We start from the raw sequence: 288,358 nt of genomic DNA, 5'->3' as shown, positions 1-288,358 counted from the left end.
CTGCCGAGATTCTGGAAACTTTCGGGCTCGCAACCGGAACCTAAGTTGTTGCTGAAGGGGGCTTCAGACAGGCTGTTGAGCTCTGCCCGGCAGCTGACGGACAAGGCGTTTTCGATTTTGGAGCCGAGGGGGTGGAACATGGCCTGGCTACTTTCCGGGGGCTGGAAGGACTCAGAGGACGGGTAGCCATCTGGCAAGTAGTTCTGAGGTTGAGCGAGTGGCTCCCATGGGGAGCAGGAAACCTTAAACTTGTCCAGGGATGGAGCCATGGGGGGAATCTTAATGTCCTGCTTGTTTTCCAACAGTTTTGCCTCAAAGAGACACTGCGAGGAGCTTCCTAAACTCGGGGAGGTTTGGACTTGGGGCGCATTCTCCAGGGTGGGGAAGCCGGGGTAGCCCTGCTCAGCGAAGGGGGGCTGGACAGAGATATTCAGTTCCGGCTGGCAGCTGGAGTAAAGGTCCAAGTGGTTCTGAATGGCTTCTGGGACCGAGTAAAGAGAGTCCAGTTGTCTTTGGTGGCCTTCGGGGCCAGGGAAAGGAGAAAGGCCCAGGATGCCCGACATCAAGTTGAAGAGGGATTCCTGGTCGTGGGGCTGCTCCGGCATGGCCTTGATGAAAAAGCTGCCGGTGTAGCTGAGCGAGGGGACTGGCTGGCCGCCGAGGAAGAAGTAATCTGCAGTCTCACCGTTTATTGTGGACCCCATGAAGTCACCTGGGAATTAAAAGCGGGGAGGAAAGACGGTTATAGGCATCGCTTGGCTCGGGGGCGGGGGATACAGAACGGGCTGCCTAAATAGCGACGCCAGAGCGGGACCTGCAGAAACTCACCGCTCAGCTATGGAGCGCCCCGGGGTTATGTCGCACCTCTCTGCCTCGCACACGCGGCTTTTCTTCTAAAGACGAGGTGCCCCGGGACAGCGACTTGCCCCCAGCCCGATTCCCACCCTCCCAGGCCTGGGTCAGCTTTGGATCCACGACCAAGGGCCACCTTCTCTCCGCGAAGAGCCCTAGTCCTCTTTCAAAGCCAGAGGCTCCTTTGCAGGCTTTCAGCTGCTTGGAAGCCGGACCCCCCCTTTCCCCCCCCGGCTCCGGCTACAGGCTGAAGGCATCAGCCGGTGGGTGGGGGTCTCTCTTACCTCCGGGGAAACCGGCCGCCGCCTCTGGCTGCTGCCCCGCCAGAAGTTGCGGCTCCTGCGGGCCCGAGCCCGGCTGCTCTCCGGCTTTCAGCTCGCAGCTCTCCTGGTACTTGCAGTAGAGCGGGTCCTGGCAGGAGAAATCCATCGCGCCCAACATCTCCGGCGAGCCCAGGCTCGGGGGCGGACGGGAAAGTCCCCAACGCGGCAGCCCCTCTGCCCCGCTCCCCAGCGCGGCTGCGGCTGCGGCTCCGGCCCCGGCGGCCTCGGGGCATGGGCACTCCGCCTGCTGCGCCGGGGCTCGGCGGCTCCTCCCGGCTGCCGGCGCCGCGGCCGCTTTTATACCTGCAGCGGGGCTGGCTCGGCTCTTCCGCCGCGCCGCGCCGCTTCCTTTTCTGGAGTCCCCCGGCCAGGCGGGCGGTGACGTAAATGCCCGTAGATGGACTCAGGATGTAGGCTAGGGAGTCCCAATAAGGAAATCTCTCCCTGTGACGTGTTGCCATCCCTTCTCTCTCCCCCCCTCCCTTTCCCGTTCCCCAATAACACTAACCCCCAGCAGCAGCCGGGGCGCTGCGGGTCAGGGAGAGCCAGCCGCCCCAAAGGCTGCCAATTCTGCTCGGCTGATCTGGGCTTGCCGCCCCAGGATGGGGAAAGGGGAGAGCCCAAGAGGCTGGAGGCAGCTTGCCAGCCTCCCCCCGGCCCCTGGAGGACGGGCACGTGAGTGGCAGGGGGGCACCGGGCGAATTCTTCCCCCAGCTGGAACAGCTGGAGCTGGGGTTCCCTGATGGAGGGGGGGAGGGGGGATCCCAGCTTGGCTTTCAGCTTATTCAGCTGGAGAGAGAGGGAAATGTAGGCCAGGCAGCTACAGATGTGAATCATGGCTCAGCCCAGTGGGTGTATTTATGTATGGAGATAACCGAAGTGAGGTATTTGTATATTTATACCCACACAGTTAGAGCTTTCATAGAATCATAGAACATCAGGGTTGGAAGGGACCTCAGGAGGTCATCTAGTCCAGCCCCCTGCTCAAAGCAGGACCAATCCCCAACTAAATCATAGCCACACCTCCCATGGCATCTTTCAGTCACACCAAGTGCACATGGAACTAACCACCTATTTCCTGCACACACTGTCCGTGCATTCACAAACACGCGTGTTCCCAGCGGTACACGCACACAAAGGGGGTGCCATGCTGAGGGTTTGATGCTCAACACCCACTGAGTAAAGGGCTCAGCGCCTCTCAGGCTCAGGCCCTGAGGGAATAGACTTTCCACTGTATAATTATGCAATTCCTTAAACGCTTTGACTTTCCTCCCAATGTGGGGAGCTGTTATTCCAGATTTACATCACCCCAGGCTCCCATTCACCTTATACTATTTCCCCCCCTGCCATGTGTATGTATTTTGTTGCTCTTGTTTCTTCTAGAAGCATGAAAGACGTTGGGTTTGTTATTCCCTGCCCCCATTTCTGAGGGGGATTTTTACATTTAACTAAGCCTCTGCAGGCATTCTGCATTTGCTTTGCAGAGGGATTGTGCCTGTTATATAGTCATTTGATTAACAGCTAACAAGCAGATACCCAATGAACAAAAACATCTCAATCATTTCCCCTTGCTGGCTTTCATTCCCCAGCACAGCAAAGAGTACATTGCTTCCCCCCTGCCTGGTTTGAAGTATGTGTGTATTTGGGTCAGGGAGCATTTGGATCCAGATGCACAATCAGAATATACAATGGAAGAAGGATAGTTTAAAATAGAATCACTGGGTCTAGGTCAGAGGTTCTCAAACTGGGGGTCGTGAGGTTATTACATGGGGGGGTCACGAGCTGTCATCCTCCACCCCAAACCCCACCTTGCCTCCAGCATTTATAATGGTGTTAAATATATTTACAAGTGTTTTTAATTTATAAAGGGGGGTTGCACTCAGAGGCTTGCGATGCGAGGGGTCACCAGTACAAGTCTGAGAACCACAGTGACTCAAAGAGCCTGATGGCATTTCCATCACCTCTGGCTTCCTCTCAGCCACAGAGGAGGCCGAGCTCAGCAGCATTGCTGTTTATCTGGGGTACTTGTAGGGCCCTCCTTACTGTAGTAGCTGAGCTGTTCACAATCCGTAATGTATTTAACCTCATAACACAGAGAAATGCATTAGCTCCATTTTACAGATGGGGAAGTAGAGCAACTAGTCCAAGGTCATACAGCCAAGAGCAGAGCAGGGACTTGGACTAAGGGCTAACACAGCTTGGGCAGATACCCTATGCCTAACCACTGAGCTATCAGTCCTCTCTTCAGAGCACTGTCTCCTCTAACCCTGAAGAGTTTTCCACCTGAAGAGAAAGAAGAAGACAGGGTGTGGCGTTTAATTCCACCAGTGGCATTAGATTATTAAAGGAGCCCATACAGTAATAATAATAATTAATTAATACTTAGCACTTATTTTCCTCTTGATCCTGCAAATCCTTGTGCATGCAGCAGGTTGTGCAAGGTTATTGCACTCCAGTGGAAGTCTAAACAATAGGAACAGCTTGGTACAAATAAGGTGAAATATTAGGTTTAAATCCCTGGCATTGATCTTTAGCATATGACAGGCTCCCTGCCTGCTGTCTCCTTCACTCACCAGGTGTGAGATAGGATTTTGCCTGGAGCTAGGCAGCCAGTAACGCCGAGGTCCCTTTTGCATTTCCTATCCTGCTCATATACCTTGCATTGCTCTGCATCTGCCCAGCACAGGATCACATCCAGCCTCTCTGAGATGTTGTGTGCAGGATCCAACCCTAAGATCCAACCTCTTCCCTGCTCACACCCATCACAGCTTTTGTGTGACAGCAGGGTTCTGTGCAGGGCTGAGATTCTCTCACCAAGCTCTGGTGTTTTACTGTGCCACTTCCCAGGCAGATGTGCCAGATACCCGGGGCAGTGCAGTGCGGGCATTCGGCCACACTCGCCACATACTGAGCGGGTTAAAAAAAAGCCAGTGGAATTTTTTAAGCAACCAAATTTTAAAAGAAGAAGATAAGAACGGCCCTAGTGGGTCAGACCAAAGGTCTATCTAGCCCAGTACCCTGTCTTCCGACAGCGGCCAATGCCAGGTGCCTCAAAATGATAATGCATAATGATTTATCTTTATAGAGCATAATAACAATAATAATAATCCTGAGATTTTCATCAGTGGATCTCAGATCACTTGAAAAAAGAAGTGCATATTGTTATCCCCATTTTATAAATGAGGAAACTGAGGCACGGAGTGGTGAGGTGAATACACCCGACAAGCCAATGTCAGAGCAAGTTTTCTGGGAGAGGAAGTCCCTACCTGTGCTTGATGTCTGCAGCATGTGCCATAACCAGCATTTCAGATTGAGCCATATCTAGTGCAATGAACTGACGTTATCTGCAGGGTGAAGTAGTGTTGAAATAAATTAAATTAATTAACCAAATGAAATTAATAGGTAGCAGGTTTTAAACAAACACAAGATAGAATTTTTTCACTCAACGCACTCCTTGCCAGAGGGTATTGTGAAGGCCAGTACTATAACGGGGTTCAAAAGGGAGCTAGATAGATTCATGGAAGATAGATCTATCAATGGCTATGAGCCAGGATTGGCAGGGATGATGTCCCTAGCCTCTATTTGCCAGAAGCTGGGATTGAGTGACAGGGTATGGATCACTTGATGATAGCCTGTCTGTTCATTCCCTTTGGGGCACCTGGCATTGGCCACTGTCAGAAGACAGGATACTGGGCTAGATGGACCTTTGGTCTGACCCAGTCTGGCCATTCTTATGTTCTTGGGCCTAATTCTGGATCAATTCTCCAGCCTGGTGTTAGAGGGCAAGGTGCTGGAGGAGGTAACATATTTTAAATGAGATGTAACAGGAAAGTCCCAACCACTTGTGGCTATTTATATTCACACATGTAAGGCAGTTAGCTGCAGAGGCATGGCCAATATTCTGCATTCTTAATTGTGCCCACTGCATTTACAGCTGGGCATGGCATTCTTCATCACTTCCTCTACTAAACTGCTGCTTAGTGTTGCATCACGCTGTTATACAGCTGCCATTTTCCACCCTAGAGGTGGTGAGTTCAGTGATTTCTTCTTGCTCTGTAAAAGCTACATAATCATAGAATCATAGAATAATCAGGGTTGGAAGAGACCTCAGGAGGTCATCTAGTCCAACCCCATGCTCAAAGCAGGACCAACCCCAAATAAATCATCCCAGCCAGGGCTTTGTCAAGCCAGGCCTTAAAAACCTCTAAGGATAGAGATTCCACCACTTCTCTAGGTAACCCATTCCAGTACTTCACTACCCTCCTAGTGAAATAGTTTTTCCTAATATCCAACCTAGACCTCTCCCACTGCAACTTGAGACCATTGCTCCTTGTTCTGTCATCTGCCACCACTGAGAACAGCCGAGCTCCATCCTCTTTGGAACTCCCCTTTCAGGTAGTTGAAAGCTGCTATCAAATCCCCCCTCACTCTTCCCTTCTGCAGACTAAACAATCCCAGTTCCCTCAGCTTCTGCTCGTAAGTCATGTGCCCCAGCCCCCTAATCATTTTCGTTGCCCTCCACTGGACTCTCTCCAATTTGTCCACATCCTTTCTGTAGTGGGGGGCCCAAAACTGGATGCAGTACTCCAGATGAGGCCTCACCAGTGCCAAATAGAGGGTAACAATCACATCCCTTGATCTGCTGGCAATGTTCCTACTAATGCAGCCCAATATGCCGTTGGCCTTCTTGGCAACAAGGGCACGCTGCTGTTTCATATCCAGCTTCTCGTACACTGTAATCCCCAGGTCCTTTTCTGCAGAACTGCCACTTAGCCAGTTGGTCCCCAGCCTGTAGCCGTGTATGGGATTCTTCTGTCCTAAGTGCAGGACTCTGCACTTGTCCTTGTTGAACTTCATCAGAGTTCTTTTGTCTAGGTCACTCTGGATCCTAACCCTGCAATCCAGCATATCTACCTCTCCCCCCATCTTAGTATCATCCGTGAACTTGCTGAGGGTGCAATCCATCCCGTCATCCAGATCATTAATAAAGATGTTGAACAAAACTGGCCCCAGGACCGACCCCTAGGGCACTCTGCTTGATACCGGCTGCCAACAAGACATCAAGCTGTTGATCACTACCCATTGAGCCCAACAATCTAGCCAGCTTTCTATCCACCTTACAGTCCATTCATCCAAGCCATACTTCTTTAAGTTGCTGGCAAGAATACGGTGGGAGATGGTAACAAAAGCTTTGCTAAAGTCAACGTATATCACGTCCACCACTTTCCCCATATCCATAAAGCCAGTTATCTCATCACAGAAGGTAATCAGGTTGGTCAGGCATGACTTGCCCTTGGTGAATCCATGTTGACTGTTCCTGATCACCTTCCTCTCCTCCAAGTGCTTCAAAATGGATTCCTGGAGGACCTGCTCCATGATTTTTCCGGGGACGGAGGTGAGGCTGACTGATCTGTAGTTCCCTGGGCTCTCCTCCTTCCCTTTTTTAAAGATGGGCACTATATTTGCCTTTTGCTAATTGTCTGGGACCTTCCCTGATCGCCACGAATTTTCAGAGATAATGGCCAATGATTCTGCAATCACATCAGCCAACTCCCTCAGCACCCTCGGATGCAGTGCATCCGGCCCCAAGGACTTGTGTATGTCCAGCTTTTCTAAATAGTCCTTAACCTGTTCTTTCTCCACCGAGGGCTGGTCACCTCCTCCCCATACTGTGCTGCCCAGTGCAGCAGTCTGGGAGCTGACCTTGTCTGTGAAGACCAAGGCAAAAAAAAAGCATTGAATACTTCAGCTTTTCCCACAACATCTGTCACTAGGTTGCCTCCCCCATTCAATAAGGGTCCCGCACTTTCCCTGACCACCTTCTTGTTGCAAACATACCTGTAGAAACCCTTCTTGTTACCCTTCACATCTCTTGCTAGCTGCAACTCCACTTGTGCTTTGGCCTTCCTGATTACACCCTTGCAAGCTCGAGCAATATTTTTATACTCCTCCCGAGTCATTTGTCCAAGTTTCCACTTCTTGTAAGCTTCCTTTTCGTGTTTAAGCTCACTGAAGATTTCACTGTTAAGCCAAGCTGGTTGCCTGCCATATTTGCTATTCTTTCTGCACATCAGGATGGTTTGTTCCTGTGCCTTGAATAAGGCTTCTTTAAAATACAGCCAGCTTTCCTGGACTCCTTTCCCCGCCATATTAGCCTCCCAGGGTATTCTGCCCATCAGATCCCATTAGGAGTCGAAGTCGGCTTCTCTGAAGTCCAAGGTCCCTATTCTGCTGCTCTCCCTTCTTCCTTTTGTCAGGATCCTGAACTCGACCATCTCATGGTCACTGCTGCCCAGGTTGCCACCCACTTCTACTTCCCCTACCAATTCTTCCCTGTTTGTGAGTAGCAGGTCAAGAGGAGCCTGGCCCCTAGTTTCCTCCAGCACTTGCACAAGGAAGTTGTCCCCAAAAACTTCCTGGATTGTCTGTGCACTGCTGTATTGCTCTCCCAGCAGATGTCAGGGTGATTGAAGTCCCCCATGAGAACCAGGGCCTGTGATCTGGAAACTTCTGTTAGTTGTCCGAAGAAAGCCTCGTCTACCTCATTCTCCTGGTCCGGTAATCTATAGCAGACGCCCACCACGATATCGCCCTTGTTGCTCTCGCCTCTAAACTTAACCCAAAGACTCTCAACAGGCTTTTCTCCAGTTTCATATGGAGCTCTGAGCAATCATACCGCTCCCTTACATACAGTGCAACTCCGCCACCTTTTCTCCGCCTCCTGTCCTTCCTGAACAGCTTATACCATCCATGATAGTGCTCCAGTCATGTGAGTTACCCCACCAAGTCTCTGTTATTCCAGTCACATCATAGTTCCTGGACTGTGCCAGGACTTCCAGTTCTTCCTGCTTGCTTCCCAGGCTTCTTGCTTTCATGTACAGGAACCTAAGATAACTAGCCGTTTGCCCTACTTTCTCAGTATGAATCGGGGGCCTTCCCTGTTGCACCCTCCTCCTTGTGTTTCCTCCCGGTATCCCACTTCCCCACTTACCTCTGGGCTTAGGTCTCCATCACCCAGCGAACCTAGTTTGAAGCCCTCCTCACTAGATTAGCAAGCCTGGCTGTGAAGATGCTCTTCCCTCTCTAGGTGGAGCCCGTCTCTGCCTAGCAATCCTTCTTCCTGGAACAACATCCCACGGTCGAAGAATCCAAAGCCCTCTCTCCGACACCACCTACGCAGCCATACATTGACTTCCACAATTCGGTGGTCCCTACTTGGGCCTTTTCCTTCAACAGGGAGGATGGACGAGAAGACCACTTGCGCCTCAAACTCCTTTATCCTTCTTCCCAGAGCCACGCAGTCTGCAGTGACCTGCTCAAGGTCATTCTGGCAGTATCATTGGTGGAGAAGCAGGAAGGGGTAGCAGTCTGAGAGCTTGATCAGTTTCTGCAGATGCTCTGTCACATCCTGAATTCTAGCTCCAGGCAAGCAGCACACTTCTCGAGTTTCCCAGTGTGGGTGACAGATGGATGACTCCGTCCCCCTTAGAAGGGAGTCTCCGACCACCATCGCCCATCTCCTCCTCCTAGGAGTGGTGGTCGTGGAACCCCCATCCCTAGGACAATGCATCGCATGCCTTCAGGTCAATGGGGTCTCCTTCTGATCCCTTCCCTCAGATGGCTCCTCCAAATCATTCTCCACAGTAGTACCTATGCAGAGAGCCTGAAAATGGTTTCTAACCTTTATCTGTATAATGTATGTAGATCTTTCAGGATGGAGGAGGCTAAAGAAACTAAGGGCTAAACCTTGCGCATTCTAAAACCCAGCTGTGATAAGGGAAATTTGGTGGCTTACCTCTAAAACCGAAGTCCTCCAACCTTCTCAGCCTGTGGAGTATTGCATAGATTGTATCCTCACACAGAATCTCCTCCGTGAGCATTCATCGCATCTCCTTTATCGTGTTTTCTCTCTATTCGTTGATGGTCTTGTGGACCAATAGCATGGACTCCCTGGGTGTCAGTAGACCATGTTTTGAGAACCACTGTTCTAGGAGGAAACTGAGTAGTTTAACCTTAAGACATTCAAGAGCGTAGTGAATATCTGGTTTACCCACTTTGTTGTTGTTGGGGCATTTGAGGAAGTACATCACATGTTGTGATAAGGATGTGTAGGATCCACAGATCTTGAAAGGTGTATTGTGACGGGTATTTATCATCGTATCAAGGTTCTCGATTTGCCAAATATTCCAAGAAAATTCGCTTCAGATTGACTTGAAACAAATTTCTTTTTCTGTGTGTGTGTGTTTTTTTTTTTGAACTGCCAGTGAGATGAAAGATCGGTTATTTGCACAGCTCTATTCCAAAAGTCAGTTGGAACATTTCAAATGTTTTCAATGGGTTTTGGATTCAGACCACTGAGACAACCCATATTCTCATGCAAAGGAAGAGCCTGGAGTCTGAACAACTGCTTTCCTTTCTCACTCTATTTTCCTGTTTTAAAAATGTCAGGGATCCAGTCATGGAGCAGAAACAATAACACGTAACTGAGGCTATGTACACACTTAAAACATTACAGTGGCCCAGCTGTGCCTCTGTTGCACTCCAGTGTAGACACTCAGCGAAGGGAGGAGTTCTCCTGTTGCTGTAGATAATCCACCTCCCCGAGAGGCAGTAGCTAAATTGACGGAATAATTCTTTCACAGACCTAGCACTGTCTACATGGGGCCGGGGGTTAGTTTGGCTTAACTACATCTCAGGGGCGTAGATTTTTCACACCCGCGAGAGAGGTAGCTATGCTGCTGTAACTTTTCAGTGTAGCCCAGCCCTTAGGTAGGCCTTGACTGCGTAGAAAATTTTACCAGACATACAGGTATAGTTACACAGGTGTAGTCATACCATGTGGACCACTTCCTAAGCAACCTAAATTATAGCAAGGCCCTCTTATGCCAGAAGACTATACCAGTGAAGGGTAGCCATGTTAGTCTGTAGCCACAAAAACAATGAGGAGTCCGGTGGCACCTTAAAGACTAACAGATTTATTTTGGTATAAGCTTTCGTGGGTAAAAAACCCACTTCTTCAGATGCATGGAGTGAAAATTACAGATACAGGCATAAATATATATTGGCACATGAAGAGAAGGGAGTTACCTCACAAGTGGAGACAAACTTTCCCATGTAGACAAAGTCCTAGGTGATGATATGCGGTGAATCTGCCACTTTCAAACCCACTTGCAGGGTCTCCATAGTGCTATTCATTTCACAGCTTTAGAATAGAGATTAGTTTAGTGGCTGAATGAGTCACCCAGATAAGGGGGTCTGTGCTTGTTTCAGTTTAGAAATCGTGACCCTTCCTTCTCCTAGGGACTCAGCACAGATTAACGTAATGATCTCCCAGCCTGGCTAGAAATCTCTGTCATAGGCTTCTGCCGGAGAGCAAAGGGAGAGGGAGGGAGGGAGCAGCCTTCAGCAGACTGGAATCCTGGAAGAGGCTTGCTAAAAGAGACAACCAGAGCCACCTGATGCAGGGAAGGAGCCTCAAGCTGCTGGTTCCTTATAAGAGAGCTGAAGTGGGTCCAGGGGGGTGGGGAAGGGGCTGGTTCCGAGAAGCTGTAAGCTGTTGAGGGGAGGCACCTGCAAGCTGCCAAGAGAGGGTCTGTGGAGGGACCTTTTTCAGCTTCCCCCAGGGTCTGAGGTATGAGCCAGGCCCTGGGACTGATTTTTGGGAACCCTGAGTGATGGAAGTTCCTTCTTTGGAACTTTGTAAATGAAGACAAGCAGATGCCAAGAAGGGCTGTGGTTGAAGGAGAAAGGTTGTGGGGTTTGTGTAAGGAGCCCCGAAGAACGGGAAAACAGGGGTGGGGTGCTGCAAAGCCCCCCTATGCCATGTGGGGGTGCTTGGGTGATAGCCACCCTGTTACAGTTGCCCCTGCGTTACCAGGAGCATGGACAAAGGATGGGTTCTGGTTCCTGTGGGTCACATTGTTTTAGCCATTTGTAGCAACCTGTGCGAGGTAGTGGGAAGAAAACGTGGACAGGAAGTTTCCTGTTGATCACAGCCAAGCTCTGCTGTAGCTCAGTGGTGCAGGTTCTCGCCAAGGGCACTTGGCTTTCTAATGCCTGGGGTATCCTTCCAAGGGCCAAACAGGTCCTAAAAATAAGAGAGAAACTTGTACTCAGGGCTGGATTCTGCCCCCTGTGAGCCCACGCAACCCTAGAGACGCCCAGGATTTTGTCTTGGGTTTTTTGTACTCTCCTGGCCTGTCCTTAGAACACTGCAGGTATCTCTGTCTGTCACCTTTAAAGTCCAAATATGGAAATATATCTACATGAAGAGACGGGCTGGAAAACCCTCAGTAAAGCTCTAGGCATTTCTAATGTGCCAGGCCCTGATCCTGAAAACAGATGCACTAGTGAGCACCTGGGATTTCATAGATTCTGATGCCGGAAACAACCTTTGTGATCATTTAGTCTGACCTCCTATATAACACAGGCCAGAGAAATTCCCCAAAGGGACTTCCCCTGGATGCAGGTGTTCTCACTAGTGCACGTGGGCTTGACTGAGACTCAGACTACACGCTGCACTGCAGAGTAAGGACCACCCTCTTATATCCCCAAGTGGGCGACCCCGCCCTTGAATCCAGGAATCAGGCAGGTGACTCACCCACCTAGGCGATGACTATCTTGCACACTGCTGGCGGTGGAGCCTAGGGCATGTGTAGCTACATGTGGCGAAAACCAGGCTGTGATCACCACACCACCGTGTGCAGCCGCGCGTGGCAGTGAAAGGCTCTGGCTGGGAGAGGCAGTGTGGAAAGGCACTGGTAGCACCCTGCAGTGGGGAGAAGCAGCGGCCCCGTGGAGTTGCCGGAGCCTTTCCCCACTGCTTCCCCCCTGCCAGAGCCTTTCCCCACTGCTTCCCCCTGCCAGAGCCTTTCCCCACCTCTTCCCCCCCGCCAGAGCCTTTCCCCACTGCTTCCCCCCCGCCAGAGCCTTTCCCCACTGCTTCCCCCCTGCCAGAGCCTTTCCCCACTGCTTCCCCCCCGCCAGAGCCTTTCCCCACTGCTTCCCCCTGCCAGAGCCTTTCCCCACTGCTTCCCCCTCGCCAGAGCCTTTCCCCACCTCTTCCCCCCCGCCAGAGCCTTTCCCCACTGCTTCCCCCCCGCCAGAGCCTTTCCCCACTGCTTCCCCCCTGCCAGAGCCTTTCCCCACTGCTTCCCCCCCGCCAGAGCCTTTCCACACTGCTGGAGTCTTTCCCTGTGGCAGGGAAAGGCTCTGTTGGCAGGACACTGCACTCCTAACAGCAGTGTTGCAATGCAGGCACGGCTTGGGGGCATAGAGAACCTTTTAGGGTACATCCCCTAAAGGTTCAGGCGTGTCTTCACTCACCGAAGCCATGCATCAGTATCTACGCCGCAATTTATGCCCGTGGGCGGTGCAGTGTATGTACGCTACATGCCGCCGTAAGAAGTGTGCAGTGTAGACATACCCTGAGTCCCTCTCTGGAGCAGGCCTGGGTACTGGGTTCCCCTATTTGCTGGCCAGAGTAGCTGAACCTGTGGTGGTGGGAAGTAATTTACTGATGTTCTAGGCTAGTAGTAAATTACGGCACTCCAGGAACAAGCAGGGAGCAGAGACAGACTTGTGAGTTCAAACGGCATCCCTGAAATCCCTGCCTCCTGGTCCTACCCTTGGGTTTACACACCACCCCTTGCTTGGGCCTGTGCCCAGTGTCACAATCTAGCCCTCTGTGTGCAGGACTAGGAGCCAAGACTGTTGCAATCCCGAATCAGTAACCACGCAGCTGTCATCTGGAATTGGCTCGCAAGATCTCAGCCCCTAGGAGGTTTCCTATTTCCTCCATAAAACACAATCAAGGCATCCTTGTGGCACCTTAGAGACTAACACATTTATTTGGGCATAAGCTTTCGTGGGCTAAAACCCACTTCATCAGATGCATGCAGTGGAAAATACAGTAGGCAGGTATAAATACACAGCACATAGCAAGCCATGCTGTAGTAAGTGTTCACTTGGTCCACCTACTTTCTGGACACTTGCCAAACTGCCCAGCTGTTCGAGTTGCATTGCCAGCAACCTGCCGAAGTGGCTGGAGAAGGGCAGCCCCTGGGAGATGGGGGATTCCCACAAGCCGGAAGAATGCTAGTTAATGCAGCTTATCTTCTCCATTGAAAGAAAGCATTGCATGAGTTCTGCTCATTGCTTCTTGGGTCTGGGCAACAACTTAAGTGAGACTCAGCTGAGGGGATTTGTTGCTCTGTCTCTCTCTCTCTGTGGAGATGCTGATGTGACTCCCATTGCTGGACTATCTGAGCACCCCACGAAAATTTCTGCCTATACCCTCATGCTCTTAGAGGAAAGGTGGGTTTGGGATTAAGGCCCTAGGCTGGGACTCAGGAGGTCTGGGTTCAGCTTTTCTGTCTTGGTGATCAAAACCTTCCTGCAAGGTGATGGGAAATGCTTCAGAAAGGACTCCCTGACGGTCGTGCGAAAATCTTCCAGGAGCCCCTCTCACATGCAAGACAGTGGCTACATCTGCTCTGATCTCCCAGGCCTAAATAGTCAAGAAGACACTTCTGTGATTCAAACTCACTTTTAATTGGGGGAAACACTAGCTACAGTAGGGAATGCAGTTCTTGATCGTCTTGTTTCTTCTGGAAATTTTGCTTCATTGTCTCAGAACGACAGCTTCCGTCCTTGATTTTTCTGCTTGGGGGTCATGTTTACTGCACAAGGCAGTCACTGGAATGTCAGGTCAGTTGGGACATGTCCATAAATGTCTCAATAGGTAGCACTGGGAATGCTACAGGAAGAAGTGAGTGTGGACAGTAGACACCTGAAGGTCTGATCATCATCCCACTTTGCATTTACACAGCACTTTTCATCCAAAGATCTCAAAGCACTTTGCAAAGGTAGGACATACAAACATAATTACATGCCCAAGGGCCCACTGAGTCATGAACAGAGCCAAGCTCCCTTACTCTCAGCCTCTGTCTCCTTAATCACAGTCATTTGCAGCAGGCAAACAGCGTACATTGCAAGAGGCAGTAAAGGAGGTTTGTTTGCAGATGTGCAGCTATTCTGCATGTGTATGCAGCTAGATAGGCTCCTGTCTGGCAATCTGCATGTGAACTGGGGATTGGCATGCACACATCTGTTAGTGCATATCTAGCTGGCTCACTGAGTGCCAATGTGCAGAAATCATAGACATGTAGGGCTTGAAGGACCCTCTAAGAGGTCCTCTAACCCAGCCCCCAGAGCTGAGGCAGGCCCCAAGTAAACCTAGACCACCTCTGACTGGTGTTTGTTTAGCCTGTTCTTAACTTCCAATGATGGGGGTTCCACAACCTCCTTTGGAGTTTAACTACCCTGAGAGTTAGAAAGTTTTCCCTAATATCCAATGTGCACCTCGCTGCCGATTAAGCCCATTACTTCTTAACTTGTATTCAGTGGACAAAGTGAGAGGTTGATCACCATCCCCCTTATAACAGTCCTTAACATATTTGAAGACTTGTCAGGTCCCCCCGTCGACCTTCTCTTTGCAAGACTAAATGTGCACCTTTTTTTAACCTTTCCTCAGAGGTGAGGTTGTCTAAAACTTTTATCATGTTTGTTGCTCTCCTCAGGACATGAACAAATTGGAGAGAGTCCATCTTAAAAGATAGCACCCAAAACTTGACACAGTACTCCAGCTGGGGCCTCACCAATGCCAAGCAAGGCATAACACTATGAATAATGATTTTGGTCAATGGAGAACCGGTGGGGTTTGAATGCTGTTTTAAAAGGGCTAGTCAATGAGATGGAGGAGGCCGGAAGAATTTACTTGAGAACTGGTGCTGCAGCAGATGCTTCATAGGCCTTTGAAAACACATTCTGTTCAGATCCAAGCTGCTTTTGTGGCTAGACGGGGTAGAAAACAAACCCAGATCCAGTCTGCAAGGGCTTTTCCTCGGAGGCCAGTGCTTGGTGTGAGCTAGGAACGGAGAACTCCCCAGGCTGAGGATCTACTCAAATGAAGGAGCCCATTGTGATAGGACATAGGAAGGAATGTGGTCTCTAAGGTACACTGATCCCAGACTGCTGAGGTCATGACCTGGCCAATCCAGCTAGTTCACCTGGAACTGAATTGGTGGCTGATGAAGAGCCCTGAGTACAGAAGTTACCTTATACAGCATAAGTATAATGATACGCTTTATTTTAGCAGGGCTAGGGGTTAACTCCTGGGATCCTGTGAACACTGAGAATTGAGCTGGGAAGACATTAAGACTCCTTTTCCACCTTGACTAGATTACTGTTATTTTAACTCTATTGGGCTCCACCAGCGAACACAGAAGAAATGTATGTATACGGTTGAATATGAGTAACTGGCAAATCTAAAAGGACACAAGCCAGAAAGAATAAAAGAAATAATCACAAGGATAGGCGTAGTCGGTCCATGATTTCGTTGGTGTTGGTCCTGCTTTGAGCAGGGGATTGGACTAGATGACCTCCTGAGGTATCTACCAACCCTAATCCTCTATGATTCTACATTGGCTCCAGTTGTTCCTCTCCTGCACAACTCAGAAAGGGGGGATGGGGAACTGCTCCTCTTCTCCAAATGCCCACACCTGTGGGGTCCCCCATACTATCCCTGCCTCTGTACATTTCTCCATAGGACCCCTGGGAGAGATAGTGAGACCCAGGTCAGGGGGCACAGCCCAGGCTAACGAGTTACTATGGACTCAGCCAGCACTAACCAAACACACCTGCCAGGCTTCCTCTGCCTGGAGGAAGGAAGTGTAGAAAGGAAAAGTCCCCACGGAGGAGTGGGTGGTAACGAGGGTGAGGCTGCTCTACCTGGGAGACAGCAGGCTACAGGGAGAGATCAGCAAAGAGGAACATTGTTGCAGCCCCCAGGCCCCAAGACTTTATGGACCAGGTACAGAGAGGGGGTTACCAACAGGAGGAGACCTCAAGACACACCCTAATCCTGATCAAGGACACTAAAGCCTGCCGATAAGCAGGGCCCCAACAGGGTCCCCAAGAGACTGCTGAAGAGACTGACCATCTTTGTCTTTTTTTTTTTCCTTGACTCTGATTTTCTGTCTCCCAGGAAGGGGAAAGAATCTTTTCTTTTTTTCCTGTTGTTTGGAGAATCCTTTGTGTGCCACAAGCAGGGGAAGGATCTGCAAGCAGCCCAAATCATGGTCTGGTGGGGACACAAGACAGTCCCCACCCACTGCAACCCTGCAAGGGCTTATCAACTGGGTGCTGATAACATTCCATTGTATATCTCGTTCTACGACCATGACTACTTGTAGCAAGGTGGAGTGCCCTCCCTCTGACGCCGACAGGAAGGAACCACTCCCCGTCCCCAGTGGGCGGAGTCAGGCCCAGCCCACCCCTTGCACCCGAAGTGCAGGGTCGCAACAGGAAGTATAAGAGGTGGGTGGGGCCTCCAGCTCAGATGAGAGAGAGCCAGGGACAGAGTTAGATGCTGCTGCCTTGCTGCTGGGCCCTGAACCAGGGAATGAGATGCACCAACCCCTGCTTCTGGAGGAAAAGCAACAAGGAGTTCGGTGGCACCTCAAAGACTAATATCCCGAGGAACTGCTGGAACTGCTGGCTGCCGAGTACTCCGAGGAGCCTGAGGGCCTGTGAGCGACAAAGCCCTAGGAACAGGTCGGGGTAGGAAGTAGCCCAGGGAAACCAGACATTAGTCTGGTTGTGTTGCTGAAACCACACTCCAATGTCAGTGTCTACAGGATATTAGCTCTTAGATGAAATGCAGCTGGCTCAGGCTGGGCCCAGGCAAGACTGAAGTGATGCTGGTTGAAAAGGGGAAATGCTTTGAAGAGCTGGCAAAGATGTTGTCTTCACCTTCTAGCTAAGTCTCACAGCCCTCGTGTGTCAAAGTGGGGCGAAGCCTCAGGGATCTGACTCCTCATTAAGCCTGGATAATTAGGTAGCTTCCATTTTCCAAAATCCCTTTTATCTCCAGCTAATGAAAAAGCTTTGTTCCTTCCTCCTGGATGAGGACCTGGACCCAGTGATCCATGCATTTGTCACCTCCAGGCAGGATTACTGTATTGTATTTGGAAGTTGACTAAGACAATGAACAAGCTCCAGATAGCAAAGAATGCACCTGTCTGCCTTCTCCCTGGTTCAGGCCACTGTGTGCACATGAGGTCTGGGCTCAAATCCTTCTACTGGCTCCCAATCAACTTCTGATGCCAGTTTAAGGCCTTGAACCTAATTTTCAAAGCAATTCATGGATCCAGCCCTGGCACACTGTTGACAGCTAAGGTCATGATATTTCACTCTTTCTTCCAGTGGTCCCATGCAGATACTGAAGAGAAGCTGAGCTAGTGGGGATCCCTGTGGGAATCTGTAGATGAGGGTCTTTGGAGAGGAGGAGCAATTACCTATCACCTCTCTCTCTGAGTTCTGCTAGACAGGAATGAATTTTGATCTAGGAACCACTGCAACACTTGCGGTCCTGGAGGGTACTGCAGAGCAGAAAGACCAGGATGAAGCATCCGAGGGCTGGGGGCAAACATTTTCTGTCCACAGGCCCCAGCTACGGAGCAATCTTCCAGAGATCAGGCAAACCCAGAGACTGATCATCTTTAGGAAATGTTGCAAAGCCTTCCTCTTTGAGAAAACTTTTCCACTGTGACAGTTGCAATCCAAACTATCCTTTTATTTCTACCCACTTCAAACTCCCCTGCCGCCCCACAAAACCCAGCCAACCAACAAAAAAGAGCAAAAAAAAAACCCCTGCCATGACCAGAGTTTTGACCCCCAAAAGGGAGAAGTACCAGAGACTCCATGAAGTCCACTAGAGATTTGACTATTGCTATTGACTTGACATGAAAAGCGCCCAGATACCATGGTGATGGGCAGCAGTATAACATTCTAAGGTAGACAGATAACAATTCCATCTCTGATAAAGCCTTTGAAATTGACTCTCAACCCCACAGGTCACTCGCCAGCCTGGGATTTCACTTCAGCTCCCAACAAATGATTCCCCCCACCTGACTGCACAACTCCTCAGGAAAACTTCTAGAATGTACATCCTGTGAGTTGCCATGACAACTGGCATGTGGCCAGCCTAGCATTCTCTGGTGTGTACTTATTCATAGCATCACAAGGAGAATTCTGATTTCTGGGGGGAGCGAAACAGGAGAAAGCGATAAACAAATAAATTCAGGTTTTTTGTCTGTGTCTCCAGCCCCTGTTAAAGTTAAGGAATGCGACACCCAGAAAACGGATGCCAGGGTAGAATTGTTTCTGAATAGAAGTTTTTCGCAAAGTTGTCCATGAGGTGTCAGCAGATTTAAGAATCACTTGTGTCTAGATGAACTGTCTTTTTAAAAGCTCCGATCTAGTTCAACTACACGATATTGGACTTGGTGGAAGAATCACTAAGTGAAACTCTATGACCTGTGTTCTGCAAAAGGTCAGACTGTCAGTGGTTCTCAACCTATTTACCATGGTGGGCCACATATGCACCTTTCTATGTGTAATGTGGGCTGCATCCACACACAATATATATATACACTACCTGTATGGCCCTGAGGATGTCACGTGGGCCACAGCTGTGTGCTGATTGGGCTGTGGGTTGAGAACCACTGGACTAGATTTCAGAGTAGCAGCCGTGTTAGTCTGTATTTGCAAAAAGAAAAGGAGGACTTGTGGCACTTTAGAGACTAACCAATTTATTTGAGCATAAGCGTTCGTGAGCTACAGCTCACTTCATTGGATGCATTCAGTGGAAAATACAGTGGGGAGATTTATATACATAGAGAACATGAAACAATGGGTGTTACGTATACACTGTAAGGAGAGTGATCACTTAAGATGAGCTAATACCAGCAGAAGAGCGGGGGGTGGGGGGTAGAAAACCTTTTGTAGTGATATTCAAGGTGGGCCATTTCCAGCAGTTAACAAGAACGTCTGAGGAACAGTGGGGGGTGGGGGGGGGGAATAAACATGGGGAAATAGTTTTACTTTACTTTGTGTAATGACCCATCCACTCCCAGTCTCTATTCAAGCCTAAGTTAATTATATCCAGTTTGCAAATTAATTCCAAGTCAGCAGTCTCTCGTTGGAGTCTGTTTTTAAAGTTTTTTTATTGAAGAATTGCCACTTTTAGGTCTGTAATCGAGTGACCAGAGAGATTGAAGTGTTCTCTGATTGGTTTTTGACGTCTGATTTGTGTCCATTTATTCTTTTACGTAGAGACTGTCCAGTTTGACCAATGTACATGGCAGAGGGGCATTGCTGGCACATGATGGCATATATCACATTGGTAGATGTGCAGGTGAACGAGCCTCTGATAGTGTGGCTGATGTGATTAGGCCCTATGATGGTGTCCCCTGAATAGATATGTGGACACAGTTGGCTACGGGCTTTGTTGCAGGGATAGGTTCCTGGGTTAGTGGTTCTGTTGTGTGGTTGCTGGTGAGTATTTGCTTCAGGTTGTGGGGCTGCCTGTAAGCAAGGACTGGCCTGTCTCCCAAGATCTGTGAAAGTGATGAGTCGTCCTTCAGGATAGGTTGTAGATCCTTGATGATGTGATGGAGAGGTTTGAGTTGGGGGCTGAAGGTGATGGCTAGTGGCGTTCTGTTATTTTCTTTGTTGGGCCTGTCCTGTAGTAGGTAACTTCTGGGTACTCTTCTGGCTCCGTCAATCTGGACTAGATGATCATCTATTTTAGGGTCAGCTATTGCCACCCATCACCCTAGTATCTCAGTCCTCAGATTATTATAATCGATGGATCTGTTCTTCTGTGTCTCTTTTCTACCCCAGATGGCAGCATGAGTCATATGCTATTCAGGGAGGAGTAGAATACACTGGATTCACACTCACCTTCATGCTCATGCTCTGGTCCTTTGGCTACTAACTGTAATTTAGCCAAGGAAAACGGCCGTCTGAAAGCCATTGCATAATAGGATGGAAGTCAGGCTTGCCTCACATCCTGGCTTGTGTGACCATATTGAACCCTAAAAATAGGCCCAACCGGAAATCTATTTCTGGGCTCTTTTCTCTCCCTTCCCACAATAATCAAATCAATAATAAAGACAAAGTGCTAATGTAACAAGGGCTCAGAGGATCCAACAGAGGACAGAAGAAGCATTTCTATTCCCCCCTTAATTACCACCTCTGTTCTCAACATTCTTAGAGTGTACTTTTTGCATTTAATGGGCAGAGGCAGAAAAATTAATTGGGGCCATTATAAGCATAGACTTAGCACACAATTACCAGTAACGAAATGGTTCTGTGGTGCAGTGTGTGGGCATTTTTTCCTTAACGAGCTGGGCGGAGAGGTTGGTCTCCAGGGGCACTGTGGTAGATTTTGTTTTAAAATCATATTTTCTTGTAAGGGCTATATTTTGAAAGATTACATTTTACTCAAAGGGACAGAGCCGACGGTACCCTCTGGCATCTCAGAGCCGCCAATAACTTGGCTTAACCAGCCTGTTACACTGAGTTGATGGGTACTTTGCATTGCCAGAGTGCCACAAAGCAGCTGGAATGGACTGGTGAATCTGGCCCAGTGTGCAGGGAGCCCGAAGTCACTGGGGCTTTTCAATGGACCCTTAGGCTGCGTGTATTCTGCAATTAACCAACTCACGGCACCAATTCTCAGAACCCAGGGCAGCTGACTTGGGCTGGCGGGGCTTGGGCTCCAGGGCTATCAAATTGCAGTGTAGACATACGGACGTGGGCTGGAGCCCGGGGTTTGAGACCCTCCCCGCCCTCAGGATCTCAGAGCCTGAATGTCTGCACTGAAATTTGTTAGTCCTGCAGCCTGAGCCCTGAGAGCCCGAGTCAGCTGCCCTGGGCCAGCCCCAGCTTGTCGCAGTTCTTTTATTGAAATGTAGACATAACCTGAGACTCTGAATGTGTCTCCGCAAGAATGGCATCATTGGGCTCCATAAAAAGAACAGGAATATTTGTGGCACCTTAGAGACTAACAAATTTATTAGAGCATAAGCTTTCGTGGGCTACAGCCCACTTCATTGGATGCATAGAATGGAACATATAGTAAGAAGATATATATATACATACAGAGAAGGTGGAAGTTGCCATAAAAACTGTAACTGTAACTGTAATTAAGATGAGCTATTATCAGCAGGAGAAAAAAACTTTAATACTGATAATCAAGATGGCCCATTTAGACAGTTGACAAGAAGGTGCCAGGATACTTAACATGGGGAAATAGATTCAATAAGTGTAATGACTCAGCCTCTTCCAGTCTCTGTTCAAACCCAAGTTAATGGTATCTAGTTCGCATATTAATTCAAGCTCAGCAGTTTCTCGTTGGAGTCTGTTTTTGAAGCTTTTCTGTTGCAAAATTGCCACCCTTAAATCTTTTACTGGGTGGCTGGAGAGGTTGAAGTGTTCTCCTACCGGTTTTTGAATGTTATGATTCCTGATGTCAGATTTGTGTCCATTTATTCTTTTGCGTAGAGACTGTCCAGTTTGGCCAATGTACATGGCAGAGGGGCATTGCTGGCACATGATGGCATATATCACATTGGTAGATGTGCAGGTGAACGAGCCCCTGATGGCGTGGCTAATGTGATTAGGGTGGCAATTTTTAAAAAATCACCCGTTTTGCTAAAAACCAGTACCTTAGAAAGAATAAGCAGGCTCGCGGGGATGGGGACCTTGACCATAATTGATATCAAGCAGGGTTCCCTTGGTAAAACTCTTGTCCTAGCCTATATGAATATGTCAAACTCAGCACCAGGCAAGGGGTGAAGGCCGACCTGGTGCTTTGGCCAGACTCACCTCTTGTTTTCATTGGGCACCAGAGGGTCATTATCTGCCAACTTCCATTAATGGCAGCAAAGCCTAAGAGCTTGATCCTATGCCAGGCAGGTGCGGAGAGCTGCACGATAAACTCCAGATGCAACCTGATAGGCAAGGGAACTTGGTCCTGCACTAGTGAGGCTCTGCTGGGCAGACACCGAGCGCTCTGGCCATATGGCAGGAATGAAGGCTAAGAAGAGAGCATGGAGGTGTTTAATCATCTCATCAGCGTAAAGATAACTGTCTGAAATCCCATACACCCTCAGACACACCCACGCTCCAATCCTTTGTTACCCTGTGAATTTGCAAATAACAGCGCAGGTGTATAAGTGGCCGGAGACTTACTACTCAGTGTATGTAAATAGCGACTCCTCTTACTAAATCTAAGGTACTTATCTGGTGCCCCTCATTGTAGTATCTGAGCGCCTCACAATCTTTAATGCATTTATTCTCACAGTGCCTTTGTGAGATGGGGCGGTTCTATTATCCCCATTGTGCAGATGGGGGACTGAGGCATAGAGGGCTGCATGCTCGAAAGGAGTTAGGCTCCTAACGACTATCGAAATCCTGCTGAGCATTCAGCCCGGAGAGACTAAGGTCCAGAGACCCAAAGATGAAATCAGTGGAAGTTAAGAGCCTACATAATTCTGAGCATAGGCGCCGACTTCCCCTCTGCCCGGTGGGTGCTCAACTCACCCTCTGCCACTGGTCCAGTCCCTACCCCGCCTCGTCCCGCCCCTGCACCATCCTTGCCCCACTCCCATTCCATCCCTTCCCCAAAGTCTCCGCCCCACCCCACCTTTTCCTACCCCAGTCCCGCTCCTTTCCCACCCCCTTTCCTCAAGTCCCTGCCCCTGCCCTGCCTCTTCTCCGCCTCCACCCCTGAGCGCGCCGCGTCCTTGCTCTGCCCCCTCCTTCCTGGAAAGTTCTAAGCACCACCAAACAGCTGTTAGGCGGAGTGGGGGTGGGAAGCACTGGAGGGAGGGGCAGGAGCAGGGACGCGGTGCGCTGCGGGGGGCAGAGAAGGAGGCGAGGAGGGGGGAGCTTGGCTGCTGGTGGGTGTAAAGCACTCACAAATTTTTCCCCGTGGGTGCTCCAGCCTCGGAGCACCCACGGAGTCGGCGCCTATGCTTCTGAGGACGTTGGCATAATGCCTTTTCCTGGATAGTACAGTAAGCCTGTTGGAAAGCAGCGAATTGAACCAGGTTCACCCACGTCTTAAGCCAGTGGCCTAACCACTGAAACATCTTTCCTCTGCAGTCCCATGCCTCTTCTCCATTTGTACTTGCCCACAGCAACTTCACCCTGCTGCTGCAGAGGTCTCAGGGAAGGGGACTTGCAAGATCGAGGCATTGACCAACAGCTGATCCCAGATAAAGGTTATCAATAGACTGAGTTCTGAGCATCCCGTGCTTCCTTTCCCAGCTTACTGCTCCTTTTCAGGCACGCTTCCAAGATTCTGGAGAGACGCTCTCCAGAGCCATTCATCAGAAGAGCATGAAGATTTATTCACTCTCCTTTCACAGAAATAAAACCATCAGCCTCCAAAGTTCATTTCTATGCTATCAATTCTTCCTCCCCAGTAAATGTAAAGGCTATCATTGTTAGCTGCTACCGGAGACAAATCCATCCATCAAGTTCTGATTTGTTCCATATAGTAACAGTAGTCAAGATTCAGATCTAAAAATAAAATTTAAATTATAGTTATTAATGCTTGTCATTAGTATTAATTATATTAATAAAAGATAAACATATTCCTGCCTCTGGTGCTTTCACCAGAGGGCTAAAGTGCATGGGAATTCATGGATCTCTTCTGGTTAAGTAGTCTGTTTCCTTTGCACACGGTGAGACAAAAAGTTTGATTTTAATCTAATAAGGCTGTGTCTACACTACGGGGGTAAGTCAACCTAAGTTACGCTATTCCAGTTACGTGAATAACGTAGCTGGAGTTGACATAGCTTAGGTCGACTTACTGCAGTGTACTTGCCTTCATCTTGATGTGCCAGTGAAGTACCGGAGTTGACCGGAGAGCGCTCCATTTTAAATCGACCCCCGCTGCATTGGATCACAGCAGTGTCAATCTCCAGTAAGTGTAGACATGGCCTAAGGTGTAATTTAATTATGGTCTCTTTGATTCCAGATTTAGAATAGCAAAATTCAGATGCTCAAGGTTATGTGCTGCCCTAGCCTCTCCCCGAAAGCCATACTTGTAAATTCAGCGGCTTACCCTTTTCATAACCCTCCTTCTCTCTCTCCCCATAGCATGCCCGGTGGTCCAAGTTATTGGGCTAACTGGAGCCAGGGCCTCCAGCCTGAGTGCCCCGCCGTGCTGTGTGTGGGAAGGAAGGGTGCCTGGGCCCTTCTTTGAAGAGTATGGGGGAGTGTTGGGATATGTAAGGGTTAAGTAGAGACCTAGGAAACCGCTGGTGTGATGGCATGCTATTAGGGACTAAAAGCAGTTTTTGTGCTTGATAAATAAAGTGCTACCCCTCTCCCTTCCCTTCTCCTTGTTAAGGATTGATAAGCATTGCTGCTGCATAAGGAATGTGGGGATCTTTGTGTAGAGCAGTGTTATCTCCCCCTCCCTTCCTTTCCCAGCTACATAAACGAGCTCGGGATCATGGCCCCTTCCTCCCTCCCCTGAGAATTGCTGATTAAGGGAACTTGAGTCAACGATTACTGCAAAGAAATGTATTTTCAAGGTAAAAATGTGTGTATAATATGTATAATGCTGTAATCAGTCAATAGAAGTGGGTATAATCATAGTGTGGGTGTTTGTATTACTTAATAAGGGTTTTGGGGGTGTTGTAGTGGATGTAGGCATTTACATACTAACTTAGCTAAAAGGAGTGTGCTGAAACTAATTCAGTGCTTACTTGACAATGGGGTCGAGGGGAACAAGAAGCCCGTTTATGCAATCCGTCTCTGGGTCCCCCTGCTCCTCTGCTAACAGGCTCCCTAGCTGGACTACATCTCTCATAGTGTGTCCAATGTTTTGTTTTGACAATTGTGGAACTTTTTGTTCTATGAAAAATGCTGAGATTTCAACTTTTCATCCCAAATCAAGAGGAAAACACAGGTTTTCAACAGAAAATATTGGAATTGGAATTGGAAAACAGGTTTTCAAGAGGAAATATTGGAATTTTCCATAGAATGGAAATTCTGATTTGTGCAATTCTGTTTTTTTGCTCTCTCTCTGTGTGTGTGTGTGTGTAAACCTGCTAGAGCTGGTTGGGAAATTCCTGTTGGAATGATTTGCTGATGCAATATGCTGTTTTCACATAATTGAAATTTTCTGCAGGAAAATTTTGATTTTGTCGTACATTTTTGATTTTCCATTGAGAAAATCAAGATTCTTTTTGGGTCAATTCAACCCAAATTGGAATATTTCATTTTTTGAACTGACCTTAAACTTTTAGTTTCTAATCAGTTTAAACAAAACAGTAAACTGCTTTTGTTATGAGCACATTGCCTTATGGGAGTTGTAGTTTGGGTCCCCAGTCCCGCCTATGGATGGGGCTCCCTGGAGGACTACATCTTCCTAAAATGCAACACAGCTTGCCCTTTAACCTAGCTGCATGGGTGCATCGTGGAAATCACATGGCTCTGGGTGCATTATGGGAGATGTAGTCAGGCCAGGGAGCCTGGCCCATGAGGGAAAATGGAGGCGTCAGGTTCCTGAACTACAGCTCCCATGAGACAATGCAGTTATGGAAAAATTCAGTTTAATATTGAACTGACTCAAAACAAAGATATACCTTCCTCTGAAGCATGTGGTGGTGGCCAATGTCATAGAGAGAACTCTTAATCCAGCCTGACGGTGTTAAGTTTTGCCACACACCATATATACTTCCAGTCAGCATGACCTTTGTTTCACACTACAAGAAAGACTAGACAAATCTTATGGAGAGACAACTCAGTGTGTTTCTCTTCTGTAACAGGCTGCATCAATCTTAGGGCAGCTGTTTCCACTTAAACAGGAGATCTCTGGAAATGGAAAGGTACAGCACACAGAAAACAAAGTCTCACCAGCTCCAGGCAGCCCACTCTCTCGGCCTGTGGGATCACAGCTTTACAGGGATTAACTAGAGATGGGAGCAGATACTACGGTGATAGGCGGGATTTAAAAAAAACTTAAAATAGATGGGATTGAGTTGCAAAGGGAGGATGGGGATCTAAACTTTCAAGGATGTTCAGATACCCATCTTTGGTTTTGGCTCATCTCTAAAGTTGACCAAGTTTTCATCCCTCTGCGTCTGCTCAATCAGGCGTCTTATTCTATCAGGACTGGGTGACATGTCCGTCGAAAGGCACATGTTTGCAGGATGGTAATTTCACAATGAACCTCTTGCAAATTCACCTGAATCCTGCAGTCCAGGTATTGCTTGCTAGGGGACTAGTCTCTTCCCTGACTCCTGGGGATTCTATTCATTATGGCTCCACCTTGACTCCAGTGTTCATGTCCCCCCTGGCCTCCTTTCTTGTCTCTCTGGCCTGGCAGGTTTTTTCAGACATTTCAGTTGTCAGCAGCAGAGGGATCTGGAGGAGGAAGGCAGCTGTCAGTAATGCACTCCCAGCGTTCCGCTAGTAAATATCAGTGTGGCTCCTACTGGGATGTTGGCATGAGCAGTCCTGCAATTTATTCTCTCTCCACCTTAAGCATACCCAGTACTGCAGATTTGCATGGCAAATGATCCTATGTTGGTACTCTGCAGTGCTAGCTTTTTGCTCTAGCCTCCGGATTATGATTATATTGCACTTCTCAGCTGTGTCAAGGCAATTTGCTCTCACAAACCCTTGGTCTACTCCCCATCCTCTGTATTTTCCTCTGTCTCAAGCTCGGCTGATACCTTCAGGTCTCTGGGTTTCCTCTGCTTCCTGTCTCACCTGACCTGCCGATATGCACAGTAGCTTCTCTGCCTGCGAGCACTCTCTACTCTTTATTCTCCTTTCTTCCAACCATCACCCATTACCTTCTCTCCAGTTTCCCAAAGCTTCCCCACCATCATATAGCTTTTCCTGATCCTAGATCTCATAGAATCATAGAAGAATAGGGTTGGAAGGGACCTCAGGAGGTCATCTAGTCCAACCCTCTGCTCAAACCAGGACCAACACCAACTAAATCATCCCCGCCAGGGCTTTGTCAAGCCAGGCCTTAAAAACCTCTAAGGATGCAGATTCCACCACCTCCCTAGGTAACCCATTCCAGTGCTTCACTACCTTCCTAATGAACTAGTGCTTCCTAATATCCAACCTAGACCTCCCCCACTGCAACTTGAGACCATTGCTCCTTGTTCTGTCATCTGCCATCACCGAGAATCATAGAATATCAGGGTTGGAAGGGACCTCAAGAGGTCATCTAGTCCAACCCCCTGCTCAAAACAGGACCAATCCCCAACTAAATCATCCCAGCCAGGGCTTTGTCAAGCCTGACCTTAAAAACTTCAAGGGAAGGAGATTCCACCACCTCCCTAGGTAACGCATTCCAGTGCTTTACCACCCTCCTAGTGAAAAAGTTTTTCCTAATATCCAACCTAAACCTCCCCCACTGCAATTTGAGACCATTACTCCTTGTTCAGTCATCTGCTACCACTGAGAACAGTCAAGATCCATCCTCTTTGGAACCCCCTTTCAGGTAGTTGAAAGCAGCTATCAAATCCCCCCTCATTTGTCTCTTCCGCAGACTAAACAATCCCAGTTCCCTCAGCCTCTCCTCATAACTCATGTGTTCCAGTCCCCTAATCATTTTTGTTGCCCTCCGCGGGACACTCTTCAATTTTTTCACATCCTTCTTGTAGTGTGGGGCCCAAAACTGGACACAGTTCTCCAGATGAGGCCTCACCAATGTCGAATAGAGGGGAACGATCACGTCCCTCGATCTGCTGGCAATGCCCCTACTTATACATCCCAAAATGCCATTGGCCTTCTTGGCAACAAGGGCACACTGTTGACTCATATCCAGCTTCTCATCCACTGTAACCCCTACGTCCTTTTCTGCAGAATTGCTGCCTAGCCATTCGGTCCCTAGTCTGTAGCAGTGCATGGGATTCTTCCGTCCTAAGTGGAGGACTCTGCACTTGTCCTTGTTGAACCTCATCAGATTTCTTTTGGCCCAATCCTCTAATTTGTCTAGGTCCCTCTGTATCCTATCCCTACCCTCCAGCGTATCTACCTCTCCTCCCAGTTTAGTGTCACCTGCAAACTTGCTGAGGGTGCAATCCACACCATCCTCCAGATCATTAATGAAGATATTGAACAAAACCGGCCCCAGGACCGACCCTTGGGGCACTCCACTTGATACCGGCTGCCAACTAGACATGGAGTCATTGATCACTACCATTGAGCCCGACAATCTAGCCAGCTTTCTATCCACCTGATAGTCCATTCATCCAGCCCATACTTCTGTAACTTGCTGGCAAGAATACTGTAGGAGACCTTGTCAAAAGCTTTGCTCAAGTCAAGGAATAACACGTCCACTTCTTTCCCCTCATCCACAGAGCCAGTTATCTCATCATAGAAGGCAATTAGATTAGTCAGGCGTGACTTGACTTTGGTGAATCCATGCTGACTGTTCCTGATCACTTTCTTCTCTGCTAAGTGCTTCAGAATTGATTCCTTGAGGACCTGCTCCATGATTTTTCCAGGGACTGAGGTGAGGCTGACTGTCCTGTAGTTCCCGGATCCTCCTCCTTCCCTTTTTAAAAGATGGGCACTACAGTAGCCTTTTTCCAGTCATCCGGGACCTCCCCCGATTGGCATGAGTTTTCAAAGATAATGGCCAATGGTTCTGCAATTGCATCCGCCAACTCCTTTAGCACTCTCAGATGCAGCACATCTGGCCCCATGGACTTGTGCTCGTCCAGCTTTATTAAATAGACCCGAACCACTTCTTTCTCCACCGAGGGCTGGTCACCTCCTCCCCATGCTGTGCTGCCCAGTGCAGTAGTCTGGGAGCTGACCTTGTTTGTGAAGACAGAGGCAAAAAAACCATTGAGTACATGAGCTTTTTCCATATCCTCTGTCACTAGGTTGCCTCCCTCATTTAATAAGAGGCCCACACTTTCTTTGACTTTCTTCTTGTTGCTAACATACCTGAAGAAACCCTTCTTGTTACTCTTAACATCTCTTGCTAGCTGCAACTCCAAGTGTGATTTGGCCTTCCTGATTTCACTCCTGCATCCCCGAGCAATATTTTTATACTCTTCCCTGGTCATTAGTCCAATCTTTCACTTCTTGTAAGCTTCTTTTTTGTGTTGAAGATCAGCAAGGATTTCACTGTTAAGCCAAGCTGGTCGCCTGCCATATTTACTATTCTTTCTATACATTGGGATGGTTTGTCCCTGTAACCTCAATAAGGATTCTTTAAAATACAGCCAGCTCTCCTGGACTCCTTTCCCCCTCATGTTATTCTCCCAGGGGATCCTGCCCATCAGTTCTCTAAGGGAGTCAAAGTCTGCTTTTCTGAAGTCTAGGGTCCGTATTCTGCTGCTCTCCTTTCTTCCTTGTGTCAGGATCCTGAACTCGACCATCTCATGGTCACTGCCTCCCAGGTTCCCATCCACTTTTGCTTCCCCTACTCATTCTTCCCGGTTTGTGAGCAGCAGGTCAAGAAGAGCTCTGCCCCTAGTTGGTTCCTCCAGCACTTGCCCCAAGAAATTGTCCCCTACACTTTCCAAAAACTTCCTGGATTTTCTGTGCACCGCTGTATTGTTCTCCCAGCAGATATCAGGGTGATTGAAGTCTCCCATGAGAACCAGGGCCTGCGATCTAGTAACTTCCGTGAGCTGCCGGAAGAAAGCCTCGTCCACCTCATCCCCCTGTTCCGGTGCTCTATAGCAGACTCCCACCACAACATCACCCTTGTTGCTCACGCTTCTAAAATTAATCCAGAGACTCTCAGGTTTTTCTGCAGTTTCGTACCGGAGCTCTGAGCAGTCATACTGTTCCCTTACATACAGTGCTACTCCCCCACCTTTTCTCCCCGGCCTGTCCTTCCTGAACAGTTTATATCCATCCATGACAGTACTCCAGTCATGTGAGTTATCCCACCAAGTCTCTGTTATTCCAATCACATCATAATTCCTTGACTATGCCAGGACTTCCAGTTCTCCCTGCTTGTTTCCCAGGCTTCTTGCATTTGTGTATAGGCACTTGAGATAACCCGCTGATTGTCCCCCTTTCTCAGTCTAGATCTATCCTCTTTGGAACCCCCTTTCAGGTAGTTGAAAGCAGCTATCTCCCCTTGATCTGTTGGTGCTGTAGCTGGCTGACTGTAGTTCTTTGTAGACGTCAACCCCCAATTAATGACTTGGGGCGATAGCATAAGTTACTTGGCTTAAACACAGGTATAAAGAAGTATGGTAGTTCAGAAATTAATAATATAATCTTAGGCACATAACAGTGTGGTCTGCAGGCTCCTACTGGGAATGAATAGCACTTTGCATCAGTAGATCTCAAAGTACTTCACAAACGGGAGAATGGATCAGTGTCCTCTTTGGAAGGATGGGGAAACTGAGGCACTGGTGCTTACCCAAACTCATAGAGCGAGTCAGTGGTGGCGTGAGAAACAGAATCCAGGTCTCATGATCCCCAAGTCTATGAACTACACACGTGGCCACGCTCCCTTTGTGATTCACAGCCCTGCGGTGGGTTGCTCAACATGTTTTGGCCTCCTGCGTGTCGTTGTCAAAGGCTGCTTGCGCAGCCATCTCATAGCAGAGAGAATCCTAACAGTGGGGAAAAGTTGCTTGGAGCTTACAGAGAGTTAAACAAAACCCTGGTGCTCGTTGACGCAGCACAAATAGGAAGGGGTGCTCTTCAGTTTCCTCTATGCCCATACCTGGTTTTGAGGCAGAAACAGCAGGCCAGGGGGGTCAATGGGATTCCAGATTTGCACCAAAGCATAATTTGGCCCACTGTGTCTCAATGAAAAATTAAAAAAAAAAAAAACTGGCATAAAGGATAAACCACCTGCCAGGAGAGTGCACTGTTTCCATAGAAACCCCTGACAATAGAATCTGACGCTAATCTAACAATCACTGGAATAATTCTGTAGCCTCTGTGTTATAAATGGGCTCAGCCTCTCTTTCTCTTTCTCTTTCTCTTTTTAAAGAGTAGAATGTAATAGCCTGAGACAATGCAGAACCCAAGGGCCAGGGATGGATGGCTGTCTCCTCACAGGCTGTATGAGAGCCAGCGATGACAGATGCATGTTTGGCTTTCACAGGTCTCTCCTTCACTGCTCCACTTCAGGACTAAAAATAAACAGAAAACGGAGCTTAGGCTGGTTCAAGGCTTCCTGGGGAAAAATTGTTTGTTCCTGAACTCAGATAGTTCCAAAATTAGTTAAACTCTTTCTGCCCTAACCTTTTAAAATTCCTCCTGCCCTGCATAGGGACTTCCACTGAAATAACACAGCTCCTGCTAAAAAATTAACTCTCCCTTCTGGTATGGGCAGGAGGAATTGAAAAGGGCAAGGACAAAACCCATATTACCAATCCCAAGTGTTTAAAAATCCTGTAATGAGACCCCCAAAAATCAGGAGATTGGTTAAACATCACTCCATTTTTATAAACAATTTTTAGTTGCCTTCTGCTTTTTGAGCTGTTAGGATTCATATTTCATTCTGCAGCCATGAGAGCTAGAAAGTTACCTTTAAAATGAAAGCTGTAATCACAGGACTCCAGGAGTTTGGACTTTATGAAAAACAAATATAGTGAGACTCACCATAAAAATCACAGGAGTTGACAAGAAGGAACTGGGTGATTCTCAGGAGCGGGAAGGGGCTTGAGAGCCCTTCATACCTGGCTGATCGCTCAAACCCAGGCCAGGGCAGTAGGCCCTCCGCTATTGCAGTGTTGGGTGTGGTATAAAAGGCTATACAGATAGTGACTGAAAGTTATGACCATCCATGACTGTTCAGTGCATAGACACCGACTCCGTGGGTGCTCTGGGGCTGAAGCACCCACGGTAAAAAACAGTGGGTGCTCAGCGCCCACCGGCAGCCTCCCCCCCCCCAGCACCTCCTGCCTGCCAGCGGGCTGCACCAATCAGCTCCTCCCACTCCTTCCCAGCACCTCCCTCCCACCGCAATCAGCTGTTCAGCGGTGTGCTGAAGGGGGAGGAGCGAGGGCAGGATGCTCGGGGGAGGGGTGAAACGGGGAGGCGCAGGGGTGGGAAGAGGCGGGGCATAGGCAGAGTGGGGGCAAGAAGAGGCGGGGTGGGGGGTAGGGAGAAGGGGTGGAGTGGGGGTGGGGCCTGGGGCAGAGCAGGGGTCGAGCACCCCCCAGCAACTCAGAAAGATGGCGCCTCTGGTTCAGTGAGCCCCTGTATGCCGTGAGTTTGGTGATCTCCGTCCATTTCCAAGTGGACAGGTAGCCAGGTTCCTGGAGACAAAGGCTGACCATAAGTTAAGGCACTTGACTGGGATGCAGGACAGCCAGGTTCACTTCCCATTTTAGCCAGAGGCTCCCTCCAGCCTCTGAGCAAGTCATTTAATCTCTCTGTGCCTTAGCTCCCCCTCTCCCACCCTACGTTGTCTCGGCTGTGTAGGCTCCAGACTCTTCTGGGCAGGGGCTGTCTCTACAGCACTCAGCACATCGGCACCCTGATCTTGGTTCAGGCCTCTAGCTGCTACTGTAATACAGACAATAACGGTAGCGCCCAAGGACCAACTGAGAATGGGCCCCATTGTGTGGAAGCCCAGGGCTGAATAGTTATGGCAATAACTAAGTGGGTGTCTTCTGCCCTAAAACAGGAGGGATTATAGCCCTTATATTTTTTAAAGAAAAATGTAATGTAATGTGACTCTGGATGGTCTCGTTATCCACATCAACATCTAATCGTTTTGACTCCTCCAAAGCTCTGTGACATCCTGTGGCAATGAATTCCATAGGTTAATAATGCATTGAATATAAAAAAGTGTTTTCAGGGTATCAGTTGGAACTGTGATGCCTTTCAGTGTGCCCTTGTTCTCATATATTGGGGAGGAACAACAGGGCCATCCCACAACATTTTGGCACCTGAGGCGGGGAGCTCAAATGACGCCCCCATGCCCCCTCACTTGAGTCAAAACTTTGAAAGGTCTCGATTTTGCCTTCGTCCTGTTCTGCTCCTCTCATGGTACTGCTCTGCTGCCTACCCCAATAAAGGTGAACTAATAACTTAAAATGCCTTCTTCAAAAATTTTAAGTAACACTTAACTTTCAAACATCCGAACAGCAAATGTAACTTTTCTTGTCTGCATGGTAAACACTGGCATTTTTATCTGTTTGAATAATCAAAGTGGTGCTTTCCGAGCCTTCTTGGTTGCAAAGATTGAACTGCTTCCTGAAGGTCCACAGTCTGGGCCAGCTCCTGCTCTATTGAGATGGTTGCAAGGCCGACCAGCCTCTCCTGTGTCATTGTGGAGCATAGATGTGTTTTTATTAACTTCAGCTTGGAGAAGCTGCGTTCTCCACTGGCAACTGTTACAGGAAGTGTTAGACGTATGCGCAGAGCAACAAAAGCATTTGGAAAGAGGGTGGTCATCTTATTTGTGCACATATATTCCAGAACAGCCTTTGGAGTTGATCTTGCTAAAATGTTTCTTGAAAGGGCTTTCAGTTCATCACCTAAATCACTCGCATCAATATTGCGCATGTCATCACGTGTCAACACTGTCTCTAGTGCCCGGCATTGCTGGTGTAGGTCTTCTTCAGGTATAGTGAGGTGTTTTGGAATAATCATACAACAACCCGAATATACTGCTGTGTTCCTTGAGCTGCATGAAACGTTCTTCAGCTGACTGTATTGCACAATCTAGCACCTGGTTAAAGAATTCAACTTTGAATTGTTGTTTGGGGTCTCTTGTGGGATTATCCCATGCCTCGTAATCAATATGTCTTCTTCTTCGGTGACTGTTGTATTCTTGAATGGGTGGGAAAATAGCTTCAGTGTGAAGTTCCTCTGTCAACTTCTATGCACTCTTCAGAACATTTTGAAATCCCTCATCTGACCGGTAAGACTGTAGGTATGACTTTGCTTTGTCCAGTTGTTCCATTGCTCCAGATGTATCACCTTGGAGTCTCTTGCTTACAACATTTATTTCAGACAGTACGTCATGCCACAACACTAAGCCACACAGAAATTTGAAGTTATATATGTTTCTGGTGATTCAATTTCCCTCTGCCACTGTTCTCCCATGAACAGTTCCTGTCATAGCATTATCCTCCATAATGGCAGCTATGGCATCATCTATCTTCCCAATTTGGTGTTTCATAGGCTTTATCGCCTGCACTCGACTTTCCCATCGTGTGGCACTCAGTGGTTTCACTGAGAGAGGATGTTCCCAGATGTTGCTTCAGATTTTGCCATCGATGAGTTGATGCAGAGAAAAATACATAGATGCTTTGAATTACATTAAAAAATTCAGCAGCCTCACTAGAGGCTGATGTTGCATCACTGACCACCAAGTTCAATGAATGAGAACTGCATGGGACAAAAAAAGCTCAAGGGTTTAACTCTCAGATCCGTGTCTGCACTCCTCTGTTCTTTCCCCTCATGTTGGCACCATCATCGTAGCCCTGACCTCTTATGTCAGCTATCGCGATTCCTGTATCTTCCAGCTTTTTAAGAAGCACATTTGTCATACCAGTTCCTGTAGTATCATCAATGTCAATAAATTCTAGAAAATGCTCTCTGATAGTCACCATTGCAGGGACATTTTCACTAGGTTCTGTTGTTGTTACAAAATGCACCATTGAAGTCATTTGTTCCGTATGGCTGATGTCAGGTGTGCAGTCCAGATAACAGGGTAATATCTTGCTGACTTCCGATCTGCCACAATCTTCTGTTTGACTTTTGTTGCCAGGAACTGTATGATCTCATTTTGAATTGTTTTTCCCAGGGAGTGGTGTGTGTACATTTCTTGGGTGGTGACTCTTCTTAGATGCTCCTGGAGCGCAGCATCAAAGTCAGCCATCAGCTCCACAATTTTAAGGAAGTTTCCACTGTCTGGCACATACAGCTGATCTGAAGTGCCACGCAGTGCTAGGTTTTGGGTAGCAAGCATTCTCACCATGGCCATGAGCCTTTTCAGAACATTTTGCCAGTAAAGAGACTCTGATGCAATCTTCTCTTGATGCTGATCCTCTATGGTGGCCTTTAACCTTAGTCTCATCTCAAGCTCTTTCCAGCTATGGAATGCTCTCTGGTGATTTGCTACTTCTCATGGCATGCCAGATTTCTAGCCAGAATTTTCCAGTCCTTTGTTCCTGTAGAACCCAATGTGGTAGGAACATTAGACTGGAAGAGTTTGCAACAAAAACAGTATGCAGCATTCTGGGTTTCTGAGTACATAAGCCATGGCCTCTGCACTTTGTCCCCATTGTGCTCCCCTCCTCCCCCCCAGTCTGTCACCTGAGGCGGCCGCCTCAGTTCACCTCACAGTAAGGCCAGCCCTGAGGAACAAACAGGCGTCCGTTGTCCCTTCTCTGGCCCATTCATTATTTTTAGGCCTCTATCAGTCCTCTCCTCTCTAAACAGGTTCAGTCTTTTTCAGCCTCTCTGCACTTGGTCGTTTTTCCAGGCTCACTTTGACGGGCCCACTCTGAATCCCTTCCACATCTGCTATATCTTTATCGCAGCAGGGTAAACAGACCTGTACACAGTGTTCGAGGAAAGGCACCCTCAGGAGTTATATTTTAGGTATTGTTTCCAACACGCCTTTCTTTAGACACCTTGTCGGACACACTTTGGCTTCCCGGAGGATCACAGCAAGCAGCAGGGTTTTGAGCGGAGCGCTTGGCTGCCCGTCTGTCTTCCTTCGTACAGAAAGGAGGCTGCGGTGGCTCTGAGGTCCTGCAATGAGTTCGGCATGGGCAAATCTATGCACAGCCCCCCCCCCACCCCGCCCTGGTTTTTTTAGTGAGCTCTGTGTGCCCAAACGGAGCTCCTGGCAGGATTGGGACCTTTGTGGGGGGCCAAGCATGGAGAAAGTAGCCGATCAAGCAGCTCCCAGGTTGGCAGCAGGAGTCAGTCGTTGCGGCAGCAGGGCACCCGTTGGAAGTTAGATACATGGCGCGTCTTGTATATGGGTTGGCAGAACAGCCAGGTCTGTCAGTTACCGCCAGCGGAAGCCTCTGGTTAGCGTGTTACAGGTCCCTGCATGCCTGCTCCACAGAGGACGGGAGTCAGTTACAGCCTCAGCTAGGGAACACTGGAGCTTTAGCAGCTCCTGCTTTTAGCTCTGGAGGCCCCTGGTTCAATTCCTGGTGGACATCTGGTACATATTTGCAGGCCGCTGGAGCAGGGACTGTATGACGTGGAGTACATTACGGTTTTTATGCACCTTTCCCTTATTGAGTCAATGGTGGGTGGTTGTAGTTGGCTTTATGAGGTCTTGAAGTGACAGGGAGGATGTGTCATTGGCCAAGACTCCAGCCTCTTTCTCTGGGCGTGTTGGGTGTTCTTGCTCTATTAGACAGTGGCGGGATTGCGCTGTTAATAGATGGCGTTATGTGCAGCAGAACCTCAGAGTTACGAACACTTCGGGAAAGGAGGTTCTTCATGACTCTGAACAACGTGTTCTGGCGGTTCTTTCAAAAGCTTGCAACTGAACATTGACTTACTACGGCTTTGAAACTTTGCAGAACAAAAACGCTGCTTTTAACCATCTTAACTGAAATGAAACTAGCAGAGAAGCAGTTTCCTTACCTTGTGAAAACTTTTTTTTAAAAGCTTTCCCTTTATTTTTTAGTACTCTTCGTTGAACACAGCGCTGTACTGTATTTGCTATTTTGTGTGTGTGTGTGTGTGTGTCTGCTGCTGCCTGATTGCGTACTTCCACTTCCAAATGAGGTGTGTGGTTGACTGGCCAGTTTATAACTCTGGTGTTCGTAACTCTGAGGTTCTATTGTACCTGCAAACTTACAGGGGTCAAGGAAGGTCTTGTGACTAAACCGCTAAACAGGGAATTCAGCGACCTTTATCCTGTTCCTGGCTCTCCCAGTGACTTCCTGTGCAACCTTTTAACTGCTGTGTGCTCCAGTTTCCCTACAGGCGCAAAGGGATAGTTACACAGCAACGCAATTGCATATAGAGCTTGATCCAAAGCTCACTGAAGTCAGTGAAAAGACTCTTGTTGGCTTCAATGGCCTGTAGAGCAGGCCCATGGGTATTTAGGGACCAATGCCGCAACGTGCTGAGAGCTCTGGCTCAGCTTCAGCAAAGCACTTAAGCATGTGCTTAAAACCCTAAAGGGACTTGGCATATGCTTTAGTGCTTTGCTGGAGCCCTCAGCACCTTGCAGGAGCAAGCCCATACACAGCAAATGAAGGACACAGTCCCTTCACTGAAGAACTTACCAAAGTTTAGACATACACACTGACTACAGAGAGGATGGAGAAAGGGAGGGCAACAGACTGGAAGTGTTCTTCTAGGAACCCATCCTGTTGTCAGGCTTGGCCAGTCCTGTGAGGAGATGCTAAATGAGTCTTGGTGACTCACTGTTTGCAGCTGGGGTCACTAACCCCACCAGAGCTACAACAGAAGTGAAAGTAATCCTTGAGCTGGAGAGATCTTGGATCGGAGGCAGAGAAGACCCCAAGTCTGGTCCTGAGTAAACTGGAGGAGGGAACTCTAAAAGCCACCAAGACCACAGAAAAGGTTTGGGCTGACCGTTGTCTGCTTGTTAATTTCTTTGTTAATAAAACCAAACCCCACGAAGAGAGTGGGCCAGGGCTTAGGCTTGGCACAGTGTTTTAAACTGGGTTGGGAAAAGCACCTGCTCATACTAACAAAAATAAAACGATGTGATTGGTTGGGTTTGCTGGGTAAGCACCTTGAGGCTGGGGTTAGATCTGGTATTAGCATAATACTGACCCGCTCCAGAGAGACATTGTGTGGTTTAATTCATTAATGGTGGAGAAGCACTGTGAGGTGAAGTGGCTTGGCCGAGGTCACACACACGGTTAGGGCTTGTCTACACCAACATTAAGCTTGCAGCAAGCTGGGGTGTGAATCTACCCTGCCACAAACAAACCCTGCTGGTGTATCTTAACAGTCTATTAATGCGCTTTGATCTAGTCCTCTTTGAAACATGACTGAATCAAAGCGCATAACTAGCTGTTAATGCACATCAGTAGGGTGCAGGCTGGTGGGGGGTAGATTCACTAGCACCCAAGCTTGCTGCCAACTAAATGTTCCTGTAGACAAGCCCTTAGTCATCTCCAGAGCTGACAATACAACCTAGAGGTGAAATCCTGCCTCCGCTGAAGTCAATGGGAGCTTTAATATTGATTTTAACGGGGTCAGGATTTCACCCCAGGTCTCCTGTCTCCCACTGTTGTACATGGTTGTCGTGTAAAGCTACTGTGTGGTTATTTTGATAACTACCTGTCTGATAGTAATAATCTTTATGCATCTACCTATATCGCTATCATCTAGAAGGCTACAAAAGAGCTTTGCAGGTTATAGGCTACATTCTGTGCTGCTGTGGACCCAGTGTGACCTGATTCATGACTGCCTTTCAGCCTCTGGGGAGTGTGTGTGTGTGCAACCAGCTCTATTGTGGAGCATGTTAGGTTTTCTTCAATCTGAACAGTGCATAGTGATTTTTTTTTCTTTTGTGAAGATCTATTCAATTGGTTATAATATAAGCTGTAATAAACATACACACACACAATCTCTGCAACCGTGCATTTCAGAGCACGACATTTATTGGAGGGAGGGAATCGGTAAATTTTTGAAAGCGTCTGAAAGGAGATTACGTTTTGCTGCTATTGTTGTGACTTTTCAGGGTGATAATTCAGGCAATGCCCAGAACATACATTGCATCAGCAAATGTGGCTCCCCGCCTTCTTTTTATTCTTCTCTTTGATTATAACCTCTCGTTGGAACTGCTCCAGCTTCCTTGGTATTCATTGTACACGGTGATTAATATTATTTGATACTTTTCTGATGTGTGAAAAAACAATCCGTTTTGTAAATGCCAAACTCTTGCCTGAGCTGAGTTGGGAATATTTTCCTCCATTTGTCAGATTTCACCATATACGTTATCATGATCGCCACAGAATAATTTTCTTTCCTTCTGCAACCATGAATTAAACTCTGGAGCCATGAAGTAAACTGCATTTCATTTGCACCTTTGACTTCCTCACTTGCACTTTGACTATTAATCCAGATCTACTGGACTATTTTTTTTCTTGTAAAATGTTACCCCACAAAAATATGTCCTACTTAATCCCCAGAGTATGGATTAATCCCCACCTTAATCCCCACCTCCTTTCTGAAAATTATATTGGCCCAAGGTCTAGGGCTGACAAATTTCAACCCTAGATACTGACCTGATTTAAGATCCTGTAGCCCACAAACCAGACATTTTTGTCTTATCCTACTAGAGAGCTGGGATTCCACTTTTTTTAGGGGTTTTGTGTTTAGCTACGACAGGATACATCCTGCAGTACCAAACCTTAAAATCTTGATACGTTGATATACAGAGACGCTATTTCAGATCAATCTAGAGGTTTTAAAATATCAGTATGATGTGCAGGCCTCTGGGTGACATCTTTGAACCAAGGGAACCCTGCTTCACCAGGTAGAGGGATACAAGAAATAGTGCTGTTCAAATGACTTAAAATTCTAAGGGCAAAGTCCAAGTTAATGGAAAGACTCCTACTGGCATCAGTGGGATTTGAATCAAGCCCCCAAAATGTGGGCTATCATTTTTCAGCTGCATGGTAATCGCGTAGCCAGCAAATGTACCTGGAAAAGCTGTCTCTTGCTACAACCTCAAAGGAGGCAATCCCTTCATATAACTTTGCATCGAAAAATAATTATGTGTGTCAGCACCATAGATATGTGCTGAATCAGCCAAAATGATTCAGAACCGTTGGCAAAAGGGAGGTGTTAGTTACTATGAAAGATCGAGAAGTGAATGTTGTCATACTGTGGGCATGTCAAGGAGAAATGGAGACCACCTAAGGAAGAGGGTGATGCCATAGAAGAGCAGCAAAGAAGGGGGCGGAAGTGAATGGAGAAGCTGCTTAGATAATGATAAAGTAGAGTCTGGACTATACACGATTGCAGGCAACACAAACAAGTCACTGGTACTGGCAGATCAGGGTGTGACATTGTCTATGCTCAGAGGACAGGGGCAGGTGACAAGGACATGCTGGTTAACAAGGATGCATGCTCCTATGTATCACAGGGCCCCTACAGGGGTCTTACTCTATGAGAACTGAACCCTGGACTTCTAGATCTAAAAGCCTGAGCATCTCACTGCTTGACTTAAAAGAACAGCTGTGGTAGCTTTGGAGACAGTAGCACTCTCAGGCGTGGTCTACACTGAGGGGGGAATCGATCTAAGATACTAAACTTCAGCTGCGTGAATAACATCGCTGAAGTCAACGTACTTAGATCTACTCACTGCGGTGTCTTCACTACGGTGAGTCGACTGCTGCCGCTCCCCCGTCGACTCCGCCTGCGCCTCTCGCTCTGGTGGAGTACCGGAGTCGACGGGAGAGCTCTCGGCGGTCCATTTATTGCGTCTAGACTAAATCGACCCCCACTGGGTCAATCACTGCCCATCGATCCTGCGCGTAACGTAGACAAGTCCTAAACCTCTGTATCCTAGCCACTAGAGGGGGACAAAGAACCACACGGCATTAGCGTAGATCACATTTGCGCACCACACTCGTTGACTTTTCTACTTAGTAGGGTGAGTTGATTGCTGTGCAGAGGGCCAGCACTTGGCCAAATGGACCCCTTAAGTCCTGTTTGAAGACTTAAGTGCTGCACAGGTATTGCCCTCTACATGGGGATGAATTTTACCTTCTAGACACTTCTACCTAATAAAGAAAAACACTCAGTGGATGGCTTGGGGGACTGCCAGGACAGCTGTCACTTCTAGGTTGCTGATTCATATCCAGTCCATATTGGAAGTGACCTGTAGGGCAGGTGTCATAATCAAGACTGGTACATTTGTGAAAAGATTTCTCTTTCGTGGACTACGGCCATGACTATGTGTTGGGGGTGGGGGAAGGCCTGGCAACAACAAAATACTAATGAGTTAACAATAAAATGTACTTTTACTTACTCATCTTGTTGTATTTTTTCTGTAATAGAAAGAGGAGGGGAAATGGGGGAGGAAGCAAAGCGGTTAAGAAGAAAAAAGAAAACAAAAATGATTCACTCCCCAAATGTGTGTCATTAGCTGGGGGTGGGCTCCACCTTTGCTCCTGAACTTCTCCTGACATTTTACCCAGCACCTGGCTGAGATTCTGAGGATGGCATCGTTAAGTAGCCAACCATTTTCTGGCACTTCTGGATGCTACAGCCACAAGGCTATGTTGTGGGGTTTTATTTTGTTCTGGCAACCAAAAACTCTGTAATGATTCAGCTTTAAAACAATCAACATCAACAACATTTGAGAACAAACAGATTAGAGATATTTGGCACAGCAAATAGAACAGATGAGCTGGGGTTTTTCAAAGACATAACTGGGCCAGGTTCTGTGCTGATGTAAATTGGCAAAGTTCCATTAAAGTCAATAGAAGTGTCACCAAAACACGATCAGAGAATTTGGACCAGAATTTTTTAAAGGCCTGATCCTGCAAACACTCCTTGTTATATAGCTTCATAGATAGAGCAGTAAGCACTATGGCCAGAAGCCAGCATGCACAGGGCGTAGCCCCGAATTGGTAGCAGTTAACTCTGAAATGATGGCTCAAGCCAGCTGTGTACTATGATCCATGCGATGTAAAGCTATTTAATATTTTTTTTTTGGAGGGCTTTGCAAGTCCTGTGCAAGGGAGAAGTGGTAAACTGCAAGAGCTGAAGAGAAGAATGGTCTTGGGGTTAACTGTTAAAGCCTGGGCAGCTGTGTTAGAGGACTGGGTTCTCTTCCTGGTGATGTTGCAGATTTGCTGTGTGGCCTTAGACAAGTCATTTTACCTCTGTTGCTCCATCTCTGAAAAGGTGATGAGGCTAGTAATAGTCTATCTGAGTTCTTACCTGCCTCACGGGGCTGTTAGTTTTAATTTATTCATATTTGTAAAGATCCACAGATGGAAGGTGCTAGACATGTGAAATTATTATATCATATTATATAATATGAGTCAACAGTGTGCCCTCGTTGCCAAGAAGGCTAACGGCATTTTGGGCTGTATAAGTAGGAGGATTGCCAGCAGATCGAGGGATGTGATCATTCCCCTCTATTTGGCATTGGTGAGGCCTCATCTGGAGTACTGTGTCCAGATTTGGGCCCCCCACTACAAGAAAAATGTGGAAAAATTGGAAAGAGTCCAGCGGAGGGCAACAAAAATGATTAGGGGGCTGGAGCACATGACTTATGAGGAGAGGCTGGGGGAACTGGGATTGTTTAGTCTGCAGAAGAGAAGAGTGAGGGGGGATTTGATAGCTGCTTTCAACTACCTGAAAGGGGGTTCCAAAGAGGATGGATCTTGACTGTTCTCAGTGGTAGCAGATGGCAGAGCAAGGTCTCAAGTTGCAGTGGGGGAGGTTTAGGTTGGATATCAGGAAAAACTTTTTCACTCAGAGGGTGGTGAAGCACTGGAATGCGTTACCTAGGGAAGTGGTGGAATCTCCTTCCTTAGAGGTTTTTAAGGTCAGGCTTGACAAAGCCCTGCCTGGGATGATTTAGTTCATGTTGGTCCTGCTTTGAGCAGGGGGTTGGACTAGATTACCTCCTGAGGTCTCTTTCAACCCTGATATTCTATGATTCTATGATTATTTTTATTAAAAGATTTCAAGAGGGTTACTGGGTGGCACAAGAGATTGTTAATGGGCTATAGCATATTTTACTTCTAGTGTGGTAATCTTACTCCAGCCCTAATGGATAACATATCTGAAGGGTATATCATCCGATGGCTATCAGTGATCTAAGAAGGGGACAAAGTTTGATGGTCTCTGTCCAGACAAGCATCCATATTGCAAAACCTACCAGAACTCATTGATGACCTGGAGTGAAGAGGACTGGCTGATTTAGGACTGAATGTAAATGGTGTCTGCTTACCATTAGTGAATGTGTTCACATCAGGGGTTAGGCGCTTTGGTGAGGCAGCATGTGGAAAGCTTGCATGGCAGCGCTGCCTATGGCTGGACTTGTTGTGGAGAGCTCTAGTCTTCAGGGCTGTCACTTGGCACCTAAAATCACCTAATGCTTTTACAGAAAATGAGAGGCAAACTGCATGCAAGTTTCTCTGGGAAAAAGACCCCAAAGTTGTCATGCTGGGGATTCAACAGGAAGCCCTCTTCCCTGGGTCAGTGCTGAGCCAATGCCTCAGCCTATGGCTGGTGATCAGTAGTGCCCCAATGGCACTCTTTGCAAGGGAAGGCATGTCCCAGCCAAAGTGCAACGTGGATAATTATATTCTGCCTCCTTTACACTGTAATGCCCTCAGGGCAGGTGATGTCTCTTTTCTGTGTTTGTGCAGCATCAAGCATACTGGGCCCTAGATCCTGACTGCGTCTTTGGGTGTTACCAAAGTTACTGTTACTACTAAAATCCCCTCCTGTGTGTTTCAGCTGGATAAAGTGTTCTTTACCCTCTGCCATAAACTGTCCTGTCATGTTTCTGTGCTCTGTTAAAAGGCTGCTACACTGCACTCCAGAGGTGGCTGCATTTCTGCAGTGGGGCGGGTGGAGTGATTATCTAGTACTTGGAAAGAACTTTGGGATATATACAGGAGTAGAATGAAAGGATTTGCATAGAAAGCACCCATTGATAATAAAACAATCATAACCTCTCTTCAAGGAGAGTCCATTCTTCTGCTTAATAATGTGGAACTGACCAACAAGGAGAGTGGGATGCTACAAAAAATACACCTGCTTTTGATAGTCATCTGTAGCTTTGACAATATCCTGCAAATCTTGTTGAAATTCTTCAAATGTCTGTTATTTGCTACACACTTCAATTTAATTGCTCTGTTTAATTTATTATGCTATTCCATTCTAAAATAGATAACCTGTTTGGCAGAATTTATTCTTAAAATAATCAGGGTTGGTAACATGATTAAGAGCAAAATCAATTAATGCTTCTGCTACTAGACAGTCAACTGAAGAATGTGTGTTTAAATAGACAGCTTCTCCTGTGTCTCTGATTTTTGCAAAGCATTAAAACATAGATCATTTAAATAAATCCATCCAAATATAGGAATGTTTATAAAAAAAACTTCCATAAAATAGGAAGAAACAGAACGTAAGAAACGCAAATTCATAGATATTCATTGTGTGACTAATGCAGTAGTGATCAATTAGTCTGTTCAGAAGCCAAATATCAAGGATTCTATGTAATATCAGACTATCGGTGATCATGCAATAAACATGAGTGATGGTTATGATGAGTAGGATTTTGCTAAGATGCTAAACTTATATTACTAAGTTTAGATCTTTCCTTTCTTAAAATACAAAAATTGCTCTGTCCAATTAACACAGTTACCCAGCCAACTCTGAAAATGGGCTACCCTGCTATGTCATTAATCTAAGTTTGGAGCTTTTTAATTGTACCTATAAATCATATAAGGATGCTCAGCCAATTAAAATTGAGAATACCGGTATGGATTTTAAACCTCCCACCACCTAGTGAAAAAGGCTTTGCAAATGGTTTTAGAATAATTATCATGATTAACACTTGCATAAGGCCCATTCACATTCTCATTGATGTCAATGGCCAGACTTTCAATGACGTCAGTGGTGCAGGATTGGGCCTTAGTGGTTTACATCTTCAGAGTGCTTTACACTAAAGCCTCGATCCTGAAACAGGATCCATGCAGGTGGATCCTTGCACCTGCATGAAGTCCCATAGATTTTCATAGATTTCAAGGCCAGAAGGGACCATTGTAATCCTTTAGTCTGAGCTCCTGTATAACACAGGCCAGAGAACTGCCCCACAATAATTCCTAGAACAGAGCTTTTAGAACAATGTCCAATCTTGATTTAAACATTGCCCGTGATGGAGAATCCACCACCAACCTTGGCAAATTGTTCCAGTGGTTATTTACTCTCACCGTGAAAAATTGACATCTTATTTCCAGTATGAATTTGTCTAGCTTCAACTTCCAACCATTGGATCATGTTATACCTTTCTCCACTAAATTGAAGAGCCCATTATTAATTGTTTGTTCTCTATGTAGATACTTACAGATAGTGATCAAGTCACCTCTTAACCTTCTCTTTGTTAAGATAAATAGATTGAGCTCTTTAAGCCTAGCACTATAAGGCATATTTCAGAGTAGCAGCCGTGTTAGTCTGTATCTTCAAAAAGAATAGGAATACTTGTGGCACCTTAGAGACTAACAAATTTATTTGAGCATAAGCTTTCGTGAGCTACAGCTCACTTCATTGGATGTTTTCCAATCCTTTAATGATTCTCGTGGCTCTTCTCTGAACCCTCTCCAATTTGTTAGCATGTTTCAAGAATTATTAGCACCAGAACTGGACATAGTATTCCAGCAGCAGTCGTACCAATGCCAAATATTGAGATAAAACAATCTTTCTTTTCTTATTTGAGATTCCCCTGTTTATAAATCCCAGGATCACATCAGCTCAGGTGTTCTCAAACTGGGGGTTGGGACCCCTCAGGAGGTTGCAAGATTATTATATGGGGGGGTCACGAGCTGTCAGCCTGCACCCCAAACCCTGCTTTGCATCCAGCATTTATAATGGTGTTAAATGTATAAAAAAAGTGTTTTTAATTGATAAGGGGGAGTCGCACTCAGAGGCTTGCTGTGTGAAAGGAGTCACCAGTACAAAAGTTTGAGAACCACTGCATTAGCTCTTTTGGCCACAGAGTCACACTGGGAGCTCATAAGAATGGCTATATTGGGTCAGACCAATGGTCCATCGAGCCCAATATCTTCGGAAAGTGGCCAATGCCAGACACTTCAGAGGGAATGAACAGAACAGGGCAATTATCAAGTGATCAGTCCCCTGTCATTCAGTCCCAGGTTCTGGCAGTCAGAGGTTTAGGGACTTTTGGGGCACCCAGAGCATAAGGTTGCATTCTTGACTATCTTGGCTAATAACCATTGATGGACCTATCCTCCATGAACTTATCTAATTCTTTTTGGAACCCAGTTATACTTTTGACCTTCACAACATCTCCTACATAAGAACATAAAAACATAAGAACAACCATACTGGGTCAGACCAAAGGTCCATCTAGCGCAGTATCCTGTCTTCTGACAGTGGCCAGTGCCAGGTGCCCCAGAGGGAATGAACAGAACAGGTAATCATCAAGTGATCCATCCCCTGTCGCCCATTCCCAGCTTCTGTCAAACAGAGGTTAGGGACACCACCCTGCCCATCCTGGCTAATAGCCATTGATGAATTCCACAGGTCGACAGTGTGTTGTGTGAAGAAGTACTTTCTTATGTTTATTTTCAAACATGCTGTCTGTAAATTTTATTGGGTAACCCCTGGTTCTTGTGTTATGTGAAGGGATAAATAACACTTCCTTATTTACTTTCTCCACACCAGTCATGATTGCATAGACCTCTATCATATCCCCACTTAGTTATCTCTTTTTTAAGCTAAATATCCAGGTCTTTTTAATCTCTTCTCATATGGAAACTGTTCCATATGCCTCATCACTTTTGTTGCCCTTTTCTGTACCTTTTCCAATTCTTTTATATAAAATAATATATATGTATATTATTCCCCCAGCTCAAATATATATATATATATCTTTTGTTGCCCTATATATATACTGTACTTTTTCTGTACTTTTTCCAATTCTTTTCTATCTATCTATCTATCTATCTATCTATCTATCCATCTATCTATCTATCCACAAAAGAATTGGAAAAAGTACAGAAAAGGGCAACAAGAGATAGATAGATAGATATATTTGAGATGGGGGACCAGAACTATATGCAGTAGTCAGGGTATGGGAATACAATGGATTTATGTAGTGGATCTATGATATGTTCGGCTGATTACCCACCACGACTCCAAAATCTTTTTCGGTATCACTGCTTCCCAGGATAAAGTCCCCCATCAAATAAGTATGGCCAATATTTTTTGTTCTTAGACATATATATTTACATTAGCTATATTAAAAACATTGTTTGCTTTTGTCCAGTTTACTAAGCAATCCAGATCACACTGAACCAGTGACCTGTCCTCTTCATTATTTACCACTCCCCTAATTTGTGTCATCTGCAAACTTTATCAGTGATGGTTTTGTGTTTTCTGCCAGATCATAGATGACATTAAATGGTGTAGATCCAAGAGCCAATCCTTATGGGACCCCCTGAGAAACATACTGTTTGATAATGTTTCCCTATTTACAATTACACTGTGAAGCCTATCAGTTAGCCAATTTTTAATCCAGTTAATGTGTGACTTCTTAATTTTATATCTGTCTAGTGTTTTAATCAAAATGTTCTGTTGTACCAAGTCAAATGCCTTAGAGAAGTCTAAGTATGTAACATCAACACTATTATGTTTATTCCCCATTCCACCCCCCACCAAACTTGTAGTCTCATCAGAAAAAAATATCAAATTAGTTTTACAGGTTCTATTTTCCATACATCCATGTTGGTTTGCATTAATTGCATTACCCTCCTTTAATTCTTTATTAATCAAGTATCAGCACCTCCATTATCTTGTCTGAGCTCAATGTCAGTCTGACAGGCCTATAATTACCCAGGTGTACCCGTTTGCCCATTTTAATAATTGGCACATTAGTTTTCTTCCAGTCTTCTGAAACTTCCCTAGTGCTCTAAGACTTATTGAAAATCAGCATTAATGGTCCAGTGAGCTTCTCAGCCAGCTCTTTAAAACTCTCTGATGCAAGTTATCTGGACCTGCTGATTTAAAAATATCTAACTTTAGTAGCTTCTGTTTTCCATTCCACTAGTATCTCTGGAATATGTTAAGAGTGTTATCATAATCATAGGATGAGACTATAACATCTGTTTTTTCCTCAGATACAGAAAAGAAATATTTATTTCACACTTCTGCTTTTTCTGCATTATTATCGATAATTCTACCAATTTCATCTAGTAAAGGACCAATGCCATTGTCAGAACTCTTTTTGTTCCTAATATATTTTAAAAACTCCTTCTTATTGTCCTTAACTCTGCTGGCCATAGATTTTTCCTTGTGTCCCTTTGCTTCTCTTATCAATTTTCTACAATTCCTATCAACTTCCCCTTTCTTCCATTTGTTATATATATTCTTTTTTACAGGTGCCATCACTTCCCGTCTAAATCAGGTCAATGCAAGGTAGATTGATATAAATCAAAGTGATTTTAATCATAATTTAAATTAGCAAGGAGGAAAGCTTGATTTAAATCATTGCTTTTAATCTCATTGTTTGGGAACCATTAGAACATGTTAATCTGCAACTAAATACAGGTTTTATACTAAATTTGGTTCTTTTTGCTAAGCAGGAGGATTCACTGTATCTATACACATTTATTTAAGCAATTATATAGATTAACATACACTTATCCAGACTATTTTTTCTACATTTTGTATTATGTTAGAAAATGGCGAATGATACATTTCTTATTTACTAGATGATTAATTTTTTACTCATGATTTGTGTCAGACTGTTTGTATGGAAATTGGAATTCAATTAAAACTGCACAAAACAGCATTTTAAAATTGTTTTTTATTAGTTAAATAACTCTACTTGAAATGTGTTGGAAGCATAAGGAAAACATTTGTCAACCCTGATTTGCATTTAAAACAAATTGATTTATCAGGCAAAGAAAGTAGTATCTGAGTTAGTGAATTGAGCTGTTGTTTCTGGTCACCATGTCCTTCAAGATATTAGAACCTGTAGATCTCATGCTCTTTCACCTAGTTTTATTGATAGATTGGAAGAAGAAAACAAGCGTTTCCTATTCCCAATTGATTTCTTAACTTTGAACTAGTCATTGAACTGAACTAGTTGAATAAACTGAACTGAACCTGCAGAATATGCTACTGCTGTCAAAAGCTAGTTTAACACTTCATCAAAGGCCATGTCTACACTTACTGAGGATTGATGCTGCTGCGATCGATGCAGCTGCGATCGATGCAGCAGGGGTTGATTTAGCGGGTCTAGTGAAGACCCACTAAATCAATGGCAGAGCGCTCTCCAGTCAACTCTGGTACTCCACCAGAACAAAAAGAGTAAGGTAAGTTGACGGGAGCACATCTCCCGTCAACGCAGCACAGTATAGGCACCGCAGTAAGTCCACCTAAGCTACGTTGATTCCAGCTATGTTATTCAAGTAGCTGGAGTAGCGTAACTTAGGTTGACTTACCGCGGTAGTGCAGACAAGGCCAAACTCTGGTTGCAGGTGCTTACCTAGTGACTTCCAGCAGGTCAGTAGTTTGACTTTCTTTAAAATTTTGGCAGCAAACACTTACTGCTTAATATTATTTTTTTATTTAATTCAAATTAAATTTAGGCATTATCATAGGTTGCCATAAACCTATTTAAAATTAAATTTGAAATTATTTTTAACAAGAAATATGTATTTCATTTCAATTTAAAAACATTCAAATTAAATAAAAATGTGATTTTTTTAAATGATTTTTTTTATCCATCATGCTTCAAGGCCTGCAAAGCTTGAAAACTGTTATCATGTCCCCTCTCAGTCTTCTCTTCTCCAGACTAAACAAACCCAATTTTTTCAATCTTCCCTCATAGGTCATGTTTTCTAGACCTATAATCATTTTTGTTGCTCTTCTATGGATTTTCTCCAATTTGTCCACATCCTTCCTGAAATGTGGCTCCCAGAACTGGACACAATACTCCAGCTGAGGCCTAATCAGAGCGGAATGGAGCAGAAGAATTACTTCTCGTGTCTTGCTTACAACACTCCTGCTAATACATCCCAGAATGATGTTCGCTTTTTTTGCAACAGCATTACACTGTTGACTCATATTTAGCTTGTGATCCACTATGAACCTCAGATCCTTTTCCACAGTACTCCTTCCTAGGCAATCATTTCCCATTTTGTATGTGTGCAACTGATTGTTCCTTCCTAAGTGGCGGACTTTGCATTTGTCCTTATTGAATTTCATCCTATTTACTTCAGACCATTTCTCCATTCAGACCATTTCTCCAGTTCCAGATCATTTTGAATTTTAATCCTATCATCCAAAGCACTTGCAGTCCCTCCCAGCTTGGTATCATCTGCAAACTTTATAAGTGTACTCTCTATGCCATTATCTAAATCATTGATGAAGATATTGAACAAAACCGGACCCAGAACTGATCCCTGCGGGACCCCACTCGTTATGCCCTTCCAGCATGACTGTGAACCACTGATCACTACTCTCTGGGAACAGTTTTCCAACCAGTTTTGCACCCACCTTATAGGAGCTCCATCCAAGTTGCATTTCCCTAGTTTGTTTATGAGAAGGTCATGCGAGACAGTATCAAAAGCTTTACTAAAGTCAAGATATACCACATCTACCGCTTCCCCCCATTCACAAGGCTTGTTACCCTGTCAAAGAAAACTATCAGGTTGGTTTGACATGATTTGTTTTTGACAAATCCATGCTGACTGTCACTTATCACCTTATTATCTTCTAGATGTTTGCAAACTGATTGTTTAATTATTTGCTCCATTATCTTTCTGGGGAAAAAGTAGTTAAGCTGACTGGTAGATCATGGCAGATGCTTGCACTGCTGTTGCTATCCTTATTCTCTGGGTAAAGGAATGACTTCATCTTCCAGACCTGCCAATCAGACAGCTTTCACCTCCACTAAATTCACTTATTTTTTCTTTTTTTTAAACTTAGTGCATAACCCAAAGAAAACCATGTTTTAGCTTGACAGGAGGTTTAGTAAGGCAACTGATTTACCAATTCACAGGCTATTCCCTAGAGACGCTTGCCAGAAATGTCAGTTTTGAGTTGTGAACCTCTGATTTCATTTCGGAAAAACTTATATCTTTAAATGTTATCTCAGCAGGAAAATTCACAATTAGTTTTACATTTTCTATACAGAACTTTCTCCAATTCATGTGAAATCTGGAGAAAAGCTCTATAAATCTATCATAATTTCCTAACACTTTCTGCTTAAGCATTAGACATGTTGTGTGGGCAGATTTAATAGGCTCTTACTAGCATCCTGCTGAGGATAAAGATTGCATAATGTGTGACTCAAGATATCTGGCTTGAATCTGTCATTGGAACACTCACTGGAGCTGTGTTATCAGATGTTGGTTTAATGTCAATGAAGAAATAGCAAGCCTTTGGAGCCAGGATATTGGCATGCATATTTGGTCACCGGGAAAAACCTCTATAGAATCTCTTTTGCACGCAATCAGGGGTCAACATTTTCAATTCTAAGTATTATGCCAGCATCCATGATCATGGCCTGAGAATTCATCCCTCCAGCCATGAAGAAATCCAAAGCTTTGCAAATGTTAATTCTCACAGTATGAATGTGAGGAAGAGATTAGTCCTCCCTACATACAGGGAACTGAGACACAGATTCATGAAGTGAATTACTTAATTCCCCATAGTGAATCACGAATGAAGCTCAGAATAGAACCTAGGAGTTTGGGCCCCTGCCTGTGCTGTGATCGCTAGACTACACTACTGCAGTACATTTTCACTTATACTGGACAATCCTTTTTTGTACGTGTCTGAGAATAAAGGAAAACTCTTCAGAGAGCAAATTGTCTGTCATGATTTGTAAATACAGGAGATGCTTTGACCAATTTTGAGATGGAAGGTAACTTTACTTCTAAGAAATTCTGCTAAATTCACACGTGAGGTTTTTATTTTATTTTTTTATGAGCACAACAAAAGCAAGAAAATGTCTGAGAATCAAGTGTCCAGCATTCAAGCCCTCCCTTTTGTCTTGACAGGTATCTTTGATCACTGTTAAAACAGGTTTCAGAGTAGCAGCTGTGTTAGTCTGTATTTGCAAAAAGAAAAGGAGTACTTGTGGCACCTTAGAGACTAACAAATTTATTTGTTAAAACAGTAAGTCAGTATTCTGTGGTAATGTCCCAAAACAATTACCTCTTGGTTGCATACCTCACATGAATTAACAAGGCCTTTGTCACCTTCAGACTGGATTGCTGCAATGTGTTCAAGATCATTCAGAAACTTCATCTTGTGCTCACTAAGTCTGTCTGCTTGCTTAGCATGTTTTTTCTCATATGGAGCAAATTATGCCTGTGCTCTGTTGATTGCATTGGCTTCCAATTTGTTTATAGCTGTATTTTCAGTTGTTGACATTGCTCTATTAAGCCCTATCTGGGCTTTGGGTCTGGCTATCTTGTGCATTGAGCGCCATCTTTCATAGATTCAAGGCCATTGTGATCGTCTAGTCTGACCTGCTGTATAACACAGACCATAGAAGTTCACCAAAATAATTCTTAGAGCAGATCTTTTAGAGTGACAATCAATCTTGATTTGTAAATTGTCCGTAATGGAGAATCCACCTCGACCCTTGGTAAATTGTTCCAATGGTTAATTGTTCTCACCATTAAAAATATATGCCATAGTTCTAGTCTGATTTGTCTAGATTCAGCTTCCAGCCACTGGATTGTGTTATGCCTGTCTCTGCTAGATTGAAGAGCCTGTTATTAAATATTTGTTCTCCATGTAGGGGTACTTATAGACTGTGATCAAGTCACATCTTAACCTTCTCTTTAAGTTAAATAGATTGAGCTCCTTGAGTTTATCACTATAAGGCATGTTTTCTAATCTTCTAATTATTCTCATGGACTTTTCTTGAACACTCTCCAATTTATCAACATCCTTCTTGAATTGTGGACACCAGAACTGGACACAGTATTCCAGCAGTGGTCACACTGGTGACAAATACAGAGGTAAAACAGCCTCTCTGCTCCTACTTGAGATTCCCCTTGTTACATACTATACCTTGGGGGAGCATCTTGTCACCCCCATATTCCTCATTTGTATATAATTGTGATATTGCATATAAAGCATGCCATGTGAGATATCAGGGAAAAGGTTATGATCAGCTGAAAGTCACTGTTCTATCTAAATATGTATATCATTAATGCACATGAAGTTATGAGAATTTTGTTGTTTGGTTGTCACCAAAACATGCTGTAAATTGGGGAATTAGCCAGATATTAGCTCCCCAGAGGCAACAGCAAGGAAAGTAACCAAAACCCAGGTGGGGTGTCAAACAACCCATCAACAGCCATTGTCCAGCAAGGGAGTTACAACTTAATGACTCACCTGCATAAGGCCACACCAGGGGAATTGCTCAACCTTGCCTTGGGATTCAGCAATGCCCACCAGACCTGCCTAGACTTGTGTTCTCCAAGCACATGGGACTGAGGGTATAAAACAGAACATGGGGCCCAACCTTGGCCTTTCTCATGCCTCCACCTACGCTGCAAGCAACAAGGACACTGAGAAGACTTAAGACTCCAACAGATGGGATTGGCCCAGGTTTCAAGGGTGAAACCTGTATACTATGAACTGCAATTTCCAGTGGGGGTGAGAAAAACTGCTTAATCTAGATATTGCCCAGTCTAATAGGGTTGAAAATTTAGACTGCATGCTTTATGTTTTCTTTTCGTAACGAACGCTGACTTTTCCCCTATCACTTATAATCACTTAAAATCTATCTTTTGTAGTCAATAAATTTGTTTAACTGTTTATCTTTACCAGTGAGTTTGCCTGAAGTGTGTGGTAAATCTGCTCAGGTTTGCAAAGGCTGCTGTATATTCCACTTTCCATTGATGAAGTGGTGAACCAATTAATTAATTTGTGCAAGATGGTATATTCCTGAGGTACAGTGATAGAAAGTGGGGGGATTTGGCGGGTGCCCTTCTCTATGTGATTCATGAGTGGCTCTGGGAGCATTCATGCAAACTAGCTGGGTGTGGGGCTCCACGTGCTGTGGTGCTGAATGATCACAGGACCTGGATGGGTTTTCTGCTTGTCACTAGCAAGGCATTGTGAGGACAGCCCAGGCAGGAGAGAGTTAAGGGGGAACAGTGGTCCCATGGTCCCACACTGCACCCTGGGGATCCCGTCACACCCCTGTTTTTGCATATAAGGATTGTGCTAGACCTTTTGGCTACACTGTTGCACTAGGAGCTCATATTCAGCTGATTATCCACCACAATCCCCAAATCTTTTTCAGTGTCACTGATTTCCCATAGAAGGTGGTCCAATGTTCCATGAAAAGATGAAACCAAAACTCTCCACCACTTACCTAGCCAGCAGTTCACTTCCAGAATCTTCTGCCTTCTGTCTTCCTTTGCTTGTGGGATAGGAGGGTCTCAGAGAAGATCGCTTAGACATTCTTCTTCAGCACACTTCAAAATTCTCTGAAGTCCGCTACTAGCTGTGAGATATCCCACAATGTAGCATCTTAAGTGTCAATATGAACCATCACCCCTGGCTCCTTTTGCATCAACTTCAAAAGCCTATCTAATCTTTGAATGATGTCTCATGTCTTGGTTCCGGGGGTGAGTGGAGAGTTGAGATGAGATGGCATTGTCTTGCTGGCAGTCCACAGATTAGTATAGTCAGGGACAGGGTCAGGGGCTTCAGTTCTGGAATATGCGTCCTCTGTTTTTTCCTGCAGGCTCTTTTTTTCTTCTTCTTCCTCTCTAGGACACATTGGAGAGCCCTCGGATCACTCAGGCTCTCTCCCAAATGGCTAGATTGCAGGGGAAGATTTAGTGACTGCTGTGGGTTGGGGAATTCTTTTTGCTTACTCGCTCCTTTGCAAACTTCAGTACAGTAAAAGCTGTGTTATCTGGCACTTTACCAACCAGAAAGCTCTATAAACTGGCATTTCTGATTGTCACCAGGCCTCCCATGGGTCACCTAATTCAGGACAAACTGCTGAGAAACTGGTGGTTATTCTCCCATAAGATATACCAAAGCAGCAACAAAAGTAAACTTCTATTTCACCACACTGCCTAACAAGAAGTCAGAAAAGCAGTCTCCTTAGGCATTCCAGTCTTGTATCACCACCAAAAAACACTAGACTTAATGATGAGTGGTTATTTAAAACCAATTTAATCAAACAAAAGGGTTCTTCTGATCCCAAAGGACCAGCCACATACCCAGGTCAGTATATAACTCAGGTCTTACCCAATAATCAGGCTGTTGCCAATCCTTTAGTATCTAAAATCTAAAGGTTTATTTATAAAAAGAAAGAAAGAAAGGTGAAAGTTAAAATTGGTTAAAGGAATCAAATACATACAACAATTGCAAAGTTCTTGGTTCAGACTTGTAGCAGTGATGGAATAAACTGCTGGTCTTGTTAAGTCTTTGGTTGCTTCCAAATCATTGGAAGGTCCTCAGTCCCTTGGTTCGAATGCTCCCATTAGTGTAAGTCCATAGTCCAGAGGTTTGAGCAGGAAAGAGGCAAAATGGAGATGTTTCAAGGGCCTTTTATAGCTTCTGCCAAGTGAAGGGAATCCCACTGTTCTCACTGTGGAAAATTACAGGTAACAAGGTGGTGTTTGAAGTCACATGGGAAAGTCACATGTCCATGCATGATTTTGCTTAGTCATAGCAGAAGCCATTACCCGTACTCCAATTAGAACGTTCACAGGAAAGTCAATTAAGTGTAGATAGGCGTCTTCCATGGTCCACTGAGAGTCAAGTGTTTTTTGATGGGCCATTCAACTTGAATAGTTCCTTCACAATGTGCTGGCTAAACACCTTGTTGGTGTTTCCACATGAGCAAACATTTGAAATACAGGTACATAGTTAATACTCATAACTTCAGATACAAAAATGATACAGGCATAGAAATAGCATAAACATATTCAGCAAATCATAACCTTTCCATAGACACCTTACGTGACACACTTTGTATAAGATTTGTTGCAATTATATAACAGGGGTAGTAACAGTGATCTACATGGCCATATTTTAATCAGATAATGTCATAATGATCTTCATTGAAAGTCCGGTTTAAAGTCTGTGTGCCGTGGGGCTGGCAGGCTACCTACCTGGCTCCGTGTGGCTCCTGGGAAGCGGCGACATGTCCCTGCTGCTCCTAGGTGGCGGAGCGGACACCAGGGTTCTGGAATGCGGGAGTGCGTGTGGGGCACGGGCTCTGGGATAGAGTTTGGGTGTGGGAGGGGGCTCAGGGCAGGGGGTTGGGGTGCAGGAGCCGGTGTGGGATGCCGGATCCGGGCGGCGCTCACCACGGGATTTGAAATAGGTTATTTAATTTACCATGGAAACTTTGTAATTTGCACTAATCACGTCAATGAAAAGTTCTGCTTCAAAATCAATGGCACAGTAAGGAGATGCATTTCAAATGACAGTAAAAGCTTTCTTATTTGGCATGTTGGAGGAATGTGGGGTGCCGGTAGGTAAAAAAATTCTGGTTTACTAAGAGGGAGTGAGTTTGGGTGCGGGAGAGGGCTCAGGGCTGGGCCACGGGAGGGGGTGCAGGCTCTGGGAAGAAGTTTAGGAGCAAAGTGGGCTCAGTGGATGATCCCAATGAAATATATGTTGGTGTCTCCTGGAGACAGAGGCTGGTTCCCAACGCCTGTGATGACTTTGCCAGTCTCTTGCACCCAGCAGCACAGCCCCTGGGTCCCCGCAGGATCAAGCCCTTAATACAGTGCATGACCTATTGTGCCACATTTATTAAGCATGACCTCAAAAATTAGATTTTACCCTGATTCTTTCTTTATATACAAAGGGTAGGGGCCAATGCCCCCTGTGCTCCTGCTGCGGGTTGCTCCCCAATGCTGCAGATGATCTGGCACCCATGTCCCCAGGCCATACTCACCATGCCGGGTACAGCAAGCTGGCTCAATGAATACCTTGTATAAATGTTCTGCCTTGTACTTCAGTGGAGTAAGGGGAGTGATTTTTATATATCGACTGTGCACTAGACCTTGGTTATGCACTGACAATGATTGCTTTGTGCTTTCCATGTTTTATAGCTGACAGTGTGGCCTTCACCTCATCCTCCACATCGGTGGAGAGGCTGTCCCAGATTAGAAGAAGACAAAGGAGAACATGTGATGACACGTTTAATGAGATTATGAAGGCCTCTGGGACAGCCGACACCAAGCAGAGAGTGTGAAGGATTTCTCTCTCTGAAAAACTGGACATGGATACTGCAAGCAGGAGAGAAGCCCAGGAGCAGGAGCATGGCCTGCAGCAGGAGATGCTGGGGATTCTGAAGGAACACACAAGACATGTTGAGGCGTCTGGTCGACCTTCAGGAGAAACAACTTGAGACTAGACTCCCTCTGCAGCCCCTCAACAACAGCGTTCCTGCATCACCGTATTCCCCTCTGGAGAAGGTATTTTGCTTTGAATGTTTTGAGATACCTTAATAGAGGCTCACAGAAAAACCTCACACAGCAATGTGACTACCTGACCGATCAGAAGGACCACAGACGAAACAAAAACTGAGTGCGAGTGGTAGATATAATTTTCCATCCATTAAAGGGTGCCTGAGTTTGTTTGTAAATAAAGCTTGATGCCTGTATTTGAGTGAGATCCACCTCACACATCCTACAACCACTTGGCCAGCATTTACAGGATGTTAAATACTAAGTGTTTGATATTAAATGTTCATTGTGTGATGGTTTTGGGGATGATGTGTATAAACAGGGACTAGGATAGGATGGACCAGCAAATTTATTTTCACTTGTTAAAAGAAACAGGTTCAACTGTAAAGATGAAATGTCATGTCAGCTAGTTCTATCTTTGTAATTCTTTTAAGGAATGTTGTCCTGTATAAAACTTGGTGTTTTTGGTCTACCCACTGTAGAATAATAGTAATGTCCAACTTATTCTAGGACATACATAAATAAAATGGACACATATTGCATTGGCAGGCATATCATATACTCAGATGCCAACATATACCAAGGGGAAATGAGATGATTCAGAAGACAGGAAGTGGGATTGGGAGCCTTTCACCTTTAAACTTTCTAGTTTAAGTCCAGTTTCTAGTGGACAGTTGCACACGTCACTTACATCAACATCACAGCCGGCTGCATAGGAAAAAAAGGCATGAATGCAATTATCTTGGAGAGTATGAACCTGATTCACAGCTCATTGAAGTCAATGGAAAGACTCCCATTACGTTCAACAGGCTTTGAATCAGGCCTAAACTACAGCCCCATACCTAGAAGAGATCCCTAGATCAGAGCTGAAGCACATTGGCAGAGTAGTACAAGGAAAGCATGCACTGCTATTTCCTGTGATGTACAAGCTCTATGGATAAAAAGAGGACTTAATTCTCCAGGGCTGTCAGGATAGAATCATAGGACTGGAAGGGACCTTGAGAGGTCATCTAGTCCAGTCCCCTGCACTCATGGCAGGACTAAGTATTATCTAGACCTCCCCTGACAGGTTTTTGTCTAACCCACTCTTAAAAATCTCCAATGGTGAAGATTCCACAACCTCGCTAGGCAATTTATTCCAGTGCTTAACCACCCTGACAGTTAGGAAGTTTTTCCTAATGTCCAACCTAAACTGCCCTTGCTGCAATTTAAGCCCATTGCTTCTTGTCCTATCCTCAGAGGTTAGGGAGAACAATTTTTCTCCCTCCTCCTTGTAACAATCTTTTACGTTCTTGAAAACTCTTATCATGTCCCCCCTCAGTCTTTTCTTTTCCAGATTAAACAAACCCAATTTTTTCAATCTTCCCTCATAGGTCATGTTTTCTAGACCTTTAATAATTTTTGTTGCTCTTCTCTGGATTCTCTCCAATTTGTCCACATCCTTCCTGAAATGTGGTGCCCAGAACTGGACACAATACTCCAGTTGAGGCCTAATCAGAGCGGAGTGGAGCAGAAGAATTACTTCTCGTGTCTTGCTTACAACACTCCTGCTAATACATCCCAGAATGATGTTTGATTTTTTTGCAACAGCGTTACACTGTTGACTTATATTTAGCTTGTGGTCCATGAAGGACATAAATCCACACCGTGTAGAGGTCAAGCACAGGAGTTTATTACGTACAGCGCTGACGGAGTGTCACCTTGCTTATTAGGCTCAGAGACACTGTCAATCAATTGATTACAATGGAACATATGGATTTTCCATGGGCGGGGGAAAGTGATGGGGTAGGCAGTCCCACAAGCCCGGATAGGTCTACCAGCAAGACATGATAGCACAGTAGCCAATGGTCAAAGGTTACATAATGTCTCCGCCCATGGTCTCAAGTTGACAATTTAACATTTAACTAGTACTTTAATAAATGTATCAGTATAAAATATATATGTTGAATTCTGATTTGGGGTCCATAGGAATGAAGTAGCTCCTTTGATTGTCCAACAGATACATATCTAGGGGTAAAAGCAAAGAAACAGTAAAAGTATATGGCAATAAAGACTGTCTTTCAAGTTGTTCATTTGCATTTTAAGGCATGCATTGGTCTCTGGGAAAGGGAGATGGGAGGAGGTCATATCTTATACTGACATGCTTGAATCTTTCATAAACTCAAGGTTGGATGTGTGGGAAGACCATCTCCTTACAGAAGAAACTAACACAACAGAAACAGGGCTTCTTTGTTCTATTTGCAACTTTGAATAAGGCACAATTATTGCCCCCAACATCTGGGGTTTTGCTGACCAGGCATATTTTAGCAAAAGCAAAATTATCTTTGGTTATTCTGCTTTCTCTTAGCTATTGCAAGGCTTCTGACCTCTTGACCAAACTCTGGACTTTGGGCCTGTACACAAATCCATATACTGGGTTATTACATCAGCAATGGATTTTAACCCTTCAGTCCACTATGACCCCCAGATCCCTTTCCGCTATGTCTTCCAGGCAGTCATTTCCCATTTTGTATGTGTGCAACTGATTGTTCCTTCCTAAGTGGAAGACTTTGCATTTGTCCTTATTGAATTTCATCCTATTTACTTCAGACCATTTCTCCAGTTTGTCCAGATCATTTTGAATTTTAATCCTATCCTCCAAAGCACTTGCAGTCCCTCCCAGCTTGGTATCATCTGCAAACTTTATAAGTGTACTCTGTATGCCATTATCTGAATCATTGATGAAGATATTGAACAGAACCGGACCCAGAACTGATCCCTGCGGGACCTCACTCATTACTGCCTTTCAGCATGACTGTGAACCACTGATCACTACTCTCTGGGAACAGTTTTCCAACCAGTTGTGCACCCACCTTATAGTAGCTCCATCCAAGTTGCATTTCCCTCGTTTGTTTATAAGATCATGCGAGACAGTATTAAAAGCTTTACTAAAGTAAAGATATACCGTGTCTACTGCTTCCCCCTATCCACAAGGCTTGTTACCCTATCAAAGAAAGCTATCAGGTTGGTATGACATGATTTGTTTTTGACAAATCCATGCTGTCACTTATTTATCATCTTATTATCTTCTAGATGTTTGCAAATTGATTGCTTAATTATTTGCTCCATTATCTTTCCAGGTACAGAAGTTAAACTGACTGGTCTGTAATTCCACGGGTTGTTCTTATTTCCCTTTTTATAGATTGGTACTCTATTTGCCTTTTTCCAGTCTTCTGGAATCTCTCCACTCTTCCATGACTTTTCAAAGATAATCACTAATGACTCAGATATCTCCTCAGTCAGCTCCTTGAATATTCTAGGATGCATTTAATCAGGCCCTGGTGACTTGAAGACATCAAATTTGTCTAAGTAATTTTTAACTTGTTCTTTCCCTATTTTAGCCTCTTTCGATCCTACCTCATTTTCACTGGTATTCACTATGTTAGATGTCCAGTCACCACCAACCTTCTCGGTGAAAACAAAAAGAAAGAAGTCATTAAGCACCGTCAGTCATTTCCACATTTTCTGTTATTTCCCCCCATCCCCTCATTGGGTAGCAGGTCTACCCTGTCCTTGGTCTTCCTCTTGCTTCTAATGTATTTGTAGAATGTTTTCTTGTTACTCTTTATGTCTCTCGCTAGTTTGATCTCATTTTGTGCCTTGGCTTTTCTAATTTTGTCCATACATACTTGTGTTAGTTGTGTATATTCATCCTTTGTAATTTGACCTAATTTCTACTTTTTGTAGGACTCTTTTTTGATTTTTAGATCATTGAAGATCTCCTGGTTAAGTCAGGGTGGTCTTTTCCCATACTTCCTATCATTCCTATGCAGTGGAATAGTTTGTTCTTGTGCTCTTAATAATGTCTCTTTGGAAAACTGCCAACTGTCTTCATTTGTTTTTCCCCTTGGACTTGCTTCCCATGGGATCTTACCTACCAACTTTTTGCTAAAGTCTGCCTTCTTAAAATCCATTGTCTTTGTTTTGCTGTTCTCCCTTCTAGCATTCCTTAGAATCAGGAACTCTATCATTTCATGATCACTTTTACCCAAACTGCCTTCCACTTTCAAATTCTCAACCAGTTCCTTCCTATTTGTCAAAATTAAATCTAGAAAAGTCTCTCCCCCAGTAACTTTCTCCACCTTCTGAAATAAAAAATGGTCTCCAACACATTCCAAGAACTTGTTGGATAATTTGTGCCCTGCTGTGTTATTTTCCCAACAGATGTCTGACTAGTTAAAGTCCCCCATCACCACCAAGTCCTGTGCTTTGGATGATTTTGTAGTTGTTTAAAAAAAGCCTCATCCACCTCTTCTTCCTGGTTAGGTGGTCTGTAGTAGACCCCCTACCATTACATCATACTTGTTTTTTACCCCTTTTATCCTTACCCAGAGACTTTCAACAAGTCTATCTCCTATTTCCATCTCAACCTCAGTCCAAGTGTATACATTTTTAATAAATAAGGCAACACCTCCTTCCTTTTTCCCCTGCCTGACTTTCCTGAGCAAGCTGTACCCTTCTATATCAATATTTCAGTCATGCATATTATCCTACTAAGTGTCTGTGATGCCAACTATGTCATAGTTGTTTTTATTTACTAGCATTTTGAGTTCTTCCTGCTTATTCCCCATACTTCTCACATTAGTATACAGACATCTAAGATACTGATTTGATTCCCCCGCCCCTCAAGTTCTGTCTTGTCTCTCCTTTTTACCTGCTATAACAGCCCATGCTCCCCTCAAATTCTGAAATTTCTCCCAGGTTTCCATGTTCTTAACTTACCTGTGGGCTTTGGTCACCTGCCCCCTTCTAACCTAGTTTAAAGCCCTCCTCACTACATTAGCCAGTCTGTATCCAAATATGCTCTTCCTCTTCCACAATAGGTGGACCCCATCTCTATTTAGCAATCCTTCTTCCTGGAACAGCATCCCATGGTCCAGGAAGCCGAAGCCCTCCTGGTGACACCATCTTCACAGCCAGGCATTCACCTCCAGGATGAATCTGTCTCTGCCTGGGCCCCTACCCTTGACTGGAAGGATTGAAGAGAACACCACCTGTGCTTCCAACTCCTTCACCCTTAGTCCCAGAGCTTTGTAGTCACTTCTGATCTGCTGGGGGTCATACCTCACATGATCATTAGTGCCCATGTGGATGAGTAGCATGGGGTAGTAGTCAGAGGGCCAGATGATCCTCGACAATCCCTCCGTAATGTCTTGGATACGGGCCCCTGGCAGGCAGCATACCTCCTGGGATGCCATGTCAGGGTGACAGATTGATGCCTCCGTCCCCCTCAGGAGACAGTCACCAACCACCACTACCTTACGTTTCCTCCTGGGAGTGGTGGCTGTGATCCTCCCAGCCTTGGGGGTACATGGCTTCTCCTTCTCCACCTTTGGGGGTGATTCCATATTGCTTGTCGCCAGGGCAGTATATCAGTTTTCCACCATCATGGTGGGTGGGTTGGGAGTAGGGGTGGAGCACTGTCTGCTGCCAGAAGTAACCAGCTGCCAGTGTCCTTCGTGTGACAGAGCCATATCCTCCTCCTTGGCGCTGTGATTGCAATCCTCCGCAGCTGGATAGATTCCTCAGCCTTGGATGTCTCCATATGAATATTCTTGAGGAATTCCTCATGGGCACGGATGCTCCTCAGCCGAGCCACCTCCTCCTGTAGCTCTCCCACCTGCTTCCTGAGAGATTCCACCAGCAGGCACCTTTCACACTGGATGGTCCCCCCAGCCTGGCTTTCTGTGAGTGGGAATTATAGGCCACAGCCTCTGCAAATACATACCGGGGTAGAGGCATCCATGGTTATGTTGTCTGTCTGGATACAGGTGCAGGTGGAGGAGACAGGAGCAGTGTTGGCACTGGCAATGCTGCCCTTCCTAACCATAGCGATTATATTATGTCTCCCTCCCACAAACTCCCCTGTTTCTGGTCCCCTATTCGCTAGCTCCCCTTGGTCACTTAGCCTCTGGCTTTTAAGGCCTTCTCTCTTAGGTCAGCCCTACCCCCTCATTAATCACACAGGGGTAGAGTGATCACAAGGCTGATTGAAGCTGATCAAAGATGATGGAGGATTATCCAGGGAACAAAGGCTCAAACAGTCCCCAGGCACACATTCCCAACTGACCAGTAACTGAAATAACTGAAAATAACTAAAATAACCTGAAAGAGAAGGAAAAACACAAACAGCCAGACAAACTCACTCACATGTCACTGTTCACTAAGTTCACCTCTACTTTTTTTTAGAAAGGTTATTAATAGGGATATTTGGAAGGAAAAACAGGGACTCCACTAAGGTTTGAGTTTGCTTAGAGGGGCATTCCCATGTTTTTCACCCAATATTGGTATATCACAACGAAGTGCGACTTTTTAGTGCAACATTGTCATGTAATGTCAGAACACCCCACAGAGATGTAACATGTGGGCTTCCTGGCAGAATTTTGCCACATTGCATCCTGGCATTATCTTGTTACATGATAGTAGTACAACATGAATGAGTTATATCAAAACACCATCAGATAGCATGAGGTAGTGTCTCTGGGGGCAATGAACTGTTATTTACTGTATCTTTGTACAGTGTCTAGCACACCAGGGCACCAATTCATGTTTCTGATTCTGAAACATCACCACAAAGCAATAATAGCAGTATGAGAAGACCATGTTTGCAATGCCAATATGCAACAGTGTTGCCAAAAATTGTGATTTTATCATTGTGACAATCAGGATCGAGACACCCCAAGGGGAGAACAGGAGATCTGAATCCTAAAGAATAAGCAATTGACTCTCAACTGGTTTTATACAATGTTATCATGTATAATTATGTCAGGTAAGGTCTTTTATGAAAGCTTGTAAAGTTCTGATAGGTTCTGATCTGATGAAGTGAGCTGTAGCTCACGAAAGCTTATGCTCAAATAAATTGGTTAGTCTCTAAGGTGCCACAAGTACTCCTTTTCTTTTTGTGAATACAGACTAACACGGCTATTACTCTGAAACCTGATAGGTTATGTTTATGAATGTATGTGTAGAAAATTGTAATTGTAACTGTGGTGCAACTATAGCATCGCCTCTCAACTGGGAGGAGGAGGGAGTGAAGTAATCAGGCAGGGCGGGGCACCGCTCAGGCTAGCTGTTTGCAGGAAACTAACTGCAAGCAACTAGCATTGTAATCTAAGGAAAGACAATGGTGGACCATTAAAGGTAATGAAAAGACGTTAAAACAGAAAAGAAACCCCAGTCTTGGAGAATTAAGACTGTGTAACCATGAATTACCAGTGTGAGAAAAAGGGGAGGGGGAAACAAACTGGAAACCCTGTTAAAAGGGAAGAGGGTTTGTTGCATGTTTTTTTGTTCATTTCATGCTCAATATAGTCCTTATGATGTTTATCACAATGTTCTATGCACTTTTAGCTGTTTGTTATTACATTTACTGTTAGTAGTACATTTTAGACAGATTACAGTATTTTCCAAAACGGAGTTCAGGTGTCCATCATGGCATCCGAGGCAAAGGATAACTCAGATGCCACACTGGGGAAGCTTCTTTACGGAACTTTGGCATGAAAGAAGCCAATGGACATTTGGAATTAGTTCCAACTGGCTCCTGTAGAGCTACTTACCTCCGAACCTAGGCGTGTGCGTCTTTAAAAAAATTAAATTAGTCTCAGTACCCGTTGCTAGGGAGCTCTCTGTTATAGAGACAGTCAAGGTGCAGTCTTTTTGTGCGGCGTCGGATCTCCGGATCAAGACCACTGGATGAGGCAATCGGATCAAGATCACCAGCAGCTGTAAAGACATTAAAGACTGTTAACAACTAGTCACTTACCTCAAACATCGTGGTGTTCCTGAGTTCCAACATCTTCCCTTTGGGACCAGTCGCCAGGATCCTGAGGGCTCTCACCTTTGGGCCCCACTACTTCAGCTTCTAGCTTTCCTGTGAGACCGTGGATCACCTGTGAAGACAAATGCATCTTAACCTCATTTCTGCTGGTTAAGAAAACCTAGAGACAGGAAAGTATCTTGGGGTATTCTTTTGTTCTCTTTTGTTTAGTTGTTGCCACAGTTTGGGTTAGTTGGGGCCTGAGTTTTATACTCACCTCCGTTAAACCACAACTCACTTGTTATCTGGTTATAGTTCATGATTCTTCCCTGTTCCTGTTGTTACTTCTCTTAAATAAATCTTCTGTTTTTGTTTTGGAAAAATCCTCTATCTCTTTTGTCCACTACACACACAAGGGAGGTGGGAGGCACACCAACTTCTATCTAACCTCAGATGATAGATCCTGAGGGATGAAAAGATCCTGCTGCTGAAACCAGAATTGTAGCTGGCCTATTTACTCTGAGTTTCAGGTTAACAGGTTTGGAGTGATGGCTGTCTAGAAACTGAGGGCCAGCACCTACGCAGGCTGCTGTTTGTGAAACACTGGATCCCCTTTAGGACAGAGGGCACACAGGGAAACTGTTCAGAGGCAATAGGCAACTTGTATTACAAAACGGAATTTAGCTACTATAGAAATGTGAAGCTGAGATTGCATCTTTGTTTATTTTCTGTGTATCTTGTATATTCGCTCTTCCTTACTATTTCATCTTTGAATCTGTGACTTTTTCATTAAATAAATTTTTTATTTTTTCCCTAAGCAGGCCGCTGGTGTGCAAACTGTGGGAGTGTGTCCCGCAAAGTGAACTGATAATTGGTGCCAGGTTTTACTCCTTCGGGGGTGAGGATCCAGAAAGAAAAATTCTGTGTCTGGCAGTTGAGAACTCAGGGTGATGGATTTTGGGGGGGGACTCAGGACCAAAGGGGCTGTGGGGTCACGCTGCAAGGAGCAACTAGGCTGCTGGAAGTTAGGGTTGAGAGACATTTATGCTTGTAGGCTGGCTAATGGTGTCAGGGATGTGAACATCAGGACATCCAAAGTTACAAGGCAGATGGTGCCAGAACCTCTTAGTGGTCTGGGTGATCCCAAAAATGTCAGTCACGAGTCTCACGCTATTTACTGCTTTTCTTAAAGGTCAAGCATCTAGCGCTGAGAATTTCAGCTATTGCTTTTTGGAGTAATATTTTCGTTCTAACACTTCTGGAACAAGGCCTGTCCATGTGACCTGAGAGCACCCTAACGGCTCAGAAACCAAAGACTCCAACAGTTACTCTTATTATTAAAATCTTATCATTTTTCTGCGGGCTCTCATGATTTTTTGAAGGTGTGGGGTTAGCCCGGCTGCACAGAATGTCGACAACCCCAAATTAGCCGGAGCTTGGGTGGAAAACGGTGACGTTCCTTTGTGATTTTTTTCTTTTCTTTTTTTTTTAATTTCTGTGGAGAAAAAAATAGTTGACATTTCAAATTTTGTTGGCCTCCTTGGAGTCGTCCCGTGGCGCCAGGTTAAGAAGCGCCACCATGTGGCACCCTCATAACCCAGGGCGAGGGCAGGCCGTGTCGCTGCCAGGGCGGCACTGGGCACGACGCGCAGTCCCCAGGCTGGGTGCCCCAGGGCTTTGCGAAGGGGACAGATGCTCATTGGCAAGGCCGACGGGGCGAGCGCCCTTGCGCCAGCAGGGCCACGGGCACTGCCACTGCGCGCGGCCGCCACTGACATCCGGGCATTTCAACAGCAGCGCCAGCCACCGCCGCCTCCGCACCTCGACCCTCTCGGCGGCGCGCGCACGCTCAGCCCACTGCAGGGACGGAACCCTCGCGCGCGCGCCCAACGGCTCTTCCTCGCGCTGTTGACACAATCGCGCGCTCGTTTCTCTCTCTCTCCCTCTCTCTCCCTTCAACGGCTCCTGTGCTGACGCCGGCGCTCGCGCCGCTCGTCCCCGCTCTCCCCTTCTGCTCTGAGCGAGTCCCTAACAACGGGCTGGGGAGGTGGCCGCGCATGCGCAGCTGGTTGCCGCCTGTTTGCCTGTGTGTGGCCCGAGTAGCGGGCCGCTGCGTGAGGGAGCGCGGAGCAGCATGGAGCCGGGCGAGGAGGAGGGGACGGAACGGCCGGGCCAGGCTCCTGTGAGTACACGGCGAGCCAGGCTCGGCCCTGCTGGGCCCTGTTGGCTTGGGGGCAGGGCAGTGGTCTCTGGGCTGGGGGCCATGGCTTGGGGGGAGGGGTTGCACACAACACCACACAACACCCAGCGTCGCTGCCAACCGTCCCCTGCAAACGCTTGGGGTTCCTGTGTAACAGGGCAGCCTATAGCACTGACCCACGGCCTGAGCACTGGCCTCATGCTGCCCCTGCGAGGTGCCCCCCTGCTCAGCGAGGCTGCCGGGAGCTGGGCTGCTGTGGTGGTGTGGAGCCTCAGCACGAGGTGGCGGGCTCCCGGGTGGTGCCCAGACGCCGTGAGGATGGGCCTGTGGGAGGTGCGGCACCTGCAGCCTCCAGGCGGGTGGAGCTGGGAGGCCGTCCTTGCAACAGCATTATAACCAGTGGCTGCAGCGTGGCCAAAATGCGGCTGCTGGTTTGGGGCGCCTCCGTCTTTGGGCGCCCAACTTGCGACATCTGAGGCCTGGTTCCCAGAGGTGCAGAGCACCCACGACTCAAGCTGAAGCCAGTGGGGTTCAGAACCACAGCAAATCGGGCCCAGGGTGTCTCAGATTGGGCACCCATAATCCATAGGTGCTGTTGGAAACTTCAGCATCTGTGTTTGTGGATGGGAATATCCACATTTATTACTGTATGGGATTGTTATTGCACAGAAACTTAGCCTGCAAAGAAGAGATTTAAATGACACCTTAGGTTGCTACAATCCAAGGAACTTTTAAAAATCTAATTTACTTTTCACTGTCATGGTGTTTTACTTTTGATGTTCCTTTCAGCTTGGCCAGTGCAAATAGATATGTGAATTTCACTTTCTGTCTCTCATGCACATAAGAGGATCACATAGGGCCCTGTTCTGCTAAGACTTCAAACATTTATGCACCTGAGTAGTGCATACTTTAGCAGGCTCAAGAACCCTCAGTGTTTGGGCTGCAGATTCTGCAGGGTGATGTTTAAATCCAGAAGAAAACGTTTTCTCTTAATGTTTGGTTTTGTAACTTTTTAAAAACAAAACCTAAATTTGGGTCCTCAGGTATCTGACCAATGTTCCTTTAATTTTAATCCCAGTGTAAACTTTGGGTCTGGGGGAGAGAGGAGTGAGCATTTGCCCAAAGGAAGAGGGCAACTAGGGTAGGATGACAAGCATTATTTTTTAGTTTGTGTGAGTGATATAAATAAACTAAAGAAGTTATAGGCTTGTTTCATTGTGTAAAAAGGACAATGAAGTCCAAACGTGTTGGTATTTGTTGTTGGAGTTTGTTGTTGTTTGAGTTGTGATCTGAAAGACAAGCAATTAGAGGCTCTCTGAATGGGAGTAAAAATAACCGGCTATATCTGTCTGTCTGAAACAGGTAGTTTTAAAGTCCTAGGCAGTTTCTTTTGTTAAGTTTGCTTGTATCTGGAACAAGCAGAGATAAAAATAGGTAAACAGTTGGTTCTGGTTACCCACTATTATACTATAGGATTGTGGCAGTTATGCCAGTGATGAGCAGTAAGGTTTCTAGAAAACTGTAGTAGATCTTCTAAAAGTGGAGATCAGAATGCTTGGGCTTGGATTAGTACAGCAGCAATCCATTCTCTAGACTGAGAGCTCAGTGCTAAACACCTATGGTTCATTTATTCAGAACTCCTTATTCGGTCAACTTTTTTTTTTTAAGGTAGAGCGTTTTGAAATCGGTGAGTATGGAGCACTGAATAAAGCTTTGGGCATACTTTGAGCATCAGGGCATATTACAGCAGTCAGCCATAGACAACCACAGAGTGAAGTAGACCAGGGGTCTGGCAAAGAACAGAGGCCAGTAAAGATAGGTAAAATTGTTGTGGGGCAGAAATATGTAACTTTTCACCTGTTACTTTGGGAGCTTTCCCTAAACTATTCCTCCTAGAATAGATAGTAGGTTGTAATCTTAACTGTAGAAGCTACGGCTGCTGCATATTTTTCTTTTAAGATATGAGATGATGCTCTTACAGCAGTTATTCAATATACACTGACATTCTATATGGATCTCTTTTCTGGCACTGAATAAATATTTGGTATATGTGTTAAGGTGTTGGGGGCATGCTGACTATGGCTTAATACATTATGAATTATCTGTTTCACTTGAGACATGATACAGGGACCTTGAGTTAACTGATTAATTGATAGCTCTAATAGTAATATTTCACAATTTATGTAATGCTTAATCCACTTGTTGGCCATAGTCTTCATGCCATAAGCAAAGATGAAGCGGAACGAACTCATATACATTATAATAATAAATAATAATTAATAAAAAAAAAACTTGCTTAAGCAGCGTCTCCTAACATCTCTGAGTAGTAAAGAACAGAGTTCACTATGATTCTGTTTGCGGCTTTATGAAGTTACTGTATCAAGAGGTTAGAGGCTGTGGTGATGGGTTATTTAGAGCAGCAGTTCTCAAATTATGGGGCGGGCAATGCAAGGAAGGTGCAGGAATGTGTCAAGGGAGGCGTGAGCTTTGTGCTTTTTTTTTTTAAAAGCTCTGGTTGTCAGCCCTGGATCACTGGGACTCATGCAGAGTGGCTGTGCACACCCAGGAGGTGAGCATAAAGGCGACAGCCAGAGCCCCACTTCCCTGGGGCTGACAGCCGGAGCCCCGCCACCCAGGCTCCCCACTCTTCCCCCAGTCCATCACCTGGAGGCAGCAGGGCTCTGGCTGTCAGCCCCGGGTGGCAGCAGCAGCACAGAAGTAAGGGTGGCAATGGGGCACTAAGTCTTCTGTGAAAAGTGATATTGACAAATACCACTTTTCACATTGCCACCCTTATTCCTGTACTGCTGCGTTACACTGCAGTGCAGCCATTTAGGTGGAAGCAAAGTGATTTCTCTGCATATGTATAATCTGCATAATGTTTTAGGGATACCTTTCATCCAAAAAGAAAAGGAGTACTTGTGGCACCTTAGAGACTAACCAATTTATTTGAGCATAAGCTTTCGTGAGAAAAATCCCTTTAGTTGATGTAGGATGTCTCCGCAGTATGGCACTGTGGTAGCACAGATGCACTGCTGTACTGTAGTGTAGACATACCCTCTGCCTCGAAGTGATGTGAGTTCTGTATTTCACTTCTGTATATATACAGGTTTTCCCAGAACACTGCCAATCAGCTCTTTCCTATTCCGCAGGATTTTCCACAGCCGAGCTGAAGCACTGTCATATTTAGAAAGTTTAATAAAATTTTTCAGTATGGCAACTTTTGATTTTTTTTTTAAAGCATTAAATAGAGTAGCAGTTAAGAAAAGTTCTGTTTTATGCCCAGATATAAATGGGCTTCTTTTTAAACTGCAGATTTCTGATAGGTTTAGTCCTCATTGAGGACAAGTGTCTGATGTACTGTAAATTGAAATCAGGTAAATGGAAATGAATCACATTCACTCAGTGATCACACATTCAAAAACATACATGCTGGGTGTCTGTTTGAATTGGATTAAACATGAAAAGATATGTGCATATGCACGGCTTGCAAGATTGGTCCCTCCCTGTATCTGTGTTCAAATCTGACATTCTACACACATATATTTGCAGTAAATGCTCAAAATTTGCATTTATCTGAATGTGATTGTGTTTGTGATGTCACAATTAATATGTCCCTACATAGTACATGAATTCATTCTCCTCTCCCTCCCCCAAGCCTAAGGAAATAAAACACAAAATATTACATGAATGCATATTTCATTATAATAAAGCATAAAATTAACCCCATCTCCAGTAATGCAATAAAATCAAGGGACATAATTCCATATTTTATAGGAATGATAACTTTGGATTTCTAGATGTGGTTTTAAAATCCAACCGTAGCACTATGCATTTAATAAAGATAAACTAAACTGAGTTCTTTTAGAGTCTTTCCTAATTTTTGATGTTCTGGGCGATGCACTTGTTTACTGTTTGAAATTTGAACACTTCACCTGGGAACTGTATTCTGGCTAGGTCCCTCTAGCTTTCTCTCTTTGTTGTGCTCTTTTCTGTTTGTTTGTGTTTCAGTAGACTCAGGTTCAGAACAAGGATCTATACAATTTGTTTTATTACCTAACCAAATTGAAATATTTCAGAGTAACAGCCGTGTTAGTCTGTATTCGCAAAAAGAAAAGGAGTACTTGTGGCACCTTAGAGACTAACCAATTTATTAGAGCATAAGCTTTCGTGAGCTATAGCTCACTTCCTCAGATGCATATCGTGATAGCCCACCAGCAGGAGAGTGAATTTGTGTGGGGGGGTGGAGCGTGAGAAAACCTGGATTTGTGCTGGAAATGGCCCGCCTGATGATCACTTTAGATAAGCTATTACCAGCAGGACAGTGGGGTGGGAGTAGGTATTGTTTCATATTCTCTGTGTATATATAAAGCCTGCTGCAGTTTCCACGATATGCGTCTGAGGAAGTGAGCTGTAGCTCACGAAAGCTTATGCTCTAATAAATTGGTTAGTCTCTAAGGTGCCACAAGTACTCCTTTTCTTTTCCAAATTGAAATAGTTTCCTTGGTGCCATTTTTCCTTTTACAAAATGTAGCAGACACTACAGATTTCCAACAGAAGTTGGTATATAAATCTCCCCACTGTATTTTCCACTGAATGCATCCAATGAAGTGAGCTGTAGCTCATGAAAGCTTATGCTCAAATAAATTTGTCAGTCTCTCAGGTGCCACAAGTCCTCCTTTTCTTTCAACAGAAGTTACTCTCCCTAGCAAACAAATCATCACAGATGTGATGCGTTAGTTCAGTTACTAAGCCCTTTCTTTTTTTCTCAATGTGGAGAGAAAGGGAAATCATGAAAACTTGACAATTTTTCTCCTCCATCCTTGATCTGAACAAACCCTCAGATAACTATTCTAGTCTAAATTTATTTTCTGCTTAAAGAAAAGGCGTACTTGTGGCACCTTAGAGACTAACCAATTTATTTGAGCATAAGCTTTCGTGAGCTACAGCTCCCTTCATCGGATGCATACTGTGGAAAGTGTAGAAGGTCTTTTTGTACACACAAAGAATGAAAAAATACCTCCTCCCACCCCACTCTCCTGCTGGTAATAGCTTATCTAAAGTGATCACTCTCCTTACAATGTGTATGATAATCAAGTGATTGTTTTGTGCATCACAGCTAAGATGACATTAACTTTACACATTACTGGTATCAAATGGTAGAGCTTCTTGATCACTTTCGTGTTGCTCTCTGGTATCTGGTATTTTTTGAAACAACCAGAATGTTATCTTGCCTGTTTCTTTTGTTTTCTCCAGCTGCTACCCTATGAGACTATTTAATTAGCGTACTAGGCTGGGAGGCTTCTCAGGAAAAGCCTAATGCTGCAGGAAGTAGTAGTGATCAGTAGGCGGTGCTCTTCTCTGTGAGTCAGTATTAATTCAATTCCCCAAATTTGATGACTATTTTTTTAAAGGTTTCAGAGTAGCAGCCGTGTTAGTCTGTATTCGCAAAAAGAAAAGGAGTACTTGTGGCACCTTAGAGACTAACAAATCTATTTTTTTAAAGCGTCCCTGTCTCAGTGTGATGTGGCTTTATTCTCTTCTCATTGAAGTCCTTCCTTAAAGCACATTTTTCAAAAAGAGCTGTGGTTTATGAGCCTTCTGCAGAAAAGTGTTACCAAACAGGTAACTGGAAATCATAAACATTGAAATTAAAGTGGAAGGGGATCGTAGCAGGAAATCCAAACAGAAACTGTGGAATTAGCAAGATGGGTGGAGGATGCCATTGTACTGTCAATTTTTTTTTTTTTTTTTTTTGCTGCTCCCTTCCCTCCCCCTCCTCTTTTTTGTATGTTTTGTATTTAAATTGGGAATTTTCAAATTGTTTCACAATGTGGATCATATCTTAATAGAGAATCACAGAGTCACAGAATCACAGAACTAGAAGGGACCTTGAGAGGTCAGCTAGACCAGTCCCCTGCACAGATGGCAGGATTAAGTATTATCTGTAGTTCCCCAGGCTGTCCTTATTTCCCTTTTTATAGATTGGCACTATATTTTCCAGTCCTATGGAATCTCTCCCATCTTCCATGAGTTTTCGAAGATAATCGCTAATGGCACAGATATCTCCTCAGTCAGCTCCTTGAGTATTCTAGGATGTATTTCATCAGGCCCTGGTGACTTGAAGACATCTAACTTGTTTAAGTAATTTTTAACGTGTTCTTTCCCTATTTTAACCTCTAATCTTACCTCATTTTCACTGCCATTCACTATGTTTGACATCCAGTGAAAGATTGACTTGTGAACACCTTTTCTCCTATTCATCATTGAGCAGACCACTTCTCCCATTCATAATCACATAACATCATGGTTACATATACAGTTATATATACAGCAATTGGGACATGCAATATTAAAGTTAAGGAACTGTTTTGTACACTTCAGTTATCTTTAATTCAGTAAGTATTTTGTTCTTTTTGAAAAAAATTAATCACATTGTCTTCTGCTCATTTGATCTCCTCTTCCCATCTTATCCTTTCATCTCTTTTTGCCTGCTCCCAGGCTTCTCTACTGGCTTGTCCCCCTCTCCTGGACACCTAAGGCAAAAGGACAGACAACTTTTTAGAAATGCAAATAAGGAATACAGTACTATCTAATAGTTAGACCAGGGTACTGAAAGTCAAGAGAACTAGGTTCTAATGCTGGCTCACATAGTGTCACATTAGGCAAGTCATTTACCTCCTTTGTGCCTCAGTTTCCTGATCCGTAAGATGAGGATGATAATACTCATATACCCCATAAAGTGTATTATGAAGCCTAATGTCTGTGAAACGCTTTGAGATCCTTGGATGTAAGGCTCTGTGTAAGTATTCTTTATTATTAATGTCTTGTCTTAATGTATTACTAATCTCATTCCTCAAGTTAAAGCTTCTAAAATTATCACCTTCCTTAGTTTTGGGCCCAGTTGTGATTCTTATAGGCTACTATGGGTATTTGTAGTAAGCAAATAATAATTCACTGAGCTTTCTCCTCTATTTCCACTTCCATGAGGAAGCAGCATGTATAAATTTTAAGTATCAAAGTAAACAATATGATATCTGATACTAGCTGACAAACATGTCAGTTTTCCATGGTGCATCTATCTGTGATTCAGCTTCACTCTATTTTTCCCCATTGTACAGGATCAAACTAACCTATTCCAAGTTCCATACCATTCATTTGAGATTAGTGTGTCTCAGGGGAATAATGTACCTGGGGAATAAAAATGTCAGTTACTTCGGTTTTTGCTCCAAATGGAGAACTCAGATATGCTTCATCTTTCTATATTCTTTGTTTTTTATGTAGTTTTTGCATTATTTTGGGGCTGTCACAGTTTTGGGGTAATTGTACCTTTGACCCTCCTATTGTCTCCCTATTTGGTCTGTGCAAAGAATGCCCTTTCAGGCCTCCTACCCACATCCCTCCCCCTCCTGACCACAGGTTTAGGCTTGAAGTCCCTTTGCATGTTGCTGTGATTCTCCCAGCAGGTCTGACTAAGGCCTGGTCTACACTAACAAGGTAAGTGAATCTAAGTTACCCTAGTTAAGTTACATAAAATACATAACTTAAGTCAACGTAGCTTAGATTGACTTACAGCAGTGTCTGTACTGCGCTATGTCGACGGGAGACGCTCTCCCGTCGACTTACTGCGTCTTCATCAGACCCACTAAATCGATGCCTGCTGCATTGATTGCAGCAGGGCTGATTTAGCCCATAGTGAAGACAAGCCCCAAAGTCCAGCACATGTGCTTTGTTTTCTGTCCCTGGGCTATGAACAGTGTATGCCAACAATTACAAATAACCAAACAGCTCTTTCAAAACAGAATACATTTATATTAGAATAAAAGCCTTACAGAGAAAACATAAAAAAATAAAAAGGTCTAATCGTGTATTTGAACTTACCAGTGGCATACACTGCCAGGGTTAATTGATTTAAATTGTGATTGAAATCACAAAGTGGAAAACCTCGATTTTTAATCAACTTTTCCATTAGTACTTCAGTTATTTTCTCTGAAAGGTGCATTCTCATTGGATCATCTAATCATTAAAACTTGTTGATTTACTAAATATAGCCTTTATACAAGTTTTGGTAATCTTTCTGCTACATAGGTGGGCACACTGTAACTATATATATTTATATAAGCAATTATATAGCTTAATATTTTCAGATTCTTGTACATTTTTAGTGGGTTAGAAAATGGTGAATGATACATTGCTTATTTATTACATTTGTGTCAAGCTACATTAGGATAGTTACTGAAATTTAATTAAACACAAAACAACATGTAACATTTATTTATATAAAGCAAAACCTTAAATGTTTTGAATACATAAATGTCTCTTATCAAAACATGTTTCATATTCACAACTAAATAATTTATTAAAGAAACAGAGTAGACAATTGTAGTTAGTGAATTAAACTGATCTCAGGTCAGCGTGGAAAAATTTTCAAATATGCCTAAGTGAAAGTGGCTGGAGCTTACTATGGTCCTACTCACCTCAGTCTCTTGAAAATGAGACAGTATTCTAAGTTACTTAGGCTGTTCTTCAAATTTTTAAACCTAATAGATCTCATCCCCTCCTTCCTCCTTTTTATTCATAGACTGGAAGAGAGAGACAAATTCTTCTTTGAGTGCTGGTCCCTATGTGTATTACACTGTGGGTACACGTGTGCTCCACGCATCTGGAGTGAAAGAATTCCTGAAAGCCGTGTATGTTGGTCTGCACATGTGCCCCTGCTCTCCTCATGCCTGCAATTGAGGAAATAAAGGGTGGAGTGCACCGACCACCTGTCCAATTCCTTCTTATCACTGCCTGGCCTGTGTCAGAGCTTTGTCTTAATTTATTCTTCTGTCTGAAAATACATGTGTACATATTTTGTAAATAGTTGTAGAATTTTATCTGGTAATTTTTAGCTAAGTTTTTCTGGTTGGATGGATAGATAAATAGTTTTCCTACCCAGGGGAATCCCTGTGTTCTCCTCCTCCTCCTCCCTGGTACCCTGTTATAGGTATTGGACTATGTCCAGGACTAGGCTTCAAAATCTGTGCTTCTTGTCCATGCTCCTTGGTCAGCGATCATCAGTGCTATCTGTACTGCCTCTGGGAAGTGCATGCCATGCCAAGGTGCATGTTCTTTACCCAGCCATACCTGTGAAGGGTTGGAACTTTGCCTCAAGAAGCACTTGATAAGACTATGACTCTGCATTTGGCTTCAGGCCGGGGATGACACCTCCCTTCCCCTTCCCTCCTTTACCCCCCGTCCCCAGCCCTAGTATGTCAGCCTGACTCAGGAGTGCATCTCCTGCCATGTGGTCCAATTTAAGAGTGAGGGAACCTACCCCCACAAATCCCCCTTTGGGGTTTTGTTGGGAGGGTAGGAGCATTTTCATAAACAGGATAGCAAATCCTCCTCTAAATCCACTTCAAAAAAGTTGTATTTAGCCCTGCCTAAGTCAAACAAGTCTTCCTGCTCAGCCCATGAGCACTTGGAATGTCCCAAGTCTCAGGGTCACAACAAGAAAGCCCACAAATCCAGGGCTCTGTCAGTACTATGCTGTGCTCTGGTTGCAGCACTACCTCTGGCACCCACTGAGCCTAAGCTCCGAGAACCAACAGCACTGACAAAAAGGCAACCATCGAGAGCCTCAGCCATTGATGGTGCTGGGTCTGCCTTGCCCTAGTGTGGTACAAACAGTAACTGATCCACTCCCTTCCGTTCAGGCAGACAGGATCTCTTGCACTCCATGGAGAACAGAATGTGATGCTCCACCTGATGACATTTTTGCTCTCCTGGATCCCCAATCTCCACCTTCATCCGTTCCGTCCCTTACAAGAGAGGTCCTGACCACACTAGAAGATTCAACTTTTGGAAGGAGTCTGGCTCCTAGTCAATTATCGAGCATTGGTTTCCCTCCAGTGTGACTATTGGTAATGTCGATGGATATAGCATTGGGGACTATGGGACCCGTACCACCTTGCAGAGTTGGCATGATCTACTAGGGGGTCAGCCCACCTTTCCTCTCCAAGAGGACAGCCAGAGGTTCCTCCTGACCCCATGGAAGGTGAAGAGTATGAGTCAGATCTGGCAGTTTTGCTAGTACTGGTGAGAGTGTCTTTGTCATCTCCTGATGAAGCAGTTGCCCCAGTGTCTCCATCTCCCCCTGATCACCCAAGACAATTCCAGGAACTGTTACATGGGATTGCAGAGGAGCTACAGATCCCCCTTGAGGAAGTTCAGGATCCCAAACACAAACACACAGATGTCCTCCATTCCTGTGTTTCCAGCCAAGTAGCACTTCTTGTTAGTGATGCCATTTTGGAACAAGCTAGAACAGTCTGACATACCCCTGCTGCTTGTGCCACTACCCATAAGGGGGTGAAAAAATGCTATTTTGTCTCAGCCAAAGGGGTGGAATTTCTTTTTTTTTTTCATCTTGCTCTGAATTTTTTGGTCATCCAGGCTGCTGTTGAGAGATTTAGACAGCAGCACCCTAGTTCTACTCAGTCAATAAAGAAGGTAAATGACTTGACTTATTGAGGAGGAAAATACTCACTTTTACTTGCCTTCAGTTTTGAATAGCCAGTCACCAAGCACTGATGGCTAGATATGACTGCCTGGACTATTCTAAATTCACAGAGATTCTAAATCCACAAGAGGATAGAGCCCAGTTTCAGGCTCTCATTGAGGAAGGCAAGTTGGCTGCCAAGACGGCTTTTCAATCAGTGGTGGCTGCAGCAGATACATCTTCTAGGGCAATGTCTACTGCTATTGTGCTGTGAATCATCTCTTTACACTTCAGGGTTTATCAGGGAGGTCAAGAACCAGTCTGGAGGACCTGCCTTTTGATGAAACTCATCTGTTCAACCAGAAGACCGAGATGAATCTGTACATACTTTAAAAGACTCCAGGGCCACTCTCTGCTCCCTGGGAATATATACACCTGCACTGAAGAGAGTTCCACAGGCAATTATACAAAGCTAGGCTAATGGCTCAACAACTTTTACCACAAATGATCTTATGAGGCACCTGTAAAAGACAAATGGTTCAGAAGTCCCATTTCCCTGTACCTTCTGTGGCAACATTATCATCCTGATCCCAGCCTCCATCAAAATGATGATGCCAGTGCCTTCTGATTTGTGCATATCCCTTGAGAGTCATCTAGCACTCTTTCCACCTCTGGAAGTAACAATAGTCAAGTGGGTACTAATCATCATCTATTCTGGCTATGCAATTGAATTTACCTCCCTGGCTCCTCTAAATTCCCAACTCCACTCCTTTTCAGGGGCTATTCTCATGAGGAGATTCTCAAACAAGAAGTAGAATCCCTCTTGCAGGAAGGAACAATAGAACAGATACCTCTTCAGTGCTAACCTTCGATATGAAGGATGAGTATTTTTCATGTGGACGTTCATCTCACTCATAAACACTTCCTCAGATTCATGGTGGGCCCAGACCATTTTCAATACAGAGTGCTCCCATTCAGCCTTGCTTCTGCCCCCCCAGGGTCTTTGCAGTAGTAGCAGCTTGTGTCAGACATGGTGGCTTCGCAGTGTTTCCCTATCTTGGTGACTGGCTTCTTGTTGCCAGAACACATCAAGAAGCTCACAAAGCCATTTCGTCAGCACTCCAAGTCCTCTCTTCCCTAGGAGTCAGCATAAGTTTGGAAAAGTCTGTACTCACTTCAGTGCAGACTTTAGAATTCATGGTGTATCCCTAAATTAAATCATGGCAGGGGCCTATCTGCCCAGGAACAGATTCCACATGATGAACGCCTTCATAGATCAGATCATGAGTCCTCGAACTCCAATTAGAATTTCTCTCTCTCCTGGGACATATGGCTTCATGTACTTATTTCACACTAACTGTCTTTGTTGTCTGGAAGCATGGCTTCAGGCAGTGTACTCACCAAGCAAACAATCCAGGAATGCTATAGTAACTGTGTCCAGCAAAGTAACCTCTTCTGTACTATGGTATGCAATCTTTATGGATTCGTCCCATTTAGCACAGGGCATTTGGACTTCCTGAGAGACCAGGATGCACATCAACATTCTGGAATGATAGGCAGTCTGAGAAGCTTGCAAAGCCTTTCTCCCATTAATTCAAGGTCACCATGTCTTCTTCATGTTGGACAGTGTGACGGCAGTCTTTTACATCAACAAGGATGGAGGAGCGAGATCCATTTCCCTGTGTGCAGAAGCAGTCACCCTGTGGAATTGGTGCATCAGCAATTAAATCACCCTGTTGGAAACTTATCTTCCAGGGAATCAGAAAATGCTGTCGGACTCTCAGCAGACGCTTTGCTATTGACCACGAGTGGGAGTTGCACAATTCAGTAGTATAGATGGTATTTTTGCTCTCTGGGGAATCCCCACAATAGATTTGTTTGCCTCTCCAAAGAACAAAGTGCAACATATCCTGCTCCAGAAGGACTCTAAGTCTTCACTCTCAGGGCAACACTTTCCTCCTCCTGTGGTCAGACCGTCTGAACTATATCTTCCCTCCCTTACCAGTCCTACCTCGGGTCTTATGAAAATTTGTCAAGATAAGGCATGAGTCATTCTCATCACCCCCAACTGTCCCAGGTAGTTTTGGCACCCAGATCTTCTACTCATGTCATCATGGTTGCTGATCAACATGCAGTCCTTTTTTCAATCTCCTGACTCAGTGGAAAGACAGATTCAAGCATCCCAAATACTCCATCTCAGCACTTGGTTTTTGGATGTGCATCAATTCTAGAATATTCTTGTTCTGAATTTGTGCAAAACGTTGTTACTAATAGTAGAAAAACCTCTACTAGAAAATGCTGTGCAGCCAAGTGGAAGCATTTCTCTATCTGGGCACAACAAAAACTTTAGTCCAGCATGCAGCCTCTGGAGATGTCGTCTTTCACTCAGAACAGTGGGTCTTTCCATCAGCTCTTTATGGGTTCACATGGCAGAAATCAGTGCATACCACCCATTTTCACGTGGTTACCCTGTTTTCATTCACCAACAGAGTAGCAGATTCTGGAAGGCCCTAATCAGAACCTTTCTGCCGGTAAGGAAACCTATTCCTCAATGGTACTTTAACCTTTTTCTTCTGGTGTTCACTCAGCTTCCCTTTGAACTGCTGGTTATATGTCTTTCCTATCTATGAATGTTGCATTCCTGGTGGCCATTACCGCAGACAGGAAGGAGGGTGAGTTTGGAGCACTGATGGCAAATGTACTTTACACTGTATTCCATAGAGACAAAGTCTCATTGTGTTGACACCCGAAATTCACCCCCAGAATAGTTTTTCAGAACTAGTGAATTAAATTACTTGTGGTTTTTCCAAAAAGTCCACACATCTGAAGAAGAAAGGGGATTTCATTCCCTTGATATGCAATGAGCCCTAGCCTTTTGCCTGCAAAGGATGAAGCCAATCTGAAAGTCTGATTGTTTATTGCCATAGCAGAAAGAGTTTGAGGTCAAGTCTCAGAGGATCTCTAAATGGATATTGACAGATTTCAGAGTAGCAGCTGTGTTAGTCTGTATTTGCAAAAAGAAAAGGAGGACTTGTGGCACCTTAGAGACTAACAAATTTATTTGAGCATAAGCTTTCATGAGCTGCAGCTCACTTCATCGGATGCAGTGAAGTGAGCTGTAGCTCACGAAAGCTTGTGCTCAAATACATTTGTTAGGCTCTAAGGTGTCACAAGTACTTCTTTTCTTTCAATAGATATTGGACTGAATGCTCTGCTGTAAGCTATCTAACGTTCTTCCCCCACATGGGGCCAAGGGCTCATTCTCAAGGGGACCAACGATGTCAGTGGCATCTCTCTAAGAAATACTTTTGATTGACATTTGCAGAGGAGCTACGTGGTGGTCCATCCACACATTTTGGAAGGCATTATGCTTTAGTGAAGGCTGCTTTGCTGATGCATGCTTTGGGATGGCAGTCCTTCAAATGGCTCTGCCACCTGCATCCTCGCACCTACCTCCTACTTGACTACAGCTTGTTGGTCACCCCCAGTGGAATACAAATAGGGACCAGCACTTGAGGAGGAGGAAGAAGAGAAAGTTACTTACCTTTGTAAATGGGGGCAATTCAAGATGTGTGGTCCATATCTGCATTCCACTCCCCACCCTCCTTCCCCTCTGCTTTGGACAGTTCTTTGTGGTAAAGAAGGAAATGGAGAAGTTGTCAGTCCACTCCGCCCTTTGTCTCCTCTGTTGGAAGTACAAAGAAACCAGACCAATGGACACTGCTTTCAAGAATTCTCCAACTCTGAGTGCATGGAGTGCATGCATACCTATAGTAAAATTCCAATAGGGACCGCACATCTCAAAGAACCTCCAGTTACAAAGTAAGTAACTTCTATTTTCCTATTTTTTCAACTCCCAATCGATTTCTCAACTTTAATGAATTAGTCCACATGAAGAAAATGTTCATTTTGTGCTGCAGAAGAGGCTACTGCTGTCAAAAGCTGGTTTAGCACTTCAACAAATTCTGGTTCTAGGTGCTTAGTTAGTGACTTCCGCCAATTCAGTGGTGTGACTTTCTTTAAAACGTCATCAGTAAGTGTGCTGCTTGAATGGTTCACCTCTAGCCTTGAAATTTATTATGGTTGGCATGATTGATTGAATGATTTAGATGTCCATTAGTCATAGCAGCAGCATCTTCTTTAGCAATTGGGTATCTACCCTGGTACCTTGGGTTGGACGTATTGGCAAAAATATGAGGTGGTGTAAGTGCTTCTTTTCTGCCTGCAATTTACCTTTGTTGTTGGGCATTTCGTTCTTCAATATCTCTTGAAGTTCTTTCCAAATTTCAGTGGTATCAGCAGTACAGCAGCAATCTCTCTGCAGTTTGTCCAAGGCTATGGAAATAAGTTTCGATATATTCAGCATATCTTCTACATTTCTCTTCAGTCCCATGTTGACTACTTTGGCTATGATAGTTCATCTATTTTGTCATGGTTTTCTTCAAAAATTGTGATCAGAATGGGCCAGTTCTTCATAAATATCAAAACAGTCAACCACTGAATTCCATTGTACATCTTGGGGGAGAAATAGTTCGGATCCTCCTGCTTTCTTCAGTGATGCTGAAGCAAAGTGATTGTTTATGGAAGTTTTAACAATTTCAACATTTTCCTTGGTTTCGGGAGTTTTACTTAAGCCTTTGATTAAAAGATGCATCAAATGAGCAAACATAAGTTTTAGGTTCCCTCCATTATCGTCGTCTAGATTTTCTCTTTGCTACATTTGCAGTATTGTCTGTGACAAAGCTATGCACTTGACACTTTGCTCACAGTTTGTTCGAGCTTTTATTGCTACTTTTAAGTATTCTGCTGTATAAGCATTTCCTGATTTATCAGTTGTTTCTGTATGATTGACAACCCGATCTTCTGTCACACTAGCATCCGTTACTGGACTGGATCATTGTGTACATTGGATGTGCTCCATCTATCAAGATTCAGATTAACAAATTTCCCCTTGTGTGTTTTACACTGTCGCAGGGTAGGCCCACTCCGTCAGGGGGGTTTTGAGTTGTGGAGGAATTGAAGTAGAACTGGGGTGGCCCAAATAGCCTAGTCTTCCCAGCCACCACAGCAGCCCTGGCTCCTAAGGCAGTGTGGCCTAATGGTGAGGGTCAATGTGTAGTAGCCCTTTGATGAGGGTTCATGGGCTGATGGCCTGAGTCACTAGGGCTACCCTTCTAGGTATGGCAGTGCAGCCTAACAGCTGAAATCAGTAGAACTACCTTTTACGGCAGGGCAGTGCGACCTAGTGGCCAGAATCAATAAAAGAAAAGGAGTACTTGTGGCACCTTAGAGACTAACCAATTTATTTGAGCATGAGCTTTCGTGAGCTACAGCTCACTTCATCGGATCACTTCATGCATCCGATGAAGTGAGCTGTAGCTCACAAAAGCTCATGCTCAAATAAATTGGTTAGTCTCTAAGGTGCCACAAGTACTCCTTTTCTTTTTGCGAATACAGACTAACACGGCTGTTACTCTGAAACCTGACAGAATCAATAAAGCCACCCTTTGCAGCAGGGCAGTGTGATCTAATGGCTAGAGCGGGGTGGGCAGCAGCTGGGGCAGGGATATCTGTTACCAACTCAGTGTGCTTCAGAAGGATCCCCAGAGTCAAAGCCCGGTACCTCAACTAGAGCAGTGCTTAGTCCCCCTGGCTACTTCTTACCCCTTCTTCTGTGGCTGGTAGTCTCGCAGGTTCTGCAGTCTCTCCTCCATCTGTGGCATTGGGTGGCTGGGGTTCAACTGGAGCCGCAGCCCGGATGGCCTCTATGTCCTAGAGTGCCGGCAGTCTCTCTGTAGGAGCCTGCAATGCACCTCTGCTTCCTTCAGTGGTCATCCCAGACTGAGCTGAGCTGCTCCATTTATATCCTGGTTCCAGCTGGAGTATGCCCAGCAGGCACGAGGGGATGTGGCCTCCTCGGTCCACAGAATGTGATTAACCCCGGCTGAACCAGTGCATAGTAGGTATGTCCGATTACATGCACACTGTTCAGTTTCCTTCTCATACATTGTATCCAGCACTCTTCCAGCAGTGTGTGATCTGTCAGATGGAGTGTAGCCTGGTTGTAACGATTGAACTACAGTAACTCCTCACTTAATGTTGTAGTTATGTTCCTGAAAAATGTGACTTTAAGCGAAACGATGTTAAGCGAATCCAATTTCCCCATAAGAATTAGTGTAAATGTGGGGGGTTAGGTTCCAGGGAAGTCTTTTGTCTGGTGAAAAAAATTACCTTGTATGTACAGTATAAGTATTAAACAATTTAATACTGTACACAGCAATGATGATTGGGAAGCTTGGTTGAGGTGGTGGAGTCAGAGGGTGGGGGTTTCCTGGGGAATGCCTTAGTGCTAAATGATGAACTAGCACTCGGCTGAGCCCTCAAGGGTTAACACACTGTTGTTAATGTAGCTTCACATTCTACAAAGCAGCACAAATGGAGGGAGGGGAGAAAGCATGGCAGTCAGAGACACATACCCTGTGTGTGGGAGAGAGAGAGAAAGAGAAGCGCATTGCCCCTTTAAATATACCAACCACACTCTATGTACCTTGCCTTTTTAAGTAGATCAGGAAGTTGAGACAGCAACTGCTACCAGCAAGCTCCCTCTGCCCTGAGCCCTGTCCTGTCGTCCCATCCCGTCCCCCTCTATGGATATGGGGTAAGCAGGGTGCAGGAGCAGGGGGACACCCTAACATTAGCCTCTCCCCCCCCCCCCCAAGCAAGCAGGAGGCTTCCGGGAGCAGCTCTAAGGCAGAGGGCAGGAACAGCACATGGCAGTTGGGGGAGGGACAGCTGAACTGCCGGCAATTGATAGCCTGCTGGGCAGCTACCGCATAGGGAACTTAGAGGACCAGGGAGTTTATAGGGGGCTGCTGGTCCACCCTGGTTCCAAGCCCCCACCAGCTAGCTCCAACAGGCTGCTCTTTCTGCAAGCAGTGAACAAAGCAGGCGGCTGCCAAACAATGTTATAAGGGAGCATTGCACAACTTTAAGGGAGCATGTTCTCTAATTGATCAGCAACGTAACAACGAAACAACGTTAACTGGGACGACTTTAAGTGAGGAGTTACTGTATATCAATGAAATGTTTGTTCTGAACAAGATGAAAGGGAGAATTTTTTGCATAAATGAACCGAGCAATCTGTTTATGGAATCTTGCTGGAATTTACTGGTTCTGATTACGAACTCATTCATGGCTTGATTGGATGATGATGATGAAGAAAGTCTTTTTTTTTTTTTTTGGTATAGGTAATTTAATGTCTGATGTATATTAGTTGCAGCATTGCTGGTGGCACCAGCAGAAGACTCTGAAGTTGTAGACATTGCAGATGTTGGACGTTGATATGTCTAAGCCTGATTCTGAAACAAAATGGTGGTAAAAAGTCATGGTGTCACTGAATATTATTCAGTGCACTGCTTTGAAAAAACTGAGACTGTAAGTGAAAGATTCCTTTTACTTCAGCTGTTTGTACCACTGTTTAAATGATGAGTACTTGTGGCACCTTAGAGACTAACCAATTTATTAGAGCATAAGCTTTCGTGAGCTACAGCTCACTTCATCAGATGCATATCGTGGAAACTGCAGCAGACTTTATATATACACAGAGAATATGAACCAATACCTCCTCCCACCCCACTGTCCTGCTGGTAATAGCTTATCTAAAGTGATCATCAGGTGGGCCATTTCCAGCACAAATCCAGGTTTTCTCACCCTCCACCCCCCCACACAAATTCACTCTCCTGCTGGTGATAGCCCATCCAAAGTGACAACTTGATTGTCATGCACATTGTGTAAAGAGTTGTCACTTTGGATGGGCTATCACCAGCAGGAGAGTGAATTTGTGTGGGGGGGTGGAGGGTGAGAAAACCTGGATTTGTGCTGGAAATGGCCCACCTGATGATCACTTTAGATAAGCTATTACCAGCAGGACAGTGGGGTGGGAGGAGGTATTGGTTCATATTCTCTGTGTATATATAAAGTCTGCTGCAGTTTCCACGATATGCATCTGATGAAGTGAGCTGTAGCTCACGAAAGCTTATGCTCTAATAAATTGGTTAGTCTCTAAGGTGCCACAAGTACTCCTTTTCTTTTTGCGAATACAGACTAACACGGCTGTTACTCTGAAACCTGTTTAAATGATGTAATTTATTCTTGACCCAGTTTTATAGGGAAAACAATAAATCGTAAGGATTATTCAAACCTATTTAAACCCTTATCTCTAGCAACATACCAAACAACTTGAAAAAAGTTTAAATGATTAAATTCATAAATACCTAATAAAATATTACTTTTTAACAGGAAGTCTTGACCTAGGATGTTTGTTTTATTGTTCCATATAATCATTCATTTCAGAAGTCCAGGAGTAACAGTAAAAATGCAATTGATAAATACTCCTACAACAAACTAATAGCTCCAGGGCTGACAGCTGATAGCATTTTTCACAATGTCGTTTCAGTACGACAACCAGGCTTACCTCTGTTTGTTGCACTGCGTACATTTGGCACGTGTTCCCTTTTTACCCAGAGGTACAAGAATTTCTTTAAAATATTCCCAAATAAGGCCCTTTTTACGGCCTGTGGCCATGATTGTTTTCCCTCCAGCTCCCATGTGTTGATAGAGGCTTCACTCTGAAGAAAGTTGTCCCTTCCTTTTCCCCATGGTGTCCTGCTATGACTCCAGAGTTGCTCCTTTTTGGTTGCCCATGTTTGTCTTTTTTCCTTGTTACATAGCTCCCCCACCCCCAGAAAAAAAAAAGCACTAACAACAATCAAAGACTTCTGCTCGTGTAACCCACCTGCCTTTTTCACTGCAGTATTTTATTGAGAAACAGAGAGGGACTCTAATGAGAAATTAATGGGTTTCTTTTTATATTTCTGCCTGTACACGTGCAAGTAGACAGAGCAAAGTCATTTACTTGGAGGCCCCAGAACCATCCAGAAGCATGTACTTGTAGTTACTGGGCCAAAAAGTGTTTTCCTCATCATCTGGAGTGTCAGTTTCCATGGTAGGTAGAGTCAGAAATATTCATAATTTGAGAACTGAACCAATCAGAGCTCAGGTAGGGAGAAGCTATAACAGCAGTTCAAACTTCATTGTACCATGACTCCCTTCTGACAACAAAAATTACTACACAACCCAGAAGGGGGGAGTGAAGCTTGAGCCCTCCGAAGCCCCGCTGCCCCAGGCAGGTGTGGTCAAAGCCAAAGCCCAAAGGCTTCAGCCTCAGATGGGGGTGGCTGTAACCTGAGCCCCACTGTCCAGGGCTGAAGCCCTTGTGCTTCGGCCCTGGGTGGCGGGGCTCGGGCTTCGGCTTCAGCCCCGGCCCCAGCAAGTCTAACACCAGCCCTTGCAATCCCATTAAAATGGCGTCACGACTCACTTTGGGGTCATGAGCCATAGTTTGACATCTGCAGAGCTTTAAAATAGGAGTATGAGACCACCAAAGTGGGCTCAGTGGATGGTCCCAATATTATACATGTTGGTGTCTCCTGGAGTCAGAGGCATGGTGCCAATGTCTATGATGACTTTGCCAGTCTCTTGCACCCAGCAGCACAGTCCTCGGATCCCCCACAGGATCAAGCCCTTAATACAGTGCATGACCTATTATAATTTTTATAAAGCTTGACCTCAAAAGTAAGATGTTTTTCCCCCTGATGCTTTCTTTATATAGAATAGCAGCCTTTCACTCAAGGTTTTTGATAGAGGCTCATGGATTCAGCATATGTATTTTTTTTATTTAAGTATTTTAAGGGATTATAACAAGTTTAGTCTCAACATATTTTGTATTAAATTCAGATTTGACTTGAAACAGATATGTTTTTAAAAAGAAAAATGTATAATCATTTAAATAACAATTTAAAAATCTGATTTAAATAAGAAATCGTAAGTTTTTAACCACTCTGCTTTAGTCGTGTTGAATTGGAATGTTCCCCTTTTCAAAACTTTTCCCAGGGGCGTGGTTGAAAAAATGAGTTGATGATCTTGGTCCAATTCTTAATGGACAGTTCTCCCAAAAGGTGGGGGGTGGGGGAAAGGGGCACTTACTCCCACTTATTCGAAGAGGGCAATGAATGAGTGGGCTTTGGAGACTCCTACCTTGCATTGATTTTAATGGAAGTTAGGATTCTAACTACCTTTGTGGATCTGGCCCTGAATTCTCTCCCCTCTCCCCCCCCCCCCACCGTTGATTCCTCCCTGGTTATGGGTGGGAGAATGTGGAGGAAGGAAATCTGCAATTCCACAACTTGATCTATAGACAAAGTCTTCAAGGCTGCCAGGCTGACATATTTATAAATAATAAAATAACTTCAAAAAGTAACAAATTTCAGCATAGACATAGGAAGTTTAAATTAAACAGAGAATCACAACCACTGCTCTTTTGTTCCATCTTACTCTATTCATTACATGTATCTTTAACACATGCCCTTGTTACTGATCTGTTCTAGTACCATTCAGAACACCCAGCCAATTAGCCATACTTAACATATCTAAATAAAATCAATATCTATCACATTTAATGCTTCGTTAATTATTTGTACTATTTTGCTCATGTCTCATTACACTTTTTTGATTAGCCTCCTAAGGGCAATGTGTGTCCCATACTGAAGAAAATTCATTTCCAGTGGGATTAATAAAAACTCCCCTGTATTGAAGATATATATTATAATACCAAATTGTAACCTTTTCAAAATCTAAATTTTAAATAAAAGGCCCCTTATTTAATTATCAAACAGCTGCTGGAATGTGTTTTTATTCAAAACCATTGTCAAGTACCCTAGTGTTGCTTCTTCTAATGACTGATTAATATGAATAATGGAACATATGCATACAGGATAAAATTAATTTCCTCTGCCCTAGCACAAATCCGAAGCAAACTGCCACGTAGGGGTGTTTGGAACGGACTTCAGCCCCAACCAGTAGCCAAAGCATGGAGCAGCTTCTCATTGTATCTGTTGCTGTGCTTCCGGCATCTGGACTGAACAGGAGTGGTGACCGTTGCACACACTGCTGTGCAGAGGTTCATGGCCACTGGTCTATTTAATTGCGGATTCAGTGGCCTTGTCCTGGCCTACCTCAAAGTTCCTATGCATGGGTTACACAGAATAATCATTCCACTGGTTTCAGAGGGTAGAGAGTCACCCTGTTCACCTACTGTGTTAGCTGCCCTTCCCCTGTGCAGCAGAACAGCTGCTGCAACAGCTGTTCTGCTGTTACCAGTTTTAAGTGGCCCCTGTTGTTGTGGGTGAATTTCATCCACACTTAAATACTGCTTTAGAGAATGATTTTATTGCATAGATTGCCTGCTGTCAGTTGAGCATATGAAAGTTTGATTTTAAAAAATTATTCAGTAATGTCTATGAATGCTTAAAAGTTTAAATAAACATTCTTGTTTTGAGTGACATGAATAATTTTCTTAGAAGCTGTTTGCCTTTGTCTTAGCAACATTGTTCCATGCACAAGCACTAGGTAGCACAGCGCAGGTTTTCAAAATGGTGCCATTAACCTTTTACAAATACTGATGCTTTTAAACTGGTTTCAACCGACAGCTTTGGAACAGCTATTTTCAAGGAAGAGACCCCCTGTGTTGTACACCCACAGTTGTTCAGTACCGAAGAACAGCCACATCATGTATATATTTCAGTGATCTGATTTCCTGGAAGACTTGAGGAAGGCAAACTGAGCAATAGAGCAAATTTTGGCTCTATTGTTACGCCTCCAGAGCTAAGATTTCTGAAATTAATTCATGAAGTGGCTTTTTTTTAACTGGTGCTGAAGAAATGTGGGTGTGTGGTGCTGGTGGCATCTCTCTTTAAAATCAGCCATTTGGGCAAGCCGGCTTTTCTTAAGGGGCCATTGAGCACTCAAAGCCCCAAATTAAATTTGCCATTCTTAAAAGTGAAGTGGGTTGTGATTTACATCCCAGGAGAGTGACCTCTTCCATTTATTCACAGATGGGATGTGCAGTGTAGGTGATCAGGTTTCCCAGTGCTGTTTGCCATTGTGTCCCAATGCTAACCTGAGGAGAACACCATTAAGGGCGAGAGGGGAATTCACTCTTTATGATCCATTCAGACTTCATTGTGTCAGTTGAAACTACGGCCAATAATGTAATGAGAGTCTAATGTATTGGTGGCTTTTGTGATGTAGACCTCGGTCCATTGGGAACTAGTTTGAGACCCTAAACTCATTTCTTATAGGCCAGCAGTCAGCCATTGGATGGCAACAAATTTCAATTTGTTAGCAGTTTGAGGCATATCTGGAAGTGTGACCTACAATTGAAAGGATCTTTATGCCATTATTGATCCCTGAATGCCTCTTTCATCAAGGTTGCCTCATCTTCATGCCTGAATTGATGGCTTGCCAGGAGCATTAGAAATACATAATTTGTGTATGCACTTATGTATTTTTATTATTAAAAATAAACAACCATCAAATGTGCTTGAACTTAAAATTCTTTGTTAGATGAACTGAAAAATACTTGTTATGAGTGCCAGTATGAGAGAAATTAAAATATAAACAAACAACGTAAGGGAAAAATAGATTCCACTTTTAAGTTTTTCAGATCTAATAAATATAAGATGCAATTAGTTACGTAGGTAAGAAAATGTTTATTTAATGAGTTACAACATAAGTCTCCTTTTAAGCTTGATTTTTGTTTTACTGCATTTATTACATTAAAATTTTTTAAAATTTTTAAATTTTTATTTTAAGCATCAGCTAGGGTAAATTCTCAACCTTTTATTAGACTGACTCTTATTTTATACTTACAGAATCTAAATAACTGAATTTCATGTATTTGTTTTTGACATCAAATCTTCATTCTGGAGTGGGGTCTGCCAAGATTGAATGCCTTACCTCGCATGTTGGGGTACAGAGACTCTCTATGAAATTGCCATAGCATTTTTTGCGATTCATATAAAGGTAAATGGAAAATACCCCACAATTTATGCAGATCTATGCAACTAAGTACAACTTTCCAAGTGAAAACCAGGAATAGGTTATGTATGACTATAGAAATGTCTATAAAAATGATTCACTGGAAGATTTTTAGCTATATTGTGCCCCTAAAAAAACTATTGTAATTCGTCTACAAGGAAGGATCTCATATGTAGTAGGTTTCGTGTCTCGTTGGTTCTACTCCTTTACCAATCCATTCCCTATTTTAGTAGAACCTGTTACGAACACCTCGAATGGAGGTTGTTTGTAACTCTGAACAAAATGTTATGGTGGGTCTTTCAAAAGTTTAAAATTGAACATAGACTTAATTAAATGTGAAGCAGGCTAGAAAAGCTGTATGTAAGCAGGCCTGGCAGTGCCGCTCCCCAGGCAGTTTCAGACAGAGGTACTTACTCCTTTATCCGTCATGTGCCAACATGTCATGTGTCATGTAGTAGTTGGGTGGGAGAGAGAGGACTTCTCCCTGAAGCAGCTTGAGGAATGGAGCTACGAGACCTGCTCTACAGCTATCTTCTTTAAACAGAAAAGCACAGGTGGAGAGAATGAGCATAGACCTGACAAGCCAAAGATGGCTTGAGGGCAGGGCCATCCTTAGGCATACGTGGCTGCATAGGGCACCTGAAAATTTGGGGCACCCCGGGTCTTCGTGTCCACCCCCCTTTTCCCCCCCACACCTATTCCTATCCCTGTTCTGACCCTTTCTGCAGGCTCCCATCACAGCTGGCTGCTGCAGCCTGGTAAGTCTTCCTCCAGAGGGGATCTAGTACTTAAAAGTGAAAAAGCCACCAGCTTGCCAGACCTATTAGCACAACATTGAAACTGTTAAAGAGCCATTCAAGTGATAATGTAGTGCCAATCTTTAAAAAAGGGAAGAAGGAGGATCCTGGGAACTACAGGCCAGTCAGCCTCACCTCAGTCCCTGGAAAAATCATGGAGCAGGTCCTCAAAGAATCAATCCTGAAGCACTTACAGGAGAGGAAAGTGATCAGGAACAGCCAGCATGGATTCACCAAGGGAAGGTCATGCCTGACTAATCTAATCGCCTTTTATGATGAGATTACTGGTTCTGTGGATGAAGGGAAAGCAGTGGATGTATTGTTTCTAGACTTTAGCAAAGCTTTTGACACGGTCTCCCACAGTATTCTTGTCAGCAAGTTAAGGAAGTATGGGCTGGATGAATGCACTATAAGGTGGGTAGAAAGCTGTCTAGATTGTCGGGCTCAACGGGTAGTGATCAATGGCTCCATGTCTAGTTGGCAGCCGGTATCAAGTGGAGTGCCCCAAGGGTCGGTCCTGGGGCCGGTTTTGTTCAATATCTTCATAAATGATCTGGAGGATGGTGTGGATTGCACTCTCAGCAAATTTGCGGATGATACTAAACTGGGAGGAGTGGTAGATACGCTGGAGGGGAGGGATAGGATACAGAAGGACCTAGACAAACTGGAGGATTGGGCCAAAAGAAATCTGATGAGGTTCAATAAGGATAAGTGCAGGGTCCTGCACTTAGGACGGAAGAACCCAATGCACAGCTACAAACTAGGGACCGAATGGCTAGGCAGCAGTTCTGCAGAAAAGGACCTAGGGGTGACAGTGGACGAGAAGCTGGATATGAGTCAGCAGTGTGCCCTTGTTGCCAAGAAGGCCAATGGCATTTTGGGATGTATAAGTAGGGGCATAGCGAGCAGATCGAGGGACGTGATCGTTCCCCTCTATTCGACATTGGTGAGGCCTCATCTGGAGTACTGTGTCCAGTTTTGGGCCCCACACTTCAAGAAGGATGTGGATAAATTGGAGAGAGTCCAGCGAAGGGCAACAAAAATGATTAGGGGACTGGAACACATGAGTTATGAGGAGAGGCTGAGGGAGCTGGGATTGTTTAGCCTGCAGAAGAGAAGAATGAGGGGGGCTTTGATAGCTGCTTTCAACTACCTGAAAGGGGGTTCCAAAGAGGATGGCTCTAGACTGTTCTCAATGGTAGCAGATGACAGAACGAGGAGTAATGGTCTCAAGTTGCAGTGGGGGAGGTTTAGATTGGATATTAGGAAAAACTTTTTCACTAAGAGGGTGGTGAAACACTGGAATGCGTTACCTAGGGAGGTGGTTGAATCTCCTTCCTTATAGAGGTTTTTAAGGTCAGGCTTGACAAAGCCCTGGCTGGGATGATTTAACTGGTAATTGGTCCTGCTTCGAGCAGGGGGTTGGACTAGATGACCTTCTGGGGTCCCTTCCAACCCTGATATTCTATGATTCTATGATAAAAGGAGTACTTGTGGCACCGTAGAAACTAACAAATTTATTAGAGCTGTAGCTCACGAAAGCTTATGCTCTAATAAATTTGTTAATCTCTAAGGTGCCACAAGTACTCCTTTTCTTTTTGCGGATACAGACTAACAAGGCTGCTACTCTGAAACCTGTCAAGTGATAATGAAGCCATTTAACAGGCATTTGCCAGCCCCCAGGTGTACACGGTCAGTTTCTGAATTTACTGACAAAAACAGTTGTGCATTACTGTAATATTTACTCAGAACATGTTAGTCTACAGGACCTTAGTTTAAAACTTGCTTTAAAAATATTTCATTAGTGTATTACTGAAGATTATAAAATCACATCTCTAAAAAATCCTTGCATAGATTTTTAGATGCACAGTCTGAGTATTCATCTTTAGCCTTAAATGCTTGGCTCTTCAGACATATAGTTTTTTAAATAAATCCTTCAAAAGACTACCTTTGTCTAAAATACACATGCGAGCCTGGGCTGCCATTGGGCATAGGGGCACCAGTTTAATAATACTGCATAGGGCCTCATAAATCCTAAGGACGGCCCTGCTTGAGGGTGTGGGGGTACGGCATAATTACAAGAGGATTATGGTTGAGGATGGGGTGATAGGCAGAGATGACCTCCTTGATATACTCTTGTTATACTTGATATACTTTTTGCGAATACAGACTAACACTGCTGCTACTCTGAAACTTGATATACTCTGTGGTGGTGTGAAATATGGAATGAACAGTGATTGGTGGTTAAGGAGGATGGAGATGCCATGCACAATTCCCTATTGCTGTAGTCCCTCAGACCCTCAAGTAGTACTCCTAACACTCAGTCGGGGTGCTCCATGCCATGCTGAAGATGTGAAACATTGGTTCTCTCTTTTTTGAAGATCGTTTCCTGGTGCCGAGGTGGCCTGTATCTGATGGAGCTGAGGAGTTACATTACTGAAGTCTGAGAGTGAGGAGATGGGAATGGCTATGGCAGACTATGGAGGAGAGAAATGGGGGAATATTGGGAATTTGGAAAGACATCCTTTCATTGATCCCGAGTGTGGATAGGGGACAGGCTTCATCTTCCACAAGCAGGAATCTCATTCCTGCAAGTTTTGTTGGAGCTGTTATTCCTCAGAAAACAACCAAAGAGGGTGGTTGGAAGGAAAATCTGCTTCAATAGTGGAGCTCATGGTGTCACTCTAGAGTTGTGTCCAGTTGCTGTTGTGCCCATCTCTGCAGTTACAGTAAAAGGAGCCAGGGGGAAGAGAAGAACGGTATCTGAATATGGCTCCAGAGCAGAGCTGTGAATTTCACTGCAGAGTCAGTTACAAGCTTTTTCTCCTTGGTTATAATTGATTGTCTTAGTGTGGAGGTGTTTATCCTCCTCTCCCTGCAACCCATTTCCCATAAATCTCAATGAAGAGACTAGGTCAGTTTCATCCCTGGAATAATTCTTTACTTGAGTTACACCAGAGGTGAATTTGGTCCTGAATGTTTACATAACATATAAGTTTCTGTAGGAGTTGCAATTTTCCCCATCTTTCTGGCACTTTCTTTAGACATTTTCTCACAAGGGCGCTTTATAAGATTCCACAAGGTCATTGAGAGCTTGTGTTTGCATTTTTATCTTACCAATATGAAGCATCTGCTCTGCTGTCCCCTGGTATATCAGGTGACTTTTTTTCTTCCTACTGTCGGTTGCAGAGAAAAGTCAGGCTTGCTCGACCCGGAATAAATTAGTAAATGCTACTACAGAGTTTCACTGTCCCGCCCTGCCTTTCAGCTGAAATGTTATGTGGCAGACTCACTTATCTCTTCAGAAGCAAAGAAAATCACTTTGGATATTGAAAGAGAAATTGAAGCCACAAAAGAGCATATAGGCCATCCCTGTCCATATGACCAGTAGCTCTAAATTAACGTTGTTTTTGAGAACTGTTTCACAGACATTTAATGTAAATGAACTGCTCTCAGAATCGGTGTAACACGTCTCCATTACCTTTTCCAGGACTTAGGTCAGCCATAACTCTTGCTTTGAGATTAAGCCTATGTGACGTTATTGACAGAATCTCTAACCGTATAGATCACTGTTGCAACCACTGTTATATATTTGCAGCAAATATTGTACAAAGGTTGTTGTGTGAGGTGTCTGTGGGAAGGTTATGATTTGCTGTTTATGATTATGCTATCTGTATATGTGTATCTTTTTTGTAGTTGAAGTTATGAATATTGGCTCTAAACTGTCTGTATTTCAAACTTATTCTATGCTTCTGGGTGACACCCCAGACAAGTTGGTGTCAGCTCTGCCTAGCCTGCTTGATGGCCCATTAAGGACCATCAGCTATACAACTGACCCATTGAGAGAAGGCAGATACACCTTGTGACTCAGCAAAAGGTGTGCAGGGATATGCCTGTGGACAGAACTCTAAGGTATTTTTTTGCCACGTGCTGGAATGATTGTCTTTGGAACAAAGAAAGAAAGGCCCCATGACAAGAGACTATAAAAAGCTGCTGCAGCTCCTCCATCTTGTCTTCAATCCTGCTTCTTACCTCTGGAGGGACTTTGCTACAAATGGAAGCTCTACACAAAGGACTGATGACCCATCCCAGCTGTGGATGTACTCCAGAGATTTGATTTGAACCTGCAATTTATTCTATCACTGCTACAAGCCTGAACCAAGAACTTTGCCATTACTGTATGTAATTGATTCCATTTAACCAATTCTAGCTCTCATCTATATCTTTTTTCCTTGTATGAATAAACCTTTAGATTTTAGATTCTAAAGGATTGGCAACAGCGTGATTTGTGGGTAAGATCTGATTAATATATTGACCTGGGTCTGGGGCTTGGTCCTTTGGGATAGGGAGAACCTTTTTTCTTTTATGGGGGTATTGGTTTTCATAACCATTTGTCCCCATAATGAATGGCACTGGTGGTGATACTGGGAAACTGGAGTGTCTAAGGGAATTGCTTGTGTGACTTATGGTTAGCCAGTGGAGTAAAACCAAAGTCCTCTCTGTCTGGCTCATTTGGTTTGCCTTGGTGTGCAAAGGAACCTCAACCTTGAGCTGTAACTGCCCTGCTCTGAACAATTTGTTCTGAATTGGCACTCTCAGTTGGGTTCCACCAGAACCAGCATCGTTGCAGCCTACTAGGGAGAGAATCAGATTCAAACAGTGTTATTTCCTTTTTGTTTTTGGAACGTAGTCTACATGGCGTGCTGCATCAGGAGCCATTTCTTCTCCTACTCTTGAGGATGGGATGAATTCTTTTTTCACTGCTAAGCCATGAAATGACCACTTAGCATTTTTCAGCCTCTTTGCAGCCTTGGGTACCAGTTGTCACTCATCTGGCAGCCCTATTACTCAAGCCCTGGCTCAGCCTGAATGTCACACGTTTGGCTAAATCTACTGGTTCTCAAGCTGTGGGTCAGGACTACGTTTTAATGGGATCGCCAGGACAGGCTTTAGATTTGCTGAGGCCTGGGGCCAAAGCCCAAGCCCTATTGCCCAGGGCCAAAGTCTGAGCCCCACCGCCTGGGGCCAAAGCCTGAAGGCTTCAGCCCTGGGCGGCAGGGCTTAGGCTTTGGCTTCAGCCCTGGGCAGTGAGGCTCAGTTTACAGGCCCACCGTGTGGGGCTGAAGCCCTTGAGCTACGGCTTTGGCCCCCTCCTGCCCAGGGCTGTGGGGCTCCAGAGGGCTCAAACTTTGGTCCCCCCTCCTGGGCTTGTGCAGTAATTTTTTGTTGTCAGAAGGGGATCATCGTGCAATGAAGTTTGAGAACTGCTGGGCTAAGCAATGGGCAGGAGCTGCAGTTGTGCATTCTGGAAACTAGAGACCACTGTGACATGGTTTTTGGACACCCTTGGATGCCTGTGTGCTTCCTCTCTGGTTACTGACACTGATGGATTGAAGCATCAGCGGCAACAAAAGGAGTTGCTGTCAGTGTCTAGTGTCAGAGGACAGTAGGTGAGGGGTCTCAGTACTATCACCAAATTTGTCTCCCAGCTGAACCTCAGATCCCTTATCTTAGTCCCAGAGAGACCTCAGCAAGACCCTAAACCCCCAGAGACATGCCCCGCTCCTCCACTGGGAGTGCCTCCTTCCAATCCCCAGTCCTTCAGAGATCCCAGCTGGACCCCAAACAACTGCCCTTTTGGCAGAACCTTGCTTCCCAGACAGACCCTAGCTCCCCTCCCAGATGGCTTCTATCAACCTACACTAGCTCTCCCAGATGTCTCAGCCCCTCCCTAACCCAGAGAGAACCCAGCAACACCTAGACAGCAGACATGCACTTCAGCTACCCCAGACACTCTCCAACAGCACTCCCCCTACGCTACCCCAGCACCCCAATACACTCTGTCTAGATTGGCTTGGGTTTGATGCTTCTCTTCTGGACTAGTGCTTTTCTTGTCTTAGGGAGTAATTTTGTTTCAGTTGAATCTCAGTATAATACACTACAGATTTCATTTTACACTTTCATGCTGGTGTGATTGGAACGGGCTGCCTCGCCTGTGAAGCTGGTTCCAGGATTACTAGGAGCTTAGACAACTGCACGGATTCCCTCTTGATGTATTATAGAGAAGAAATGTGACTCCAACCACAAAATAGCTTCATCTGGTGTCTCATGAAGGCAAAAAGCCCTGTGACAGGTGTTTTTTGCAGGCGCAAGGCAAACTTATTTTTTCCCCAAGAAATACCCTAAACATTTTTCAGGGTCCTACAGTTACATATATAAACTTCAAAAAGAACAGGAATATTTGTGGCACCTTAGAAACTAACAAATTTATAAGAGCATAAGCTTTCCTGGGCTACAGCCCACTTCATTGGATTATAGAATGGAACATACAGTAAGAAAATACACACACATACACACAAGGTGGAAGTTGCCATACAGACTGTAAGAGGCTAGTTAATTAAGATGAGCTATTATCAGCAGGAGAAAAAAACTTTAGTACTGATAATCAAGATGGCCCATTTAGACAATTGACAAGAAGGTGTCAGGATACTTAACATGGGGAAATAGATGCAATATGTGTAATGACCCAGCCATTCCCAGTCTCTATTCAAACCCAAGTTAATGGTATCTAGTTTGCATATTAATTCAAGCTCAACAGTTTCTCCTTGGAGTCTGTTTTTGAAGCTTTTCTGTTGCAAAGTTGCCACCCTTAAATCTTTTACTGAGTGGCCAAAGAGGTTGAAGTGTTCTACCAGTTTTTGAATGTTATGATTCCTGATGTCAGATTTGTGTCCATTTATTCTTTTGCGTGGAGACTGTCCGGTATGCCCATTGTACATGGCAGAGGGGCATTGCTGGCACATGATGGCATATATCACATTGGTAGATGTGCAGGTGAACGAGCCCCGATGGCGTGGCTAATGTGATTAGGTCCTATGATGGTGTCACTTGAATAAATATGTGGACAGAGTTGGCATCGGATTTTGTTGCAAGGATAGGTTCCTGGGTTAGGGTTTGTGTTGTGTGGGGTGTAGTTGCTGGTGAGTATTTGCTTCAGGTTGGGGGGCTCTCTGTAAGCATGGACTGGTCTGTCTCCCAAGATCTGAGAGTATGAGGGATCATTTTTCAGGATAGATTGTAAATCTTTGATGATGCGCTGGAGAGGTTTTAGTTGGGGGCTGAAGGTGACAGCTAGTGGCGTTCTGTTATTTTCTTTGTTGGGCCTGTCCTGTAGTCGGTGACTTCTGGGTACTCTTCTGGCTCTGTCAATCTGTTTTTTCACTTTAGCAGGTGGTTATTGTAGTTTTAAGAATGCTTGATAGAGATCTTGTAGGTGTTTGTCTCTGTCTGAGGGATTGGAGCAAATGCGGTTGTATCTTAGAGCTTGGCTGTAGACAATGGATTGTGTGGTGTGTCCTGGATGGAAGCTGGAGGCATGTAGGTAAGTATAGTGGTCAGTAGGTTTCCGGTGTAAGGTGGTGTTTATGTGACCATCACTATTAGCACAGTAGTATCTAGGAAATGGACCGCTTGTGTGGATTGGTCTCGGCTGAGGTTGATGGTGGGATGGAAATTGTTGAAATCATGGTGGAATTCCTCAAGGGCTTCTTTTCCATGGGTCCAGATGATGAAGATGTCATCAATGTAGCGCAAATAGAGTAGTGGCGTTAGGGGACGAGAGCTAAGGAAGCGTTGTTCTAAGTTGGCCATAAAAATGTTAGCGTACTGTGGGGCCTTGCGGTGTTTTCTGGAAGATCACCGATGGATTGTAGTTTCCTCTATACCAACATTCCACACACAGATGGACTACAAGCCATCGGGAACAGTATCCCCGATAATGTCACGGCAAACCTGGTGGCTGACCTTTGTGACTTTGTCCTCACCCATAACTATTTCACACTTGGGGACTTTATATACACCTTCAAGTCAGCGGTACTGCTATGGGTACCCGCATGGCCCCACAGTATGCCAACATTTTTATGGCTGACTTAGAACAATGCTTCCTTAGCTCTCTGTGAATTGCACAATGCTGCATGAATAGGGAAAGATAATCTCCTGACTCATGCAAGTAATCGTCTTATGTACAGAACATGATATTTCATTGCTACTATTTTAGCGTGTAAAACTAGAAACGTTATGCACAAATTAACTTTCCCCCTTTGCACCTCCAGCTACAGCATGTGTTTCTTATCTCATTAGTTTGGGCCAGCAACTATCTGCTTTTACTGATATTGCATAGTACATTACAACTTAAATGGCTCTGTACCTCAAAGGATCATGAAAATAAATTTTTACTTCTCTCTTTAAAAAAATGATTTTAGCCTATTGCTACAACACCACCACACCGTGGATGGAAGGAAGAGTTGTTAAGCCAAAGCAGCAGTGGGACCCAGATTTCAACTGCCAGTGGGATCTCCTTGGGAGAAGCAATCCGACAGAGATCTGCCGTTAATCAGGTATTTCAAATATACCTTTAGTAGATCGTTGTTTATCCAAATAGAATCAGACAAGGAGTTCACTTACCTGAAATCCTGTGTATCCAGGTGAGAGATCTGTAATGCAATTGATACATGTTGGGAATACAGCCAAAGACTGTGATCCTGCAAACATTTATGCATGTTCCTAACTTCACATAATGTTAGTGGTCCCATTGAAACTAATGGTCCTCTTCACTGTCTAAAATTTAGCACATGCATAAGTATTTGTAGGATAGAGGCCTATTTTTGGCTATTGAGGGTTTTCTGATGAGAAAATGGTTAATTTTTAGTTTTTAGTTATCTTAAATTAGTTTGTAAGTTCTTCGTGTCAAGCATGATGTTTTTAAGTGTTTGTTGAGTACCAAGTACACTCTTGATTGGTTCCTCTGGGTGTTCCACAATACAAATAATAAGAAAATTAGTTTTCTTACTTACATCTTTTATTTCTCACAAAGGAGGGCATCCACTGGTCTAAATATGACTTTTGGATTAGACTTACTCATTCTACCATGATGGAATCAACTTCAGCTTTTTCCCCTCTGCTTCTTTCCTTCTTTGAGTTCAGACTTTTGCTGGTGGATTGATGCAACAATCTTTAAAGCAACACACTTTAATGCCATATGATTACTTCCAAAGAACTACATGAACTAGTAGAAAACAGTTAATAAAACTGTAGTAAATTATAAGATAAATAGAAAGAAAGGAATAACACCAAAAAAACTCTCAATTTTTATCAGGGACATTTTGATTTATAAGGCAAGTCTGTAATTTTACTTTATTAAAATAAATTACTCAATACATTAGCCTAATACTTCTGTTAGAGTAGGTATGGTGAGTATTACATTAAAACACAGCAATGTCTTAAATATCTCTGTCAAGTCCCTATTTTAAATTTAAAAATAAAACACTAATTTTTCAAAAGCAATAATTTTTTTCTAATGTTTGCCATTAGAGGTATGATCTAGATAGCCATCCAAAAATATTTTTTCCTACTTTGTTGATTTGTGCATATGTCAGTCAAGATCCTACAGATGTCAAAAGTGGCTTTGGAGTTTCAGATAGGTCAGGTGATGACCAGCTTGCACAGTTGAGAGATCATGTGGAATTTTTTTTATTACAGAGCTGGCTGTTTGTTTCATGCAGCATATTACAATAAAAACTGTTCTATCTGGCACTTTGCCAACCAGAAAACTCTATAAACAGGCATTTCTGATCTTCATTGAAATTCCAGTTTATAGTCCGGTTGGTACAGGTCTGGCAGGGTGTTGGGGCACGGGAGGGGTGTGGAGCGCAAGCTCTGGGAGGGAGTTTGGGTGTGGGAGGGAGCTCAGGGCAGTGGGTTTGGGCACAGGAGGGGGTGCAGGCTGTTGGATCTGGGGCGGGGGCGCTGACCTCAGGGGGCTCCCTGCAAGTGGCGACCTGTCCCAGCTGCTCCTGGACAGAGGCATGGCAGGTGGCTCTGTGCGCTGTCTTCGCCCACAGGCGCTGCCCCCACAGCTCCCAAGGCCATTGTTCCCAGCCAATGGGTCCTGTGGAGCTAGTGCTTGGGGCAGGACGGGGGCACTGTGCAGAGCTGCCTGCTATGCCTCCACCTAGGAGCAGCCAGGATAGGTCGCTGCCTGAGGTGAGTGCCCACTGCATCTGGCACCCCAACCCGCTGCCCCGAGCCCCCTTGCGCATCCAAACTCCCTCCCAGAGCTGCACCCAAACCCCCCAGCCCCGCACTCAAATTCCCTCCCTCCTAATTAACTGGCATTTTGCACTTACTGGCACCCCCCATTTCCCCAACATGCCAGATAAAATAGCTTTTACTGTAGTATGTTTCCTTAGCAAAGCCATAGTGGTATTCAGGTGGGGAGGTTTTTTGTTGATTCTGTGACATACCCAGTGTACAATCCAGACTAATGAGTACCTGTGTGTCCCCTGCCCTCTAAACTGTGGTGCCCTTTACACGGCTTTGCTGCTGTAGCCTCCAGTCTGGAATGCTCACAAACAGCCTCCCACATACAAGTCACTCCCAGCTATGTCAGAGTGTGTGCTGTAGCCAACCAGCCACACATTGGTTCTTACCAGCTTTGGTTATAATATGGGGTGACCCCAACACACCACCAGTCCTAGATTTCCCCCCAGCAATGTATGTCCTGTATTGCCCAGCCCTCTCCTGGACAATACAAATTCATATAAAGTCTGTATTTCTTTAATAGAAATAATATGCACACTTTGTTACCCCAAATTGAGTTTCCCAGACACTTCCATTCAAACACATTGGATTAGATAAAACACTAAACCAACTTTATGAACTATAAAGAGAGAGATTTTAAGTGAATACAAGTAATAAGGCATAAAAATCAGAATTGGTTACAAGAAAAATTGACGAGCTAGTTTAGTGAAACTTTGAAGTGGATTCTTCTGAAGATTACCTCTCAAAGCAAAGTTCATTCAAACAGTGAGGAAGGCGACATGGAGTATGATGATCAAGGAGACACCATGCTCTTTCTCCCCGCTTGTTTGCTAAAATGCATATTTGATCTGCTCTGCTTCCCCTGCTGTCTTACTGGCCCTGTTTACTACTTATATGTAAATTGAGGTAAATACACAGTACTTTGTTTAGGACAGATCTGATTAATAACCGTTGGCGATGTAGTGTAGTTGTAGCCGTGCAGGGCTGTGTGGTTTTGAACATGTGCTAATAACATCATATGGGGATTTAATTTTACATATAATGTTGCTATATATATTTCATCATGATATTATTTACCAGTGAGTTATGAGTTTTCAAGTGGTACCTCACAAGGCCTATTTTGTACAAAGATGATTATGGTAGTCTGTAGGATGTGAATACAGGGGTGTGTTCAATCACAGGGGAACTTTAGCTAGCCTCTAACAAGAAGGAATCCAGGTAGTTCCCCAAGACGATATAGTCTTCCATCACTTACTGCCGTCCTACCTGATTTACACTGCAAACTTAACGTTGCCTTCCAATAAAATATATCCAAAACTATATGCCAGGGTCAAATAACAAATTATTAGAAATTGATGTCTTGAATAAGAATTAAGATTTATAATCCCCCAGTAATTTATTTTTTGACCTTTTGCTTTTTTTTTTTTTTTTTTCAAATTTTATTTGGAGGCAGAGTTCAGTTTGGGTGGGTGATATTGAGTGATGAGAGACTTGTGGTAGTGGGGGAAATGACTGGATACTTCAACTGTTCATTTGCAGGTTTTGTAACTTTTTTTTTAAAAGTATTTTTGTGTAGAAAGTGTATTTGAGGGGGAGAGTTAACTGGGCTCCTTTGAAACACATTTTCAACCTTTAATTTTTTGGGGGCAAAAGTTTTTGGTTTACAAAATTCCCTGGATTCTTAAAATAAAAAGTGCCAATGTTTAAATTGGGCTGGCATTCAAGATTTGCTGGAGGGGACCTTTGCTCAGTCAGGTAATATGTGGCCCATCAAAGCAGGGTGCTGTCCTCTAAATGTTTGCAAATCTGTAGGAGGTATGTTGGTGGAGGGAGTTGTACCTTAGTGGAATACGGGGATGCTGGACATTGGAGAGGATTGGAGGCTTTTATCCAGATGGAAAACTTGAAGAAAACTTATTGTTCCTCTCTCCCTTATCTTCAGGTTCCCTGTGCTCACTCAATATTTTGTTCCCCGCACTTACCTCCCATGCCTTTTCTTAAACCGTGGACCTAGCAGTAAGGGGTTGAAGGCTAAGTTCCCTGTAAGCTGTGTGGCCACACAGCCGGCTATCAAGGGCCATGCAGGCGGGGAGAGGTGCCTTTTCCCCCGGCCCCAGTTCCGGAGCTACTGGGGCCGGGGAAAGGCGCCTCTTCCCCTGGCCCCGGGCTGCTGCAGCGAGAGATGGCTGGGGAGAGTCCTCTCTCCCTGCTGCAGCCCCCAGGCAGCCTGCACCCCAAACTCCTCATCTCCGGTCCCACCCCAGAGGCCCTCACCCACCCCATCCCAACCTTCTGCCCCAGCTCTGAGCCCCCTCCAGCACCCCAAACCCCTCATCCTCAGCCCTACCCCAGAGCCCACGCCCCAAGCAAGAGCCCTCACCCCCCACACACAACAACCGTCTGCCCTAGCCCTGAGCCCCTTCTCGCAACTCCCAAACCCTTTGTCCCAGGCCCCACCCCAGAGCTCACACCCCCAGCCAGAGCCATCACCCCCCCGCACCTCTGCCCCAGCCGTGAGCCCCCTCCCACACTCCGAACCTCTTGACCCCACCCCTGCCACACATCAACTCCATATTGGTGCACATAACAAAATTCATTCGCACATGGATGTAAAAAATTAGAGGGAACATTGGTTGAAGGCCTTTCTTAACCCCTTTCCCTCCTCTGCAATTCATGTTGCCTTCTGTCTTAGCCCTATGGAGGCTCTGTCTTCTACCAAGTACAATGCTCATTGCACGCTTTAGTAATTATGAGTGAACATTGTTGGTGACTTTTTGTCAGACTTCTGGTGCGTTCTGTTACCCACACTTAAAGGGTAGGACATTCACCTTGTAATCCTTGATTGTGCAGTTGGGAGATCCTTTTGAAAATGTGACATCCCAAAAGGGCTTTCCTTCTCTTAAAGAATCATCCTGCAAGGAAATTGACCAGCGTTGACTGGTACAAGGGCCATATTTGTAATGCTGTTGAGTCACATTCAAAGTTTATATTGGAGTGAAGTCTGTTTTTAATGCACCAGTGATATTGCATGCTTCTCTTTACCACATTTGGATTTAACTGTCTTGCTTTGGTTGGGGCCTTTATTTATACCTGAGTAGATAGGAATATATTCAAGACATTTAAATAGAAGAACAGTCTGTTTATACTATAAAATACATTTTAATGCAATAATAATACAAATAGCTTATTATTAAACTTTTGATTTTGGAAGCAAAAGTAAGACTAATGAAAAATTAAAGAATTTTTCTTCCAAATTGTTGTAGGGAATGGAGTCATGGTATCAGCTTCCAGTAGAAATGGATGTCAGCCATCTAGCGGCAACATCAGGAATGAGGTTGGGCCTGACTGGTGGTGGAAATGACTTGACAGAGTTCCCTACTCTGGAGGAAGGCTTGTTGACTCCGACAGAAGAGCTTGGAAGGCAGCATACAGGGGACATGGCACACACTCCGCTATTGGGTATATTGAATAATCTTTTAACAAGATAAGCTTAGTTGCTTACTGAGCATTCACAATCCTTAGCATGGATTTAATTTAGTACAGCTCTGATCAATGGTTTTTCAAAATAAATCCTATGTAGTTTTGTTGTCAAGGTCCATCTTTGGAATGAGGAACCTGACCGCTTGTATCTTACTTTAGCAAGAGAACCTGTTATCTTTAGTGTTTGAACAAAATTCCAGTCTTGGTAACTATAATTAGAAAGGCAAGGATAGTATAGTTTAGTGAACTCAGAGTTGGGGGTTCCTAACTAGATGATATAATGGTTCCTGCAGGCCTTAGAATCATAGAATCATAGAATATCAGGGTTGGAAGGGACCTCAGGAGGTCATCTAGTCCAACCCCCTGCTCAAAGCAGGACCAATCCCCAATTTTTGCCCCAGATCCCTAAATGGCCCCCTCAAGGATTGAACTCACAACCCTGGGTTTAGCAGGCCAATGCTCAAACCACTGAGCTATCCCTCCCCCCTTAAAACCACTGAGCTCTCCCTCCCCCCCTTAAAAACATATGAGTTGTAATGCTGCTTCTGCAAGTGGATTGCACTGTGACCTTGGGCAAGTCACTTAACCTCTTTGCCTCACTGTCTCCACTTGCAAAGGGGGAGTAATCCTTAGCAAGGTTGAAGATGAAGTAGTCCAATTTGTATAGTGTTTTGATAATGTAAACCACTAAGCGATAAGCGTATATAATTCCCTATGTAAAAAATTGTTCTCTTCTGAAGTGGGTAAAGTATTCTTCGTTTTCTCTGCACTTGTTGTGCAGTGTTGTAATACATTTCACTGGTGGGAAAAATAATCTACATTTATAGTGTTTTGAAACTTTCATTGAAAGGTGCTATATAAACATAAGTTGTTATCATGCTTCAGCTAGGTCAATGACTTAATGTTGCATAAGATTTTTATTTTCAGTTACAAAAGGCATCTGAATAATAATTATTTCTCAAGAATTTTAGCTAGAAATACCTTATCATGGTAAGACTTACATTCAAATAAAAAGATTTGTATATCAGATTTTAAGGTCAGGCTTGACAAAGCCCTGGCTGGGATGATTTAATTGGGGATTGGTCCTGCTTTTGAGCAGGGGGTTGGACTAGATGACCTCCTGAGGTCCCTTCCAACCCTGATATTCTCTGATTCCTCTTGGATATACAGTAAAAGCTTTGTTATCCAGCATGTTGGGGGAGTGGGGCATGCCAGTAAGTCAAAAATTCCAGTTAACTAAGAGAGAGGGAGTTTGAGTATGGGAGGGGGCTCAGGGCTGGGCGTTGGGGCGCAAGAGAGGGTGCGGAGCATGGGCTCTGGGAGGGACTTTGGGTGGGGGAGGAGGCTCAGGGCAGGGGGTTGGGACACGGGAAGGGTTTTGGGCTACCGTATCCAGGCGGTGCTCACCTCAAGGCATATCCTATTGCTAGTAACTCAGTCATTGCACGCATGCAATCAAAGAGGCTGCTATGGTAGAAGAATACACTCAAATGAATTCCTTAAATGACTTAAAAAGAAAAGGAGTACTTCTGGCACCTTAGAGACAAACAGATTTGTTTGAGCATAAGCTTTCGTGAGCTACAGCTCACTTCATCGGATGCATTCAGTGGAAAATGCAGTGGGGATATTTATATACATGGAGAACATGAAACAATGGGTATTTCCATACACACTGTAAGGAGAAGTTTCAGAGTAGCAGCCGTGTTAGTCTGTATTCGCAAAAAGAAAGGGAGGACTTGTGGCACCTTAGAGACTAACCAATTGCCACAAGTACTCCTTTTCTTTTTACTGTAAGGAGAGTGATCACTTAAGGTGGGCTATTTCTAGCAGTTGACAAGAACATCTGAGGAACAGCGGGGGGGGGGGATAGTTTTACTTTGTGTAATGACCTATCCACTCCCAGTCTTTATTCAAGCCTAAGTTAATTGTATCCAGTTTGCTAATTAATTCCAATTCAGCAGTCTCTCGTTGGAGTCTGTTTTCAAAGTTTTTTTGTTGAAGAATTGCAACTTTTAGGTCTGTAATTGAGTGACCAAAGAGATTGAAGTGTTCTCCAATTGGTTTTTGAATGTTATAATTCTTGACATCTGATTTGTGTCCATTTATTCTTTTACGTAGAGACTGTCCAGTTTGGCCAATGTACATGGCAGAGGGGCATTGCTGGCACATGATGGCATCTATCACATTGGCAGATGTGCAGGTGAATAAGCCTCTGATAGTGTGGCTGATGTGATTAGGCCCTATGGTGGTGTCCCCTGAATAGATATGTAGACACAGTTGGCAACGGGCTTTGTTGCAAGGATAGGTTCCTGGGTTAGTGGTTCTGTTGTGTGGTGTGTGGTTGCTGGTGAGTATTTGCTTCAGGTTGTGGGGCTGTCTGTAAGCAAGGACTGGCCTGTCTCCCAAGATCTGTGAGTGTGATGGGTCGTCCTTCAGGATAGGTTGTAGATCCTTAGGTTTGAATAGAGACTGGGAGTGGATGGGTCATTACACAAAGTAAAACTATTTCCCCATGTTTATTCCTCCCCCCCTCTCTCCCTCCCTCCCCCCCGCTGGTAATAGCTCACCTTAAGTGATCGCTCTCCTTACAGGGTGTATGGTAACACCCATTGTTTCATGTTCTCTATGTATATAACTCTCCCCACTGTATTTTCCACTGAATGCATCCGATGAAGTGAGCTGTAGCTCACGAAAGCTTATGCTCAAATAAATTTGTTAGTCTCTGAGGTGCCACAAGTCCTCCTTTTCTTTTTGCGAATACAGACTAACATGACTGCTACTCTGAAACCTGTCATTAAATAACTTACACCTGTTTAGGGCGAAAGCATCTCATCAGAAATCATGCGGTGATTATGAAGGATGTAAAAGAGTACATTCAATGAAAAAAATATATTGTGTGCTAGCGGGTAGAGGGACATTTATCATAATTGGATGACATGTTAAAAGAATCCACTTTTGTGATATTCCAGGGATCTAAAAGTGCTTAGCTGAGTAAAATTAGCTCTCATGGTGCAAACTCAGCTTGCCCTTGCCTACAAGGAGAGGTGGTCTACACTGAGAAAATACATCATGTTAGAATATGACCTTGAGGAGCAGTGGTAAATAAATGCAATGATGAACACAACTTAGCACTCATTGTCAACAAGTATGGTTTTGTTTAACATTGTGTCAGTTGGTCTGGCTTAACTCTAGGGTATTCAGTATACCCAAGTTTTCCATTAAATGGATGTAAGGTAGAGACTATCTGCTATTGACAAATAAAACTTGGCACTATGTTAACTTCAGTAGCTGTAACACTTCTGGTAAAGCAAATTTAAAAATGATGGCTGCCTCTTTATCCTTCGTAGAAAGAAGAACCAATATTTTGTTTGGTCTTCTTCAGCTGAGGCAGGAGAAGAGCCGTGGAAATTGTCTGAGGGTAATTTGTTTGTTCAGTATATTACTGATGTGCCTTACGGTTAACTATGATCAGTTGTCAAGATGTTAAACATGGCATTTGGTGTCCACACTGTGTAGTAAGCCCTGTTCAACTTCTTGTTAGTGACTGTGACGCCTTAGGATGGTATTCTAGTGCAATGTAATTTCCTAGGGTAAGTAAGCCCTTACGTCTCGGCATTGATGCAGCTATACTGATTACTGAACATGGACTTTGAGTGGTTTCAGAGTAGCAGCCGTGTTAGTCTGTATTCGCAAAAAGAAAAGGAATACTATTGGCACCTTAGAGACTAACCAATGTATTTGAGCATAAGCTTTCGTGAGCTACAGCTCACTTCAAATAAATTGGTTAGTCTCTAAGGTGCCACTAGTACTCCTTTTCTTTCTAGACTTTCTGAGTGAAGACCAGACCTGAATTTCTTTGCCTCAGTTTTTTCTTCTGTAAAGAAAACTCTTCTCTATCTTGCAAGGTGGTGTGAGGCTTAATTAAATGTTTGAGCAGCCTTACAATGAAAAGTGCTATATGTTTTCAGCGTTATTACTGGTTCACTATAACCAAAGTTGCAACTTAATGTATTGAATAAATATAGGTTTCAGAGTAGCAGCCATGTTAGTCTTTGATTCTATTTTGCAGTATATGGAGTTTCATTGTAAAGTCATAGAAGTTAGAGAAGGATGAGACCCATTAGCTTATATTATCCAATTCATTTCCCTTCCAATTCATCTTTCCAATGCAACATTTCCCTCTTGGTACTTTTCTAGAGCTTTGTCCAGTATAAATGTCCAAAGATTCTGCTACTTTGGGGACTATTGCATCGTGAAGAAAACCTCCTGATACTTGGCTAAATTTTCTCTTTCTAAATTTTATCCTGTTACTTCTATTTACACTGTCCATAAGAGAGTGCAGAGCTTGATTGTGATGTGATATTGAAGACTCTCAAGGTACTTTAGGAAGCAGTGACTAAAAAACTGCATGTGTAGAGAGTGCATAGGTTGATACCATACACGTTAAGCAGTAGCTCAACACACAAGCTTGAATTTTCAGAATTGTTTTATTGGGGGGAAATATTGGTTCTAACAATATTGGTTGTAACAACAACATTTCTCTTTTTTTAAAAGTGTTTTGAATCTGTAACTCTGCCTTGCAGCTTCCTTTTAAACGCCATTATGAAATTTGTATTGAGGTCACCTGATCTACATATAGAGCAAACTGACAAAGCCAAGAAAGTTCTGTTTTGTTTTTGCCTTTCTCTTTAATCTTCCATGAACAGCAATTTGATTCTGGCATTCAGATTTGTCAGTAGACTGTAAGATAAAGTAGCATGCCCATGTTTGCTTGCTCGGTAAATTCAACTGTGAGAAGGCTTTTGACCTTTAGAGTGACAGCAGGAAGAATTACTGTTTTGACACAAGATACTCAAAGAGTGTTGCGCTGACGTCACTTGCTGCTTTGAGCATCATGCACCTGCTTTTCTGCCCACAAAACCTAGGGTACATCTTGGTGTAATGATCCCTTAAATCATCATAAGCAGCCAGAATATGATAGTGATGATCTTTCTGTTCCTGAAGTAAATAAGTGATCAAAAATGTGATGATTCAGGCAGCATAAAATTAGAAAACCTTAAAAAATACTGAGGGGAGAGGAAGATGCATTTTTTAAAACTGATAGGACTGTGTTTGTGTAAGGAATTAGTTCTGTAGCCTTAAACCCTTAGAACACTGGCTTAGTGCAAGGTATTTAACCCCTTGGGGCGTGTTTAACCAGCCAGCTTCCTTGGTTTCCAGTTGGCCTCTAGGGGGCACTGTATTGAGGAAGGAAGGATTCAGGGTGCTGGAAGATGGGTCTAAGATCGGACTATACTAAATTTGACCGGCTCCTCTTCCTCTTGGCTGAGAATTTCTCCTTCCTTTGCCACTTGTTCTCTAGCTTGCCTCCCTGACCCACTCAGTTGTTTGCTGCTGGTCACTGACCACTGCCATCAGTCCCCTAAGGCTGGACACCTATGGGGGAAATGAGATGCATTGGTCATCCAGCCCAGGAAAGAACTGACATGGAGCGAAGAGTCACTCCATGCAGGGAACAGGCCAGTAGCTCAGAGGTGGCTGACTGCTTTAAGGCAGGGGGTGGGGAGGTAGGAAGCAGAGAGAGAGAGGGAAGTTGAGGACTTAGAGGTAGGGAGAACAAGACAGAGTTTACTTTTCTGCTTAAAACTTTTCTGTTTATTACTCCTCTCATAGTAATAAATTGAGATGCCTCAATGCAAGGCCAATTTAAAGAAAATGAAAGTGTATTCCAGCTTGTAGACTTAATAATTAGTCACAATAACTTTAAAGCCAGGGAAACAGACATGTACGGTGAGATGTTTTGGGATATTTCTGATGATCCCCCACAAACAGATCCTTTGCTGTCATTACATGCCCTTTGCCTTTTTAACTGCCATGTATTCCATATCACCTCTCCCTTCTCACACACTTGTCTTGCCTTCTTTCAAGCTGCCTTCTGCACCTGGCATTCTGTGCTATCAAAGAGCACTAAGCACATACCCACTGTACTTCCAAATGCTATCTCAAAAGTTCCTACAGTCATACATAGTAAACCATGGTAGAAAAATGGGTATTTCTTAACATTATACTGAAAATTAGGGTGAGAGAGAGAATGGAGGGGGCAGAGGACAGAACTTTTCTGTGGGTGTCCCAGTCTAATCTGTTTAGACTGTAAGCTCTGAGGCATGGACTGAGGTATTTAGTGTCTTGTACCGTAGTAGAGACAGCAGCTGAGATACAATGAATTATTTGACATTGCTTTGTGATCACATTATTATTATGGATGGGGGGAATGACCCATATTCTGGGCCCCTTTTGCTCTATGATTTTGTGGCTGTGGAATTATCTCAGTCTGTATAATCATCTCCTCACTGCATAATGGAGCCACCCTTGCCTCCACTTCTCCCCCTCCCCCCCCCAAAAAAAATTAAAATCCCTACATCAATTCTAAAATGTATTGTGATGGGTTGTCACCCCCAAGATCCAGTCTGGGAGCTGTGGGAACCACTGTGGGCTCTAACCCTCCAGTTGTGCTGGCCCTTTTCTCTCACTGGTGAAGATTCAGACAGCCTCACCATGCCCTTTTATCGTAAGAATGGCCATACTGGGTCAGACTAAAGGTCCATCTAGCCCAGTATCCTGTCTTCCGACAGTGGCCAGTGCCAGATGCCCCAGAGGGAATGAACAGAACAGGTGGTCATCAAATGATCCATCTCCTGTCGCCCATTCCCAGCTTCTGGCAAAAAATCAACAGAACAGCAGGTGGCGCCACACACCCAACTGAGCTACCTCAGGTTTCAGAGTATCAGCTGTGTTAGTCTGTATTCGCAGAAAGAAAAGGAGGACTTGTGGCACCTTAGAGACTAACCAATTTATTTGAGTATAAGCGTTCGTGAGCTACAGCTCACTTCATTGGATGCATGCAGTGGAAAATACAGTGGGGCGATTTATATACATAGAGAATGTGAAACAATGGGTGTTACCATACACCCTGTAAGGAGAGTGATCAGGTAAGGTGAGCTATTACCAGTAGGAGAGCCGGGGTGGGGGGGGGGGGGAACGGGACCTTTTGCAGTGATAATCGAGGTGGGCCATTTCCAGCAGTTGACAAGAACGTCTGAGGAACAGTGGGAGGTGTCGGGGGGGGGGAATAAACATGGGGAAATAGTTTTACTTGTGTCACCCCTAGGTCCTTTTCCGCAGAACTGCCACCTAGCCATTCGGTCCCTAGTCTGTAGCTGTGCATTGGGTTCTTCCGTCCTAAGTGCAGGACCCTGCACTTATCCTTATTGAACCTCATCAGATTTCTTTTGGCCCAATCCTCCAGTTTGTCTAGGTCCCTCTGTATCCTATCCCTGCCCTCCAGCGTATCTACCACTCCTCCCAGTTTAGTATCATCCGCAAATTTGCCGAGAGTGCAAACCACACCATCCTCCAGATCATTTATGAAGATATTGAACAAAACCGGCCCCAGGACCGACCCCTGGGCACTCCACTTGATACCGGCTGCCAACTAGACATGGAGCCATTGATCACTACCCGTTGAGCCCGACAATCTAGACAGCTTTCTACCCACCTTATAGTGCATTCATCCAGCCCATACTTCTTTAACTTGCTGACAAGAATACTGTGGGAGACCGTGTCAAAAGCTTTGCTAAAGTCAAGAAACAATACATCCACTGCTTTCCCTTCATCCACAGAACCAGTAATCTCATCATAGAAGGCGATTAGATTAGTCAGGCATGACCTTCCCTTGGTGAATCCATGCTGACTGTTCCTGATCACTTTCCTCTCATGTAAGTGCTTAGGTTTGAATAGAGACTTGGAGTGGATGGGTCATTACACAAAGTAAAACTATTTCCCCATGTATATTCACCCACCCCCGTTCCTCAGACGTTGTCAACTGCTGGAAATGGCCCACGTTGATTATCACTACAAAATGTTGTCCCCTCCCCCACCCCTCTGCTGGTAATAGCTCACCTTACCTGATCGCTCTCCTTACAGTGTGTATGGTAACACCCATTGTTTCATGTTCTCTATGTATATAAATCTCCTCACTGTATTTTCCACTGAATGCATCCGATGAAGTGAGCTGTAGCTCACGAAAGCTTATGCTCAAATAAATTGGTTAGTCTCTAAGGTGCCACAAGTCCTCCTTTTCTTTGAGCTACCTCAGTTCTTTACCTAAGCCACTCAAAGACAGACAGCCAGTTTCCCAGCTCCCCAGGCTTGCACCCCCTGCTATAGTATAAACCCAGAATTATATTGTCTTACACTGCACAGGAATCTATACAATGTAAGCTCATTAATATAGTTCACCTTCCTCTCTCTGTGAGAAAGATATGCACAACAAGCTTGTGTTAACCAAGCTGAGATTTTTCCCAGACACTTCACTCAAAATACACTGGTTAAAATAAAGCATAAAACAAGTTTATTAACGACAGAAAGATAGATTTTAAGTGATAAGTGATAGCAAACAGATCAAAGCAGATTATCTAGCAAATAAACAAAACCACAAACTAAGTCTAAAATACTAGATAGGATTTGAATCAGTAATCTCTCACCCTGACTGATGATACAATGTGTTCTTAATGGTTTTTTTTTTTTTCCAGGTGGATTTTTATAATTTAATACTTTGGAAATGCCAGAGATCTGCTTACCTATCATATTAGATGGGAGATATTACCTGTATCAAAATGGGTGTGTGTTTTTAAAAGGCCTCTGCTGGTCTACTGTATAAATAAGTAACTTTTGTAAAATGCTGTTTTGCTTCTTGTGATATAAAACATCCATATCTGCTTTTGTTGATAATTAATGAAAAATAATGTATAGGTGCAAAGTTTTTTTCATACTGGGTAAACTGACCATTGGCATATAAAACAAGCAAATGTGCCAGAGAATCAAACGCTTACTGCTACAGAATATAACAGTGCTTGACATAGTAATTGATGTTAACGCTAGCACATTCTGTGGGCTTTGGTTATTTTATGCTATTACAGTAGAGGTTTAGAGGTCCCATTTCTTATACAAAGGGATCAAATAAGCAAATAAGTCTAAAACCCAACATCATAAAAGTTAGAGATGGAAAAGATCTACTCGGTCACTTGGCCCTTTCTGCTTTAAATACAAGTAGAGAGACAACTAACCAAGATAGCACTCTTTGGCCAGATATGTTCTGATTGAGTGGGGAAGGGAAACCACCTGTCTAGTAAACCCATCTAAAAAAATATGTGATTTGGTACTACTTTTTATAAACTCACCATTGTGCAAGTCTACTTTACTCATGGTGAAGTCTACACGGCAGGTGGGAGGTGTGATTCGCAGCCCGGGTAGACAGACTTGTGGTAGCTCAGCTAGAGCTAGTGCACTAAAAATAGCAGTGTGGACATTGCAGCGCTGGCGGTGACTCATGCTAGCTGCCCGAGCTCCCACCCAGGTAGCTAGTCTGAACTCCTGTCAGTGGCATAACGTCCATGCTGCTGTTTTTAGCACATTGGTTTGAGCTGAGCTAGCACAAGTCTGTCTACCTATGCTGGGAATCCACTTCCCAGTTGCTGTGGAAACATCGCCTCAGTGGCTCTCTTCCCATTAAGTCAATATTGGGGTAACTGGACTGATGTAGCTGCTGCCTCTATTTAATGTTTATAATTTATTTACAGTGGCTACTTTGATGTACTAGGTACTTTCCAAACACTTAAGGGATGGTCCCAACTTTACAGAGCTCATAGTCTAAGGGCAGACAGGGATTAGGGAAAGGGGAATAAATGGTAATTTACATACAAGTCAGCTCAGTTCACTAAGTGGTGTGGCAGAAGTGGATATTTAAAAAGGATTCAGATGTGGATTGTACAGGGTCTTTGTAGATGAGCTATGGGAATTCATACCATGGGGCTTCCTGGAAGTGATTATATGAGAAGCTGGCAAATGGGTGGACAAGGCTGGGGAGTATTGGAGCAGAGGTGGTGGGGGAAACATGAAGCTTAACAATGGAGGACAAGTAGGAGAAGTCAAAATATATAGCACTTTGAACTTGGTGACAAAAAGCTTAAATTTGATGCAAGAGTGGACTGGTACCACTAGAAGGATTCAGACTGGGCTGATCATGTGGTCAAATCAACAGTCAAGGAAGATGACTTTTTGAATTAGGTGTACAGTCTGGGTCCACTTGTGGTCATTGACAATCCCATGGCACTTTTACAATTGTAAGAGCTTTAGCTCTGCTGTTTGAGCCAAATTCCAATTTGAGTAATTATACTCTTGTCTAACTAAAAGAAAAGGAGGACTTGTGGCACCTTAGAGACTAACAAATTTATTTGAGCATAAGCTTTCGTAAGCTACAGCTCACTTCAACTAAGTTCCCCCTGTAGTTGTAGTAGCTATTGTTTACTTTCCTTTGCAAAAATGTATTGTGGTGGTGGTGGTGTGCTCTGTCAAGCCAGAGTGTCTCCAGAAGTGGGTGCATATTAGTTTTGGGTGAGTGATCTGATCCTTTGTGCAATTTTTAGAGCATTTTGAAATCATTCAAAGTGAAGACTGTATCAATAGAAGTTTAAATATTGTTTGTCAAACTTGGTATTTTCTTGTAATTTATATCCTAAAACAGAGACATAGATGCTATTTTTTTGAAGATTAGTGGGATCTTGACTGTCCTTTGTTGCTCAGTAAAGCAAAGCATCAGCCTACTATAGGGACTGATCTGGTAAAGTGCTGAGCCCTTTCACTGGGAATTGAGGGGACTTGGCATTTAGCTGGATTGGATCTTTGACCAGGATATTGAAGCTGCATTGACAATTGGGCATGCTGGGTGGGTAGGTAGATTGATTTATGAGTACTTTTCTAGCTCTACTTTCTAAGATTCTAAACATCTAATTTCTGAAATTCCATCATCTATATAATTGGATGTCTGTATAAAGAATCATAATGTGATCTTCCATACCAACTTCTTTGAAATGTGTATTATTTCTTTTTGATTCACCTACTTCAGTCACCAGCATTGCTGGATTATGTAATTTTTTTTTACCATAATTGGCATTTTTTAGCCTTGCAAGCTATGCCAGATGGCAGGGCAGTTGGATTAGTAAGGGGTTGCTTAGCAAGCCATGACTATTGCATTATTACCACATCATCATGATATTTTTACTCTTAACAGAAATTCAGGACAGTCGCTTCTCTCCCTGTCTCCCACTACTGATGACATATTCAATGCAAGGTCAGAAGTTTTTGGATGATACCCTGTTTCAGCAAACTGAGCTGGATTTTGCTTCTCTAAGGTGGGATGAAGTTCCTGTGTGTTGTTTGAATTCTCTGCATTATATGTTCTCTATGTGCCTGTGATTCAAAGAATTTCCAGATACAGTAGAATCTACTTATTAGCAACCCCTCTGTTGCTAGCAAAAAGATACCATTGTCTGGGGATTGCTAATAAGTGGAAGGCAGGTTTGCGAGGTTGCAGCTAGGGAAGGAAGTGCTGGGCTGTGCCATCCCTGCCTGCTAGCCGGGCAGTGGCAGGGTAAGAGGCTTCAGCCCAGATGTTAGGGCTTTCTACAGTACGTGGGAGTGCTAGGGGCCCCACAAAGCAGGGTGCCATTTCAGATTTTGGTGGGGGGGGGGCATTTTAACCGTGATTCCAGGGGCTACTTAGGCACCTGAAAACTCTCTTTTTTTTTTTTTTTGCAGATAATAACTTAAAAATTATTATCTGACAGGAGAACTGTATCTAATTCCTATATAAAGAAAATTAAATAAATATTAGACTCTAAAACTAACATGTTCTGATGTCTTGTCAACTCACTTAAGGGACATTGGTTAGGTTTAAAATTTTAATATATATTCTTACTTTGTTACTAACTCTTGAATACAACAATTATAGAAAAATCTAGCTTACTTTCTATTACTTTTTTGAAGTTCACCAAGCTTGGAATAGATCATTTAACTTTTGGAAACATCCTACTAGGGCAGGGCCCCGTGAGTTTAAACTGCACCTGCCTGGGGCTCTAGGGGTGTTACGCTACTATAAATAATATACTAGAAACTGACTTTAAACAGGAGTGAAGCTGATACTTTCACATTAACACTATTGCCAATCCCAAATGTTCAAAAATTATGAATCAGGCTCACCAAAAATCATGTGATTAGCTTTAAAATCATCATATCATGTAAAAATAATAGATTTGGTATTATTTTTATTTGCCTTCTGCTTTTTGAGCCTTTTGAGTGCACTGAGATCATATTTTGAAGCTTTCTCCACAGCCACGAGGGCTAGAAACTTCATTTTTCTTTAAGAATTGATGGCTGAAATCATCACATATCCACTCGACTCCAGGAGCTGGGGCTTCAAGGAAAATAATAATTATCATGGAACTCATAACAAAATCATGAGAGTTGGCAGTACTGCTTTCACTTCTGTTTAAAGGTTAGTTACTTTCCAGAAGGCTCTTAAACACAACACTATAGTGATTTAGTTGCAGTTCTCACAGGAGAATATTTAAAACCAAACCCTAAGAAAATTCCACGTTTTAAAGTTGAGAAAAAAATTGAGACCCCTGAGGTATGTCAGGGACACTGCAGGCAGGAAAGGAAAATAAATAGGCACAGGTGCTCTGGGCAGCTCTTCCTCTTGAAAAAAAAGTTGGATGGTCAAATCTTCTAGTCCTTAATCAAGTAAAATTTCAATTGCCATCAGCGCCACCACTCATAGATGTTAACATCACAGTGAACATGTGATAACATGGTCAATAACTATACACTTCGTAATTAAATATCTGAGCCATCTTATCCAGAGTTACACATCCTATACACATTTACTCAGAGACTACATTTTCTGGCATATTCTGTACAGTGCTGAGCACACAGATGGTGCCCAGTGAATAATACAAATAATGACAATAATCGTAGACTTTATGGACTCCGTGGATGCAATTTCTGTTTTTTGTTCTGGAATTGGCCTGGATACAGCTGAAACCCTAAGAATTTGAGGCATAAACACATCTGATACTCATACGACACTTTCTCATTCCTTTCTTTTCTCGAACTTAGAACAAAAAACGACAAAACAAAATACTTTTCAGTTAAAATCTAAAATTGCACAGCAGGCATTGCTCTACAACCCAGCATGGGACAGAACCTGCCCCCCCTTGGCAGGTAAGTGCTCTCCTCTCATCTGACTCTCATTCTCTCTTTTCTTCATCCTTCCTGACCGCTGTGCTACTTTTCATACTGTCAACCATGACATCCTTCCCAATTGCTGGAGTCTTGGAGAACTGTCCTCCTTGGTTTCGCTCCCATCTATCAGAGTCCTCTTTTTTGCAGCATGAAGCCAAGAGATAGGCTGGTCAGTGGATAGGGAGTTAGCCCTGAGAGACCTGGGTTCTACTCCCCCAATGGAGTTCCTGTATGACCTCAGGCCAGTGCCTTATGCACAGAGTTTCAAAGATTTTTAGGAACCCAAAGATGCATCTAGTGGGTTTACAAAGCACCAAGCCTCCTAGGTGCTTTTGAAAATCCCACTAGGTGCCTAAATACCTTTGAAAATCTGGCCTTTAGTCTCTCTGTGCCTCGGTGCCCCATCTGTGCAATGGGAATAACAGCACTGCTCTACCTCACTGAGGGGCTGTGATGTGAGGCTCTCAGATATTATAGTGATGGGGCCACATAAGTACCATAGGTAGAGTGGAAACTTCTCTATACCACTGCTAGCCCTTCCCTGGGTTTTGGCCCCTTCTTTTCACCTTAGAGACTAACCAATTTATTTGAGCATGAGCTTTCGTGAGCTACAGCTCACTTCATCGGATGCATGCCGTGGAAACTGCAGCAGACTTTATTTATACACAGAGAATATGAAAAAATACCTCCTCCCACCCCACTGTCCTGCTGGTAAAGCTCATGCTCAAATAAATTGGTTAGTCTCTAAGGTACCACAAGTACTCCTTTTCTTTTTGCGAATACAGACTAACACGGCTGTTACTCTGAAACCTTTCTTTTCACCTACGCCCCTCACATCTCCCTCTTTTCTAAATGTAAACTTGGCTCAGAGGGCTTGGCTGTATTTCTTCTGAGTCCCCTGCAGACTCAGGGGGTGGGGGGATTTCTTCAGCATCCCCCATCCCCTGCAGTGGGATTCCTGTTTTACAGGTTCATCTAAAGACTTCCAGATCTTTAATTTAATTACCAGCCCTTTCTTATCTTAATCACCCTGCCTCTGATTGGCTTCCTGCCCCAGGGGCACAGGCTGGGAGAAGCACCTCTCTGCAGAACTCACATTCCACACTAATGCTGTGCAGTTAAGAGCTCTGCCTGGGAGCATACCTCCTGTACGAAACTCAGAGGGGGGCAGGAGCACCCCCTTGTTCCCACCTAAATGGCGCCCCTATCATGGAGCTACCTGGTACCTCTCCCTGGACTCTCCAGAGGTCGGGAGTCAGCTCGACACAGTGCTTCCTTCCCTGTGTAAAGTCCTCCCGCAGGGTGGAACCTGGAGAGGGCAGGGAGAGATACTGTGCAATTGTGCAAGTGAGCTGTAGCTCACGAAAGCTCATGCTCAAATAAATTGGTTAGTCTCTAAGGTGCCACAAGTACTCCTTTTCTTTTTGCGAATACAGACTAACACGGCTGTTACTCTGAAACCTGTGCAATTCTGACACCTGGGCTGCAACCCCACTCCCACCATTGCCTTGCCCACAGTGTCTCCTTGCAGCCCACAGCTCCTTACCTCCTATGTGGTCCTTTGCACAGGCAGGTTTGCAGGGCTGCAGCACCAGAAGGAAGCTCCAGGAGTTACTGAGCACTGGCCGCAGGCAAGTTTGCGGGACTGCAGGCAAGGGAGACACATCCCAGTACTTCTTTTGCTGGGTGCAGCCTTGCAAATCTGCCTGTAGTTGGGGCCTTTCTTCCACAAGATGTTCTTAATAAACGCATGCTGTTGGCAATATCCGAATTCATTAACATTAAAGTCATTGGGACAGGACTAGTTGTTAGTATCCAGGTTGCTATTAAGTAGAATCTGCTGCAGATAGTTTGTATTAATGGCACAATGAATTAAAGTGATCACATTAGAAGATGGACAGGACAGAAACTGGATAAAATCTGATTAGATATCCTTGAGTTCTGTTTGGGGAAAAGCCTGTCCGTTTTACTGGTCCTTCCATTTTCTCCTCATTTTAACCCCTTTCTTGAGGATGACTGGCCAAAACCCCTTTTGAGTCATTCTGTGTCTCCTTAATCATTTGAGAGAAATCACAGTTGAATGGCATGAGGCACTCTCTCGTTCCCCAGGGCCCTGTCTGATATTCCAGCCCCATGGACGCTAATATGGATTGATCAATCTTTATGAGTAGAGCTGGTTGTGAATTTTTCAATAAGACATTTTTTGTCAGAAAATGTTAATTCTTGAAAATTGACATTGGGAATATTTCTTGGGTCCAGGATGTGATTTCTGGTGAGTGTGTGAGACCGTAGTTCCTTAAAAAGAAAGGGAGTACTTGTGGCACCTTAGAGCTGTAGCTTACGAAAGCTCATGCTCAAATAAATTGGTTAGTCTCTAAGGTGCACAAGTACTCCTTTTCTTTTTGCAAATACAGACTAACACGGCTGTTACTCTGAAACCTGTCATTATGCAAGGCACTTAGTTCCTTAGTAACCTAGTGACTAGGGCACTCACCTGGGTTGTGAGAGATCCAGATTCAAATCTCTCCTCTACCTGAGTTCCATGCATGGATTTGAACCTGGGTCTCCCGCATCCCGGGTGAGTGCCCTGGCCACTAGGCTACTGGCTATGCTGGAGTGGAGATGTCTTTCATGTTTTTTTTATTAAAGTGTAGAAAGGTCTTGTTCTTGTTCTAATGTGAAACAAAACATTTTGAAACTTCGAATTTTTTTCTAAAACTGAATGAATGGTTTTTGGCTAGCTCTACTTTTGAGCAGTTATGATTGTGTTGTAGGGATGAGGTCTTAATTCTCTTTTCACTAAGGCCAGTTTACATTGTTCTGGCTATACAAAGGGGCCTTAAAATTTTAGCCTATTGCATTTTACATTTCACTAAAACTCTTGTCCTAGAGAGTCTTTGTTCAGAAGGAAAACAAATGATTCTTCTTGTGTGATGTTGGTAAGGAGTGTACTCTGTTTTAAAAAAAATGTGCATTTCAAGACATAGATGCATGCAGTCTCCTTGCAATGTTGTCAGTATTTAGGTTACATGACACAAGAATCCAGGCATGAGGAAGGAAAAAAGTATGTTGTATCCCAGTGCCAAGTGTCACTGTTTCATTACTGGTTAATAACATGTGATTTAAGACTTTGTGGATTCAGCTGGAATTGATCTTCCAATGAATGTTGAAGAACTATTGTATGCACCGTGGAGTGAAGCTCATAGAAGAATGATTATCAAAAGCAAATAAGGCATTTAATAATTCAGGGTGAAGACAAAAATGTAAGAAATCTGTGGCAGTATCCTAACTATTGCAACCCCTGGTGTTAATTTCAGGCCTGGCCTATTTTATATCCTCGTTGAAAAATATTTGAAGTCCTAACTTGGAAGATTTTTAAAACGAATACTGTGTAGGGTATTCATTTCTAAACAATATATAGTTGTCACATTTTTTAACTATTAACAAAAATGAGACCTATGAATACAAAGAGAGTTAGAGGGTCCTAACTGGTGGAAAACACTGACATGCTCATTAGAACCATAGTAGTTATATTTCCAAACCATTATTTATAGGGATATAGTAATCATTTTTTTTAAAGTAAATTACCCTGTTTTTAAGGATTTAAAATATCTGCTTGAACTATTTGGGTAGTACCTTCAGATGTATGTGTTGCTAAATCCTAGTTGTTTGCTCTCATGTAGAAGTCCTATCTTTAAGCTTGTTTCTTTTAGGCAGAAAATGTTGGTGTTGAAAATAAATGTTACCAGAGAAACATTTTCTTTTTCTTTTCTCTTCCAGAGGAACCTCTGATGTTTCTGATGCTTCTGAGCAGCATTCAAAGCCTTTGCAGATCAGTGAAGCTGTGCAGCTGGCAGCCACTGAAATACCTTCAGACTTAGTCAGTGGCTGCTTGACCCTGTCCGAGCATCCACTTGCAGTCAGCACTGTAGAACCTTGTGATGTCAGCTGCACCAGCTATTTGTCTCAGCACCCCATTTGTCTTTCTGGACAGATACCTGTGGAGAGGAAGGAGAAGGCTGAAGATCAAAATTGTAAACTTGGTATTAACAAATCTTTCATCCCTAATAGAGATGAAAATTTAACAGACCCAAATAGAAAAACGCTGCTAAACGAGCCAGAAACAGTACAGCCTCCAGAAGTATTTGCTGCAAAGGAAGCCACTAGTGGTTTTGTAAATAATAACTTCTTTTTAGACAGCAATGTGCCAGCTCCTCTCCTCCTTGAGCTTCTGGAAAAAGAAATAGGATTATCGAGCCATGGTGGGTTCTCATCTTCAGAAAGCTCTTCATGCAAGAGCATATCGGCTAGGGACCCAGGGAAAAACAAAACAATGCAGCGAGTAGGAAATATTGAGCTTTCTGACAGGGAGTCAAAAGTGTTTGTAAGAGAATCACATCAGAAGCTGGAAGAAGAAAAGTGTGTTCCTGAGCTTGACTCCTCCAGTATGTTTTCTGATGTTTTGAGGAGAGAACCTTTTAAAAATTCCAATGCCCCAGAAGTGTTTTCTGCAAAGCCTTCAGAAATGTTCATGTTGTCCAAGGGACATAGTTCAGATCTGAATGACTCTGGCAGATTGTGGTTCTCTGGTGTTACTATGGAGCCCCTGGGAACCATTCTAGATGAGCAGCAAAAACAACTGTTTTCTAAAATGTCTGGGAAACAGGAAGACGAGCCTCTCTCTGCTATGTCCAAAACTAGTGTCAAGAACAGCGCATCTGACCAGCCAGTCACAGCTAGTGTAGAATCTGGTGGAACATGCAGTGAGAAGAATACTGTTGTGGAAATCCCGTCTGGAATTAACAGAAGTGAATTAACTCTTTCAGACTTCACCATAGAAAGGGGACATAAAAATACAGGCATTTCACCTTTATTTAATCTTCCTGTAGATGATGGCTCATTCTTTGGACATTTAGCTCAACCAATCTATCAGTCCACCCCGGGGATATTTGTAAGCAGAAGTGAGAAGCAGGAAGTACCTGGTAAGCCCCTTCCTATCAAATCAAATCTTCAGGCTTCTCTTATTTGTTTAAATGAAGAAACTTCTAGGAACTCATCTACAAATACACTTGTTTCTTCTGCTGAGAAGCATCATGCATTCCAGAGTGGACAGGAAATAAACAGTGAAAGTTGTGAGTCCTTAAGAACAGTGTATCCTCGTACTGGAAGAATCCAGTCTCTCCCTACCCTTAATTTCATGGAAAAGGTAGGAGCTTGGAACGTGAACCAGCCAATGGAGAAGATACCTGATGCTTTGGCTTTATGTGGCTTGAGTGGAGTTTCTCCAAGGAAGAAAGCCTACAGTGCAATTGCTGATTCCTTAAATCATATTTTATCAAAGCAGAGCAGCAGCAGTGGTAACCTCAAGAGTGGTTTAGCTGCACCCTTTGGCGGGACGGGTTCAATGACCAGTTTGCATTCCTGTGATAAGTCAGCACATGCTTCACCACTTATCAGGTCTCAGTCTGACAACTCAGTACATGTTATCAGCAGAGAGGCTTCACAGATTGAAGTTGTTCAAGCAACAAACCCAGATGAAGTTGTTCAGCCTACAGAAGACAAGAGCAGAGTTTCTGGAATGCCTGAAATTAGAGAAAGTGGTGCTCAGTTAGGAGACTCCACAACCCCACAGTTTACAGCTGTTCTTGTCACTACTGGGTCCGGTGGTGGTAGTGATGACGACAATAATAGCATAGGACAAAATTCAGATCAAAATGTCTTCATTTCCAGTGAAAGGGTTGCTCAACTTCTCAGAGAGGAGGAATGCTATCCAAGTGGTGAGCAAGAGAAACACAATGGTCTTGAAAATAATACCAGACAGTCACATGATCCAGAACTCTCTACTAGCCAGATTGGTATGGATCATTTCAATGACATTTCTCCAGATAGTTTAAACCTCTTGGCTAGTTCACAGGCAAGTAGCCATGTTGACTTGACTTCTGCAAGCTCTTCTTCAGTAGTTGCCAGGGATTTTTTCACCAGTTTAGAAGGGGATAACGTCATTCCTTTCTTGGCTCCTACTTTGAAAACTCCAGATAAAAAAGACATAAATATTGAAGAAAGAATACCGGTAAGATATTGCTTGTAATTTTGCCACTTTTCTTTAGGTTTAGTCATAGGAAGACTGAGCGGCCTAAACTTGTGTTAAAAGAAATAGGAGTTGAAGGTGCTTGAACATCACAAGAAAGAGCCCATTGTATGGAGAGACTGGTGTAGTTATAGAAGCTTTTAATATCCCATGTGTGGTAAGAATATTTGGTGCTACAGCTACAGACTTCTTCAGCTTAGATGTTAGCTAATATGATTTAGTTTCTAAATAAGGTAACTGAGCCAAGTAATTTTAAAGGACTCCTTCACTGAAGATAACTTTAAAATATATACAACTAAAATCTTCTAAACCCACTTTCTCCTACAGTGTTTTCTTACACTCTTTCTGCAGTCAGGGTAAAATTTATTACTGACTAACATGGCCATGGCACCATTGAAATGGAGTTGTGCCTGTTTATGGCAGTAGTGAATTTGTCCCATAATGTTGAATCAGTATTTTAAGTACTCATTGTTGATCTGGAAGTAATACACTTTTAGGGTATATTTCAACAAGACAGTGGAAATGCCTGGGCAATGGGTTTAGGGAGGATGATCCATGTGTAGAGGGTAGCATGGAGGCAGGAGTGGGAAAAGGATATATATGGCGTATTAAGGCTGGTGACAGTGGCTGAATGTAGAAGGTAAGAATAAAAGCAAAAGGAGACAAGGTCAGTGATATAGGTTGGGGTTGAGTGAAACAGAGCCTTGAAATAAAGGACAAGGTGCTAGAATTTCTGTTTGCAGTGCAACGGCAAGCCATTTATGACCTTCCAGTCTCTTCCATGTAAGCAGACTGTGATGTCCCAAATGTCAGGTTTTGATTCTACCACAGACCCTGGGGAAAAGCTAGGATGCAAGAGAGAGAACTTTTCACACACCCACACATCTTCAATAATAGCAAAAGCAACACAGAAAATTCCTGGCGAAGCAGATGGCTTCTTCTATAAATATTATTTCTTTTTTAAGTTTGCCCCAGTGTAAAAGTCTTAAACAACTGATGATTAATATACACACACACACACACACACACACACACACACAAAATAGCCATTCTGCCTACAGTTCCTTACATAAAGACCAATGGGATCTTCTTTTGCTAATCCAGTCTCCCCTCCCTCTCTTTTCAGAGTGGCTAGATATAGGATGGCTGCCAGATTAGGTGGCAGCCATGTTAACACTTGCCTTTGCTGATAGCTGATGAGTTAGTGAAAATTAAATGCAGATGTATGTTAATGATGGACTTTATAATTCAGAATAAGTGGCTCCTCTTCTTGCAAAATGATTTCTATAATAACAATTTAGTCTTTGGAATCAGACTTTTACTCTTATTTTCCTTGAAAATTCCTTGAAATTTACACTGGGAAAATAATCTTAGAACAGCTTCTGTGTGCATATAAAGCTATTCTCAGTTGCCTAGGAAGATAAATATTGAAAGAAAGATGTGTGAAATTTATTAAAGGTAAGAATCAGAGACTACAAACTATCGCTGTTCTAAATAGAATTAGCATTTCCCCTTTAATATTAGTTTTGAGGAATTCTCTTCTCATAAATCACTGACAGGACTCAGGAGGTTTGATCATGCATTTGGCTATTAATATGTATGTCTATAATACAATAATAGAAATAGAGATGGAAAAGATCTATAAAGTCATTTCGTTCATTCCCCAGCCAGTGCAGAATGTATAATACAGATGAGGCGAAATTTAAACCGTCCTTATGAGAAGGAATCAGATAAAGCTTTGCTTAACTGGCAAGTGTCTTCACTGGTGTTGCAGACTTTGTGAGAGAGGGGGAATCATTTTCCTAGCTGATCCGGGGAGGTCCCTTGAATCTGTTATAGTAGCATATTCAGAATATTTGCTTTTTCTTTTCTCCCTTTATTTGGGGTAGGAGCTGGAGTGACAAGGCAATTTGATTTCTCCTCTAATCTTTAGGTTGACTAGGGAAGAGAATTGGTCAGTTCCTCTCCAATTTGAATTCAGTGTGAGAAGGGGAAGAAGTTACTTAAGGTAAATCTGACTCTTCATGAGTCACTGATCTGATAAAATCACTTAGAATGGTGTAGAGCTGCAGACAAGGGATTAGACAAATGTGAAATATCAAGTCAACAGATTTACAAAAAGTTTTAATAAAAAACCCCAACAGTTTCTTCAAAAAGCTTTTGTATTTTCTAAAGAGCAAATCCAAGTGATGATCTTGAAGAAACTTTCCAGCAATCACAACGGGTATGCTGCTGGTTCGATATAAAAATGGGGTTATCTCAAGTGCTCTCTTTAGAGTCAAACTGTTCTTGTTTAGTAGGGACAGAACATAAGAACATCATGAAGAAAGAAAGAGATAATAGGACAGAAAATATCGTATTACCTTTAAATAAATCCATGATACGCCCACATCTTGAATACTGCATGCAGATGTGGTCTCCCCATCTCAAAAAAGATATTTTGGAAAAGGTACAGAAAGGGGCAACAAAAATTATTAAGGGTATGGAACTGCTTCCATGTGAGGAGAGATTAATAAGACTAGGACTTTTCAGCTTGGAAAAGAGATGAGTAAGGGGGGGGGTATGATAGAGGTCTATAAAATCATGACTGGTTTGGAGAAAGTAAATGAGGAAGTGTTGTTTACTCCTCACAATACACAAGAACTAGGGGTCACCAAATGAAATTAATAAACAGCAGGCTTAAAACAAACAAAAGGAAGTATTTTGTTGCCAGTGCAGGCTTGTACCATGTAATGCTTTCACAACTGCTTTGTCCAATAAGACATTTAAACAGTTCCAGCAATGGGGCTTCCATCACTTTCCTTTGGAGACTGTCCCATGGTGTAATTGGAATGTTAAGGAATTTTTCCTGATGCCCAGCCCAAGTTTTAAGGTATTTTTTGGACAGGAGGAGGGTATGTTCCCTTGTGCCATGTTCTCATTTTGATAGAAAGGGCTATTAAACCAAAGCCTCATTTTTTCCTTCCAGATTTTAATTAGTAACCATTTTAAAGGAAGAGAAGGAGGCCTAAAATTAAGACCAAGTGGAGGGATGGCTTGATGTGTAATAAATGCAATGGTCTTGGTTTGTTGTTGGTACATCTGCTGGAGAACAGGTTGAAACAAACTTTTCAAGGGCAGGGGGATGTTGAAAATAGAAACTTTGTGCGTTTTGGAGATGGTGGTTGGGGTAGGTTAAAATCTGAGTTCCTTTATAATAGTACCATATATATTTATTGCTTTCTTTGTTCCATGTCCCCCCTTTGTGTCAGATGTATCTTCGTAATCTTGGCATTGATCAGTCACCTTCAGCTATACTGACTCCATTTGTACCCAGAGGACCAATCAGGGAGGTTGAATTTTCCCCATCAGAGCTCAGAACATTGAAGGAATCCACTGACACCTTAACAAAGCATGTCCAGCTATCTGAAGGTATGGGGAAAGGCAGAGGCATGTTACAAAAATCTTAGAGAACAGAACACTTCATGCACTTGGTTATTTCTCCTCAGTGAGGGGTGTTTCCGTGCCAATTACCAGCTTTCTGCCTCCAGTAGTTTTGAAAGTAGAGCTGTTCACAAAAGTGTTACAAGGATATTTTCATAATGGGAAAAGTGTATCTTTGTTTCTCTCTTTCTTTAGTTTCTCTGGTGCAATATGTGACTAGGGTACAGGTAGACAGTCATACCCAGTTATCTAAATACAACCAATCCAGAGGCCCAAAATTGGGGATATAGCCAGGAGTGAGTCCACCTGAAAACAAAAATTGTTCAGGACTAATAAATACATGATTCTGTGACCTAGTAGGTGGGGCAAATGAAAGCACATTCAACTAGATCTATGGCAACTTCCATAGCATGCCTTCACAGTGAATTGTTTGTTGAAATATACATTGCTGCTGGTTAGAGAACTGCATAAGTCTTTATGCAACATTTCCTCCTTGATCTGGCATCCAGATCTCGTACCCAATTCAGGAGAGCAGTCTTGCAATCTCTTTTTAGCTAATACTTTTCAGACCAACTCCTTGAAGGTCACTACTGCTTGTCTTCCCAGGAGTCTCTGCATTGAGTTGATTTGCCTTTCTGAGCCAAGGTGGCTGGATGCAACTCTCTCCCATGCATATATCAATCAGGCACTCTGTTTTTATTTTACTTTATTATTTTTTAAAGTATCATGAGTGTTTCTCTACATATCCTTAGGATTTCAGATCTGATGAGTACTCTCATTTTATTGCTCTGCAAAGAATACACATCAAATTAGAATATCTCAGCACTTAGACATTTAGGTTCATAATGTTTCTAGTTATTTGAAAGTTTCCTTAGTGTACATAAATCCTAGAAGTTTGTACCAAATGATCAAAAGGCTTTATTTCAGAAAACCGTGATCATAAACAGTTTTAGTAGAAGCCATATTCTTGTATATTTTCTTATATAGGTTCTTATATATTTTCTAGAATAATCACTTTTTAGGAGGCCTTTGGAACAAGGCAGATATTCTACACTGAGGTGAATGTTTCCCATAACCCTTAATTAATCTTTTTTTCCCTCTCCCCAGGTTCTCTGTCTGCATTTGACGTTACTCAGATAAGCTTTAACTCTGGTGCTTCCACACTCGGCATGTCTATACCAATGGGTTCAGAAGCTGGCCCTGATACTCCATTACCCACTGAGCTCTCACTTCAGTTCTCAAGATCTTCCAAAGACAAACCACTGAGTCAATGCAGTATTGCCTACCATCAACTGGAGCTACCTGCCGCACACTCCGCCAAAGGCGGCTCAGAATCTTCTGCTGTTTCAAAATCTGTTGAACTGAGCCAGATACTTCATACAGTTCCAGCTGGCTCTGACTTTGAAGAGGGTCACACTCTTGTTTCAAAACGTGTTCAAAAGCTGATAGATAAATTTGAGTCTAGGGATATTGGCCTCAGCCTAGAGAAGTTGTCCGCTAGTCCTTTGGCTGGAGATGCAGATGAAATGGATGTCGGTGGAGAACTACTGTCTTCAAATGTAGATGCCTCAGTTAATGATTTAAATAAGCATCAAGGAAATGATTCCTTCATTGAATCCAACACATTGAAAGAGATCCAGAAACTTTTAGCAGAGGCAGAAAATATAGCTTTGACTCAGTTTGATCCTGTCCCTTCTGTTGCCCCTTTCCAAGAAGTCGGCGACTTTTCATCAGTGCCAATTGAAAAGGATGGTTCTGAAGATTCCAGATTAGCAAAGGAGATCAGTCCAGCACTTCAGAGAATATTATCGTGGGATGAGTCCTTGACCAGAAGAAGCATGCAAGAAGATAGTTCACTAATGAAGACCCTGAATCCCCACAGGCGCAGTTTAAAATGGGAAAGCTCTCTTGCTATTGATTTACCCACCAAGGAAGAAATTGTGGAAGAGACGACTAAACCAACACAGCAGGGAGCTATGGAAGCTTGTGGCGTAGCAAAATCCATAGGGAGGTCAGAACCGGAGGGTTGCAGTAGTGCAGCAGTAGATAAAAACTTGCCTGCTCTCATGGCTCTTACAAAGAGTAGTACAAGTAGTAAATCAAGCATTGAAAGGGTTGTAGAACTGCGGAATCCTTCTGCCACGGAGCCCTTAGGCAGCATCACCAGTGACCTTGGGGATTTTCAGCATGCCTTGGCTAAAACTAAAACCAATGTGGCTGGCAGCGAAGAGGGAGATGGCATTCGAGAGAGCGATGATAGTAGCAGTGTAGATTCACTAGCTGCCCGTGTCAAAAGTCTTCTGAAAAATGAATCTCCTGTGCTACATGCAACACAAATACTAAAAAGTGCGGAGAAAGAGGAGAGAAAAGCTCGTGGTAAGAAGCAAATCACTATCTAAAATGACTGAGGGGTTTTACGCAAGACATGAGAACACTGAATCCTACTTTGATGAATATAATAGAGGCTGCTTTAAAAATTCTTTTGGGATGCAGCAGATTGGTTATGGGATATATGGAGCCTTCCATTTTGGTGTCACCATTTTGAATTAGGCATTGGTGATGGTGACCGAATCTTTACCCTCTGAGATTCAGGTATCCTTATCACAATTTGCACTAATTGGCACCCTTGTTGGCTGTCTGGTCAGAGAGGCGAAGGAATGAATGGCTATGAAGACTTACTTTTTCACACCTAGAAAGGCCATTCCAGATCAGGATTGAGTTATACCGGCACAGTGATGTGGGGAAGCTTGCATCAACTCTGCCCTGTGGGTACGTGAGACTTCTGTCCCAGAGTTTTTGATCTGCAGTCTTCTTACAGATTAATAGCTTTGTACTCTGTCCCAGCTTAGAATAAACTATAGTATTACATAGATTTAAAATTATATGCAAAACTCCATGGAATTAAAACACTGAATTTGCCAGGTAAAAATGCCATATTAGTAAACTATAGAGGAAGGTGGTCTTCCAAAAGCAGTTGAAAATAGTCATGCATTTGCTATTGAGGTTACTTTTCATGTAGTTTAAAGTTAGAGACTTCCCCTTCCCCTGCCCATTCCTGGAAATTGAGATAATTACCCTTGAATACGTAAGTGTCAAAATAATTCATAGATGGCACCAAATTGTTGATACTAGACCATTGGGCTGGATCAACTTAACTTGTGATTTGAACTCTTAACATGGTTGTTGATTCTGTATATCTTTAAAGGAAGCTATTTCATATGACTGTTTTCTGTTTGTGTAGATAGATATTCTTGCTGTCCTAGGTTAAGACATTTGGTAGGAAAATGTTACTTGACTCTGGATCGAGAGATGATTGTGTTATGAGGATTAGGCAGTGGGTACATGAGAAAGTGTATGGGGAAAAAGGTTGATATCCCTTAAAGGGATAGACAGGAGCCTGCAGCCTGGGGATAAATAACAAGACCCTGCCTTGGCCTAGGGGCTGAGTTATATAAACAGGAAGTAGAGCTGGGGTGAAAGAGGGGAGAAGAAGCCAGGAAGGCTGCACTGGGTGGTAATTGCTCCCTGAGGCGCCTGGAGCCAAACTTGGCCCAATTCTGAGACTTGGGTGTGTACTGTGAGATTGGGAGCCCTGAACCTGGGCTTGATGAATTTATTGTTGTGGTGATTCCTGGACTTAGAACTGTTTGATGTAATGATACCTGCCCTGAAGCCTTATTAAAATGTGCTTAATGTATGTTGGCTTCTCCTTGCTCTGGGTTGTTAAAGTGGAAGCTATTGCTGCTCCACTTGGGAAAATTACAGGTGGGGCCCAGCTGCAGCAACACATTAGGTTGCAAGGGAGTGCTCAGACAGTACCTGCACCTTTACAGTGCATCATTCAGGTAGGTTCTCACTTACTGTCATTAGAAGGTGTCATAATAGTCCATTTAAATTTAGTCCTATTCCTAGTCATTCTATCTTGTATGGTATTTCTGATACTAATGTATGTTCCCACCCAATCCTGATAATTAGCGTATAGCACACTTCTCTCTCTAAAATTAAAATGGCATCATAAAGGGATTGGCTCTCTGTTTTATGTTTTCTGTTCACAGCATGGGTGAAGCTGAAGCTGACTAGCCAGCCTCAGGGTTCTGTGTCAGATCTGAATGAAGAGGACAGGCAGAGAATAGACGAGATCAAGACAGAGCTGCTTCTGAGTGCCAGGAAGTCTGTGTTAGCCAAGGTATAAAGGAGATGATAAAGCTAATTTAGGGGAAATTTTGGAAGGGGACAAATGCTACAGATTTTTTTATTTTGGTGTGGTGATTGTCTTATATCCACTGACTCAGTGTATTTTACAGTGATATCTGACCACCAATGATGATTTACCATATAAGTGTTGGTGACATTTAATGAAATGTAATTCTCCATGTAGCTTGAAATGTAGAGGAAATAGTGTGATAAATTTGATAACTTGCCACTGTCACTGCTGTATATTCTGTTCAGAACACTTCTGATTCATATATTTCCGTATACTGCATCCTGAGTGGAATTGATGAGTAAGCTTGACAGAGTATATTGTCTCCAATCTGCCCTTGAATTTCTATTTGTTTTCAGCGTTTGTCTGAACTAGTGTTAGCTATGCCATGAGGATCTTGGAACTATAAGTGGCTGCCTCTGTGTCTGAAATCTTGATGGATCATTTAACGGAAAGTTTGCAAGCAAAAAGGGCAGAACGGGTGAAAGTATGGAGATGTTTGTCTGAAAAGCTAACAAATGGGTTGGTGAGGTTTGCTTGTTGGCAGAATGGAGAAGGCCAGGTTGATATGGGAATTGACAATAAATGACAAGTAGGGAGGGGCAGAATTGGCGACAGCCTTTAAGGTGAGCACAAGAAACTTTAATTTGAATCTGTGCTGATGACTTGTCCCTCACCTGCTGTCTCCCCAAGAAAAGCTCACATCTTTTAGTAGTCCACAAAGGCGTAGCGACAGTTACCTTATTCTGCTTTCTGATAAATTTTCCTCGGCCTGAGATCTCCAGTAGAAAAGGAAGTTGTGGGGGGCAAAAAATCACACAGCTGATATAAAAATAATTGATTGTGTCCTGAACTAAAGAATATTATCTGTGTGTTCTATGGTTCATTAACTATTAACAGTGGGGATGATGCAGGGAACATTAACCTGGAAACGCTTGTTTTTTCTGGTAACTCTCGAAGTTTTTCTGATTTTAATATAAACCTTATATGGAGAACCTGACGAAATAAAATTCCAGACTTTCTCATAAATACAGAGGAAAGAGACCTCTGTGTCTCAAACTAAAGGTTAAGAGGGTAATCATGCAGATGTCCAAACTATGAGAGGGAGCAAATGGATGGAGGATAAAAGATCTGTTTACTACCATACATAAGTCCAAACCTAGAGGTATTAGGTTGATTTCTTCAAGGTGCTGATTCAGCAAAGTACTTAAGTAAGAAAGTGCTTTGCTCAAATGTGGCCTAAAACACTGGCATAGAATAACAGTGTAGTTTTTTTTTTTTTTTAAATCACAATTCTCCCTGAAAATTATCTGGCATTTCAATTAACACCTAAGCCTACTGTAACTGACAGATCCGAAAGACCAGATATTTTCTGTATTTTTTACTTGATGCATTTGGCTGCACTCTGTACAATCAGTTTCTGTGCTTTCACTTATATTCAATCAGCTTGTTTCCCCTATCGTTTGTGTGGATCCTTCATACAGTAACAGATGAGAGAGAAATAGTTTGTTTAAAAAAAAAAAAGACAGTATGATTGTAAACTACAAAAATAATCATGGAGAGTCAGGCAGGTGTCAGGCCTGGAACTTTCAGCTTACTTTGTGAAATTTACTAGATTTCATATTAACAGTGTTCTCACTGGATATTTCCATACCTCCATAAGGTCATGAGTAACCTATTGTGGAAGAGAATGTGCAATGATTTTCCCTCTTATATTTTCTTCAGACTCTCATCTTGCCAGGATGTAACTCTGACTGGGCAAGGGGGCTCACAAGCAGTTTACAAGCAGTTTTTAAGTGTGAAAATGTTGGGGGAAAATAGCAGGTTTTGGGGTTAGTGTTTTTTTTTTTTTTTTTTGCTTTCTGCAATTCTAGAGCAGTGATGTTTCCTCACTGGCTTCAGCAATGCTGCAGTTTGTGTGTGTGGGGGTGTTTTTTTTTACACAGCTGTACATTTGATCTATACATCTAATAATGTCATATTCACTCCAATGACACTACTGGAAGTAGGCACCTCGTTCCCTGAACTCTGAACCTCTGCTACTTTGTCATAGGTACTGTTGCTCTTTTTTACACTGACAAATACATTCAGGTTGATTTTGAAACAGAGAAACCAGTCTAGAGAGAAGGTTGCGAAAGAGAAGTAGAAATGGGTTCTTTAAAAGATAATGGTTATAGGAAAAACTGACAGTTTGCAGGAAGGGTATATGGAACCTAGAAAGCATAAAATATCTAGAGATAGAAGAATGTGCCTGTTCTGAATTTCTTCTTCTAGATTTACTTTCATTATATGAATATTCCCATTGCAAAGCTCTGTAAGTGGATGTTTACAATTCGGCAATAAATATTCACTGTCTAAAACTCCTGTTGCTAAGCCAGATTGTGCTTTAAAAGTAAGGGCCTGAGTTGAGGATGGTACAGAGCTTCCCTGTCTTAGGGAGAGCTCAGAGAGTCATAAAGCAACCTGGAGCTCCCCAGCATGCAGGGAGAATGTATATTCTTGTACCATCCTTTAAGAGTATTATGTGCATCCAACTCTGACCAAGGCGGGGAGAGACTCAGGAAGGGAGACCATGGCTTTGCATCCTCCCAAACACTTTGCTGTGATGGTAATAGGAAACAGTCTCTGTGCTTAGGAAAAGGCAGGCACTGCAATTGTTGCTGGCTCCTGTGACGCTTCCTGGGGGTACGCAGGGTTTTGAGGCATCTTGTTACCACCTGCCTTTAGAGTGAGGAAGCCTTGCCCATGCCTTCTGGGGTCAGCTCCCCAACTCCATGGGCAACACAAGCACTTCACCCTAAGTCTCCAAAGGTCCCACTGCTTCTCTACAGGTTAGCACACTTAACAAACCACCGAGCCTTGCAAGCATCTCCCTTGAATGTCCAGCCCCTGTTGCACTGGACACTCTCAGTATTCACGCATCTGCTGCTTCCAAAGAAACACCAGGTACACCTCAGATCACTGCTCTGCTTAACGCACACCAGTTATATATGTTTACAGAGAAATGAAGTAGAAGCTTATGTAACAGATCAGAGATTCAAGTATTATCAAGAAGTAGTATTGGAAACAAATGGCTACATATGAAATAAAATCATAACATGCATTCTAGAACCTAGACTTAATTAACAAGCTACTTTCATGTCTAAAGTATTGCTCACCAGTGCTTTACAGCTAGGCTGGCTGTGACCCTTCTTCCATGAGATGCAATATGCTGTCACCTCCACAAGTGAGGGATCCTGTGTTTCTTTGCATTCCCTGACATACCAGCCTAATCCTTTGATTTCAGTCATAAACAGGACACCCATTCTCCCCCTCACCAACTGATATATATATATATTAATTTATTTTATTCCCTGTAGATTTTTCTCTTGTAGATTTCACAATCTTTTGACTGATATCTGGTTCAGTATGCAAATAGGCATCCTTTTTTGAGGCATACAGTACACAATACTCTCGTGTCTAAACAGAGATAGAAGCATCTGTTACCTCCTGTTGGAAAAGAACATGTAATGCCAGGTGGTGACGTGCCTCAGACAGGTTCTGTTCAGGCATCTGTTCAGGTAGAGGCTTGTCTCTCTGTGTGGTCATTGTGTGTTGCACAAGGTATGTCTGTTTGCATACGGAGTCATTAGCTAACCAAGACTGCAAAATCGGCAAGCAATGGTGAAATCTACAGGAAGGAACACACTGCAGGAGTCTGTCCAGCTTATGAATGAAGATCAGAGGCTGTTTTGATATATCTGAGGTTTTGAAGAGATACACAGTATTCTTTACCTATGTGAAAAGCTGGAAGCATGTTCTCTCATGTGAAAAAAGGATCATAGCCAGGCTGGGCTGAAAAATGTTGGAAGGACTTTAGAGTTAAGTTTGCTTGATACAACATAAAAGTATCTAGTTAAATAAGTCTAGGTTATAGAATGCATGTTATGATTTTATTTTATATGTAATCATTGGATATTAGGAAAAACTTTTTCACTAGGAGGGTGGTGAAGCACTGGAATGCGTTACCTAGGGAGGTGGTGGAATCTCCATCCTTAGAGGTTTTAAGGTCAGGCTTGACAAAGCCCTGGCTGGGATGGTTTATTTGGGGATTGGTCCTGCTTTGAGCAGGGGGTTGGACTAGATGACCTCCTGAGGTCCCTTCCAACCCTGATATCCTATGTTTGTAATACATTCTATGATTTGTTTTCAATATTTTTATATGCTATCATTTGAATCTCTTCTCTTTGTTGAATAAAGTTTTCCTTGTTTTCACTATAAACATATCTAAGTGCTGTGTGTAAAATGGAGTGGTGATCTGATATGAAGCTGGTAAGCTGGAGTGTACTGCTTCTCTGGAAGCAGTGAATCTGTGAATACTGTGAGTGTCCAGTGGAGCAGGGTCTGGATACTCCAGGGAGATGTTCGGGGATTGGAGTGTGCCTATCGCTAACCTGCAGAGGGATATTGGAGCCTGTATATATTGGGAGTGGAGTATATGTGTTTCCCATGGTTGGTGGAGTCAGGGAGCTGATCTCCAGTAGGCACAAACAAGACTTCCTCACTCTGAGGGCAGGTGGTAGCAAGGTGCCTTACAATCCTGGGTACCCTGGGAAATGTCACAACAGTGGATTCCACTTTCAACAGATTCTGGCAAATTTGGCCCCATCCTTCTCAGTGACCAAGGTAAGGGACTTTGGCTGCTCTTATGTTACATTTTGACTGCAAGATCTGCATCTTTGATCTTCTTCAGGACAATCCCAAGTGGTTTTTATGATCTGTCCAGAAGATGGCAATGTCATCTATGTAGGCTAAAGCAAAATCCTGGACCCAGCTAACATCTGGTTAATGAGCCTCTGAAATTTGGCTCTTGCATTAATTAACCCAAAGGGCAACACTTGGGACTTTTTGAGTTCAGAATTGATCATGGAGGCATTTTTATTTTCTGCCCTTCACTGTGTAAGGGAATATTCCAGTACTCTTTTGTTAAATCCATGGTGTTCAGGAACTTTGCCTTGTGTAGCACAGGGGTGGGCAAACTTTTTGGCCTGAGAGCCACATCTGGGAATAGAAATTGTATGGCCAGCCATGAATGCTCACAAAATTGGGGTTAGGATGCAAGAGGGGATGAGGACTCTGGTTGGGGATGTGGGCTCTGGGGTGGGGCTAGGGAGGAGGAGTTTGGGAGGGAGGAGGGTGCTCCAGGCTGAGACTGAGGGGTTTGGTGGGAGGGAGGGGGATCAGGGCTGAGGCATGGGGTTGGGGTGTGGGCTCTGGGGTGGGGCTGGTTATGAGGGTTTTGGGGTCCAGGAGGGTGCTCCGGGCTGGGATTGAGGGGTTCAGAGGGCAAGAGGGGGATTGGGCTGGGGCAAGGGGTTGGGGCATGGGGAGAGACTCAGGGGTGCAGGCTCTGGGTAGTGCTTACCTCAAGTGGCTCCCAGAAGCATCGGCATGTCACTTGTCCAGCTCCTATGTGGGGGAGCGGACAGGTGGCTCTGCACACTGCCCCATCCGCGGGCACCGCCCCCGCAGCTCCCATTGGCTGCGGTTCCCGGCCAATGGGAGCTGCGGGGGTGGCGCTTGGGTGGGGGCAGTGTGCAGAGTGGAGCCCCCTGGCTGCCCCTTCGCATAGGAGCCGGAGAGGGGCCATGCCGCTGCTTCCGGGAGCCCTGTGGAGCGGTCCCCGACCCTGCTCCCTGGCTGGAGCGCAGGAGCAGGGACATGCCTCTGCTTCCAGTAGCTGTGTGGAGCGGTCTCCAACCCCGCTCCCTGTCTGGAGCATTGGAGTGGGGCAAGCCCCAGACCCCGCTCCCTAGCAGGAGCTCGAGGACCAGATTAAAATGGCTGACAGGCCAGATTCGGCCCGCAGGCTGTAGTTTGCCCACCCCTGGCCTAGCATGTCATTGGTTCTGGGCATAGAATGTGCATTAGGAACAATGACAACATGAAGCTTTCTGTAACCAACAAAAATCTTAGACCCATTATTTTTGGGAACCATAACAACTGGAGATGCCCAGGGATTGTTTGACTCTGCAATTATTCCTGTTTCCAGTGTGCTTGTTATCTCCTTACATACCTGCTCCTGCCTTTTACCAGTCATCCGCTATGCTCCACTGAGTTCAGGCTCTGTTCCTACAGTGTTAAATTTATGGACCATTTTGTGACTCAGGCCTGGCCTGCTGGAAACTACCTGCTGGTGACTTTGCTGCACAGCCTTAATCTCTTGATTTTTCAGTCCAAGTTAACCCTTTATATAGATCAGTGCTCTCTAGTGCGGTGTCACTATGGCATTCAGTCACCAAATCAATAAGTGGAGCTGTCTTCAAGTCCTCCTCTACATTGCATATCACGTTTATAATGGCTTCATATTTGTGATACACATTTAACTGGTTTATATGCGCAGTTTGAGGTGCAACGCTGCTTTGGGGCCTTTGTATGTTGTAAGTAACATCTTTAACCCTTTATACCACCTCACGTCTGCAATTTGTCCTTTATTACAAGGAGTAACACCAGTAACAAATCCCCCACATGAAATGACTGAACACAGGTATTGCGATCATAGCATTCTTTCTGACCTGCCTGTCTTTTTGTGAGGTTTTGCTGCACTATCCCCTTCATGGATTTTAAATCTTCCCATAACCACTGCATATACTGAGCCACCAGTTTCCCTTCTGTTTCCGTGCTATCTTCCTAGGAGTCTCTAATTCGACCCAGGGCACCTCTGACATTTCTCCCCCACTGGAGGTCAAATGGGGCGAACACTGTGGATTCTTGGGGCACCTCCTCGTAAGCAAACAGGGTAGCATTGTAGCCCAGTCACTTGCCCTTTTGTTTACATACATTCTCAGCATAGATTTTAAGGTCCTGTTGAACCTCTCAGCTAAACAACTCTATTCTGGGCGATATGGGGCAGATGTCAGCTGTTTTACCCCTCCATAATTCACCAACTAGCTGGGACATGAAATTTAATGCCTGATCTGATAAGTTCTGTTTTGGGAAACCCACCCTGCTGAATATGAAGAACAGTGCTTCAGCAGCTGTTCATAGATTCTAAAGCCAGAAAGGACCATTATGAGCATCTAGTCTAACCTGTATAATGCAGGCAATAGACCTTCACCAAAATAATTCCTAGAGCATACCTTTTAGAAAAACATCCAATCCTGATTTAAAAATTGTCAGTGATGGAGAATCCACCATGACCCTTGGTGTAAATTGTTCCAGTGATTAATTATTCTCACTGTTTCAGCTTCCAAGTTAGACAGAGAAACTGCTTCTGGATACCAGGTGGCAAAATCAACAACCACTAATGTCAGGGTTCTCCCCCTCCCCCAAACTCTGGGGTACAGATGTGGGGACCTGCATGAAAGACTCCCTAAATTTATATTCTACCAGATTAGGTTAAAACTTCCCCAAGGCACAAATTCCTTGGGAGGTATTGTTGCCACCACCAAGTGACTTACACAAAAATTCAGGGAAGGGTCACTTGGAATCCCTATCCCCCCAAGCACCTTCACTCCCTTTCCTGGGGAGGCTTGAGAATAATATATCAGCCAGTTGCCTTAGCAATGTGAGCACAGACCAGACCCTTTGTCTTCAGGACACTGAAATCAATCAGGTTCTTAAAAGAATAACTTTATAATAAAGAAAAAAGTAAAAGAGTCACACCTGCAAAATCAGGATGGAAGGTAACTTTGCAGGGTAATAAAAAGATTTAAAACACAGAGGATTTCCCTCTGGGCTTAGCTTCACAGTTACAAAAACAGGAATAAAACTACTGTAGCATAGGAAAATTCACAAACTAAAACAAAAGATGATCTAATGCATTTCCGTGCCCTGCTTACAATTTCTGTGGATTTAGATGGATTATTCCAGGTATATTTTCAGGAGCTGTTGTACCTGCTTGGCTTCTCCCTCTGTACCAAAAGAGAACAACAAACAAATCCTTCCCCTCCAGGTTTGAAAGTATCTTCTTTCCTCATTGGTCCTGCTGGTCAGGTACCAACTAGGTTATTTGAACTGTTTAACCCTTACAGTTAAGGCAGTTTAGTACAGCTGCCATGGAGAGATTTTATGCTACTCTTCCCTCTATATTTAGGACAACTAATATCAATCTTTTTCCATTATGGGTTGGCCTGGGTCTGGGCCCTATGTTATCCATGACAACTCTGTGAAATGCTGCTTTGATCACAGGTAAAGGATGCAAAGGAGCCTTGCAGAGACCTACAGGCTTTTTCCACTTGTGACATAAGTCTTGTAGTATTCCCTCATCTCATTTTGAATATTGGGCCAATAGAAATTTTTCTTTTGTCTTTCATATGTCCTCTCCATTCCCAAGTGACCTGTGGACTGGGAGTCATGAGCTAACAGCCTTGATTTCACACGATGCTTTGAAGGTCTGATCAATTGTCCTGGGGAGCCCTACAAACTTCTGTTTTTTGCCTCCCTATAAATCCTCCCCTCTTCTATAAAGAACCTCACCCTGTTGTCTTTTTCTGAGGCATTGCTTAGGATGGCCTCCCTTATGCTGTCCATGGAGGTGCCTGCACTTTGTTCTGCAGCAAACTCCATTTGTTTTTTTCTTGCACAGAGAGCTGTTTTAGGCAAGGGGGGGAGTGACTCCTTCCTCCCTTCCCCTTGAGAGACATCGCTATTTTCTGCTAATAAAGGTGTTGAAGACTCCTCTCCCCTCTCAGCTGCCTATTCTTCCCCAGGCTTACCTTTGGAAATTTAGGGACATATTCCTCTTGCTACGGGTCACAATATTAACAGCTTTGGGCAGTGATAGTATGTCATTTCCCATCAATAAATCAGCTGCTAAAATTTTAAGAACCCCCATAGTCAAAGTACCTTGTAAGCCTTCCCACTCTAATTCAATGCAAGCTAAAGGCACCGTGGTTCTAAATTGCCCTAAGGCAAGGAGTTTTACCTCCTCCCCTGGGGGCATATCAGCCTCCTTAATCACATCCCTCCTGACTAGAGAGATCTGGCCACCAGTGTCTCCTTCTAGCATGCTTTACCATTTGCTTTGGCCTCTTTAATGAACTCGTTGTCTACCACTAGGAGGTCAGATCAGATAAAATTACTAGAATTTCCTCTGAGACCACTGAAGTCTCTGACTCTCGAGGGTAACTGGATTAACCTGCATGGACTGGGCATTGTCTTTGGATTCCCAGGCCTTGGGGCATTGTTTCTGCTTGTGTTCAAGGGACCTACATAAGAAGCACTTTCTTGGGCCAGCACCTTGGGCTGGGGTCCAATAATTAGGGCTACCAGGATGAGACCCATGGTGGGGTGATGTGTGTTTAGTGCCCTCATCTCCCTCCTTTTCCTCTTGAACAAACCAGGGACCCCCTTTTATGCCAGGCTTTTTCCCTTCCCTTTGGGACTTGTCCTCTGTGAATGGTCTTGTATGCAAAAGTCAGCTGCTCTGGCTGCCTCTTCCACAGTTGTTGGGGATTTTTCCAATACCGTTGCCGTCATCTCATCAGAGCAGATTTCAAATAACTGTTCGTGAGCAAACAGATCTACCAATTTGTGATTAGTTTCTTTCCCTTTATACATTTTCTCAAATAATCACCCATTTATGAAACACATTCCCTGTGACTTAATTTATCAAATTTTTGATGTTTGTAAACTTTAGGCGATATGCCTCTGGAGTAATTTGAAATCTTTTTAAACACAAGGCCTTTAAACAAATTGTACGGCATAGTTTCATTTACATCATTATATCATTAACCACTTTTAAGGCTTTACCAGTCAGTCTGGGAAGTAAGATGGTCATTCTGTGAGGTCATCAGGGATTTTGTGTGTCCTGTGTATCCTTTTGAAGGCGGTTCAATAGTATTCAATGCTATCTGTCTCCCTGTTGTTCGGGCACAGTCTTTCCCAGTTGTGTGATCCCTCAGGAGGAATACCTGTGGGCTGAGGGTTCAGTCCTTGTATTTCCAGCTTTTTAAACTTGTGCTGCCTTTCCATCTCCCTTTTTTGTGCAGCTGCCACCTGCCGTAGTTTATCTACTACCCACTGTTGCTTTACTCGGGCACTGTGCTTACGGTCTTCCAGTTGCAGTAGTCTCTGATGGGACTCCTCTGGTGCTGCTTTCTCTGCCTCCTGCTACTGCTTCTCTGCTAGTATCTCCCTTTCCTGGGCTCTCTCTCCTTTGCTTCCTGCTCTTTGCCATTTCCAGTTTTTGGAGCTCTGTTCTGGGCAGCTCTAACTTTGAGGCTGCCGCCCAACTGGGAACTGTGCGAGGCTAATTTCCTGAGCCTGCACCCTGCTCAGGATCAGGCACTTTCAATGGATTAAACAGTTCTACCTGATGCTTATCATATTCCATGAGTAAAGTTCTCATCCCCTGTCCTGTTTTCCCTGTAGTTTCCAAGCCATGGTCTGCACAGAGTTTTTCCGTCTGCAAATTGGTATGTTTAGCATATGTCTCTGGCTTACTCATCCTGTCCTTCCCTTTGTTCTATTTTCCTTACCCAAATAAAACAAATGGAAAATAACAATCTATAATCTTTTTCTTTACCTGTTTCCAACCTTCTCAGTATTTATATAATCTGATATATAAGTGCCTGGAGTGTGACCTTTGGCTAAACAGCAAATGGGTTGTAGATCCTGTGACTCAGCCATTGTGATGCTTCCCAGAGGCACCCAGAATTGAGGCACCTCACTACCACCTGCCCTTAGCGTGATGAGGCCATGTCTGTGCCTGCTGGGGGTCAGCAAGCACCTCAGCCCCATCAGCCACAGGCAACACAAGCACTCCCCTCTAGATGTGCGCAAGCCCTGCTGTCTCTCTACAGGTTAGCAATAGGCACGTCCCAATCTCCGAACGTCTCCCTGGAGATTCCAGCATCTGTTCCACTGGATACTCACAGTATTCAGATCTGCTACTTCCAAAGAAACGGTACACCTCCAAGAAACCTGTATCTGAGGGTTAGCCGTGTTAGTCTGTATCCACAAAAGCAACGAGGAGCCCAGTGGCACCTTAAAGGCTAACAGATAAGCTTTTGTGGGTAAAAAACCCACCATGCATCTGAAGAAGTGGGTTTTTTACCCACGAAAGCTTATGCCCAAATAAATGTTAGTCTTTAAGGTGCCACTGGACTCCTCATTGTTTTTGTGGATACAGACTAACACGGCTAACCCTCTGATACGGTACACCTCAGCTCAACACTTCCACCACAGATCACCGCTCCCCTTAAAACACCACACTTATATGTTTATAGAGAAACCAAGTATGTAGTTTATTTTACAAAGCACAGAGATTGAAGGATTAGTAAGTAGAAGTCATGGAAACAAATGATTATGAATAAAATAAAATCATAACATGCATTGTAGAACCTAGCCTTAATTAACTAGATATTCTCATGTCTAATAAAATATTGCTCACCAGTGCATTACAGCCAGGCTGACTGTGGTGACCCTTCTTTCAACACGTTGTCAGCTTGCCTCCGCAGTGAAGGGTCCTAAGTGTTTCTTTGCATCCTGATATATCAGGCTAATCCTTTGATCTTAGTTATAAACAGGACACTCCTTCTGGTTCCCATCACCCCCATAGATTTTTCTCTTGTAGATTTTGAAATCTTTTGACTGTTATCTGGCTCAGTATGCAAATAAGCATCCCTTGTGAGGCATGCAATACATAATACTCTTGTGGCCAGACAGAGAGAGATGCCTGTTACAAGGGACATGTTCCTTTCAGAGAGGAGGTATGTCCTGTCGTAGGGACCTGCCTTAACTCCTGAACTTTAAGATCGTACTTTTCAGTATACATACATAATTCCTTAAATATTATCCATGCGTACATTTCACAGTGATTATGATGACCAGTGGACTTTTGGCTCTCCCTAGATACCTCACATGCCACCCTTTGGTGAACTATTACACATATATCTGACCCAGGGGATCTCTCTGAAATCCTGTGCATCCTCTGTGTCCTCTGCCAGTTGGCACCAAGGCATCCCTGGGTCACACCACCCTTGTGCACCCACAATCTGGTTTATAGTGTGAGAGATTATTTTATAATTTAAAAAAATCAATATAGCAGTTTTAGATTTATATTAGAAGAGTTTCTGAAACAGTTTTCAAAATTTGTCACCATTAGAAAGGTTTGAAAGACACTTATGAAAATGTGATTTAAGGTCCTGATTCTGTAAAGCACTTAAGCATGTACTTAAGTATCATTGTCTTCTGTGGGACTTAAGAATGTACTTAAGCCCTTTGCTAAATCTAAGCCTATATCTTCTCTGTTTTTCAAAATACACAGTCATTGAGATTTAGCTTTGAAAAGTGGCTGTTTCCTTTACATGACATTTTATATGGATTTTTATAGTGTATGTTTGTGTATCCTATAGGAATATGCATTTTGTTTAGGAACCAATCCTGCTGTCCTTACTTGGGCAAAAGCTCCCCTTGGGCATCTAAAACAATCAAATTCCAGGGCATTTAGAGATAAGGTGAAATTCTGGATTGTGGAGTAAATTCAAATTTTGCTTTTCTCTGAGGTTAGGTTTGGTATGGTATGTAAGTTTACTCACGGCTCAGATTTTTGTATACTTAGGCACAGTGGGGAAGAGTTTATGCATTTCTGCTTTTAACTATTTTCTTGCCTTTACTAGTTTAATTTGGGCAGTCCTGGTGATTAAATGTATTTTTAAAGGAATATCAGTAAAATAAAATTTAAAAAAAGTTTGTTACTAACAGCACTTCAAATTACTAAAATGGAAAATTTTAAAAATCTGATTTATATTTGGGATTGTTTGTTGTAGTACTGTGTTAATCACCATGGTATCTGAATGCCTATTTTTCACCATTTTTGCATTTTGCTTAATTTGGGCAATGAAACTATACTGCTAGTCAGTTTATTTCTGGTTCTCATGCTCTAGCATATATTTGGCTTCACAGTACTGCAAGATGTTATGTAAATTGGAGATAAAAAACCTTTGTTAATTTAAAATACTTCTATGAAAAGATTTAAAAAAAACATTTGTATTTATATTAGATTATACATTTTGTAAATGAAGAGAGCAAGATAAATTTTGGGCTGAATTAGTTCACACTGTCTTTTATTTATTCATTGGGAAAGCATGCATGCACTCTAACATGTTCTTAGATTTTGTCTTTGATTAGTCAGTTAAAAATAACAACAAAAACGTACTGTGGTTAACTTGATTAATTTTTCTGATGATTTGCCATGTAGGAAAAACCTGTCCAGACATGCCGCCTTATAATTGTATTTTTATTAAGGACAGTAAGAGGAAATTTAAAATGGTTCATATGGGTTTTTGGTGCCTGGAGCTGTAGCAGAACCTTGGCATTCCTGTTGCAAGGGGGAAGTCGGGAGTCTAAGACCTCCTCTCTTCTAGAAAAGTGCACCAGTTTAACTAAACAGATTTTTTAAATTTCTCTGGTTAAACTGGTGTAAACCCTTTTAATATGACACACTTAAATCGATTTATTCCTTGCTTAAGTTGGTTTAGTCTTGGTAAATTACTGACTGAAGCTAAATTGATATAGGTAAAGGGTAAATGGATTTAAATGCATCTGTTAGGGCTTTTTATCAGTTTAACTTGACTGACTTTTAAATCAATGTTAGTTAATTGCTTGTACTTTTCTAGCATAGATAATGCCTCAAAAGGTGTGGTTTGGAAGAATGAACCTAATGCTTGTCTTGAAGGTTTTCTTGATCAAATGATCAAAGTATTTAATTTCCAATGACATTTTGGACGTCAAACAGATTGTCCAGGATTATATATTTAACTCATGGTTTACACAAGACCATTTCCAGTTCTACTGTGGCTGGCTTTATTTGCTCATTCCTTTACTCTAGCTGTTGGAACAGTACGTGTTCAGACGTCCACATCGCCTTCTACTAATGAAATGTAAGATTACATTTTCCCCAGTTGTACAGATCAGAAGATAAATTAACAAACTACATAGATTTTTCTAGGCAAAAACAGGACTATCTAAACTTTGTCCAGGTCAATATAATTTATTTCACGTTCGCTCTTCACAGCATCAGTGGAAAGTCCGTCAATTTTGAATGAATCTAAATTAAAGGAATGCAAATACTGGTATCTTAAAAATAATACACTTTTGTCCCTGTCAATGAAATTCTCTATTTCTAAAGAAATTGGACAGGGATTGAGGTTTTATGGAGCAAATGTGGGCTCTAAAGAGATTGATGTTAAATTTGCTGATCAAAAATGTTTCTTGTCTATTTCCAGTATGTGGTGATCATGGCACTGCTTCTGATGCTAATTTGTAACTAAAGGTGATGGGATGAAGTGATGTGAGAGAGAGCGGTTTTCTAGCATGTTGTGTGGAGTGTGGTTGATGCATCTCAGTGCTGTCTGCAGTGGGGTTAAACCGTGTGGCCTCTCTTTAGTTAGCATACCCCTTTGACTTAGGGAATTTTAGACTGCTAGTTGAGAATTTTCTGCATGCATCTGGGAGTCTGGTGTTTGTTTACTTACCTGTCGACTTGTTTACAGTGTGATCTGCTCTGTAGAGGTGTATTTTATTTCTAGTTTTTCTTTTAAAGATGCCACCTGTTAGATCTATCAGGTAAGCTGCTGCAGAGAGAAGCTGTTTGTTTGGTGCTCCTTCCCTAATAAAGATATTCTTGGGAACCTAGGTTTTATTCTCTTCTGTTAAACAAAACAAATCAACAAACCTGCAAGAGACATATCTAAAAACAAAAAGCCTTGTTTTGCGTGGTGGTTATCCTTGGTAAGTCTGCACATACGTTCACTACTATATAGGGGTAAATATAACACCTTAAAATGTCCATTATTTATCATGAAAGCTTGAAAGAGAGCAGAGAGTCTGGTGTGTTCAAACCTTATATCGGCATACTTTTATGTGCATTATTTAGTACTACATTACAGTAAACAAATTTGGCACAGTAACCAGAGCTGGCTAAAGTATCTTTCAGGTCTGTGTCAGCATATTGTGTACTTGTTGGTATGCAACTGTCCGCAAATGACTGTGCAGAGACACCAAGCTTCAGTTTGTTGTTTAGAAATTAAAGAGCAGAATATAGAGGAAGATATAGTCTATACACAAAGGAGTTAACAATTGAAGGGCAAACTCCTGCCATTTAAATTAATGGAAATTTTGCCATTTACTTCAGTTGCCCATGTTAGCAAGATAGCACACTAATAGATGAAAGACAAGAGATCTGACAAACAGAACATCATGTGACCAGGAGAAAGAATCATCAGAAAGTAGGGCAGCACTTATTTTCTGATTAATTGATGGGCTATACCATGTTTTATTTAGTTTTTTTGTTATTTAGGTTTTGTTGTTGCCAAGGCAAGTCTGTTTTTATCTCTGTGTCCTAAATTATTGTGCAGTTGCACATTTCATACCAGAGGTGCCTGTATTTCAGTAGTCGATTAAGTAATTCCTGTGTATAGTTTCAATGTTAATTTTACATTTGTAAAGTGCTTTGGGATTAAAGGTGTTCTATAAGTGTAGGATCATTATCACAATTAACATCAACTTTTATACGTGATTGAAAACATTAAAAATGCTGACTGAGTTTTTTACCTGGTGGCTTTACTGGTAAGTAACTGGTCTGGTTTTAGAAATCTAAAGATTTCTCCCCTACCCCTCCACTCTTACTTCCAGTACAGTTGCAAGCAGTCTTACCAGTTTTTGTAAAACAAAAGAATGTTCTTATGGAATACATGTATATTTTAATAGGAAAAAAGATGACATATGTCTGGAGAGTGAAAAGTTATTGCTAACTAATAGTGGCTTCTTAAACTCTGGATATTTTTTGAATTCTGTTTTAATTTTCTTGTCAGTTTGACATTGGCTTGCAGAAAGAGCACTGTTGCAGATCTAATGCTTAGACTGCTGTTGGAAAGATTTGTTTCTTAGTCAAAAAAAAGGAACTATTAAATGTGAGAATTAAAATCACCAAACTTTAATTGAAGACTTTTCTCATGTATCAGTTTCAAGAATAGCTTTTTGCTTTGCTTTTATCAGTAATTGAAGCTTTCTTTGATTTGTGTGTGAAGCATACGTGCACTTGGCTTCTTAAACTCTGTTGGAGTGGAACAAGGGAGAATTTTTATGTGCCCCGTTTTATTTCTTACAGTGACAGCTATGGAATGCAAGATGTCTGACAGCTGTAGTGTCCCATAGTAATCAGTCAGGTCCTCTCCTAAGTAGCTAATGGCCTAACCATATCAATATTTGTCATTTCTTAATGTCTAGAGGCCCCAGTTGGGGATCTGAGTCCTGCTGTGCTAGACACAGTACAAATGAGAAGTAAGAAGACAGTCTCTGTTCCAAACACTTTATAATATAGGCTTATAACAAGATGGGACAGGATGGATGAAACAAACAGCTGGTGGGGTAGCGAAGTGGGAGAGCAAGATCCCAGTGAATGAAGTGAGCAAGTTTTGTTCAATAAGAAGTACTTACAGCTTGCCTCCTCCCTATCTCAAGAAAATCTATATATTGTCTATTTTATTACAATAAAACCAAACCCTGAAGAATACTGTTAGAAAGGTAAATTACAGTGATCGTGTTGTATATTGTGGCATTGAAACTGGCTGCTTTTCTGGCATACCTGAAGGCCAGTCTTGTTATGTTTACAGTCATATTAGCAGTTGTGTTCCAAAATGTTTGTATTTTCTGTGTGATGGCAAAAATAGGGTTATTGCCAACTTTAGTCCTTACTTGAATTGTTAAATTCTTATTGCACAATTTATTTTTTTTTTTCAAGAATCTTTGTGGTTTTTTTGCATTTACAGGATCCATGGGGAAACAATTCAGAGGCTATAATGAGTCACAGCCATAGTCTGAGGCAGAACACAGGACACTTCAAATCTCCAGCTGGCAAACAGTTGCAAATTGCCAGCCAGACACAAGATTTCAAACTTAATGAGTCTCCAGAGTCAAACACAAGACCGGTCACACCAATATATAGAAGTGACCCTGCTGATTATTCACCACTAGATGATGCACAGTTTAAAGCTTTGAATACCATCCAAAAACATATCTACCATCAGCTGCAGACGCTCAGACCTAATCCCTTTGATGCTAGCGTTGAGCTCCACACACCCTTGTGTAAAGATGTGGATAAATTTTCATTGGGATTGGTGGATGGCTCCTGTGTACCAAAAGAAGAGGATGTGATCCTTTCATCTCAGAAGAGGCAGTCTCCAGAAAAGCCTTCTGTAGAAGTTGCGAAGCAGATTACTTCCATCACTTTTGCATCCTGTAAACGATCCCAGTCTCCATTAGCTTCCACTGTCCCTAGTGCCAGTCTCAGTGAAGATACTCTTCATGGTATAATGCCTTTTGAAATTGTATCTGTTAGTGCTAAAGACCAGAGACCTGGCAAGCAACAAGTGGAAAGTTCTAAATCATGTCCTTCGTCAAGCCCAACAGCCACTCACTCACATGATAATGATTTTAAGTTTAGTGCAGATAAAGACAGGTTTCAACATGTGCCCATTGCTGTTGGCAAACTTGGAACTTCTCGAGAAAAAGAAATTTTATCAGGTCAAGGTTCTATAACCACATACACTGACCAAGGACTGACCCTAGTTGCAGATAGTGTTGAGGAAGCTGAATCTTCCACTCACGATACTCTTGGGTTGGGCAGACATAGTTCCAAATTTTCTGGGGTTGATCGTGATATGAAATTTGATCAAGAAGTAAATATGTTTTATCAACCTCTTTCCATGAGTCCTCATCAGCAGGGAAAGATGAATCTGTACAACCAGGTTCCCTTTGCAGATAGCTCAGAAGGTCCAGTTCATAGCCTACAAACCCTTTTGCTTAAAGACCATGGTAATTTGTTGGAAAAGGATAAACTTTCTTCTGATATGTTCTCTGTCAGCCAGACAAATGTTGAGACCGGACATGCCAATGTGATACATTGTCCTTCCCCAGATAAAACTTTAACCGCCATGCCTGAATCTCCTTCATCTCCAACCAGGAAAGCACTGTCTTGTGTCCACATAACTCTCTCCCCAAAACTTAATTCAGAACTGGTCAGTATATTGGATGCTGAAGCTGAAACAAGATCTAATGACAGACTTAAGACTGTTGCTCAACAAATGCTTTCAAGCTCTCCCCCCAAAATTTTGTTAGAATCTGCCTCTAAATTATTAACTACTGAATCTATCCCAAAGGATCAAAGTTCTTCACACTTCCCAAAACCAATATCTTCACAAGATTTAAGATATATGCCTCTGGAAAGTAGCCAGAGGGTACCATTCTCAAGTCAGGCTCATACCAGAGTTTTGGATTCATGTGGACATAATCTGCAGGATAATTTCAAGATCACAGTTTCTGCACAAACTGGAAAGGCAACATCTGATGCCATAACTCAGATAACAACAGAAAGTCCTGAAAAGACAACATTTTCAGCAGAGATATATATGAGCACTGAAGATGGTGAAACCAGTTCCTTTGGGTCCTCTCACCAAAGGGCATGTGAAATCGCTAACCTAGCTACTTCATCTCTGAACTACATTTCGCCTTCCCACAGGCCAGCTGGTGAGAAAATCAAAGTGTCTTCCATGAATCTACAATCTTTCCTCTTCCACACAACCTGTCAAGTCAAATGTTTTGATTCTTGTGCACTTAGTGGGAGAAACCAAGGGTTTTGTTTTTTTTAAATGAACTTATTTTTAAAATTGTTATTTAAAATGATGCATATTAGAAATCATGAGGGTGCTCAGAGACCTTTGAGTTGGCAGGTAACTAATCGTATATTACTCTGTGGGCAAAATAATTTATTTACACAGCTACTGAGAGAGAGAATGTGGTAGTGATGATATATACCCCAATAAAATCTGAACTCACGTGGCAGATTAACTCACATTGGTGCAGGCCATGCAAATTGTACCTCTTTACACCAGTGATTGCTGCTGCACAATGCAAGTGTATGTAGACTCATTCAGTTTCTATAATATTTCCTCTGTTCCAAACTCTGGGTCTCTCTCCTCTTTGAGGTGTTGTGTAAAGCAACATCAGTCAGTTGTGTGCATATGGGGTGAGAAGAGATCAGATGCCTTCAATATGTGAAGACCTCCAGCTCTGTTTAAATGGGAATACAAAGATATCCTTTCAGCTACTTGAACAATTGTTTATCTTCACTATTAAGAAGCACTAAGTGCTCCAGCCCTTGCCACCTGCAGCAAACAGAATCTTCCAGTGGAGTTGCACCATAGTTGCATGTTATATTTGTTGACCTAAACACAGGCAGGTGATTTCATTAGTTATTACTCACAGTGAGCAATGTTGGTATGTGAATGAGCTTTTTAAATTTATTACAGGTCTCACTAGTCACACATTTTATTAATCTTTAAGGAATGTTATAAATGATTAAGTCATCCTTTCTAGCTATAAGCGGGTCAGCTTTCTAACTAGCAGGTAGACTCCTTTCTGATCATTCTTTTTAAAGAGCGTATTCTCTAGGGCAGGGGTTCTCAACCTTTTTCTTTCTGAGGCCCCCCCCTACATGCTATAAAAACTCCACAGCCCACCTGTGCCACAACAACTGTTTTTCTGCATATAAAAGCCAGGGGCAGTGTTAGGGGGTAGCAAGCAGAGCAATTAACTGGGGTCCCAAACCACAGGGGGGCCCCACGAAGCTAAGTTGCTTAGGTTTTGGCCTCAGCCCTGGGTGATGGGGTTTGGGGCCCCAGGCTTCAGCACTGTGAGGCATGGCTTTGGCTTTCTGCCCTGGGCTCCAGAGCGTCTAACACCGGCCCTTGGTGGACCCCCTGAAAGCTGCTCGTGGTCCCCCAGGGGAGCCCCGGGCCCCTAGTTGAGAATTGCTGCTCTAGGGAAATAGTAAACTGCAAACTGAACACAATCTATGCAGCACATCTTCCAGGATCTTTTTGGGTCCTTATCTGTGACCTCGGCTTATTACAGTTTTAGGCTTTGCTGATTTCTGTTAATTGCACTGCTCTCCATTCCTGCAGATCAGCCTCTGTTGTTGCCATATAAGCCTTCTGGAAGTTCCGAGATGTATTATGTTCCCCATCCGATGAAAGGACCCAGAATATCTCCTGTCAGGTCAGAGACCACTATTGAGAGCTCTCACTCAGGTATTTACATTTCTAAAAACTTTTACAAAACTGAGCCAAATTCTATCCTGAGTCTGAATGCATAGTTCTAAGCTCTTGCTGTAGTCAATAGGGCTAAGTATGCATAATGCAACTGCAGAATGTTCTAATGAGTTAAATTCAGCTGTTACAACAAGCAGATCTTGAGTAACTCCACTGATTTTTAATAGTTACTTTATCTGGATTTACTCTGTGAAACTGAGAGTAGAATCTTGTCCCAGTATATTTATGCCACTTATGTTTTTTAGCTTTGTAACATAAAGATGTGACATCCTGGATTTGAAAGATGTGGTCTAGACTTCTCTAGTCAGAGACTTCATTACCTCTGTCTGTTGGGACTGAAAGGAGAAGTGTGTATGTTTTTCACACAACCTGGCAGATTTTCCTTTAGTTCTTCTCTTTCCACTTGGAATTGCTTCTTCATTTGGGCCTGTTTCATTTCTTCAGAGGTCCTCCCATCCATCCTGATCTAGTTTCCTGCTTTAAATCTCCTCTTAAAATGTTCCTTTTCTGTTTAGCTTGTTATGGATGCATTCTGAAGTGTAATATGATACCATGTATTAAGGAAGGTATATCAGAGTTTTTAAGAAAAAAGAAAAGGAGTACTTGTGGCACCTTAGAGACTAACCAATTTATCTGAGCATAAGCTTTCGTGAGCTACAGCTCACTTCATTGGATGCATACTGTGGAAAGTGTACAAGATCTTTTTTATATACACACAAAGCATGAAAAAATACCTCCTCGCACCCCACTCTCCTGCAGGTAATAGCTTATCTAAAGTGACCACTCTCCTTACAATGTGTATGATAATAAAGGTGGGCCATTTCCAGCACAAATCCAGGTTTTAACAAGAACGTCGGGGGGGGGGGGGTAGGAAAAAACAAGGGGAAATAGGTTACCTTGCATAATGACTTAGCCACTCCCAGTCTCTATTCAAGCCTAAGTTAATTGTATCCAATTTGCAAATGAATTCCAGTTCAACAGTTTCTCGCTGGAGTCTGGATTTGAAGTTTTTTTGTTGTAAAAATAGTGACTTTCATGTCTGTAATCGCGTGACCAGAGAGATTGAAGTGTTCTCCGACTGGTTTATGAATGTTATAATTCTTGACATCTGATTTGTGTCGATTTATTCTTTTATGTAGAGACTGTCCAGTTTGACCAATGTACATGGCAGAGGGGCATTGCTGGCACATGATGGCATATATCACATTGGTGGATGTTCAGGTGAACGAGCCTCTGATAGTGTGGCTGATGTTATTAGGCCCTGTGATGGTGTCCCCTGAATAGATATGTAGGCACAGTTGGCAACGGGCTTCGTTGCAAGGATAGGTTCCTGGGTTAGTGGTTCTGTTGTGTGGTATGTGGTTGCTGGTGAGTATTTGCTTCAGGTTGGGGGGCTGTCTGTAGGCAAGGACTGGCCTGTCTCCCAAGATTTGTGAGAGTGTTGGGTCATCCTTCAGGATAGGTTGTAGATCCTTAATAATGCGTTGGAGGGGTTTTAGTTGGGGGCTGAAGGTGACGGCTAGTGGCGTTCTGTTATTTTCTTTGTTAGGCCTGTCCTGTAGTAGGTGACTTCTGGGAACTCTTCTGGCTCTATCAATCTGTTTCTTCACTTCTCAGGTGGGTATTGTAGTTGTAAGAATGCTTGATAGAGATCTTATAGATGTTTGTCTCTGTCTGAGGGGTTGGAGCAAATGCAGTTGTATCACAGAGCTTGGCTGTAGACGATGGATCGTGTGGTGTGGTCTGGGTGAAAGCTGGAGGCATGTAGGTAGGAATAGCGGTCAGTAGGTTTCCGGTATAGGATGGTGCCCACATATCTATTCAGGGGACACCATCACAGGGCCTAATAACATCAGCCACACTATCAGAGGCTCGTATACCTGCACATCCACCAATGTGATATATGCCATCATGTGCCAGCAATGCCCCTCTGCCATGTACATTGGTCAAACTGGACAGTCTCTACGTAAAAGAATAAATGGACACAAATCAGATGTCAAGAATTATAACATTCATAAACCAGTCGGAGAACACTTCAATCTCTCTGGTCACGCAATCACAGACATGAAGGTCGCTATCTTAAAACAAAAAAACTTCAAATCCAGACTCCAGCGAGAAACTGCTGAATTGGAATTCATTTGCAAATTGGATACTATTAATTTAGGCTTAAATAGAGACTGGGAGTGGCTAAGTCATTATGCAAGGTAGCCTATTTCCTCTTGTTTTTTCCTACCCCCACCCCCCAGATGTTCTGGTTTAACTTGGATTTAAACTTGGAGAGTGGTCAGTTTGGATGAGCTATTACCAGCAGGAGAGTGAGTTTGTGTGTGTATGGGGGTGGGGGGATGTGAGAAAACCTGGATTTGTGCTGGAAATGGCCCACCTTAATTATGCACATTGTAGGGAGAATGGTCACTTTGGATGAGCTGTTACCAGCAGGATAGTGAGTTTGTGTGTGTGGTTTTTGGGAGGGGGGTGAGAGAACCTGGATTTGTGCAGGAAATGGCCCAACTTTATTATCATGCACATTGTGTAAAGAGTTGTCACTTTGGATGGGCTATCACCAGCAGGAGAGTGAATTTGTGTGGGGGGGTGGAGGGTGAGAAAACCTGGATTTGTGCTGGAAATGGCCCACCTGATGATCACTTTAGATAAGCTATTACCAGCTGGACAATGGGGTGGGAGGAGGTATTTTTTCATATTCTCTGTGTATATATAAAGTCTGCTGCAGTTTCCACGGCATGCATCTGATGAAGTGAGCTGTAGCTCACGAAAGCTCATGCTCAAATAAATTGGTTAGTCTCTAAGGTGCCACAAGTACTCCTTTTCTTTTTGCGAATACAGACTAACACGGCTGTTACTCTGAAACCAGTTAATGTTATGAAGATGTTGTCTTAACTCCCTGGTATACAGGTATACTGGATATTAATTACAGCTACAACTGTGTCCACAGTAATCTTATCTGAAAAATTACAGAAGTAAAAGCAAAGGTCAGGCTTCCAAATCTGTCTCCACATGTTTCCTAATCTTCACCCATTCTGTCTGCTGTAATGTAAGGGAGAAGAGAGAGGTAGATGTGATGTGTGGGCTTTTTAGGAACCAGGGTGCTAACAGTGCAAATGCAATGTAGACATGATGCAGCTCAGGTTCTAGAAAACACACAACAGTATTTTTAAAAATCTGATTTTAAATTCCCTGCTGCGGTTAGGACTCGTAGTTCATGAGAACAATCTGAAGAAAATTGAGTTGAATAAGGCCACTGAATGTAACTGGATGGTGTTGCCAAAGAATAGAAATCCGTTAACTGTCTCTTTAGGCTTTCAGACTCATAGGACACAGAAATGTGGTGCTGTGGGAGCTCTGCTGGAAAAATGTGTTGTTGTTGTCTTGAGCTATTGTTTAGAGGCTGTGCAGACCTAGTTATGTAGCTAAAGAAGCATTCAGTAGGACTAGAAAAAAAAATCCCTCTAACTGCTGTTTCATACGTCTGTCAGCTTGCTTCATCCCTTCCCTGTACAGATCCCAGAAAATAACTGTTTGCATCAGTCAATGAAAATATCTAAAATTGAATATGAAGATCAGCAGGAGGGAGTCTGGACCTCTGAGTGTGTGATCTTAACCTCTATGTGCCTGTCTGTAGTAAAATGGGTATAATATTTGCCTACCTCAGAGGGAAGCATCTTTTGATCGTGGGATCAGAGGCGCTATAGAAAAACTAAGCTGCTGGTATTATTTCACTAGAACTATGTTGTTCATTAGTTGAATGCACTACTAATAATGCCTTACTCAGGCAATAAATTAAACTCCCTATGTTAGCTGCCTTTCAGTGATTTGCTGTGATATGAAAGCTCTAGGTCAGTGGTGAGCAACCTGTGGCCCATCAGGGTAATCTGCTCGTGAGCCGCGAGACAGTTTGTTTACATTGACTGTCGGCCGCCCACAGCTCCCAGTGGCCGGGGTTTGCCGTTCCCAGCCAATGGGAGCTGTGGAAAAACAGTGGCTTGCACGTCCCTGCGGCCCACCACTGCTCTAGGTTGTGGCCTGGTTTGGCCTGTTCTTAAAACTGTACCTTCTCTGTGCTGCTTCGCTTTAACCTTTTATTCGTTATCATAAACCTCTGTGACCATGTTGCTTGCTTTATTTATAGGATCAAATGATGCTATTCCTCCAAATTTTCCAGCAAAGGTACTTGGCTCCATGGATGAGAATCCTCTAGACATTGTAGCTATTAAACATAAAGAGGGTGTCTACAGTAAGAGATCTGAGCCTAAGGTAGCCTGGGCAAAAGAAAAAAAGACATCACTGGAAGCTACTACAGGTAATTAGATTATCCAGGTGCATTTTTCTTTTCTATATCTCTTACAGGTATAGCCTTTTATTTTATTTAAAGTGAATTTAGTGATGTTGTATTATACCACCAGGGGTTCGGCTCTGGTTGCTACAGTTTCAGATTTAGAGCCTTTAGGAACACATGAAGACCAAGGATAGTGACCACACATACATTCACAAGTACAGGATCTAATCTGTTTTACAAGTTGCATTAAAGCAATAAGTAAAGTTACAATCACCTATGCATATAGAAATCCTATAACAAACTATGCAATAATTATAACTGTTGTCATACTCACATCCTCAACGATATTCTGCGGGTCTGATGGATGGCTTGCCAATTGATCCACAGGAGAGAGTTGGCTCCTGCTGGAGTTTTCCTATAGGTAACTCATTTTACCCAATCCAGGCACCCTCTCTTATCATGTGATTCTGTCTACACCTAATACTGTGTGCATATGCATGAAGGTGTCAACACTCATTTTCCTTATCTGTATTGTGCCCCCCAAGAATATTGGGGTAACCCATTTTTCATAGGTTGTTTTATTCTCATTAGCATCTACACACAACATCTACCCTGATGTCAGGACATATTTTGGAAGAGAACAGGGTATCAATACCTCATGGTTTTAAACAGTACCTTGCGGTCAATTTTTGTAACACCATCTGTTGGCACATCTTTCTCATGATCCTGTGGCATAGGGTCAGTCTTTGGTCACTTACTTATGTCAAGCACTTCTTAAACATATATGGTCTAGTATGACTAAGCTTAAAATCTTATAGGCCTCGGCCTTCAGCCCTGTTATACTTAGATACCTAATGCATACTTATCACTTCTAAATACTTATCAGTCTTATACTTCTATAATTCTACAACTGAAATCTATTAATTATTTGTAACATAGCATATGAGTTAATCATAACATCATACAGTACAATAATATATGGATAAAATGAACTAATTGGCTACACAGGAGAGTGTGTGGTTAGAGCACAGGACTAGGAGTTGTACTCTCACTGATTTCTCATGATCATGTTATTTGTGTCTCTCTGTCCCTCAGCTCCCCCAATAGCACAATAGATATAATTACAGTTAACAACATGCAAGGGGTGCTGAAGCTCAGTTAAGGTTTAGTAAAATGCTTTGAGGTCATCCAATAAAAGGCACACTTAGTGCAAAGTATTCTCAGTCAGGTGTGGAAAATTATCATGAGGTCGTTGAATAGCAATTTCTTGGCAACTAAAATGTGACAGGATGGCTCCATAGACTCATTAGATCTTTTGTTCATGTCCAGGGATACCTGACATCACATTGCCAGGTACTGATTCATCTCTATAAGTATTGAATATTAATATCTGTTGGGTTTACTGTATCTTTACTCCTTCCCTCTCGTAGCTTGGGTTGGCTGATATTAAAACTAGAAACTGATTTCTAGAGGCAGAAGCTCAAATTTATCATTGCAGCACTCTGCTAGAGGGGACACTGCACCATTGGAAACATTACTCTTTGATGAAATTAAGTGCATTTTTTTATATTGAGATAATGTATGAAGTGTCAATTATCCCATGGCAGTAGCTAAAATTAGTCTTGATTGACATTCCAGATCTTGGTCCTATTTGAGTTGTTGGGAGTTTACCAACAGTACGAGTAGGATCAGGGCTTTCATTGACATCAGTGGAAGCTGCTCCCTCTTATTCCTGGGCAAAATTTGTCCTGTGCTTTTTACTCTAAGTGAAAAAATTGCTGCGTGACTGCCATCTCTACTGCATGCAGATATCCATTCCATTAGGGAAAAAAACGAGGAGTACTTGTGGCACCTTAGAGACTAACATATTTATTTGAGCATAAGCTTTCATGGGCTAAAACCCACTTCATCGGATGCATGCAGTGGAAAATACAGTAGGAAGATATATATATATATATATATACACAGAGAACATGAAAAAATGGGTGTTGCCATACCAACTGTAACAAGACCAATCAATTAAGGTGGACTATTGTCAGCAGGAGAAAAAGAACGTTTGTAGTGATAATCAGGATGGCCCGTTTCCAACAGTTGACAAGACGGTGTGAGTAACAGTAGGGGAAAAAATTAGCATGGGGAGATAGTTTTTACTTTGTGTAATGATCCATCCACTCCCAGTCTCTATTCAAGCCTAATTTAATGGTGTCCAGTTTGCAAATTAATTCCATTTCTGCAGTTTCTCTTTTGGAGTCTGTTTTTGAAGTTTTTGTTGTTGGAGAATTGTGACCTTTAGGTCTGAAATTGAGTGACCAGGGATGTTGAAGTGTTCTCCGACTAGTTTTTGAATGTTATAATTCTTGATGTCTGATTTGTGTCTATTCCATTAGAGTTACACTTAGTGCTCTGTACAGCATTATGAAATACTCTTTGTACCAAACAAGAACTGAAAAAGTTACAATGAGGTAATGTAATTATGTCCACTAATGAGGGATGAGCGCAAAGTGGGTTCTGAATTAAGTGTCTGATTTCTCTGGAGCCCTATTTTTCCTCTTAATATCACATAAACTTGTTAAATGAAGATCTTCAATGCAATGAATGTTTATGGAGTACTTCAGTGTAATTATTGTATTCCTGAGCTAGTAGACAGTCCAACCTGACTGGGATGAGGTCATTCCAGGAGACCAGGCTAGCACATCAGTGGACGTTCCTCTTGATCACTTTCACCTGGGGAGAAATCTTCCTTGAAGCTTTTCTGCTCCTTGAGTGGAGATTGTTTTGAGTTTTAAATATCCACGTGTATGTTGTAGTAAAATATCCTCTCATGTTTACCTTGCTTGTTTGGTAAGCGCATCTGGGAGCTACAGCTCCCATACATTGAATTTGTGTAGTGTTTCCCTTCACTCCTACAACATATCATCCTCTTCCTTAAAAAGAAGTAATAGCTGGCCTCCCAGTCTGTTTTCTGTGTGGTGTTCTTCGTAAAATGCTAGGCTACAGGAGTAAAAAGATGAGATAAGGGAATGACCCTTTCTCTCTTGGGGAAGAACAATACTAGACAAAAAGACCAGTCTTTGAGGAAAGCCAGAAGTAAACCAACCCTGTTCAAACTAATGGTTCTACTTTCAGCAAAACCTGTTAGTCTCCCATTTGGCCACTTCCTTAATCACCTTACAATTATTGTACTAATCCCCACCTTCTCCAGTTGAACTAGTAATTTCCCATGTGGTGCCATATCAAATGTTTTACTGGTTTCAGAGTAGCAGCCGTGTTAGTCTGTATTCACAAAAAGAAAAGGAGTACTTGTGGCACCTTAGAGACTAACCAATTTATATTATTATAAATTTATAAATTGGTTAGTCTCTAAGGTGCCACAAGTACTCCTTTTCTTTTTGCAAATGGTTTACTGAAATCCAGATAGACTACATCTACTGCATTATCCTTGTCTAAAAAATTAGTTATCTTATCAAAGAAAGATATCTAGTCAGTGTGGCATGATCTACCTTTAATACACTCATGTTGCGTTTTATCCCATTTTCCTTTTACTTCCATGTCTTTAATGATTCTTTCCTTTGAACTCTGTTCTAAAGCTTTGCATATCATTGAGGTCAGATCGCTTTCCCCTCCCATTTCCTAAATATAGGCACTATGTTTGCTATCACCAATTATACAGTACCACCCCCACTTCGATAAGTTTATGAAAAATTCTTGCTATCAGACTAACAATTTCATGTGTCAGTTTCCCCTCCTCGACTCCCCCATCTCCCCAGACCCAAGTATATTAAGCTCTTTGAGTTTTGTTTCCGCCCCAGATGTAGTAGTTTCTGTTTCAATATGCTCATTCCCGTTAACCATCCTGCCTTTGCCCCCATGTTCTACATCATCTTCTTATTGAAAACAGGCAAAATAAACATTTAGTTTTGGGGCCACGCTCTTAGATTATCCTTAGTTTCCACTCCAAGCTCACTACACATCATTTTTTTTTCCTTACTCCTTTTTATTTATATGGCTAAAGAATCTTTTACTTTTTGTTTTAATTTACTTTGCAAAGTCTAACTCAGGTTGACTTTTGGCAGTTTTCACTTTAACCCTACATTTTCTGACCTCCAAGATGTAGCTTTCTTTTCTGATCCATCCCCTATTTAATTCCTGTAGGCTCTCTACATACTCATAAATATCCTTTTAGAGATGATTATTCATCCAGTTAAGTCTGGAGCATTTCCTTACAAGCATTTTCTCTTTTGACTTGGGATGCATATTCCTACTGCAGTGCATGCCTACAAAATACATTCATATTAATTAAAATCTCATTTATAATACATTGTGTAGTTATTTGAAAACAGGTCATTCTACATACATCATCTTTTGGTGGGATTTCCTTGCAGCCGTTCTACTTTGGGCTGAGTAATCCCATCAGATTTTACAAGCTAAGACTTGGTCAATACTTCTGTGGGATACCTCCAAGACATATACAGGGTGATACAGGAAGTAGCATCACTTACAAGTGGCATTTTTTTAAGTTAGTAGCATGGCACTATATACTAGGGGTTTCATCCTTTGGAAGAGAGGTAAAACTGAGTTTCTGGCTGCTTGTCATTGAAGATCTTATGGCACTTTTTGAAAGAGTAAATGTTAACCTCAGCATCCTGTCCATATGCCAGTTTGGGAAATTACATACTGCATGTTTAATTCCTCCTGCAGTTTTAATGGGTATGGTATTCCCCTTCATTTCTTAGCCTTAATGTCTGTATAAAACTGCTGTGCACTGTTAATAACTTTCAGATTCCATCCTAGAGGTTGCATTTCAGCATTGTGTGAAGTGACTCATATGTACCTGCAATTGGTAAACTGCTTTGGGAGTCCTGTGGAATGGGAGTTCCCTATTCATAGGAGACTGTTTCTGAAGAAGCCAGTAGCCATCATTTGTGTGTGTGGGGAAGTAAAACAGCAGTTCTCTTTCTGTTTCAGAGTCCGTGAATCATTTGGAATCTGTAAAAACAACTCATTCAGTTTTCAAGACAGCCCAGTTTTACCTTCACCATCCAGTGCCCCTGCAACATGAAAGTTACTTCCTCTCTAATGATGAGCCTTCAGAGGAGTGCACTGATATTGGACACACTGGACCTTCTTCAAGAGATTTCTTCCAAAACTGGAGAGCTGCCAAGAAAGATCAACACTCTTCCTCTGTTTATCCTCAAGAGGGTGAGGAGGATGAATTCTCCCCACTAACTGCAGAAATGGATTATAGCAAGGTTGAGGACTTGAGATTCAATGCATTTTTGGGGAAAGAAGCTTCAGGGAAAGAGCTTGTACAAGAGGACCAAAAGAAGGTCAGAGATTATCTGCTATCAAGCAGCCAAAGGACTGACTTAAGCAGGAGACAGAAGATGGATCTGCCACTAAAACAGAGTACCTATTCCACTGGCAGTTTGGATGAGCTTTGGACTAAGTTTTTAGAGCGTCAAAAGAAGCACCACCTTCATAATCTTAAGATCAGCAATGAGCTGTCCCTAGTGGAACGCCTTGATCGACTGGCCCGAGTCCTCCAGAATCCTGTTAGGCATTCACTAATGCCTACAGAGAATGGCAAGAGCAATATTGGAGAGAAAACTAGGGGAAGAGAGCAGAAGAAAATAAGACATCAGGACAAGAAGGTATATGAAAGTAACCTAGACTCTTATAGAAATGTACTGAACGCTGAAGAAAGATCAGATACCAGTTATGATGAAAAAAGACGAGTTGAGTCTAGACAACAAAGGGCAGGAGAGAGAACTATCAATCACATGAAGAGATTCTTGAAACAAAAATATTTAGATCCTCTGAGTGACACCTCTTTAGAGACTATGCCTACTAAAGACCACGTTGTGGTGACAGATTCTACTGCCTCTGAATCAGACATGGTGACCCAAACAGAGATGGAAACAACTTCTCAGACTGAAGTGAGCAGTTCCATTTCCACCATTGACACTGCCAGGCTGATCAGGGCTTTTGGGCATGAAAGAGTACGCTTGTCACCAAGACTGTCCAAACTGTATTGCACCATCAGTCAGCAGAAAAGTCGCTCTGAAAAGTGGGACAAGGGAAGAAGTAAAGTAGTGGGCTTGAAATATCCTAACATGACTTCTGCTGAGCGACATAAAAAAAGAAGAGATACTCAGGTATGTGATCAGTTAAATCAAGAGGCAACCTAACAGGGTTTTTTTAATAGCTTTGTTGATGCTGTATCATAAACAGAGTGGAAAACATAGTAATCATTCCTTATTTGGAGAATGGTTGATACTGGCCTAGAGAGAGGGTTATTATAGGATAGGCTTCCCTCACCAGTGAGAAAAGTAGCCCACAAAACAAATCAAGTTCTTCTCCCTTTTTCCAGGGCAGCAAAACCAAGTTCTGTTTTCTCTCTTCCCTTGTCAAGGGGCGTCCTTGCCTCTAGGTACACCTTTCTTCCTGGACACAGCATTGCAGGGGTCTTAGCATCTTGTACCCCATGTGGTGGCTACTTTCTCTGACACAGTGACCTCTCCCATTTGGACCTCCAGCCAAGTCATTTAATAGTTCAGTCCTGTTGTGTGGTTTGGCTTCACAAACAAAAGGTCCTTTGCCTCTCCTGGGCTCAACTTAAGTTCTTTCCCCTAGTCAGCTTACTGCCCCCCCCCCACAGGCTTTTCTCTGCTGGGAGTCCAAATACCATTTAAGCTGGCCTTCTACCCCCTCCCCCGTCCCCAAGCTGAGGACTTCTCTACATTCTAGGGCCCCACCACAGGAATTAAGCCTACTTCTATAGCTCTGCTTCCTGGCCCTAGCCACTCCCAAACTACTGGACCTTCTTCCAGATCCTTCCCAGGAAGAGAGAACTCTCTCTAGCTTCTCTCTCTTCGGTCTCTTCCTCTCTATTGAGCTGTCTCAGCTCCTTATACAGCTTAGCTTCACCTCCTCTGGCCAGGAGGCAATTAGTTCATCACTTCCCAGGTATGGAGCATAACTAATTAGGTTCTTTCCCTTATTTTACAGGCAGTGGGGAATTAAGCCCCATCACACCCTGTCATAAATATAAAGGGAAGGGTAAACCCCTTTGAAATCCCTCCTGGCCAGGGGAAAGCTCCTCTCACCTGTAAAGGGTTAAGAAGCTAAAGGTAACCTCGCTGGCACCTGACTAAAATGACCAATGAGGAGACAAGATACTTTCAAAAGCTGGGAGGAGGGAGAGAAACAAAGGGTCTGTGTCAAGGTTCCTCCCCCACTCTGAACTCTAGGGTACAGATGTGGGGACCTGCATGAAAAAACCTCCTAAGCTTATCTTTACCAGCTTAGGTCAAAACTTCCCCAAGGTACAAAATATTCCCCCCGTTGTCCTTGGACTGGCCGCTACCACCACCAAACTAATACTGGTTACTGGGGAAGAGCTGTTTGGACGCGTCTTTCCCCCCAAAATACTTCCCAAAACCTTGTCCAGGAAGTGGGGTGCAAGGTTTTGGGAAGTATTTTGGGGGGAAAGACGCGTCCAAACAGCTCTTCCCCAGTAACCAGTATTAGTTTGGTGGTGGTAGCGGCCAGTCCAAGGACAACGGGGGGAATATTTTGTACCTTGGGGAAGTTTTGACCTAAGCTGGTAAAGATAAGCTTAGGAGGTTTTTTCATGCAGGTCCCCACATCTGTACCCTAGAGTTCAGAGTGGGGGAGGAACCTTGACACAGACCCTTTGTTTCTCTCCCTCCTCCCAGCTTTTGAAAGTATCTTGTCTCCTCATTGGTCATTTTAGTCAGGTGCCAGCGAGGTTACCTTTAGCTTCTTAACCCTTTACAGGTGAGAGGAGCTTTCCCCTGGCCAGGAGGGATTTCAAAGGGGTTTACCCTTCCCTTTATATTTATGACACACCCCTTCGTTCACTTCCTTCCTTTGCTTCCTATTTATGTCTGTCAGAGACCTTGTAGAGCAACAAGCTCCAAATATATCTGCTCTCCAAACACTTAAATATTCCCTGCCTACCTCCATATTTCAGCAGATGAAACTGGGAAAGCAGGGTTGTGGAATTTTTATGCTCTTAAGACTAAGCTCCTTCCATTACAGTTGTCCACTGCTTGGGAGTCATCATTAGTGGAGTATGCATATGTATGTTTGCTTGAAGAAGAAAGGAAAATTACTTAGCTGTACTGTAATTGGAGTTCTTTGAGCATTTGTTGTACATATAGAAATCCCTCAACCTGCTCTCCATCCCCTGTACCTCAGAGTCCTTTACCAACCAGGATTCTGCAGTGGAGAGGAAACAGAGGCAGTTGGTGTGCTCTATCCGTTTATGCACTTGACTAAGGGCGCAAGGGTGCATCGAGCACAAGCGTGTCCACACGGACACTTTTGGCCAAAGATTTAGAACTCAAATGGATGGGATGTGTGCACATCATTAGTAGAATGTACATATGGACAACAGATCTTTAAGAACTCCAGTTACTGTACAGGTAAGTAACTTTCCTTTTTACTTATAGAAACCACTACTCCAAGACAAAGTACTGCACAATATTTAAATTATTATAGAATAAATATGTTGTATAAGAGAGTGGCACCCTTTTTATAATCAGTGTTTATTATATCTGTGTTTTATCTGAGTAATATTGTCAACTCTTCTTCCACAGAACCCTGTTTTGGATAATTTTTTTTATTTATTAATCATTTCAATGCCAATTTTATGCTGAACAGTATACAAACTCTGAACCCTTCCTCAGGGTGTTTGCTATCTAATATAATTTATCTCGTTCCTAAGGCACCCCTCAAAGCTATATCTGGCGCCAGCTGCAAAACCAAGGTTTGCATTAAAGTTGGTCTGAATGGAAATAAGCATGTATATATTCATTGCTGAATGACTGAATATATCTAATCCTTCTTGAATGCTGAAATGCTTGTTTGGATGGGAGGGAAATCACGTTGTTCTGCATATAGAATAAGGATTCTGTTTTCTCAGAATGTATATCTGCATTTTGATTCTGTCCTCTGATACGCAGGTGTGTATCTGCCACATCTGTCTTGTAAAATCTGCCAGAGCAGTAATTGATTTTACAAGATGCAAAGTGATGCATTCTTGTATGTGAGAGAATAAAAACCAGGCCTTTTAAATGTGGTGATTGAAATTATGCATTATGTCGATTTGGTGACAATGAAGGTACAATAGTTCCTGAGCAATAAAATATAGCTCCTGTCGTTCCCATCATATTTAGTATTATGAGTTATAAATAGAATACGGATTACTGTGATAGGTGAGAAAAATCTGTTTCCTAATTAAAAATGAAGCACAACTAACTTCATTGCAACAGCTGTTTGACGCCACATGGTCAGAATTGACGGCTGTAGAAGCATTGTCAATAAGTGCTGTGTTATTTAAGCACCAACATATCCCCATTTAGATAATCCGAATACAAAGCTTGCGTAACTAGGTGCATTATATTCACAGACAAAAGACCCTACATTTTAAAGGGCAATAAGATCATTATACAAACTTACAAAGCCATCTCATTCAATGTTAGGCTCTGTGAGTGCAGCTAGTTCTATTTTTATATTGAACTAGTGCCTGTGCAATCTCCCAGGTACTTAGCTCCTTGTTTCTTATAAATTACTATTTTCTGGATGGGTTTCACCTCAGTAAAGAACACTGATTTTGGGGGGGTACAAAAATGTGGGGGAACTTTCACTGATGCCTTTTTGAAAGTCCTTTGCTTTCTCTCTGGTACTGTAGAACCAGAAATCATTACTGAGCAGCAAGAGAACACATCAGAATTCCAGGCTAGTCCCTTCCCCTAACAGGCTCTGCAGCATTCAGGTACCCTTGGCCCAAAGGGTGGGAATGTGTGACTCACTTTAGAGCAGGGGTTCTAGCAACAAATTTTTTGGTGGCCTCAGAGTGCAGGCACCAACTCTTGCTGGTGGCCACACTGATACTTTTTTTCCTAAAATTATTTATTTTTCCTAAAGTTAATAAAGTAATGTGCACATATACACATCCAAATCCTTGTAATTTATTTATGTAAGGTCTTGGGTTTTTTTTGCAGACTCAGTAATAAAAATAGGTTTCAGAGTAACAGCCGTGTTAGTCTGTATTCGCAAAAAGGAGGAGGACTTGTGGCACCTTAGAGACTAACCAATTTATTTGAGCATAAGCTTTCGTGAGCTACAGATCGGATGCCGATGAAGTGAGCTGTAGCTCACGAAAGCTCATGCTCAAATAAATTGGTTAGTCTCTAAGGTGCCACAAGTCCTCCTTTTCTCTTTGCGAATAATAAAAATGATGCAGTTATCTCTATTCTTTACTGGACCTAACACAATAGAAATACAAATTAGGTGCTGTGCATGTTCTTGTCTTTTTTTTAATATTCTTTTGCTTTTTTGGTAAAAGTGGTTGTCTGTACAATTCTGAAGTAAATTTAAAAATGATTTGACACAATAGAAGTCCAAATAATAATGAAAAACATATGTGGGTGGCTTGGGTCTGGGGAGGGGAGGCATGGCTGTGATTGGCCCGGGGCTCCTCCGGGCAGGTGTGGGGTGGGGGGCTCAGAGCTTTGGCGGGCCCAGAGCTCCTCTGGCTGGGGGGGCTCCTCTGGGCAGGTGTATGTGTTGGGTGTGGGGTGGGGTCTTGGGGCTTCAGCGAGCCCGGGGCTCCTCTGGCCGGATGGAGTGGGAGGGGACGCTTGGGGCTTCTCCCGGCAGGGGCACGTGTGACTTCAGCCGCAGGGGGGGTAGGGGGTCTCGGTACTCCAGCTTCCGGGGGTTGCAGGTGGAACAGTTACAGTTGGGGGCTAGCCTCCCCAAAGGGGGGCTCCACCCACTGCCCATCCGCCTGCCACTCACCTCAGTCCCTCACCTGCCGCTCGCCTCCTCTCACCCCCACACCTGCCGCTCACCTCCTCACTCCCCCCTCGCAGCCAGACCCCCCCCCACCCGCCTCCTCACCCTGCTGCTGGCTTGCTGCTTGCCTCCTTACTCCCCTGCCACTCACCTCGCCACTTGTCTCCTCACCCCCTGAAATGTTAGTACAATAATTATATTCCATTTGATTTTTTTTATAATTGTATGATAAAAATGAAAAAGTCAGCAATTTTTCAGTAATAGTGTGCTGTGACACTTTTTTTTTGTATTTTAATGTCTGATTTTGTAAGCAAGTAGATTTTAAGTCAGATGAAACTTAAGACAAATCAAACTCCTGAAAGAGGTACAGTAGTCTGGAAAGGTTGAGAGCCACTGTGCTAGTGCATGAAGTTAAAGCTTTAAAAAATGTCGTTTCTAAAACAGTGTTTATTTTAAGAAAGCAAACAGTTATATATGTGAATGGATGTGCATTAGGATTTCGTGGCTGATTGTGTTAGTTACTGGTGGCAGAGCTGTTAAAGCATTGCCATTTTCTCACCTGAAAAATTGGCAGAGTGACGCTCCTAGTTCATCAGGTTTGATGCCAGCAATGTACGTCCGTTCTTCCTAAACAAAAGGAAGCCAAGGTTAGCGGAATTGTGTAGAAAGTTGTAGAAAGATGTTTGTAGGCCTGTGCTTGATTGTTAATTGAACCATTTTAAGAACTGAACTTGGGACTCTTGCTCCTTTGCAGCTTGACTCCTCACCCCTGCCCCCATGCTGACTTGAGTCGAATAGAGATTCCCAAGAACCTGTTATGTTTTTTTCTAGATGTCAGACTCTGTTATTTCATCAGATTCTGTTGCTACAATCAACAGTTCCTGTGGACCAAGTTCTGCCCTCGGTAACAAGCGACACATACGGATGTTAAACAAGGGCATCCAAGCAGGTGAGTTTCTTAGGTCCGAACTTCACCTCTGCTTATTCACTTCTGACTTTCATCTCTTCAAAACCATTGTAGAGGGCTGCTTCAGAGTCTAATGCATGTCTTTGCAGACTGGTATGTACACTGGACATTCACTGCCCACAAACTGTACTGCTTAGATGCTTTCACAATAAAGTATTGTGTTAAGATCAGACACTTCCATTTGCTGGCTCCCACTATGCTACTGGCCAATGTCATTGCTCATCTGAGTTCTGCTAACCCAGACCTTTAATCCATCTCAGTATCCAATAAAAAGAACAGGAATACTTGTGGAACCTTAGAGACTAACAAATTTATTAGAGCATAAGCTTTCGTGGGCTACAGCCCACTTCATCGTTGCATCTGATGAAGTGAGCTGTAGCCCATGAAAGCTTATGCTCTAATAAATTTGTTAGTCTCTAAGGTGCCACAAGTACTCCTGTTCTTTCTGCGGATACAGACTAACACGCCTGCTACTCTGAAAAGTATCAAATAAGTGACTTAGCTCTAGCTTCCATGTTATTTTTCTTTTGCAAGAGTTCTAAAGTTCCTGAGGTTCTTTGTCTGTATGTAAGTCACTGAATGTCTTTCTAAGCACTTGCTATTTTATCAGTGTAGTCAGCATGCCAACAGCACCCTTTATCCCTGTTCGCAGTATTGTCCCTTTGAACATCTCTTGTCCTCTGCTTAAGATATGATGTATCCATTGACTGGTATAATTCCTGTGTTCAGGCTCTTCCCCCCTCCCCCCAACGGCAATTTTCAATTACACCATTCCCTGAAAGCAGGCTTGCAAAATCCTCCTTTAAGGGATGAGTGACTGTTTTTGATGGGCAAACAAAATACCTATTTTTCATTATCATTATTTTGTGAGTAAACTTTGCATCTGGGATGGTAAATGTTCATGATATTTTTCCAAGATTTCTTACAGTTTCTTAAGCCTTGGTTAACACCTTCAGTTGTACACATTTTTAGTTCTCCCTTTCATCCCAACTGTTTAAAAATCTTTACAAATAAAATTTAGCATCCGTGGAAAGTGCTGGAGGGATCACCCTGAGCAAAGGATTCTGTTTATCCAGTAAAATGTAAGCAGCACAAGCATATGCTGACTTACCTTTGTGCCTCAACCTGGATACAGGAATCTTCCTCTAGCAGAGAGGTGGTAATTCACTCTCTCATCCCCTTCAGTGCTTGACCTTTGCTGTAACTGCCAACAAGAGAGTTCCAGTTGTGTTAATGGTGTTGTGATGTAGACACCTTTTGCCCTGGGAGCTAGAATGATGGCACTAAACTAACTTCACATGGATCATCATATAGTAACAACCGTTGGTCACTGAACTTGAGCTGGATTTGGAGTGATAACTTAAAAGGCGTGAGTCTGTTTTTACCAACCCTTAGAGTCCTCCAGCCCCATATTTAAGATTACAGTAAAATGGCAAAAAACTCTGACAAAACCTGCACAAGTACCACCTTCTGAATCACTAACACCACATTCTGCAGCTTGTAGATCCTCGGAAGTCTTCTATCAATCTTCTGGTCTGGTTCAACCCAGCTTAGTTTATGAGATCTGACATGGTTAGAATACACGGGGGTATGGCAGTAGGCCACTTACTTAGTTTGAAGGACCAGGGAGGGCTTTCCAACATCTTAGCTTATTGAGTCACTGCTGCTCCCGAGTAATGTGTTCCTTTTTCTTTCTTTTGAACTACAGGAGATTTGGAGATTGTGAACAGTGCAACTAAGAAAAACACTCGAGATGTTGGTATGACTTTCCCCACCCCAAGATCTAGCCAAGTGAGGCCACAGAAACCCTCAAGTTGTGCCGATGGTGGGTTTGGGCAGTTGGATGGTGGGTTTTCAGACTTTCAAAACCCACCAGGCAAGGGGAAACTGAAGGGACAGCCCGGCAATTTTCTCATGGACAAAAAGACAGGAAGCAACAGGCCACAGCTACCACAAGGTCAGACCCAGTATTGCACCTTTGTGAATGGGGAAGTGCTCACATTTCACATCAGCCAGCATATATTATCAGTACACAATGTATATATTCATGAGATCTCTAGCTGGCCCTGTAAGAACAGTTTCTAACAATGGCACAATTATATTTTTTTAAAAGGCAATGGAATCACTAACTTTTATCAAGTGTTTATAGTTGATTATTTTTAGTGCCCCGAAGTGTTAGAGCTCACAATCTAAATTTCAGGCATGATATATCAAATGATGATGACAAATATAGGGAGTGAATGTGGCAAGAAAAGACAAATCAAGTATATGCTCACATGGATACTTTGTTTAGGCATGTGAACATCTTAGCATTTCTGTGAAGCTGCATATATTAAAATGATAATATTCAGTATTTCATAACTTTACTGATTCATTTATTGAGGGCTTCATGGAATAAGTGAGTTTTCAGGTGAAGAGAAGGTCATAATGTTGGAAGGAAGTGTTCTTGTCTCCCTCTTCAGCTGTGGTTGTATCTTGGGGAAGGACAGGGTCCAGCCTCCTAATTTGAATTTCCCATCAACACTCAGCTGCCTGGCTGCTGAAATGTTCTAAAATATGTTAGTTTCCATCCCTTGATGCAATTTTTTATCATCTTTTGGTTAGGAACAGATAATCCTACTCATCACAGACTTGTATATGCTTCACTTGAAAACTTCTAAAGGGTATCTTCTAGTTGTATTTAAATTCCAGAAGGCTATAAATTCAGGAGGGCCTAGCACGTGAACATAATGGCGTTGGAAGATGAAAAGCATGTGCCCTCAGAAACATCTTTAAGAGCCATAGGACTTTTTGGGATTACAGGTGCTTTAGAAATGTGAAATTATTAGTAATTGAGGGTATAAGTAAAGAGAAATTTCTTAGCTGAGCCATTTCAAAGAGTGTTTTATCCCTGTTCGTTGATAGAGACTCGAGGACTTTCTCTAGTGTTTGGTAAATGCAGTTGTTTGAAACAGCCCTGGTGTTAACATGAATAGTCTAATTGAAATCAGTGGAACTATTGACGTGAGCAAGGACTGTAGGATCAGGCCTCTAATTGTGTTTAGTGACACTATGTATACATAGACGCTCAAAGGGAGATGGAAAATGAGAAATTGTATATTCTTCAAAATAAATTTTTCTCTAATTTTTCCTTTTTGGCTCTAAAAAATATTTTCAATAGGAGTTTCCTGGTTTGTTCCTGCTGAGGATTTAAAGTCCGACTCTAGGAAGGAGAACAAATCTAGCTCCTTTTCTGGTCCAGGTCCATCCTGGTTTGAGCCACTGACCAACACAAAGCCATGGAGAGATCCACTCCGAGAGAGGAACTGGCAAAAGCAGCAAGGCAGCATCAAGATTCAACCGGTAGTCCCAGTAAGAGATGTTGAGAACAAGCCCCCAAGACTATTTGTGAAAATGACGTTGCAGGTAAGAACACTCCACTGTAGAGGTTCTTGTTTTACTGTAAGTTTTGGAGGAGAGAGGTGAAAAGATGGAGAAGATTAAGCCATGTTTAGGTGCTCATAGAAACAAAACTTGTGGCCCTGATTTTCACCACTTTGCTTTCACTGCTGTAGGTAGTCAACAACACAATCTATAATACAACACTATTGCTGTTTTTGAAAAAAGGATTGGATAATTGTATATATTTTATAACACCTATGCCTATACAAGCTAAAATAATCAGGATGATCAAATCTCATGTTGTTGGGCTTCAGAAGGAATGTAGCAGCAGCAGTAGCAAGTTGGTTTTTTAATTGCTGCCCTGCAGAAGTATCCATGGATGCTTAGTAATAAAGATTAAAGAGCGTGATACATTTCAAACAGTGAATACAATAAAAACAGGGAACTTACCTGTGAAATGGAAACTAAAATGTGGATTTCAAGTACCCATGCAGCAAATTATATAGACACTCAAGGCCAAGTGTGAAAAATACAGTTTTATGGTGATGATCAAAAGTGAGGAGGGTTGAACAGAAGTTGATGTCAAGGGGCAGTGAGTTTCACACCTACTTCAGCAAGGGCATAATCGCCTGCTGCCTTGAGATACAGGAGTAGAGCAGAGTGAAGGCAGTTGTGTCAGCACAAGCAGACATCAGGAAGAAGTTCAAGGAAGGTGTCTCAGATGCAGCCAAGTCATACTACTCATTGGCTTTGCATATTGAAAGCTTCTTATTACCACTAAACCTTGGGGTTAAAATGGAAGTGAAATGCTGAGACCCCATTTAAAAACTTTCCTTAGAAGCCAACATAATGTGGACACTAATCATAGAATCATAGAATATCAGGGTTGGAAGGGACCCCAGAAGGTCATCTAGTCCAACCCCCTGCTCAAAGCAGGACCAATTCCCAGTTAAATCATCCCAGCCAGGGCTTTGTCAAGCCTGACCTTAAAAACCTCTAAGGAAGGAGATTCTACCACCTCCCTAGGTAACGCATTCCAGTGTTTCACCACCCTCTTAGTGAAAAAGTTTTTCCTAATATCCAATCTAAACCTCCCCCACTGCAACTTGAGACCATTACTCCTCGTTCTGTCATCTGCTACCATTGAGAACAGTCTAGAGCCATCCTCTTTGGAACCCCCTTTCAGGTAGTTGAAAGCAGCTATCAAATCCCCCCTCATTCTTCTCTTCTGCAGGCTAAACAATCCCAGCTCCCTCAGCCTCTCCTCATAACTCATGTGTTCCAGTCCCCTAATCATTTTTGTTGCCCTTCGCTGGACTCTCTCCAATTTATCCACATCCTTCTTGAAGTGTGGGGCCCAAAACTGGACACAGTACTCCAGATGAGGCCTCACCAATGTCGAATAGAGGGGAACGATCACGTCCCTCGATCTGCTCGCTATGCCCCTACTTATACATCCCAAAATGCCATTGGCCTTCTTGGCAACAAGGGCACACTGCTGACTCATATCCAGCTTCTCGTCCACTGTCACCCCTAGGTCCTTTTCCGCAGAACTGCTGCCTAGCCATTCGGTCCCTAGTCTGTAGCTGTGCATTGGGTTCTTCCGTCCTAAGTGCAGGACCCTGCACTTATCCTTATTGAACCTCATCAGATTCCTTTTGGCCCAATCTTCCAATTGGTCTAGGTCCTTCTGTATCCTATCCCTCCCCTCCAGCGTATCTACCACTCCTCCCAGTTTAGTATCATCCGCAAATTTGCTGAGAGTGCAATCCACACCATCCTCCAGATCATTTATGAAGATATTGAATAAAACCGGCCCCAGGACCGACCCTTGGGGCACTCCACTTGATACCGGCTGCCAACTAGACATGGAGCCATTGATCACTACCCGTTGAGCCCGACAATTTAGCCAGCTTTCTACCCACCTTATAGTGCATTCATCCAGCCCATACTTCCTTAACTTGCTGACAAGAATACTATGGGAGACCGTGTCGAAAGCTTTGCTAAAGTCAAGAAACAATACATCCACTGCTTTCCCTTCATCCACAGAACCAGTAATCTCATCATAAAAGGCGATTAGATTAGTCAGGCATGACCTTTCCTTGGTGAATCCATGCTGGCTGTTCCTGATCACTTTCCTCTCATGCAAGTGCTTCAGGATTGATTCTTTGAGGACCTGCTCCATGATTTTTCCAGGGACTGAGGTGAGGCTGACTGGCCTGTAGTTCCCAGGATCTTCCTTCTTCCCTTTTTTAAAGATTGGCACTACATTAGCCTTTTTCCAGTCATCCGGGACTTCCCCGGTTCGCCACGAGTTTTCAAAGATAATGGCCAGTGGCTCTGCAATCACAGCCGCCAATTCCTTCAGCACTCTCGGATGCAACTCGTCCGGCCCCATGGACTTGTGCACGTCCAGCTTTTCTAAATAGTCCCTAACCGCCTCTATCTCCACAGAGGGCTGGCCATCTCTTCCGCATTTTGTGATGCCCAGCGCAGCAGTCTGGGAGCTGACCTTGTTAGTGAAAACAGAGGCAAAAAAAGCATTGAGTACATTAGCTTTTTCCACATCCTCTGTCACTAGGTTGCCTCCCTCATTCAGTAAGGGGCCCACACATTCCTTGGCTTTCTTCTTGTTGCCAACATACCTGAAGAAACCCTTCTTGTTACTCTTGACATCTCTGTCTAGCTGCAGCTCCAGGTGCGATTTGGCCCTCCTGATAACATTCCTACATGCCCGAGCAATATTTTTATACTCTTCCCTGGTCATATGTCCAACCTTCCACTTCTTGTAAGCTTCTTTTTTATGTTTAAGATCCGCTAGGATTTCACCATTAAGCCAAGTTGGTCGCCTGCCATATTTACTATTCTTTCGACTCATCGGGATGGTTTGTCCCTGTAACCTCAACAGGGATTCCTTGAAATACAGCCAGCTCTCCTGGACTCCTTTCCCCTTCAAGTTAGTCCCCCAGGGGATCCTGGCCATCCGTTCCCTGAGGGAGTCGAAGTCTGCTTTCCTGAAGTCCAGGGTCCGTATCCTGCTGCTTACCTTTGTTCCCTGCGTCAGGATCCTGAACTCAACCAACTCATGGTCACTGCCTCCCAGATTCCCATCCACTTTTGCTTCCCCCACTAATTCTACCCGGTTTGTGAGCAGCAGGTCAAGAAAAGCACCCCCCCTAGTTGGCTCCTCTAGCACTTGCGCCAGGAAATTGTCCCCTACGCTTTCCAAAAACTTCCTGGATTGTCTATGCACCGCTGTATTGCTCTCCCAGCAGATATCAGGAAAATTAAAGTCACCCATGAGAATCAGGGCATGCGATCTAGTAGCTTCCGTGAGCTGCCGGAAGAAAGCCTCATCCACCTCATCCCCCTGGTCCGGTGGTCTATAGCAGACTCCCACCACTACATCACTCTTGTTGCACACACTTCTAAACTTAATCCAGAGACACTCAGGTTTTTCTGCAGTTTCGTACCGGAGCTCTGAGCAGTCATACCTGCTCCCTTACATACAGTGCTACTCCCCCACCTTTTCTGCCCTGCCTGTCCTTCCTGAACAGTTTATAACCATCCATGACAGTACTCCAGTCATATGAGTTATCCCACCAAGTCTCTGTTATTCCGATCACGTCATAGTTCCTTGACATCACCAGGACCTCCAGTTCTCCCTGCTTGTTTCCAAGGCTTTGTGCATTTGTATATAAGCACTTGAGATAACCTGTTGATCGCCCCTCATTGCCAGTATGAGGCAGGAGCCCTCCCCTCACAGACATTCCTGCCTGTGCTCCTCCCGGTATCCCGCTTTCCCACTTACCTCAGGGCTTTGGTCTCCTTCCCCCGGTGAACCTAGTTTAAAGCCCTCCTCACTAGGTTAGCCAGCCTGCTGGCAAAGATGCTCTTCCCTCTCTTCGTAAGATGGAGCCCGTCTCTACCCAGCACTCCTCCTTCATGGAACACCATCCCATGGTCAAAGAAACCAAAGCCTTCTCTCCGACACCATCTGCGTAGCCATTCGTTGACTTCCACGATTCGACGCTCCCTACCTAGGCCTTTTCCTTCCACGGGGAGGATGGACGAGAACACCACTTGCGCCTCCAACTCCTTTATTCTTCTTCCTAGAGCCACATAGTCCGCAGTGATCCGCTCAAGGTCATTCTTGGCAGTATCATTGGTGCCCACGTGGAGAAGCAGGAAGGGGTAGCGATCCGAGGGCTTGATGAGTCTCGGCAGTCTCTCCGTCACATCACGAATCTTAGCCCCTGGCAAGCAGCAGACTTCTCGGTTTTCCCGGTCAGGGCGGCAGATAGATGACTCAGTCCCCCGGAGGAGAGAGAGAGCATATGCTATTTATAATGAATTATATTTAAATAGCATAATGAACATATGCTATTTAAAAAGATAGCTATAATGGACTTTAGTTTTATTTTGATGGAGGTGTCTAATTCTGTGGTTAACAGTATCTTGTCCTGTGTGTGTGGCTGCCTGATCTTTGGCCTGCTTGTTTAAACTGAAGTTTACATTCTTTTTGCAAATTATTTCAGCTACTCTTTTCCTCAGCCAGTTAGCTTTCACGTTGTTTAAAACCAAAGTATTTGCTAACAAGATCCCCAGAGAATTGCTCAGCATTATGGATGCAGCATTCTGTGCCATGTGAGGATGACTCTCTGAAAGGAATGCATGCCATGGTTCACTCATGGGGTTAGATATTTTGATCATCCCCTCCCAGGTTGGAGGAACGTCCTGAAACTACTTTTCTCTGAGGGTTTTTTCACCTTCTTAGGAGGCTCTTGCATTGCACCGCCCTGATTTCATCTCCCGCTCTGGGGAACGTGTGAAGCGCCTGAAGCTCATCATGGAAGAAAGGAAGCTACAGAGTGTGTTGCAGAGTGAGCGAGAGGAGCTGTTCAATCCCCCTGAGAAGAAGGATTATAAGAATGCTAGTTACCTGCTCTATAACAGAGGTGCCTCATGTTTATGCCTTTTCATGCTCTATAGGAAATACTGAATGTACGCTGTTTGCCTACAGAGCATTATTCTAAGTGTACATATTTCTAATTAGATTCTTTAACATTCTTATTCATTTTATATAAATTCATTTTATATATGCATTCTTATAATAGGATAGTTATCCATTTTATATGAATAATGAGATTGTGATGGGTTGGGTCACAGAAACCCCCTTGGGACTGCCAACTGATGTGCTGAGACTACCTCTGAGCCTGTTTTCCCTGGCAGCTTGGGACTTCAGTACCCTGTCTTGTTGAGCCAGACATACTAGCCTGTTGCAAACACGGACCCAGGTCTGAACCATGTCCCCCAAAAGCTACAGGCTTAACAGAAAACAGCTTAAGAAGTGTTCCTGTCTCCAGCACCCAGATACCCAGTTCCCAATGGGGTCCAAACCCCAAATAAATCCATTTTACTCTGTATAAAGCTTATACAGGGTAAACTCATAAATGTCTGCCCTTTATAACACTGATAGAGAGAGATGCACAGCTGTTTGCTCCCCCAGGTGTTAATACTTGCTCTGAGTTAGTTAATAAGCAAAAAGTGATTTTATTAAATATAAAAAGTAGGATTTAAGTGGTTCCAAGTAATAACAGGCAGAACAAAGTAAATTACCAAGCAAAAGAAAACAAAAACATGCAAGTCGAAGCCAAATACAGTGAGAAACTGATTACAGATGAAACCTCACCCTCAGAGATGTTCCAGAAAGCTTCTTTCACAGACTAGACTCCTTTCTAGTCTGGGCCCAATCCTTTCCCCGGTACAGTCTTTGTTCCAGCTCAGGTGGTAGCTAGGGGATTTCTCATGATTGCAGCTCCCTTTGTTCTGTTCCACCCCCTTATATATCTTTTGCACAAGGTGGGAATCCTTTGTCCCTCTCTGGGTTCACACCCCTCCTCCTAAATGGAAAAGCACCAGGTAAAAGATGGATTTCAGTTCAGGTGACATGATCACATGTCACTGTAAGATTTCATTGCCCACTTGCCAGCACACATGTATACAGGAAGACTTACAAGTAAACAGAGCCATTTACAACCAATTGTCCTGGTTAATGGGAGCCATCAAGATTCCAAGCCACCATTAATAACCCCCACTTTGCATAATTACAATAGGACCTCAGAGTTATATTTCATATTTCTAGTTTCAGATACAAGAATGATACATTTATACAAATTGGATGACCACACTCAGTAGATTATAGGCTTTGTAATGATACCTTACAAGAGACCTTTTGCATGAAGCATATTCCAGTTATATTATCTTCACACTCATTAGCATATTTCCATAAAATCATATAGAGTGCATTAGAACAGTTCTCTGATCTAAACAAACTTGTTCACTGTTTTTGTAAGCTTTAAAGTTTTATCAGGCTCAAAACTTTGCCTTTCCATTTAGACTGCCCGGTTAAACAGAAGAGAAGGACCATTCTAAAAGGTGAAATGGTTCAGAGATCAAAACGGTAAGGCTAAGAAAGACTTATTTCAAATAGACTGTAAATCAGGTGACCTCAATGGGGTGGTGAGAATAGATAAATCACTCTTGTAAGTGAAGGTTTTGGACGTTTGGGAAACATCAGGTGGTTTAGGTACAAAATGGAAGGTTTTCTGTCAGAAGGTGAGCATGACTTGTTATTAATAGAAGTTTCCATGGTTTTTTTTAATTTTGGGAAATTTGTTTCTTTTAGCTACCTCTGAACATTTCACTGCAATGTTTGCAAGTCAAACGTTGCAGAATTGTGTAGGTGAGCACTACAACTGAAATGGTCTAGGAACATAAGCCTTTGGTCAGTGAATAGCCTAGCCATTGGACAAACTGAGTGAAATGCAAAAAGTAATCAAGCACCACAAATAGTGAAAAGTAAATCAGAGTTCTTCGTCGAGTAGTGTCCCTATGGGTGCTCCACTTTAGGTGTCTGTGTGTGGAGATTTTTGGTAGCAGTGTCCAGTTGAGTCCGTGCATGTGCTCTCCCTCCCTCGTGGTCTGCCTTGAGGCTATTTAGCACTGCACGGACGAACGCCCCTCACTTCCTTCTCTACCACCTTTGGCCTCTGACAGAACGAGCAGTTGTTCCTTCCTTATGTGTGTCATGAGCATATGTAGTGTTTGTTTTGTTACCTTTGTTCTCCCTAAAAGTACTCAGGCTAGTGTGTTTTGTTTTTATTTTATTTTATTCCTTTGGTTTAAAAATAAAAGAGAAAAAGGAAAAGAACTTCACTTTCCTTCCCTGTCTGGGGGCATTCTCCCCTCTCCCCGGGCATCTAGTAGATTCATAATTATTTTCTTTTTCAGTTAAAAAAAACCCACACACCTGAAGAGGAAGCTGCCTCTGCAGCACACTTCTCCTCATCTCTCCCAGATGAGACTCTGCTGCCCACCCCTCATCACTAGATGAAGATTTAAGAACTTTCTGGATCTTACCAAGAGGGTGGCAGACAAGCTGCAGATTCCCTTACAGGAGGTGGCAGATACACATCACAAGTTGGTGGAAATTCTGCACGCTACCTTCTCATCTAGAACTGTCCTCCCAATTAATGAGCTGATTTTAGATCCTACCAAAATCATCTGGCAGAGCAAGCCTCCACTGCACCAACCCGCAACAGTGTGTAAACAAAAACAACCCTACATCTCTACCATCTTTGTTTTCAACATCTGCAACCCAACTTCATCATAGTGGATGTGGTTAATTCATGAAGCAAGCAACATAATACCAAGTCAACTCCATGTGATCAGGCTTCGCAAGATGTCGTATTCATCGACAGCATTACTGTTTAGAGTCATAAATTACCAAACTTTCATGGCTAAAACAATTTTGTTAATCTTGGGAAACCCAGGATGTTTCTGAAACATTACTGGAAACACAAAAAGAACAGATTCAGACCATTCTTAGAGAAGGTCAGTTAATAGCCAGACCGGTCCTAGAGACATGACCAGATGTAGGCGTTACAGAGCCTGCCCAGTCTCCATGACAGTGGTACTGAGGTGGGTTGTGGGGTGTTTTTTCTTTTTGTTCGCTACACCTCTCTAGATTGCCCAAAGAGCTACAGACTTCCAATTTGAAGGGCCAAACTCTTTGCGGAGAAGACAGATTTTCTCTCCACATCCTGAAGGATTCTTGGACCGCACTACACTGTGGAAAAGAGGAGAAGATATACCTCTCAACCAGACCACAGATCACAATCTTCTCAATACTCACCATCTCTGTGCTGTTATAAGCCACAGTGTAAGAGGCCCAGGGCTCAAAAGTGAGAACAGTCTGCACCCCAGTTCATGACCTCTCAAACTGCCTCTTATAAGCACTTCGATGAGCTGGTCAGGGGCCTGAACAATGATACCTTACAGCATCAGCTGCCATCTATACACCTGTCACTCCACTCAGAAGTCACCGTACCTTACTTCACAGCAGTTAGGACCAGCTCTAGAGCAAAGAGATTGATTTCTAGCCCTGAACCTACAGGGTGCCTACTTCCATATCTCAATACAACCATCATACAGGAGATTTCCTATTGCTTACCTTTGGGACAGGATCATTATAGGTACAGACTGCTCCACACAGGGTAGTCTCCAAGGTTCACTTCATTGTGGTGGTATACTAACCCTGGTACAGTGACTCGACTTTATCAGCACCAACCTGATGCAGTACAAGCGAGAACGCTCCTCTCACTACCCACATTCACCACCCTGGGACACATGTCTCCCTAATATGCTGGGGAGCTCACCTACACAGCAACAAGGTTCAGGACAAATGGCCTTCCACAGAAATGACCTTCCATATCACTCTTTTGGGACTAGGGGCTGTCAGGAGTGCTTGTGCGCAAGCTTTGTCTTTCATCAAAAACAACACACAAAGGTTATGATGGACTTAATGTGACCTGTATGTTTTGTATAAACTGCCAAGGAGCTGCCAGATCTCCCTCCCTCTGTAAGACAGCATTCAAACTTTGGAATTGATGCACCCATCACAATGTGCTCATCTTAGCTGTCTGTCTACAAGGGATACAGAATGGGATAACCAACAGTCTCAGTTGGAATTTTCTCACGAGAATGAGTGTATACTGAATTCACAGGTGCTTCAAGATATAGCCACCCTTTGGGGAAACATTCACTGGCAGTTGCCCTCATCTTCCCAGCGGTCAGGGCCCACTTGTATGTCTTTTCCCAGTTTCCTACCCTGTCCCAAGATTCTGTTGAAAATTCAAAGAAACAAAGCGAGAGTTATTGTGATTGCCCCTCTTGACTAAGACAAGTCTGGCTGCCTTACCTGATGCAGATGGCAATATGCCCTCCTGTTCCTCTGATGTCAGCCCATTCCTCACCTGCTCTCTCAAAACAATGGGCTGACCCTTCATCCCAGCCCATGGGTCCTCTGTCTCCAGGCTTGGATCTTTCTTCGTTCCAAGGCTAAGAAACAGAATGCTCTGACAAGCTGAAACACATGTTGCAACACAACCACAAGTTGACCACTCCACATACCTATCTACAAAATGGAAACGACTCCAAGTTGGTACCATTCGAAGCGGACAGACCCAACCTCATCTTTCCTCCCTCTGATTTTGAACTATATTTTAAACTCACTCAGGTCCCTTAAGGTACATCTCATGGTGAAAATGGCTTCCCACTTGGAGTTTGCTCAACCACTAATGCGTAGACTCTTTAAGGGCATTGGGACTCTCTTCCCCCATGTGACACCACTCGCTCCAGCCTGGGACTTTAATCTAGTTCTCAGGGCTTGGACTAGACCTCCCTCCGAGTCCAAAGCAACTTGTTCTCTCTTACAGCTGTCCATGACGACTGCATTTCTAATTGCCATCACCTCAGCTAGGCACATAGGAGAAATAGCGGCCCTGATGGCACACCCATCATTCACGGCCTTTGTCTTTAAAAAAATAAAAAATAATAATAATAATAATAATAAATAATAACTGTAAGGCCATATCCCAAGTTTCTCCCTACTTTTTCTGCACTTTCCATATGAATCAACAGCTCCATCTCCCTGTTTTTTTTCCCAAAACCACATTGTGACAACTGGGAGACAATTGTGCATATGGTAGATATTAGAAGGACATTAGCATTCTACTTGGACAGGACTAAGGACTTCAGGAAATCCCCTAAACTCTTCCTTTCGTCCACAGAAAGATCCAAAAGCTCTGTGATTTCTCCTCAAAGACTATCCAAATGGGTCTCTAGTTGCATTAATCACTTAGCAAGGGTGCAACTTGCTTCTGTCCATATGCACTCCATGAGATCAGTTCCTACCTCAATCACATTCCATAGGGATACCCCATCTCCCCAGTCTATAGAGCAATGATCGGGGCCTCTGTCCATACTTTTGCAGAACATTATGCGATCACTGAAGATTTGGCCGCTGACAGCATCTTCGACTCCACAGTACTCTCTGTAGTAAAAGACTCCACTCCAAAGTCCCAGCCTCCAGTGGTGGGTACTGCTCCAGAGTCACCTAAAGTGGAGCACCCATAAGGACACTACTCGAAGAAGAAGAAGAAGAGGAGGAAGTTACTCACCTTTTGCAGTAACTATGGTTCTTCGAGATGTGTGTCCCTGTGGGTGCTCCACAACCCGCCCTCCTCCCCTCTATTTCGGAGTTCTCTATAGGGCTCTGTGGTAGAGAAGGAAATGAGGGGGGTTCGCGCAAGGCAGACCATGAGGGAGGGAGAGCACATGCGTGGGCTCAGCGGGACACTGCTACCAAAAATCTCCGATTAGAGGTGCAGGGGCACACAGACACCTAAAGTGGAGCACCCATAGGGGGACACATCTCGAAGAACCATCGTTACTGCACAAGGTGAGTAACTTCCTCATCTAAAACTTTTACGGGTGTGGAATGTAGCAGATGTCTAACAGCACATACCGCTACATGATAATTTGGGACAAGTATTTATATAGGATATGAAATTGGGTAGATATTGCGGGGGAGTGCATAATATTTGGATAGTGAATTAAGAATACACAAATAAATGGTGAGATAGGGACAATAAGTGAAAGGTAGATATGAAAAATGTGATAACTTTCAGTTGGGTCTTGAAACGGTGTAGGAGGAAAGAGGTGAGAAAGGAAGGGAGGGGTATTATATCTACATGATAGTCTGTAAAATATTTAAAGTCTTTTGACATGAAAAGTGCTACAGAAGCATAAGATACTTAAAGAATCAAAACAGCAGCCACAGGGATATTGGAGTCAATGGGACTTAAACATATGGCTAATTACTTTGCTGAAGTGGGACTTTAGAGTGTAAGACTATATATAGGGCAAATATATGCCAGAAAGATTAGGTAATATACAAAATAAACCCTGTGATTTAATATAAAGGCTGGAGGAGAGTGAGCAAGATGATAAATTTGATTTCAGTGCTGTTTGGCATTTCAAAAATTGTTTTAAAGGCCATACATTGAAAGTTTATAGTAACTTTGAAAGTTGCCACTTGCCCCGGGAATGCAGATGCCAAAATCTTAAAATACTCGTTACTTTGGGGAAAACTCTAATCACAGGTCAGTAGTACTCCTTGATATGTGCCATTAACTGCAGCATCTTCATGAACTCAGAGTTCATATATATCTGAATTCATAGCATGTCTGCTGATTCACCCAAACTGGATCCAGTTGTGATATTTTTATTGCCATTTACTTGTTCATGCTGCACTTTTAACTTTTCTCTCAGTTGAAGTTGGAAAGTAATTTATTACTTTCACTGGCCTTTTAAAATCTGCCCATTTAATGAGCACAGTTTTTTGTGGGTCATTCCCATGAGGTGACTATTCTATTTCTCCTTACACCTTGTTAGAATTATAAATCATCTATGGAACAGGGTGCTGAATTTAGCTACAGTCGTGTATTCCCTACGTAAGTTAAATGTCTCCATGAATGGGTGAGCCAATGGCCTAATACCTGAACAGCAGATTACTTTCTAGTTAATGAGGCACCTCCAACCATCCTGGAAGGAGCCTTGGAGAGTAAGTGGGATGGTAGTCTGAGGGACTCCTGGTAGACCTTCCCACCCCCATCCAGTAGATCATTTGTAGGTCTGAAGAGGCTTTGATCCCCTTTCCAGTGGAGAACTTGTATGGCCTGAGGTAGAAACTTCAAAATGGAGTATGTGCTAATGTCTAATAGGGGATCATGGATGGTGATAACTCTCATGCCTTGAACTGATTGTTTTACATAGAAAAGCTGCCTCAGATGGAATACATGTTGTTACAGAATAGTAAGATGAATACGAAATCTAGGCAGTAGGTCTTAGTAGGCAAATGCTTCTGCTCCTCCTGAAAATACATGGCAGTTTTGTCTCTGGATGAATGTTTCAGTGTGCAGTGGGGAACTGAGCACATTGGCCAGAGGTAAGGCAGTTTTGCTGGCAAGTGCTCTGTAATCTCTTCATGCGGCTGAGCCATTGCACCTCAGCTCTGACTTGCAACACAGTCCTCTACAGTTTTGGACCCCTCATCAGCAAAGGCAGCTAGTTGTGCTGTTATAAACCAGATTGGGCCGTGGTTTTATGGGGTGGGATTTTCAAAAGTGTTCAGCATCAGCCTCATTCTACTTCCTCTGAAATCGTATGGAAGTCTTACCTTTGACTTCAGTGGAAGCAGGGTTTGGCCTGTGCTGAAAGCTTTTGAAAATCCCATCCATGATGATAGTACCTTTCTGTTGTACACCACTTTTGATTGGTAATTCTCAAAGCACGTCACAATATTTAATGTCTTTAATGTATTTATCCTCACAACAGCCCTGTGAAGTAGGTTGGTGCTATTATCCCCATTTTCTAGATGATGAACTGAGGCACAGAGAAGCTAACTGACTTGCCCAAGGTCACACAGGAAGTTGCATATCGTGGAAACTGCAGCAGGCTTTATATATACACAGAGAATATGAAACAATACCTATTCCCACCCCACTGTCCTGCTGGTAATAGCTTATCTAAAGTGATTTCCAGCACAAATCCAGGTTTTCTCACCCTCCACCCCCCCACACAAATTCACTCTCCAGCAGGACATTCCAGCAGGAGAGTGAATTTGTGGGGGGGGGTGGAGGGTGAGAAAACCTGGATTTGTGCTGGAAATCACTTTAGATAAGCTATTACCAGCAGGACAGTGGGGTGGGAATAGGTATTGTTTCATATTCTCTGTGTATATATAAAGCCTGCTGCAGTTTCCACGATATGCATCTGAGGAAGTGAGCTGTAGCTCACGAAAGCTTATGCTCTAATAAATTGGTTAGTCTCTAAGGTGCCACAAGTCCTCCTTTTCTTTTTGCGAATACAGACTAACACGGCTGCTACTCTGAAACAGGAAGTTGGTGTCAGAGTAGAGAATCAAACCCAGATCTCCCCAAGTAGTAGGCTAATGCCCTAACCACTTCAGGCCACCCTTCCTGATGAAGCGGATAAAGCATCCACCCAGAGAATGAAACCACCAGTAGCCTTTTCACTTATGAATGGATGCAATTCTATACTTGTGACTTCAGAGGTGAAAGGCCAGTGTATTAATCCAAGTACTGCCTAACTCCTTCAGTTTAAGTCTTAGTAGAAGTAAAATTAAGAATCCAAATGTTACTCATTTTGTCTTCTCTATAGAGGTAATGCTGCTAGTGAAGTTTTTAGAAATGTTGGGCGTCTGGGAGCAGCCACAAACAGAGTAGGAAAACAGGGACAAAAGAGAAGGTATGTCTGTGAGAAGGTAATAGCAAAGAGCTCTACATTAAGGGAACTGTTAATACTGTAGTGGCCGTGTTCTTATTTTTATAATGGAGTTTTCTTTAAGTACCCTATTTTAATTTGTATATGTCTACTCCCACAAGAATCAGCTTCATCGGGTATATCTACTCTAGAGTTTAACTCAGGTTAACTGATTACTAATTCAACATGTTAACTGACATGTTTGTACATGGTAGTCTGGACTCTCTACAAATGTGTGTGGTTTAATTGTAGTCTGAGCTTTAGGATATTGCATAGGAATCAGGTACAGCATTGGTCAAATTCATTCCCTGGGACCGTTGGGGGTGGAAGGGTAATTTAAAGTAGGGAGAGTCTGCTTTATCTAGTACCCTCCCATTTCTTTTCCTGCTAACTTCCCTCACTTCCATACCCTGTGATGTATTTTACAGGCCTGCTAAATGTCAAATTGGTGCAAGTTACACAACTTTGCCACTTGCCCCTGTTTTTTGACCATCTTATGTCCTTGCTGAAATTAGCACAGAGACTTCCATGGGAGATGCACCCACTTACTCTCAGCTACATTTGATCCTATTGTGACAAAGCTCTGTCCTTGCCTCTGTGGGTCCCATGTTTCCTGGCGGATTTTGCTAGCCTCAGAGGCTCACTGTGACCCTCCACATAACCCTTCTCTCTCTAGAGACAAGGGTCACAGTCTACTGAGCCATTTTCATCATAAGCCAGCGAGGGAGGTGAGGAGAAGTTATCTTTCCTTGCACAGTCTGTTTTCTCCCAGTCTCAGTGATTAATCAGGGGGCAAAGGTCAGGGGGGAGCCTGGGCCCACCCTCTACTCCAGGCTCCAGCCCAGGGACCATAATAGTATCAGCTATGGTAGCTGACCTTTTAGAAACATGACATGTACAATTCCCTGGGCTACTTCCCCCACAGCAGCCCTCACTTCCTCAAGCTCCACTTCACCCTTACCTCAGGGCCTCCTTCCTTGTGCCTGATATGGTGTGTACTACTCAGCCTCTCCAACAGTGCAACTTCCTCCCACAGCTCCTGACATGCACCCCCACCTGACTAACTGGGAGGCTTTTAACTAGTTTCAGGCAGCCCCTGATTGGCTTCAGGTGTCCCAATCAACCTAGCCTTCTCCCTGCCTTCTGGAAAGTTCTTAATTGGTCCCAGGTGTCTTACCTGACCTGGAGCAGCTGCCATTTCACTTATCCTAGTACCAGGGATTTGTTTAGCCTGGAGCTAATATATCTATCTCCCACTACTTTTCCATAGCCATCTGGCCTTGCCACGTCACACTGTGTATCCCTCATCCTCAAAACAGAATAAACTGAAGCCATTTCAAATGATTACCAGTTGAAGGAATAAATGTGTTTAAGAGAAAATCTGCTTCCAGTTCCCTCTGGCATTGTAGACCGTGATCTGATGAAATCTATTGCATAAAAGAGCAAAGCAATCAATCTCTTAAAAGAATATATTTTAGGTACAACATGGTGTGTGTAGGAAGTTTCTACTGTATTCACTCGATCTCGAATCTGTGAGAAAAGAAGCAAGGTACAGTTTCTCCTGTTTAAGTATTATACCAGGCTGACCATTCAGAATATGGTAGTGTCTCTGCTCCAATTATTTTTTTTATTATTGGAGGCATTCAGTCCTACGTGAACTTGGCAGCCATTTTCATGAAATTAGCAGTTTCCAGTCTTAAAGCAGACACAAGACTCAGAGCTTTGGGGAGTGTGGGCTGAGCACAGCTCCTGTGCCAACCCTAGGAAGAGGGTACAGAGTCTGTTGCCTTCTGTGCCTAGCCAGTGTGTAGAAGGGAGCCTAAGATCCTGATCACTGTACAGAACTGGCAACAGCAGCACTGTCCTTGCAGAGATCCTAGTCCTTATGCTTCCTGAGTTCAAGGCTTCCCATTATTCCTGGCTCCTGCCTGGGGGAGGCTCAAGAGGAGGAGAGGGCAAAATCTGGCCCTAGATCTTTGAATATCACAGATGATTCTGCCAAATTTGATCCATTTCAAGTGCTTTCTTGCCACAAAAATATCTACCATTTACAGATAAACTTGGTATTTGGAACCCAACGTGCCTATCCACTGGTGGCACCATTCTCTGCTGGTGATCCTGAAAATTGCACTTTTTGGAGAGTGCTGCTGTATCATTGACATTACTCCCAAAAATACTCTTTTAGGGGGTGATACTTCAATGAATGGCATTGTGGGATGTGGAAACTTCCAGTACCATGGCTAGCTGTGATTGTGTATTCCACGTTTGGCCTCCATGACACTAGCTACCCCAAAAGATAATCTTTCTCCGCTATATTTGGCCAGAAGCCTTTGAGAGAACGTTAGTGAAAAAAGCATCCTGCTTTTTATCTCCAAGGTCCTTTATTCCCAAGTAACTTTTTTTGTCTTTATTTTGTATTTACACTAAGAATCTATGAACAGCTGCCTGAGGTGCAGAAGAGGCGAGAGGAAGAGAAAAGAAAATCTGAATATACTTCATACCGACTGAAAGCACAACTTTACAAAACGGTAGGTGTTCTGTCTCACAAGCCGGCCTTCTACAGGTCATCAAGGAAAAAAGAATTCCAGGCAAACAAGTTAGACTAGGATATTCAAGATCTCTTACTTTGGGTCAAATTAATTTACTCTAGATTAAATCACTATAAAGTGAATGCAAAACTGGTTGAAAAACTATTTTTCAGAGTAATTATCAATGATTCATGGTCAAACTGGAACGTTATATCTAGTGGGGTCCTGCATGATTCTGTACTGTTCAATATTTTCATTAATGTCTTAGATAATGGAGTGGAGAGTATGCTTATAAAATCTGCAGATGACACCAAGCTGGGAGGGGTTGCAAGCACTTTGGAGGACAGGATTTGAATTCAAAATTACCTTGACAAATAGGAGAATTAGTCTGCAAACAACAAGATAAAATCCAGTAAAGACAAGTGCAAAGTACTACACTTAGAAAGGAAAAAATAAAATGTCCAGCTACAACTTGAGGAATAACTGACTAGACAGTAGTACTGCAGAAAAGGATCTGGAGGTTACAGTAGATCACAAATTGAATATGAGTCAACAATGTGATGCAGTTGCAAAAAAGACGGGGATATTAACAGGATGTTGTATGTAAGACACAGGAGGTAAGTAATTGTTTTGCTCTACTCAGCACTGGAGTACTGTTCTAGTTCTGGGAACCACATTTTAGGAAAGATGTGGATAAACTGGAGAGAGTTCAGAGGAAAGCAACAAAAATGATAGAAGGTTTAGAAAACCTGACATAAGAGGAAGGATTTTTTTAAAAAATAGAGCATATTTAGTCTAGAGAAGATTGAGGAGGGGGACCTGATAAGTCTTAAAATATGTTAAGGACAGTTATAAAGAAGGTGGTGATCAGTCGTTCTCCATGTAATCAGCTTAGTTTGCAGCAGGGAAGATTTAGGTCAGATATTAAGAAAAACTTCATAAGGATCGTTAAATACTGGGAAAGGTTACCAAGGGAGGTTGGGGAATCCCTGTCATTGTAGGTTTTTAAGGACGAGTTAAACATCTGTCAGGGATGATCTAGGTTTACTTGGTCCTGCCTCAGCATCAGGGGGATGGACTAGATGACTTCTCAAAGTCCCTTCCTAGCCCTACATTTCTATGATTCTATTATATTTATATATTTTCTACAGTATGCATCTCTGTGTGTGGATGCTGAACAGAATATATATACAACACTTAAACCAAGCTGCAGTGACCCAACTTAGCCTCACTTCAACAGACTAACCTCTACCCAATGTGCACACTCGATACATAAAAATGAAAAAGAAAATCTGTTGAAAAGGGAGGAAAAATGGTCCCAAATAAATAAATATGACTAGAAAGGCCTTGCCCCAATCCCTGAAGACAGAGCAGAGAGATTCTGGTGGGCATACTGAAAGTGTTCAATTGATGACGTCTTTGAGCTCTGGTGTTTAGCCCTGGTGTATATTATAAACACAAGAGCTTTCAGAATTCACAGTGGGATTTGCAAACCATGTTTGACAAGTTTAATAATGAATCACTGTCCTTGTTATAGCTTTGGTTGTATGATTTGGGAGGACTTTGAAAAAATGACTTGTTATCCCTCTGGAGACTGGACAGTAGATTCTTGAGTGTTCATTTAGCTGGCAGGTTGGCTAATGTTAATGTACTAAAGATTAATACTCAGAATTCCATATGCAGTTAAGTTGTGATTTAGAGGCAGCTATAATAAAAGATACATCATGCACAGTTCCATAGATACATCTATGTTAATGCACCTCCCTTTTATTCTGTGCAGCAGTCTTACCATTCCAATACCAGTGATCTTTCTCTTTAGCAGAGATTGGTGGTGGTTTTATGGAGTGGACCAATATGCTCTAGAGACTAATCTGAGTTCATTGTGACATGGTACATGGTAACTACATTGTATTCAGTGGAGAGAAGGTGTTTTTCTGGGTCATGGCATCTGGTGATCTATAACAAGGAGGTTGCAATTATATATAATGTACTGTGACATGATTTAAAAATATTTTGTACCACAGAAGTGCTCCATAAATTCTCTTAATAAACATATCTCTGAGACTGGCAATTTATCACTTTTATGATATCAGTGTTCTAGACATCCATATATGTAGTTCTTACATTGTGACTTAATAAAAAATAGAAATTACTGCTTGTGACCTTCATTGATGTCACAACACTGAAGTCCCAGGCTTTATCAAAACTGGCTCAGCTTCTCACTTCTGTTACACCCCCATCCCCGACCCTATAAATCAGTCTTCAGAGAACACTAGATTCAGGGAATAATCCACTGTATAATAGAGACAAAGTCGGTGAGGTAATAGCTTTCACTGGACCAACTTCTGTTAGTGAGAGAGAGAAGCTTTTGAGATTACATAGAGCTCCTCCTCAGATCTGGGAAATGTACCCAGTGTCGCAGATAAATAGAGGTGGAACAGATTGTTTAGCATAAGTAGTTAACACATATTTCAAGGGACCATTCAAGGTGAAGTGGCTTGTTAACACTTCTCCAATCATGGGTGGGCGGGGAGCTGAGGGAATGTTTAGTGGATTATAGATTGTTGTAATAAACGTTAAATCCAGTAAAAAGAACGAGGAGTACTTGTGGCACCTTAGAGACTAACAAATTTATCTGAGCATAAGCTTTCATGGACTAAAACCCACTTCATTGGATGCACGCAGTGGAAAATACAGTAGGAAGATGTGTATATATACACAGAGAACATGAAAAAATGGGTGTTGCCATACCCACTATAATGAGAGTGATCAATTAAGGTGAGCTATTATCAGCAGGAGAAGAAAAACTTTTTGTAGTGATAATCAGGATGGCCCATTTCCAACAGTTGACAAGAAGGTGTGCGTAACAGCAGGGGGGAAAAATAAGCATGGGGAAATAGTTTTACTTTGTGTAATGACCCATCCACTCGCAGACTTTATTCAAGCCTGATTTAATGGTGTCCAGTTTGCAAATTAATTCCAATTAAATCCAGTGTCTCTGTTCAGTCCATGATTTTTAGTGTCTAGTAAAGTTATGAATGTAACGTCCCAGGCTTGTCTTTTGAAGGTTTTGTGCTGGTTTTCTTTGAGGATGAGGACTGAGAGATCAGACGGTCTCCCACAGTATTCTTGCCAGCACGTTAAAGAAGTATGGGCTGGATGAATGGACTGTAAGGTGGATAGAAAGCTGGCTAGATCATCAGGCTCAGTGGGTAGTGATCAGTGGTTCCATGTCTAGTTGGCAGCTGGTATCAAGCAGAGTGCCCCAAGGGTTGGTCCTGGGGCAGGTTTTGTTCAATATCTTCATTACTGATCTGGAGGATGGTGTGGATTGCACCCTCTGCAAGTTTGCAGATGACACTAAACTGGGAGGAGTGGTAGATACGCTGGAGGGTACGGATAGGACACAGATGGACCTAGGCAAATTAGAGGATTGAGCCAAAAGAAATCTCATGAGGCTCAACAAGGACAAGTGCAGAGTTCTGCACTTAGGACGGAAGAATCCCATGCACCGCTACAGACTAGGGACAGAGTGGCTTGGCAGCAGTTCTGCAGAAAAGGACCTAGGGGTTAGAGTGGACGAGAAGCTGGATATGAGTCAACAGTGTGCCCTTGTTGCCAAGAAGGCTAACGGCATTTTGGGCTGTATAAGTAGGAGCATTGCCAGCATATTGAGGGACATGAACATTCCCCTCTGTTCGGCATTTGTGAGGCCTCATCTGGAGTACTGTGTCCAGTTTTGGGCCCCACACTACAAGAAGGATGTGGAAAAATTAGAAAGAGTCCAGCGGAGGGCAACAAAAAGGATTAGGGGGCTGGAACACATGACTTATGAGGAGAGGCTGAGGGAACTGGGATTGTTTAGTCTGTGGAAGAGAAGAATGAGGGGGGATTTGACAGCTGCTTTCAACTACCTGAAAGGGGGTTCCAAAGAAGATGGATCTAGACTGTTCTCAGTGGTAGCAGATGACAGAATAAGGAGTAATGGTCTCAAGTTGCAGTGGGGGAGGTTTAGGTTGGATATTAGGAAAAACGTTTTCACTAGGAGGGTGGTGAAGCACTGGAATGGGTTACCTTGGGAGGTGGTGGAATCTCCTTCCTTTGAGGTTCTTCAGGTCAGGCTTGACAAAGCCCTGGCTGGGATGATTTAACTGGGAATTGGTCCTGCTTCGAGCAGGGGGTTGGACTAGATGACCTTCTGGGGTCCCTTCCAACCCTGATATTCTATGATTGCTCTGTAAAAAGTGTTCACCCACAGGGGATATGGTATTTATCTTTTATCGTTTTTCTGTGAGAGTTCATGTGAGAGCGCAGTGATTGGTTTCACCCACTTAGTTATTATTGGGGCATTTAGTGCATTAGATGAAGTACACCACATGTTGTGATAGGCATATATAGGACCCACTGATCTTGAAAGGTGTGTTGTGGAGGGTGTTGATCACCATAGCAGGGGAGGTATGTCTGCAGGTTTTGCACCTGTTGTTTTAGCAGGGTCAGGTGCCACTTTGAGTTGATGTGTCCCCCGTCTGTGAGGAGCTTGCTTCTGATGATGATGTTGGGGCGTTGTCTGAAGGCAAGAAGAGTGGGTCCAGGAAAGATTTCTTTCAGGATGTGGTCCCAATCTGGGACCAACACTGTTACAGCAACGCTGCATATGCTGTTTAGTAAACAGTCCCTCTGGATATACACCTAAATTGCAAACTGGGCTCCTGTCTCCATACTTCCAACATGTTCCAAGTTTTGGTGTAATGGCCCATTGCATGCTGGGGCATCCCACCAAAGCAGGAGCTGGCCGGCCACAACAGAGATTAATGTCTAAAAAGAAGGTTATGGTTAAGGTTTGTTTATTTGTTTAAATGTGGTACCATTCTGAATGCCCTCTTAACCTGCCTGATGGATGCATGTTGTTTAAGTTACTGGAATTTGGTACTATCCTTTTGCTGGCTACCTTCAGAATATTTTACCAGTCTGAAAAGTGCTTCATAAAGAATATTTTGGATATGTTTCTTTGATTTTCTGTCTTAGGATGGTAAATACTGAACCATAATAATGATCCAAGTTTATATGACTACAACAAGATTCTGTATATAAATATTATTTGTATTAATGTCTTAAATGTACACCTTGCTGTGCAAATGGTAAATGGCCAAAAGCTTACACTCTGAAGGGCTAAAGTCAGGGCAGAACAGAATGCCACAATTCAAAGAGAGAGGGGTGTGGTTTTTATTAATGGTCATAGCCATTGCTGGATCTAAAGTACAGTTAAGTCTTACAATGTGAATGAACACTTTCTGGAGTTGACATTGAATTAGTATAGTTAGCAGAAGACATGAGAGAGAGAGATGAATGGTGCAAAGCAGGACATTTCAGACCTGCATGTGTCCTTGGTTCAGAGGAAGGGTGATTCATTGCAATAAATACAGTATATCTTTATTTTCTTCTGTGGCTGTACAGAATAACTGCAGACGGAATTGTTTAGCTTTTGTTGTTAACATGCTATTGATATAAGTTCATAATGTAAGGGGATTCGACCATACATAAAGAAACTAATTCCATGGAGTGGCTCTGGAAATGGCATAAACCATTAGGATTGCAAGACTCAGGTGATTTTTCATGTCCCCCTAATATGAAAGATGGATTAACTACTTTATGTATATGTGCATAAATTATATATCATGTATTTTGTTGTAGCCATGTTGGTCCCAGGATATGAGAGAGAAAAGGTAAATGAGGTAATATCTTTGACTGGACAAATATCCTGGGACCTTCCCAGCTCCTACAACACGTCAAACACTGATGGAAGATATTGAATTTTGCCATTTAAAATGGAAACTTCCCATTTGAAGAACGAAGCCAGACTGTACAGCCTGTGGCTGAGCAAGAATTTCCCTGCATTGCAGCTCTGAGCTGCTGTAGACTCTGTCAGAGCTGGGTTGTGGGCACAATAACTGGGAGCAGGGACCCTATCTGTTGTGTTCTCAATGCTGACTCCCTTCCCAGCCCAGAAAGCGTGGAGGAGTAAGCTCTCAGATTTGAATGCAGACAGGACACGTGCCAGACCTGCTGGGTCAGTAGGTTGGAACAAGGAGCATTGTGTGTGTAGAGGGAAACTAGAACTGGAGGCTGACACAGGGAGGAAGAGAAAATGGGAGTTGGGTTAGGTGAGACTGGGAGGGGCTGGGCAAGGAGACTGGAACTGGGGCAGAATTCCAGGTTGACTGTGTAACCTTAATTGGACCCTCTTGTGTGTATGAGTTATGATACAGTCTTTAATTACATGATCACTTACTATTTTTTTTCCCACGGGCCTCCTGTCTCATTCAGGGCACAGGATGGATGTTGCTCTGTTGGTGACTCAGAGCTGGGTAGCATAGGAAGAAAATCCCACAGGTGTTGGACAAATTAATTTGATTACATATTTTCCCTTTTAAAGATCTGAGCGTCCATGCATGCATTAAAAATCAGAAACAGTGAGCCAGTTTTTGAGATTAGATGTCACTTTAAGGGTGAGGAGGTGGTGCGGGAGGGAGGCTGTAAGTAAGATATTGGCCAGTAGGTGTCATTACACCAGCTGGAAAGGAAGAATGTTGTTTCCAGAGGCATATAGGCATATAATAGTCTTCTCAGAGCTGTGATTCCCACTTGCTGCTTTAGTGAATCTGTTCATCTGATTTTTGACCTTCTTGTTGCCTCCCACCAGCGACTTTTAAACAGTTTTTTTAATTGTTAAGGGAGAGGTTGTTAAAGTTCTTATTTTCCATCTTTGGGACCAGAGTTCAGTTCAGTCTGGAGCAACTTTCTGAGTCCAGAGTAGTCAACGTTTCTACAAAACTGCCAGTTAGAAAACAGCAAGGCATAACCACTGGCACCAGTGCCATGTACTGTGCAGCTGCACATGGCAAATGTAATTTGTTCCAGTCAGGGCTGTTCTTCAGTAGTTGTGCAAGTATCTTGAGATCGCAGGATGGAATAGGGCAGTATGTGTGCAGTATTGAGGGGCAGATTCCATACCGAGATGGATGATGATTGTTCTGTTGCTTACAAAGTTTTCCATTATACTGTAATGAATATACAGTATAATTATTATACTTTAATAAATTGGATCATTTGTTTGTGTGCATCTGCTTCCTCTGTTGTGCAGTAGATCAGATCTGCTAATGAGCATATCAGTTCTCTCTTTTAGTAGATTATATAGATAATCCTGTGTGTTTACACTGCACTTTACAAAGCAGAGTAAGACTTCTCCGTGCTTCAGAGATACCACAACCTGCTGACTGAATCAGCACAAAGGTGTGGTGCTTTTATATCTGAAGTTTGTTCACTTAATATCAGAGATCATAAACTGGGAGACACAAGGCCACTGGATGCTCAAAGAGAAGAGACTTAGTATCCAGAGAGAGATGTGGAAAGTGAGAGAGACTTGAACTTTCAGAAATAATAGAAGTTTTTCCACTAAAATGTGGGCAAGAAATTCTGTGCACTTCCTTGGGCAAAGGGTAAGAGTTGTCGAAACAGCCTCACAATAAGGGACAGCCTGTCACTGAATCAGAAAAGAATAATAATATAGAACAGATATTTAATAAAACCCCATCATCAGTGGAAAATCTGTTCGTACACACAATTACTTGATTTATTAACTGTCTTGTCTACTTGTCATGACAATACAATTACAGAAATTGAAAAAAGAGAGTTCTGTTCCCAAAGCCACATGTTTTGCCAGTGGTCCTGGTGTCTTTGTGTATGTGCAGCCACAAAGCATTGTTAGGCAAGAGGAGTAAGGGAGTTTTATCTTATTCAGTGATAGACAGCTAAGTCTCTGATCTAGCCTTCTGGAAGGCCGCCTGCTTAATTTTCTTTGTTTACTCAAAGGCAACTAAAACAGTGGAATAACAACTGTTGCTTTCATCACACAATAAGTTCATTATGTCAGTCAAAACAAGTTTGTGAGTTCATAATTGAAATATCAACCATTATTTGGAAGATGATAGTTGCACATTAATCCTCCATTTGCTTGTGCAATAACAATAGGCACTTGCTCCCTCTCTTGTTCTCTGTTTGTGCCATTCCACCAGTGGGAAGTGTGTCAACATTCTTGTCTCCTTATACCTCTATGGGGGAAAGCACAGTTGGTGCAAGATATATGTTAAGGGATTTATCGGTATTTACTTATTGGTGACAGTGTTTTGAACAGTTAAATGCTAGGTAGTAATAATACTAATTAATCTGTCATTTATCTTCATATTTCCCCACAGAAAATCACCAATCACATCTTAGGGAGAAAAGTACCTTGGAACTGATCGGAAAAACAATCTTCTGTTTCGATAAGGTGTATTGCATGTAGTGATTTTCATGCGTCTTTCCTATGTACATTAATTTATGACGTGAGAATAGAATACACAGTAAATATTCCAATGTGCAGAGTATGTTTGGTGCAATTCAGTAATGTCGTATTCTCTTCACATATTGAAAGTTTGGATGTATTTATAATTGAGGATCAGTGATTTTATGTGGATGGCAGGTTTTTAATTTTTAAAAAAATAAATTACTGGTTTCAGTAATGTTGTTACACCCTTCCCAGATTAATTTAGTTTTGTAGTATTTATAAATACTTAAGAATCAATGATCTCATGTGGACAACCGATTTTAAATATTTATTTTTAATAACTATTTTAACAATGATTTTTTAATTTTTATTTCATAGCTCACTGTTTGTAATTATTTTGTACTGCTGAAAAAATTAAATAGCTTCAGATTGATTTGCAGTAACTGTCACTTTACTGTAGTCCTTTTTCTAGGGTTTTGGTATGTATGGCATCCGCAAAAGTGAGTTAATTAAACAGCCATGAAAGGTTTCTATTGGGTAGGATAAGCCTGCAGACTGTAACTGATTTCATCTTTAAGGTGGGGCAATTTTAGCACTCTATGGAGTGGTTTAGATTTGTTCCTTCCATTAATAATGACTCTACAGTTGTACAATCCTGTTGTACTCACCAGTAGAGGCCAATGGAAAATGTTTTTCCATTTTGTTGGGAATTCACTGTTTCCATTCCCAAAGTGTTATCCCATTCCCAAACTATATCCAGAGAGAACAATAGTTTTAATTTTTTTGGCACTCAAACCTTGAAGGCCTAAAATGCCTCAACTCAAAAAAAGTCAAGGTTCCAGTTACAAATAAATGTTAACCAGTGTCGTCAGACGTCACCTGTGTGCTACTCTGTTCAATGTTGATAACAGTTGGCTGCGTGCATGTGTGCTGTCCCAGCTCTGCGCAGATCGCTGGCACAGCAGATCTTGAGCAAACCACCCAATGACCACAGACTCCAATAAGGTATGAAGGCACCCGGCCAGGTTTATTGCCAAACGAAACACAGTCTCTAGCTCCCTGGATCAGATGTCTACAGATCTGCTAGTACAGACAAAGACATCCACTCAGGGATGCATTCTTATACACAGGTACAAACAAGTTACACATCACTCCTGACACATCAAGTACAACCCCTCTGTGCTTTAGGGTGCTACCTCTCTCCTGGTACATGTTGGTTTGAACAAACAAGTCTATCCATCATGTTATCCTTTTGACCCTTTCTTTAGGATGGGTCAGCCTGTTCCTTATCTCTGTGGAATGTGTTCGTACCAGAATGTTCTGGTGCCATCCTGGCACCTATTCATCCTACTAGTACTTGATACCTTTTAACTATGTGTATACGTGCAATTAGCAGCCTTCTTCTTGCCAACTTCTGTGAGCAAGGCCTGCCTCTGGCTCAGCTTAACTTTGCTTTATGTTAACAAAGTCTTGACCATTACTTTAGCTCAGGCCTTAGGTCTCATACTGGGCCTCTGATACAAGGGTTTATGTTTCAGGGCCTCATCTTACCACATTCAGCATGAAAAAAAATCCCTGTCCCCACCACCCCAACAATGTTGAATTTTCATTAATGAGCACAAATTATACACATCAATTGTGGAGATGATTTTTTTAGACTCATGCCCTTCGAAGAGAATGCCCTGCCCTCCCATCCACTAGGGAGTCTATCTTGAGATGATCAGTAAGTCCATTCTCAAGTGTCATAAGAGCAGGTAAGGCAGCAAACTGTCCCCATGGTACATTGGACTTGTGTTACAGGAAGATGATGATGATAAAGAAGTCTAATTTGGTAAGTGTTCAGTGGACAGAAAATTGTTGATGCAAAATTTTCAACCAGTTCTGGTTGAACTGATCTTTCTTTCTGTCTCTAATCCACCTTCCGTTAGCTAGATGCCCTCTCCAGGATGTTTGGTTATACACATAACTGATGTCCCAGTGATAGAATACAAATTGTAAAGGCTGTGGTTCTCAGTGTACAGCTGCTTTTTTGTCGGCTTTTTTGCTTACCGCAGAGGAGGCTGTATGAATGTATAAACAGGAAAGGCATCTGAGTAAAACAAGTACATGCAAACTGTGAGTTGTTATAATTGCAATATTTCCTGCTTCACTGTAGTTAAGGTGGAGATATTATTTATTAATTACAAAGAATGCTCTTGGGTATAAAGCTTTACTGTATATTTCTGTATTCATTTACTCTAGAAAGGTGAAATATAAAAGGGGGACCTCTTGTGATCATTAAAAATTTCACAGCACTTTTCATAAAAGTTAGAGATGAAAGCCCCAGTGTCCTGATTAATTACAGTCTGCCCAGCTAAATTCCCCCTGAAGCTTCCATTGCATATGATGGACCAGATCCTCAGCTGATGTAAATTGGTGAAGTTTCAGTGAAGTCAGTGGAGCTACACTGAATTATTCTACACGAGGATCCAGTTCAATATTTTTCACCTCTGCTAAACTAGTGGTACCATGTGCTTTAAGCAGCTGTCATGTCCTACCCCAGAGTCAAGAGGAAATGGGACAGAGTGAAATCATCTCTGTATGTAGTTTTAGAAAGGGCTTTTATTATTACTTGTTTGTCACAATAGCATCCAAAGTGTGGTAAACGCTGGGAAGAGTTTACAGTCTAAAAAACTGTAAACAAAGGATGGGGAATGTGAAATAGCATGCAAGGATGGAGCGTCAAGGTGGTGACTAGCAATCTCTCTAGGCCCTTCTATCTTACTAGAAAGAAAAGGAGGACTTGTGGCACCTTAGAGACTAACCAATTTATTTGAGCATGAGCTTTCATGAGCTACAGCTCACTTCATCGGGTGCATTCAGTGGAAAATACAGTGAGGAGACTTATATACACAGAGAACATGAAAAAAATGGGCGTTATCATACACACTGTAAGGAGAGTGATCACTTAAGATGTGCTATTACCAGCAGGAGAGAGGGCGGGGGGTGGGGGGAACCTTTTGTAGTGATAATCAAGGTGGGCCATTTCCAGCAGTTAACAAGAAAGTCTGAGGAACAGTGTGTGTGTTGGGGGGTGGGGGGGAATAAACATGGGAAAATAGCTTTACTTTATGTAATGACTCATCCACTCCCAGGACACAAATCAGATGTCAAGAATTATAACATTCATAAATCAATCAGAGAACACTTCAATCTCTCTGGTCACTCGATTACAGACCTAAAAGTCGCAATATTACAACAAAATGTATTTTTTTTTGTTGTAAATAAAACAGACTCCAACGAGAGACTGCTGAATTGGAATTAATTTGCAAACTGGATACAATTAACTTAGGCTTGAATAGAGACTGGGAGTGGATGAGTCATTACACAAAGTAAAACTATTTCCCCATGTTTATTCCCCCCCACATACACACACTGTTCCTCAGAGGTTCTTGTTAACTGCTGGAAATGGCCCACCTTGATTATCACTACAAAAGCTTTTCTTCTCCCTCCCCCCACCCCCCCTGCTTTCCTGCTGGTAATAGCTCATCTGAAGTGACCACTCTCCTTACAGTGTGTATGGTAACACCCATTGTTTCATGTTCTGTGTGTATATAAATCTCCTCACTGTATTTTCCACTGAATGCATCCGATGAAGTGAGCTGTAGCTCACGAAAGCTTATGCTCAAATAAATTGGTTAGTCTCTAAGGTGCCACAAGTACTCCTTTTCTTTTTGTGGATACAGACTAACACAGCTGCTACTCTGAAACCTGTTACACTAGACTATATCCCTTCTGCCCACCTGACTAATTATTACTGCTTGGGATCCTCTGGGATGAAAGTTGCTGTTAATGACTTTCGAAGTGTCCATTTGGAGTCATGTAATCACCTCCAAATGCTGCAGAAGAGTCTACAAGTGATTGCTATAGCTTTTGCCTTATTTATTGGACCCATTCCTATGGTATAAATGTGGGTGACCTTTTCCCCCATGAAAACAAATATAGCTCTATGGAATCTTCTTGGTTTTATGTTCTCTCGCCAGAGATGCTAATAGCTTCATTGTTCGAGTTTTTTTTAAGTTTTCAGCTGATGAAAAGCATATGTCCACAGTAACCTTTAATAGTCTGTTAATGCCCAATGGTAAACTTTAGGAACCTTCCTGTTTTCAGTTAGTTCTTCTTGGTTTGATTATATTTAGATTTCTACATTATACCTGTCTAGCTGCCCAAGAAACTACAAGCATCATAAGAACATAAGAATGGCCAAACTGGGTCAGACCAAAGGTCCATCCAGCCCAGTATCCTGTCTACTGACAGTGGCCAATGCCAGGTGCCCCAGAGGGAGTGAACCTAACGGGTTATGATCAAGTGATCTCTCTCCTGCCATCCATCTCCACCCTGTGACAAACAGAGGCTAGGGACACTATTCCTTACCCATCCTGGCTAATAGCCATTGATGGACCTATCCTCCATGAATTTATCCAGTTCCCTTTTAAACCCTGTTATAGTCCTAACCTTCTCAGCCTGCTCAGGCAAGGAGTTCCACACGTTGACTGTGCGCTGTGTGAAGAAGAACTTCCTTTTATTTGTTTTAAACCTGCTGCCCATTAATTTCATTTGGTGGCCCCTAGTTCTTATAATATGGAAACAAGTAAATAACTTTTCCTTATTTACTTTCTCCACACCACTCATTTTATATACCTCTATCATATCCCCCCTTAGTCTCCTGTTTTCCAAGCTGAAAAGTCCTAGCCTCTTTAATTTCTCCTCATCAATCAAATTTATTGCAAGTCAGAAGGACATTAGAGGCTGTCCATTAAACTGTTTGAGGCTTTCCTAGGTGCTACCACAATAGAAATAAGAAATAACAAGCAGCTAGCTACATGTTGCACCACCTGTAAAGAAATGGATGACTTAGACATGATCTCTTTCTGAAAGAAACACTCACAGTCTGGTTCTTAAATGATCATGGCTGACATTGCCACTTGGACTTCCAGAAGCTGCTGGAGCTGCAGGTTTGAAGCATTAGCAACAAACAGGCATAACCCCATAATTGGTGGTCTAATCTGGTGAACAACTGAAAAACAATTCTGCTGGTGGAACTACTTAATGTTCAAGGAGTCTACAATACAGTTTGTGTTGCATCTGGAATTTATGCTTGGTCCTTTTACAGCATCATTCATCAAGGAACTTGAGCCGCTTAACCATTGTTTAATATTTACAATACTGCAGGGAGAAAAAGGAATATTATCTCTCTCTTCCAGATGAAAAAATGAGATGTGGAGAGGGTAAAGGCATGATTTACAGAGGTTCTGAGAACTTCACCTGAAGTCAACATAAACTGCAAGTTCTCAGCACCTATGGAAATTGGGTCCGAGTGATTTGTAAGTCACACAGCAAGTTTGTAGTTAGAATATAGGTCTTTTGTCTCCCCGATCCTGTGGCTTTAACAACAAGACCATCCATCTTTCTTCGTGCTTCTTCATGGAGAGCAGTGGTGTATTCAACACATACTTCACTATTCTGTTCCATATTGTCACAAATAAGGTGGAACTCATGCTTGGTGCAGAGCATCTGAGATTCGTAGTTCTTTACAATAGTCTTGTTCCAATTTTGTAAACACATATAGGGAATTGGAACCCACAACTCCCAGCCTCCAAAACACATGCGTTTCCCGAGAATTTGTTTTAATTATGAGATCCATGTTCCTCTTTTTTTCTATCTTGTTTTATTTGCGTGGTAAATAATTACTCTTATTTTAATGATTTGTACAGCACCCTGATGGGAAAGGCAGGCACTCTAGTAGATAAAATAATTACTCAGTGAGGTAGAGGAGCAACTCCTTTGGTTTGAGCAGTAGGGGGAATTTAGAGTCGGGCCCAAATTGCAAAGTTCAGATCCAGACTTTCCAAACACTCCGATCTGTTTGAATTCAGGATTTTATTGGGCCCACCTCTCTTATGAACCTTCTTTCTGCTCTTTGTACTTTCTTCTGTGCTGCCCCCTACACCTGGAACTCCCTTCCTCCTCCCAATCCACCTGGCCTCTCTCCTCTCCGATCCTTGGAGCAGAGATAATATCTCCCCCATGCTTTGTACAGAACCAAGTACACTGAACAATCAATGAATACTAATGGACTGTCTTGTCCCCAGCTAAGGGGGAAAACGCTGAAGGGCCAGAAAACCCCATGAGTCCCACTGTGCAGTGTCCTTCAGATCATTTCCTCAGGGAAATTGTAATTGCCTGTGAAAACAGCAGGGGACATGATTTTCCTAACTCCCTGCCATGCGGCATTATGAGAGGAATTCCCACAGATTTCTGGACATCTGTGGAAGGCAGAGGCATTTATGTGGAGGCCCAGAGACTGTGCACAATTTCTCCGATCTCTTATTTTGTCTGAGATGCTTTGCTGTCTGCTTTTTTGGGAAGATCATGAATAGTGTGGAGAAAGTGAATAAGGAAGTGTTATTTATCCCTTTCCATAACACAAGAACCAGGGGCCACCTGATGAAATTAATAGGCAGCAGTTTTAAAATAAATGAAAGGAAGTACTTCACACAACGCACGGTCAACCAGTGGGTTCAAAAAAGAATTAGATAAGTTCCTGGAGGATAGATCCGTCAATGGCTATTAGCCAAGATGGTCAGAGATACAACCCCATGCTTTAGGCGTCCCAAGCCTCTGAATGCCAGAAGCTGGGACTGGATGACAGGGGATGGATCACTTGATAATTGCCCTGTTCTGTTAATTCCTTCTAAAGCATTTGGCACTGGCCACTGTCTGAAGAAAGGATACTGGGCTAGATGAACCATTGGTCTGACCCAGTATGGCCGTTCTTATGTTTTGCCACAACTGCTACTACCAGTGTGCAGAGAGGGAATGTGTTTAAACATCACTGAGACCCTGGGTATCATAGTCACCTATCTCAGTTTGCTGGGCGGAAGCACTGTCTTGTGATTTAGAATCCTGTCACTAGAGTCTGAGAGAAGCCTCGAGCTTTTACTGTTATCACGTAGTGTATATTTGCTACCATATGCTTTGCTGAAGGGATAGTATGGGAACTGGCACCCTGCCATAGATACCTAGCAAACCCAATTCAAATTTGCTGTCTTATCCCCCTTTGGAGGATAAAGCATGTACAAGGCTGGAATAGAGGTGATAGGAAACTACATGTGGTGCATGTTGGGGAAATGATTGTTTGGGGGTGGGAAGCAGGTTTATAGGAAGGCACTTATGCTTGGAAGGGTGCCCTTTTCCTGTACCAAACAGCTTTCTTTTCCTTCATTTCCTCCACGTAGTCTCCAAGGCTGATCTTCTCCTAGTTACCACCACTTCTAGAAACACCATCACATGGGGGCTCTTAAGCCTGTGGTGTCAAATTCTGAGGTGCTTACTCAACTTTTGAAAGGCCTTTCTAAGGAAAAAACTCTTTTGAAGTCAGTGACAGTTTTGCCTGAGGAAGGGATTAGTGAAAACTGAGTAAAGAAGGACCTCAGGATTTGGCCCCTAGTCTATATACTCTTTGAGCCAGATTATCCCTTTACAGTAGTATATATTGCGAGTAACACACTGAAGCCAATGGAGTCGCACCAACGTAAGAATGGTATGAGTGAGAAGAGAATCGGGGCCTCTGAATCTGAATTAGACTGTAAAGTCGTTGGGATAGGGCCTGTCTCCTCTACAATGTGGAGCGCGTTATCCTCCCTCCAAGGTAATGCTGTTATAGTCTGTAGGAACTTTAAGATTGTTGGTAGGAGTCAGTCTCTTCTGATGAATGGGCAATCTTAGGAGAGAATCTCTTTTGGGTTTTTTTTGTGTTCAAGCCATCTCACTACATGACTGAGAACTGTCAAAGAGGAAGGGGAGTGGTGCCTCCCGCATCTCAGATTCTAGGAAAACAGTAGAATTTTTAACCTCCCCAGATCCCAGGCCCTTTTAACCACGATCCCTTTTTTTCCAGCGGCTAATTGTCCTGCAGCCTGCTTTCCTACCGGTATGTTCCCCCTGACACACCCCGTCAGCCACAATGCTGCATATATGCTCTTTAGAGACCTGTGCCTGGCTGGCATAGAGCAGAAGATCAGTGGATTAAATACTGGCCCCACTGAAGTCAACAGTAAAACGCGTACTGGGAAGGGGCTTTCCACACCAGCTAGTTGGAAAGTGCTGGCTGGAACTACTGTAGTGAAAGACGGAAGAGGACCAGGACGGAGGCAGCAGGCCCTGGATTTCAGGGAAGAAACGGTTGGGTCCAGTAAGGAGCTGAGGCCATGTGCTATTATACACACTGGAAAATCCTCATAGAACTAATCATGCAATCACCTCTCCAGTTGTGGACTGCTACTTCCCCACATCCCGGACGGTAGGATAGGGACCCACAGAGTTGTAGGGAGTGCTCAGCGTGAGCATGCTGAACAGGTTCTGCTGAGCCGCTGTAAGTTGGAAAAGTGCAATTCCTTAATGCAACATTTGAGAATCAAGCTGGTTTCCTTTCTCCTCATACATCACCAGGTAAATGAAAAGGCTAAGTGAGGCCCTTGGGGAAAAGGAACAAATGCCACATGAGAAATGCTGGTCATATTGATTAGTATAGTTCTAGATACCACAGTGATGAGGGAAATGAAAGAACCAGTGTACAATCCTGTTGTGTTCATATCACGCTATAAGTGACACCTCTGCAACCCTATTACTTTCCACAGCTAGCACCGATGTAACTGCTTGGAACTTGATAGACTATGTTTTGATGATGCAAAAAAGGGAACAGAATCCAGCTCCTTCCTCTGTAGCTGTGTTGGCTCCTACAGGGCTATCGGGTCAAAAGCAGTAATGTTTTGTTGGAGTTCCCAAGGTTAGCAGATCTGGCCCTGAATACGCCCAGAGGACAGAGCTGTTCTATAAGACAGTGTCATTTCTATATTGCCATTTTTTGGACGGTACCCTTGGGGATTTTTGTAGAAGAGTCAGCCTTGGGGTGTCTGGCCAGAGTTTCCATTCCAGTCCTACAGCAGGTCACTGTGGCTGCATTAGCATGGTGATGAAAGGTTTGATACATAACATCACTGAAAGTTTAGATTCTGGGGACTGTTTGTGGACAGACCCTCTATCTGCTGAGCTTGTGGATTTCCCCTGCCAGAAAATTCCCCTTGTTCCACCATGGCCAGTGACTTCTGCCTGCATATTCAGCCAAGGATTGTAGCAAGTGCCTGAGTAAACCCTACACCTAGTACCACATAAGAGCTTTTTCTCTTTATTCTTTGCAGAACCAGCTGCTAAAGGACCAAAGTGGTGCTGGAGATGTGCTGAGGGCCAAGGAAGTGGCAGCCTGTGTCAAAGTGGGGGTGTGAGGCGTATCTTTCTAATATCCCTGCCTAAAAATCGCCTCCTGCGTGATTACAAAGAGCAGCAGAGAAGTGGAGAGTGAGTGACATGGAGGACTTGGGAGGTTGTTAGGTCCATCACTGAGTCTGTTGTGGAGAAGCATTAGTGCCAAGGGAGTGCTTCCCCTTTCTGTGTGCAACATTTGTTGTTAATCCCTCTTTCCGCTGCCCATGTGCTACTGTTGGCTCATGCATGGATATGTGAATCTGCACCATAGCTGCCTGGCAGCGTGATCCCGCTGCAGAATGTACTCAGTGGCAGTAGTTTTTGTAGGTTTATATCAGTACTGATGTCACCCAGTGCTTAAAGCCAAGAGGTTAATGGGACATGGAGGTAGAGGGCTTGGTTCTCATTTTTACAAAGGCCCTTTATGCTGCTCTGGCTTTTGTGGGCCTGGTGCAAAACATAGTTGTGGGCCCCACTGGGAGCAATGGAGCATGGCGCAGGGAGATTGGTCCCCAGAGTGAGGGGCCGGCCAGGGTCCTGTCATGGATGGGGTGGCCCCGCTCTGCCCAGCCCAGTGCTAGGGCACTATTTACAAACTGGTCCGCCTGGCCCTGTGCTGCCAGCATGCCCCTTCCCCTCAGGGGTAGGCCCATGCTGTCCCCGCCCCCCACCACCGCCCAACACTGGAACACCCACCCCTCCCATTCCCTATGGCCAGAGGGCCCCCCCGACCTCCTCCACAAATGCACAGTACTCTGCACAACACCTCTGCTCACAGCCCTACCGCAACTGCCCAGCACCCTTCACAGAACCCCCACTTCCTAGTCCCCCAACACACACACAGATCTTCCCCACCCCCACACAGCCCAGCACCCCCCCGCCAGACTCTCCAGAGACCCACTTCCCCCAGGCCCTGCTTCCTGGCCGCACTCACCAGCCCTGCTAGGAAGCGACTATGTCTGCCGAGCTGAGCCACCAGTGCAGCCATGGCTGGTCCTGGAGCAGAGAATCACTCTGGCCCCTCAGGAGTGGCACAATCAGCCACTGGGCCTGCCCCAGCCAGGATCTCTCAGGACCCACTTGCCTGGAGGGGCCCAGCCAAGGCCCCCCCTCCAGCTGGCTGAGACTGGCCAGGCTTCTGCACCAGTTTCAGGCGGCTCAGCTACAGGGAAATAGGCAGGGCCTCGGAGGTGGTGGGAAGCAGAGACTGCCCGGAACCGGAGGTGCACTGGGGCCTGGCCAGGGGACAGAGAGAAGCCGGCAAGTAGGGCCAGGGGGTGGAAAGGAGCCCTCAGCTGGCTAGTGGGCAGGCTGAGAGGAGCAAGTGGGCAGGGAGGTGGGGGAGCCAGTAAGCTGGCAGGTTTTCAGGGCACAGTGCAAGCAGAGCAGGCCGGGGCCCCTTCTGAGCATGGGCCCGGCTCCGTGGTGCTCCTGGCACCATTGTAAACCCAGCACTGTAAAGGGGTCTCAAAGTAGGTGGAAATGGCCCCTGAGAATGCCCTTGGTATAGATGATTTCCCTGGCCTAACATATACCAGGGCCAGGCAGTGCCCTGCACAGCTCGAGATTCGACCCACGGCCTGGCCACGGCTGGCTCAGGCTGCGGGGCTAAAAATTGCTGTGTAAATGATAGGGCTCGAGCTGGAGCCCTAGCTCTGGGACCCTCCACCCTCACCAGGTCCCAAAAAATCTACGAAGATTTGTTTTTTGTTTTTTTTTCAGCCTCTAACCTGAGCCCCGTGACTCCCGCGAGCCTACTCAGCTGATCCGGGCCAGCCGTGGGTATTTTATCCCAGTGTAAACACAGCTAAAGCCATCTTTGCCCTTTGCTGTCCCTGCCCCAAGTGCTGGAGCAGAGTAACTGAAAATTGGGCCTGTTAAGTTGCAGGAATGGTAGAGGCACTTAAGGAGGAAGCCAAGGAATGAGAGAGAACTGAAACTCATGTGGGTATTGCAGTGGTGTAGCCAGGTGTATCACCGTGGCTTGGCAGGCGATGTGCATGAACACACTTAGGAAACTTGCCGCTTCCCAAGTGGTTAATTCCGGGGTGCAGGCTGCTTCTGAGGCTTTGAGATCCTCTCCTAGAGGCTGCTGGAGACTGGAGTGGGAAGTCAGAGAGGTTTTGCAGCAGCGCAGCAAATGCCTGCAGTGAGTCTTGGGTCCCCCGCCCTCCACCTCTGGCCTGTGATCCTCATTTATCTAAACTCCACCTCATTAAGAGTCCCCAGAGCCATCCAGTCCCTTGGCTGAGTGGGAACCTCTTGAGTTTGTAAGGCCTAGCCTCCCCACACCAATCTTGACCACGGACTCTGCCGTTTCTTGTATGTGTGTTTGTGTATATATGCAACGACAGGAGGAGTGTGTGTGTGTGTGTATATAGACACACACACACTCTCTCTCTCTCCCTCCTCTCCTCCTGTCATTGTTATATTGTGTGTTTCTCCAGTGGGTGGAATGGGAAAACCCTTCTCATCTGTTTGAAACAGTGACTTATTGCTGATTTATAGCAGCATTATATTGAATTTTCCATGCCTGTGTGCGGGAATTAATTATGTGAGATGGGAAGCTATTTTCCATCTTGTTCTGAGAAGACTCCCATGACGTTTACACAGGTTTATTACTTAGGGTAACTTTTAAGCCAATGAACTGGTGGGGGTGGGTGGTGAGTGTGTGTGTATTCACATCACTGCCCCATATTGGAGAGGATTTGAACTGCACAGCTTTGTTTTATGGTCCCTATACTGTAAAGTGCTAATGAAGATTTTCCTTTAGCTCAAGTGATAGGGGCTTGTGCTTTTCAGAGTAGCGGATTCTGAGTTCCATCCCTGACATGACTGTGACAGCTATGTGCTGCTAAGTGGCATCCCATTTATCAAATGAGATTCTCAAATAAATTGACTGTATCTTAATCCTCCAGAATTATTAGACCCAATTTATAGATGGGGAAATGGAAGCACAGAGATGAAGTGAATTTCCAAAGGTCACCTAGTGAGTAGCAGATTGAGGACTGGAACCCAGGAGTCCTGGCTCCCCATCCCCTCCTCCAACTTCTAGAGCATATTGTCTTTTGTGGAGGCAAGGGTGCTGGAACAATTTGTATAGTGGGGGTGCTGAGAGCCATTGAACCAAACCGTAAACGCTGTATATGATAGAAACCATTTCAAGCCAGGGAGAGAGGCAGCACCCCGAGTTCCAGCACGGGTGGAGGTAGTTACATTGATTCCCAGGAAGGAGGTCACTGTTGCTGACATATTGCTTGTGTATCCTCTCTCTGAATGTGATGGGGTACCTCAACATGTTTTTATTTGTAAAGGTTGGGAACACTGTAAAAATGAGGATTGGGTTTAACAGTTGATTTAAACTCTCCGCCTTCTGTCAAGAGGCCAGAGGGTCCTCAGAGAGCAGGATGTGGTGGGGATTGGGGATGACCTTTTCTAGAGCAGGCCGTTGCTTCCCTTAGACTCTTCTTTACTCTGAGGGCTGGTTTGTGTACTGATTTATCTAAATCTATGCAGCCCTCTGCTACGGCACAGATTTAAACAAAAAATAGCGTTCTGAAAGTGCCAGGGGATCTCTGTTTTTACATCTCAGCAATGTGTAGGGGACATTACTCCGTCTTGCTCTGCTAACACCCAGCTGGGGCATTAAGTTCAAGAAAGGAGGGTGGGGGGGCCAGGAAGCTAAAGAAAAATATATTCCCTTCATCCTGAGAAAAGTCCTGACATCAGCTGACCCCCAGGGGAGGAATATCTGTGACCTTTCAAAAGCGGTCAAGTCATTTGTGGCGATGAACAAGACGCATGTGTATTTTTTTTGGCAGGCACATTTGGAAAGGAAAGCGAGAGGCACCCAGTTTGAATGGTTGCTGCAAGCCATCCATGCTTTTGTTCCACCCTGGAGAAGAGCTGTAAACTAGTCAAAGGCAGGAAAAGGAGTACTATGTATACAATGGGAACTGTGTGTGTAGAGCAGGGGTGGGCAAACTTTTTGGCTCGAGGGCCACATCTGGGTATGGAAATTGTATGGTGGGCCATGAATGCTCACAAATTTGGGGTTGGGGTGCGGGCTCTGGGGTGGGGCCAGAAATGAGGAGTTTAGGATGCAAGAGGGGGCTCTGGATTGGGGTGGGGGGGGAGGGCTCATTTGGGGTGTAAGAAGGTGCTCCTGGCTGGGAGGGCTCTGGGGTGGGGCCAGAAATGTGGAGTTCAGGGTATGGGGGCGCTGGGGCAGGGGCTTGGGGTGCGGGAGGGGGTCAGGGGTGCAGGCTCCGGGCGGCACTTGCCTCAAGCAGCTCCTGGAAGCAGCGGCACGTCCCCCCTCCGGCTCCTATGTGGAGGTAAGGTCAGGCGGTTTACGGGCTGCCCCATCTGAAGGTACCGCCCCTGCAGCTCCTATTAGCCGTAGTTCCTGGCCAACGGGAGCTGCAGGGGTGACGCTTGGGGCAGGAGCTGTGTGCTGATCCCCCTGGCTGCCCCTAAGCATAGGAGCCAGAGGGGGGACATGCTGCTGTTTCCGGGAGCCTCTGCACAAGCGCGCGGAGCGGCTTCCGACCCCACTCCCTGGCTGGAGTGTGGAAGCAGGGCGAGTCCCAGACCCCACTCCCCAGCAGGAGCTGGAGGGCCGGATTGGAGCACCTGGAGGCTCCCGTAGTTTGCCCACCCTGCTGCAGAGAGAAAATCTATAGCAATATATCTACACCTCTAAACCTATGCCGGCCTGAAACGGACCCCCACCTTTCGTGTGAAAAGTGAGCCTAAAGGGAGACCCTCTCGGCTCTCTCCTGGCCTAGCTTCAGAAGCTCCCCAGAGGAGACCAACCCTTTTATTTTTATTTCTTCCTTTTTTGGAGGTTGGAATTTGCAGCAAAAGAAAGTCACAGCTGTTGGCTTTGTGCCCCAGCCAAACACTATGGCACCTGGGCCATTTGGAGCAAGGCAAAAGTGCGGGGTCGGGGGGACAGTGTACCGTAGGTAGGGGGTGTGTGTGTGCGTGATGGGGCCTTTGTGTTCCTGGCCCGGCCTCGGGGCCTGGGCTTCTGAGCCTGCCTGTATCACAGAGACCCGGCCGAGTAGCTGCAGCCAAGGGGGGCGCTTAGCACAGCGTCTGGTTCTCATTACACAGCCGGGCCAAGCACTAGACCCGGACCGTGCCGCGGCCCCGCCGCCGCCTACAAGCCCCAGGCTGCAGCGGGGCGCCCGGGACCGGCCCCAGCTGCCGGCGAGGAGGTGGGGCACGGGGAGGCAGCGCTGCATAAGACCCGAGGCAGGGCAGCGGGCGCGCCGGGCAGAGGGCAGCGCGCCGCGGGGATGGAGGCGGGCGGCCCCCGCACGCCCTGCTGCCGGAGGACGCGCACGGGGCCCCTTGCGGGGCGTTTCTTCCTCCTGCTGCTCCTGCTCCCCGGCCCCGCGGCCGCCTCCGAGGCGCCAGGTAAGGGAGAGTGGGGCGGCCGCAGGGGCAGAGCCCCCAAGGGGTCCCTGGCCTGGGAGAGGGGCCCGGGCCACGCCGGGGGGGGATGTTCCCATAGGGGCCCCCCGGGTGTGGCTGGCGGGGAAGGGAGGAGAGTGCACATGGGGTGCAGCCCCCCCGGGTCTGGCTGGCGGGGAAGGGAGGGGGGTGCAGCCCCCTGGGTGTGGCTGGGGGGGGCCCCCCGGGTCTGGCTGGCGGGGAAGGGAGGGGGGTGCAGCCCCCTGGGTGTGGCTGGGGGGGGGCTGCCCCCGGGCGAGGGGTGAGCCCCCCCCCGGGTCTGGCTGGCGGGGAAGGGAGGGGGGTGCAGCCCCCTGGGTGTGGCTGGGGGGGCTGCCCCCGGGCGAGGGGTGAGCCCCCCCCCGGGTCTGGCTGGCGGGGAAGGGAGGGGGGTGCAGCCCCCTGGGTGTGGCTGGGGGGGCTGCCCCCGGGCGAGGGGTGAGCCCCCCCCGGGTCTGGCTGGCGGAGAAGGGAGGGGGGTGCAGCCCGCTGGGGGGGCTGCCCCCGGGCGAGGGGTGAGCCCCCCGGGTCTGGCTGGCGGGGAGGGGGATGCGCCCGGGTGCACATGGGCGAGCTTGGTAGGTTGACTGGAGCCGGCAGACAGCTGGGCAGGAGCGGGGACTGTGGCTGGCGATGTGACCGGAGCGCCGGTCCCCTGCAGTATCGTCCTCCTGGTAACCCAGCCGGGCTGGCGGCGGCCCCAGGCCAGGCGGGCTCCGCTCCATGCCTCTATATGGTCGTGCTGGGGGATCAGGAGGCGGCTTGCTGCTCGCATCCAACTTCCCTCTGCCCTGGGCTGGGCTAGCGAGCCCTCAGCCTGCAGACATCGGCTCCGGGGGACCATCCATCGGGGGCCCCTGTCGGACATCGCAGCCAGTGGCCCCTTGTGCCCCTGCGGGGTCCCCACCCCAGTGACCATCAGTAGCTTGCGGTGGAGGGGCTCACAGCCTTCGCTCAATCCACAGCTACCCCAGCCACCACTCCCAGGGGGCAGGAGCGAGGTTTCCTTGTGCACCCTCTTTAAGATGAAAACCAGCTTTTTGGAAGGACAGGAACGTTTTCTGGGAAAATTTTTGTTACCTTGAAAGTTTTCTGCTATTGACCAAACCAGAATGTTTGTCTCTATTTCTGGCATGGGGGGAGGGTTCCCTCCAGAAAAATGAAATTAGATTTTTCTGCTTGAAATGAAACAAAAACAATTTTGTATCCTTTGGATTTTTTGTTTTCTTTCTGAAAACACACCACATGGTTTTGAGCAGCTGCATGTGAAAAGGACCCTCAGAACTGGGTGCATGGCAGGATCCTGGCTTGGCAAAAACAACTGATCAAGTTTGGGGGCAGGCAGGAGCTGTGAAGGGGGAGCGGGAAGCTTACTTTGAGCGGGGCAGGGACTGCCTTTAAGTGTTTGAACAGCACCTCGCAGGGGGCCCTGTTCTGTGACTGGAGATTCTAGGCGCTCCCCCAATGCAAATAAATAATGACAGCTCTATCAAATGCAGGAAAGGTGCGCTCCTGGAGAGCATGTTTGCAGAAGAGGGTGGGGTGTGTATGTAATTCCCTGAAAAACAGGGAGATGGATAAAACGTCCCATTGTAGTTTATTTGATTTAGATTTTAACAAGGTCCCATGTCAGGGTCTAAGCCCCTCCCATTCACTGCAAGGACAGTTTTCAGCACAGCTAGGATCCTAGCATAATAAGGAACAGCCATTATGATATGACCACAGGCCCCCCAAGTAATCACTATAAACAACTCCCCGTGTCCCATCCTATCTCCAAACACCCCTGGAGAAAGGTGGGCTTTGCAGCATATCCAGCAAGGTTCGGACCCCTGCTCAGTTGGATGAATGGAAAGGCCCTGATCCTCAAAGGTAATCAATTTGAAATCAATCAAATATCCTTGAGGATCTGGGCCTCAGAGCCTTTCTGTAGGTTCCTGGAAGCTTCCCTAAGCAGCTGGAGGTTTCAAACCTGGGTATTGAACTTGTTCGTTCTTTACATTGTTGTTTGGCCTTTTCAGTGTAATGATTATTTCTGCCTCCATCAAAAATCTGAAGCCACAGATTGCCCCCAGTTGTGACAGGAATCCAGACCTTCTGAGCAAGGGCAGGAGCAGTATAGAAACAGTTAGTTCTGCTTTTCCCCTTCCTTCCCTTTTTGGGTATCCTGTAATGAGACCTTAGAAAACCACAAAGGGAAATGATTCCTAGGGGTTGGGATGCTGGCCTGTAGTTCTAATTCGAGCTCTGGCAGCATCTCCTTTTGTAATTTGAGGGTAAATCACTTCACCGCTCTGTACCTCAGTTTCTCTGCCTGGGAAATAGTCATTTACCTCCAGAGGCTTGAGGCTTAATTAGTGTTTGTAAAAATGCTGAGATTCTCCCACGAAAGCTGCTCATAAATTTGCCGCCTTATTTTAACTCTTCATGCAATCTATTAAGCTGCCGTTTGAGAAAACAAAAAAATCTCAGACCCACCCAGTGTCATATTCATGTTACAGAACAAGACTTCAGGGCTCTTCAGTCTAGGTCCTGGCTTACACTTAAAAGTTCATTCAACATAGGTATGGCGTTTGGGGGTGTGAAAAATTCATACCCTGAGTGCCGTAGCCATTCTGATCTAAACCCAGTGTAGGCGTGGCTAGGTTGATGGAATAATGCATCCATCAACCTAGCTACCACTGCTCGGGGTGGTGGTGGAGTGGATTACCTACAGCGACAGGAAAAACCCCTTCTGTCGCTGTAGGAAGCGACTACACTATGGCACGATGGTGGCATAGGTAGGGCATCATAGCTGTGCCATTGTAACGCCTGTAGTGTAGTCCCTTCCTACAGCAACAGAGACAACGATCGAGCAAGATCCGTTGGTCTGGCTTCAGCTTCCAGCCAATTCAGACTAGAAATAAGGTGCAGATTTTTAACAGTGTGGATAACTAACCCTCAGAACAATTTACCAAGGGTTCGGGGTGGATTCTCCACCGCTGGCAATCAAGATTGGATGTTTCGCTAAAAGATCTGCTCTAGTTCAAACAGGAGTTCACTCAGGGAAGTTCTGTGGTCTGTATGATGGGGGAGGGCGGGCAAGATGGCCTAATAAACTGTGAGTCTGTGCAACATTGACACAGCTACACTTTTGATGATCTTGTTATTGTAGCCTTGGTTTTAATGTGTATGTAATTTCTGACCAAATCTTTAGCTGGTTTTAGCCCAAACCCTGGTTTTCAAATACTCCACCCTTCACATCTCCCCCAGCCCAGTCTGCTTTCAGATATTCGCACTGAGGAACTGAAACAAGTAGGTGGCACCCTGAAGTAAGGAGCCCTGCTGTTCGGATCCTAAACCCTCCCATTTGGGCTGTGACTAAATCCAATCTTCGACTGAAAGTGTGTTCATTTGTACAGTGTGCCCGTCACTTCAGGTTTTGCAAGATCTTGTGCTGTTCTGCAAGTTTCACGTGTTTCTTCAGCAACAACAGATTTGTTTGTGTTTAAAATTGAGTCATCAGTCGCTATTCTGCAGTCAAATGCAGTGGAATTTTTATGAAAGCTTGGGGCACTTGCATGTCTCTAATCGGGTAGGGGGGCTACACGCATTGCCTTGTCTTGGGGAGTTGGGATGGGTCAGAGGAAGTGGTGATGGGTTGCAGGTCCTTTCACTGCTAGGCTGCAGGCTCTAATACAGGTTGGAAATCAGTGAAAGTTGTTACTTTTGGCTGTTTGGTGACCGGTGTGAAATGAAGTGGAGAGACTCATTCCAAGGGCCAAATTCCTTGCTGGAGTATAGAAGCCAAGGATTGCACTGGGTCATGGTGAATGCTCTCGCCTCTGGATGTGGCCCCAGGATAGCAAACTGATGCAGCGGGGTCAGCGTGCGTTCCCTGCTGCTGCCAGTGCTGTGCCTGCTGGGTGATTTCACTAGAGCGTTGTGGTCTCCAGGGGCAGTCTGGCATCTTTCACCAGCAATACGTTTGTGTTCAGGATGCAGGCTTTGTGCTGTCACTAGGTACAAGCTGTGAGTTTGGATCCGGCACAGAGCTCCACCAGATTATTATAATGTACTGATTGTTACATTCAGGTAGCACTTCTTGGGGGGTGGGAGGGTGCTCTGCCTGAGAGGAAGGATGGGCCAGTGGCTAGAATGATAGCCTATTTGATAGAATAGATAGCCTAATTGGAGGACCTGCGTTCAATCCCCTTTTTCACGATATTTTTCCATGTGACCTCAGGCAAGTCACTTTAGTCTCTAAGTGCCTCAGTTCCTGTAATCTATAGAATAGCACTTCCCTATTTCACAGGGGGAATAAATACACACATTTGTGGGTCCCAAGGCCAGAAGGGACCACTGTGATCATTTAATGTGACCTCCCGAATAATACCCGCTAGAGACCCTTACCGAAGTAATTCCTGTTTGAAGCAGAGCAGATCTTTTAGAAAAACACCCAGCCTTGATTTTAAAATTGCCAGGGATGGAGAAACCACCAGGACCCATTAAATATTGTGAGACACTCCGACATTAGGGCCTGTGTTATCACTAGGGTGACCAGATGTCCTGATTTTATATGGACAGTCCCGATATTTGGGGCTTTTTCTTATATAGGCTCCAATTACCCCCCCCCCCCGTCCCGATTTTTCACACTTGCTGTCTGGTCACCCTAGTTGTCATATAAAAGCCTGAAATAGATGAGAGAGTTCTCAAAGGGCTTTGCCAGGCTGGATTCCTCAGTCACATTCTGCCAGTGCAGTTGGAGGGGAGTCCTACCGTCAGCACATGAATGAGAAATGTTCCTCTCTCTTGATTTTGTTCTCTTGCGGGGAGGGGAGAACCCCTGCCTGTGTTCTCTGCACCTGTTCACCGTGACGCTTTCGCTTGCAGGGCTGCCACCGCACGGAGAACTGGTCACCCCTCACTGGCTTCTGAGAGGACGCAGCAGGCGAGCAGTCAGCGTGGCCGAAAAGGTGGGTGAGATTCAAAGCGTGCGTGTTTCTTGGTTCCCCCTCCACCCTGAGTGTCCTGGGACATGAAGGGTTAAGCCAGGGCTTGAGCAACATGCTCTTGTATTGTGAGTGGGCAGCTCTCCTTCCCCAGTGTCCATGTGTGGGGCTAAGAAGTCAATATCTGCACAATCTGAGCTGTGAGATATATTTTTTTGAAGAGATCTTTTGGCCCTGTAGGTTGCTGAAATAACCTTCTTCCCACGGTGCAGTGTAAGGCTGTCCTCCTGCCCCTACAGATTGGCAGCCCCAGCGCCTCGGCTGCTGCTCAGAGCTTTGGCCAAGGCCAGTTTTTATTTAGGATGTGAATTTCCTGCTGGCAGTAGGTACCAGCTATGAGTTTGGATCTGGAATAGAGCTCCACCAGATTATTGGGTCAGTTTTCACAGCTGCTGTTCAGCCAGGAAACTGATGAGATTTCTGTATAGTTCACGCTGCTGCTGCTCCTTGCGGAAAAGGGCTACTCTGAGGAGACGGACACCTCAAACACGAGAGGCTGGGTAAGGGGCAGAGTAGCAGACTCCTGGCTGTCTGTGGATTTTGCAGTGGCAGGGGGAAAAGACTTCTATCCTGTTCCAGCAGGCAAGTGGTAATGAAGATCTGGCTCTCATGCAGTTGTCTCTCTGGTGGGAAAACCCCTAGAAAGCATCAGTTGTCTCAGCAAGATTGCTTCTGTTGTGTTACTAGAACCTCTGTGGCTAAGCTGCCCGCTGCTCCTGCCATACAAGGAGCAGTTGTGAGGAGGAGGCCTTGGGTTTCAGACGGATGTGCACGTAGCCTGGAGGGGCTGGGTGAGGCCGCAATTGTGTAAATAGCCTCCTTAATGTAGGGCCTTTCATCCCGAAGGATCCCAAAGCGCTAGAGACCCTGTGTGCGGGGATCAGTAGCATGCAGCTGTTGGGTGAGTGGCACATGGGATCTGTTCTGTAGTGGCTACGTGGTGGTCTGTAGGTGGGAAGGGGGAGGTGACATCTTTGAATGCAACCCCAGGCGGACTCAGGAGGATGGAATGTAACTTTTGATTGGAGTTCGGCCGGGACACACGGGGAGACCCTTAAAGACCACGATGGTTCAGGTGACCTTGGAGAGGTGGACACAGTGCTGAGCAGTGCCTGGGGCAGCCCCAGCTGGCTGGCATGTGCTGCTTGCGTGGCAGGTGCAGCCTTCATTTGCAAGGCTGCCTTTGCAGTCACCAATTCTTTCCTTTATTAAAAAAAACGTGTTTTGTGTGATGTTGCTCTGTGACCTTCCCTGGTCCTGTCAGGGCATGGATCCTGGATCTTGGGTGCTGCCACTCTTCTCAAACAACTGGCCTCTCAGCTGCTTGGTATACTCTTGTGCTCACCATCTTGGTTTCTCCCCTCCCCCGCCCCCCCCCCGGCTCCCTGGTACAGGGGTCAATTGTCTCATGTTCCCTCCACGTGCCTCAGTTTCCCCCCCTGTAAAATGGGGGCAATGTTACTGACTCACCTCCCTGGCAAGGCTGTGAGGCCTGATTGATGTCTCGTAAAGCACTCTGAGGCTTTGGGGTGATAGCACCCGGCTGGAACACTGAGCTTGTTAGTGGCTATTGAATTCCATGGTGAGACGCCTTCATCCAGCAGCTGCGTTTCATGACCGGCTCCTCGCCCTGCCTGTAGCAAGGGGGATCAGCACCAGGCGCCCTCCCACCTTAGCCCACAGGGTTGCTATGGCTCCTGTGGTCCATTCCTAGGAAGGGATCGCTCCATTCCCAGTGAGTTACAGCAGCGAGGGGGAGAGGGCCCAGGTCTATATATAGGCCAGAGGGCAGTCAAGGCGGGGAATGCGGGATAGCCGGGAAGTTTATTTATGTTGCTACTTACATTCCTCTGCCCGGAATTCACTCACAAGATGCTGGGAGAGACCGAATCTGAATCGGGGGGGTACAGGCGCAGGCTGGGGCCCTGGCTTTGCACAGGGCATCAGCGGCAATGTTAAAACATCACTTACCAGCGGGATTACAAGGAGGGAGGGGCGAGACCCCCGTTCATTTCCTGGCATCTGTTCTGCCTCAAGTGACTCCAGGCAGCTCAAGACAAGAAGGCGGCTGTCCTGGCGGGGAGGGACAGGAAGGGTGTGTGGAGGCAGGGGGGTGGATTGTGGGAACCAGACTGGGGCTGGGGGTGGGGGTGGGGGACGGCAGATCTGCATTCTTGGCGATCTCAGGGGATCAGAATTTCCAGGCGCTAGATCTGAAGTGGACTTTAGTACTGTGCCCATCACCGTGGGATCTTGGTGGTGAATGGCAGTTGTTTCGAGGCAACCCCCTGCTTACACCAAGGACAGGGCTCTGCATATGCTGTCCTATCCCCCACCCCCCCTCCCCACCCCGCCAATCAAACAGCCTGCTTAGACTCAATGAGGCCACGTGAATGGTCAGAACCCACCTGTTTTATGAAGGACCCCTTTGGAGCCGGCATGGCCCCGCCCCGCAGGCTGGCACTGTGAGCGACTGCTCGGGCAGTCAGTGCCAGCCTGGCTCCATTCGGCAGCCAGGAGAGTATAGGCCCAGTTGCCTGGGTGAGCTGCGGGGTACCCACTGTGTTGCACAGCACCCGCTAGCTCTGAGCACCCCAGTTCTTGGCCCTATGCTATTTAACACCTGTATTGATGACCTGGAAGGAGAGAGAGACCCATCACTGATCAGGTTTGCCGAGGAGATGCAGACTGCGGGAGTGGTGGTGAATAATGAAGAGGACAGGCCACTGCTGCCAAGCAATGCAGATTGTGCCGTAAGCAGGGTGCCAGCAAGCACTGTGCTAAACGTACACATCTGGGAACCCAGAATGCAGGTTATCCCTACAGGATGGGAGACTCCGTCGTAGACAGCAAGGATTGAGAGAAAGACTTGGGGTCGCTGCAGGTAATCGCCTCCACGTGAGCTCTCCGCACAGTGCTGCGGCCAAAAGGGCTAACGTAATCCTTGGGTGTGTAAACAGGGCCACATCCCAGAGGAGTAGGGAAGTGATCTTGCCTCTACGAGCTGTATTGACAAGACTGCCACGGGGATGTTGGGTCCTGATCTGGTTCCCATGCATCAAGAAGGCTGTGGGAACACAGCAGAGAGTTCAAAGGAGGGCCATGAAAATGATGCAGGGGCCTGCAAACAAGCATGTGATGCGTAAGGGACTTGACCTATTCAGTTTCTCGAGGTGAAGGTGGACTTGGTCACTGCGTATAGGCCTGTGTGCATGGCAAAGATATCTGTTGCGGGGGCTGATCAAGGCATAACAAGATCCAGTGGCTGGAAGTTGAGGACACCCAAATTTTAACCTTGAAATAAGATGTAGTTTCCTAGCAGCGAGGGTGATTAGACATTGGAACAGCTTCCCTGGCGGGTGGGGGACTCACCATGGCTTGGAGTCATTAAGATCGGTTTCTAGGGGCAACTCCACAGCCTGTGTGCATGCGGGAAGAGGGGTGTCGGACTGGATGGTCAGGGTGGTCCCGTCTGTCAATCTGTGAATCCCCCTGTTCGTCCCCTTCCTTCCTGGGCCATGGGGAGAACAGGTCGCCTGCCTGTCCTCAACCTGCTCATCTTGACAATTGCAATTCTGCATTAACACTGTTAACCAAATCTCCATCTTCAGCTGGTCACCTGAAGGGGTCAGGAAGGAACAGTTTTTTCCCCCCCGATGCACAAATGATCCGATGTGTTGTCTCCTCCGTCATCCTATCCCCAGCCTCAGGGGCTTCTGAAGCATCCGAGATTAGCTCGGCTGGAGACAGGGCACCAGAACCGGTGGACCCACTGCTCTGAGGTGGGACAGAGAATCCGCTTATTAGATGCTGGCTGCTGTGTGTTGCTCACGTGCTCAGGGTCACGCTGGTGGCCAGATGTGGGGCTGGGAAGGGATTTCTCCCCGGGGACCTTGGGGTGGATCATCTGGCCACAGCTCACCTCATCAATTCCCTGCCGTGGCACTGGTGGGGCCTCCGTCTCCCCTGGTCTCTCCCCGTGGCTCGCAGCACCAGTCTCCTAGGACTGAAATGCTTTGGGCTAACTAGCCTCACTGGGCTCAATCCAGGGGTGTCTGGGTGACGTTTAATGGCCTGGCACGCACAGGAGCTCAGACCAGAGGAGCCAACCCCGCCTTGCCGAGGCTTGTGGTGATCCCCCATTGCTGGGGATCGGATGATCTAGGCAGGAAGATCCACTCTCGTTCAGCCAGAGCGAGTGGCCTTGGGAATTAATTCAGGGGAGGGCCGTGGCCTGTGCTGTGCAGGGAGGTCAGGCCGGATGATCCCCTCTGGCCTTAAGCTCCATCCTAGGAGCACAGGGACGGGATCTGCCCAAGGCCAGGAGGGTTTGCTCTGTTCCCCATGTAGCAGCTTGTGCAGGATCCTGGGGGTTGGGGAGAGTAGAGGCAGGGAGAAGCATTAACCCTGCCACCGTTTTGTTGGGGGCCCCGCCCTGGAGCAGGTATGTGGGTGGCCTCATGTTTGCTGTGGTCTCGCCCCCACAGACAGCAGGGCGGACGTCTCTTGTATCCTGTTTTCTTTCTCTCCCCCTTGCTCTGCGTGCATCACAGAGCTGGCTAGCCCACTGGCTGCTCTTGCCAACTGCCATCGCTCTGCTGTGGGGGTGACACGGGGAGAGGGGCCGTGCATTGCCGGAGGGTGGGCTCTGGGACTGGCTGTCCCGGTGGCTCTGATCAGATACCTCTGTGTCAGCCACCACCCTCTCCCTAGACCCATGAGTGCTCTGTGCTCCCACTGTGACTCGTGGGAGAGCGTGGCAGGCTGGGGCAGCCAGAGCCCTGGCGGGAGGAGCGTGGGGCAGTGACTCTGCATCTTGGGGCAGGTGTGGGCTGCATGTGAGTGGCAGAACAGGCTGAGGGAGGAGCTAAGAGGCAGCGGGGCCCTGTAGATGAGGCACTGGGCTGGGACTCCGGAGACCTTGGTTCAGTTCCCTGCTTAGCTACTGCTGTGCTGTGGGCCTTGGGCAAGTCCTTTCCTCTCTCTATGCCTCAGTTTCCCTCCCACCCTTTGACTGTGCAGACGGTAAGCTCTGTGGGGCAGGGACTCTCTTGCTGTGGGGCCCCGATCTCAGCTGGGGCCTCTGGGTGCTACTCCTGATGACAGTGGTATCCCAGGCTTTGTGGTTTTGCAGGAACCAGCCTGGATCTCCTCTTGCTGACAGTATAAAGCGAGAGCAGCCTGTGTGACCATCCTGGCCTGCGCCCTAGTACTAACAGCATAGGCAGAGCTGGGTGCTGGGTCAGCGTGGGTGAATGTCTCACAGCAAACCAGACCCGGCTTCGTTCTGAATCATCGCACAGTCGTTAGGCTGACGAAGCTAGAAGTGGCTGGGATCTTGCCTGTGGCTCTAGGTACTCAGCCTCAGTTTCCCCATCTATACAATATGGAGAGAGAATCCCTTCCTGAAGTAGGGTTGGGGAGGATTAGTTAGTGCCTCTAAAGTTCTTTGAATAGGAAAGCCCTCTAGAAGGGTTAAAGGTCACGAAGACCTGTGGCCTGAACTGGATTTTAGAGCCAAGTCCTAGTTCATTTGAACTTTGGGGGCCAAAAACCCAGAGGAGAAATCTAAGGTGGTGAAAGTTATCCTGTTGGAGGGAGGGTATAAATCACATCATTCTAGACTGTTAGATCCCCTTCGACCGACACCCTCTTTCCTGTTATGTGTACTCCAGCACCACCCAGAGGCCCTGATCAGAATCAGGCCTCGTTCTGTGGGGTGCCGGACAACCACTTAGTAAGAGATGGCTCTGCCTTGAAGGACTCATTGTTGGTTCTGAGTCATTTTAAAAGGTGCTGGGCTCTTTCCCCCAAACACAACAGCAGGATCGGCCCTCCTCTATCCCAGCAGCCCTGCTCTCTTCTGGCCCCTCGGGCCAAATGCTGCGCCAGCCAAGACACCTGTCAACGCAATGAGACAACATCCAGAAACATTGTGTAAGGGAGGACGTCAATTGCATGTCAGCCCATCTGAGGCTGGTGGATTTTATCGGTAGCCTCTTCCAGATCTTCCATGGGTGGGTTCGCTTGGTACAGGCTGCTGAGCCCTGTCTGCCCTGCGCCCGGCACTGCTTGGAAGGCTGGCACTCAGCGGGCGGGACATGCTGCCATTCTGACTGGGAAAGGGTTTATTCCCACTTCGCACTCGCTCTGTGCTGGTGTCAATGCCTGTTCTAGGCACAGGGCAATGCACAATCAGACCCCGGAGTTTTGTCCTGCTTCTGTCCTAGATCTAGGTACTTACATGGCCCCCCCCGCCCCCCCACAGCGCCGCAGTATCTGAGCACCTCCCAATTCTTAAGGTATTTACCCTCCCCATGGCCCTTGTGATGTAGGGCAGTGCCATTGTCCCCATGGTACGTGGAGGATAACACCCAGATCATCCGAGGTATTTAGGCTCCTAACTTGCATTGAAATCAATGAAATACCTCCATGACTTGGAGGATCGGGGCCTTAATGACTTGCTGCCTGTGGGCTCGTGGGCCTGCAGTCGAGCAGGGAATTGAGTGTGGGTCTCCTGGACTAGTGCCCCAATCGCTGGACTGTCCTTTCTGGGTGGGGAGGTGGGCCCATGTCATGGGGAACCATACAACGATCTCTCTCAGCCAAGTGACGTTCCAGCTGAGAATTCCAGCGTGCAACCAGCAAGATTGTCTCTGCGGAGCTTGCCTTGATCTCTCTCTGAGTTCCAGGCCGCAGAGGGGTCCCAGGAGCTAGACCCACCCATCTTGCCATGCGTTAACGCTTCCATGTACCCTCCATGTGGGCAGAAGGGTGTTGATTTCTCCATCGCGCCCATGGCAGCCTCGGTGCCTAGGTTAAGGCACCCGGCAGCCGCTGATTTCACTGGTGCTTTGGCACTGCCTGAGCTGGTGCCTCTGGGCAGGGTTGACGGTTGCTCTTGGGTTTGGCGTCATGAGCCATGCAGCGAGGGTGCAGGTGGCCTGGGCGAGGCCGCGGGCTGTGGAGAACCAAAGATCATTTCCCCTCCAAAGGAAAACAAAAAGCTTTGGTCTTGGCTCCTCCATCAACAGCTCTGCGGTTTTTCTCATCAGCAGATTGAAAAAGAAAAATACTCTTGAATTTCACCCGCCGGGGCTGGGTCTCCGACACCGTGGCTCCTTCCCCAGCTGCTGTTAACTTGGCCGCCACTGATGGATTTTGGACGTGCTGTTGGAGCCTGGAGCTGGAGTCTTGTGCAGAGAGTGCCCCCAAACTAGACCCCTTGCCTGCCCTCTCTGCAGGCGCCACGGGGAGAGAGGATTCCCCAGTTTGCTTCTAACCCCGGCAGTGGTGGAAACGCCAGCGTCTGCTTAAGCCCCCCGGGCTGGATGGCTGGGAAGTGTCTTGCGGCAGATGACAGCTGGCGGGTGGGGCTCACTGCTGCAAGGAGGCGAAGGGCTTTGCCATGGAGCAGAGGAGCATCCACCTGCCACTAGCTGAGATACGGGCTGTCAATCCTCATGCTCCAGGGCATGCGCCCAGTTCAGCGAGGAATTCCCAGTATGGCGCGGTTATGCCCATTCTGGATGGGAGTCTTAGAGCTCCCTCGGTCTCCGAGCTTTGACCCCTGTTGGAGAAGCCCCAGGACTAGAGACCTAGCAGGGGAGACTGGTTCTGTCTGCTGCTGGGGGAGGGTCTGTGGCCTGTTACACTCTGGCACCATGAAGGGGGTGGCAATTAGACCCCAGACACAGCCGCCCCCTGGCTCTCCACCAGCCAGGCCCCCAGGGTCGGGGGTGTGCTAGGAGTGGGGGTGGCTGGCTGGTGTGCAGGGCACTTGGGCTATTTCTCTGCCTCCAAGGGGAGTGGGGCTTAAAGCCAGGTGCAGGAGCTGAGAATTGGGCGAGGACTCTGAGCTGCAGCCCCGGGCTGTTGTGTCTGACTCAGCCCGACCAGATGCGGGGCGGTGACCTCGGCTGGTTGCTTAAAGGCGGGTGCTGGTTCTATGTCCCGTAGATAAGCCGGTGCGCCGGGTTGTGGGGCTCTGGGGCTGCAGGCACAGCCCGCCACTCCCTTCTCTCTGCTAGGCCGTGCTGGCCACCCAGGAGCCCTCGCCAGCCGGCCCTGCGGCACGGGGACAGACCCTGCTGCCACCTCCACCGACGCTCAGTCCTGTCCCCTTCATTTCCACGGGCATCTTGTGATAATCCATCTCCCGGGTGAACTAAACACCCTGGGGGGGAGTCGACATCTGCTTGGCTTGAAGCTCAGTCGTCTCCCCCAGGGACCTGCAAGTCTATATGGCTTCCCCGGGGCCTGCCTGGGTCCTCTCCTCACTCCACACCAGAAGTGCAGGGGCAGCTGGCTTTAAAGGGGCCACCCCAGTGTTGGAGGGTTCCCTGCTGACCCCCCCTATTCTTTCCCAATATCTCTATTCAGCAAGGATTTGGGGAAGGCCTGTGAAGGCCGTTGGACAGTCGGGGCTGGCTGGCTGTGGCGTGCAGCAGATAAGGGCCCAATCCTGCTCCACTGAGGGTAATGGGAGCTCTTCTGTTGGTTTCACTGGAGCAGACTCAAGCCCCACGTGACTAGATGGACGGAGCAGGCGGAGAGCGGTTCCCTGTGCGTGGCCAGAGGAGACAGTAATCTTCCTTTGTGAGTGACCCTCGGCCCTTCTCATCCGAGCCCCAAGGCACAGAAGGGGAAACTGAGGCCCAGAGTGGGGAACTCTGGCAGCACCAGCATGCTAGTTCCAGGCCTTAATCACCTTCTCTGCCAAGGGCTTTGAGTCTAGTGTGGGTGTGGGTGTGTGTGTGTGGGGGGGGGTGGCGTTTTTAGGAAGGGGAGCAGCAGCTTTGTGAGCATGGCCCTTTAAGAATTCAGTTTGACAAGAGCATCCTGCCAACAATGCGCTTATGCAAACACAATGTAATTGCTGGGGAATTTGAAGGAGCGAAACTCCACAGAGGAAGAGACCAACAGGGCGCTGGGGAAGGGGAAAGCAGAGGGGGATTTGAGAGGGAGGGAGGCAGGAAGAATGGGGGGAAGAACTGGGACCCAACCGGGGGATAGAAGGGAATTGAACAGAAGAACGCACAGACCATGTTTGGCCAAGGCAGCGCTGTTTGTATAAGATCATGTTCTAAAAATACAACCCATTCCCAGCATCGCCCAGGGAGAGACCCTCTGCTTCCCTGCCTCCCTCCCCCTGTGAAATCACCGCAGCGCTGTGCCTGGCTGGCCCGGGGAGCTGAGTGGCCATGTTTTGGGAATGACTAAGGGACTCCCAGGGAAATCGTGGATTTTTTTTTTTTCCTGTGCTCTGGTCTCCTTTTTTGGAGCTGGGAAGATCTTCTGGTGGCGGAAGTGGGGCTGGTGCGATATCACACCTGGCAGTTTCAACGCTCCCCATGTCCCCTGCCCCACGCTGCCACCATGCGGCAGTGAGTCTGGCATAGATGTGTATAGGGGCTAAGCCCCTCTGTCTTCAATTTATTTCTTCTGCCGGCTCCCCTGTGAGACAGGGCAGTGCTGGGATCCCCACTGTGCGGACGGGAACGGAGGCAGGGTGAAGCCGGGGGCACCATTTTCACAAGTGCTTAGCATGGGGGCCCAGATCCTCAATGGCTCCCGAGTTCTGTGGAGATTCGGCACCTAAATACCTTGGCCGCCTCATTTTCACAAGGAATTCCGGCACTTGGGGGAGAGGTTTTTCAGAGGTACAAATGGCAGCTGGGCACCCAACTGCCCCGGCGTTCAGGTGGAGTCTGGCACCCACTCACCGCTTGTGCCTTTGGAAGTTCCCCCTTGGCATCCTGAGTGCCTCTGACTCGCAGTGAGACGAGGCAGGAGAGGGCGCCTCTCTTATTGGACTAACTTCTGGTGATGAAAGAGACAAGTTTTTGAGCCACACAGAGTGCATGAGGCTCCTAAATCACTTAGGCCTTGAGGAAAGGAAAGGGGATAATTGTACCAGGTTAACCTAACTTGAAGGGGAAAGGAGTCCAGGAGAGCTGGCTGTATTTCAAGGAATCCCTGTTGAGGTTACAGGGACAAACCATCCCGATGAGTCGAAAGAATAGTAAATATGGCAGGCGACCAACTTGGCTTAATGGTGAAATCCTAGCGGATCTTAAACATAAAAAAGAAGCTTACAAGAAGTGGAAGGTTGGACATATGACCAGGGAAGAGTATAAAAATATTGCTCGGGCATGTAGGAATGTTATCAGGAGGGCCAAATCGCACCTGGAGCTGCAGCTAGCCAGAGATGTCAAGAGTAACAAGAAGGGTTTCTTCAGGTATGTTGGCAACAAGAAGAAAGCCAAGGAATGTGTGGGCCCCTTACTGAATGAGGGAGGCAACCTAGTGACAGAGGATGTGGAAAAAGCTAATGTACTCAATGCTTTTTTTGCCTCTGTTTTCACTAACAAGGTCAGCTCCCAGACTGCTGCGCTGGGCATCACAAAATGCGGAAGAGATGGCCAGCCCTCTGTGGAGATAGAGGCGGTTAGGGACTATTTAGAAAAGCTGGACGTGCACAAGTCCATGGGGCCGGACGAGTTGCATCCGAGAGTGCTGAAGGAATTGGCGGCTGTGATTGCAGAGCCACTGGCCATTATCTTTGAAAACTCGTGGCGAACCGGGGAAGTCCCGGATGACTGGAAAAAGGCTAATGTAGCGCCAATCTTTAAAAAAGGGAAGAAGGAAGATCCTGGGAACTACAGGCCAGTCAGCCTCACCTCAGTCCCTGGAAAAATCATGGAGCAGGTCCTCAAAGAATCAATCCTGAAGCACTTGCATGAGAGGAAAGTGATCAGGAACAGCCAGCGTGGATTCACCAAGGGAAGGTCATGCCTGACTAATCTAATCGCCTTTTATGATGAGATTACTGGTTCTGTGGATGAAGGGAAAGCAGTGGATGTATTGTTTCTTGACTTTAGCAAAGCTTTTGACACGGTCTCCCATAGTATTCTTGTCAGCAAGTTAAGGAAGTATGGGCTGGATGAATGCACTATAAGGTGGGTAGAAAGCTGGCTAAATTGTCGGGCTCAACGGGTAGTGATCAATGGCTCCATGTCTAGTTGGCAGCCGGTATCAAGTGGAGTGCCCCAGGGGTCGGTCCTGGGGCCGGTTTTATTCAATATCTTCATAAATGATCTGGAGGATGGTGTGGATTGCACTCTCAGCAAATTTGCGGATGATACTAAACTGGGAGGAGTGGTAGATACGCTGGAGGGGAGGGATAGGATACAGAAGGACCTAGACAAATTGGAGGATTGGGCCAAAAGGAATCTGATGAGGTTCAATAAGGATAAGTGCAGGGTCCTGCACTTAGGACGGAAGAACCCAATGCACAGCTACAGACTAGGGACCAAATGGCTAGGCAGCAGTTCTGCAGAAAAGGACCTAGGGGTGACAGTGGACGAGAAGCTGGATATGAGTCAGCAGTGTGCCCTTGTTGCTAAGAAGGCCAATGGCATTTTGGGATGTATAAGTAGGGGCATAGCGAGCAGATTGAGGGACGTGATCGTTCCCCTCTATTCGACATTGGTGAGGCCTCATCTGGAGTACTGTGTCCAGTTTTGGGCCCCACACTTCAAGAAGGATGTGGATAAATTGGAGAGAGTCCAGCGAAGGGCAACAAAAATGATTAGGGGACTGGAACACATGAGTTATGAGGAGAGGCTGAGGGAGCTGGGATTGTTTAGCCTGCAGAAGAGAAGAATGAGGGGGGATTTGATAGCTGCTTTCAACTACCTGAAAGGGGGTTCCAAAGAGGATGGCTCTAGACTGTTCTCAATGGTAGCAGATGACAGAACGAGGAGTAATGGTCTCAAGTTGCAGTGGGGGAGGTTTAGATTGGATATTAGGAAAAACTTTTTCACTAAGAGGGTGGTGAAACACTGGAATGCGTTACCTAGGGAGGTGGTAGAATCTCCTTCCTTAGAGGTTTTTAAGGTCAGGCTTGACAAAGCCCTGGCTGGGATGATTTAACTGGGAATTGGTCCTGCTTTGAGCAGGGGGTTGGACTAGATGACCTTCTGGGGTCCCTTCCAACCCTGATATTCTATGATTCTATGATTCTATGAACCCCCGCCCCCAAATTGTACTTGGGGGCCCAAATTTCTCCTGATGAATCCCAGTCCCTGGAGTGCCTGAACCTCCACATCTTCTTCCCTGAGTGTTTTGTCTCTGGATTGGGCTACTCCGTGCAGATTTGCGCCTTCCTTGAGGAGAGCCCTGCCTCTGCCCAGTTGGCCTGGAGCCCTGCAGGCGACACCAAAAGTTGCACAATAAGGAACAAACTCCAGCCTTGCTAGGGAGATGGAGCCTGCGGATCCCACTGCTGCCTCTTGGGTGTGTGGCCTACACGTTTAGCATTGCTGGTCTGGCAGCCTGGAGCCCTCTGATGTGGCAACACCCGCTTCCTTGCCATGGCATAGAGACCACGGCCAGGTCACTTCCCTGTAGGGGCTGCCCATAATTAGCCCCACTTGTGGGCGTGGCTTTTTCACCTCCCAGGCCACCAAAGAGCTAGTCATTGCTGGTCTGGATTTGAACCCACGGCCAGTCCCGGGGGCTCACGATGAAGGCTTGTACGCTGTGGCCTCGTAGCCGCCACCACAGCGGGCCTCGTGGAGCTGCCTTGGGCAAGCAGGGCTTCGCAGGTTCCTGAGTCAGAGTCTGAAGTCTCAGGCTCCAGAGCAGCACCTGTGGGCTGACCAGAGCCAAGTGCTGGGACTTGGGCTTCCCCAAATGCCAGGCTGGGGGTATGCTTTATCCTGGGAGCTGGGGCTGTCTTTGATCGGGAAGTGCTGGCTGATTAAAGAGGGGGAAGGTTGCCATTGGACGTGCGTGGGCCTTTGAATTGGGGTGAAGACACGGCAGTTCCTCTGGCTCGTCTTGCCTCCTGAGTTTTAACCAGCGTCCGTGGCGATCAAAGAGATGGGGAGGCGAAGCCCTGCATCGGGAGTGGATTTCGCTCTGACGGCTGATTCTTCCTTGTACAGGCAAAGTCCATCCTGGCGTGCGTTTTGAGCATAAGGTGGGACCCGTTATGAGCAAAGCAGGGGTGGAAACAGCCCCGTGCCAATAGGGCGATTCTCGGAGGGATACGCGGTGCCGAGGGAGAGCCATATTTGCTTGTCTAAGTCTTAATCTCCGCAAGAGCCTCCCCAAACCAAGTGTCGCTGCAGTCCCAGCACATGCAGTCCGGCCCGGCAGCCAGCTCTGAGCAGCAGCCATTCTACAGGGACGGAAGCTATGTAGATCTCTAAAGCCCCCATCACAATGCTTGGCACCCAGAGCTTCATTGCAAATGTTCTTTAGACGGCCTAGGAAGGAGTCCTGCAGAAAGGGATCTGGGGGTCATAGTGGATCACAAGCTAAATATGAGTCAACAGTGTAACGCTGTTGCAAAAAAAGTGAACGTCATTCTGGGATGTATTAGCGGGAGTGTTGTAAGCAAGACACGAGAAGTAATTCTTCCGCTGTACTCTGCGCTAATAAGGTCTCAACGGGAGTATTGTGTCCAGTTCTGGGCGCCACATTTCAGGAAGGATATGGACAAATTGGAGAAAGTCCAGAGAAGAGCAATAAAAGTGATTAAAGGTCTAGAAAACATGACCTATGAGGGAAGATTGAAAAAATTGGGTTTGTTTAATCTGGAGAAGAGAAGACTGAGGGGGGACATAACCATTTTCAAGTACATAAAAGGTTGTTACAAGGAGGAGGGAGAAAAATTGTTGTTCTTAACCTCTGAGGATAGGACAAGAAGCAATGGGCTTAAATTGCAGCAAGGGTGATTTAGGCTGGACATCAGGAAAAACTTCCTAACTGTCAGGGTGTTTAAGCACTGGACTAAATTGCCTAGGGAAGTTGTGGAATCTCCATCATTGGAGATTTTTAAGTTAGACAGACACCTGTCAGGGATGGTCTAGAAAATACTTAGTCTTGCCTTGAGTGCAGGGGACTGGACTAGATGACCTCTTGAGGTCCCTTCCAGTCCTACACTTCTGTGATTCTTCACCAACAGGCAGTTCTCCCAAAAGAAACAAAGCTTCTCTTCTCCCCCTTTGCGAGGACCTCTCACTGGAAGGGTCAGAGGCCAAGGGACCCTGCCGGTCCCAGTAGAGTGGAGGAATCTAGAAGTGGCCGCCCGTCAATAGGTGGTGGGCTGTAGCTGAGTTCCTCATGCACAGGTGCTCCAGTGAGCTCTGCTACTCGGGAACAGTCTCAACAGAGGCCAAAGATGGAATGAGCCATGGAGACTGAGGTGGGCCAAAAGCTTTGTTACCTTTGCAAACTCCAGAAACTCCTTCCCATGAAGCAGCTGGCTGGGAACCCTCCGGGCTGGGATCACTGGGTGCCTTTCTCAGGCCTGGCTTGTGAGGGAGGTCGCACCAGATGATCAGGATGGTCACGTTAATCCATGTATCTACAGAATGGCAAAGCACCAAGCCCTCGCAATGAGCCCTGGAAGGGTGTTCTGGCTTGGGGAGTCTGACAGCCCCCCCGGGGGCTCTCCTTCTGCTCTGCCTTTAAGCACATGGCTCTGGAATGACAACAGTCGTGCTGGGAAACCGGAGCCTGACTCAATGTGTCGTTTGGCTTGCGAGGGCCTTGTTTACTGAAGGGAAATGTTAAACCGTTGTCTGTGGGGAAAAGTGGAGAGGAGGGGCAGATTGCAAAAGAGACATAAACCAAGTCAGTAACATCAGGGAGAGACATAAACAGAGATTGAGACACACGCCCAGAGAGAGAGAAAGGATCCAGCCTTCCGGCCCTTGTGTACACACCACGCAGCTCGGGCTGATGTAATCCCGTTAGATGCACTTGGTGACCAGGTAGGATGACCACCTGGACCTTAGCCCCCACTTTCCATGAGGCCCCACCCCTGCTCCTCCTCTTCCCCCGAGGCCTCACCGCCAGCCTGGAAGCCAGAGCCGGGAAGTGGTAAGAGCTGCCCAGGGAGCCCAGGCTGCTATGGGGAGCCCCAGACCCTCCGCCTGCCCTGGGGGGCAGGGACATGGGCTGGGGGCTGTTTTCAGGCACCCTGCTCCCACCCCACCCAGGGCAGATGGAGGGTATGGACCTCGACAGTGGCCTGGGCTCCCTGGGCAGCTTTTACCCTGGCCCGACTCTGGTTTTGGGGGGGTGGGGCCTCGGGTAAGAGATGGAGTAGAGGGAGGGGTCTCAGGGGAAGAGGAGGAGTCAAGGGTGGGGCCAACGCGGGGGCGGGGTATGCATCCTGCTTTTGCCTTTTGAAAAGGTGGTCTCCCTATGCCAGCGGCCAGTTCCCGGCTCCCCTCTGGCAGCGTAGAAGAGGCCTGGAGAAATGCTGCACTCCTCTCTGTTACTCGCTGTCACCAGGAAGATGAGTGCTTTAGAGCTGAGATAGAATTTGGGAGCCCCCAACAGGGCTCCCCGGTGCCTCTGCCCCAGCACAGGTGGTGAGAGTTTTGGAGTCACTTCAGCACCTGAAGATGGCGTCTGCACTGATATTTCGTTCAGATCTGTTCTGTGATCAACTCCACTTGGCAGAGCGCTGGCCAATCAGACAAATGCACAACGCAGGGGCACCCTGGGCGAATGCAAGCTCTTTGTTCCTGCCCCGGTTCTGGGTCAGATCCTCTGCGTTGGGCTGCTTTTCCCAGCTGATGAGCTGAATCTTATTGTCTGGCCACTTTCCTGCAGCACTGGGATCCTGGGGCCTTGGTGTATAGGCAGGAATTGCTGGTTCTAGCAAGATGTGGGAGCCGTATGGGCAGCTTGAAATCCCAGGCACTGCTCCAGTTGGAGTCCAAGACGCTATGTTGAAGTATTGATCCCACGGGGTGGGGTCCTGGACACAAGTCAGAGAGAGAGTTTTGGTTTTAGCCAGTGGCCCCAGCCCACAGAGCATGGGTCTGTGGGGGGAAGGGCTGCTGCTAGCCAGGCAGAGCTGCTCTTAAGTCAAGGATTTGTACCCTGGTGCCAAGCCCCTGTGGAGATGGGCCACCCTGGTGTGAAGCAGGGTTGGCTCCGATGGGATCTGTGCCAGACAAGGCCCTGGACTGCGGGCCCGGCCCAGAAGCCTGTAGCGTCCTGGGGAAGCTGAGTCAATCATTTCCTCCCCTTGCACCCGGTATTTTTACCAGCCGTGTGTTAGGCAGTGCCCGGAAGCTGACATTTCTATTTATTCCCCTGCCCTGGCATGACAAACCCTGCAGTCACCCGACTGCACCGCTCGGATCAAAGCCTGCGGAGACAGGGATGCTGGGCCCTGCCTGGACAGCTGGCAAACCAGCTGGAGGTAGCTGTCAGGGTGCAGAGGATGGGGAGGAAATGAACAGCAAGGGCCCAGTTCTCCATTGTCTCATGCAGCCGTTTACTCCAGTGCAAAGCGCCGGGGGGCTGATTCAATGCAGAGTTGAGCCTCAAGGTGCGGGAGGCTGAGCTGGTGGGCAGAAGAAGGGGGAGGAGGGAAGTGGCAGGGCTTGGAGGTAGATAAAAGCAAGAGCTATGGGTTGAGAGGAAGAGCTCTTTGTGGAGGGGGGAAGGGAGGTTGTCCTCCTTGCTCTCCGGCTGTAGTAGGGCCCAGGGAGCAGAGCTGCTGGCTCCCACGCTGGCTGCAGGGAGCCTCCGCTGGCATGAGCTTGCCACTTGGATTCCTCTCTTGCTCGTCCAAATTGCCATGGTCCCCTGGGTTCTTACCCTGTGGGCTGACAGTCGCTTGCCAGCGTGGGTTGGAATGTGGCCAGCCCCAAGGCGTTGCTGGTCTGGGGGTGCTGGCTGGGTTGTTGTAGCTGTGATGTCTTGTCCCACCCCAGGGTGGGGGTCTTAGCTCCTGGGGACAGGAGACATTCTACTCAGGGCTGGAATTCAATTTTCAGGGAGGAAGGCTGGCCTAGTGGTTAGGGAGTTGGACTGTGACTTTTAGAGGCAGGGGTCAATTCACTGCTCTGCAACAGACTCCCTGTGCGTTCTTGGACAGGCCCTTAGTATCTCTGCCTCAGGTCCCCATCTGCCTGGCGGGGTAATAACCCTGGCCGCTTTCAGTTCAGTTCTTTGGGGCAGGGACGGTCCCTTCCTAGCACAGCTGGGCCTGGATCGTGGTTGGTGTTACTGCGGAGCAAACACTAGGAACTATTTTTGTCCCTGGGGAAGGGATGTCCCATTTCCGATCTGGGGCGGGGATCCCGTCTCGTCCCTTTGTGTATTCTCTGGGATGTTTCCAATTCATTCTTGCACGCATGCGTGTCTCTGCAGAGAGTGGTCATGCATCCACATCTCAGATGTTCTTTGTCTCTCGTTTTCCTCCGGTGGGTGAGGCAAATCCATGACGGGGGTGGTTGAGCTGGATCCGGGCTGGGGGAGGAGCCCAGCGTCGGTGACAGAGGCAGTGGTCACGGCGACCGGGAGCCGGAGAACAGGCCGCCCTGGCCTGACAGAGGAGGGGCTGGAGAGCGACCTTGGGGTAGGGGTTGCAGGTGTCCAGGTGGGAAGCGGCGAGGACCCAAGCGGGGATTTCAGGGGAGCCAGAGCCCAGATCCTGGCAGCGTTACGGAGGCAGAGCTGCGTTAAGGACGAGTTCGGCGTCTGGGCTGGGGTGAGAAGCAGCGTCACCGAGACGGAGGCACGGGGAGGGTATCTCAGCCTTTCCCTTGCTTTCTGGGGGCCCTGGCATGCTGCCCGTCCGGAAGCTGGACCCGGGGGTGGGGAGGACCCAGCAGAGGCAGAGTGTGCAGGCAGTCGGACAGCGTGAGCTGCCGAACACAAGAGCAGGGCCAGCACAGCCTGGGGGTTCAGCAGCATGGGGGGAAGGCCTGTGAAGTCAGCCAGCCAGCCCATCACCTGGGAATGCAGGATGGCCTTTCCACACCGTCTGCCCACGTGCCAATCGATAAAAACAGGCGGCGGTCGTGACCCCCTGACACTTGGTTGTGCCCCCTGGGCTGAGACCCCATCCCTTCTCCAGTGCTCTTAACGCTCCCGGCAACAGAGCCTCCACCGCTTCCAGGGAGAGGCCATGCCACTCTCTAGGGATCCCGGCGACCAGATCTGCTCTGGGAGGAACCCACGTTAGAGGGCAGCGTATGAGGTCACATCCCTCTCTTGGGATACCCGCCGAGAGGCTACTACTGGTGCCGACGCTCTGCCTAGGGGAGATCTCTGTTAGCTCGGGTGGGCAGGGCCTGCCTTTTTGCAGCAGCTGGAGCAGGGTTCTAGACCCGGCTGCCCAGGTGCGGGGCGGATCTGTTCATTGGCTGCATCAGGAGGGTTTGTTACGTGGGGGAGCTGGGCATGGCCCGTTCCCAGATTCCCCACCCTGCAGATCTCCTGGCCTGGGGAGAGCTGGCAATGGAGGCAGAGCTGTGCAGCAGTTTGCCCTGTCTCCCCAGCTTTCCCTTGTGACCCCATTCCTCCCTTGCTCTCCTTCCACAGGTGCCAGCACCCGCCAGGGGGGATGTGGCCGTGACTGCTGAGGGCAGGGAGCTCATCCTGGCACTGGAAAGGAACCAGTAAGTATCCACCTTGGGACACGGGGGGCTCTGCAGGACTCTAGCTGCAGGGTTGGCCCTGGATGTGTGCAGCAGGTGTCCGGGGTGGGGGTGTCTGCATGGACCACCTGGCTGTGCAAGGAATCATCTCAGTGTTGCCCCAAGCATGACCCTGTCTCGTAGATTGTCACACCCTTGTGTCGCCGCTCAGCCACCAACGCTGTTGACTGTCCGCTCCCTGGTTCACCTGCCCATCGGCTCCCTCCCTCTTTCCCCTGCCCAGTCTCCTGCCAGCCTGGAACGTGTCTCTCGCCTGGCACACTCCCTCCCTGCAGTGCTGGTGCAAACGCATGCCGGAGGCGTCATTGCCCTGCCCCGGTGCAGTCATTCGCGCAGCGGGAAGCCGGCGTGAGCCGGATTCATGTGGCATGTTATGCGCTGAGCGTGGACGACCACGCACGCTGCCAGGGGGCTGGGCATTCCCATACGCCCCCGCTCAGACACGTGGGCACGTGCCTGCTCTCAGGCAAGCTGCACTCGCCCTGTAGACGGGGCGACTTGCGAGAGCTGGGAGAGTGAGCCGCTGCCGGCTCACCGGGGTTTCTCAGTGACTCACAGCCAGAACACAGCAGTTCCTAAGCTGCGGGTTGCTTTGGTATTGTTGGGGGGCGCGCCAGGGCTGGCCTGTTGGTTCTTCTCAGGGGGTTGGTGGGGGCTGGGCTGTGTGCCGTCCGTTGTTCCTACAGGGTTGTTCATCCGTCCACACTGGTTTGTTTTTACAGGCTTGCTCGCAGGGACGGGGCTGAGCACCGTGGCTTGTTACTGTAGGGTCTCTCAGAACTCATCTGCTTTGATTGATTTCCTTCCTCCTGCCATTTTGGAATTCAAAACAGCTGTGAAAACCGTTAACCTCTTGATCTCCGTGGTGCGCCCAGCACTGCAGTGTCTGTGGGCCCTGCTCATATCAGTCAAGTTAGCCTTCCAGTGGGGCAGTGCTGGTAACCCTATTGCACTGCTGGGGGAACTGAGGCACAGATGAGGCTAAGTGACTTGCCAAAGGGGCACAGGGACCGCTCTGCAGCAGAGCAGGGACTTGAACTGAGGTCTCTGGAGTCCCAGTCAGTTCTGTAACCACATGCCCCCTCTTCCTCCCATGCAGAGCTGGCTTCCCCCGCCGGTCTGTGGAAATGCCTGGCCCTGTGAGCATCCCAGTGACTCCGTTCCCTGTCCCCCCTCTGACCCTGTGCTGGCTGAGTAACTGGTGCGGAGCGGTCCTGACGAGTTGCCTGCTGATGGAAGCTGAGCTCTTTGGACTCTGCATGGAGCTCGGTGGAGGAGAGCCCGCCAGACTGTTTTGGTTTCTGCGGCTGGAGGCTGCCAGGCTCCTGGGGCTCTCGCTGGCGGGCAGGGGGGTCAGCGGTGCCAGGGGCCCCGCTGGGACAGGGATTTGTTTGCAGATGGGCTGTGCCCTGGCAGGGAGTGAAACCAGTGAAAGTTCAGGCCAGAGAGAGCGTTTTCAGCTTCCCTCCTAAATGCAACAGCGAAGGGGCAAAGCTCCCGTTGGATCAAGCTGTGAAAGATGCCCAGGGAGAGGGGTCTGGGGTTAGAGAAGCCCCGAGAGAAGGATGTTGGGGAGCAGGGTCTGGTGAGCAGGAGGGGAGTTGTGAAGGGAGCAGAGAAGCAGTAAGAACTGCTGTGGTGAATTGGGCCATCTGGTTCCATATCCCACTGCCTGGCGCACGAACCAGGCTCGGCCTGCCGCCTCTTGGTGCATGAACCAAGGCCCTGGGCCAAGAAATCTTGTTCTCTCTCTGCCCCATCCTGAGCCCTAACATAGTATCCAACTGCCTTCCATACTGACCGTTCGTCCATCTAGCCTCCCTCTTACCGCCAACCTGGTCCAGACCCTCCATCCACCTGCCCGGGTCCAGGATCCCACCTACAGCAGTGGCCAGTACCTATGGCTTCAATGGAGGGCGCACTGTTCCCCTGTCAAATACAATTGGTTGCTCTACTGGAGCAGGGTGGGCTGAGGGAGGCATTCCTTCCTGACCCCGCAGGCCATCGGCCTGCGCCCTGAAGCATGACATTTGCTGATGCTCGGTGGTATCTTGGCCTGGGAAGAGGGCAAGGGACGCACTGTGGCAGCAGAAGTAGCCCACGTGGGGAGGGAAGCTGGAATAAGAGGAGAGTAAGACATAACCTTAGGGATGGGGAGACAGATGTCATGAAAAATTGTGGTCCAGTGGTTAGAGACCACGGGCATGGGAATCGTCTGGAGTTTCACCCTGGCAGGAATCCAGCTGGCGCGGGCATAGGAGCAGTCAAAGCAGCACAGCTCAGGTTTCCGGGTGGGTAGCTCTGCCCTGGCCCAGGCCCCGAGTACGTACTCGGCTCGCTAGCCTGCTCTGGCTTCACTGCTGCTGCCCGTGCTAGCTGGCATCCAGCTCCCTCGGGCCGGCGAGCCATTCACGGCTTTTGCCGCGTGGAGATACCGGGTGATCTGAGCGTCAGCCTTTCCCTAGCTGGAGACGGGGACGGTGAACCAGTTACTCCCTGCACTGGGCCTCTGGTCAAAAGCTCAAGTGCTGATTTCCACTAGCGAGTATCAGAGCAGTAGGGAGGATAAGGCCCCGATGGGGGTCCGATGAGCACCTAAATCGCGAGGGTGCCTGGGCGCTTTCCTTGGGGGTGGCTGCAGTGCGTACCGAGGGGCGTGAGCTGGGGCATTGCTTGGGGTCGTAATTAACCAGAGGAAGCTCTAACCTCGTGTGTAATGCCGGCTCGCGGCGGATCTGAGCGTGCCGGGAGAGCACGTTCCACCCCAGCACCACAAAGCACTTGACGGCTAGGCTGGGAGGCAGCCGGCCCAAGGGCCGTGACAGACGCTCCATCGCTGGGGGCGTTTAAAACTGGACCAGCCAAACACGGGAAGCCAGGCTGCTTTGCTGGGGGGGAACAGGCTCCACAGCCTGACCAGGGCTTTCCCTTCTGTGGTTTCCGCCATGAGCTGCCCTCAGCATTAGCACTGGGCCGATGTGTCTCTCCTGCCTCCCTGACACCCAGAGTGGGGCGAGTCACCACCTGCGTCCCCACCACTGGGCTGAGATGCTCCCGAGGCGTCTCCCCGCCGTAGAATTCCTCTCGCCCCTGGGTCCCGTGGGCAACAGGCTGCAGGACGTTGGTCCTAGGCCTCCCTCCCGATCGCCGAGCAGCAAGTGGAATGTTCTCCCTGAAGAGCGCGTCGGCCTCGGTGCGGGCCGTGGGAGCGAGGTGGGCGTTTCCCGGGGCGGGGTCCCCCGCCGGCCGCAGTGCTGTCGTGTCCTGGGCCCTGTGCGTGTGAATGGGGTGATTTCACCTTCCCCTACTGAGTCAATAGTACGATTTCTGTCCTGCAAGGGAAGTACCAACCCTGTGAGCTTCCTGCCGATAGCAACCTCCCTGAGCCAGCTGGGGAATTGTGCATCTCGTGGTAGGAGTTAATCTCTCTCTTTTCCATGTCCCACACCCACCCCTCCCTTTCTCCCTCCCTCGGCCCCCACCCCTTAGCTAATGTACGACTCTCCATCACCCTCTGGTCCTAAACAGTGATGGACAAAGATCTGGAGGGTCCTTGCAGCTAAACACCCAGGAATCTGTGCAGCATGTGAAGTGTATTGCGTTGATGTGCAACATTTCCCCAGCATCTCTGAGCGTTAGCTCAGACTGTTAGGTCTGGATATTGGACTAGAAATCTCCCAGGAAAAGGCTTTCCCTCTGGGATTCCTGGCTCTCTTTGGAAATGCTGCCGCAGTGGCCTTTCCTGTGCAGCATCTCGTTCCTCTGCCCTGGATCCCAGCTGGAACGGGCAGGCGCAGGGAGCATAACGAGGGGACCAGACTAAGGATGTTTTGGGCACGTTCAGCAGGACCAGCAGGGAAGGGTGGAGTTCGTGGCTTGTGGCAGCATGGACTGATCTCCACATGGGACTGTCAGACGGCCATGAGGCCAGCTCGCCAGAGTGGCAGCGTGCAGGCCCCGGGTAGCGTTTCAAGATGCCAAGGGGTGGGATTTTCAAAAGCGCCTCGCTGGGCCCCCGGTGGAGCGGGACTGTTAGACCCGTGCTGGGGGCTTCGAAGCCTCCCCGGCGCTGTTCTGCGGGCCCCTCCTGGTCCGGGTGAGATCGCACCAGCAAAGGCAGGACCACGAGGGGAAAATCCTGATGGCTCTACCAGCAGCCAGTGTCCGCCTGACCTGACATGACTCTCCCGTGTGCTTGTTTGCACCCAGCTCCAGCGTTAACGAGCCTGGTCCGTCGGTGTCGCTGCCTCTCCTCCGCTCGGAGCTGGTTTGGATTTGTGCTGGGGCTGGCAGCATCCTTTCTCCGTAGCCTGTGGCCTGAAACCCTCCTCGGGCCGGGGATCTGGAATGTTGTTTCTTCTACACGCTGCGTCCGCGCCGATCAAAAAAATCGCAGGAGACGACGCTACGGCCCTTTCCTGCCAGCAGCCCTGCTCGACATCGTATTTAGCTTGGAGCCTGGCCTAGGCAGGAAGTATTTGGAAGGGTAGACTTGATTTTGGAAACCAAATGAAATGAAGAAACGCGCGCTCTCCAAAGTAACCAAGAAGAGAGGGACGGGGGAGAGAGAGAATGTTTCAGGCATCATAATCCTAGCAGGGGCCTGTGCTCATTCCTTTGTCTTTTCCTAACCTCTGGGTGGGATCTGGACAAGGACTCCTGGGGTGGCATCTTCCCCCGGCTGGGGCGGGCGCAGGACACATTCATGCCCCAGCACCTCGTCACAGTCTGGGCATGTCGGTGTTCTCGCTGGCCAGGAAGGCACAATGTCGTGCCAAGCTCTGTACCTCCCCTCGCGCAATGCAACAAGCCAGGTGCCCAGCTGGTGTGAATCAGTCTGTCTGTCTGTCTGTCTTCGGGTTCTACGCGGCTGCCCATCATGGTAGTATCCGAGCTCCTTCCATGTTAAATCAATAGCAACATCCCTAGTGGATTTTGGGGAGTCTCTGGCTCTTCTCCCTTTGCTCTGGTGTCAGTGGGTCTTTGCTGATTCACACCAGCGGAGAGTCTGGCTCTTGCTTAGCCCTGATTCTCCTCTCTCTGGTTCTACTCTTCTACCGGCGTGTATCTTCTGACCTCAGCGGAGCTGCTCCGGATTTACACTGATGTCAGCGGCAGGAGGAGCAGGCCCAGTTCCTACGTAGCAGTGTTTGTATGGGTCGCCTCCTCTCACTTCCGGCTGGACCTGCTGTCACCTTACATCTACCTGCCTGGGCAAAAGATAGGGAAAGCCATTTGCAGGCCCATTCATGAAATCTGACCCCGGCCCGGCTGGGCCCTTTGTTCTGTGGCCCCTTCCTTGGTGTGTTGGATCTGCAGGGCTGGCTGGGGTTCCAAGGGCCCCTTGTGATCCTCTCACCCGACCTGCGTTACCCAGACTCATCGGCCTTTGATTGGTGCTGACGTGGGTAGCCAGGTTCGAACAGGTGAGAGCATAAGCTGAAGTGCTCTCCCGGCATCCCTGCCTGTGCTGGCTCCGGGCCCAGGAGAGGGAGGGTCACGAAGGGCAACAAATGAAGAGGAGAGAGCGAGCCCCACTGAGCCATACAGCCCATAGCTCACTCAGCGCCCAGAGGAAAGCCCAGCTCAGGAGCTGAAAGTCCTAGGCCAGTGCTATCACTGTTACGGGGCAGGGAGAGTTAACCACAGAAATACTGACTGAAGGGGCCTCGGGGATGACCTAACTGGTTGAGAAAGGTCACGTGTCCTCCCCCTCCCAGGCACCGGTTCCAATCGTGCATGGTCTGTAGCTAGACAGGGCTTGAATCTGCAGGGTTTTCACTAGCACCACGTGCTGCCTGGCTCTTCTCTCTCTCCACACTCTGCCGCGGCGGGGACTTCCAGCATAGCCAGGAGGCTGCCTTGGGTTTCTCTCTGTCTGCTCCCGAACAGCCTGATGCTGGCCCGGGGTTTGCTGCGGGTGCACCCGTGTTGGCACGTCACCGCCCCTGGGAAGCAGCGGGGCATTGAGCCAGCCTGCGGGGCCCCCGCTGATCGAGGGTTCTCGCCTGCAGGGCGATGCCTTCTGGGGCAGCGAGCGCAGGGGGAGTTGGCGGCAGCAGCATAAAAAAGTTTAGTATTCGTTCTATGCGGAGTGCCGTCCCCGTGTCTCCCCCCCGACCCCGCATCCAATACTGGTTTCAACTCAGGCTTCACACCTCAGCACCCTGTTGCTTGCAGGCCGTGCCCTATCCCGGGTCAGGCGCTCTGCCCAAGAGGTTAGAGGGGACAGAGTGGGGAAGGAGGGCATGGCCCCAGGAAGGGGAGGCCCCTGGGAAACTGAGCAATTGTGGAGCATTGTGCAAACTGCATTTGGTTATTTGGATCTTAAGATCAGTAGAACCCCAGTTTTAACACCGGTCCCTACTCCCATAGCCCGATGCAGTACAAGGCGAGTGACACATACCAGGGTACATTTATGTACTGTGATGTGGCAAGGCCAGATGACTATGAAAAAGTAGTGGGAGATAGATATATTAGCTCCAGGCTAAACAAATCCCTGGTACCAGGATAAGTGAAATGGCAGCTGCTCCAGGTCAGGTAAGACACCTGGGGCCAATTAAGAACTTTCCAGAAGGCAGGGAGAAGGCTAGGTTGATTGGGACACCTGAAGCCAATCAGGGGCTGCCTGAAACTAGTTAAAAGCCTCCCAGTTAGTCAGGTGGGTGTGCACGTCAGGAGCTGTGGGAGGAAGCTGCGCTGTTGGAGAGGCTGAGTAGTACACACCATATCAGGCACAAGGAAGGAGGCCCTGAGGTAAGGGTGAAGTGGAGCTTGAGGAAGTGAGGGCTGCTGTGGGGGAAGTAGCCCAGGGAATTGTACATGTCATGTTTCTAAAAGGTCAGCTACCATAGCTGATACTATTATGGTCCCTGGGCTGGAGCCCGGAGTAGAGGGTGGGCCCGGGTTCCCCCACACACACCCTTTGCCCCCTGATTAATCACTGAGACTGGGAGACAACAGAGATTGTACAAGGAAGGATAACTTCTCCTCACCTCCCTAGCTGGCTTATGATGACCCTTCTTTCTAGAGAGAGAAGGGTTACGTGGAGGGTCACAGTGAATATCTGAGGCTAGTGAAATCCGCCAGGAAACGCGGGAGCCACGGAGGCAAGGACAGAGCTTTGTCACAGTACATAACTGGAGTGCTGGGAAGCAGTGGGTACTGGCCTTGGTCTTGAGATGGGTTATAACCTTTATAGCCCTGACCAATGTCTGTGATGGGGTATGGGGTAAAAATCAGTCTCTTCCCAACCCTCCCATGTGTCTCCTCCACTCCTCTTATTACAACATGAACAATTCATAGACAGAGAGAGAGAGAGAGCAGTGTGTGGAGACCGGTTTAAATTTCATTCTGGCTTAATTTGATGTGCCCTGTTTGCCAGCCCTTGGATGGAACCCCAGCCCTCCTGTTCTTCCCTTGTTAGCATCAGGGCATAAACGTTTGGAAGCCAGGCTCGTTTGCAGCCATCTGGCTGCTTTGGGTAACGAGGGACAAGCCAGAAGGAAACCAGAGCTCGCTCTTGTTGAAAAATGCTGACCACTGAAGAAGTCTGATGAGTAATGATGCTGGCTCTGAGCAGAGAACAGCGGAGTTTCCCAGCAGGGGAGAAAGCATGGCGGTGCATGCAAGGAGATGGATGTGCAAGAGAGTTTGTGCTCATGCATGTAAGGTGTGTGCAAAGGTTCTGGTGTCCCTGGGAGCAGGGAGGGAGGAGCACAAGACTATGCATGTGTTTGCATTCATGAAGGGACAATGGCACAACACTCTGGGAAGGTGTGTGTCACTTCTCCCTCTACCACTGGTCCCATAGGTGATGACAGCTTACTACTGCTGCTGGCTAAAGGGACTATTCCTGTAGCTCAAGTGATGGAGGTCTGTGCTGTGGTGGTGAATGTCCCAGGTTCAGACCTTGCTGATACTGTATGAAGGCAGCTGTTCCAGAGCGTTGTGAGCATGCGGGTGAGGGGTTTGTCTATCCGATACACTACAAGGATATATGTGCGTGCACGCGCCCGTCCTTCCCCCCCCTTAAGGGCTTCTAATAACACCATGGGAACCATGGGTCTGATCGGAAGTCAGTGGAGAGGCTCCTATTGACTTCCAAGTGCTTTGGATCAGACCCGGTAAGAGCAAGGATGAGCTGGCTTGGGGCTGTTGACCTGTAACGTGTGTAGCCTCATTTCCCCCATCCAGCCCCCTGTTTTCTATATCCAGAGATAGTAAAGGTGGCACTGAGGGTTTCCTCTTGTCTTGAGTTCCTGGAGCTGCATCTCTGCTCCCAAACCTGCCAGCTTCCTTCGCTTTTAAAACCACAGAGGAAGCTGTAGACGTTTGTGATCTCATCAGCAAGCGAAAGGGAGGTGCTGAGCCCTGAACACAGCCCTGCCGGGGGAAGTAGAAGATGGACGGACTTCACCAGCTTGTTGTAAACGCGTGTGCAGTTCTTGGGCCCTGCAGGTTTAAATCAACACAGTGGCATTGACTTTGGTGGGGCAAGGTCAATTTACACTAGCTGGGGATCTGGCCCCCGTCTATCTACCATGTACACATTCATGGTCAGGAATTGTAAACCTTTTAATTAATACTTTTTTTAAAAATCGTGTTTGTGATTCTCCTTGAGCAAGGGAAAAGAAGGGGATTGAATCCTGTCCTAAATAGAAAAATGAAAGGTGAGAGGGCTAAGATGCTGTTTGCCAGAAAAACATGAGGGAAAGCTCATGGGAGACTTCTTCAGGCTTTTTTTGTTTGAAGTTTCCCATTTTGATTGCAAAGGGAAAAGGTCTTTTTGCAGAGGTAGGACCCTGATTGAGGTAATTCAGCCAGTTGTCTGGCAGCCCACTTTGCATACGGCAACCCAGTGGCTAAACACTGTGAAAGTTGTTGTGGAAACAATATCTCATTTGCACCAGTGCAGTACCGCCATGCCCCTCCTTCATGAGGTCAAATCCTCTCAGGAGCTGGCCTCAGATGAATTACTTCACTGGAAACAGGCCACCAATCCCTTCCCTCTCAGGGCTGCCAGGCCATAGGGAGAGATGGATGCATATATTGCATCGACTTTTCAAAGCAGCTTTCGTAGCGTTTGCCCATTAGCATTATACTAGGTGAATGAATGAAAGTATGTTAGTGATTTACGCACATTGCGTAGCGCACTTGCTCAGTGTCCTAACAGCCTTCTACTGCTGCTGGCTAATGGAGTTACTCCTTTAGCTCCGGAGGGCTGGGCCTCAGGTGCTGAAGGCCCTAGATTCGGTGTCTAGTGCAGACTTGGGGTAGGGGCTGTTGCAATCCCAGGCAGTATTGTCCGGTGGCTAGAGCAGAGCACTGGGAAATGAGAATTCTGAGTTCTGTTCCTGGCCTTTGCCATTGAATCGCTTTATGGCCTTAGCGTCATGTGTTTTCATGTTTCTGCGCCTCGGCTCGCCAGTCTATGCGGTGGATAACCATGCTACCTCCGAGACCCCGAGCCTTCATTTGTTGTACCGTGGCTTGAGAGCTTCGCATGACGGGTGCTGTCAGAGGACACAGGATAATTACCCCGTAGAGCTTCAACAGCCTTTCAAGGATCATGTGTCCAGGGAAAAGAGCTCAAGCGACGTTCTCATGATCAAAGTGGCTTGGACTGTCTGATGCATAGGTGCTGACTTTTGCTGCCACCGGTGGGTGCTCGACCCCTCTCTGCCCCAGCTCCGCCCCTGCCCTACCCCATTCCAACCCCTTCCCCAAAACCCCGCCCTGGCCCCACCACCTCCCCTGAGCGCGCTACGTTCCCTCTCCTCCTCCTCTTTCCAAGCATGCCGCCAAACAGCTGTTTGGCGTCGGCCAGGCGGGAAGCGCTGGGAGGTAGGCAGAGGAGCGAGGGTGCGGATCGCTCAGGGGAGGAGGCGGAAGAGGAGGTGGGGTGGGGGTGGGAGGAGAGAGCTTGGCTGCTGATGGGTGCAGAGCACCCACTGATTTTTCCCCGTGGGTGCTCCAGCCCTGGAGCTCCCACGGAGTCGGCGCCTATGGTCTGATGGGACAATGGGTGGCTGGTGGCAGCTGTAGCTATGGAGTTCTTACTGGGAACTTCAGAGCGAAGCACTGTCCAGCCGTGGTCACTAGGGCTGCTTTCCCCGTGCTAGGACAAGGGATCGCCAGACATCTGGGGATCTCCAGCCCTGTGCAGAGGTGCTGTGGAGTGGGATCATGACAGTGGTGGTTCTTAATTCTCTCCCTGCCGAACGGGATTGTGACCCTGAGCGGTGTTGGTATCAGGAGCTTTGCTTTAAATGCCAGGCACCCACTGAACACTGCATGTACTAGCTTGTTCCCTCTGGAGTGATTAGTGCTGACAGCATTGTGATATCCAGCACAAATCTGGGACCGTTTCATTGTCCTGTGAGTCAGAGGGACAGGAAGTGGGATGGATCCAAGGAGATCGGAGGTACCCATGATTTTGGGGCTGGCCACTGGACTCAATGGGTGAAAGGGGAGGGAGAGTAAAGGTCATAAAGAATATCAAGCAGGTCCACAGGCGGGCTAAAGTCTTGTTTGTCTTTGTGGGCATTAAAGATCTCAGGAAACTTTCATAACCATAGGGGTTTGCTTTGCTGTACTCGGCCAAAATGTCCCCTATCTCTGCTGCCCTCCACCCCATAAGTGGCTAAATTTTGGTGGGGCTCTCGTGGACGGTTTGGGAAGAACATCACGTCCTTTTTGATGGCAGACGTTCCTGTCGCCAAGAAATCGTCTCTGTTTAAATCTCGCCCCCATGCTCTGGACTGCACTTGGCTCTAGTTACACTGGGGTAAAGCTGCACTAACCGAAGACAGTGGAGTTACTCCTATGCTCCCCCAACGAGAGAAGAGCACGGCCCCCGCTCTTGACACGTGGGGCACTAAAGGTCACACTGCCTGATTTTAGCTCCCTTTTAATTGCCAGGCGGTGCATGAGGTGGGAAGCCACAGCTTGGTCAATGCCAGCTGATTGGCCCAGGCAGGGGTGGGGCAGGCGAGGAGTGGGTGGTCCCAGAATCCACAAGTACTTGTTACAACTCAGCTGGTTGCAAAATAAGAAACCGGGAGCGAGGGAAAAGGTTGGCTGCTATTTTTTGCTGCTGTTTGTTTTTTTCTCTTTCTGCTTTTCCCTCTTTTACTGTGGTATAAAATAGACCAGGTGGGGCCCAAGGGCATGGAAGTAACCTATGGATTTTGGGCGAGGTCTTCAGCAGATGTAAATCAGTGCAGCTCCATTGACTTTGGTGGAACTGCACTGATTTACACCCGCTGGGGATCTAGCCCTCAGGGTCTGATCCTCAAAGGTGCTGGGTCCCCTCAGCTACCACTGAACTCACTCTGTGGGACTGGGCCCTTAAATAGCATCATCCTCGTTAGGATGTGTCCCAGGTGCCCAGCACCATGGTAGAGGGTCTGGATGGGAACTCCTCATGGATCGCCCTTCGTTTGGGGATGTGTTGTGGCTGTGACTCGTGAGAGCTTAGCTCCCTGCCATCCTTGGAGAGCCCCGGTGCGTTGGGTCCAGCCTGTCAGAGCAGAGGGAAGGGCCCAGGACAAAGGTGGAAGAGGCAGGAGGAAGGTGGGGGAGGGCAGAAGTGAAGGAGAGGAGTGGCTGCTACAGGGGGAGGGGGATGAATGGAAGCAGGCCAGGAGACGCACGCGCTCTGGGTTCACGTCTCCTGCCACAACGTGATGGTTGCCCTTGTCTCCCGTCCCCTGTTACTGTGCAATGGTCACTGTTCATAGCGCTGCCCGATGGCGGTCACCACACACGGGCAGGGCCCCGCCGGGAGGACCACTTGGGCCGGAGCCCGGCGCCGCGGAGTGTTGCTCCTTGCGTCTCCCCCTGCTCTCCAGCCTCCGTAGCCGGGGCTCCTCCGCTGCCTCCCCTGAGGGCCCTGCCCAATACCCAATTGCTCTTGCATGTTGGAGCCTTTTCCTAGCACCCGCCTCAATTCCTTCCTGCTGCCCGAGAGGGTGAGTCACTGCCACCCTGGAGGAGTCTCCAGACCACGTCCTCCCCCATCCTCTGGGTGGGTGCAGCGAGCTGCCTCCTGCCAGCACGCCTAGGGGAGGATGGGCGTCCGTCGGCATCTTCTATCTGAATCCCAGAGATGGGGAGGATCTCGGGAGCTCTCTAGTCTCTCCCCCATTGCAGCCAGTGCATGAAAGTTATCTCTGAGCCCGAGAGAATTACTCAGTGGCCGAAGCAGGAGATTCCGGCTCCCTGGATTCCTGGGAAACAAACATTCAGCCCCCTGCAGAGTCATCTCCGACCTCCTCGGCGAGCCTGGTTCTGTGCCAACGGCTCTGCGTGGCTCTTTCAGAGGAGATCTTAACCCTGGCTCTTCTCTCTGCACGCTAGAAATCCTGCAGGGCTTCTGGCGAGCTGCCTGCTGTCTTCGAGTAGTGTGGATGCGCCCTGGCTGACCACGTCACAGCTCCCCCAGAGGTGGCTGCATTTCAGTGGTGGAGAACGTAATTTATGTGTTTGGGGCCAGGCCAAGGCCCCATGTACTCAGCAACAAGCTGAATTCTGTGGCAAGAGCCCTCGATTCTGCAGTAGTTTTGTTTTCATTCAAATCCAGATGTTTGTTGAGATACAAAAATTCATATTGTGAGATCAGCACAGCAGCTCCTGGGTCATTTATCCTGTTGCTGAATTCAGCTCACTCATTGTCCCCACAGCTGCAGTTTTGGATGCCAAAGACTTTTCCATGGACCATGTGTGGCTGCATCCCAGAAATGGCTGGAGGGATGCTGGAGGTTTGGGTCGCTAGGTGAGAGGCAGATGGGGCTTTTGGCACCTGGAGAGGCAGTTTGGGATTGTGGGCATAGCACGGTAGCTGGATGTTTCTGCCAAACTGATTGGTGGTGAAATAGCTCACAGGGTTAATATTCAGACTGCCCTCTTCGGCTCTCAGTTCAAACCTCTTTGATGGTTTCAGGCTCTCTGCACACTCAGGCAGGCATCATTGGGTCACATTGCCAAGGTTCCTTCGAAGCCAGGAGGGCTAGAGGGTGTTTCTGAAATGGAAGCGGAGACTGGTGCACAAGGGGCGGATTCCACTGCTAGAGTAAGTGGGTCCATGTGCACAGAGCTTGTGCAGCCCTCGGGGGTCCTGCAGGATGACAGTGCTGTGGCCAGAGCAGTGTGGCACATCAGAGCGTATTCTGCAGCCTGGTCTAAGTGCCCCATGAGATGGGGCCTCCATGTCCTGGAGAGATGATTCCCCAGGCTAACAGGCAGGGCCATTAGCAATTTTGCTCAAGCTCATCCCATTCCTCCCACCACGCTCCCTCCAGCTTGGACCACCCTGGCTGGCTCCTCTCCAGGCTTGGAGCTCCTCCGAGGAGCTCTGGCCTGTAGGCTGCAAGGGGAGGAACTTGGCCATCTTTGCTCTCCCACCTCCAGTGGGGTCATTCCTGTCTAACCCCCTTCACTTCGCTCCCGGAGACGCCCGTCCTGCCCCACGCAGGAGCCCCCCGAAAGAGGCAAACGCCGCCTTCGCTCGGGGTTTTAAGACATTCTGTCTCTGTTCCCGAGTCTTGTCGTCTGTTCAAACAGCAGGAAGCTGTTTGTCAGCGCGGGGCTGGGTGTGTCGCAGTTGCAGGGCTGCTGAGAGATCGCAGGCAGCTGTGGGAAAGTGACTCATTGGGGGGGGGGTGTATGGGCTGGGGAGTTTTGCTGCTTCTCAGAACCAGCTTCTTCTGGCTCAGGGGCGTAGAAAGCTGCTGTCAGGGTAGTGTCTCAGTGCCTCACAGACTTTATGGGCTTTCGCCTCACGCCTCCCTCTGCAGGTGAGGCGAGGTGACTTGCCCAGGGTCACCCGGGAGGTCTGTGGCAAAGCAGGGCAATGAACCCAGGTCTCCCAAGGCCTAGCTAGTGCCCTAAGCACTGGACCCTCCTTCTGCTTTGAAACATGCCACTTCTGCAGACTGCTTGTCAGCGGGGGGCTGGGTCCTGCACACAGGCCCCTCCCTCTACCCTGCCGGTATCACAGAGACGGGGAGTGAGCCGACCCCCAGGCCCCCTCCCCCACCCAAAACTCGGATCCTGGTTTTGTTCTGAGGCTCTGAAAAGTTTTCTTCTCTCCCCCCTACCCCAGTGATATGTAAATGTTTGGCTCCCTCTGCACGTTGGGGGTTGTTTTCTTGTTTGAGTCCCACCCTCCCGCCCCTCTGCTGTGCAGAGCGCGTTCGCAGGGACAAACGCACCGTGATGCCCTACTGCAAACCTTGCCGGCTGATGCTGCTGCCTCAGTGATATTTCATGCCTGGCAGCGGCGGATCCATGGCAATCAAGGGGTTAACTCCAGCTCAGCTTCTCTCTTCTGCTCCTTGGCAGGGCTGTAAATTTGGCTGTTTGTGTCAGAGGCCTGGGCTGCATATCCCCCCCCACATCCCCCTCCGCAGGTAGAGGGTAATAGCCTACTTCTGCTGCCAGCTAAGGGCATTGTTCCTGTAACTTAAGTGGTAGAGGTTTGTGCTTTGGTGCTGGGTTCAAACTCCGCCCGGGCCCTGTGGTGGAGATCTTGCCCCTGGGGAGACTACTGGAGGAATGAAAATTGGGGAAGGGGTGAGCTTCACGCCCCAGGCCATGGCATCGGGGAGTTTTCTTGTTGGGACCTCTCGCTCTAAATACTATGCCTCAGGAAAGAGACCTCACTGACTCTGACTGTGTTTTGTTTTATTTCTCCTGACTCATCCCACGTGGCCCCCAGCATAAGCCTACCTGAGTCTGTCGTGCCCCAGGTCCGGCAGCTCCCAAAGAAGGGGGGCAGGCAGATTTGGATTTGGGCATCCTTGACAATCGTCAGCCCAGGCCTGCATTGGTCAGGGACGGGTGGCAGGTATGTGGGTGGGTGGAGGAATTGTAGGAAGTCCAGCTTCCCTGGAGTTAGTTCTGAAATCCCCTCTGGCCTTAGGAGTTAAAACCCAGACAGCCCCTTCTCTGCAGCTCCCTCTGAGTTCCTGCCCCGTTTCTCCAGCTCTGGGGTGGGATCACCCCCTCCTTCCCTACTGCTGGAGCAGCAGGACCCTGCCACTTCCCCACTGCCCTCCCGCCTCAGATCTGGCCCAGCGGCCCGGATCTCCGTTCCCCTTGCCTCCATCCCCCCAAGGACGTTATGGGAGTGTCCCATCAGCAGACAGCCTGTGCTGAGATGGGAACCCGAGGGGAGGCCAGAAGGGGGCAAAGCACTTCTGGCTCAGAGGCCTTTGGAAAGAAGCCAGAGGTTGTGATCCATGCTCAACGTATGTCTCCTAATCCCAGAGCCAGAGAGGCAGGGGAGCGGGGTCCAGTCAGCAGCCAACCCTGGGGCCGAGCCGCGCTCCTCTCCACGCCAGGCATGTCTGTGAGCAGGCCCCGGGTCCGCGCCCCTCTCTGGGCTAACGATGATTGGGGCCGGGGGGGGGGGGGGGGACAGGGAAGCCCACAGCCTTGGTTTTGAATGGCTCCCTCTGTGTGGCTGCCTCAGTTTCCAAGACAACAGCACTGGGGCAGGGGCTCAGGGTTTGGCTTATGCGCTCTAGGCTCCCCTAGCCCTCTCCCCTTCCCCAGGCCCGGCTCTCCTCTACCAGCCTACCCCTGCCTGCCCCGCTGCTCCCCGATTGACCCCTTCCAGCTCCCCTCCCGTTTGCCTGGGTGTGTCTAGTTGTGCGAACACGTAGCGAGGTGAGGGCACGCACAGAGGCGTGTGTCTGCGTGTACGGCTGCGGTTGTGGCCTCGGTGTGTTGTGTGGATCTTCACATGTGTGCGTCCGGGGACGTGTCTGTGTGCAGTCCCTTGGGGCGTCTGCCTGCCGGGACGGCGGCGCTGGGATTCGGCGGGAGGGGCGCCATGCCAACGCCACGTGCCCAGCGGGAGGGGCCTCCAGGGAAGGAATCTGCGTTGAGGCTCTCGGTAGAGCCACAGGACCGGTGCAGCCAGAGCAGCGGCCGGGCAACCCTCCACTGAAGCTCCCGCGGCCCAGCCTGTGCCAGGGGCGGCCACCACCGGGCCGAGACGGGAGCCTCCAGCCCAGCCTGACTGGCCAGGCGGCCGTCAGTGCCAGCAACGGCCGTGTTTTCTGAGCCGTGGACGCACATTGGCCGCCAAGCAGCCGTCAGGTGGCCCTGGGTGTCGGTCACTCCTGACCTGGTCTGCACTCGCCGGGAGCAGAAAGGCCCTAGATCGGATCCTCCAGCCCGCACCTTTTACTGGCTAGTCCTTGCCCCTCTTAGGCAGTAAAATAAGGAGGGGCTAGGAAGACCTGGGACTGCTCACCGGGTTCTCTTGTTCTCTCCCAGCAGGCTGCTGTCGCCGGACTACACCGAGACTCACTACTCAGCCGGCGGGCAGCCGGTGACGCTGTCTCCCAACTACACCGTGAGTAGGGTGCCCAGCATTGCCAACGGCAGAGGTTTTGCAGTGGTGTGGTGACTCCTTCCCTCTGAGTCAGCGCTCGCCCAGCGCCTGGCTCGGGGTGATGTGCTCCTGGCGGCGCCGTCCCTTGAATGACCTATAAAGCTCAGGATCTGTCCCGTTGTGGGCATTGAGTGTCCGGTGGCTCTTTTTGCAAGCCTGGGCGTGTTTGTCCCAAGCAAATTCCATCCAGCTCAGGTTATTACATTCTACCTGTCTATAGCCCCCCTGTACGATATGGCATTCTTCACTTCCTGTCCCAAACTATCGTGTGGTGCTACTGTTAAACAGCTGCCGTGATCCACCCCAGAGGTGGCTGCATTTCTATGGTGGTCAAAGTGATACCTGTGTAGCGCTTGTACCTAATCTGGGGAAGGGGGTGGAACAGAGAGATTTTTACGATGCGTGCCTAGACAGCCCATCTGGACTCAGGGAATGTTGTGGGGTGGTCAGACATCATGATGAGTATCTAGAGAGCTAGCTGGACAGCTTCATGGTTGTACAGCGCTTTGGGGTCTTGTGGGATGAGAGGAGCTGGGCAAATGCAGAGGTCAGGTAGTTGTCATGTCTGCCCAGTCGTTAATGGAAGAGACTGTCCTTAGCAGGTGTAAATCAGGATCATTGAAATCACTGGAGCTTGCTGATTTACACCAGCTGAGAATCTGGCCTCTATCTCTCTAGAATCCCTGCCGCCAGCATCTTTCACCAGCACTGCACTAATCTGCGACACTCCACCTCTCACACCTCCTCCCTCTCACCAGCTTGTATCCTATCGCCTCCAGATGGGATCTGGTGACCCTCTAGGGGTGCAGGCTGGTAAGAATGGAGGACAGCACTGGCTGTGAGGGTCACCCCTTCACTATAAGTCACAATACAAGTCAAACCATAGAGAAGAAGGATGGTCCAATGGCCAGAGCTCTAACCCGGCACTTGGGAGACAGGGGTTCAGTTCCTTGCTCTCCAACAGCCTTCACCTTGGGTGACTCACTTAGCCTCTCTGTGCCTCAGTTTCCCCCCCTCTATCATGGGGATAATAGTACTGCCTCCCAGGGGTGTTTGGGAGGGCTAGATAAGTCCCATAGATGCATACTCAGGCTTCCATCAGGGCCACAGTGCAGGATGTGTATGGTTTGTGGAGATTTCTGTGGGACGTGACTGTCGCTATTTGCTTGCGTGCTCTTTGAGAAGCTGCCGTATTACTCTGGTTTCAGGAGTCCTGCTTTATTGGGGGTTGCTTATGGCAACCAGAGACTAGGGGATCCCCTAAAGTAATAGTATAAACCCCTCCCAGCTGGGTTCTTGGGCATTGAACGGTCATTAATGACTTCAGGTCGGCTCACTGTCCCCGTCTGACTCTGTTCGTGTCGGGGAGCTGCTCGACTCCCGCCCTGAGGCAGTGCCCATGGAAACACCCATAAACCAACACGCGCTGTGGGAATGGAAATAGGCACTCAGCGATTGAGCGACTTGAAGCAAAGCTGGCGAGTGTAGCGGCGGGAATGGAACCCAGGAGTCCTGACTCCCAGACACCTCCTGTGACCACCGGACAGCACACCCTGCCCGTGTAGTTCCACAAGGCTGACATGGCTGTTCTGTTGGGGGGCCTCCTCTTCGGGAGCCTCCGAGGGCTGTGGCTGGTTTACCGCACAGATTCTCAAAGGGTGTGAGTGCTCCAGCTCACTTCACCACCGCACTGGGGTGTTGTGAGGATACATGCATTAAAGACTGTCAGATCCGACTGTCACAGGGGCCATCCAAGCCCCTTAGACCGACAGTCTCCTTACCCAGAGCTGCTCTTTTCATGTCTTGTCTGCGTAGTGCTGGGAACTCTGCTCTCCTGGCTAGATTCCCTTTTCATTCTGTCTGCCTAACTCCCAGACCTTAGGTGCTATATTCTTCTGCAGATGGCTGACGATGGCTTTCGAACCTAAAACGTCTCCTCAGCATTTCAAACTTTGCAATTCAAACAACGCAGGGAAAACACTTACAAATTTTGTGACATCTCCCCCTGAGCTTTTAACCAACTCTAAAAGTAAGAAAGAAAGAAAGAAACACGCCACATTTTGTAAAACAGAGGAAACATAGGGGGGAAAAATTTCACTAAATTCCCTCTCCTGTTTGTTTTGCTTTTTGACCAGCTCTCTGCTTTTCACATCCTGTCCTAAATTTCTGGGCTCTGTTGATTAGCAGCCCCATTCCACCCCAGAGGTGGGCACAGTGCCCTTTGCCATGTATCCCTTACCTGCACTCTGGCATGGCACTGTGAAGGTCGCCTGTCAGCTAACCTCGCCCAAACTGGGGAAGAGGTGGGTGTAGGAAAGACAGCTTGATTTAACAGACGGAGTCCCTCTCTTTAGGCTCCCACCGACAGGCTGGGCAAACAGCCCTGAAGTGAAGCTGTCTTAGTGAAAGGAAGCGGGTGGATGGATGGAACCAGAGGGAAATTCAATCCCTCGCAGAAAGCCTGCTGCACCGATTCTGCAAGTTGCCTGGTGTTATGGGCACAGATTCCAGGGCAGGGGAGCTCAGTCTAAATACCTCAATAGCCAGACCACAGCGCTGTTGCTGGATGCCTGCTGGGCAGCCAGCCTTGTGCTGACTAAAGAACCAGGCTTAAAAACTTGGTTTATTATTACTGGTATGACAGGAAAGCCCAGGGGGCATAACTGGGATCAGGGTCCCATTGTGCTAGGTGTTGTACAAACCCAGAGCGAGAGAGAGTCTCTGCCCCAAAGGCAAGCCAGACAAAAGGTGTGTGTGTGGGGAAACTGAGGCACAGAGAGGGGGAAGTGACTCGCCCAGGGCCACACAGAAGGTCAGTGGCAGAGCCAGGAAGAGAAACCAGGACTCCGGCCTCCCAGACCTTCCCCCAGGACCACACTGCCATCTAAAAACAAAACTGGATTCTGTTACAAGCCTGGATCCTGCTGTCTGGTTTCAAGCCCCATTGATTTCAGTGGCGAGCTCCGTTTAGCAGCCGGTGGCACAAAGCCATTGCTGTCTGGCCAGGCAGCATTAGTAGGGGCCAGGCTGAACTAAAGATATTTAAAAACCACGCTGGAGCCCCAGTGCACCTCACGTCCAACGCATTCAGGTCCGTTTCTCTACGGGCGGAGGTGATCGTAAATCCCACCCACACACTCCTACCGGCCAAACGTGGTGTTGGAAACCAGCTTGTCTGGCACCAGGCTTGAACTGTGGTTACAGCCACGGTTCTGTGGCCAGGGGAGATGGGGCTACAGGCTTCAGAGGAGCCAGCGAGTCTGCCCCATCCACCACGCCCTTGCTGTCATTTAGGCTTTTGTTCTTTCAGCCTACCCATCTATCGGAATCGAATCTATCGCCCCGGGAGGTTAGAGCCTCAATATTAAGCCTTTTTCTTTTTCTTTTTCTCTCTCTTTTTTTCTCCAGTGATCCCACAACCCCACTTTAAGATATTCTGTCACCAGGGCACCATCCCTCCATCTCTAACGTGTGATAGTCTAAGCAGCCTGTCCTCAGGGTATCTGTCTCCCACTCATCTCCCACACCCCAAATCACAAAGCTGGCCCAGAGCATGGTTTCTCCAGACCCATGGAACCCTGCTTCTCCTCCCTTCCTGGGCCAGGCTGCTGGAGGCAGGCTCCTCCGGGCTCGGGCTGTGGTCTGAGGACATCGGGATGCCAGGTCAGCGGAAAGCGTGTTCCCCGAAGCTCAGGTTTGCTTTGCTGGGCCCATGCAGATCCCGCGGAGCTAGTTTTCCCTCCACTGTGGGTGCAGTTCTCTCAGGGGCAGCTCTGCCCCGTCTCCCCAAGTCCCCCGCGAGTGGGCACAGTTCAGCCCCCAGACAGCTGTGCACTGAGGGTGCCTGCTTTGAAATGTTGGGCCCCGATGTGCAGACGTAGGCCCCCCGAGGCTGATAACTGGACACCCTCCCCTCCCAACATGGCTCGCCATGGGCCTGCTTGTGTGAGGAGCTGGGGTGACCTGTTTTCCCTGGCAGTGGGGCTGACGCATGTATTGTTAGGAATGTGAGCAGCACACGGCTGCTTGTGTCTCTTGGACGGGATACGGCACCTCCCATCCCAGGGAAAGAGAAACACGCAGCAGAAGGCAGCTGCTTTCCTCCTGCCCCCGTTCTCCTCCCGCTCCCCCATCTGGTCTCCCCACACAGCCTGCCTCAGGCGTTCCTGCCCTTCCGATGGTGTCTCACTCCATCCTTCTGCCTCGTGCGTATCTGCCTTCCTTGTACCGCACGGCAGCTGGCCTTCAAATTATCCTCACTGGCTGTGCCGCAGCTTGACGGGAGATGGTAGTTAAAGCAAGGGACAGGAGTCGGAAGCCCCTGGTTCTGTTCCCAACTCTGTCACTGACCTGCTTCGTGACCTTGGGCAGGTCACCGCCCCGCGCCTCAGTTTCCCCATCTGTAGAGTGGGCATAATGATACTCCTCCACTTTCGTAAAGTGAAGTGAGAATTTAGTCCAGGACTCCCGAGTCCAGTGAACTTTGGGATCCAGATTCATGGTGAGTCTGGCTTTGTTCTAGCAGCTGTGTGGGGTTTATTCTCTGGGGCGGGGATTATTTCCCCTATGGGCTGCCTGACGTATGGCCCAGAGCTACAGGAGCAGGGTGCTCTAAGTGAGAGAGCTCTGATCATCTGCGCCCCGGTCCAGCTCACATGGAAGTCATGGCGAAACGCTCATTGCCTTTGATGGGAGTGCGATCAGGCCTGGACAGGACAAGTGGCTGAATTTGGTACAGTCCCTCACACAGCCTACGGGGGCTTCAGACAAGGTGTGTTGAATTCCCTGTCCTTAGATGGACTGGGTTGGCGGGTGACATGATTTAGTCTTGATTTAGTTGGGGCCACAGCAGGGTTGGTTTGTCACCGAGCAGTGGGTGGGAATAGCAAGTAGCAGGGTCTGTCTGTCTGATGGCCAATGGTAGCCAATCACTGCTGTCTGTTTCCCTTTCCCCAGGATCACTGTCATTACCACGGCCATGTGCGAGGGTACCAGGGCTCCTGGGTGGTTCTCAGCACCTGCTCGGGGATCAGGTAAGGAGGAGAGTTTGGCATGCAGGTTGGGGGGGGGAACTGGGGGCAGGATGTGGGCTCAGTGTGTGACACACAATGGAGGCGGAAACTCCTGGCAGGGAAAGCACAGTTCATACATCGTAGTCAAGGCCCTTGTTCATCCTGGCCAAGCCGTTGAATGTGGCCTGCAAAGCCTGGACCCCCCTGCCCGCTGACTAGACCACTGCTCTTCGCGTTCGCACAGGGAGCTTCTCTGGCCTGTGTTGTGCAGCACATCACACTCCCAGTGGTCCCTTCAGACTGTGAAACTATAAAGCATCCTGCTTCCAAACTCCTTTCGACCAGGGGCCCAATCAACTCCCCAACTCACAGCAGCCATAACAAAACCAACAAGGAAAACTCCAAGTGAAGCCAACGCACCTACCGTGCCAAGTGCGTTCTCCGCTGTTTGTCTGTGGCAGACGCAGCGCTCGGGAAGCAAGCGAGGCGCTACGCTGCACTTGATCTTTCATCGCTTCCCTTCCCCAGTCACGTGCACTGGTGCAAAGGACGCCGCTGTAGACAAGACCGTCAGATCATCTGGACGCAGTTGCCCTGATGCCTCAGTGATGGGCACAGCATAAGAAGATGGATGGCTAGATAGAGACTTTGGGCCCATTTCTCCATTGCCTTGTGCCTTCCTGTGCCATTCTGACCTGGGAGTCTGTTACAGGCGCTCCGCCCTGACGAAATTGACGACGCAAAATGCAGGGCAGTGGAGCACTGGGCTCTTTGTCTGTAAAATGACAGACACACAATAAACGATCTTCTCCAGCAGCAGCTGGTAGGATGGGTCTGGAATCGCCTGTGGAACTGGCTCGCTTTACGATTTAACTCCCCTCTGCCATTTTCATGTAAAAGGCCAACGCCCCAGGCACGGCCCCGAATGGCAGAGACCTCTAGCCAATTACATGGGAAAGGACGGAGCTGTCTCCCAAAGCTGGAGTCCTGTGGCAATTTACCAACAGATCGAATAGCAATGGCTGATGCTGGTAGCGTTTTAGATAAAGTGAGGAGGGTTGAGGGGGAGGCTGTCTAAACAGTCGGTCTGTCTGTCCAGGTCTTTGCCTCTCACTCGTCCCTGGGAGCATGAAGGCAATGTGACCTAATGGATAGAGCACTGGATTGGGGCGTAGGAGACCTGGCTATTCCTATGACCTATTTCTATTGCTGGCTCTGCCACTGGCCTATAGGGTGACCCTGGGCGAGTCACTTTCCCACTCCGTGCCTCAGTTTCCCTATCGGTACAGTGGAGCTAATGATACTGGCCTCCTTTGAAAGCGCTATGGAAGAGCTGGGGATCAGCGTCCAAATGCCTAGGTGGTTAAATAATGAAATCTGGCAGGGCTGCCAGCTCGGGAGGAGGAGGAGAAACTGTACCCTATTGTTCAGTGCTGCCGTTAGCTCTCTGGTGACAGCAGGAGGATTAAGGATATGGCAGATTCTGAGCCACATGTTAAACAATCCAAGCAGGTGAAGTAATTGCCCAGCAACGCGCACATGTGATTTCGATTTGATGGGGGAATGTTATGGATGTTGGGGCCAGCCCCTCAGCTGGACGGCCTGGGTGTCGGCTTTCATCTGACACAGGATTCCTGCCAGAGGCTGCAAACTGACCGAGACAGTGGTGGAGGATTCGTCAGCTGGGGGTTTCATTTGATGTTCGTTCTCCTTTGTGCCATAAAGATGCCAAGGTCTCTGGTGTCTGCAGGGGTCTGTTTTCCAGCACTCTGGGCCCGCTCTCCTGCTCAGGCATGCGCCCTGGCTTGCTGTGGTTGCTTGGGGTAAATGGCTTTGCATGAGCACCAGATTCCTGGTTCAGACCCTGCATTGCCAGCAGCTTGGAGTTTGCATGATCTAGCTGGGTGTGCAGGCTCCCTGGTGGGGAGTGCTGGGGCAGGGCTGGGGACGAGCTAGCATGAGAGACCTTTGTTACTGCCGGTGGGCCAAAATGGTTCGGATCAAATCCGTAAGGAGCGAGCTAGGCCCCTAGTTACAGAGTGAGCTGATCCTTTCCAAGGCATGAAATTGCTGGATCCATTTATTCACAGCTGTTTATTCATTCGCTTGTCCGTCGGCATCTCTTCCCCCATCTCTCTGTCTGTCTGTCTTCTATCTGTCCCACCTCTCCAAATGCCTGCCCTTCACCCTAACCCTCCATCTGAATTTCTCTCGCATTGTCTCCCACACCCACTTCTGACTCGTGCCACCCTTTCCCCTGGGAACAGCCCCGGGGAACGTTTGCCAAGCAACTCCTGCCTTCCCTCTCAAAGTCTACCCTGATGCCCCCCCTTTCCTGTAGCAGCTGTAAAGTGCTCATGCCGCTCTGTGCCTGGTCCATACTAATCCAGCGAGTGCCTTCAGACTGCACGCCAACAGGCTGTTATGTTGGGCCCCGATCCAGCATCGCCTTTCAGCAACATGCAGACATTAACGTGTAGTTAGAAGTCAATGGAACTGCTCATCTTCTACAGCTAGGCCCATGCATAAGTGCTTCGCTGGGTCAGGGCGTCTGTCTCTGCTCTGCTCCCCTGGTTAACTTGGTCAGAGTTGCCCTTTAATTCCTCATGTGCATGAAGTTCCCTTTCCATTCACGGCTCTCCTCTCTTTATTGCCAGCGGCCTGATCGTGCTGAATGTCAATGACAGCTACTACTTGAAACCCCTGGGGACCCCGGAACCTGAGCATCACATCCTCTTTCGGGCAGAGCACTTGCCAGTCGAAGGTGGGACTTGTGGGCCTAGCGGCCTGTTAGGAAGCAGCGTAGCTGACATTGCCAGACTCGTCAAGCCGGTGCATCAGCGGGTAAGTCTTTGCTTTCCTTTCACTGTCCTGTTAAAGGGTCCTTACCTGTGTGGAGGCAGGTGAGAGCTCTGAGAGCTCGTGGCTCAGCAGGCGGTGGTCTTCCCTCTGGGCTGGGATGGAGCCTGGTGCCCTAGTACGGTGTTGAAGGTTGCCCTGGTTTGGACGAAACGTGAAACTGAGTATTGGTCCAGAAAGATACCACAGCGGGTTCTGCGAGATATGGGGGGGCTAACGTTGGTGTCAGTCCTGTTCCAGATCAGCAAATTGCATCTGAGCCGCCAAGATTTTTTTGGCTGCTCCGTGCCTCAGTTTCCCATTCTCTGACCATTTCCCCATTGCCATTCAATGCACGTGATCTTGAATGTCAAGATCGGGGTTGCTGAGAATTTGGACTGATTCCTGTCTGTTGCACTGGCTTCCTTTTCCTCCTTTCTGGTGACGCTTGTCATTTGTTGTGCAGGCAAAGAGAGACACCTGGAGGACCCTGAAGTACATGGAGCTGTTCATTGTTGCTGATTACACCCTGGTGAGCACTTAACTCTCAGAAACTGGCTCCAATTGACCGTCAGCTGGAGGAACACAGACGACTGTCAGGGAGGGAGGCTGGATGCTGGGACAGCGTGGTCTTTGTCTGTCATTCAGAAGAGCCAGGATCCCTGTCTTTCTGTCAGGTTTTTATTTTTTATCTGTTCTTCGGAATGGCCAAGATCAATCATATTCATCCATCCATCATAATTATATTCACTCTTAATCTTCCAGTGGTACCCAGAAGGTACCCGTCATTATTACTTTATAGGGCCCACAAGTGTGCTGGGTGACATGCAGAGAAAACAGGTCTCTACCCCCAAGGAGTTGATCTGTAACCAAAATGTCTGACCAATGAGTGGGGCAAAGGCATAGTGCTGGGATAGGAGTGGGGCTGCAGAGGAAACGGGAGCCCTTTGTATTAAAGTTTCCTTTTATAAAGGGTTAATAAATGCTTAATGGATATTGTAATAAATGGTTAATTGTTACAGAGGTTTACAGAGTCCAGCAGGTCAATAGGTTGCTAATAACCGGCGCTTACAACCATGTATAACACATACGCAGGCACAGATAATGCAGACTCAGTTAGAACAATGGGAAAACAAAATAGGGAACTGGAAAAAAGAGTGATGGCTTGGAAAAAAAATTAAAGCAGACAAAGATAAACTAGACCATCAAGTCATAGAAATGAAACAGTTAATTTGGGATTTGACTAAGGAAAAGGAAGAGAAAATCGCAAGCGTTTCTCACAGTTGGTGCCAGAAAACTCTAGCAACATTAAAAAAGCAAGTGAAAATACAGGAGCTGCAAGTTGTCTGTGTCATAAAAGAAAAATTTTTTGATTTGGATTTGGATTCCAAAATGCTATTTGGTTTGAAGAAAATCTGCGAGGGGGGTCAAAAGAGAAGGGAATTCGGCCAACCTCGAGAGGGGCTTTATACTAAGTTAAGAAAAGAGATCAGAAACTGGCTGGAAGAGCCTAAGCCAGAGAAGCCTGTAGCAGCAACAGACCAGAGATCAACCATTAAGGATGCCGCCGGGGAGATACGGTCAGAGCAGACCCAAATAATTCCTGTAAGTTCGTCAGACTTACAGTTGGTGGTCAAGTCACTGGGCCCAGTGAATATAAAAAATATAAAAAATTTAGCTACATGTGGTCAGAATTAGGAGGAACAAAGAATTTAAATATGAATTAATCTTATAGGTTCATCGTGGCAGCTACAGGCAGTAAATCAAGTGAAAACTGCCTTGGACAGGCAGCCAGAAGCACACCAACTGATACCGCGATTTATGATGCTGTTTTAAAAAAAAAAAGAGAGGTCAAAGACCCATGAAGGTGTTGTCCAGTGCAGATTACATGAAGCCTGGAAAGTCACCCAGGGATTACCTGTTAAGGAAAAAAGCGCTGGGATTATGGGTTGAAGAAATGCAACCGGTGACTAATCCCAGGGCAGAGGTCACCAGACATGTCACAGCTGATTCTTTGATGGCAGCTGATTTGAGTTCGCGGGAATTTTGAAATAATGTGTTGAACTGAACTGACTGAACAAAAATGTATTTGCACTGTCTACTAATCTGGTGAGCCAAGCAGCCCGGGACAAGGGGTTACCTGTTATGGATGCACTGGGTCGTTTGCCAACGAATGATGACGGGGGAAGCCAGGTAAAAGAATGAAAACCCAAAGTACCTTTTGTTAAAGCAATAACATATGCAGATAAGAGTGCTTATAAATCGAGATACTGAAAAAAACAACCCCCCCAAACTCATGGTAAACAACAAAACACCCCATCCCAAGGAGAGAGAGGGTGAAATAATCAAAATGAGCCCCCAAAAGGAGTAAATGTGATTCAAAATATCGCTTGGAGGTATTTAAAATTAAGGAAAGTAAAATGGAAAACGGACGCATGAATTAATTAAGAAAAAAAAAAGGCAAAGAATAAAAAAAAATTTTAAGGAGCAAAAAAAGGTCACAGCTCTAGAAACCGAGGGTTCAGAAATGCCTGCTCTGTAGGGTAGCCCCGATGACCAGTTGCTCCCACCGGAAATGGGCCCTCAGAAGTGGGAAATGGTCACTAAATTAAAATGGTTTTAAACGGTAGGCCTAGGACAACTGTCCTTGTCAAAAAAATAATGAACCCAAAGATGCCCCATTGAATAGTGGGGCTGGTGTAAATATTGTAAATAAAAGTTGTAATTTAACTCGATATGTGTCAGAAATTAGTGTAGCAGCCTTCTTTACTGGGGAAGGCGTGACAAAAAAAAGTATCCTTCAGTAAAAATAGCTCTCCCCAGAGAGAGAGTGGGGGATTTTTGTTGTAGAAAACAAATGCTTCAGACAGATCAGGCGGCTGAGCCAGCAACATTGGGAACTCCTTTTTAAAAAAGAAATTGGTTAGTTTTTAATTTACCTAATAAAGTTCTGTGGCGTGTGCCGGGCTGGACGGAAAGCGTCCTGACAGCGGGGTACGTTCCCAGCATATGTGCTGCAGAAGCAGTGTAAAAAATTATACTGGATCGCCTTCCTCTGCAGCGTGGGGCGTGGGGCACGGGTCACTTGCTGGAGGATTCTCTGCTCCTTGAGGTCTTTAAACCACGATTTGAGGCCTTCAGTAGCTCAGACATAGGTGAGAGGTTTTTCGCAGGAGTGGGTGGGTGAGATTCTGTGGCCTGCGTTGTGCAGGAGGTCGGACGAGATGATCATAGTGGTCCCTTCTGACCTTAATATCTATGAATCTGTGAAAAACGGCATGTGAGGGTAAAGGGGTTTCCCAATGTATACATGAAAAATAAAGCAAAATGTGGTAAAATCAAAGCATGTGTTAAAATCGTGGGGAATAAAGAGCCACCACAGAAATAATATAAATATCGTGTGCAAGCAGAGGCAGGAATTAATTTTTTTTTTTTTAAGTCATTAGAACAACAGGAATTAATTAAAAAGGGAAATTCTGCATACAGTAGCCCAATTTGGCCCGTATTAAAAGCCTCAAACAATTAAAAATTGACCGTGGATTTTAGACAAATCAATAAAGCTTCCCCCACCGCTCCCCCCCATGGTACCAATAGTAGCAGATCGACCTCAAGGAATGGTAAAAATACAGGGGGGCCCTAAATGGTTCTCTGTCATAAATATGGCAAATTGTTTTTTCGCCATCCTGTTGCATCCCGATTGCTGGGCCCGCTTTGCGTTTACTTTTAAGGAACAACCGTGCTTATGAAAACCATTCCCCAGGACCTACGCTGCGCTCTGGCTATTGCGCTCCAACATGTGGTGCGACTGCTGGATCAATTCTCCGAAAAGAATTAAAAGTCTCCTCCTAGGTAAATAACATAGTGGGGGGGGGCACGAAAGAGGAGGTGACTGAGCGAACTGAAAAGGTGTTAAAATTCCTTCAGAAAACGGGTTTCAAGGCTAAGAAAAAAAAAAAGCCCAACTAGTGCAAAAAAAAAAAATTATTTGGCGGTGACCCTAGGGAAACAAAAAATTCAGGTAAATCAACAAAAGGTAAAATCATTATTAAATGTACCCAGGCCAAAGAATTCTCATGCATTAAGGGTGATGTTAGGGGGTTTAACTATTTAAAAAAACACATCTGGAATTTTGCCGCAATCACTGGACCCTGGTGGCATTTACTAAGAAACGTTTAGGGAGGGGGGCCCTCAGCAACAACAACAAAAGAAGCTTTCTGTCATTTAAAACAAGCCTTAATGCAAGCTCCAGCATTGAAATTCCCAGAGATAAACAAGCCGTTTGTCAGTAAGTTGGCAGCAACTCAGCACAGTCTAGCAGTGGTATTGATGCAAAAACTAATAAAAAGTTAATACCGGTCACATACAAGTCTAAAAAATTAACCCCTACGAAGCAGCAGTTTGGAGTCTGGGGGGGTGGAAAAATGGTTAATTGCTGTGTGGGCCACCAAAGCTTTTGCTTTGACGACCGGCACAGCCCCTACAAACACCTCGCTCTCCCCTGAGGTATGTTTTTATCAGAAAAACGGCAGGGAAAAAATATCAAATACCAGAAGGGCCCAATAGACCTTAATGTTAACTAGCAAAAAAGTTACTTGTAAAAATAACAAACAAGCCATAATGTTACCATATGCCCTCCTGATGGAAGGAAAGAAGCATAAATGCCCACTTTCAAAAACTGAACCAAAGTTTGTTAAAAAAGCACCCCCGGTAAATAAAGTGTTAAGCCTCGGGACAAAAGGGGAAGAAAAAAAAGGGTTGGTTTACAAGTGGCAGTTCATACCATAAGAACTCTAAAAAATATACAGGGTTCTGCAGCTGCACAAACTGATGGGGAAGCTATTTCTGGTTCTGTAAGTAGAATTTCAGCTCAGGGAGCCAAGGTCAAAGCTCTTAGTGATCTGCTTGAACAAAAAAATTATGTTGCAGACTTTCTTTGTCTATATACATTCAAACTTTGTGGTGCAAGACCCTGTTATATTCCACTGAAAGTTAAAAAGAAAAAACATTGGGAAACAGCTGAAGAAACAAATGTGGTCCAGATTTCTTTTTTTTTTGTTTTTGAAAATCTATCTATAATTGGTTTAAAAAAAACCCAGAGAAATTAAAAGTAAAACGTATTAAAGGGCATAAAAATCAATAATAATAATAATTAATAAAGCGGATGCTTTAGCTAAATTAGCAGCAAAAAGCCTTTAAAAGTTATGATAGTTACTAAAGCTCAAGCTATAAAACAGGAGGTTAAACCTTGTGTGTGTGTATACACACACATACATGGTGGCTATGTGGTAAATAAAAAAACGGAAAAGGTAAAGTGGGTACCTAACAAACTTCCAAAAAATAATAAAAATTATTAACCTGTGTCACCCTATGGCCTAGGGTGCAAAAGAACGTAAAAAACTTTGTTAAAACCTGCATAAGGTGAGCAGCAATCAAAAATAAACCACCGAATTCGGGACCCTTTTGAGGTAAAATTTAAAACAGGGCAAAAACATGGCAAAAATGTAACATGGGAATATCTCAAGCCAAAAAATTTTAAAAAGCAATACGTACTAATTTAGTTATCATAAAAACAATCTAGATACAAGTACTCTAAACTACCTTTTAAAGTTTAAAATTGAATGTAGTCACCCTAAATGTAACTAATAAACAAAAATTGGCTAATACGCATGTAAAATAAAATGTCAGTGGCTCTTAAATGATCAAAATATGGTGTAATAGCAAATCCTTCCGTAATAATAAAATTAAGTTGCTTTAAAAAAAATTAATAGGGGAATATATTTTCAAAAATATGGTCAGTTTTTTATGTTTATTAATTGAATACCAGTAAACCAAATTGCACCAAAAATCATGGCAAACAAGCCCCTATATATAAATGTAATCAAAGCCCCAACTATTGTAAATCAAACAATCCGGTTAAAAAAAGCGCAAGCAAACATGAGTGCACAACCTCCGCCGTGTACGCCATCTGCCTCGAGTACAAGCATGGCAACAACAATAAAAGACCACAACTATACAAAATAAAAAGTGTATAAAAATATATCGTAGGCAGTATTGAAGCTGAAGCTAGTTTTAATCTCATTTAATATTAAAACGTTACCAAAAACAAGTCAGCTTTGCGTAAAATTTTGGGGGCTATACAAACACGTGTCAAAATTGTGATGCATTATCGGAACAAAAAAGGTGTAAAACTCCAGTTAAAACAAGCCCAAGCCTTAGAAACGTCTCTAAATGCAAATCTTTTTGGTCTGTCTAAAATTAACAGTAAAATGGTACTAGCGATACAATGTGTAAAAATGCAGACTTATAAAACAAAATGGTTACTCTGTTAAGTAATGGGCAATGGCCTTTTAAAGGGTTCAAAAATCCTCGTATACAAAATCAACAAATTACAAAATTAAAAAAAAAAAAAACAACATATAAAGGCAAAATGCTGTTACCCAACACAAAAACCAGCGGCAGTCGCCCGGGTGTTGCCAGAAATGATTAATAAAAAGTTATGGCAAATAAAAATAAGTGAAACACACTTAATTCAAAAGAAAATGATAAATTAGTAAAATTTAACAAAACATTGTAAAAAGTAAAAACAAAGCAAACGGGTGTGCCCACAACCAACTTGGTCCCTGAAAAAATGTCATTTAAACCGTTCAAGCAAACACTGTACCATGCAGTACTTAACCTCTAATGGCACAACCGTGTTTAATTTAGGCAATGGGTGTATTTGTGTGTTTTAAAAAAGGATAACAAAAGAAGACCCAATTAAGTCATGTAAAGGTAACGTAACAAAGATCGTTATTCAGAAAATTATTTACCAACGTCCTCTCTTTTTTTAAAAAAAAAATTGTTTAAAAACCAAAAAATGTAAACTGGTCCTTTAATTTAAAAATACATTAAAAACGATAAAAAAATTAATTGGTAAAAGCAAAAAAATCAGGAAATATGCAAAAAATGTATCTATCTGCTCAGCTAAAAAAATAACAAATGTTATTTTAACTCACGGTGGTCAAATTTTAACATAAAAAAAAATTTGGTAATTTCTCATTGGTATAATGTTTAAAAAATGGTCTCCCAGTGTCCCAGCTCTTCTAAATTGAATGCTATATCCTATTGTTTCGTTATTTGCATTAACATTTTGTTAACCTATGTTTATACTGCCAAATAGAAAGTTTCAATGCAAGTCATATATACAATTAAATTGCTTGCAAAATTATAAAGTGATGCAATAATTAATAAAAAGAAAAGGAGGACTTGTGGCACCTTAGAGACTAACCAATTGATTTGAGCATAAGGTTTCGTGAGCTACAGCCCACTTCATCAGATGCTCATGAAAGCTCATGCTCAAATCAATTGGTTAGTCTCTAAGGTGCCACAAGTCCTCCTGTTCTTTTTGAGGATCCACACTAACACGGCTGCTACTCTGAAATCTGCAATAATTTATGGCATTAATCATGTATCAAGAAGGGGGAATGTTGGGAGATATATAATATAAAACTCAATATATGTTGTGATTCATATATAGCCATGTAATATGTTATAGGTCATTGAGGCTTGGTATGAATGACGTGTGTTTGGCATGAATGCGTGCGTTGCAAATTAGCAACTGAAGCAAGGACTTAAGATCAAGGACTATTAGAAATCTTTGTGTAAAAACAATCTTATGTTCCGAGAAAAATACGGGGAAAAAAAGCATTTAAAGTGTTGTATACCAACACTGTCCGGTATCTGCTTGCTCCCCATCCCGTAGAAACACCTCTATTGCGGGTCTAACACTCCAATGATTAGGCTCACAAATCAGTCCTGGGAGAGATGGGATGACTGCGGGGATATGTAAAAGTCAGCGTGAAAGGACGGGCACGTGGCTCGATGAAGCACGGCTGCCGGTGCCCTATTCCTGAGTCACTGCCTTGGAAAAGCTCAGAGTGGTGGTTTTTATATAGGACTTTCCATATACAAAGCACGTGACAGATATGAGCAAATGAATGCTCACCTCAAGGTGAGGCTTTAATCACAAGTGGGGAAACAGAGGCATAGAACGGGCCAGTGACTGCCCAAGGGCACAAGGCATGTCAGTGTCGGAGCTTGGGAGTTCCTAGCCCCCAGTTCTGAGGTGCTGAGAGCACAGGACCTCATCTCCCTCTCCCTCTTTGTGAGGAATCCTGCTCACCCACCTCAGCAGCTGCAACAGATCAAGTCCTGGGAACCCCGTTTCCTTTGCACTACTTCTGCCCTCGTGTTTGTCCTTCTCAGCCCTCTCAGCTTGGCCACTGGAACTCAGCGAGGTCGCTTTCCCTTTGACTTGCCTCAGTGTGAAACTGAGTGCTCCCAGGGCCACAGGGCTTGGGCTGCAGCTGCCAACGGTGACTGCTCGCTTGCCAGGCAAAAACACCCTTTTATTTGAAATTTGACAAAAGGAGTCGTAGCGGCGTGCCTGTCGCTGTGTGGCTCTGTAAGACCTCGTTTATGCCGGGTCTCTCTTTCAGGCCACGCGTATGCTGGTGCTGCTAACCCCCCCGCCACACCCCGTTTGCATGGGAGCTGAGAATGGGACACCCAGCGCCTGATTCTTGCCTGGCTGTGAGTGGCCACTAGGGAATTCCCCTGGCTTCTGTAGGGGGCACGGTGGGGAGGGGTTTTGGCAGAGCAGGCCTCTGTCCTCCGCTGGCTTAGGGTCCGTTAGAGACCCAGTGACAGTAGCATATTAGGGCAGTTCCTTGGGTACTCAAGCCTTTGTGAGGCCCGGGCAGACTAGTGCTTGGGATCAGGGAGCTGTAACCGGTTCTCTTCCCCTCCCCTCTCCGCTCAGCCTCAGCTGAGAATCGGGCCCAGAGATTTAGATCGCAGGTTGTCAAGATGCACTGTGCAGAGGTCAGCTGGCCCTGTGGTTCTGGATCCTCCCGCTGGCTTTCCATTGCTAAGTCCCCTGGCAAGCCAGCTAAAACGCACGGACTCCTGTCCTGGCATTGCGTCGCCAGCCTGAGCAATGGGCGGTAATGTCGCCCGGCAGTTACGGGAGCGGAGGTGGGCAGCCGGTCCCCAGCGTGGTCCCCGAGACACTAATCTGAGGCCTCTGCTGTGCAATACATCCAGACACTGACCTGGGTGAAGCACAGGAGGAAATCTCCCGGCAGTTCAGCTCTCCACAAAGGAGAGGCCTGTGAACACTCATCCCTTGTCTGTGGGACGCGTTGGCGCAGCTAGGGTCCTGCTGCAGTGTCGTGTGTCTGGGTGGGGCACCGAATAACAGGACGCTCTGCTAACAGACAGGAACCCCTCCCTTCCGGCTGCACAAGCTGGAGGTACTAGCGTGGCAGGAAGTGGTCGAGGAAGATCCGCTCCTGCGGGTAGCTAAACTAACCTAATGATTTCTCACACGCGTCGGTCTAAGCTCATTGCCACTGCTGCGGTCAGAGTTCATTTGGGCCAGCGGCTGCTGAGGTCGATAGAAGTAGCTCCAGCCCCCTGTTGCTCCATGCGCCGAGCCCCTCAAGCCTGAATGCTCGGCATGGCCACCCCAGACGCCCCATCGTGGGTGATGGAAATGGACACCATCTCTTTCGACCGTGGCTGAAGTTATTGTGAGATCCACCCCCACCAGTCCCGTATGGTTGTCGAGCAAGGTCCCTCAGTAGCTTTGCTTAAGACGGGACTTAAATATGCCCTCCCGCCTCGCCTAATCCCTCTTTTGTTCCCCTCTCTCCAGTTCCTCAAACAGAATCGCAACCTGGGCCAAACAAAGCAGCGGATTCTGGAGATTGCCAACTACGTGGACAAGGTAACGCCCGGGTGCCCTTGGCAGAGCAGGTTGCTCTCTGCGTGGCATCGCGTGTGTACAGCACCTTGCGTCCCCGGGTCCAGGCTCACAGCGCTGAGACTTGAGCTGAGGCCCCCGCTCCGGACAGGCAAACCTTTGTCTTAGACAGCGCCCCTGACCTATCCCCAAGGTTCCCAGCATTGTTGTGTCTCGATTAAGTCACAGGGCCACTGAGTCTGAATCCTTCCTGCGCCATCCAGCGTGGCTCAGGGCAGGAGCAGGGTAAGCGGAGTGGCCAGCGGCCTGATCTTCATCTGGTCCCTGCCCTTTGGCCTGTCCAGTTTGGGTGGCTCCCACTGGCACAAGCCTTGCCACCGTGTCGAGGGTGGAGACTACTAGGGGGCTAAGGTTCAGCTCTTCCCTTAGGGGTCACTGCAGATAGGACTCACAGTACCAGTGTGTCCTCGAGCAACGCGAGACCTGAACGCATGACGGCCTCTGCCCCATGGGGTGGGGAGGGAAGCGTGGCAGAGGTGATCTGAATCCAGAGGAGTCCACCGGAGGCCCAGCTGTGAAGCACTGTTTGGTTGTCTTCCCCCCGCCCCCTGCTCAGTTTTACAGGTCTCTGAATATCAAAGTGGCCCTCGTCGGCCTGGAGGTGTGGACGGAGAGGGACCAGTGCATGGTCACCAGCGACGCTAATGCCACCCTGTGGTCCTTCCTGCAGTGGAAGAAGATGCTGAGGTCTCGGAAGAAGCATGACAATGCCCAGCTGCTGACGTGAGTCCCCTGGTTTCTCTGTGGGTGTCTCCCCAGGCGAGCGCTCTGCCGCCAGGGCACACTAACATGAGCCCACCCCGTCCCTTCTCGTTTCCGGTGCATGTCTGGACAGCGGCAGGACCTTCCGAGGGACGACCATCGGGATGGCTCCGCTGGAGGGGATGTGCAGCGCAGAGAACTCGGGAGGTGTGAGTGCGGTAAGGAGAAGGGGGTTCCCATGATCCCCTCGCTCTCTGGGGCACCCTCCCCCCCCCGTGGCTCCCTCCCACCTGCTGGGATTACGTCATTGCAGCTCCCTCTTCTCCTGGGCCAAGTTAGCAGCCTCCAGAGCCGGTGCCCGTGGAATCTGTAGGCTAGAACTGCCTGGCCTTGTGTTTCCTGAGCTGCTTGCTCCTCTGCCGGCCCAGGCCTTCTTGAGCAGCATCAGTAGCTGTAGGAGCTTAGCGGACCTTGCTCCTCTGTCAGCTGGAGCCCTTTCCCTCTGTGGTCCGAGGCCTTGGTGCTTGTTCACAGGGTGGCCAGATCCTGGGGTCCCCCTTGAGCTGTGCAACAGAATCCCGCCATTGGAGCCTGAGCCCTGCACCCAAACGCCCCGGAACTTGGGGGAACTCAGAGCTGGGGTTGCATTTCATAGGGGGCTGAACCCCGATTCCAGGCCTGACACCACCTCATGGGAAGCTCTGGGTCCAAATCTCGACACAGGAGCACAGGCCCTGATCTCTGGCTCTGGCTCCGTTCCGCATCTCGGTTCCCCGTGCCCCTCGGAGCTGGGATCCCAGGCGGAGACCAGCCTTGAGGTGCCACGGGCATCCTCTGCTTTCCTCACCATCGGGGACACGATCCCAGCCCTTCTGAGCCAAGTGGCACCAGCTCCTTTACCAGGCCGAGCTGCTCTCCCCAGCCTGGAGGGCAGAGGCCCTGATGCCGTCTTCGTCCCTCCCCTTCTCTGCACCAGGACCACTCGGACCTGCCGATCGGAGCCGCCGCCACTATGGCTCACGAAATCGGGCACAACTTCGGCATGAGCCACGACAGCGAGGGCTGCTGCGTGGAGGCCACCCCGGCTCAAGGAGGCTGCGTCATGGCCGCTGCCACTGGGTGAGAGGGTGTCGGCAGAGGAAGTGGCTGCCCGCGGCTCCCCGCGTGCATTGTTCATTGCAGGCCCCAGGGGTGCTGCCCTTACCAGAGTCCGGCGTAGCGATGAGCACTGTGTCTGAGTTATCACGGCGCGGCTGGTGCGTGTTTTACCGCTACCCTCCATTCAGGCCTGCACACGCGTGTGGTCACGTCTCTTTCCAGTGGCTGGAGCGTGTTTAACGGGAGCGCTGCTGTTCTGCAGAGCCGGAGTCTCTGTTCGCTCCTGTGGCCGAGGCCTGTGTTTCTGTGGTGAGGCGGGGCACGCTCTCCCCACACCTACCTCGGGTGCTTTCGCTGACATCGGCGGTTTCTGAACGGACCCAGCCACAGAGTCACCGAACGGGCAAACTCAGTAGCTGTTCCCCTCTGAAGACCCAAGTTCCTGCTTCACGGGTCTCCTCTGAAAGGGGTTTCTATCGCTCTGCTGCTCCTGAGGCAATTCTGCACCAACAAATTAAGAATTCTACGCACAATATTTGCTTTGTCAAAATAGCACAATACAGTCACATCGTTTTCAGTTACGTAGGTCAGCGTTTCTCAAACTGGGCTCCGTAGACCCCTAGGGGTCTGCGGGGTCACTCCAAGGGGTCCGTGGGCCCCTCTGATCAACTCCCCTCCCTCCCTCCCAGTGCCTCCTGCATGCTGGGGAACAGCTGTTCAGTGACATTCAGGAGGTGCTGGGAGGGAGGGGGAGGAGTGAGGGTGGGAAGAGGTGTGGGGGGAGTGGGGCCTTGGGGGAAGGGGTGTAGTGGGGGTACGGCCTGGGGCTGAGCGGAGGCTTTGGGGGCTCTGCAAAATGTTTTAAATCAAAATGGGGGTCCTCAGGTTGCTAAAGTTTGAGAACCGCTGATTTAGGGACTCTGCAGGGGATCCAGGTGAAGGTGGTTGGGGCTCAGCGAGGGGGGGAGTCTGGGTGCTGGGGGAGTGAGGCTGAGTTGGGTGGGGGTCTGGTTGCAGCTGGTTGGGGTTCGGTGGGGTAGGGGTTTGGATGTGGGGGAGCTTGATGGGGTGATCCAGGTGCAGGGAGGGTGGAGCTCGGCGTTGGGGTTCTGAGTGTGGGGTGGTCCAGATGCATGGGGGTTGGGCAGTTCCTCGTACAGTGACCCCTCCCCCCCACAGCTGGGGAGTGATTGGTGCAGGAAGCTGGGGGTCCTTGGGGAACTTCCTGCAGCCGGGGGACATTTCCAGAGGCAGGTCTGATTTTGACCTGGCCCTGGCCCCGAGGCGCACAGTAGGAGCCACCAGCCATGGCATCCCTAGCCCTGTCCCTCCCCAGCTCTGGGCTCTCCGCGATAGGGGACAGAGAGAGCCCATCCCCGTCCCCTGAGGTGGCAATTTATGTCTCTCCCAGCTGCTCCCGATGCTCAAACCAGACCCACCCCCCGGTGCCCAGGAGGGACGTGTGAATCAATTTTTCTGTGGGGAAAGAGTAAAATCTGCGGGGGACATTAATTCTGCGCTTGCGCAGTGGCGCAGAATTCCCCCAGGAGTAATCTACCTTAGGAACTTTTCTGGCTCCCATCACTGTAATACCTGAGCACCTCACAGGCTGCTTGCCCATGTGACCCTGCTCTGGAGGACGCTTTGGTCATTGCTCTCCAGTACTATGAAGTCTGCCTACAGGGCCTGTTTCAAAACAGGGATTAAGTGGGGCCTAGGGGTGGATATCACCGCATGTGCATTGAAGACCCTGTGCTCTCTAATTCCCAGGCATTTGGGCTGCCAAGCTCAGATGTGTTGGTGTCTTTCCTTCTCCCCTCGGAACTGGTTGCTCCGATTTAAATATCTCCCTGTCTTTCTCTTTCTCTTTCCCCCCCTCCGCAGCCACCCGTTCCCTCGCGTGTTCAGCTTCTGCAGCAAGAGACAGCTGGAGAGTTACTTCCACAAGGGAGGCGGGATGTGTCTCTTCAACATGCCCAGCACCAAAGACCTGGTGGTGGGCAAGAAGTGTGGAAATGGCTTTCTGGAGGACGGGGAGGAGTGTGACTGTGGGGAGCTAGGGGTAGGTGCCCTGGCTCTGCAAGGAGAACTGAGCCATGCCCTTGCAGGCACCTGGCGCCCCATTATCTGCTGTGCCCAATGCGGGGCAGCGCAGGGGTAGAACACCTCGTGGATGGAGGGGGAGTGAACAGGGGACAGAAGGGGGGGATTCAGTTCAATTCAGTGGGCTTTAGATCAGACCTTCTGACTCTGAGCGCTTACAGTGTGTTTGTGTGGAACCTAGCATAGTGGGACGCTGATCTGGATGAGGCCTCTGGGCGCTACCTGTCGTCAGTGAGAAATCAGTGTGAACCAAGGCGAGGTTCTGGCCAAAGGCTGTTAACCAGGGGGTCCTCCCGCTCGCTAGGTAGGGCAAGTTGCGCCCCACCTCGTGCCTCAGTTTCCCCATCTGCAAAATAGGGGTAATGATACTGACCTCAGTGAAGTGCTTCCTCCCCTAAGGAGGACTGAAGAGCTATCTTGGAGAGGGGGAGGGTCCCCAGAAGCCAGCCCTGGGGTGGTGGTGGGGGGGGAAAGGAAATGACCAGGGTCAGCTTGAAAAAGGCCAAGTAGCCAGCTGATCCGTGGCTGGCTCTCCCTGTACAGGAGTGCACCAACCCCTGTTGCAACGCTCACAACTGCACGCTGAAGGCCGGAGCCCAGTGCGCCCACGGGGACTGCTGTCAGAGCTGCCAGGTAACCTTGCCTGGCTGGGCCGGGGGCTGGCCAGACTCGGTGCTGGGGGAGGGAGGTGGGAGCAGACGGCTCTGTGTAGGATCGGGTTTGAGGAAGAGAGCCCCCCTCTGGGCCTGATCCTCAGCAAGGGGCTGCGGATCCCAGCGTAATCCTCTAGCTCAACCTGTTCTTGTGTTGGCTCTGGAGGGCCTGGGTTCAGTCCCCTTGGCTACCACGATGGTGGCTCTTGCCCATTAGCCCTCCGATGGCCAGGCTCCCTCGGGAATCCCTGCTGACTGCTTCTGTGGCTACCGCATGGGACTGGGAGTCAGGAGGCCTGGATTTCCTGTCTTCGTCTGGCCCTGAACATGTTACCGCGGCTGGGCCCCAGGGGAGAGGATCAGGAGGGAGTAGATCTAATCCCAGTGCTGTTGGAGTGGCCAGTCCAGCTGCCAGTCAGCCTCCAACCCACCCCACTGGGGGCTCGGGACCAGGCCTCCTGGTGTGGCTACGAGGCGGGCACGGCTAAAGGGCTTTTTGCGGCTGATGGGACCGAGGTGCAAATGTCTCTCTTCTTCTCCGGCTCTGGCAGCTGAAGACAGCTGGGACCATGTGCAGAGAGCCGGCTGGATCCTGCGACCTCCCTGAATACTGTACGGGGGCCTCGCCCTACTGCCCCGGCAACGTGTACCTGCTGGATGGCTCGGCCTGCGCCAGCGGGGACGCATACTGCAGCAACGGCATGTGCCTGACTCATCACCAGCAATGCGTGCAGCTCTGGGGTCCAGGTGAGCCCGGCTCCCTCCCATTCCGTTCCTCGCTCTGCCTACAGGGCTCGCACCTGGCTTTGGCAGGGGGGAGGGACACACCGAACGGCTCCGAGCTTGCCCAGCCGTTGGCCTCTCTGTTGCCAGCCCTCGGGCCCAGCCGGTGCGTCCGCCGACGTTCCCCTGCGGTCGGGACGAGCCTGTGATGTTCAGGCCCAAGGGGCAGCATGTTTCCAGGCTGGGGCCGCTGCTCCCCAGGGCAGGTCTGGCTGCATTGTGCCTGGGGTGGGAGTTTGGGCAGCCCCCTCCTGCCGTATGCAGGTTCTCTAGCTCCTGTGTCACTGGGATGGGCGTTAAACCCATTCAGCCGTGCGCCAGCCGCCTCCAGAAGCACTGCGTCTGCGCTTCTGCTTGCACAGCATCCGTATCTCTGGTCATCTCGGTCCGGGTGGAGCGGTGAGCCTTGGGGGAGCCTGGCGCATAGGCTACAGATTAGCAGGTGTGAGACTTCGCGTGTGGCCTGTCCCGTTTCCCCCCATTACGATGGAGAATCTTCCCGTTAGTGCCACCTACTGGACTGGGCTGTGTACTGCGCAGTGCAGCAAGGGAAACGGCCCTGGAGACTGAATTCCTCCGCGAAGCCACCGGGCAAAAGTGGCTCCTTTTTCTTCCCCCGAGTCTCCCTGCCACCTCTGTGCAGCCTGGGTGCAAGCGCGGCCTGATGCCGGAGCTGCAAGCGTCTCCGGGGAGATTCCGCACCCCGGGCATTTCCAGCCCCGCACGGCAAACCCCAGGGTCTGTGTGAGCAGCTGAACCTCCAGCGTGCTCCACACGGCTGCAACCTCTGAGCCCCCCACCCTTGCTCTGGCTTTCCACCCCCACCGGTCTCCGCCATCCCCACGGCGTGGGGTCTGCACGCAGGGTTGCTCAGGGCGCGTTGATTCTTCTCCCCTGCAGGCGCCTGGCCGGCTCCCGACGCCTGTTTCCAAGATGTCAACACAGCCGGCGACACGTATGGGAACTGCGGCAAGGACAGCCAGGGGCATTACGTGAAATGTGACCGGAGGTGGGCGCTGGGGATTCACACCCACATGTGTAACACACCAGCTTAGTGAGTGTGATCACGGCTCCCCCGAGCAGCTGGCCTCCGGTGGTAACAGCCTGCTGCTCACTCCTAGCTCCTGGAGATCCCCAGCAGCTCAGGGGGAGACCCCATGTGCTCCCGGTGCCGAAGATCATGGGTTCGATCCTCACACCAGCAGCGTCAGTGTCTGGGCTTCCCTTAGCCAGAATCTTGTTTCTCCTTCCCTCTCTCCTGATTCAATTCCTCCTCCTAGCAGGTAGCACAGTGTCCGATTTCCGCTTAGGAAGGAACAATCCGTTGCACACATACAAAATGGGAAATGACTGCCTAGGAAGGAGTACTGCAGAAAGGGATCTGGGGTCACAGTTGACCACAAGCTAAATATGGGTCAACAGGGGAACGCTGTGGCAAAAAAAAAAAAAGCAAACATCATTCTGGGATGTATTAGCAGGAGTGTTGTAAGCAAGACACGAGAAGTAATTCTTCCTCTCTAGTCTGCGCTGATTAAGGCCTCAACGGGAGTATTGTGTTCAATACTGGGCACCACATTTCAGGAAAGATGTGGACAAATTGGAGAAAGTCCAGAGAAGAGCAACAAAAATGATTAAAGGTCTAGAAAACATGACCTATGAGGGAAGATTGAAAAAATTGGGTTTGTTTAATCTGGAGAAGAGAAGACTGAGAAGGGACATCACAGTTTTCAAGTACATAAAAGGTTGTTACAAGGAGGAGGGAGAAAAATTGTTCTTATCCTCTGAGGACAGGACAAGAAGCAATGGGCTTAAATTGCAGCAAGGGCAGTTTAGGTTGCACATTAGGAAAAACTGCCTAACTGTCAGGGTGGTGAAGCACTGGAATAAATTGCCTAGGGAGGTGGTGGAATCTCCATCACTGGAGATTTTTAAGAGTAGGTGGGACAGACACCTGTCAGGGATGGTCTAGATCAGCTCTTCTCAAGCTATCTGATGTGGGGAACCGGCAGTTTTTTTTTCCAGTGTGCGCACAGACCAGCAGCCGATGGCTCAGTCCGCGGACCACCACTTTGAGGAGCACTGGTCTAGATAATTAGTCCTGCCCCAAGTGCAGGGGACTGGACTAGATGACCTCTCGAGGTCCCTTCCAGTCCTACAATTCTGTGATTTAGCAGCTGTAGGTTTGTCACCCTCATGTACCTGCCGGTCGGTGGGCGAGAGGCCAGTGATAGTATCGGAGCGTGAAACGGGTGACTGGAGAGGAACTGTTCTGCATTGATCCATTGGTAGCATGTGTTAGGGGGCTTATTCCTTCACCCACTTACTTCCCTGGTCCTTCTCGCATGAACAGAGAGCAACAATACCCGAAGTCCAAAGGTGCAAACAATTTGATGTTTATTGGGGTGAACTTCCAGCAAGCATGATTCCAGTTTCCTTCCTTAGTGTCCCCCTTCCCAGCTCTGACACCACAGAGCCTTAACTGTGTCCCTGTTCCCATTCCTGCCCTTAGCCAAACATGATTCCAATTTCCCCCGCCCCCATTCCCTGTTCCCATTCCCCCCCCACCCATCCACACACACACACACTTCCTGATTGACAGCAGACTATATAGTAAAACTTGAGTTCTGCTTAGCTATACCTTAATCTATCATTTTCCTGAAATTTAACTAACCAATCCTAACATATTGTAACTTGATTATTTAACCAATTATATCCCACAACTTTAATTAGTTTACACCAGCAAAATTAATTATACAGCAGACAGAAACAATCACAGAACCAGACAGAGATTATACAGACAAACAATAGGGAAATGGGGACTACAGTGATAGAACAAACACAGAAGTGAGGATTTCACACCTCAGCTATTGATAAGTGAGTTCTTGCCAGACAGGATGCTATCAAACTAAGTTTCCTTTTACATCTTCTAGGCACTTCCCTTTCTCTGGGGGCGATAGGCACTATCAGGACAGGATTGTATCCTAACAGCCCAATAGCACCTTCTTTCAATGTGACTAGGTTGGAATGTGAGGATGTGACCGGTCGCTTCCCAGCTTATGGCTGCCTCTGCTGCTTAGCCAAAGGCCTTAGCCTAAGAACAGGGCCTCAGGCTGTCACAGTAAGAGAAGGCCCTTACACCGGCAGACAGTGATTTTGATTCTTTCTTTTATACCTCCAACTAGCCAAGTGATAAGAATACACCTAAATTCTTAGAGTATAGGCCTTTACAGACAGGCCTGAATATCTATATCCTAACAGCATGCAACTGCTCCGTGGAGACATTCATGCTGCCCCGGGGCTGTGTCTGGTGCAGAGAGAGAATCGTTTGTGGTCCATGCCCTCAGCTCCCTGGCAGACAGGCACTAGAAGTGGTACTTAGGCAAGTGAGGGGGTCTCACAACACTGCAGGGAGAGGGGTCCAAATGAAAATGCTCTGGGGCCTGAGCGTTTCTGGGGAATGGGCAATTGACTTCTCTGGAATTGAGCCCTGGGCCTAGCAGGCGGTGTCATGTGAGACAACAGCCGCCACGTGCTTAAGCAGACAACTCATGAATTACCCAGAATCCCTTGCTTTGTTAAGCTCCTCCTACCCAGAATCCCTTGCTTTGTTAAGCTCCTCCTACAGCACGTCCCGATCCCCTCTGATACCGAGGTGGGGGGGGCCAATAACTCGACGAGTTCAGCTCGACCGGCGACAGCCTGTTCCTGTTAAGTAACCTTGGCGCCTCTCTTCCTAGAGACGCCAAGTGCGGCAAGATCCAGTGCCAGAGCTCGGCCAGGAAACCCAAGGGGACCAACACCGTCTCCATGGACACCACCATCCGCTTCAACGGGCGGGAGGTGAAATGCAGAGGCACCTTCATGTACGCCACCAAGGACGACGAGGGGGACCTGTCGGACCCCGGCCTGGTGATGACGGGGACCAAGTGTGGGGACGGGATGGTAAGCTTCCTGAGCGGTTGGAGGATGCTGTGGTCTTTGGTTCCTGGAGACTCACCCAGCAGAGCCTTGGGCAGGAAGATGCAGGACACAGAGGGGCTCCTGACCCCCTTCGCCCCTGCAGCTGAAGGGAATTGGCCTCATTACGGGCTTCAGAGATACGGTGCCCACACCGCCGCAGGGGGCATGAGTTAGCCTCCTGCTTGGCAGGCAGGACTGGCTGGGCCATGGGGCGGAGCTCCCTCCAGACCCAGAGAGATGGTCCCTGCAGGTCAGGGTGGAGGCACGGTGGTGGGAGAGATCAAGGCTGGCGGGGGGCCCTAGCCAGAGAGGACTCCAGTCTCTGGGCTGTCAATGTGATCCCGTCCCTCCAGTGCTGAATTCACCTCAGAACATCCCAGCACAACCCACACGTCTGTACATGCGGGGACGGGGATATGAGGGGCGAAGGGGCATTGCTCGCCCTTGTGCAGCATTGCTCACCCCGCATCTCCACACGCTTCACGAAGGAAGTCAGCCAGCTCAGTTAGACTAGGAAAGAGTTTCCAAAGTGGATCAGTGCTGCTGGCATACCGGGAATATCGCCCCGACTGAACCCTTGGGAAGGCACTCTGGGGTCCCAGCTGACCCTTGCGGGGAAGGGAGGAGGCAGGGGGGAAGGGACTGGATTCGCTAATTGGGTCTGAAGTGTCTGAGATATTATTGGGGTTTGCACATTACAACTGCAGAATGACGGGTTGGAGGCTCCATCTCCAAAGATGTCTAGGTGCCCAGGGGTCCTAGCTGAGGAATGCAAGGTTACATTTTCCTATCTGAACTCCTAGGTCTTTCCCCACTAACTCCCCCCTCGCTCATTTCACTCAGGTCTGCAAGGATCGCAGGTGCCAGAATGCTTCCTTCTTTGAGCTGGAGAAGTGCATTTCGCAGTGCCATGGCCACGGGGTGAGTAACCATCCCAGAGCTTTGGTGGAGTCCTGAGGTTGGCTCAGGTTCTCCAGTGAGGTGAGCGTCTCACAGCCAAGTGCTCACCTGCCCTTTGCATCCATGTCAAATAGAGATGCGGCTGAGTTGGTCTGTTTGAGTCTGGGGTCGAATTCGAGGGGGGACAGGTTGGATCACCAGGGTTCTAAGGGCCTGGGTTCTAGATCTGAACTTCGCCTCTCTTTGGGAGTGGTCAGAGTGTGGTTCAGATGCCTGTCAGCTTAGCATCCAGCTATGCTCAGAAGCCTGGCTGAGACCTTCATGCAGGAGGGAGAGTCGTAGGCCAGCAAGGAGCCATTCTGATGAAAAGTTTAAAGGGGATGAAGTTTTGGTCTCCAGAGGCAGGGCTCCCTGCGATATGAATCCAGAGCTTCTGGCATCGTAGGTCAGTATCTTCCCAGCAGGTCCCCAAGGGCTCCTTGGTGAGTAGAGGGTGAGTGAACTTGGAGCAGTTTGGGTGGAGTGCAAAGTTCTTCAGGAGAAAATCCCCCCTCCAGAGCATGAGTGGAGAAAAGGGCTTCCAGAGCACAGTTGGTTTAACGATGCGATGTCAAAGCATTGCCTCGCCCAAGTCCACGGAACTGGACCTGCAGATGTCCGGGTGGGCCGCTAGATGGCTCAAGCACTTCACCCCGCCGGGAGGGGGAAAGGGACAGCCAACAAGGACGTTGGTTTGGTCCCATGATTACAGACTGGCCTGGCCAGAACCGTGGGTGCTCCAAGGTGGCTGTGAGAGAGGCACCTAGACGGATGGTCCGGAGCTCTTCCAGTGCTGCTGTCACTGCTCTGAGAGCTCTCCTGGGGAGGTGGAGCCTGGGAAGGCTGAAACTAACCATGGCTATGCCTCCTTCCCCAGTTGGGCCCTCTCCGGTGTTGGTTGCCTGTGGGAGCTCGTCACCGGCTTTTCATCTCCTTGCACTTTGTCCTCTTACCAGTCTGCTATTGACCATTACCCTGCCCTGGCCTGACACCCTCTCCCTGCACCTGTAGGTTTGTAACAGCAACAAGAACTGCCACTGCAGTGCCGGCTGGGCCCCCCCGTACTGCGAGAAGCCGGGCCTGGGGGGCAGCGTGGACAGCGGCCCCGTGCAGCACGACAGTGAGTTCTGATGTCAGGCCGGTGGCCCGAGGTGGAGGGGGGCGGGGCAGCGGCCCCAGGGCTTCCATACACCCGCCCTCAGCTCAAAGCCGGGCCACTCCCTGGGATGGGAGGTGGGAGTGAAGCATGGAGCTGCTCTCTCTGTTAACATGCCAGAGGCTCAAGAACGGCGAGGCGGAGAGAGAAAGCAGCTGGTGGGACAGTTCCCAAGTGGGGAGGTTCATTAGGCATCTCCCCATACATAGGGAGAGCTGTTGGCAATACTTCCCCACAGCTGCCTCTTTAGCAGCTTCTCGGGTCCCCGGTGGCTGGGCAGGAGCTACAGGCTGTTTGCAGAGATGTGCCTGCAACTCCGGCTTGCCCTGTGTGGGGGGCATGCGTTGGGCATGCCATTTTGCGTGTGCAGGTTAGGCCCACGCCAAAGGTCTCGGGGTCTGGGTTTGCAGCACTGGCGGTCGGAGAAGGTGGCTCTGTACTGGTTTGCTGTGAACCCCTACGAGGTGCAATGGAAGGGGATGGACACAGATCGCTGTTTTCTACGCAGCCGCGCTGCAGAGCCAAACTGCTCCGAGCTTTCCTGTCAGATGGGAAGGGGTGTTTTCCACCCCCAATGTAAGGGGCTGATGCAACTTCAAGCCCCCTCCTCATTTCTCCATTTCCCCCCCCTCCCCAGACCATGAAGCCATCTTGATAGCCCTGCTGCTCGTCTTCCTGCTGATCCTCCCTGCCACAGCTTTGGGGATCTACTGGTGCTACAGACGGAAGAACTCGCTCCTGAGCAAATGGATAAAGAGCACGAGGAAGAGCCAGGAGACGTGCAGGTGAGCGACTGATGGAGCCGGAGACCATCTCCCCCTTGAGGACCCAGCGACACCCACAGTTATTTGATTCTGCGCCTCGACTCACTGGGGGAGAGAATGGATGGGTTAGAGGTATAGGGCATAGGGCCCAAATTGTTAAAGGCATTTAGGCACTGCTGCGCTCAGCATTGCAATGCCTACCTGATTTAGGAGCCTAAATCTCATTGTCAGAAGGGATTTAGACACTTAGGAGCCAAAATCCCATCGACAGTCACCTGCAACTCCTAAATATCTTTAAAAATTTGGGTCTACCTCTGATCTGATCTAATGCCAGTTTCACAAGGTGTCACTTCTGTGGAGTTACTTGCAATATACACTAATGTGAGATCAGAATGTGTGATTCTTGCTTGCATGCATGGGGGTAAACTGATAGCCAGATTTGAGGTTGGGAAGGGATTTTCCCCTGGCTAAATTGGAGTTTGCATCTCTCCTCCAAAGCACTGAGCAGGAATGATCCACTAGACTCAGGGGCATCCTACATGAACACTGCCTACCTCCATCCATGTGTCATCTTCTGTTCCTAGGGGACTGCAAACGTTTTCGGTGTCAGACCAGAACTAGATCAGTTCAGCATTTCATGTGTTCTGTCTGGTCCCCATCCTCTCCTCTCTGAGCCGCACCCAAATATTTAAAAACATGGTTAACAGCAAAGGAAACCAGCCCCATCTGTCGATTTAAATCCCGGGCACGTTCAGAATATGCCTCAGTGAAAATGCTACCTTCCCTCGGGTATTAAAAGCAGCCGTGTAACCGTACTCTCTTCCCCTTATGGCTCACTTGTCCATTCCGGGGTCTGATAGCCAACACCCGCGAGGGCAGCTATTGCAAAGCATTTGATTTTCTTTATAGCTTGTGTTTTCTGTTTGTGATTGGGGGCAGGAACGGAGCCATCCATCAGAAGGGAACCGGGGGCCATTCGAACGCGGCTTTCACCTTGCAGGATGTTTCCTCCTCTGGTAAAGCTGCCAACAGCTCTAACAAAGTAAGTGGGGGCTTCAGATCTTTGCATGACCGATTACTCCAAGTTTACGTTTCCTCTTCCTAGAATGGTGCTCTAGCTTCCTGTGTTTGTGCTCACGTCTCTCTCTAGCGGCTGGCTCCAGCACCTCCAAATCTGCTACCCAGCAGAACCGAGTAATGTGATTCCTGGAGCTCGATAGGCAGGGCTTGTAGTTTTATTGGTGCTGTAGATCCTGGGTTCTACACCCGCTAATAACCTTGGTGGCTGGGTGTACGTGGCCATGGTTTATTTCATTAGCATCGTGGCCGAATTTCACTGCTCTGCATTTTACTGCTCTAAATCCAGAATGACTTCCACCGAAGCCAAGAGTCACTCCAGATTTACACCACAGACTCCAGGCCAGAAGGGACCGTTGTGATCATCTAGTCTGGCCTCCTGTGTAACGCAGGCTGGGGAACTGCCCCACAATAATTCCTAGAGCAGAGCTTTTAGAAAAAAGCAGCGTAACGGAGACCAGAACTGGGCCAAGAATCTGCAACTTGGCTGGTGCTTGACTGACTATTACATTAAATGAAGGCTTCCAGTCACTCATAACCCAGCTAAAACATGTTATGCTCTCATAAATAATGACAAGACCCTTATAATCCAGTCACATGGCTCCTTTTCCCACCAAGGCCTCTTCCTCCAATACTGATTTGCTTTTCACCCCTGCCCTTGAAACAGTGGTTCACTTTTTGAACCATTCCCCTAAGTCTCATCTTCTCCGGGACAACCTGGCAAAGGGCCGGGGGGGGGCGGAGGGCGGGAGGTGGACAGTTGTAGCAGGTTCGAACTACATCCCGAAGGTGCAGCTTAGCAGAGGTTGCAAATGACTCTCCTTTCATGGCTCAAGGCCAGGAGTTGACACTGAATCTCAGCGACTGTGGACAGCTTCGCTGCTTGTCGTTCTGTTCCAGCGCTGGCACTTGGAATCAATACGATGGAAGGAAGCCTTGGGTTTAGTGAGCGCGTCCGCTCTGGCTGGAGGGCTGCACGGAGTCCGCAACTCTCCTGTCCTCTGTCCCCTCTAAGCTGCGCAGCTGGGCGGCCGTCCAGGAGAGATTCAGGTGCCCCGCAGCTGATTGGCAGAGCTCACACATCTGGCAGCGTGTGTTCAGGTGCCCCTCCTCCCGCTGCTTTGCAGCCATGTTGCTCCTGCAGCTGCTCCCGGGACCCTCCTGCTGGCTGTGCAGAGTGCGGGGGGAGGGAGATGCCGAGGTCAGGGTGTCCCCCCTCCCTCCCACCCCTGTACCGCGTCTCCGCAGAGCAGGGGAGAGGGGACAGCCTGGCTCAGGACTTGGAGCTGCGGCAGTCTGAGGTCAGAACTAGGGTGAGTGAGTGGGTGTGCATTTCTTAAAGAGACAGTGCATGGTCTCTAAGCCTTCCCCAGCAGCCAGCTTATCACATAGTCTCTCTCCCTTCCCCTCCCCCTGCCCATGTACCCCATCTCCGCAGAGCCGGGAGGGGAGACAGGGCTCAGAGTCAGGACAGAGCAGGAGAGCTTTTAGTGAGTGCCTCAAAGAGAGAGCGCATGGTGTCTCTCAGAAACTTCCCCAGCAGCCCCTCTCCCCACACACACTGTCTCTGGGTCCGTCGGTCTCTCTCTCTCTCTCTCTCTCTCACACACACACACACACACACACACACACACACACACACAGTCTCTTTCACACTCACCTCCTAACACACTTGTGTTATTGTTGTTACTTCTTGGTACTTCCTACAATGCACATATATTCTCTGTAATTTTATTCTTTCAAGATGTGTTATTTTAGTGTTTTGACTGGTCTATGCATTTCATAATTTTTATTTCTCTTACACTTAAATTTAATTCTTTGAGTAGTGAGCTCTAGAAAGCCTAACCTGTCCTGGCTGGAGTAATTATTCCTATGGTAAACTTTTTAAAAATATATATATTATATCTAGGTTTTTTGTTTCTCCTAGTGGCGCACGCCCACACATACCTTGGTGTGCATAACAAAATTTATTCTGCACATGGATGGAAAAAATTAGAGGGAACATTGGTCCTGTCCTGTCCCAGAATGCACTGGGTCTGGTGGAAAATCTGGGCTGGATACTTCCAAGGTAGTCGCTATTCCTAGTCCCTCTCCTGGGGCGACAGTCCCAAGGCACTGTGTTCCACTCCACTTGCAAAGAGTGAGCGTGGCCTTCAGTCACGTGAGGGAGAAGGGAAGGTGAAGAGGCAGGAACAGTTGAGCACCAACCCGCACAGAAGCAGAGGAACACATAGGCACTGGACTCCTGTGTGCCCGCTGAGGATAGTCCCCTCCCAGTGACCGGGGACCTGGGCCTTAGGTTTGACTTCATTTGTTTGTTCTTCCGGCCTTGCAGGCAGCCAGGAGCATCTTCCCCCTCAAGCCGAACGGTTCCCAGCCCATCAGCATTGTCCACCCCCTTCGCCAGGCTCCCAGCCCAGCTGCTCAGCCCCACCGAGACCTCAAGCCATCCAGGCCGCCGCCTCCTGGCGGCAAATCCCCCGTCGTTCCGGCCAAAACAATCGGCTCCCAACCCAAGCTGCTGCCTCCAAAGAAGCCTCTTCCCAGCAGCCCTGTGAGGACCCCTGTGGTGAGTTTCCCGGTCGCTCCCCAATGCACAAGGGTTCAGTTACTGTGTCGGTCCCTCTTGGGGTACAATGAGGTGTCCTCTCTCACCTCTGTCAGCCAGGCCCCATTCAATGCTGCTAGGACCCAGGCTACTGCTGGGTCTCTCTTTGTCCCGCTCTCGGGGCGAGGCCATGTGTAGCGGCTTATCTGCCTCTGAGCTGACTCTAGCTCCAGCGGTAGAAGCTCATGCTTTTAGATACCAAGGGCCTGGGTTCAGACCCCGCCTGGTGCACACGGGGCTGGTGGCTGGCAGCCTCAGAGGCTGCCGTGCTGACGGCCTGTTTGCAGAACAGGACTCTGCCCCGGGGCCTCCACCCCACCCCTAGCCGCCTCGAGAAGGGATTTCTGCCTCCGTGGCTCTTTCCAATGAGGTGCTGGGCCGAGTTAAACAGCCGCTGGGTCCCCCGCAAGAGGTGGCTGTGTTGCAGTGGTGGGCAGAGCTAGCCATGTCCAGCAGCAAGAGAGGGTTTGAAGTCCGCTTGGGTCCCCTGGGGCATAGCATGTACAGCAATACGCCATTTCTAGTCTCCAGTAGCCCCAGCTCTGTCCTGCAGCTGGAGAGGCCGTGCTGTGGGCAGCTGGGGACTGTTCCTGGGACAGAGAATCTGCTGGATTGACACCTGCTTGTACCATGGTCTCCTCTAGATCGTCTCAAAGCACGGACCCCCTCGCCGGCCTCTGCCTGGGAGCCCTCTCCTGGCCAAAACACCTCCCTTGGCACAGGGACGGACCCTGCTGGTCACGGTCCCTCCCACCAACTTCAAGGCGGCAGGGGCCAGCTCTGCCAGGTACCTAACCAAGTAAGTCCAGAGTGAAGCTCGAAGCTCGGCTGCCCCCTTGCCTGGCTGCATCCTGGCAGGATCCGGCGGTACAGCACGGTGCGGCTGAGGCCACCAGGAGATGTCCCCCCTCCCCTGCAGCTGTCGAGAGCAGGGTCCCATGCCCTTGCTACAGCAGTAATGGAGGAGCTGCAGGCGAGTGTGTAACAACAGCGAGCAGGCGGCCAGCACCTCCTGGGCCCAGGCAAATGGTCCGTGGGGCTTGAGAGAGGGCCCATGTCAGCAAGTCTCCCGGGCTGAGGGGTGCCAGATGACTGGCCTAGGAGGCTGCACTTGGTGGAGATGTGGGAAGTCTAGGCAAAGGCAGCCTGATGGAGTGCCCGAGGGGACGGTCGGTGTGGTGGGGGAGGCGGGGCTGGGGCTGAGCAGGGGCCAGGGGAATGGTCTGGGGGGCGGTCTGGGGGAGGGAGCTGGATGGCTTAAGGAAACACTATAGAGGTTAGTAAATGCTCTGTGTGGCTGGAGGGGCACCATGAGGCAAGGGTGAGCAAGTTCTCGCTGCCTGAGAGGCCCCTGGTGGGGAAGGGTCCATTTGGGGCTGCTGCAAAGGGGCTGTGGCATGGGAAATTTCTGTACAGTCAGATGGCATCTTCCTTCAGACTCAGCTGCCCGCAACCTGTCAGGCTCTGCCCAAAGGCCTGGGGTGTGGGGGGTAGGGGGGCGTGCAGGGATTCCCTGCAGGGTTCGGGCCTGTTCCCTGCCATGTGCCCAGAGGACAGCGAGCAGTAACAAGGGGACCGGGCTGTTTCTCCTTTTTCTCCCTGCCCACGCCCTTCCCCCTTCCAGCTATCCCGCTGACGCTGCACTCTGTGGCAGGAGCTTGCCTTGCCAGCAGGAAGAACGGCCTTGTGGTTAACAGGCCGGACTGGGGAGCGGGGAACTGCAGGTTCAATCCTTTGCTCTGCCACAGACTCCCTCTGTAACCTTGGGCACATCACTTTCCATATGTCTCCACTCCACGCTATGGGCATGTCTGCACTTGAAAGGCTACTGCTGCAGTAACGGGGGGGGGGGGTCTCCCGTTGGCGTAGGTAATCCACCTCCCCAAGAGCCAGTAGCTCGATCGGAAGAATTCTTCCATCATTGCCCCAGAGCTGTCTGTGCTGGGGGGTCAGGTCGGCTTAACTATGTCACTCAGGGGTGTGGGTTTTTCATGCCCCTGAGCGATGTGGTTGGGTCGACTTCACTTTTGAGTGTAGACCTGGCCTAAGCCTGGGCTCTGATTCAGGTTTCAGCCAAGCCCCCCTTCTGTCCACACACAAATCAGTCTGACTCGGGTCAACAAGCGCTCAGGCTCCAGGTCCCAGGACACTGCTAGGGGGGTGAGTCAGAGAGTGAGTCCTCCTGTGGCTTGGGTCCAAGCCCGGTCATTGTGCAGTGAGGATGCAGCGCAATGTGGACACACTAGCATGGCTGTGAGACCTGGGTCCACCCATTGTAAGCCCAAGTTTCCAGTGCAGCGTGGACGCTCAAGCGTGGGCTTGGAAACACTGAGTTCACAAGCCCGGGTCCCACAGACCCAGGTTTACAATGCAGTGTAGACATCCCCTTAGTCACTCTGGGCCTCGTTCCCATGTGGTACATAAAATGGGACCTCAGTAATATTGCCCTTCCTGGCAAGGCCATAGTGACTACGGGCCCGTATCAGAGAGCTGGCGTCTCACTGGGAATCATATTTATTACGGCAGTTCCTACGGGTCAGCCAGGAATGTGGCCTCATGCTGCTAGGCATTGCACAAACACAAGGGGGCGCCCCGGAGAGCTTACGGTCTCAATAGACAAGCCAGACCCTGGTGCCCACAGGACTTGGGTGGTGCCTGGGCCGTGAGCCGTCTTGCTGCACAGGTGTGAATTTGAGCTCGATGTTTATGAAGCCCCTTCAGTGCCGAGAGCTGCACAATTGCCGGTTGGTTTCTGCTCTCTCGAACGTGGCATTTTTCTCTTTCTCTCCATTAGGCCCGTCCCGGGGTTCAAAGTCCAGTCCGCCTCCTTCCCCTTTAAGAAATGACAAACGTGGAAAAAGCAAGAGGAATCCTCGCACATGCTCCCCGAACTGGTTCTCCTCATTTGCACTATTGCAGGCAACGGGGCTCTTTTGGATACCAAAGGACTATTTTTATATGAGGGGAAATGTTTCTGCACATAAAAGAGGGAGGGTGTGGGGGAGGGGAAAGTGGTACGGAGCTATATCATTGGGGTGGGGTGGGCAGGGCAGCTTGTGGGGTTAACCATGACGCATCAGCTGCCTGCCAGGGGCATCATCCAGACTCTGCTCCTTCCCAGCCATGCCTGCTGGGCTGGGAAGCAGCAGATCTGGGTGCCCTAAGCAGCCAGCACTGATGGAAGAGGCTGGTGACCAGTCCCAAGGCAGGGCCTAGCTACCTTTGCCTCTCTCGCCAGCAGAATCCAATGCTGGACGTTGTTACCACAGCTGGCATGGGCGATCAACGCGGCCCGGGGGACAATGCAATTGCCGACTCAAACGGTGCCACCTAGCGGTGGGGTGTCTGACTGGCGTGTCCCTGGAGGATCCTTGTTGTCACCCTCCCCAGCTTCCTCCTGGTCTGAAAGGCCGTGACAATCGTGGAGAGCCCAGCAGAATAAGGTGCTCTGAAGAGGAGCCAGCTGGGAGTGCTTCTTTCGTGCGGCACGTGTGGCAACGGGGTTTCAGCTGCATGGCTATTTCAGGGAGCGGGGGGTTTCCCAGCCACGTGCTTTGTTCCCGTCATATGGTGTAAGCCATGTGGTTGCTTTCTGAGCTGCTAATGTTTTATTATGAAAAGGGGGAAGAAGTGTGGACCAGTGGTGAGAGCAGGGGGCTGGGGAGACCCACTCCCAACTCTGCCACTGACTCACTGCGTGGCCTTGGCCAACTCACTGCACCACTCTGTGCCTCAGTTTCCCCATCTGTAAAATGGGGGTAATAATACCTACCTCACAAGGGTGTTGTGAGGTTTGACAAACTGATGTCTCTCAAGGGCTTTACGATCCTCAGATGGAAGGTGCTGCGAAGTATTACGATGTGTTTAATGTCTGAGTCACTTTCCTATGACATGACACCTGACGTCGTCAGGGTCTCTGAAGTGAGAACAATGCCTTTCTCCAGTCTCCTTGTGTTCTTTCGTTTTGCTCGATTTGAATCACCGCCGTCCCTCTGGCACTTCAGTCACAAAGTGCAGTTGTCCAGGCTCTCGTTTCTCAACCCGCTCACAGATTCCTAGGCCAGAAGGGACCACTGTGATCAGCTACTCTGACTTCCTGTATATCACAGGCCAGAGAACTAGATCCTGTCCTTCAGAAAAAACATCCCATTTGATTTAAAGATGGTCAGTGATGGAGAATCCACCCCAACCAGGTCTATTAACCAGAGGTAATTACGGACTGTGATCAAGTCACCCCTTAACCTTCTCTTTGTTAAGCTAAATGGATTAAGCCCTTTCAGTCTATCACTGTAAGGCAGGTTTAA

General features: G+C 46.5%; 3 protein-coding genes across 10 annotated transcripts in view; 2 read left to right on the top strand and 1 right to left on the bottom strand.

The window, feature by feature from the left end:
* Window positions 1–1,293, bottom strand: part of EGR4 (early growth response 4) — a gene marked incomplete at its 5' end in the record, with an annotated part of 2,735 nt that extends 1,442 nt beyond the window's left edge. Inside the window, 2 exons of the mRNA XM_084626553.1 lie at window positions 1–712; window positions 1,137–1,293. The exon at window positions 1–712 is cut by the window's left edge and continues 1,442 nt beyond it. Coding sequence (XP_084482679.1) covers window positions 1–712; window positions 1,137–1,293 — 869 coding nt within the window. The remainder of the gene's footprint in view (window positions 713–1,136) is intronic.
* Window positions 1,294–67,014: 65,721 nt separating this feature from the next.
* ALMS1 (ALMS1 centrosome and basal body associated protein) lies at window positions 67,015–196,192 on the top strand. Of its 6 annotated transcripts, none has more exons than XM_084626542.1 (20): window positions 67,015–67,140; window positions 99,639–99,773; window positions 104,739–104,934; window positions 116,084–116,204; window positions 121,876–124,165; window positions 127,435–127,594; window positions 128,714–129,982; window positions 131,662–131,792; window positions 148,562–150,317; window positions 151,754–151,879; window positions 156,048–156,218; window positions 161,160–162,349; window positions 167,853–167,970; window positions 169,697–169,747; window positions 171,149–171,393; window positions 176,147–176,327; window positions 177,769–177,832; window positions 184,957–185,043; window positions 187,487–187,586; window positions 195,839–196,192. In XM_084626542.1, the coding sequence occupies exons 1-20, from the start codon at window positions 67,093–67,095 to the stop codon at window positions 195,881–195,883; spliced, it is 8,484 nt and encodes a 2,827-aa protein (XP_084482668.1). In that variant the 5' UTR covers window positions 67,015–67,092; the 3' UTR covers window positions 195,884–196,192. The 6 variants fall into 6 exon arrangements, with proteins under 6 accessions (XP_084482668.1, XP_084482666.1, XP_084482665.1 ...); XM_084626540.1 differs by having other exon boundaries at window positions 169,697–169,813; window positions 195,839–196,183; XM_084626539.1 differs by having other exon boundaries at window positions 67,016–67,140; window positions 169,697–169,945; window positions 195,839–196,183.
* Window positions 196,193–210,454: 14,262 nt separating this feature from the next.
* On the top strand, window positions 210,455–288,002 carry ADAM33 (ADAM metallopeptidase domain 33). Of its 3 annotated transcripts, none has more exons than XM_084626548.1 (23): window positions 210,455–210,639; window positions 215,545–215,627; window positions 234,033–234,109; window positions 250,439–250,517; window positions 255,513–255,589; window positions 258,226–258,412; window positions 258,873–258,938; window positions 268,104–268,175; window positions 268,768–268,934; window positions 269,047–269,131; window positions 269,890–270,032; window positions 271,896–272,073; window positions 272,658–272,747; window positions 273,319–273,514; window positions 274,451–274,559; window positions 277,288–277,492; window positions 278,354–278,431; window positions 279,461–279,569; window positions 280,243–280,390; window positions 281,309–281,411; window positions 283,782–284,015; window positions 284,699–284,841; window positions 286,849–288,002. In XM_084626548.1, exons 1-23 carry the CDS (start codon window positions 210,519–210,521, stop codon window positions 286,898–286,900), a joined length of 2,802 nt encoding a protein of 933 aa, XP_084482674.1. In that variant the 5' UTR covers window positions 210,455–210,518; the 3' UTR covers window positions 286,901–288,002. The 3 variants fall into 3 exon arrangements, with proteins under 3 accessions (XP_084482674.1, XP_084482673.1, XP_084482672.1); XM_084626547.1 differs by having other exon boundaries at window positions 210,456–210,639; window positions 250,442–250,517; window positions 284,699–284,853; XM_084626546.1 differs by having other exon boundaries at window positions 210,457–210,639; window positions 284,699–284,853.
* The last annotated feature ends 356 nt before the right edge of the window (window positions 288,003–288,358 follow it).

The sequence above is a fragment of the Lepidochelys olivacea genome (assembly GCF_965140295.1).
Source record: "Lepidochelys olivacea isolate rLepOli2 genome assembly, chromosome: 4".
Classification (NCBI taxonomy): domain Eukaryota; kingdom Metazoa; phylum Chordata; order Testudines; family Cheloniidae; genus Lepidochelys; species Lepidochelys olivacea.
The sequence above is the reverse complement of the archived record's forward strand: the minus strand, read 5'-3'. Positions and strand labels throughout refer to the sequence as shown.

What these genes read in the sequence shown, in the direction of transcription:
- ALMS1 (XM_084626539.1), top strand. Translation starts at nt 67,093, where the DNA reads ATGGAGCCGGGCGAGGAGGAGGGGACGGAACGGCCGGGCCAGGCTCCT. An exon ending in AAAAAAGAAGAGATACTCAG is followed by an intron (nt 162,350 to 167,852) that starts GTATGTGATCAG and finishes GTTTTTTTCTAG; the next exon opens with ATGTCAGACTCTGTTATTTC. An exon ending in TTGTGAAAATGACGTTGCAG is followed by an intron (nt 171,394 to 176,146) that starts GTAAGAACACTC and finishes TCACCTTCTTAG; the next exon opens with GAGGCTCTTGCATTGCACCG.
- ADAM33 (XM_084626546.1), top strand. Translation starts at nt 210,519, where the DNA reads ATGGAGGCGGGCGGCCCCCGCACGCCCTGCTGCCGGAGGACGCGCACG. An exon ending in TCAAGCCGGTGCATCAGCGG is followed by an intron (nt 258,413 to 258,872) that starts GTAAGTCTTTGC and finishes TTTGTTGTGCAG; the next exon opens with GCAAAGAGAGACACCTGGAG. An exon ending in GCCCTGTGAGGACCCCTGTG is followed by an intron (nt 284,016 to 284,698) that starts GTGAGTTTCCCG and finishes GGTCTCCTCTAG; the next exon opens with ATCGTCTCAAAGCACGGACC.